The 288,358-nt window shown below is 45.2% G+C and overlaps 1 protein-coding gene across 2 annotated transcripts; it reads right to left on the bottom strand.

The window, feature by feature from the left end:
• Positions 1–59,335: 59,335 nt before the first annotated feature.
• Positions 59,336–273,294, bottom strand: epas1b (endothelial PAS domain protein 1b). 2 transcript variants are annotated; one of them, XM_085980527.1, is made up of 15 exons: positions 272,794–273,294; positions 187,098–187,288; positions 143,607–143,752; positions 142,072–142,156; positions 136,301–136,419; positions 127,651–127,853; positions 117,232–117,338; positions 110,759–110,906; positions 103,063–103,286; positions 101,785–101,993; positions 90,151–90,261; positions 82,511–82,992; positions 69,969–70,086; positions 67,047–67,179; positions 59,336–61,189 (listed from the first exon to the last, which is right to left on the bottom strand). In XM_085980527.1, exons 1-15 carry the CDS (start codon positions 272,817–272,819, stop codon positions 61,038–61,040), a joined length of 2,454 nt encoding a protein of 817 aa, XP_085836653.1. In that variant the 5' UTR covers positions 272,820–273,294; the 3' UTR covers positions 59,336–61,037. The 2 variants fall into 2 exon arrangements, with proteins under 2 accessions (XP_085836653.1, XP_085836652.1); XM_085980526.1 differs by lacking the exon at positions 272,794–273,294 and adding an exon at positions 233,350–233,405.
• Between the last annotated feature and the right edge of the window lie 15,064 nt (positions 273,295–288,358).

Genomic DNA, 288,358 nt, shown 5'->3' with positions numbered 1-288,358 from the left:
CGAGCCCCGCCCCCCGACTGAGCCGGCTTCAAGAGCAGAGAGAGAGACCCCGCCCAAGCCGGCTTCAAGAGCAGAGAGCGAGACGCCGCCGCGCAACCTACCGCGTGAGGCCCGGCTGGACTCAAGTCGTGCGCGCTGACTCCTGCCCCACCCACCTTTACTAAGATGGCGGCGGTAGCGACGCTCGGCTGAGGCCCGCCCCTCCAGCCTTCACAAAGATGGCGGCGATCGGGGGCCGCTTGTTGACTGGGGCTGGGAGGGGCCCGATGTCCCGAGCCCCGATTGGTCGACCGTCAGGTCACCGAAGCGTAAGATTGGTCAATCGTCCCGTCACTCGACTGTAGGCGGGCCCGCCTGCACGCGCCAGGAACCCGGCGTACGATTGGTCGACCTCGAGGTCACTCTATCGCTCATGAGCGGATAATGAGATGCTAATGAGCGGAATGTTGAAAGTTTTTTGGATACCGCGGGCGCAATTTTTGTCCAGCCGAAACGTAAATACGCCTATGACCGGTCCGTAATCGTAAGCTTTCTTTTGGTGTGACGCGCGTGTAGGTACGCTCTATAACTTTCGAACATATAGAGAACAGACAGACAGACAGAAGAGGTCTTATATAGATATAGATAGATATATATAAAAGTTATTTCTACTTTTTTCATGACAACATGCCCTCAAAAAACCCTCGGCACTGCCGGGCACTCCAGCTAGTGACAAATAAAATTGAATTGAATTGAATTGAGAAGATGACCAGCTTATGTAGTAAAGATAATGGGGTGGATTTTCCGGGGGTCAAAGGGCGCGATCGGAGGCGGGTCGGGTGGGAAAGTGTTTTTATTCCCCAGAGGGTCGGGACCCTGTTGTCAACCTACCGCCACGCACCTTTACCAAACGTCGGGTCTGCCAGCGCTGAGCAGACCTGACACGCAGAGGCGGGGGAGGCAATTCAGGTCATTATGACCTTGTTAACAGAGGATTAACAACAATGAAACCATGAAACTATCGGATTGTCATAAAAACCCATCTGGTTCACTAATGTCCTTTACAGAAGGAAATCTGCCGTCCATACCTGGTTTGGCCTATATGGGACTCCAGACCCACAGCAATGTGGTTGACTCTTAGCTGCCCTCTGAAATGGCCCAGCAAGTCACTCAGTTGTAACTAACTGCTACGAAACATAATAAGAATGAAACCGGATGGACCACCTGGCATCGACCTCGGCACTGGCTACGGACACAGCAACGGCACATCCAGCCCAGTCAACCCTGCAAAGTCCTCCTCACCAACATCTGGGGACTTGTGCCAAAATTGGGAAAGCTGTCCCACAGACTAGTCAAGCAACAGCCTGACATAGTCATACTCACAGAATCATACCTTTCAGCCAATGTCCCAAACTCCTCCATCACCATCCCTGGGTATGTCCTGTCCCACCGGCAGGACAGACCCACCAGGAGTGGCGGCACAGTGGTATACAGTCAGGAAGGAGTGGCCCTGGGAGTCCTCAACATTAACTCCAGATCCCATGAAGACTCATGGCTTCAAATCAAGCATTGGGCAAGGAAACCTCCTGTTGATTACCACCTACCGCCCTCCCTCAGCTGATGAATCAGTACTCCTCCATGTTGAACACCAATTGGAAGAAGCACCGAGAGTAGCAAGGGCACAGAATGTACTCTGGGTGGGGGACTTAAATGACAATCACCAAGAGTGGCTCAGTAGCACCACTACTGACCGAGCTGGCCCAGTCCTGAAGGACATAGCTGCCAGTCTGGGTCTGCGACAGGTGGTGAGAGAACCAATACAAGGGTAAAACCTATTTGTCCTCGTCCTCACCAATCTACCCATCACAGATGCATCTGTCCATGACAGTATTGGTAGCAGTGACCACTGCACAGTCATTGTGGAGACAAAGACCCGTCTTCACACTGAGGACACTCTCCATCGTGTTGTGTGGCATGACCACTGTGCTAAATGGGATAGATTCAGAACAGATCTAGCAGCTCAAAACTGGGCATCCATGAGGCACTGTGGGCCTTCAGCAGCAGAATTGTATTCCACCACAATCTGTAACCTCATGGCCCAGCATATCCCTCACTTTACCATTACCATCAAGCCACGGGACCAACTTTGGTTCAATAAGGAGTGTAGAAGAGCATGCCAGGAGCAGCACCAGGCATACCTAAAAATGAGGTGCCAACCTGGGGAAACTGCAACACAGGACTACATGCATGCTAAAAAGCGGAATCAGCATGCTATAGACAGAGCTAAGCGATCCCACAGTCAACGGATCAGATCAAAGCTCTGCAGTCCAGCCACATCCAGTCGTGAATGGTGGTGGACCATTAAACAACTAACGGGAGGAGGAGGCTCCATGAATATCCCCATCCTCAATGATGGTGGAGCCCAGCACGTGAGTGCAAAAGACAAGGCTGAAGCGTTTGCAGCCAGAAGTGCCGAGTGGATGATCCACATTGTCCACCTCCTGAGGTCCCCACCATCACAGAAGCCAGTCTTCTGCCAATTTAATTCACTCCACGTGATATCAAGAAACGGCTGAGCGAACTGGATACAGCAAAGGCTATGGGCCCCGACAAATTACCCGCTATCGTGCTGAAGACTTGTGCTCCAGAACTAGCCACACCTCTAGCCAAGCTGTTCCAGTACAGCTACAACACTGGGATCTATCCGACAATGTGGAAAACTGCCCAGGTATTCCTATCCACAAAATGCAGGACAAATCCAATCCAGCCAATTATCGCCCATCAGTCTACTCTCAATCATCAGCAGAGTGATCGAAGGTGTCATCGACAGTGCTATCAAGCGGCACTTACTCAGCAAGAACCTGCTCACTGATGCCCAGTTTGGGTTCTGCCAAGACCACTCGGCTCCTGACCTCATTACAGCCTTGGTCCAAACGTGAACAAAGGAGCTGAATACCAGAGGTGAGGTGAGAGTGACTGCCCTTGACATCAAGGCAGCATTTGACCAAGTGTGGCATCAAGGAGAAGTCAATGGGAATCACGGGAAAAACTCTCCACTGGCTGGAGTCATGCCTCGCACAAAGGAAGCTAGTTGTGGTGGTTGAAGGTCAATTATCACAGCCCCAGGACATCGCTGCAGGAGTTCCTCAGGGCAGTGTGTTAGGCCCAACCATCTTCAACTGCTTCATCAATGACCTTCCCTCCAACATAAGGTCAGAAATGGGGATGTTCGCTTTTGACTGCACAGTGTTCAGTGCCATTCACAACTCCTCAGATAATGAAGCAGTCCATGCCCGCAAGACCTGGACAACATTCAGGCTTGGGCTGATAAGTGGCAGGTGACATTCATAAGAACATAAGAAATAAGAGCAGGAGTAGGCCACTCAGCCCTTCGAGCCTGCTCCGCCATTCAGTGAGATCATGGCTGATCTTCTGCCTCAACTCTATTCATCGGCCCTATCGCCATATCCCTTGATGCCCTTACTAGTCAGAAATCTATCGACTTCTGTTTTGAATATACCCAATGACTGAGCCTCCACAGCCCTCTGGGGTAGAGAATCCCAAAGATTCACCACCCTCTTTGAAGAAATTTCTTCTCATCTCAGTCCTGAATGGCCTACCCTTTATCTTGAGGCTGTGGCCCCTGGTTCTAGACTCCCCAGCCAAGGGAAACATTCTCCCAGCATCCATCCTATCAAGCCCTATAATAATTTTGTATGCTTCAATGAGATCCCTTCTCATTCTTCTGAATTCCAGAGAATACAGCCTAGTTTACTCAATCTCTTCTCATACAACAGTCCCGCCATCCCAGGAATCAATCTCGTGAACCTTCGTTGCACTCCTTCGATGGCAACTATATCCTTCCTTAGGTAAGGAGACCAAAATTGTACACAGTACTCCAGGTGTGGTCTCACCAAGGCCCTATATAATTGGAGTAAAACTTCTTTACTCCTGTACTCAAATCCTCTTGTAATGAAGGCCAGCATACCATTTGCCTTCCTAATGGCTTGCTGCACCTGCACATTCACTTTCAGTGACTCAGGTACAAGGGCACCCAGGTCCCTTTGAGCATCTGCATTCCCCAATCTTTCACCATTTAGGAAATACTCTGCCTTTCTGTTTTTTCTACCAAAGTGGATAACTTCACATTTATCCACATTATATTCCATCTGCCGTGTTCCTATCCACAATATGCAGGACAAATCCAATCCGGCCACCATCTTCCAAAATACAGGAAGGAGAAAAACAAAAGTGGCAGTCAGAGAAATCAAGGCTTTAAATCAAACATGGCCACCGTAAATAATAATTCTAAAAGGTCTAAGAGCGTCAAAAAAACAAACCTGAAGGCTTTGTATCTTAATGCGAGGAGCATTCGTAATAAGGTGGATGAATTAGCTGCGCAAATAGAGGTAAACGAATATCATATGATTGGGATTACGGAAACATGGCTCCAGGGTGGCCAAGGCTGGGAACTCAGGGATATTAAATATTCAGGAAAGTTAGGCAAAAAGGAAAAGGAGGTGGGGTAGCATTGCTGGTTAAAGAGGGGATTAACACAATTGTAAGGAAGGATATTAGCTCTGATGATGTGGAATCTGTATGGGTAGAACTGAGAAATACTAAGGGGCAGAAAACGTTAGTGCGAGTGGTATATAGACCTCCAAACAGTAATGCGGAGGTTGGGGATGGCATTAAAAGGGAAATTAGAGAAGTGTGCAATAAGGGCACAGCAGTTATCATGGGTGGCTTTAATCTACATATAGATTGGGCTAACCAAATTAGTAACAATACTGTGGAGGAGGAATTCCTGGACTGTATATGGAATGGTTTCCTGGACCAATATGTCGAGGAACCAACTAGAGATCAGGCCATCTTAGACTGGGTATTATGTAATGAGAAAGGATTAATTAGCAGTCTTGCTGTACGAGGCCCCTTGGGTCGGAGCGATCATAATATGATAGAGTTCTTCACTCAGAGACTAGGGCCCTGAATTTAAATAAAGGAAACTACGATGGTATGAGGCGTGAGTTGGGTAGGATTGATTGGGGAATGTCACTCAAAGGGTTGACAGTGGATCGGCAATGGCAAACATTCAAAGATCGCATGGATGAACTACAGAATTTGTTCATCCCAGTTTGGCATAAAAATAAAACAAAAAAGGTGACTCAACCGTGGCTAACAAGGGAAATTAGGGATAGCATAAGATCCAAGGAGAGGACATATAAATTGGCCAGAAAAAGCATTAAACCTGAGGATTGGGAGCAGTTTAGGATTCAGCAAAGGAGGACAAAAGGATTAATTAAGAGGGGGAAAATAGAGTATGAGAGTAAGCTCGCAAGGAACATAAAAACTGACTGTAAAAGCTTTCATAGATATGTGAAGAGAAAAAGATTGGTGAAGTCAAATGTAGGTCCCTTGCAGTCAGAATCAGGGGAATTTATAATGGGGAACAAAGAAATGGCAGACCAATTAAATACATACTTTGGTTCTGTCTTCACAAAGGAGGACACAAATAAACTCCCAGAGATGTCAGGGAACATAGGGTCTAATGAAAGGGAGGAAATTAAAGGAATCAGTATTTGTAGGGAAATGGTGTTAGGGAAATTGACGGGATTGAAGGCCGATAAATCCTCACGGCCTGATAATCTACATCCCAGGGTACTTAAGGAAGTTGCCCTAGAAATAGTAAATGCATTGCTGGTCATCTTCCAAAATTCGATAGACTCTGGAACAGTACCCATGGATTGGAGGGTAGCTAATGTTACCCCACTATTCAAAAAAGGTGGTAGAGGGAAAACGGGGAATTACAGACCGGTAAGCCTGACATCGGTGGTGGGGAAAATGCAAGAGTCCATTATAAAAGATGTAATAGCAGAGCACTTGGAAAACAGTGACCGGATCGGACAAAGTCAGCATGGATTTACAAAGGGTAAATCGTGCTTGACTAATCTACTGGAATTTTTTGAGGATGTAACTGGTAAAATAGATAAGGGAGAACCAGTGGATGTGGTGTATTTGGACTTTCAAAAGGCGTTCGATAAGGTCCCGCATAAGAGATTAGTGTGTAAAGTTAAGGCACATGGGCTTGGGGGCAAGGTATTGACTTGGATAGAGAACTGGTTGGCAGACAGAAAGCAAAGAGTTGGAATAAACGGGTCTTTTTCCGAGTGGCAGGCAGTGACTAGTGGGGTACCGTAGGGATCGGTCCATGGACCCCAGCTATTCACAATATATATTAATGATCTAGACGAGGGAACTAGATGTAATATCTCCAAGTTTTCAGGTGACACAAAGCTGGGTGGGCGTGTGTGCTGTGAGGAGGATGCCGAGAAACTCCAGTATGATTTGGACAGGTTGGGTGATTGGGCAGAAGCATGTCAGATGCAATATAATGTGGATAAATGCGGGTTATCCACTTTGGTGTCAAAAACAAGAAGGCAGATTATTATCTGAATGGCAATAGATTGGAAGAAAGGGAAGTGCAACGAGACCTGGGTGTCCTTGTGCACCAGTCGCTGAAGGTAAGCATGCAGGTGCAGCAGGCGGTTAAGAAGGCAAATGGTATGTTGGCCTTCGTAGCGAGAGGGTTTGAGTACAGGAACAAGGATGTCTTGCTGCAGTTGTACAGGGCCTTGGTGAGACCACACCTTGAGTATTGTGTGCAGTTTTGGTTGCTTTATCTGAGGAAGGATGTTCTTGCCATGGAGGGAGTGCAGCGAAGATTCATCAGGCTGATACCTGGGATGGCAGGAATGACGTATGAGGAGAGATTGGGTCGATTGGGCTTATACTCGCTGGAGTTTAGAAGAATGAGAGGGGATCTCATTGAAACTTATAAAATTCTGACAGGACTAGACAGACTAGATGCAGGAAGAATGTTCCCGATGGCCGGGGAGTCCAGAACCAGGGGTCACAGTCTAAGGATAAGGGGTAAGCCATTTAGGACAGAGATGAGGAGGAATTTCTTCACCCAGAGAGTGGTGAACCTGTGGAATTCTCTACCACAGAAGGCAGTTGAGGCCAATTCATTAAATATATTCAAGAAGGAGTGAGATATATTTCTTAAGGCTAAAGGGATCAAGGGATATGGAGAGAAAGCAGGAACAGGGTACTGAATTTGGATGATCAGCCATGATCTCATTGAATGGCAGAGCAGGCTCGAGGGGCCGAATGGCCTGCTCCTGCTCCTATCTTCTATGTGTTCTCGCCCACTCACTGAGCCTGTCGAGATCCCCTTCAAGCCTCTTCACATCCTCTTTGCAACTGCCACTACCAGCTAGCTTTGTATCATCAGCAAATTTGGAAATGTTACATTTAGTCCCCTCATCCAAATCATTGATATAGATTGTGAATAGCTGGGGACCAAGGACCGATCCTTGCGGTACCCCACTAGTCGCAGCCTGCCATCCTGAAAAGGACCCATTTATCCCTACTCTTTGTTTTCTGTCTGTTAACCAATTCTCAATCCATGCTAGCATATTACCCCCAATTGCATGTGCCCTAATTTTGTACACCAACCTCTTTTGTGGGACCTTATTGAAGGCCTTCTAAAAATCCAGATACACCATATCTACCAGTTCCCCTTTGTCTACTCCACTAGTTACATCCTCAAAGAACTCCAATAGGTTTATCAAACAGGATTTCCCTTTCATAAATCCATGTTGACTCTGTCCATTCTTACTATTAGTTTCTAAGTGCCCAGTTATTGCATCCTTTATAATAGATTCCAGCATTTTCCCAACTACTGATGTGAGGCTAACAGGTCTGTAGTTCCCCGTTTTCTCTCTCCCTCCTTTCTTAAATAGTGGGGTTACATTTGCTACCCTCCAATCTGCAGGAACCGTTCCAGAATCTACAGAATTTTGGAAGATGACAACCAATGTGTCCACTATCCCAATGGCCACCTCTTTCAAAACCCTAGGATGTAGGTCATCCGGTCCTTGGGCTTCGCGCCACACAAGAGCCAGGCAATGACTATTTCCAACAATCGAGAGCCTAACCACCGCCCCTTGACATTCAATGGCATTACCATCACCGAATCCTCCACCATCAACATCCTGGGGGTCACCATTGACCAGAAACTTAACTGTATCAACCACATTGACCTGCTCTTGCTGCCACAGTATTTGAGGCTAGGTATTCTACGGCAAGTGTCTCACCTCTTGACTCCCCAAAGCCTTTCCACCATCTACAAGGCACAAGTCAGGAGTGTGATGGAATACTCTCCACTTGCCTGGATGAGTGCAGCTCCAACAACACTCAAGAAGCTCCACACCATCCAGGACAAAGCAGCCTGCTTGATCGACACCCCATCCACCACCTTAAACATTCACACCCTCTACCACCAGCATACCGTGACTGCAGTGTGTACCATCTACAAGATGCATTGCAGCAACTCGCCAAGGCTTCTTCGGCAGCACCTCCCAAACCCGTGACCTCTTCCACCTAGAAGGACAAGGGCAGCAGGCGCATGGGAACACCACCACCTCCAAGTTCCCCTCCAAGTCACACACCACCCTGACTTAGAAGTATATCACCGATCCTTCATCGTCGCTGAGACAAAGTCCTGGAGCTCCCTCCCTAAAAGCACTGTGGGAGTACCTTCACCACATGGACTGCAGTGGTTCAAGAAAGCGGCTTACCACCACCTCATCAAGGGCAATTAGGGATGGGCAATAACTGCCGGCCTTGTCACTGACGCCCACATCCCATAAAAACTCACCTTTAGAATTTACCAGCTCGCCCACGGGGTCCACGCTGCTCAGGGATCACATCTGTTAAGCTGGGCGGGAGTTGAATGGCCATGGAATCATCTCATTATGTGGCAGCTTGAAATGTGCTAGAAAAGCTCCCATCTCACAGCTGTTCACTTTCCAAGCTCAGAAGCTGTTGCTTACTCCATTTGGAACACAGATTGAGCTTTATGCAGTTTTCAAATGTTTGGAGCAAATTCTCCATCCCGTGTCACCTCATTGGAACAACCTCTCACCATTGACGGATCGATTCTGTCATCTCAACTTCACCTGCCATCTATTCCATCAGTATGGGTATGGTTTATATTCTCTCACCTTGGTCCTCAGAATCTGACCACGATCAGTCACAACACCAGGGACACCAGCAACACCAACAACCGCACCAACCTTCTCCGCAATCACCTGATGCTGCACAGGTCAGAGGGTATCAGCACTCAACCATATTGTAGCCAGGGATCGCCTCACCGTGGCCAGATTTACTTCACTTGATGCTGCCACATGATGCGCCAGCCCCACACCAACAACATAAAGCATCCCTACAATGCCCAAGACATTCCTTTCACACTCATCCACTCATCAGCATTGCGGGGTGGGGGCGGCAGGGGCGGGCTACCGTTATGTCTCACCAGTCACTGGAACTCACTAAGCCACTTCCAAAGGTGCACACGACTCCGTCCAAGAACGCAAAGTGCTGAACATAAAGATTTCAATGTTTGACAGCACATTAACAGAAACTTCACATGAACATTGGCTAAAACGCACAAGTGTCTACCCTGTGAGGGTGGCTAGTGAGATGGGGAAGTGATAATGTAGATAGAGAGGGATGGGTGGAGGTGCAAGGTAAGTTGGTGTGAGTAACGATGTGCAGGAGTAGGGTAGGGAAGGCAGAGTGATGGGGATGTGATGAGTGGCACAGCAGGATGAGGTTGAGTGTGGCTTTACAGTAACATTTTGTGATCTACTGAGATCATTGAAAGGTTTGCGCCACTGCAGCCTGGTCCTCCTGAAGACATCCCTGCTTGTGACCGCCTGTGCAATTTGCAACCAGGCTGCATTGGTTCCCTGGGGAGAACCTCCCTGTGTGCTGTGACTCCCTCCATAAGCATATGGAGTGAGTCACGGGAGAGCCTGGGTGTAGCCGTGCACCTCTGTGCAGTGCCAGTCAGTGTTTGCAGCACCTCAATGCTGTAGAACACTGACGGCACAATTGTCAAAGTAAATTTGCGCATGGTCCCTTTAAGGAAACCTGCTGATGACGCGTCATCAAATTATGTCATCAGACCCGCTTCCTTCAATTGGCCGGGAAACTCGTTGGGTGGGCTTAACAAGCCCAATCGGGGGAAAATCATGTCGGAGGCCGGATTGGAGCCAACAGCGAGGTTTTGATCTGCTATCGCGTCGCCCGCCACGGACCTGCCGAGGTAGGGAAAATCGCAGCCTATGAATTTCTAGAATGTATTCGTGACAGTTTTCTGGAACAATGGGAAGAATTTTAACCCCAAAAAACGGGTAGGTTGGGATCAGGTAGGATGCTAAAGTGCTAAAAATCGGAATCCTGACCCCAACCCGGCCACTCCAGTATTAATGGAGGCGGGACGGGGTGATTGGGGTGAGCAGCCAACCCGCTCCAAGGAGGCGGGTCGGCACTTAAAATATGATAAAGAGGCTGGAAGCCTTGGATTTAACTTTGGATTTAAGCAAGAGTGCATCCTCCCGGCCCCTCAAGCTCCCCCACCATCTGCCCCCCGCCATACAAACCCCTCCCCCCCCCACCACCACCGGGGAGGGGGTGTAAGGGATAAGAACACCCCCCCAGGGTTGGGGCTTACACCTACCTGGGGTTGCGGCCTCTTGTCCAGCGTTCCCCACCTGACTGGAAGGCAGCCTGTCAATCAGGCTTACACCCGGGCGGGTTACCTGTCCATGATGTCACACACACACTATGGAGTTAATACTCCACAGCATGCAGGGGAACCTGAACTTCCTGGTTTCCCATGCTCTACCACTCCCGCGGCCCCACCCCCCCCCCCCCCCCCCCCCACTTCTGGCGGGTCTCCAGGTAAAAATTCCAGCCAATATGTTTTAGAAACAACAAGGGAACAGGCCATAATAGATTTAGTGATGAGTAACAATCCAGAATTGGATAACAATCTGATGGTAAGGGAACATTTTAGGAATAGTGACCATAATATGCTAGAATTTGATATTAGGTTTGAGTGGGAGAAGGAAGAGTCACAAACCAAGGTTATTATCAGGGCTCCTCCTTTCCACTTTGCCTATCTTTTCTAAAAGTAAAGTATCTTGGAATATTTAGTTCCCAACCTTGGCCACCTGGCAACCATTTCTCAGTAATGGCTACTAGATCAAACCCAATTATCTCTATTTGTGCCATTAATTCACCTATCCTGTTATGAATGCTTTGTGCATTCAGATATAGCGCCTTTAAATTGAACGTTTTTTTACTATTTTTCCCGTATGTGCCCTGGATCGCTATGCTCTATTACCGTTATTGAACTCTTTGTCCCTTCTTGACACAATCTGCTTGATTTTACCCAAATTGCTACTCTGCTCTACAGCCTTGACTTTTCTCTTCAGACTTCTAAATTAACCCTTATCTGAACCCTCCCTCCCCCTTATATCCAGAAAGCACAGTAAGTTTTGTAGATGAGAATAGGACGTTACAGAAAGACATAGACAGAGTAAGTGAGTGGGTAAATTGTGGCAGATGGAGTTCAATGTGTAGAAGTGTGAGGTCTTCCACTTTGGATCTGAGAGAGAAAACTCAGAATATTTTCTTAATGGTGAGAGACGAGGAGCTGTGGAGGAGCAATGGGATTTAGGTCTCCACATACACAAATCACTCAAAGCCAGTGCACAGGTACAAAAAGTGATCAAACAAGCCTAATGGAATGTTGGGCTTTATCTCAAGGGAGTTGAAATTCAAAAGGGAGGAAGTGATGCTTCAGTTATACAGAGCCTTGGTCAGACCATATCTGGAGTACTGCGTTCAGTTTTGGTCAGCACACCCTCAGGAAGGATATAAAGGCCTTGGAAGGGATGCAGTGCAGATTCACCAGATTGTTAACAGGGCTCATAGGGCTAAATTTTGAGGACAGCTTGCATAAACTTTATTTGTATTCCTTAATTTTAGACAGTTGAGGAGCAATGTCACTGAGTTGTTTAAAATGATAAGGGGATTCGATAGGGTAGATACAGACAAACGATTTCCTCTGGTGGGGGAATCCAGAAGAAGAGGGCATAATCTTAAAATTAGAGCTAGGATATTCAGGAGTGAAATAAGGAAGCACTTTTTCTACACAAAGTGTAAGGGGTTTTCTCCGATACCGGACCCCCGTTACACACAGTTCTTGGATGTCAGGATTTATAAGAACAAAATACACACGGCACAGGGTTTTAGCTCAACCTTTGATTCGTTCGTTTATTGAACACACACACAATTACCTCCCCAGTATAAATCCCTACGATTTATATTAGACTAACAACCCCAAAATACAAACCCCTACGCAAGGGTCATTTGCATCGACACAATATGACACAGTTAAACCCATCCGCGATTTGACTGTTACATATAAAGTTACCCAGACTTAATCACAAAACCCTTATTGTGATCTGATGGAAACTTACAAACTTACTCAGACTCGATCACAAAAGCCCCCTCTATGATTTGACTGTAACATACAATCACCACTCCCGATCGGCTGTCTCCTGGAGTTGATTGTAGGCCTGAATCTTTCTGCTCGCTGTTCTTGCGTTAGCTTCCAACGCCAACTTTCTTCGAAGTGCCTTACTTTAAACTAAAAACCAAACCAACTACAGGAAACTTTTTTTATCCGGCACCGACGGGACCGGCGTGGTGCCGGTTGATCAAAAAGTCCAGATTACAGAGAGGTATACTTACCAAGGTAAGAGAGCCCCGTACACGGCTACAGGTGCAGGAGCCCCGGTTACACGGCACTTGTGCAGGAGTCCCAGTTACTTGGCCACAGATCCAGGAGTCCCTGTTGCATGGCCACAGGTGCAGGAACCCCGGTTACACGGCCACTAATATACAGTAAAACTTACCTGAACCTACTCCTGAATTTTGCCGGTTGAGAGAGATTTCTGGAAATTTAGGTGCCGGTTAAAAGAGAGTTTCCTGTAGCAGTATCTTGAAACACATATCCTGGCCCCTCTTGTGCACACGATGGCCGTATCAAAATGTGCGAATGTCTCTAGCAGAGAACTCTTTGATGGCTAATTGTCCCTCGTATTGTCCATTGATTACTTGAGCACCGACTGTCTGTATTGAGGTCCTTTCTGACAATGCACCCTTCCCAAGGTGACTGCATATGCTAATTGTTGGTTTCTGTTAGCATTCGTATTCAAATGGTTCAGGGCCCAGCCCATTGTCTAGGCCTGCACTGATACCCCTTAAGGTAAATTAATGTGTAAATGTTCCTTTTCAGAAGCATTCATATTTTAGATTGCCTGTGAAAATTGATATCCAGTCTCTTGATGGTTTGTAGCTTCGGCTACAATGTTTGAATTAACCCTATATCGCCGAGCTCTTTTTGCGGGCTGTGCAGTTCGGGGTTTTTATATTTCATAGTCCAATTTTTACCATTGTGGGGGAGGAACGGATCCTACAAAATGTTAATGGAAATCTGGAACTCTATCCCCAAAAGGCTCTGGATGCTGGGTCAATTGAAATTTTCAAGACTGAGATTGATAGACTTTTGTTAGATAAGGGAATCAAGCGATATGTAGAAAAGCGGGTAAATGGAGTTGAGGTACAGTTCAGCCATTATCTAATAGAATGGTAGAACAGGCTCGACAGGCTGAATGGCCTACTCCTCTTCCTTTGTTCCTGTGCCATTGTTCTGCCTACTTACCTATTTTGTCAAGCTCATTTTGTAATTTACCAGGATGATTCCTCAGATTCAACTGCCTTTTCTATTTGGTATCTGTGAATTTGACCAGTTTGCATTGCGTTCTGAATCCAAGTCATTAATTTAATGCCCGCCATCAGCATTAATAATTCTCATGGATGTTTTGTCTGCACATGGACTCAATTGTTTGCCGAAATATTTTATTTCACACATTGGACATGGGACCTACTCGGGTTAAAAGGTAATATTCAAAGTAATTACCACAATCTCAATATCTTTTTGCCTTTTGTTACAGGGGGGAAATCATATATATATGATATATAACACTAAATGAGAAAGTCGTTAATTAGAATTTACGACTTGTTTTTGCATTATATGGGGGAAATGCAGACTTCCTATCTATTCCTTATGAATTTCACTTGTAAATCCTAAAATACTCATACTTGGCTCTTGGTGGATTTCTGAATCAGAGATAAAAGTGCTGTATCGTGAAGGAAAATCATTTAGCTGATAATGTTACATTGGGGATTTTCCCTCATCCCCAATATGTTTTTGGCCACTGTCCAGAGAAAAATCATTTCAGATAAGAAGCATGTACAGTTGGTTCAAGACGGATTGAGCTGTAACAAATATAGTCATAATGTATTTTTTATAGCTGTTCAAAATCTATGGTACATTTGGAGCACTGCAATTGGGCATGCTTACATAACTAGCACAGCAGACATTTTTATAATCTTTCACAAACATCAGTAAAATAATGATAATTGGAACAGACAAAGCAAGCATTTATAAATGTGCTTGCCTTCTGGTAAGCAATGTCAGGCCACAATCACAAGTTCTTGGAAGAGGAGGTCAAAAGGTAAAACTGCAAGAGAAACTTGGCATTAACCTGTATTCAAATAAAAATATGCTCCCTGCAGTGTCTGCACTTTTTAAAGGCCTACCTTCTGTATATTAGGGGCCATCTCGATATTTTTTTCCTTTTAATTTTTTTCCCCCATTTATCTTTCTTTCCTAAGATAGTGACTAGTGGGCTCTGCAACGCTCTGGCACCTCTCCCAAGCGCATATTTTCATGTGTGAGTGTCAGTTGGCAATTTTACCATGTGACCAAAACACCTGCCTGATCCTGGCCTAACTTGATGATGATGTAGATGTAGCTGTAGTAATAATAACAACAACATCAAAAAGCTTGGTCAAAGATGGGAGATTTTTAAAAAGAGAGAGAGGTGGTGAGGCAGAGAAGTCTACACAGAGAATTACAAAGGGTAGGACTCGGGCAGCTGGTGAGGTGGAGGAAGGAGCGATGCACAAGAGGTCGGAGTCACAAGAATGGTGTGTTTTTCTTTTGGGGATGGGGTGGGGAGGTGGGGGGAGATATGGAGCTGAAGGACTGTGTGGAGATAAGGTGAGACAAGGTCTTAGAGTGTAAGAAATTATGAAAGTTATTTTGGAATATTAATATACCTGGAACCATGACTCTTTCAGAGTATATTTTATTCCATGTATAAAGTTTATTTCATAAACTAAACTACCATTATATATCAATAGCAGTTTAGCCCTTTGTAGTCTTATGAAAGTGATAAATTATGGGTGGCTCCTTAAATCAAATAGAAAATATTAATGCAATACAGTTCTAGCCTTCCGAATGCTTTCTTTATTCATTTGTTAATTGCACATTTCAGTTTCATCAATAAAAATTTTACATACACATGCTTACAATTCCCATAATTAATTAAAATTCATGGGTTTTGATTGGAAGTTCACCTTCGCTCACAATACTCTACTTGTAGAATGATTTTTTAAAATTCATTTATGGGATGTGGGCGCCGCTGGCAAGGCCAGTATTTATTGCCCATCCCTAATTGCCCTTGAGAAGATGGTGGTGAGCCGTCTTTTTGAACCGCTGTAGTCCGTGTGGTGAAGGTACTCCCACAGTGCTGTTAGGTAAGGAGTTCCAGAATTTTGACCCAGCGATGATGAAGGATCGGCGATATACTTCCAAGTCAGGATGGTGCGTGACTTGGAGGGGAACTTGGAGGTGGTGGTATTCCCATGCGCCTGCTGCCCTTGTCCTTCTAGGTGGAAGAGGTCGCGGGTTTGGGAGGTGCTGCTGAAGAAACCTTGGCGAGTTGCTGCAGTGCATCTTGTAGATGGTACACACTGCAGCCACGATACGCCGGTGGTGGAGGGAGTGAATGTTTAAGGTGGTAGATGGGGTGCCAATCAAGTGGGTTGCTTTGTCCTGGATGGTGTCGAGCTTCTTGAGTGTTGTTGGAGCTGCACTCATCCAGGCAAGTGGAGAGTATTCTATCACACTCCTTACTTGTGCCTTGTAGATGGTGGAAAGACTTTGTGGAGTCAGGAGGTGAAACACTCACTGCAGAATACCTAGCCTCTGACCTGCTCTTGTTGCCACAGTATTTATGTGGCAGGTCCAGTTAAATTTCTGGTCAATGGTGACCCCCAGGATGTTGATGGTGGGGGATTCGGCAATGGTAATGCCGTTGAATGTCAAGGGGCGGTGGTTAGACTCTCGCTTGTTGGAGATAGTCATTGCCTGGCACTTCTGTGGCGCAAATGTTACCTGCCACTTATCCATCCAAGCCTGAACGTCATCCAGGTCTTGTTGCATGCGGGCATGGACTGCATGTACAGGTAGATATAAAGAGTTGCTATGTGCATTCATAGACTGGTGTGGAGAGTTGGCAGCTGCAGCACTGGGACACATTAAAATCAGTTGACTCAAACTCCCTGCAGTTACTCCCCTGAAACTAGTGCCTATGCTGCCAGAAGTGGTAGTTTTTCCTTAAAAGCTAACTGATGTAACCAGCCTGCTGTGTCACTCATTTATTTACATGCTTCTCTTTGCTTTTGATATTTGAAAAGAAATCCTAGGATTTACAGGTAGAGAGCGAGCTTAGGTCCCACAGGGTGTTAATGTACAAAGTACTAGGTCCATCACTACTTGGAGTATTGTGTACTGTTCTATCTGGTTATCATGCTATGGTTTGGTCATTTTGAAATTGCTACAGCGAAAGGGAGTTAAATTGCTTTGGATTAGTAGGCTAATCCTAAACTGGATAGGTTTACACTGGAGAAAATAAGGCTCAGGACAGATTTTATTGACGTATTCAATACACCATGGATTGTAGATAAGTTTGATCTCAATAATTGGCCAAATCTTGACAGAACGGGGCATCTCACAGCGTGCACCGTTAAGTTAGACTTTTCCCTGCACCTTTCAGCTTGAATATAATTAGCGCCGTAACTTGCTGGAAGTGGGAGCTAATAACGGCAAGGGCAACGGGGCATCTGGGACTTACCGAATGATAGGGCAACAGTGTATCTGCTTAAACAATCAGATTTAAGAATTGAAAAAGAAACAGGAATGACAGAGAAGGAGGATGAATTAGTCAAAGCAGATACATAAAGAAAAATAGAGAGGAAAAGAAAGATTGGATTGAGAGAGAGAGGGAAAGGAGACAGAAATAAAAGTTTAAAAAAATTTAAATTAATTTTTAATTTTTTTAATCTCTAAGAAGAATTTACTACATGCAGAAATGAGACTCAACAGTTTCCCTCTGGGTCGGAGAGATTGATTGGCATTGCATTAACAATTATCACATTGTTAAAGGGGTACTTACCCTGTTAATTATGAGCCCTAAATTTCTGCAGCGAGTTTAATGCAAATCCAGCAAGTTCTTAAAAGTAAAGGGGAAGCTAATAGAGAGATACTGTTAGTGCAAGGCAAACAGCGGAGTGGCGTAAATCGACCAGCAAGTTCTGGAAATTCACAATTCACGGCGTATCCCTTCTTCCCCTGAACTTGCTGGCCGATTTGCCCATTAATAACGCCGTACATCGTGAACTCGCCGTTATTTTGCCAGGAAGATTTGGCCCATAACGATATAATTGTAAACTCTACAACAGGGCACAGATTTGCGTACAAAAGAGGAAAGATCAACAGACATTTGTACAGAGGGTGGTCAATATATGGATCAGTCGGAGGCAGTGAAGGTGGATATGTTGGCAAATTTAAGAGGGAACTGGATGGATATTTGGCAGAGAGAGCGGGTATGAGAGAGTAGTGTCTGGTCCTTTTCAACTACTGGAACTACCTATTCCAGTCCTATACATTTCTATGTTCCAATGTAAGATAGACTTGTAATTCAGAGAGAGTGAAATGCCTGAATATTTTTCAAATCCTCAACACCTGTGTTTTGTCTAAATGAATTACATAAAATTACAAAAGGAAATAGGCTGTTCAGCCCAACCAGTCCATGTTGGTGTTTATCCTCCACGTGAGCAGTAGTCCTAAATCCATGTGCTTATTCAGTTCCCATATCCCGTTATTCCCTTTTCCTTCAACCACCTATTACACCTTTTCTTAAATGTTGACATGATCTCTGCTTCAGTCACTAATTATGGTAATGCTTTCCACAGCCTCGGAACCCTCTCCTGCTCCCTGTCCTAAACACCTTACAATTACATTTATATCTATATCCCTTTGTTCTGAACCCCTTAATCACTGGAAACACTCTGTTTGCATCTTCTACTCTGTCCCATCCCTTCATAATCCAACAAATCAGACTTTAATCTCCTCTGTTCTAAAGAAGGCAGTCCCAATTTTTCATGTCTTCTTCGTATCTATATTTCCTCATACCAGGCAGCATCCTAGTGAATCTGCACTGTACCTTCTCTGTTGCCTCAATATCTTTCCAATAGCGTGGAGCCCAAAACTGCCCACAGTACTCCAACTGTGGTATTACTAAGGTTTATATAGATTCACCGTTACATCTTGACTTTTCTATTCTATACCTCTTGCCATAAAATCCAGAAATACATTAGTTTTTTAATAGCTTCTAATAACTAAATTCTCTTCTATTGCTTTTATCACTTGAATCATACCCATAGACCCCATATGACCCTCCTTCTTCAATATTAGTTTGTTTCTAACCTATTTATTTATCCGCAGCATTCTGAAACTTGAAGTAGTCTCCCTTTTTAATGGTTAATTTGTATTCTAAAGCTTTGCAATCTCCTTTTTAAAAAAACATCCCATTGTTGATCTAAAGTCCTGTGTGCCAATTTTTCTTTCCAGCTCACATTAGCTCCTCATCTTTCTAAGATATGCTCTATTCCAATCTGATGCCCTTATTTTTATGCACTAACTTTTCCCCTTTCTATTGAACCTTAACCCGTATCATATGTTCACTACTCCCAAGGTGCTCGTCTACCTGATCTAATTATTACACATAACTCGATATAGCAGCACCTCGTACGTATACAACCAACTGCTAACAAATTTGTGAGAACGCATGTTTCCCAAGAATGTGATTGTGTTAGCCTGTTATGGCAATCACAATGCACTTGCAATAAAGATCCTTTAGCGATTTGCAAGCTATGAGCCATTTCTATAAATGCCAAAGTTCAATAACTCAACAGTAGAATGTGCAATTATTGTAGAAAATAGCTAAACACCAGCAAAATTTTTTTAAATTTGCTTACAAGGCACTCCAGTGTGGCAACAAGAGCAGGTCGGAGGCTGGGTATCTGTGGTGATTGACTCACCTCCTGACTCCCCAGAGCCTTTCCACCACCTACAAGGCACAAGTAACGAGTGTGATGGAATACTCTCTACTTGCCTGGATGAGTGCAGCTCCAACAACACTCAAGAAACTCAACACCATCCAGGACAAAGCAGCTTGCTTGATTGGCACCCCATCCCCCACCTTAAACATTCAATCCCTCCACCACCAGTGCAACGTGGCTGCAGTGTGTACCATCTACAAGATGCACTGCAACAACTCGTCAATGCTTCTTCGGCAGCACCTCCCAAACCCGCGACCTCTTCCACCTAGAAGGAAAAGGGTAGCAGGTGCACGGGATCACCACCAGTCACACACCATTCTTACTTCGAAATATATTGCCGATCCTTCATCGTTGCTGGGTCAAAATCCTGAAACTCCCTACCTAACAGCACTGTGGGATTACCTTCACCACACGGATTGCAGTGGTTCAAGAAGGCAGCTCACCATCACCTCCTGAAGGGCAATTAGTGATGGGCAATAAATGCTGGCCTTGTCAGCGATGACCACATCCGTAAATGAATAATTTTTTTTTAAATGCTCTCAGACCCATGGTGACAGTCCTGACTTTCCTGCTCAATTCAGCACATGTAAAGATGTTTTTTTGACATTCATTGCAGTTTCTACATCACAGCCTGATAAACTATTTCAATACACTATTATTTTGTGAAATTTTATTAAGTTGCATAATTTTATTTTCCAGCAAAATTGAATTGCAATATAAAACCTGAATGCAAGTTGTTTTTATTTATAATCAATGATGGTAACTTTAGGATACACAGTTACAAATTGGGAAAACATTTGCAAAACTCCTAAAGCTTGATAGTATATCTTTAGAAAATGTCTCATTTGGTCTTATCCTACTTGTTATCCAACTCCATATGCTGCAAGTCTGAAGGCAGCTCGTGTGTGTGGACATGAGTGGCAGAGAGCTCCACACAGCGGTTATTTGCCTAGAATAACAACAGAAAATGCTGGAAACACTCAGTAGGCCAGGCAGCATCCGTGGAGAGAGAAACACAGTTAACGTTTCAGGTCTGTGACCCTTCTGTTTCTCTCTCCACGGATGCTGCCTGGCCTGCTGAGTGTTTCCAGCATTTTCTGTTGTTATTTCAGATTTCCAGCATCCGCAGTATTTTGCTATTGTATTAGGTTATTTGCCTAGTGCTGGCGTGGTAAAAACAGGAGCCAGTCTTGCTGTGCTGGATTGAAACGAAAGCAGTCCTGGAAAGGCAGCAGCACATGAGGAGAATGCCAAGTTCTCTTCACATAAGGGAAATAATGGGGGCAAAATTCGGTTGCTTTGCGCCTCCCATTGGGGGCGCTAACGGGGCGCAAAGCAACTAGCACCCGGGCGTGGCACTGCTAACGCCTCCCGCGAAATTCAGTAATTTGCGGTAGCCAGTAGCGCCCCATGGTGCTGCGCCTCCAGCAATGATGTCATCGCCGTGCTCAGCGCCCCGCTCACACCCCGGCTGCAAACTTGAGTCACGCCCCCTGACTTACCGCCAGACGCTATGTCCAACCTGGTCAGGTGGGCGTTCTTGCGGCCGGGGTGCAATAATTAAAGGGCAGGCACCGGGCGGCCATTTTATTTGTGGGCCGCCTGCCAGCATCTGCCCCCTCTGCCCTCCTGCTGCGGAGTGCTGGCCGTGATCCGTCAGCCCGGCACTCCTCTTGTGTGCCGGGCTCTTATGCTGGCAGCCCAATCCCTGGTGGCCCAGCAGGGCCCCGGTGCACGCTGCGCAAGGCCCCTCCCCTTTAATAAGGGGAGGGAGGCCTGCAGTACCGCGACGCTACGTGCTGGCACGCGTGGTGCTGCTGCACGTAGGGCCGAGATAGTGAACTGGAGCGCCCCAAGAGGGAGTCAGACCGCTTCCAGTAGTGCCCTGCCTCCTGCTTCAGGCGCTACCATTCAATTTCGGGCGCAGGGGCGATAACCTTTTCTTTTAGCGCCCCGGCGAAGTTATCGCCCCAAAGGGGGCGCGAGCCAATTTTTGCCCCATTGTCCTTCTATGCTGAGGGCACTGCCAATGGCTTGATCAGGATTTTGGGGTGTGTATAGTTCTTTACATTTTTTTTTGTCAGAGCTGCTTTAAAAACATTTTTAAACAACGTGGTAATAGTTGAATTTACCTAACTTGTCGGCAGCTTCCATGGCTATAATTAGCATTTCCTCTTGCGGAAATGTTTTTGAGTTGTATTGCAATGTGGGCCGCTGCGGATTATGAAATTGGGTGCACAATAGCCAAAACATTACGGCTGCTGGACATACTGACATTCCTAGAAATGTTCCCATATCCAGAATCACATCCGCTGTACACTTTGTACGCTTGTGGTACCAGTTCAGGCATGGTTGTTAAATAAACTGACTCTGTGGCAACTTAGGTCCCAATTTTAATTACCGAGGCAACTTGGAGTCGGGTTGCGTGGTTGACGGGTTCCGGAGCCGGTTCCGGCGGGATCACCTGTGGATTTCCGATTTTAATTAAATCACCTTGTTGACTTCATTGGGGCGCGCTGGCCAGTCCAATGAATGCGATCGGGTCGGCGAGCCGCCTCTGATGATGTCATCATAGCAGCTGCTTTTAAAGGTCCCATTCAGCCTCAGCCGTTGTCTTCTGGATTCTGATGGTCTGTGAATTTGTGACAACTACAATGAGCTCTCCCAGAGGCAAGGCAGCGCCACGCTTTAATGATGAGTCCCTCCATGCTCTTGTTGATGCTGTAAGAGGGCGCAGGGAGATTTTCTTCCCTCCGGATGGCCGGAGGAAGCCTCCTCAGCAGACCAAGGCAGCCTGGCTGCGCCTTGCTGAGGAGATCAGCGCAAGGTCCATTTGTCCATGCACATGGAACCAGTGCAGGAAACGGTTTAATGATCTTGTGCAATCATCAAAAGTGAGTATCCCATCACACTTACTTTCAATCTGCTTCCCTTCTCTTCTCATCACCAGCACTCGGTGTTCTAAGCCTGCTCCTTCACATTCCACCTTACCCTTACTTCCCTTGCACCTTACCTATCCATCTCTGTCTCTGCACTGAATCACTTCAGCATCCTGCCTATGCACCCCTTAGACTCACTCTCACTGTCATGCAGTGACAACAACTAACAACGCACAGGGAGCTAGCTTCCTCTTAGCACCTCACTCTATCTTCGTCTCCTTCAAAGCTTCTATGGTAGGGAATCTTTACCCTCACACCATCACTGTGGTTGAAACTCCGCTTGTGTCCCTCTTTGCAGGAAAAGATAGCCCGCAATAAGGAGAGAGCACAGACAGGAGGAGGTACACCAGCCCTAGCAACGTTGACAAGTGCTGAGGAGGCTGCACACGAAATTGTCGGAGGTGGCAAGGATCTGGAAGTGGGCGATGGAGAGATGGGCACACTAGAGGAAGCTGGTGACATAGTAGAGTTTCATCCCTCTCATTGACATTTAGTGATTGACAGCAATGGCATATGATGTGCATACAGAATCGCTTTGTATCATCTGCACAAAAGGATGAGTCTGCTACATCAATATCAGGGCCTAGAAATTCAGTTGGTTGCGCCAGCAGTTAGCGCCTTAAGAGAAGTGAATTTCGGGCGCTATGCGTGTAGCGCCCGGGCGCAGCGCAGTTTGCGCCTCGCCCCAAATTAAGTTGACCCTTAGCGCCGGCGCAAAGTTTAGCGCCCGCCCGGCTGCGCGTGCAGAAAATGACGTCACATCCTCGTGCAACGCCCTTTGCACGCCCCGATTCCAAACTTCAGTCGGACCGCCCCATTGTGCGGCTGGCGGCCAGAGCATTTGTAAAATGGAACCCAACACAGCCGACGCGGGCCCCGGGGAGCGCAAATTAAAGGGCACGTACCCTGCAGTATAAAGGGCAGCCATTTTGCAGCAAACACTCTTGTGCAACGGATTTCTGGACACACAACAAGGAGGAGAGCTAACTGGTTTCGCGCAGCAATAGCTCAGGTATTTTTGGACTCAGGCCAAAGCGCTGCAAGTGCCCTGTTGGAAATTTGACTGTTTGCCAGCATTTGATGGGGGTTGCATGGGGTGCCAACGCGGAGTTTCAGCGCCATGTGCGTAGGGCTCACAGACGCGGGGTCAGAGGGGCAGCCCTGGCTAGAGGCAGAGGGGGCAACAGGCGTCGGCAACATAGGTCTTACCCAGTCAGGGTATACCGCCAGCAGCGCTCCTACCTCACCATGAGTGGTGCGCGATGTGTAAGAAGGCTGAGATTCCGAAAGGAGGTGGTTGCAGAGATCTGCCACCTGCTTCGCAGAGATCTGCGTCCAAAGCTCAGGTGCAGGACGTCTCTGTCGGTGGAAGTGAAGGTGACGGTGGCATTGAACTTCTATGCCACCGGCTCATTCCAATCCGCTGCTGGGGACATAGCTAACATATCCCAGTTCGGCGTGCATCACTGCATCCGCCAGGTGACCGATGCCCTTTTCAGAAGGAGACGCCAATTCATCTCCTTCCCCATGGCCCTGGAGAGCCAGCATCAGCGTGCAGTGGGATTTGCAAGACTCGCGGCCTTCCCCTTGGTGCAGGGCGCCATTGACTGTACGCATGTGGCTTTGCGGGCACCTCTGGAGCATGGCGAGCAGTATCGCAACCGGAAGGGCTACCATTCTCTCAATGTGCAGCTGGTGTGTGACCACAAGCAGCGCATCCTGGCTGTCAATGCCCGCTTTCCAGGCAGCTGCCACGATGCCTTTATCCTGCGGCAGAGTACTGTGCATGACATGTTCGAGGCACAGCCTCCCCCAAGAGGATGGCTACTCGGGGACAAAGGCTATCCTTTGTGTACCTGGCTCATGACCCCGCTCCGCGCGCCCAGGACCGCTGCTGAAGAGGCATACAACGAGAGCCATCAAACGAGCAGAAACATCATCGAGCAAACTATTGGGGTCCTCAAGCAGCGGTTCCGCTGCCTTGATCGTTCCGGCGGATCTCTGCAGTATTCGCCGCACCGGGTCTCCCAATTTGTCGTAGTTTGCTGCATGCTACACAACCTGGCTCTCCGCAGGATTCAGGCACTGCCACCTGACGTTGGACCACCACCTCAGCAGGAGGAGGAGGAGGAGGATGAGTACGTTCCCAGGAGGGAGCGACAAGGTCCAAGGGCCGTCCGTCGCCAGCTTATTGAACGTAACTTCTAAGCCCCCTGTCAGGGAATGCCTTGTGGCCATGAAGGAAGATGAATGCAGCCGCTCCGCAAGCCCTCAGCCGGCGAAGGCAACAAAGACTAACAAGAACAACCATGGACACTGTCTGAATAAAGATAAAAAAAATTTTGACAAAAATGAAACCCCTTCCCACATGAATCCCAAAAACAATCAACGGCCCCCACAAAAAGTGCAACAAACGATTCACTCCCACAACCTGGGGAGGAGTAACTCCACATTTGAACAAACCAGGCCTCAACCTCGGCCTTAGCGCAAAAAACATACCCATAAACAAAACAACCATGGCCAAAATAAAGATGTCCACCGCCATATAAAATGAAAGCTGGCCACACCCTCTACTTAGTGGCCCGCGAGGGCGAGACCTTGTCCAGCCTTTTGGCGCCCCTGCCCGGCCTGCTGCTCCTCCGCAAGCTCTGCCCAGTGGCTGCTGCGAGGCTGGGGGAAGGCGCCTGAGGGTCAGATGTCCTTCCGCCAGATGGCCTTGGGGGGCGGCCTACACGGGCTTTGGGCCTCGAGGGGCCGGCTGTTGATTGACGCACATGTGCCTGCCCACCATCAGCCCCAGCCGCTTGCCGTTGACGCTCCACTGGGGGAGTGGCGGCGACGGATGGCGCAATGTGGGCAAGCTGGCGTATTGGAGGCGCTGGCTGGTGATGTCGCACGCTGGCACTCGCCCGGGCCCGCACTGCAGGATCCGCACCAATCAGCCGAAGGGCGGATCGCTGTGCTGCTGCAGCGCGGCGGGTGTCCTGGCGATGCCTGGCTGAGGCAGCGCGTGTGGCAGCAGTGAGTGCCCCTGTTGCCCTGGTCTGCGCCCGCATCACATCCGCCACTGACTTGACGGCATCAGCCAGTGACTCCATCGCCGGAGGCATCCGTTCCACTACCTCCATCATCATCCGGCCACTCTCGGCATTTGATGCCCCAAACTCCCGCACACTGGTCGCCAGCGACTCGATGGCCTCAGGCATCCGTCCCACCACCTGCATGAGCTCTGTGTGGCGGCGGTCCGAATCCTCGGCCATTTTGTCCAGCTGGCGCGCCTCCTCCGAGGTGAAGGTGGCCGGACTGGAGGCGGGACTCTCCCGCTGGGGAGCAGGGGTCCGAGCTAGGCGACCCTTGCCACGTTGCTGGCGCCAAATGTCCGCAGCAACTGCACTCCCCTCCGATCCTTCCCCCCTCTGGGGGGAAGGCCGCGGCCCACCCGCAGCCCTCCTGGGTGGCTGGACGCCACTGGTCCCAGCAGCTGCACTCCCCTCCGAAAGTTGCTCCAGGCTCTCGTCCAGGGAAGACGTGTCCAACACTTCGCCCTCTGCTGCAGGACCTGAGTCCTCCCCTGATGGTCCGGGTTGCTCTTCCTCCTCCTCCTCCTCCTCCTGTTCGGAGGGGCTGTCACTGGCAGCTTCAGGGAGCTCTTCGTCACCAGCTGAAAGCAGGAAGGCACAAGAGTAGCTTCAGAGTGAGGAGAGGGCGTCAGCGAGGGAGTCATGACTGGTGGCATTCAGCGCATTGGTGGCACAGTGGCAAAGGAGGTAGCTCGGATGCGCAAGTGCGACGAGAGAGGGCCAAAAGGCGAGGTCCTTACCGTTGCCGGGCAGCGGAGGGTCGGCTTCTCCGCACGCTCTGGGCACAATCACCCGGCCTCCCATGAGGCCACTCACGCACTCCTCCAGGGGAGTGAGCTTCTGGAACTTGGGGCGGCCTCCCCCGGTGATGTCGCGGCGCTTGCGATTATTCGCAACTTTAGCCTGCAAGAGAAAGGACGGGCTCTAAGTACGGTGTGTAGCCGTGACGTAGTGTGCACTGCCTCCCATGGTGGAATAGCTTGGCCAGAGTGTAGCCCTGATCTAGTGTGCACTGCCTCCCATGGTGGAATAGCTTGGCCAGTGTGTAAAGTGCAGAATGTGCAATTGATGCTCATGACTGTCCCAAAGCTGCTGGCTGAGGGCTGCCCATTAGGCCTTTCAGGTCCCTTTGCCCATCATGTCAGGTGTACATGCAAGAATGAGGAGGAGAGTGGAAAGGGTACTCACCCTGACAATCCTGGTCAGGTCATTGTATTTCTTCCGACATTGCACCTTGTCCCTGGGGGCATCGCCGTAGGACGACACCCTGGTGGCGATCTCCCTCCAGGCTTTGGTGTAGACACGGTGGGTGGGATTCCTGCCAGTGTCTGGGAACAAGATCCTGCGCCTCTTCTCCAATGCTGCCAGCATGATATCCAGATCACGCTCTGAGAAGCGCAGGGCACGCTCACGGGCCTTCTCATGCGTTGCCATGGCTCCTTGGGCTCAGCAGCAGTGTTGAGGCCTAGTTTGAAAGCTGCAGTGTGCAGGGCGTGGCAGCAGACCAAATCGTCCCTTCCCCCTTTAAGAGCTGGCCGGCGCCACGGGGTCTGCTGTCAATCAAAAAATGACCGCACCCGCGCTGCGCCCCGCCTCGGCGCTATCCCTCTGCACCGCCGGCTTAGCGCCTAAAGATAGTCGTGTAACGCCTCTTTTAGCGCTCCAGCAACCTCTTAGGGCGAAGCGACTGAATTTCGGCGAAGGGGGCGCAACTTTGGGGCGGGCGCTAAAGTCGGGCGGGCGCTAACGTTAGCGCCCCAAAACTGGCAAAACTGAATTTCTAGGCCCAGATGTCTAAATCATGTCTTTACTCTCCCACAAGACCATCGAGCGCCCCCCTCCCAACGATCTAGGACGAAGACCCGGACAACTCCTCAGAGGAACCTGAAGCCTCTGAGGGACCAGTGTCACCATGACTCAGCGCACCCAGCACCAGCGCAGCAACGCACACCTCGGTGGGGCCTTCGCAAGTTAGAGTAGTGTTGTCACCTGGTCTATCACAACTCACAAGTGAGCATCAGCAGATGGTGGAGACAGCGACAGCAGTGGAGAGTCCTCGGCGGAGGTCGCAGCAATCTCCTAGCTCTGCTGAGCTGCACGCAGACACTGTGCCTCTGGGGCCATCCAGAAAAAGAGCGTCTCGGGAAATACAGGAACAAGTGCAGGAGTCTCTGGAAGGGTTTGCCTCCCGTGTTAGTGTGAGTGTGGATAGAATGGAGGAGTCCTCCTGTAACATCAGCACTGCCATGGTGGAGGCAGTGGCTCATGAACGCACCACCATGGATAGGATGGCTACCGCCATGGAGGAAATAAGTCACCAGAGTCAGGAAAACATGGTGAGTGTTCAAAATAGTTTGTCATCTCTGGAGGAGAGATGGGCAGCTATTGCGCAGAGAACAGAGTTTCATGGACCTCCTTGTGATGAGGACTGCCAGTGCAGATATGGGCCCTCATGGCCCACCTGATGTGCAGCAAGGTGCTCTCCAGCCACTTGCTAGCACTGAGGTGCAGCTGACCCAGGAGAGGGATGTTGTTGGCAGGCCACAAGGATGTGTGGGCTCCTCTCCAAACACTCACACGACCATGCCACTGCGGAGCCCTCGGTCAGAGACCCGCTTTGCAGAGCCAACTAAGATGGCCGTTTCAGCCCCTGCACAGCTGCTGGAAGAGCAGACTGTTGAAGAGCCCTCCCAGGCTCCCAAACCCAGAGGACGCCCGCCAAAGGCGTTTAAGCAGGCACAGCATCCTAGTCAGCAAGGTGCCGCTACATCTTTTATTATTCGTTTATGGGATGTGGGCGTCGCTGGCAAGGCCAGCATTTATGGCCCATCCCTAATTGCCCTTGAAAAGGTGGTGGTGAGCCGCCTTCTTGAACCGCTGCAGTCCGTGTGGTGAAGGTACTCCCACAGTGCTGTTAGGTAGGGAGTTCCAGGATTTTGACCCAGCGACGATGAAGGATCGGCGATATACTTCTACGTCAGTATGGTATGTGACCTGCAGGGGAGCTTGGAGGTGGTAGTGCCATTGTCCTTCTAGGCGGAAGAGGTCGCGGGTTTGGGAGGTGCTGCCGAAGAAGCCTTGGTGAGTTGCTGCAGTGCATCTTGTAGATGGTACACATTGCAGCCACGGTGCGCCGGTGGTGGAGGGAGTGAATGTTTAAGCTGGTGGAAGGGGTGCCAATCAAGCAGGCTGCTTTGTCCTGGATGGTGGCGAGCTTCTTGAGTGTTGCTGGAGCTGCACTCATCCAGGCAAGTGGAGAGTATTCCATCACACTCCTTACTTGTGCCTTGTAGATGGTGGAAAGGCTTTGGGGAGTCAGGAGGTGAGACACTCGCCACAGAATACCTAGCCTCTGACCTGCTCTTGTTGCCACAGTATTTATGTGGCTGGTCCAGTTAAGTTTCTGGTCAATGGTGACCCCCAGGATGTTGATGGTGGGGGATTCGGTGATGGTAATGCCGTTGAATGTCAAGGGGAGGTGGTTAGACTCTCGCTTGTTGGAGATGGTCATTACCTGGCACTTGTGTGGCGCAAATGTTACCTGCCACTTGTAAACCCAAGCCTGAATGTCGTCCAGGTCTTGTTGCATGCGGGCATGAATTGCTTCATTATCTGAGGAGTTGTGTCAGTTTGGGAGCGACTGACCTGACACTCGCGGAAATTGCGTGGGGGCAGGATGGAGGCGGGTTGGCAGTCCGAAGCCATTTTTTCCGATTTTCGCTGCCGACCTGCCTCCAATCCCGCCTCCTCAGGGCTATTAAAATCGAGCCCTATGTGTTTCATAGAAAGCATTTTCAAAACTTTGGATTTGATGCGAGTCTGCAGGAGATGACAAGTTTCTGATGTGTACTTGCAGTGGGTGAGAACTGAGAGGCCATGATCTCAAGACAGGCACTAGGTATATAAAGAGGCAAATTAGAAGAAACTTTTTGATGCAGCGTTACTAGAATGTGTGAATGCTTTGTCCCAAGTGATGTTTGATATTAACTTGATTACAGTATTCAAAAAGGTACTGGATAATTACTTAAAGACGAATGTAAATCAGTCTAGTTTTGGGAGAAATCAGAAACATCGGACTGTGTGAAATGCCTAAATCTGGCGTAAGCAAGAAAGGTTGAATGTCCTCCACCTGTGCTAAAAATTTCTGTTTCTGTTCACTCCAGATAAAGATGTAATTCCAAACTCCTTCAAACTTTCTGGTTGAATACGCCTTTAAGACCTGATGCACAATGCTCAGTATCTATTCTAAGAGAAGCTCTCTTTGTGCATAGTAACAATAGAAATAATGAAAAGTGAACATCATTAGGGATGGCATACTTAGCATCTATTTTGCTTGGATCAAGCTAGTGCTATACATTCTGACTCTATATGGCGGTCTGCCATAATTGTGATTACAGGAGTAGAAAAGTAGTAATTTATGCAGACACAGTGGCCTCGATATTAATCGCTCCCCCCACCACCGCAGGCAGGAGGAGGCTGGGGGGGAGGGTTAAACCCTAAATAATGGCAAAATGCAACCCCAACCCGCCACGCACGCACCTGCCACCATTTTTACGCCAGCATGTAGCGAGGCTTGCGGGTGTCCTCTCTTCAAGCCCCGATCTGCAGCTTGTTCCTCTCCCAATTTCCAGGGACGGTCCCCAAGGGTCCCTGCCACTGGTCTTCCTGCATGACAGCCGGCACTATATTATATTCTTCCCACAAATCGAAATGTTGTCTGAAAGTTTTTCATTTGAAAATTTTTGATCCACCATATTTTCTCAGCTGAAATTTCTAGTAACCAAAAGAAGAGTTTAAACAGTTTTTTTTAAATCCCCAAATTACTTATTACTGTACACAGTAACCTGATCACATGTCTCCATTGTCTACACTTTACTAAATTCAAGCCATATGAGGTTGCACATTATGTGTAAAGTTCATTCTACGTTCAACCACAAGGCAGCTTGAAAGGAAACTCCATTTTGTTTTCCTGGTATCCTGAATTGGGCAAACCCAGAACTAATGGCTTCGAATGAGCAGAATAGGAGTGCCAAAAAGTTCAAACCTCTCACTGCTGCAGGGAAAATGTTGCACAGAATCATAATGCTGCAATAATGGTAAAATTAGAATGGGGATCAAATCAGCGGTTGGGGAATTTTACGATCTGTGGCCCTGAGGTGATGATTACTGTATTTTTTACATCACATAAGACTGTAATGAGCACCTCTGAGCTACCATTGACAATTATGTCTGCCAAAATTGTTCTTTATTGCTCTATATACATTTTTGTTTCCAAACATGTGCTTAGCTAAAGGAATAAAGATGGATATGATCTGAAGATTTAAAGGCAGACTAAATGGAGTGGGGTCAGAGGGACGGTTTAGCAGTAAACATATGTACACTATTTGTTTACAAATGCACAACAGAATGATAAATGTTACATGAAAAAGCATTTTCATGTCACATTGAAAATGCAGTAAACACTTCTCCATCCCTAAACAAAACAAACAATAAGTCACATTTCCATGACTGTGTCTCTCCAGCCGAAAGCAAAACTCTATCCCTAGCTTAAACAAAAATGGAACATCAAACCTTGATTAGTTGATCAAAAATGATCTCATATCATCTGAAATTATGAATAGCTTTATTTTAGTAATTTGTTATCTCCTGCACAAACATACAATGTATTATTGACTTTTCTCCACGTTGGTGCTTGAGAGGAATTGTATGTTATTTTCAAGTCTGTGTGACGTAGTATTTCCAGGCTTGTGTATCTGAACCGCAGCGGCTGCGTTTCCAGTCAGTTAGCTGGATATTGATAACCTTCACAGGACAGATCAGTTCCTCCATCTATTTTATCTTGCATTTTCAGTGATCTAGAAAAAGGAGCATCTAAATTTTTTTTTGAAATACTCTTGTTTGTTATGATAACAATGCTGTTAGGTTAATTTTTCATGGTTTAGTACAAGTACTTGCTTGCTTGATTGTTGTAAGCACAGTATTTACTACTGCTTTACAATCCAGGGGTGCTGCGGAGCATACATCTGACTCATGGAGGATTTGGCTTAAAATACATTTTTTTTTCTTGGTTTTAATAGATGTGTGTACTGAACACGACAAGGAAAATAGTGCTGGGGAATGGAATACTTCACATTCAAATTAGTTCAACTCCTTTTATCCACCCCTGCTGCCTGTAAAAAGATAAAGGCCATTTCCACCACAGTAGTAGTTTATCTGTGTGACCAGCAATCCCCATAGCAAGTACACAGCTAGCTTGGACCTAACAGATAATCAAAGACGTAGGCTTGGGGACCGGATGTTTCTATAGTGTTTAGTAAAGTCATTTTAGATGTTGTTTAAAATGCAATAGTATTTTTCTGATGTAAATTCCTTCTCTTTCCCTGCAAAAATGTACCTGGTTGTTTTACAAATATATATATACATAAATAAATGACTTCTGGAAATGGCCTAGAATTAAATCTGTAGTGAACTTTATTAATTTCAGCATTTGTTGACTTTGCTTGAGAGTAATCAACATGAATTATGGCAGCTCTGTGCTTGTGGTCAGTAACAAAAACCACAACAACTGGAGCCCTAAGTACTTCACATTTGTCTGGTTCCACTTCCTATCTGCTGGTTAATATGGCATATCTGCAATATCTTTTGTACTGTGAAAGATCTGAGAAAATAGTAAACCTATGTGTTGAATCAAATTTTCTATCATAATCGCTGAAAGCTTTTTATTAAAAAAAAATTAAGAAGCCTAGGTGAAGGACCGAGCCCCATATTGTACGATACCAACAAAAACTAAAATGAGTAGGAAAGGTGAATAAAGACATGGTAAGGAGACATCAGGGTTGGGTTTTAAAAGCCTATAGATTGTAGGAAGAAAGTAAGATGGAGGTTTGACAAAAAATGTAAGTGTTATTGAATAGCGTTTAGTTCAAGTTTCCTTTCAATTTCCCACTTTAGTACATAAACTTGGAAATTCAGGTTTTCACCCCTTCCCTGTAGAATGGAATCTTACTTTGATGCATTTGTCTACTTTTAGGCCATGCAGAGTTCATATAAAGAGTCACTGAAGTACTTGCCTCTTGCTCAGAAGAATGTGCATTTGAGACCTCAGGTTGTTTCAGTCAGATCTGCCTGTCACACATAGAAATACACAGAAGTTTCAACACAAACACAATTATGCCCAACCAGACCATATTGGCATTTACATGACATGCAAGCAAATTTTCCTAATCACTTTACCTACTTTGTTCCCATATCTCTTCATCCACTCCTATAAATATTCCTATAAATACAAGTATCATTTAATTTTTATTGGATAACACTTTATCATATCAAAAGTCTCAAAGTGCTTTGCACATTTTGAAATGCACAAACACTTTCCCAGTGGGAAAGGATCCAAAAGACTAAGGGGCTGAAATTTCACTAGGGTAAGTGCTGGGATGCACCCCCCAGATCCAATCAAGTTTGTCGGGTCAGGGGAGGTTCCTTCATTACCATGGGCTGGCAAGCTGTTGCACTTGCAATGGTCGAGAGGCCAGAAAACCAGTGCAAATTGCCAGAACCAGGGGTCATAGTCTAAGGATAAGGGGTAAGCCATTTAGGACTGAAATGAGGAGGAATTTCTTCACCCAGAGAGTGGTGAACCTATGGAATTCTCTGCCACAGAGGGCGGTGGAGGCTAGTTCATTAAATATATTCAAAAAAGAGTTGGATATATTTCTTGAGGCTAAAGGGATCAAGGGATATGGGGAGAAGGCAGGGACAGGGTACTGAATTTGGATGATCAGCCATGATCACTTTGAATGGCGGAGCAGGCTCGAAGGGCCGAATGGCCTACTCCTGCTCCTATCTTCTATGTTTCTATGCTCTCATTTCTGGCTGCAGCTCCTGCCCAGGCTTCTATGCTGCAATGGATAAGGCTGGAAAGAATTTAAATGGCCCAGATGGAACCTTTACAGGTGCTATTTGCTGAGGGACTGCCATTCTTCCTTCACCCCTTCCCCATATCAGACTGGACACAATGGGCCGTACTTTGCGACCCCTACGGGAAAAGGGCCTCTGCAGGTGGAGAGTTGCGCTAGTTGCTCAACTTTTGCCCGCTGAAAGGCCATGGAATTTTTACACCTGGTAAAAGCGGGCGTAAAGCTTACTTTTACCAGCATAAGAGTTTTAATAAATAGAAAATTAAATTTTATTGCTCACTTATACATTAAAAACCCTGTCCAATAAGGTAAGTTTATTTTTAGCCTTGTTAAAGCATCTACATTTTTTTCAAACAATTTAATCTTTTTTTTAAATATTTAATTAAATGTTATTTTAATTAATTTTATATATGTAATGTTTATTTTTAAATTTATTTCTTGAGTTCGTGTACTTTTTAAGTCATCTCCATTCATGCATTTGACAGTTCCGTACGTACAGAACTGTCAAAGTATGAATGGAGATTCCCTTCTTTCATTGGTTGGGCTGGCCCACGTGATCCTAGGGGCTCTTGCAAACCGCATGTGCCCCTGAGATACGTGAGCCTCTACACATTTCTACCAAAAGAGGCCCAGGTTTGCAAGGCTCCATATTTCCCGGACCACCAGGTAAATGCGTAGAAAATTTGATGATCGGAGGCATCCGCCCGCGGGAAGCTTCAGATTGCGAATTCAAGCCCATAGTGTTTTTTCCAATGGGAATTCTCCCTTGTATTTGCTTCTTGTGGAAAAGAGGAGTAGGAACAACAGAAAAATGCCATGGCTGCAAAGCCATCCAATATGAGACTGCACTTATGGGAGTGGACTCCTCCACTGATCCATCACCTGCAGCACACTGTCTGACATGGCTCTTCAGCCAAGGGACGACACATCATGACCCTCCATTCAACAATATCTGCTGTTTTCACCACCAGCTGCTCCTGCTCACTCATACTCTCCCCTCTGACTTACTCTTTAATTCTCCCCCCCCCCCCACCCCCACCCCTGGGTAGATGTCTTTGGGCTTTTCCTAGCGAGGGAGTGAGTGACAGCACATACTCTGAAGTGCAGAAAGGGTTGAATGGACTGATGCCTGGTTCTGCTTACTCTACCACACCTAGAACAGGGAGAGAGTTTAGAATGGGCTACTGAGAAGCAACGTTTACAGATAAATTTCAGAAGGAGTGACATGTGAGTTTCATTATATAGTTTGCCGACTGGTAACATGAGGCAAAGTAGCATGAGAAGGAAGAGAAACTGAATGTAGCTCTAAACCTTTAGCTGGCACCTGCCCTTCTACTTTCCCATCTCTCATGCTCTCTATTGCTTCCCTCCCCAGAATTCAGAGAGCTAACACCTCATGGGGGAAAGGGGGGCAGTTTGAAGGCCCACCATCTGTTGCAGTTCTTTCTCTTCTGTTAAAGGCTGTGTTGCTCCTGAAAAGGTTTACAAAAAGTGAGAATTATCTTTGGTTACCACAGCATGCAGTAAAATTCCTGGGACATTGGAACCGGTTCTGGGGGAGGTAGGACCAGTACAAACTGGACGGTTTGCACCTAGGCAGGACCGGGACTGATGTCCCAGGGTGAGTGTTTGCTAGTGCTGTTGGGGAGGGTTTAAACTAAAATGGCAGGGGGTTGGGAACCTGTGCAGGGAGACAGCGGAAAGGGAAGCAAGGATAGAAGCAAAAGACAGGAAGGAGAAAAGCAAAAGTGGAAGGCAGAGAAATCAACTGTGTAAATCAAACAGGGCCACAGTAAATAATAATTCTAAAAGGACTAAGAGTGTTAACAAAAACAAGCCTGAAGGCTTTGTGTCTTAATGCGAGGAACATTCGTAATAAGGTGGATGAATTAGCTGCGCAAATAGATGTAAACGAATATGATATTATTGGGATTACGGAGACATAGCTCCAGGTGACCAAGGCTGGGAATTCAACATCCAGGGGTATTCAATATTCAGGAAGGACAGGCAACAAAAAAAAGGCGGTGGGGTAGCATTGCTGGTTAAAGAGGAGATTAACACAATAGTAAGAAAGGATATTAGCTCTGATGATGTGGAATCTGTATCGGTAGAGTTGAGAAATACCAAGGGGCAGAAAATGTTAGTGGGAGTTGTATACAGACCCCCAAACAGTAATGCTGAGGTTGGGGATGGCATTAAATAGGAAATTAGAGATGCGTGCAATAAGGGCACAGCAGTTACCATGGGTGCCTAATCTACATATAGATTGGGCTAACCAAATTAGTAACAATACCGTGGAGGAGGAATTCCTAGAGTGTATACGGGATGGTTTCCTGGACCAATATGTCAAGGAACCAACTAGAGATCAGGCCATCTTAGACGGGATATTATGAAATGAGAAAGGATTAATTAGCAATCTTGTTGTGCGAGGCCCCTTGGGGAGGAGCGATCATAATATGATGGAATTCTTCATTAAGATGGAGAGTGAAGTAGTTGACTCAGAGACTAGAGTCCTGAATTTAAATAAAGGAAACTATGATGGGATGAGGCGCGAGTTGGCTAGGATAGATTGGGGAAAGTTACTTAAAGGGTTGATGGTGGATAGGCAATGGCAAACATTTAAAGATCGCATGGATGAACTACAGAATTTGTTCATCCCTGGCTGGCATAAAAATAAAACAAAAAAGGTGGCGCAACCGTGGCTAACAAGGGAAATTAGGGATAGCATAAGATCCAAGGAGAGGACATATAAATTGGCCAGAAAAAGCAGCAAACCTGAGGATTGGGAGCAGTTTAGGATTCAGCAAAGGAGGACAAAAGGATTAATTAAGAGGGGGAAAATAGAATATGAGAGTAAGTTTGCAGGGAACATAAAAACTGACTGTAAAAGCTTCTATAGATATGTGAAGAGAAAAAGATTGGTGAAGTCAAGCGTAGGTCCCTTGCAGTCAGAATCGGGAGAATTTATAATGGGGAACAAAGAAATGGCAGACCAATTAAATACATACTTTGGTTCTGTCTTCACAAAGGAGGACACAAATAACCTCCCAGAGATGTCAGGGAACATAGGGTCTAATGAGAGGGAGGAACTGAATGAAATCAGTATTTGTAGGGAAATGGTGTTAGGGAAATTGACAGGATTGAAGGCCGATAAATCCCCAGGGCCTGATAATCTACATCCTAGGGTACTTAAGGAAGTGGCCCTAGAAATAATAGATGCATTGCTGGTCATCTTCCAAAATTCTATAGACTCTGGCACAGTTCGCATGGATTGGAGGGTAGCTAATGTAACCCCACTGTGTAAAAAAGGTGGTAGAGAGAAAACGGGGAATTATAGACCGGTAAGCCTGACATCGGTAGTGGGGAAAATGCTAGCGTCCATTATAAAAGATGTAATAGCAGAGCACTTGGAAAACAGTGACCAGATCGGACAAAGTCAACATGGATTTACAAAAGGTAAATCGTGCTTGACTAATCTACTGGAATTTTTTGAGGATGTAACTGGTAAAATAGATAAGGGAGAACCAGTGGATGTGGTGTATTTGGACTTTCAGAAGGCTTTCGATAAGGTCCCGCATAAGAGATTAGTGTGTAAAGTTAAAGCACATGGGATTAGGGGTAAGGTACTGACTTGGATAGAGAACTAGTTTGCAGACAGGAAGCAAAGAGTTGGAATAAACGGGTCTTTTTCTGAGTGGTAGGCAGTGACTAGTGGGGTACCGCAGGGATCGGTGCTAGGACCCCAGCTATTCACAATATATATTAATGATCTAGACGAGGGAACTAGATGTAAAATCTCCAAGCTTGCAGACGACACAAAGCTGGGTGGGCGTGTGTGCTGTGAGGAGGATGCCGAGAAACTCCAGTATGATTTGGACAGGTTGGGTGATTGGGCAGATGCATGGCAGATGCAGTATAATGTGGATAAATGCGAGGTTATCCACTTTGATGGTAAAAACAGGAAGGCAGATTATTATCTGAACGGCAATAGATTGGGAGAAGGGGAAGTGCAACGAGGCCTGGGTGTCCTTGTGCACCAGTCGCTGAAGGTAAGCATGCAGGTGCAGCAGACGGTTAAGAAGGCAAATGGTATGTTGGCCTTCATAGCAAGAGGATTTGAGTACAGGAGCAGGGATGTCTTGCTGCAGTTGTACAGGGCCTTGGTGAGACCACACCTTGAGTATTGTGTGCAGTTTTGATCGCCTTATCTGAGGAAGGATGTTCTTGCCATGGAGGGAGTGCAGCGAAGATTCACCAGGCTGATACCTGGGATGGCAGGAATGACGTATGAGGAGAGATTGGGTCGATTCGCTGGAGTTTAGAAGAATGAGAGGGGATCTCATCGAAACTTATAAAATTCTAACAGGACTAGACAGACTAGATGCAGGAAGGATGTTCCCAATGGTGGGGGAGTCCAGAACCAGGGGTCACAGTCTAAGGATAAGGGGTAAGCCTTTTAGGACAGAGATGAGGAGGAATTTCTTCACCCAGAGAGTGGTGAACCTGTGGAATTCTCTACCACAAAAGGCAGTTGACGCCAATACATTAAATATATTCAAGAAGGAGTTACATATATTTCTTAAGGCTAATGGGATCAAGGGATATGGGGAGAAAGCAGGGACAGGGTACTGAATTTGGATGATCAGCCATGATCTCATTGAATGGCGGAGCAGGCTCGAGGGGCCGAATGGCCTACTCCTGCTCATATCTTCTATGTTTCTATGTTTCTAAATCCAGGCACCAACATGCAGTCTATATTGAGTTTAATGGTGGTTTATATGCACCAAACAATTACCTTTCGTGTGAGGCTTTTAGTATAATGATTGCATGAAGGTTGCAAATGAAGGAGCACTTCCAAGTGAACACTGGGGGTTTAAAGGACAGCATACAGCCTCTTGGTCATTGAAGCAATTCAAGCACTTCAACACGATGTGAGGAAAGGTAACTGGCAGACATATTTCGTTCAGTGAATTCTCGGAATGTGTCGCTGGCTCCTCTTACCTTGCCTGACCTGGTATGGGTAGTAAACCTATTCTACACTGGAACAAAAGCAAAATATTGCAGATGCTGCAAATCTGAACTAAAAATGGAAAATGCTGGAAATACTGAGCAGATCAGGCAGCCTCTATGGAGAGAGAAACAGAGTTAACGTTTCAGGTCGTTGACCTGATGAAAGGTCCAAATCGGACCTCTCCGATCTGATCTGCCTGACTTTTTTTTAAATTATTCGTTCATGGGATGTGGGCGTCGCTGGCAAGGCCAGCATTTATTGCCCATCCCTAATTGCCCTTGAGAGAGAAGTTGGTGGTGAGCCGCCTACTTGAACCGCTGCAGTCCATGTGGTGAAGGTACTCCTACAGTTCTGTTAGGGAGGGAGTTCTAGGATTTTGACTCGGCGACGATGAAGGATCGGCGATATATTTCCAAGTCGGGTTGGTGTGTGACTTGGAGGGGAACTTGGAAGTGATGTGTTCCCATGCGCCTGCTGCCCCTGTCATTCTAGGCGGTAAAGGTCACGGGTTTGGGAGGTGCTGCTGAAGAAGCCTTGGCTAGTTGCTGCAGTGTCTCTTGTAGATGGTACACACTGCAGCCACATTGCGCTGGTGGTGGAGGGAGCGAATGTTTAAGGTGGTGGATGAGGTGTCAATCAAGCAGGCTGCTTTGTCCAGGATGTTGTTGAGCATCTTGAGTGTTGTTGGAGCTGCACTTATCCAGACAAGTGGGGAGTATTCCATCACACTCCTTCCTTGTGCCTTGTAGATGGTGAAAAGGCTTTGGGAAGTCCGGAGGTGAGTCACTCGCCACAGAATACCCAGCCTCTAACCTGCTCTTGTAGCCACAGTATTTATATGATGTATTATATTGAGTGCAGACCACAGTGCCTGGTCTGCACTCAAGGCCTCCGTAATCAACACCTGTGAAGAGACGCTCGGACACTCGACCAGGAAACACCAAGACTGGTTCGACGAGAATGACCAGGAGATCCAGGAGCTAATAAGCCGCAAGCGCAAGGCATTCCTGATCTGGAAACAGCAACACAACTCGAGAGCAAGAAAGCAGCTCTCCAGACGCCTGAAGGCCAAGGTCCAACAAAAAATGCGCGACTTAAAGAACAGATGGTTGTTGGAGAAAGCGCACGAGATCCAGCAGCTAGCCGGCAACCACGATGTGCATAGATTATTTAGCGCTGTCAAGACCACCTGCGGCCCAAGCACCCAAGGTCCTACCCTACTGTGGGCCAAGAACGGAGAGGTACTCATCAAGGACAGGGAGGCAGTCAGTGCCCGTTAGAAGGAGCACTTCGAAGATCTCCAGAACCGAGACTCTCTTCGACGCGAGGGTCCTCAACTCCATCCCGCAGCATGCTGCCCACCGCCACCTCAGCACAACCCCAGCCCGGCATGAGGTTGAAAAGGCCATCCGACAACTGAAGAACAACAAAGCCTCAGGAGCAGATGGAATCCCTGCCGAGGCACTAAAACATGGCGGAGAAGCACTATTGGTGCAAATTCATGAACTCATTTCTCTTATTTGGCAGGAGAAGAGCATGCCAGGGGATCTCAGAGACGCCGTAATTGTGACCATCTTCAAGAAAGGTGACAAGTCCGATTGCGGTAATTACAGAGGAGTCTCCCTGCTGCCTGCCACAGGGAAAGTCATGGCAAGAATCCTCCTCAATTGCCTTCTCCCAGTGGCTGAAGAGCTCCTCCCAGAGTCGCAATGCGGATTCCGCCCACTAAGGGGTACAATGGACATGATCTTCACCGTGCGTCAATTACAAGAGAAATGCAGGGAACAGCACCAACCGCAGTACATGGCCACCTTTGACTTCACAAAACCCTTCAGTAACTAGTGGTGTTCCGCAGGGGTCAGTGCTGGGTCCCCAACTCTTTACAATCTATATTAACGATTTGGAGGAGGGGACCGAGTGTAACATATCAAAGTTTTCAGATGATACTAAGATGGGAGGGAAAGTAGTGAGTGAGGAGGACATAAAAAACCTGCAAGGGGACATCGACAGGCTAAGTAAGTGGGCAGAGATTTGGCAGATGGAATACAATACTGGAAAGTGTGAGGTTATGCACTTTGGCAGGAAAAGTCGTAGAGCAAGTTATTATCTTAGTGGCAAGAAACTGGAAAGTACTGAAGTACAAAGGGATCTGGGGGTCCTGGTGCACGAAACTCAAAAGGTTAGTATGCAGGTGCAGCAAGTGATTAAGAAGGCCAATGGAATGTTGGCTTTCATTGCGATGGGGATAGAATATAAAAATAGGGAGGCATTGCTTCAGTTGTACAAGGTATTGGTGAGACCGCACCTGGAATACTGCGTACAGTTTTGGTGTCCATACTTAAGAAAGGACATACTTGCTCTCGAGTCAGTACAAAGAAGGTTCACTCAGTTAATCCCGGGGATGAGTGGATGGACATATGAGGAGAGGTTGAGTAGATTGGGATTCTACTCATTGGAGTTCAGAAGAATGAGAGGCGATCTTATTGAAACATATAAGATTGTGAAGGGGTTGGATCGGGTGGATGCGGGGAGGATGTTCCCGATGATGGGTGAAACTAGAACTAGGGGGCATAGTCTTAGAATAAGGGGCTGCTCTTTCAAAACTGAGATGAGGAGGAACTACTTCACTCAGAGGGTGGTAGGTCCATGGAATATGCTGCCCCAAAAAGCTGTAGAAGCTACATCATTACATAAATTTAAAACAGAAATAGACAGTTTCCTAGAAGTAAAGGGAATTAAGGGTTACGGGGAGCGGGCAGGAATTTGGACATGAGTCTAGGTTCGGATCGGACATGGCCCTGTGGGTAGCGGAGCGGGCCCAGGGGCCGTGTAGCCTGATCCTGCTCCTATTTCGTGTGTCTAATTCTGTTAGATTCAGGAGATGGTTCTGTGATAGTAGATTGGCGGTTAAGATCAGATCAGCCATGATCTTATTGAATGGCGGAGCAGGCTCGAGGGGCCAATTGGCCTACTCCTCCTATTTCTTATGTTCTTATGACACTGTCAACCATGAGGGATTATGGAGTGTCCTCCTCAAATTCGGTTGCCCTCAAAAGTTTGTCATCATCCTCCGCCTGCTTCACGACAATATGCAAGCCATGATCCTGACCAACGGTTCCACCACAGACCAGATTCACGTACGGACCGGAGTCAAGCAATCCTGTGTATCACACCAACGCTCTTCACGATGTTCCTTGCTGCAATGCTCCCTCTCACCCTCAGTAAGCTCCCCGCTGGAGTGGAGCTAATTTACAGAACAAACGGGAAACTGTTCAACCTCCGTCGCCTCCAGTCCAGATCCAACGTCATCCCATCCTCTGCCATCGAATTACAGTATGCAGATGACGCTTGCGTCTGTGCAAACTCGGAGGTTGAATTCCAAACCATCGTTAACACATTCACTGAAGCGGACGAGAGCATGGGCCTTACACTAAACATCCGTAAGACAAAGGTCCTCTACCAACCTGCCCCTGCCACACAGTACTGCCCCCCGATTATCAAAATCCACGACGAGGCCTTGGACAACGTGGACCACTTTCCATACCTTGGGAGCATACTGTCAACAAGGGCAGACATCAATGATGAAGTCCAACACCACCTTCAGTGTGCCAGTGCAGCCTTCGGTCGCCTGAGGAAGAGAGTGTTTGAAGACCAGGACCTCAAACCCGGCACCAAGCTCATGGTCTACAGAGCAGTAGTGATACCTGCCCTCCTGTATGCCTCAGAGACATGGACCATGTACAGCAGGTACCTCAAAGCACTGGAGAGGTACCACCAACGCTGCCTCCACAAGACCCTGCAAATCCATTGGCAGGATAGGTGCACCAACATCAGTGTTCTCGCTCAGGCCAACATCCCCAGCATCGAAGCTTTGACCACGCTCGATAAGCTCCGATGGACAGGTCACATCGTCCGCATGCCTGATACGAGACTCCCAAAACAAACGTTCTACTTGGAGCTCTGACAGCAAGAGAGCCCCAGGTGGGCAGAGGAAATACTTCAAGGACACCCTCAAAGCTTCCTTGAAAAAGTGTAACATCCCCACCGACACCTGGAAATCCCTGCTCCAAGACCGCACAAAGTGGAGGGGAAGCATCTGGGAAGACGCCGAACACTTCAAGTCTCTTCGCTGGGAGCAAGCGGAAGCCAAGTGCAAGGAGCGCACGTCAACCCAAGCACCCCACCCACCCACCCCTTCGACCACCTTCTGCCCCACCTGTGACAGAGACTGTAGGTCCCGCATTGGACTCATCAGTCACCTGAGAACCTGAGGGACTGCCTAAGAGAGAGAGTTATATGGCTGGCCCAGTTAAGTTTCTGGTCAGTGGTGACCTCCCCAGAATGTTGATGTTGGGGGATTCGGCGATGGTAATGCCGTTGAACATCAGAGGGCAGTGGTTAGACTCTCTTGCAGGAGATCGTCATTGCCTGGCACTTGTGTTGCACAAATGTTACTTGCCACTTTTCAGCCCAAGCCTCAATGTCGTCCAGGTCTTGCTGCATGCAGGCACGGACTGCTTCATTATCTGAGGAGTTACAAATGGAACTGAACACTATGCAATCATCAGCGAACATCCCTACTTCTGACCTTATGATGAAGGGAAGGTCATTGATGAAGCAGTTGAAGATGGTTGGGCCTAGGACACCGCCCTGAGGAACACCTGCAGCGATGTCCTGGGGCTGACATGATTGGCCTCCAACAACCACAGCCATCTTCCTTTGTGCTAGGGATGACTCCAGCCAGTGGAGAGTTTTTCCCTTGATTTTCATTGATTTCAATTTTACTGGGGCTGTTTGATGCCACACTCAGTCAAATGCTGTCTTTATGTTAAGGGCAGTCACTCTCACCTCAACTCTGGAGTTCTGCCCTTTTGTCCATGTTTGGACCAAGGCTGTAATTAGGTCTTGAGCCGAGTGGTCCTGGCAGAACCCAAACTGGGCATCAGTGAGCTGAACAGGTTATTGGTGAGTAAGTGCTGCTTAATAGCATTGTCGACAACACCTTCCATCACTCTGCCGATGATTGAGAGTAGACTGATGAGGCAGTAATTGGCTGGATTGTATTTGTCCTGCTCTTCATCCAAGAGTTCTTCCTCAGCTGCACTGGTGAACATGGGTGAATTCTGTCCTCCTTCAGACCTTGCAGACATTATTGTTTACAAACCATTTTTCATTTCTCCGTTTCTCTGTTTCTTAATGATGCTGCCTGAACTACTAAGTGTTTCCAGCATTTTCTGTTATTTCATTTCTCCTGGCTGGTTTTGCTATGCTGCTGCAGGCCTTTAAATCTTGCAGCAGCATGTGAGTTCCTTTCCCCTAGCAGGTGCGCTCCCGCACAGTGGTCTTCCTAATGTCTGAATCTCACCTAAATATTTAAGTTAAGCTGACCCCAGAAGTTAAACCAGGGTTAGATGTTGTGTGATATAAATTGCACTCCGCCCTACTCTGGATGATTATAGTTTTCTCTCTTGCATAACCTTTGCATTTGAAAGTTATCCTATTAGATTTATGGGTGTCCAGTCAAAGGGCTGGACAAGCACCTGTTCCTCGGCTTCTCTTAATGCTAGATAATGCACAAGAGAGTCAGGAACTGGCATGATGGTCTCCAGATCTAAAATTAAATTCCATCCAAAGGTGCTTTGCGGATAAATGCTCATCTGTTGTACAGATTAAAGGTAATCTGAAACCTAATGTCAGAGGAAGTAGCCTTAAACAGCTAAATATCTGCACAGGAACATTGATTCAGATGAGGAGCTACCAGAGGAAATACATGCAGAGTTGAATGCACGAAGTGGTTACTACAATTTTAAGAGTTTATAAGTGTCACTCACATTACCATTTAAAAAAAATCAGAAGTTCCGTTTGAAAGAATCATCTCCGTACTGTTGCTCTCAGTAAGTCACAGGGTAAGGTGGGGAAGAGTTGAAGATGGGTTGGTAAGGGAGGATTGGAAGTTTTGGCAGGAAGAACAGGATTTGAAGTGGGGGAGAATTATTTAGCCTATTAAGAGATTAATATAATAGATTTATTTTAAAGTAGATCTGCTGTTGGTCTTACCTGTCTAGATTGTCATCATTGTGGTTTTCTCTCTCTCTCACTCCCTTCCTCTCTTGGTTCTCCTTGCCCCTATCACTGTTATTTCCTGTTTGCTTCTGTATCCTCTTTTATTTCTCTTTCTTTTGTCTTTTAGTCTGATTCTTTCCCTTCTGTTTTATTTCTCTGTTCTTCGCCTCCTCTGTTTCTCCTTTTGTCAGTGGGAAGCACATGCGTTGATTAGGGGAGAGATCTGGCCAAGACTGTAGACAGGTTTTGGCCTGAGTGAGGAAGTGATCCAACCAGGAGAACAGACAAGATTTGGGGTAGTGGGTTACAGTGAAAAGCAACGTGAAGGGACTGGCACCCCACACCCTGGATCCTCCCCTACAATTTCCCCTTCCATAAATCTACCCCTCCCTTCCGCTCCCCATCCCTTTCACCCCTTGTTTCTATATAAGTTTGCATCTTGCAATAAATTTGACTAGTAGTTTTATCTTAAACTATTTGACCTGTCAGCATAGTGCTCGAGCAGGGTACTTGTCTGGCTATCAGATAGTTCAAGAGTGTATAGCGGACAATTGTAATATTTCCATTGTATAACCCAGCAGTACAAGGATATATTGCTAATGCATGCTGTTGCTGTTCACTTTACACATAAGCTCCCATTCTTAGGAGGCTAAGATCTGCCTATTAAAGATGCCTTTTGTAGTGAGCACGAGTAAAGAGTATTGGGGGAGGAGAAGTTGGGGTAATTTGTAGCAGTCTGTTAACAGATTGCAAAGTTTTAACTTAAGATACTTAGGTGTAAACACAAAAATACCTTGGACAATTGCACACTAGTGAATTCTCCACATGTGCACGATAAGTTTAATGTTAATCACATCAATAACTATACTGTACAATTAGTGTATATATATCAAATTCACCTGGTCAGTATTTTCTAACTGTGAATCTTGCCAGGTTTGCTGTTTACTCTTGAGAGCTGCTGACTGTATTCTTTCCTTTAAATTGAATTTTTTTTCATGTAAAGGTGACTGAACTGAAATTATAATTTCACCACAAAATTAACTCCTAGACATAAATCACAGATCAGCCTTTTCTTCATAAGTGTTGCCAAAAAAAATTAATTTCATCAATTCTCCTACCCAAGTCATGTTTGGTCCTACTGTCTGGAAGAAACTGGTTGGGTGATATGTGTGGCCATCAGTCTTCGGCTGGCTCTCATTATGTAGAACGGAAATCATTGGCACTCATTTTGAGTCTGGATTAGGGTAGCCCTTCTGTTTTTGACTGGGTGGTCTGTTTTTGAATGGGCTCCCTGGAAAAGTCTCTTTTTTTTAAAAAGAATGTCAATTTTTGTCCACTGATTTCTGTGTCTCATTATGAAGTGGCATTGGTGAAGGGTTATTTTTTTTAATCATCAACAAAGCCATGATCCTGCCCCATCTGCCCCCTCTCCAGTCTTGGACTCTGTTAAAAGTGCTATCTATCCTTAACCAGCAACTTTGTTTCCTGAATGTTTGTGTTAGCTGCATCACAGTAAGCATAATCACCGAGATCTATGAGAAAGCGATCAAGGACTCAACAATTTATCGGCTGCACTTGATTAACTGAGCATATTTTGTTGCATTCTTCTACATTATTTCTAGAAACCCAACATTCATGTATTAATTATTTGTAATGATGGGAAATTTAAAAAAAGTTACAAAACATGCTTAAAATAAATCTGTATGAAGACCATTTGGCAGAGTGTATACATGTAGGCTAGGAAGAGCACAAATCTGACAGCTTCACATTTATATTAAGGGATGAGTTGTAGACCAGAAAGTCAGTATGGTTTTGTGAAAGGTAGGTGTAGTGTATGTACCCGTCTACCTTTAAGAGAACTATTGTATGTAACCGTTCACCTTTAAGAGAACTATTTTAGGTGTGGCACTACTTTGTTTGGCTTCTGTATATGGTAATACCGACGGTGACCACACCAGTATATAAGTGTTGTGCCAGGAGTTATTGGGCAGATTCGCCCTGACCTTCGAATAGTAAAGTCCTGTTTTAAGTTACTCTTGGAGTCTGTGTATTAATTAACTAAACAACCCACAGACTTTACAGTGGCGACGAGTCCGATCGTACCCTGCGGCAACAATAATTCCGAAGCAGTTAACGAGCGTCGAGAAAAGGCAACCGCCCTCGTCATTCTGCTGGGAGAAAACTCGAGTCTGCAGAGCTGGAAAGGAGGAAGAATTCAGAGACAAAGGCTTCCATCAGCAACAGGCACTGACTGTCCCTTCTGCCACGGTGAGGAGTGAGCCGATCAGCACGAGAAGCAAGGCGGCCACGGTGACTGTGAGTAAGGGAAAAGTAAAAAGAATAACCGGGGGATAAGGGCGGTGCACTCGACCACGGTCAAGGGGGAAAGGAGCCGGACAGAAGTCGGGCCCAGAGGCGCTGAGACTGGGGCAGTGTGGAGCAAGGAAGCCGCGGTACAGACAGGCTGGGGACGCAACGGCGTCGTGAGACAGCTAGACCGCGACCGGCGAAAAAGGCCGGGCAGCGACCGAAGCCACGAAGCGCTGCGACCGGAAGCGTAGGCGCGGGAAGATATAAAAACTCAGCCGCAGCCGGGGAGGGAAGCACCGGACTGCGAGATGGCTGGGAGAGGCGTTTGGGAGCCGAGCGAGCGGGAGAGGCAGAGCCGACCAAGGGAGACTGCGCGAGAGCCAGTCCAGCGGCTGAAACTGTTCTCCGTCAACGGGGTGTACCCAGCGCCGGTACAGCCGAGCGAGCGGGAGAGGCAGAGCCGACCAAGGGAGACTGCGCGAGAGCCAGTCCAGCGGCTGAAACTGTTCTCCGTCAACGGGGTGTACCCAGCGCCGGTTGCCCTGCCGAGAAAAGGGGAAGCCCTGAAGCCGACGCGCAGGCTGTGAACCTGAAAGCCAGCGGCCGTCGCCTGTGGGGGAAAGTGTACCCCTCCCGCTAGGGAAGAAACGCGGGAAGCCGCCATTAGGCGGGGAAGAAGACAGAAGCGGGAAACCGCCATTGAAGTGGGCGGGGAGAGAAGATAAGCGCGGGAAACCGCCATTTTCGCGGGAAAACCGCCATCTTAGGAAAAAAAAAAATAAGTTAAAGAAATAATTCGGGGTGTTATCAGAAAGAGAGGAAGATGCCTAAGCGTGGTAACATCAACGATTTTAATGCCGAGGTAGAAGACTGGGCCACGTACGTGGAACGCATCGAGATCTATTGTGAGGCCAATAAAATAGAAGAAGATGACAAAGCTATAACCTTGCTAAACTCGATGGGCGCGAAGACATACGGGCTCTTGAAGCATCTACTATCACCAGCTAAACCGGCGGATCAGACTTTCGATGATATTGTGGCTGTTCTGAAGGATCACTTGAACCCCACACCGTTGATGTTGGCGGAACGATTCAAATTCTATGCGAGAACGCAACGGAAAGACGAAAGCAACGCAGAATACTTGGTCGAACTGAGTAGACTAGCGAAATACTGCCAGTTTGGAGGGAATCTGACAGAGGCATTGCGAGACAAGTTCGTGTGCGGGTTGGCAAAGGAAGGAACGCAAAAGCGACTACTCGAAGAGAATGACCTTACACTTGACAGGGCTGTCCTTATTGCAGCATCGCACGAAGCCGCAGCGAAGGGAACTGCGGAAATGCAGCTAAAGACAGCAGCACTAAGTGTGGATCAAATTACCTCGACAACAACAAAATGCTATCGTTGTGGGAAGACAACACACGACCAGAACCAATGCTGGTTTAAGAACCAGGAATGTAGGAAATGTGGCAAACTGGGTCACATAGCTAAGGTATGCCGGTCAGGGAAGAAGACCAACAACCAAAGGACCAACAACCAAAGGAAGCCATCACAGGAAAAGTACAACAAGGTACACAAGGTGGCTGAGAAGAGTTCAGACGAACAGAATTCAGACTCAGACCCAAACGGCCAGGAGCTGGGTAGTCTGAGAATTCACAATGTGAGTAAGGAAGCTGACCTACAAACTATCTGGGTCATGCTAAAAATAGCTGGAATCCAAGTGAAAATGGAGTTGGACACTGGATCAGCTCTATCAGTCATAAATCGAAGGGATTACCACCGGCTATTCTCACATATACCCTTAAGAGATACCAAGTTCGTATTGCAGACATACACGGGGCATAAAGTATACCCCATGGGAAAGATAAGAGTCAAAGTGAGAGATAGGGGTAAAGAACACCCAAGAATGAACTTATACGTACTACATGAGGGAGGACCACCACTTCTAGGACGGGAGTGGATCAAGAAAATAGACATGGAATGGCACTATCTAAAAGCCATAACGAGTGAGAACTCGGTGCAGACAATCAGCTCAGATTCTGAAACGGATGACGATAAGGCCAACCTAAATATGAAAGACAAGGCTGAAATGGACTTGTCGACGAAGGTTGGAAAAACGAAGGCATGCATAAAGGCTTATGCTCCAGAGAAGAACAAAGTTTCAGAGCAGAACTCCACCGAACAACGACAACCTAGTTTGACAGAAAATTCTGAGCCTGTTCAAGTTACGGACATATCCATGACGGAAGAACACCGAGCTCGGACTCAAACTTATTTCAAATTACGACAACAATTAGAACAATTGAGTTACCGTCTCGTACAAGAGATGAAAACAATGAAAAAGTTCTATGACACCGAATGGGAGAATCTGGAAAGACAACAGAAGCAGCTAGCTCAAGCAGAGAGCAACCATAGAGCCATCATGACCAATTACCGATCACATCTCCCTTATGCTGTTCAGGAGTTAGAATATTTGCAGGAAGAAGCAAATGAAGAGGAATCTTCAGGAAGCCAGGATTTTATTCCAGTTCTTCTCTATGACTCCTTACAAGCAGAGTGTGAGAAGTTGAAAGAACAGTATGAACAGGCCCAGGCTACAATTCTGGAAGGGGTTAACTCGGCAACCTCCGAAAAGCTAGTTTCAGTGGAAGCATATGAGCAACTGAAGGTTGAACATGAGCAAGAAGTCCAAAGGCTGCAGGAAATTCTTGATGAGCTCAAGGCCAAGACAGACTCATCGGTAGAAGTTCCATCCATAGATGAGAAATTAGAGGTGAAAGACATGGCAGAACATGAAAGACAAGATGTACAAGAACTCATAAAAATATTAAAGGAAACCCAAGACAAATATGGGGCGGCAATGACCGAGATTCAACAACTTGAAGAACAGATTCAACTGGGAATCCGTTCAGTGGAAGAAAAGGGAACTGTAAGAAACACAGAGACTGTAAGAATGGCCTCTGAACATGAGCTAGAGAGCATCAAGGCGCAACTTCTCCGAGCGCTGGAAGCCAAAGTACAAGAGGAAAAGAAGGTGAAAGCATTGGAGGAAAAGGTGGATGAAATGGAGAAGACTCTGACCCACAGTGTTCCCGTGGAAGAGTTAACGGTCAGCCAACTCCTTCATATGCTGAAGGACAAGACTCTACAATGGGAACAATCTGAACACGAGCTTCAATCTTCAAAGGGAAGGAGTTCGGAGCTCTCAAAAGTTATGGAAATAGCTGAGGTTGCAACACAGATTTTACAGGGATGCCAAAAGTACACTGAATCACGTCAATGTGAACAGCAGAATGTTGAAACAGCTGCTCCAGTAGAAGGATTGAATAGCCTGATCAATCAATCCCCGAGGGAAGGGGAAGTATTGAAATCACAAACGAGGTCATTAGTGAAGGATTTGCAGGAAACCCAGGAAGAGCGGGATGAATATGAACGCATGAAGAAGTCTCTTCAGGAAAGATGTCTAGGGAGGGAACAACAGTCGGCTAACGTCCAGTTGGGTACGGAAGAAGTAGCAGGCCCTCTCGCTAGACTAGCTCAGGACGACACCAAATATTACCATGACCTGTTGAGTGACACGGAATATTACGATGACTTGGTCTGCCCAGCTTGTGATTAAAACTCCCAAAGTGCAGAAATCAGGATGAAGCACTTAAAGTCTAAGGAACATAGGGAGATGGTGGCGCTACAGCTGGCAGCGGAAAAGGGAGCCCCGAGAGTCTCCAAGAAGCAGAAAAGAAAAAGACGAAGCAGAAGACGATAACAATCTAAATCATTATCACTTCTATCAGATCATGCACGTGGGCCCTCCAAAGGGGGCCAAATCAGTTGGAAAGTAGGAAAAATTACCAAGGCAGTCCAGCTGTTTGTAAAAGTCAGCACTGCTGGTTCAGCAGGACGGAAGTTCAAGCTGTTAAGCCAAGGGAAAGACTATTGGATGAGTCACGCTAGAAATGTGAACCGGCTACACCACAGAGATGTTGTTCGGACCGAGTCAAGACCAGAGACTGAATCTGTGAACTGTTCCCGCAGAGACTGAATCTGTGAACTGTTTCCCCGCAGAGACTATATCTGTGAATTGTTTTACATGAAGTTGATTATATGTTATGTTTAATGGGGAATAAGTATGTTGTAAGCTAAAAAGGGAGGATTGTAGTGTATGTACCCATCTACCTTTAAGAGAACTATTGTATGTAACCGTTCACCTTTAAGAGAACTATTTTAGGTGTGGCACTACTTTGTTTGGCTTCTGTATATGGTAATACCGACGGTGACCACACCAGTATATAAGTGTTGTGCCAGGAGTTATTGGGCAGATTCGCCCTGACCTTCGAATAGTAAAGTCCTGTTTTAAGTTACTCTTGGAGTCTGTGTATTAATTAACTAAACAACCCACAGACTTTACAGTAGGTCACATCAAAATAAACTAATAGACTTCTTTGACATAGTCATTGAGGTGGTAGATAAGGGAGGATCAATACATATATTTTCATAAGGCATTTGATAAGATAATGCAAAGAGATTGCTAGCTATTAGTGAGGTACATGGAAATGATGGCAACCTCATAGCATGGATAGGAAATTGTTGAGAGATAGGAGGCAGACCAGTAGAATACAAGGGACATTCTTTGATTGGCAGGCAGTGATAAATGACGCCCCTGGGATTGGTGCCAGGACCTCAGCATTATTTGCAGACCCAAACCTAGTCCGTCACAAAGTCGAATCTCTAATCTCACTTTTTATGAAGTTTGAAAAATGTAACATTCAAGTGCACTGCTATAATAACAAGACGGCTGTGTCTTTGCACACAGGCAATTAAGGATTTAAAAGCAAATAGAACCAGGCACACACACTACCCAACTGGCCTTTTGTATTATTTTTCACCATTTAATATCTTGACCTCTTCTATGTGCAACTCATTCATTTGAAAATTAGGTTGTATGTTCCAATGCTCCTTTCCATAATACGAATCAAACAAAACAGAAAATTGAGTGCTCGGACAAAATTACTGTGAAAGCATCACTGGGCTCTTGTGTTAACAGTGGTTGCTGTAAGAGAACCAAGTGCATAGCACGTGTACATATGAAATCTAGCTCAAGGACCCACAGTGCAGGATACCACCAAGGTTGTAAAGATTAGGGCAAAAGATTAGATCAATTAAGAAGTGGTTAGATGATACTAAGCTAGGGTTCTGAAAACCTGTAGGAGGACTGAGGGACGTAAAAGTTCCGTAGTTTTGAGGTCCTTGGAAAGAATGAGTTAAAGACCGTCTCAATTTTACCATTGTAAGAATGGAGGACGACAGCAGATTTCAACTTTCCTAAGCTCCGGTAGAGCAGTGAACCATAGCGGTATTGAAAAAATAGAAAAGACACGTGCATGTGTGCGTGTAGTCATGTACCTAGGACAAGGCTACACATATTCATCTTGCAGTTGTATATACTGTAAAATGCTCAGTTACACTTGGAATGTTTATTGCTTTAATGTTTTGACAAATTAAGGTAATTTCTCACAGCATCCATTCTTTAACTGAGGGCTACTTGGAACTGCTGCAGGAAATACAAAAATATTGCAGTCTCGCAGTGATTTCCCAAGAGTTGCCTTGTTAGATTTTTTACTTCCGCCCTCAAAAATAGATAAACCAACAACAAAGAAAACTCTACCAAGTGATTTTGGCAAACAAAGTAATTTTGCATGTACATGATTACATTCCTAATTTTGCCAATTCTTTCCTTTTAATTTCTTTTTTAACATGTTCTTTTCCCCAACTGACTTAAATATTTATATTTCTTCTTTTGAATGTCTTTTCTTCCTTCCGCTCCTAACACTTAATGGAATGTTTTTTTTAAGAGCAGAAACTCCAGATTTCTCCACCCCCTCCCACCACACATCCAGGAATCAGGCAGGTAATCAATCCCAGCCCCACTGTTCATCCTGGCACCTAGAGAGGAGTGACTCTGCCTCAGATTCATAACCCCATTTCCCCGACACACAATTAGTTATAATTCATCAGAAGTGGGAACTGCAGTAGCAGTCACATTCAGAGGGACCTTAGAATAGTGGATTGGAGAATGTCATAGTGGTGCAGCAGGGAGTGCACTTGTGTTGTTAATTTGAATGCTGAATACGTAATAAGCTTCGTTCAGTATCTTGCAGCAGGTTTAATGGCCTATAATGCAAGTTTTAAAATCATATGGTGTGTATGTGTGTGTATAGTAGTTGTATTTTTTCTGTTTTGTAGATTTTATCCTTTTTGTAGCACCCTACACATTGCTGAGGGTACTGGCAGACATCCGCATGGGTTTCATCAGTACCTCTATCTCCAGCTGGTGAGATGTGCTGGGCAGCCCAAAATTAAAGTTTTACGTTCCCTGTGCCGTGTTGCCCACTCCCAAATAATTGCAGCACCTCAACACAGATCATTGTTGAGATCAGCTGTACCAGGCCGCCAAATGGTTGGGATCATGGACTCATGAAGATTTAAGCCTGGAATTTTATTTAAATTTTTCAAGCAGTCCCCTTACAAAGGCGGCTCTTTCCATTTTTTTTGGAGGGAGAGGTGTGGGGGTTAAGACCTGCCTTCCTCCAGCCCCCCAGGCCAGCAACCTCCACTGCAATTCCCGGCCTATTTAGTATCGCGGGCACCCACTGTCTGCATTAAAAGTAGGTGACCTCTCTCTGACCCCGCATTTTCCAGTGGGTACAGTGCCAAAGGTCACTAACAGGCACATTCAGGCACTTGAGCTGCTGTGGGTTTCTTTTGGTGCCCAGTTCTTTCCAGTTTCCATTTACTAATTGCAAGCAGCAGGTGCAGACTGATGATTAATTGGGCTTTTTGGGCCCCGTCTGATTGTAGCTTGGACCATTCTAAATCGGCAAGAACAGTTGAGATCAGCAGTCAGCGCTCGGCAGTCCGTGTCATTGCAACTTAAATTTTAAAAAAACTCTCTGACTGTTAGCATGCCAATGGATGTAAGTATACAGGGTGTGTTGATGAACCTGGATAAGCCAGGCGGGCTGAATTGGCTGGTGGAGCTGCTATGCAGCATTTGACAGCAACGTATAACAAGCTAACAATTCAAGATTCTCAATGGAGACGTATAGCACTCCATGAAATGTATATTTGGCCTTTAGACAACTGACACTTCCTACTCTACATAATAAAAGTATGCTATGCTGAAAGCTGTAGGGCAAACATAATGCTTGAAGTGACGGTTGTCTAAAGGCCAAATATGTTTATGTTTGTGCATGTGCATGTCTTTTCTGCCATGTACTGTGAGCGTTCTGATTGTGCGCTCCCTTGCTTGAAGTAACACCACTGTTGGGTAGGTGCATAGTCAACTAGAGAGTTACATGGGGTACAGATACCCGTATCTATGACTGATCCTGATGACCTGCATCAGTGCCAAAAGGCATTCACAGAACGTTACAGCACAGAAATAGACCATTCAGTCCAAGTCTGTGTCAGTATTTTTCTCCATATGAGCCACCGAGTCGAATCCTGCTCTCCTGTTCACTCCCGATACCCATTAATAGTACTTTTTTTTATCAAGCAACTATCTAATTCCCTTTTAAGCCAGTGCATTCAATTCGTAGAGTATTACACTTTACATCGGAAAAAATTTCAGAATTTTTGGAGGTCGTGCTGGTGATCAGTGCAAACCTTGTTAAACCTACCAAAATGATTTAAATAATCGCCATACCAGAGGAGTAGCTTTGGCACCAACTCGTTCACACAGCTCAAATCATTCATGCCTGTAAGAATTGGCTTCTTAAAAGTAGGATAGCATTCTTCAATTTTGGTTGGAATATTATATACGGCTGGATTTTAACTCCGGTGCGGGCTGTTGTCGTGTTATCCGAATTTCGTGTTTCCCACATGAATCTAAATGGATGTGGGTGATTGATGCAATTTTAACTTAAGTGGCCAATTGATTTCCAGCGTGTGGGAAGCCTTTGCAAAGGGGTTTTTCATGACTGAAAGTCCCCTCCGATGACGTCATCATTGCTGCTGCATTTAAGGTCCACAGCAAGCCTTGCTTCTTCTGCAGGCTTCCAAGCTTTCTCCATTTGGTGTCAGAGGGACATGCAGGAAAGATGACAAGTGGGAGGGCAAGATCAGCTCCTCATTTTGACGAGGCGGCACTGCCGGCATTAGTGGATGAGGCTAGGGCCAGCAGGGAGGTGCTGTTCCCTACATCAGGGAGGAAGAGGCCTCCCACTCAGACCAAGGCAGTGTGGATGCAGGTGGCTAAGGAGGTCAACTCCTTGGGAGTCACCCGCAGAACCTGGATACAGTGCAGGAAAAGATTTCATGACCTTCAGTGCACTGGGAAAATGAGTGTGAATTTCCCATCACCCTCAATTGCCTTTCCTCACCAGCACTCAGCTTCAGCTGAAGCCACAGGGGAAGCACTATGTAGGAGCACGCGTAAGAGGAAGATAAAGCACAAGTAGTCACAAGGGTAGTGGAATTTTGTGTTTAGTGTAAAAATGCCATCACGTCGTAATTGTACATAAAAATTCTGATGGCAAATGTTGCAGTTGTAGCGTCTGTCATTTCACTATTGGGACTTCCACATTGAGGCCTTAGGAATACTTTCAACTGTCAGTACGGTGGTCGGAGTGCTAGGAATCCTCTAGTTCTTGGCCATTGTCAATGTTCTGGTAAGAAGCTGCGAGGCAAAAGTGTTTGATTGACTAGGCTAAGCAAATCTGGCCATGATGAGTGCGTTCCTTGCACCCCGGGCAGCAATGTTCTCGCGTAATGCTGCCGCTGGTTGATGGGCCTCTGCAGGATGTTCATTTTCGCCCTCCTCCTCCTCCTCATCTGAGGAGGATATGTGAGGAGCCACTTGGTCCTCAGGAATCTGCAAGCCACAACGCTGTGCCATGTTGTGAAGTGCACAGGAAACCACGACGATTCTGGAGACCCTGGCTGCTGAGTACTGCAGGGCTCCACCTGATCTATCCAGGCATCTGAAGCGCATCTTCAGCAAACCGATGGTTTGCTCGATTATGGCTCTGGTGGACATGTGGTTGGAGTTGTAGCTCTCCTCAGCTTCGTTGGATGGGATCCTCAACGGCGTCATCAGCCACGTCCTCAGGGGATAGTCCTTGTCTCCAAGTAACCATCCGTTAAGTTGGTCTGGTGGACTGAATAGCGGAGGCACACTAGACTGGCGCAGGATGAAGGAGTCATGGTAACTGCCAGGGTACATGGCACAAACATGCAAAATTTCCTTCTTGTGGTCACACACCAGCTGAACGTTAAGGGAGTGGAAGCCCTTGCGGTTGACAAAAATACCTGGATTGCGATGGGGTGCCGTAAAGGCCACGTGTGCAGTCAACGACGCCCTGCATCCTTGGAAAGCCTGCTAGATGTGACACTTGCTTGATCCTTGGTGAAATGGATGTGATTGTGCGTGAGGGCGAAGAGGGCATCGGTTACCTGCGTGATGCAAGTGTGTGCGGCCGCCTGGGAGATGCCGCTGATGTCTGCTGCTGATCCCTGGAATGAGCCTGAGGCAAAAAAGTTGAGTGCGGTGGTGACTTTGACGGCCACTGGTAATGCTTGTCCACCGGGTCCTCTGGGCAGCAGGTCTTGCTGTAGCATTGCGCAGATGTCAGTCAGTACCTCTCGTGAAAGTCGGAGCCGCCTTTGGCACTGCTGCTCAGACATGTTGAGATAGGTGACCCTGCGTCTGTAGACCCTGTTTGGGGGGTATCTTCTGTGCTGACGGGCTTCCATGCGCTGGCCCCTTCTGGCCTGTGCAGCCTCAGCTGGGTGAGCAGCAGCCTGGCGCTCATGCTGCTGCTGCTGTTGCTGGTGCTGCTGTTGTTCCTGATTCTGCTGGTGCCGTGGCTGGTGCTCGAGCTCCTCTAATGCCCTGATGGAAAGGAAATAAATGGCTCCCATGCTTCTGGTATATGCCTCCGTTGAGGAAGTGCTGAGTAAAGGTGGCGAGGGGGTTTCCCAGGAGGCCACACTAGAGATGGGTGTGAGGCTCCAACCTTCCACAGGTGTGGTTAAGCCTTCTAAAGTTGCCCCAGACCTGAGACAACAAAGTCCTGCCACCTGCAAATGATGGCTGATCAAATCTCCTCTTTAATGTTTGACCTGCAGCTGATAGTCAGCAATCCAATAGTGCTCCCGCCAGGTTTCACATTCGTGTTTCCCACCAGGCATGTTTTGCGTGGGAAAACGGTTAAATTTGCAAGGGCCTGGAGTCGGGACCATCAGACATGCCTGAGTTAAAATTGCTCGGAGTCGGGAACCAGGTGGGGGGGGTCCCGCCCGCCAGTTTTTGCGATTTTTAACCCCCCGCACGCCTCCAAGCCCAACTCCACGGCTCAATGAAAATCGAGCCCTATAATTTTCATGACTCATACTAATTTAACTGTATTTTCATTAGTGCATTCATTTTTGTTGCCGCTTAGGCCTAGTTTTTTTGCATTGCAAGACTTTATTTACAATTCTTTTTTTTTGCAATGGTATTCCACCTGCTTCTCCTCCTTTTAAGACCCATCTCCTGGAACAAGCTTTTGGTCACTTCTCCTAATATCTCCTACTCTAGCACAGTAACAGGGCTGATTTTAACTTGGGGCGGAAATCTGGTGCAGAGGCTGAAGAAGCGCAGTGAACTATCCAGCTCCCCGGAGTGTGAGACCCAGGAGATTTTAAACTCGCAGGCCTCATTTGCATGCACTGACTCTGACTCTCACCCGAAGCCAGCTGGATTGATGTCACCTCCGGCACCGGGAGTCACCGGGGGGGGGAGTCAACAAGCCTAGGGCAAGGGAGACCCAAATGGATAGCAGGAGGAGCACTCCAGATAGAACCTTTCAGGGGGAATTTTAACATGGGTGAAAATGGGTGCGGGTGGGGGGTTAAATGGGCAAAAATTCTGAGCACGCAAGGAAGCTGGCTCCAACCCACTGACTTCTGGGTTTTACTGATGCGGGACAAGGGGTGGGCATCCAAACCCGCGCCCAGGAGGTGGGTTGGCATTTTAAATACGTTAATGAGGCTGGAAGCCTCAAATTTAACTTGCTTTGCAGGTTTTACTGTGGGCAGCCGGGTTTTCTGGGGTTCGGGGAAACCCGGCAACTGCAACGAGGTGAGGACAGCCTTGGGGAGAAGGTAAGTGGGCCAGGAGGAGCAGGAGTGGTTCTGCTTGGCCCCCCAAGCTCCCTGACCATCAGACAACCACCGCCCCCCCCCCGCCCTCCAATGTGCTCCCTGCTTGACTGGAAGCGAAGCCTGTCAATCAGGCTGACTTCTGGGCGGGGAAACTTTTAGGGCCAAAAGTCGCACACTGTGGAGTTTGATGTGCCTCAATAATTCCGAGACTCGAAGTTAGCAGAACAAAAACAAGGCTTTTATTAACTTAGAAAGTAACACGTAAGAGAGAGAGATGTCTTCCTTCTGGAGACTGAGGCCAGACTGAAGCTAGCTTACAAACGGGGCCAGGTATGGGCGGAGCCCTACACACAGCACATTCCAGTATACAATACAGCACATTCCAGTACACAATACAATGAGGTCTGGGGGAAGGGAAATGACACTGAAACCGATCTCAGTCACAGGCAGTGGTGAATGGAATATTTCATCACAGAGTTAAAATTCCAGTTTCAGTTTCCCATCCTTATCTCCACCTTCCTGCCTATGCAGCCTGCCCAGTAAATATCCAGCCCTTTAAATCACTTACCTACGTCTAGATCCTTTTTGTTGTCAGCTGACAGGCCATAGTCATGACTGTGCAACCCGATGACGTTATCGGGGATGACATAATCGGGGCACGACATTGCCATTTAAATTAGGCCGCTGCTCCTCTGGCCTGGGTAGCCTTCCCGTGCCTGAATTCAGGCAAGTAAAAATTGCGTGAGGCAGGAATGCGACATAAATGTTCACCCCTCCCCCGCACCACCCCGCCTGCACCATTCCCAACCGGGCGGGGGACGTTAAAACTGGCCCTTTTTATCTTTGATCATGCCTCTGTGAATTGCCGTGGGAAGTTTTCATATGTTAAAAGGTGCAATATAGATGCAAGTTGTTGTTACTATGTAACTTACAGCAAGCGAAGTGAACAGAAAGGCAATTCCTTTGGGAATTTCAATGGCGCTCCTAAATTTAAAAGAGGAAGAACAGTTCTTGAGCTATTTTTTTTTTAAAAAGCAGGTGTAACTATACTTCAAACATTTATCTACACACGCATCCTTACCCCAGGCCTGCATTTACTGGCCCACACACTCCTTCCCGGGTGTGTCAGAGGAAACTTGTCTTCAGCAGCTCTGCTTTGCAAAGGAGGTCGGATGCTGTGCTGCTCCTTACTTGCCCACAGATTCCAATTCATGCCTCCACATTGGATTTCTTTTCACTTGATTTTTTTTTCCTGGCACTATCTCTTTTCCCTCACCCACCTTCACAAAGGCTAACCATTATTGAGAATCCAGCTTGAGCATTTGTTAAAAACTGAAACACACTTGCAGCCACTTACCTTAAAGCGGGTACATCCTTTTAGATTTGAGCTGCTCATCATATTTTACACTTTTTTCGGTTAAGCTAACTGCTGGTAGAAGGAAAAAGCTGTGCTGGGAACTGATGCTAATTTTTCAAGTCAGCCGACATCAAATGTTACAGTAGTCCAGCTGTGTGCTTTGAGCTCACTCTACCAGGATTGCAAAACAGGTCCTTATACACCATCCCCTTTCATTTCCTATCAATCCCATCATGCATTCTATAGCAGCTTTGCCTTTATAGTCACAAAATGAATGACAAAAGACATAGTAAAGGCACAAGTAGTTTTGTGACATGAAAGTTTTTATGCTTTAATAAGGTACTGGTGTCAAAAATACATTACCTCATTAGATTAAAATCTCCCATACAGAATAAGGTATTAAGAGGCAAGCCATACAGATATTAAATACTTGTAATAAAAGCTATGGCTGTTAATATTAGAACTGAAACACTGGCATAATATTTTTAGCAAGATGCTTACATTGTCTGTTTTAATGTTGAGACTGCACCAATCCAATAAAACCCCAACATTTTGCTTGCAACCCTAACCCTTCAAATGTTTTGAAATTTTTGAGCCAAAATATCAGATAGTTCCTTTACTTCAAATTCATTGTACCATGACCCTTTCTTTGATTTTTAAGAAACGAAGTCCTGGTACTTCCTTTTTTAAATGTTTTTTTTTAAATCAACGTTTATAACTTGTGGCACTTGAAGGGTTCCCAGCAATATAAAAGCAGCTTTATAACTGAAGCATGTCTGTATTGAGGCCAAACCTTCACAGCCTGTTGTAAGTGTGGCCCTGTTGAATGTACAGTGAGGATGAAGTACCAGGATAAAATGTTACTCATCTGTAGAATGCCCTTATAAAGGGAAACTTGAGCTTCAGGAATAAATCAGAAAAATTGAAGTTTGGGGGGCTCCATTATTTCTCAATGACGGTGAGAATTTACCTTTTTTAACCCTCAATTTGGAATCTTTTGTACGTTTTTTTTAGTACAGCTAAGAATAAAATGCTTTGTTTCTTGCAGCAGCCTCATTTATCATACATAGAGCATAAAGGTTTGACCTTAATTTAGCAGGGTCCCACAAAGATCCATGACAATTCACCAGAATAAAAGAACTGTGTTATACCTGACCAAAGAAAAATACAACTAAATATACTTTTAAATCTTTTTTTGTGTTTTGATGTATTCTCTTCCTGTGCATTACATATGTAAAATATTCCAGCTTTTTAATAAAACATTAATACTAACTTGTTGGCAGCTTGCCGTTTTCAGGTTATCACTGACCTGAATACCAATCGAATGTAAAACCAGCACTAAATAATAAAATGACTCTTTTTAACTTGATTATGTGAATACAAATAGAAATCCATTCTGTTTCTGCTACTCGAAGTACCAGTACAAGATTAACATCAAAAAATCTATAAATCTTTAACAGCTTAATATTTAGTAAATGAGCCACCAAAAAGACAACGCTTATTTGAAGCTACAGTGTGCAACTGAACAAAATGTCCACATACAATAAATCTGCTTTCTAAAATAACTTTTTAGCAGTTAGTATTTTAATTCACTGATCATCAGTAGGAAAAATAGTGGAACATTTCAATTGACTCTTGAAAAAAAAATTAAGTGCATTTTTTTCAACACAAGAATATAGCTGCTTTTTAATTCAAAGAAGAGTAAGTTGAGAATTAGGAAAGAACATCATAATGCTACCAAAAAGAAGTTGAGAACTTTTTCCTCAAAATACATTTTTATTGAAAATAGAGAAAGATTAGATTGAACAGACGTGACGTTATGATGGCAAGAATAATAGTACACGCAGGTTAATCTGAGAAAAGTCATTATGTAAAGATGTGGACAAGTTGAACAAGTAAGTGAATCTTTAAACTATATGTCAATAATCGTCTACTTGCAAAAAAATATCTTTAGAAAACTGAAGCAGTTATCACAATTCAGGCTATAGTGGTTTATTGCAGAGCCATTCAGGTTGCTTGGTCGAGTGCTCTCAGCAGTTCACGTCCGTGCAGAAGTGTTGAGCTCCCCAGTACAGGTGCATTTACTTCACAGTCATACCTTGTCAGCTCTGGCAAGGAGTAAGCCAGAAATGATGAACCCAAAAGGCGGCTTGCCATTCCTGCAGACAGTTATAAAAATGGACAAAGAAATGCTTGTATTATTATTAAAATGACTTTTAAATATTTATCAACCAAACATTATGGTAGGAAGTGTGAACTTTACTATTCAGAATACCATGCCTATTGTTGTATGTATACTACATAAAAATGTAAATTACAGGGTGACATACTTAAAACCAATTATTTTACAGGTGAAGACAAAATAAACCTAATGGAGTAGAAATTGGGGTGCGCCAGGACACGATCCCTGCACCTGAATGGTGAGGCCCGAGAGGCTTCCGATATTGGGCCTCGGGCCTCATTTCAATGGATCCACCGAGCTGCCAGAAAATCATCAATGAAGATCAAGCCTCTGCTGGCGGAGTAACTACCCTCAGATAAGTGAGGAAGGGTGAGCAATCTGGCTGGGGGGAAGGGGGCATTGGTGGCTGGATCAGGGATTGGTGGCCAGGTCATGGGGGGATTGGCTGGTTGGGGGGAGGGGAGAGTGGCTGGTGTTCTTTTAATGTGGGATCAGGAGGAGCCCTCCTGTTCCTCCCGGCTCCACATTCAGGAAAGTATGGGGGCCTTCCTGCCGGTTAGAATTATAGAATCATAGAAAATTACGCCACAAAAGGAGGCCATTTGGCCCATTGTGTCTGTGACGGTGGAAAAAGAGCTATCCAGCCAAATCCCACTTTCCAGCTCTTGGTCCGTAGCCTTGTAGGTTACAGCACTTCAAGTGCATACCCAAGTACTTTTTAAGTGCATACCCAAGTACTTTTTAAGTGCAATGAGAGTTTCTGCCTCTACCACCCTTTCAGGCAGTGAGTTCCAGACCCCCACCACCCTCTGGGTGAAAAAACTTCTCCTCAGCTCCCCTCTCATAATTTTATACACCTCAATCAAGTCTCTCCTCAGCCTCCTCTGTTCCAAAGAAAACAACCACAGCCTATCCAGTCTTTCCTCATAGTTAAAATTCTCCAGTCCTGGCAACATCCCCGTAAATCTCCTCTGTACCCTCTCTAGTGCAATCACATCTTTCCTGTAATGTGGTGACCAGAACTGCACACAATATTCTAGCTGTGGCCTAACTAGCATTTTATACAGTTCAAGGATAACCTCCCTGATCTTATATTCTATGCCTCGACTAATAAAGAAGAGTATCCCGTATGCCTTCTTAACTACCATATCTACCTGCCCTGCTACCTTCTGTGGATCTGTGGACATGCACTCCAAGGTCCCTCTGTTCCTCTACGCTTCTCGGTATCCTACCAATTATTGTGTATTCCCTTGCCTTGTTGGCCTTCCCCAAACTCATTACCTCACACTTCTCTGGATTGAATTCCATTTGTCACTTTGGTTAGCACCATGTTGAGTTCAGCACGTGGTGAACGCAATCTGCAACAGGTCCTTCAAGAAGCGCAGGACCTTAATTTACAGAAATTATTCTTCACTTTTATTGTTGCTGGTGTGCACTCCTGCTGCCAGCACAACTTTCTTTCCCAATATGGCGGGCAACGCACTTCTGGCTGGAAATGTGTGCGTGTTCCTGCCCATCATTTTGGGGGCTTAGTAGGCCGGTTACCGCCCAAAAACCGCCGCAGCGCAACCAAATTTATAGGCCAATATGTTCACAGATTCTACAACAACAGAGCATATCCTTAAACTTAGATGAGGGAGGTGGAAACACTGTTCATTTGAATTAATTTGTGCAAGATGAATTAATTTGTGCAAGATGGTGAGTGGATTGCCAAGGGTGATAGATCACATTTGCAAATTTCAACAAAGAGCTGATTAAGTACCTGGTGAAATGTTTTAATAGAGGGGTAGGAGAGGTTTTGTGAGATATATATTCCTGATCACTGGGACTACCAGGTGGAGAAACAATGGTCTTTTCCATTCCTGTACATTTATGTTCCTTGTAATTACTCTTTTTAACATTAAATACTGTTCAAAAGAGTATAAATAGTGATCCCCACATTGATACCATTGGCAACAACATCAGTCACAATGGTACATTTAGAGCAAAGAGGTCATTTTGCTATTTGCTTTGCCTTGGTTAGTTTGAAAGTTCACCAACTATTTCAAAAACCCTAACTTTTCACTTTTGAACTTTTCACTTTTGATCTTTTCTGGGTGTTGCCAAGATTTGCAATTAGGAACATAGGAACAGGAGTAGGCCATTTAGCCCCTCGAGCCGGTTCTGCCATTCAATGATATCATGGCTGATTTGCGACCTAACTCCATATACCTGCCTGTGGCCCATATCCCTTTGGTTAACAAAAATCTATCAATCTCAGATTTAAAATTAACAACTGATCTAGCATCAATTGCCGTTCGCAGAAGAGAGTTCCAAACTTCTACCACCCTTTGTGTGTAGAAGTGTTTCCGAATTTCATTCCTGAAAGTTCTGGCTCTAATTTTTAGACTATGCCTCCTAGACCTAGACTCCCCAACCAGCGGAAATAGTTTCTCTCTATCTATTCTACCTGTTCCCTTTAATAAGAACATAAGAACATAAGAAATAGGAGCAGGAATAGGCCACTTGGCCCCTCGAGCCTGCTCCGCCATTCAATAAGATCATGGCTGATCTTGGGCTCAAAGCCACTTCCCCGCCCGCTCCCCATAACCCTTCACTCCTTTATCTTGCAAAAATTTGTCTATCTCCACCTTAAATGTATTTAATGACCCACTCTCCACAGCTCTCTGGGGCAGAGAATTCCACAGATTTACGACCCTCTGCAAGAAGAAATTCCTCCTTGTCTCAGTTCTAAAAGGGCGACCCTTTATTCTAAAACTGTGCCTCCGCATTCTAGATTCCCCCACGAGGGGAAACATCCTCCCTGCATCTCCCTTGTCGTGCCCCCTCAGTATATTATATGTTTCAATAAGATCACCTCTCATTCTTCTAAATTCCAATGAGTATAGACCCAGCCTGCTCAACCTTTCCTCTTAAGTCAACCCCCTCATCTCTGGAATTAAACTAGTGAATCGTCTCTGAACTGCCTCCAATGCAAGTATATCCTTCCTTAAATAAGGAGACCAAAACTGTATGTAGTACTCAAGGTGTGGTCTCAGCAATACCCTGTACAGTTGTAGCAGGACTTCCTTGCTTTTATACTCCAACCCCCTTGAAATAAAGGCCAACATTCCATTTGCCTTTTTGATTACTTGCTGTACCTGCATGCTAACTTTTTGTGTTTTATGCACAAGGACCCCCAGGTCCCTCTGAACTGTGGCATTTTGTAATCTCTCTCCATTTCAATAATAATTCGCTTTTTTATTTTTCCTACCAAAGTGGTTAACCTCGCACTTTCCCACATTATACTCCATCTGCCAAATGTTTGCCCACTCACTTAGCCTGTCTATATCCCTTTGTAGGTTCTTTGAGTCCTCTGCACAACTTGTTTTCCCACCCATCTTTGTATCATCCGCAAACTTGGCTACATTACACTCGGTCCCTTCACCCAAGTCATTAATGTAGATTGTAAATAGTTGAGGCCCCAGCACCGATCCCTGTGGAACCCCACTAGTTTGCCAACCGGAAAATTACCCATTTATCCCGACTCTCTGCTTTCTGTTAGTTAGCCAATTCTCTATCCATGCTAATATATTACCCCCAATTCTGTGAGCTCTTATCTTATGCAGTAACCTTTTATGTGGCACCTTATCGAATGCCTTCTGGAGATCCAAATACACCACAACCACTGGTTCATCTTTGTCCACCCTGCTCGTTACATCCTCAAAGAACTCCAGCAAGTTTGTTAAACATGATTTCTCTTTCATAAAACCATGCTGACTCTGTTTGACTGCATTATGATTTTCCAAATGCCCTGCTACTGCTTCCTTAATGAAGAACTCCAGCATTTTCCCAACGACAGATGTTAGGCTAACTGGTCTATAGTTTCCTGCTTTCTGTCTCCCTCCTTTCTTAAATAGGGGTGTTACATTTGCGGTTTTCCAATCTGCGGGGACCTCTCCAGAGTCCAGGGAATTTTGGTATATTGCAACCAATGCATCCACTATCTCTGCAGCCACTTCTTTTAAGGCCCTGGGATGCAGGCCATCTGGTCCAGGGGACTTGTCGTCTTTTAGTTCCATTATTTTACCAAGTACTATTTCCTTAGTGATAGTGATTGTCTTTAGTTCCTTGAAAACTTCGATCAGATCACCCCTTAACCTTCTAAACTCTAGGGAATACAACCCTAATTTGTGTAATCTTGTAATTTAACCCTTGGAGTCCAGGTATCATTCTGGTAAACCTACACTGCACTCCCTCCAAGGCCAATACATCCTTCCTGTGGTGCCCAGAAATACTCTCAGTACTTCAGGTTTGGTCTAACCAGGGTTTTGTACAACTGCAGCGTAACTTCTACCCCCTTGTATTCTAGTCCTCTAGATATAAAGGCCAGCATTCCATTAGTCTTTTTGATTATTTTCTGCACTTGTTCATGACATTTTAATGATCTATGTAGCTGGACCCCCAAGTCTTTTTGGACCGCCAGTGTTTTTAGATTTTCACCATTTACAAAGTACCCTGTTCTATCCTTTTTAGGTCCAAAGTGGATGACCTCACATTTGCCTACATTGAAATCCATTTGCCACAGTTTTGTCCATTCACTTAATCTATCAATATCCCTTTATGCTTTAAATTGCCTGTGCTGAACTGGTTGTTGCAGCTGAGATGTGGTTTGATCCAGACCAGGTTGTCCAGTGCACAGAGATATGTCCACCGTCCAGCAGAAAAATTTGGTTTTTTAATGATCCCTTGATTTAACTATTACTTTTATTGATTCAGCAGCCAAATTACTTTGAAAATGTTTGCGGGGAACAAGTTGAGCCATTTCAAAGAATCACTAACATTTTGGTACAAAAGGAGGGCATTGTACCTACGCTGCTGGTAACTTCCCAGTATCAGCTGTGGCTCAGTTGGTAGCCACCTCATATCTGAGTCAAAAGGATTCAAGTCCCGCTCCAGAGACTTGAGCACAAAAATCTAGGCTGACACTCCAGTGCAGTACTGAGGGAATGCTGCACTGTCGGAGTTGCTGTCTTTCGGATGAGATATTAAACTGAGGCCCCTTTTGATGTCTCGGGTGGACGTAAAAGATCCCATAGCACTATTTTGAAGAAGAGCAGGGGAGTTATCCCCAGTGTCCTGGCCAATATTCATCCCTCAATCAACATTACTAAAACAGATTATCTGGTCATTATCACATTGCTGTTTGTGGGAGCTTGCTGTGCACAAATTGGCTGCTGCATTTCCTACATTACCACAGTGACTACACTTCAAAAAGTACTTCTATTGCTGTAAAGCACTTTGAGACATCTGGTGGTCGTGAAAGGCGCTATATAAATAATGCAGGTCTTTCTTTTTCTCAAAGCTGCCTATTCTAATCCCATTTACGTTCTCTTTTCGTACACGGGTAGATTATTGAGTGATAGTGAATCGGCAGCCCGTTTTACATCTCCCCCCCATTGTTATTTCCAATAGTTTCGCTATCACCTGTTTAACACTATTGCACAAAGTCAAAATCTACCCCAGCCTTTTAATATTTTTCTTCTTTATTTATTATTTTTATTATTTTCTTAAGTGTCATGATTGACTGGACCTCAATAACCAGTTCAATTATCTACTTCCATTACTTTCAGCGGGAGCAAGCTGCTGAGATGGGATTTGCAAAAAAACAAATAACGATCTAGAAATTTGTATTTTGTGGTTGAATTTCTGCTTAATAAATGCATAAATAAATAATGTAGTTGAATTATATTTTAATACTCCAAGACATTAAACAAAACATTCATGGGGGTACAAATGAAAAGGAATTGAGTACAGGAAAGGACAGTGGCAAGTACAGTATATTACATTCTTACCTGTAAGTGAACCTGAACTCAAGGATTTCTTCTGCATTAATGGAGAATAATTTTCAGATTTAATGCTTTTCATTCTCTTCCACAACATCTGTGAAGAAGTGTTACTCCTTGGTGGGTCTTCAAATAGAGAGTCCTTAAACAGAAATAGGATGTCAGTCCATATAAATCCATTTTGCCACGTAGTACAGATGAGACTATACAAGCTACAAGTGAAATGCCCAGATATTTTCAATGCTGTCTTCAATTTGACTGCACTTCACTATCTTTAGCTGAGGTTGAGTTCAATTAGAAATCCTGTAGTACCTTCTGTGTAATGGATTAAGCAGGGATCCTAACTAGCTGATGGCAAGTAATCCCGCTGGAATTACTCCCCTTCATTTAGCAACTGTAAAATGGAGAAATGGCCTTGGTCATCGCTGCCTAATAACCTCCATTATTTTGTGCTGATTTTATACGTCGTTTAGTTTCTATTTACTAATTACTAAGCAATCAGCTCCACCAAACACTTGTGTCTTTATTAGGACATAAAAGCCCCAAGTGTTCAACCTTAACACACCGCCATGATGGCATGGATTGCAACAATCGGCATGTATTTCACAATAACTTTTTATCCTGGCAGTCAATCTTCCTGGTCAAAAAGGCACATTTTTAAAAGTTTGACCATAAGTGTAACAGTTTGTTTTATTTTCAGAACCAGACAAGTGCATTCTGGGGATTATGGAACTCACACTGTGAAAAGCTGGCAGGAAAAAAACTCCATACAGCTCGATCTTTTGGAGATAATAGGATAGAGTTTGACTTATTGAGCAGCTGACCTGCGGAGCACGTTGGCCGGCCACCAGATATTGCTGACGGGAGGCCTAGTCCATTATGAGGACTGGGCCTCATTGCCAGACCCCCGGCAGGTTTCAGGTGGGTGAAAAACAGGTACCCTGGGGCAGTCCGGCGACTATGGGCCAGTGCAATAGTGGCGGCCCGCATCCTGACCTGGAAAAGGTTGGTCGGGGGTGTCCATATGCAGGGGGGTAACTCTGGGCAGCAGCGGCCCTGGTTATTTTTGCTCAGCACAGAGCATGCTCCCTCTAGTTCTGTCCTAAAAATGGCAATCGAGGTCCTATGGACATCATAGGACCCTGAATTGCACATTAAAAGGACATACTGCCTGAAGCAAGACGGGTGCTTTGGCTGCCCAGTGGTAGGCCCCTTTGAAGATGGCGGCGGGCAGAGGGCTGGTGTATACAGTGCAGTATGCCATTTTGGGCCACTATCATCCTGTTTACGCTAGGCCACTCAAGTTAAAATGCAAATTAATATCCCAATTTCAAGCTTTCCAGTGCTTTAGTCTTTACTGCATATTAGAAACAATTTAAAACAAAGACAAAAGCATAAAGGTTAATATAACAGGGTTAAAATTTCTCCACTAGTACTTCCAAGCTTAAACTGTCCAAGAGCCAGTGGGAAATCTATAGTTGTATACTGTTACTGTCAATTGGGTAGTGGCTACATGATGTACTGATGTGATGCAGCCATGATTTTGGCACTGACTACCACTTCCTGTTTGGTTAAAAGTTTTAATCTGCCTGCAAAGTTAAGTGTAGTCATGTGAGATAGTATCTGTTTTAATACTGCATTTATACTGGGCTTTAGATGACATGGCTTTAGTTTGGCACTACTAACTTTTTGAAGTGATCAGTCCATATAGGATGGGTTCACGTGGTATACAATTTTCAGACCTCCTTCATCTCACGATGGTAACCTAAGGGAGGAAATGTCATCCACAAGGATTTTGTGCTTAACTAGTGCATTTAGGTAACATGAGCTGCAGGAGGTGGTTGACATAACAAAAATAACAACTTGCCTTTACATAGCGCCTTTGATGCAGTAAAATGTCCCAAGGCGCTTCACAGGAGCGTTATCAAACAAAATTTGACACCGAGCCACATAAAGAGATATTATGACACAAGAAGATCTTCCTTCCACTAATTGATGAGCTCCCAGTCAGAGGCATTTCCAGTGCTGGAAACTCCCCATAGTGTGTTAATTAGGCTGGTTCAAGAAATTCAGGCGGGCTCAGTGAAAGTCAGGCAGGGCTCTTTACGTACCGTCGAACTTCAGTCACGCATATGCCCAACTCGAAGGTCTATACAGCCTTGTCCACCAAAAGTAATGGTAATCATATCTGTATGTTTAGTTTCTACAGATAAGATTGGTGGTTTGTCCGGGCACACATCATATGCAACAACAGCTGTTGTGACTTTATTAATTAAAGGTATATTAATGGGTAGTATGGCTTTGAAACTCTTATAATCTTTCAGAGAGATCACTGAGTCAGAATGGCTGTTGAGATTGCAGCTAAAGCAAAAGACAGAATAGCTTTAAATGTTTCTGGTCTTTTCCTATTTAAGATAAATTACACCAGACTGCAAATTTGTCTGATTACAATGGAGATTCGATAAAATAGACAAATTGGGTCCACATGAATCTTCTACCTTTAGACATTGCACTGTATTCCATTTTTGAAACTTCCGTACAAATCAGGTTGAACGATTTCAAATGAGCTAACTCAAATCTGATTCAAGAACACATTCTTAAACTGTGTGTGAATAAGTTAATTTTAGTTTTCTTCTTTGGATGAAAGGGCTGTACATGTTCAATAAGCTTGTTCTTGCTTTTGTGTAAAATGAATGGAGCTGGTAATGCGACCGTTGAAAATATTTGAGAACTCTTTAGTGTTTACAAATTTAGTTTGTTCTTTGAGCTACTTCTATCATACCATGGCCTCTTATCAAAGGATAGTGCCAGTAAGTATCACATTTGGTCATTAAACCATCATTTTCAACCAATTTAAACATGGGAATATTTGTTGTATAAATGTAAGTGCCTAGAAAAGTGTCATAACTGATTATTGGAAAAGTGACTTACTGCTGAGAGTTGGAATATCTGCTCTCCAAAATCCAGCTGCAGTTTGCGTTTTAAGTTGTTTCTGAAAGTAATTTCGGTGCTGATGTCTTTCCCATGTTGTCCAAAGTTGTCCAGAGACCTAATATAAAGCAGTGATATGGTGTGAAACCTTTTTTTCTGCTCTCCCCCCTCCTCTCTTCTGAAGATATTGGGGCTGAAATTGGACTTCACCAGTAGCGCGAAATGGGCTCATTTGGGCTGCCCATTTTACACTGCGCTCGATTTTCCTTTGAAGTCTGGAGAAGACCAATTTCACCCCCATTGATTCCTCAGTAGGGTATGGTTCCACGGGTGCTGATCACCATGTGGTACGTTGCCAAAGCGGCCATTCTTCATAGGAAACCCGAGATAGTGAGCACTAGCAGAATATTTGACCATAGGAGGTGTTCCATCCAACCCTGATCCTCTCTTTACCTGAATTCCCTCTGTGCACTTCCAGCAGGAAGCACTGGTTAGCAATCAAGAGAGGGAATCTTGGCCAATTTCCCTCCATGGCCTGGATGCGAAGGCTAATTGTAGCACCTCTACCACTAGCTCAGCTGAGACCAGTAAGTCAGCACAAACTGGAGGCCTAGCCTGGGACTTTGACAGTCTGTACGGTACAGCTAGTCACTGGCTTAACCAGCTGAGGCTTCTGTATTGTCTGTGATCCATTTGTTTACGCCTGCCTCTTCTAAAGCTTTCTCTACCTTGCTGGCCAAACAGGCAACCCACTTTGAGGCCTCCCCCCCAATACTGCTATATTGATCACAAGGAGGTGTATGAAGTAGAACTAACTGATAAGTTCTCTCTTCCTGTCCTTCCTCCAATTGCTATAAGGAAGTGCTTGACCTCATCACAAGAGAGAAGCTGACAATGGGCACTCAGCCAAACCCCACTTGTATAGGCTGTATCACTGTGTGTAATGTTTATTTCTTCATACTTTTTAGTCTTGTACATCTCTTGTTTCACGGCTATCATGCAATGGCAGAATATAGAACGATATAAATTAGACTGAAGTTTAAATAACTTCAATTTCTTTCTGTATTAATTTTAAATACTTTTATAATTATGTATCCTAATTGTTTTACAAATATTTACTATTAATTCATTCACTACTTTGTGGTAAGAGGAATTCCGATGGTTGAGGTATTATTTTAGCAATGCTGCTCGTTTATGATACTGAGTCTTGTATTAAATTTACACAATCTCTCAATGTTTGCTTCAGGAGTTCAGTTGAAAATAAAGAACTGGGAGGGGGCAGAAAAAAAGACATTTGCTTCATTTGGAATATAAGATTTCCGGATAAAGGTTCATATTTTAATTCAGAATTCAAACAAGAAAATCCAACTTTAAGATTAGAGCTTGTGGATCATAGAGTGATACAGCACAGAAAGTGACCCTTCAGCCCATCGTGTCCGCGCCGGCCATCAAGCCCTATCTATTCTAATCCAATTTTCCAGTACTTGGTCCGTAACCTTGTATGCTATGGCGTTTCAAGTGCTCATCTAAATGCTTCTTGAATGTTGTGAGGGTTCCTGCCTCTACCACCCTTTCAGGCAGTGAGTTCCAGATTCCAACCACCCTCTGGGTGAAAAAGTTTTTCCTCAAATCCCCTCTAAACCTCCTGCCCCTTACCTTGAAACTATGCCCCCTGGTTATTGATCCCTCTACTAAGGGGAAAAGTTCCTTTCTATCTACCCTATCTATGCCCCTCATAATTTTGTACACCTCAATCATATCCCCCCTCAGCCTTCTCTGCTCTGAGGAAAACAACCCCAGCCTGTCCAGTCTCTTTTCATAGCTGAAGCGCTCCAGCCCAGGTAACATCCTGATGAATCTCCTCTGCACCCTCTCCAATGCAATCACATCCTTCCTATAGTGTGACGACCAGAACTGCACACAGTATTTCAGCTGTGGCCTAACTAGCGTTTTGTACAGTTCCATCATAACCTCCCTGCTCTTATATTCTATGCCTCGGCTAATGAAGGCAAGTATCCCATATGCCTTTTTAACCACCTTATCTACCTGTCCTGCTGCCTTCAGGGGTCTATGTACATGCACACCAAGGTCCCTCTGATCCTCTGTCCTTCCTAGTGTCCTACCATTCATTGTGTATTCCCTTGCCTTGTTAGTCCTCCCAAAATGCATCACCTCACACTTTTCAGGGTTAAATTCCATTTGCCACCATTCTGCCCATCTAACCAACCCATCTATATCGTCCTGTAGCCTGAGGCTTCCCTCCTCGCTATTTACCACTCCACCAATTTTCGTGTCATCTGCGAACTTACTGATCATACCTCCTACATTCATATCTAAATCATTAATGTACACTACAAACAGCAAAGGACCCAGCACCGATCCCTGTGGTACACCACTGGACACGGGCTTCCAGTCACAAAAACAACCTTCGACCATCACCCTCTGCCTCCTGCCACTTAGCCAATTTTGGATCCAATGTGCCAAATTGCCCGGGATCCCATGGGCTCTTACCTACTTGACCAGTCTCCCATGTGGGACTTTGTCAAAAGCCTTACTGAAGTCCATGTAGACTACATCAAAATCACTAAGGAAGCGGTACTCGGTAAAATAATGGGACTCAAGGCGGATAAATCACCTGGACCTGATGGCTTACATCCTAGGGTCTTGAGGGAAGTGGCGGTAGGGATTGTGGATGCATTGGTAATAATTTTCCAAAACTCCCTGGACTCGGCAATGGTCCCGGCAGACTGGAAAACTGCTAATGTAACACCCTTATTTAAAAAGGGCAGTAGACAGAAGGCTGGAAACGATAGACCGGTTAGCCTAACATCTGTGGTAGGTAAAATTTTGGAGTCCATTATTAAGGAGACAGTAACAGGACATTTGTATAATCATAATTTAATAGGACAAACTCAGCATGGTTTTATGAAGGGGAAGTCATGTTTGACAAATTTGCTGGAGTTCTTTGAGGAAGTAACATATAGGGTGGATAAAGGGGAACCAGTGGACGTAGTGTAGTGTATTTAGACTTCCAAAAGGCATTTGACAAGGTGCCACACAAAAGATTATTGCTTAAGATAAAAAATCACGGGATTGGGGGTAATATTCTGGCATGGATAGAGGATTGGCTATCTAACAGAAGGCAGAGAGTTGGGATAAATGGTTCATTCTCAGACTGGCAATCAGTAACTAGTGGTGTTCCGCAGGGGTCAGTGCTGGGTCCCCAACTCTTTACAATCTATATTAACGATTTGGAGGAGGGGACCGAGTGTAACATATCAAAGTTTGCAGATGATACTAAGATGGGGGGGAAAGTAGTGAGTGAGGAGGACATAAAAAACCTTCAAGGAGACATAGACAGGCTAAGTAAGTGGGCAGAGATTTGGCAGATGGAATACAATACTGGAAAGTGTGAGGTTATGCACTTTGGCAGGAAAAATCGTAGAGCAAGTTATTATCTTAATGGCAAGAAACTGCAAAGTACTGAAGTACAAAGGGATCTGGGGGTCCTGGTGCACGAAACTCAAAAGGTTAGTATGCAGGTGCAGCAAGTGATTAAGAAGGCCAATGGAATGTTGGCTTTCATTGCTAGGGGGATAGAATATAAAAATAGGGAGGTATTGCTTCAGTTGTACAAGGTATTGGTGAGACCGCACCTGGAATACTGCGTACAGTTTTGGTGTCCATACTTAAGAAAGGACATACTTGCTCTCGAGTCAGTACAAAGAAGGTTCACTCGGTTAATCCCGGGGATGAGGGGATGGACATATGAGGAGAGGTTGAGTAGATTGGGACTCTACTCATTGGAGTTCAGAAGAATAAGAGGCGATCTTATTGAAACATATAAGATTGTGAAGGGGTTGGATCGGGTGGATGCGGGGAGGATGTTCCCAATGATGGGTGAAACTAGAACTAGGGGGCATAGTCATAGAGTCATAGAGTAATACAGCACGGATAGAGGCCCTTCGGCCCATCGTGTCCGCGCCGGCCATCAAGCCCTGTCCAATCTAATCCCATATTCCAGCATTTGGCCCGTAGCCTTGTATGCTATGGCATTTCAAGTGCACATCCAAATGCTTCTTAAATGTTGTGAGGGTTTCTGCCTCCACAACCCTTTCAGGCAGTGAGTTCCAGACTCCAACCACCCTCTGAGTGAAAAAGTTCTTTCTCAAATCCCCTCTAAACCTCCCGCCCTTTACCTTGAATCTGTGCCCCCTAGTTATTGACCCCTCTACTAAGGGAAAAAGCTCCTCAGCATCCATCCTATCTATGCCCCTCATAATTTTGTACACCTCAATCATGTCCCCCCTCAGCCTCCTCTGCTCCAAGGAAAACAAACCCAATCTGCCCAGTCTCTCTTCATAGCTGAAGCGCTCCAGCCCTGGTAACATCCTGGTGAACCTCCTCTGCACCCTCTCCAACGCGATCACATCCTTCCTGTAGTGTGGCGACCAGAACTGCACACAGTATTCCAGCTGTGGCCTAACCAGTGTTTTATACAGCTCCATCATAACCTCCTTGCTCTTATATTCAATGCCTCGGCTAATGAAGGCAAGTATCCCATATGCCCTTTTTACCACCTTATCCACCTGTTCCGCCGCCTTCAGGGATCTGTGTACTTGCACACCCAGATCCCTCTGACCCTCCGTCTTGCCTAGGGTCTTTCCATTCATTGTGTATTCCTTTGCCTTGTTAGTCCCCCCAAAGTGCATCACCTCGCACTTTTCCGGGTTAAATTCCATTTGCCACTGTTCCGCCCATCTGACCAACCCATCTATATCGTCCTGCAGACTGAGGCTACCCTCCTCGCTATTTACCACCCTACCAATTTTTGTATCATCCGCGAACTTACTGATCATACTTTTTACATTCATATCCAAGTCATTAATGTAGACCACAAACAGCAAGGGACCCAGCACCGATCCCTGTGGTACCCCACTGGCCACAGGCTTCCAGTCACAAAAACAACCTTCGACCATCACCCTCTGCCTTCTGCCACTAAGCCAGTTTTGTATCCAATGTGCCAAGGCACCCTGGATTCCATGGGCTCTTACCTTCTTGACCAGTCTCCTGTGCGGGACTTTATCGAAGGCCTTACTGAAATCCATGTATACCACATCCACTGCGTTACCCTCATCCACACACCTAGTCACCCCCTCAAAAAATTCAATCAAATTAGTCAGACATGATCTTCCCTTGACAAAGCCATGTTGACTATTCCTGATTAATCCTTGCCTCTCCAAGTGGAGACTAATTTTGTCCCTCAGGATTTTTTCCAATAATTTTCCTACCACTGATGTTAGGCTCACTGGCCTGTAGTTTCCCGGTTTTTCCCTACTACCCTTCGGGTCTTAGAATAAGGGGCTGCTCCTTCAAAACTGAGATGAGGAGGAACTACTTCACTCAGAGGGTGGTAGGTCCATGGAATATGCTGCCCCAAAAAACTGTAGAAGCTACATCATTACATAAATTTAAAACAGAAATAGACAGTTTCCTAGAAGTAAAGGGAATTAAGGGTTACGGGGAGCGGGCAGGAATTTGGACATGAGTCTAGGTTCGGATCGGTCATGGCCCTGTGGGTAGCGGAGCGGGCCCAGGGGCTGTGTAGCCTGATCCTGCTCCTATTTCGTGTGTCTAATTCTGTTAGATGCAGGAGATGGTTCTGTGATAGTGGATTGGCAGTTAGGATCAGATCAGCCATGATCTTATTGAATGGCGGAGCAGGCTCGAGGGGCCGATTGGCCTACTCCTGCTCCTATTTCTTATGTTCTTTTGTTAACTGCACTACCCTCACCCACACACCTAGTCACCCTCTCGAAAAATTCAATCAAATTGTTTGAACATGATCTCCCCTGACAAAGCCATGCTGACTATCCTTGATTAAATCCTTGCCTCTCCAAGTGGAGACTAATTCTGTCCCTCAGAATTTTTTCCAATAATTTCCCTACCACTGATGTTAGGCTCACTGGCCTGTAATTCCCTGGTTTATCCCTACTACCCTTCTTGAATAATGGTACTACGTTAGCTGTTCTCCAGTCCTCTGGAACCTCCCCTGTGGCCAGAGAGGTTCTGAAAATTTGTGTCAGAGCCCCTGCAATCTCCTCCCTTGCCTCACACAGCAGCCTGGGATACATCTCATCTGGGCCTGGGGATTTATCCACTTTTAAGCCCGCTAAAACCGCTAGTACCTCCTCCCTCTCAATACTAATTTGTTCAAGTATATCACAATCCCCCTGCCTGATTTCTATGCCTACATTGTCCTTCTCCATAGTGAACACAGATGCAAAATATTCATTTAAAACTTGACCTACATCTTCTGGCTCTACACACAGATTGCCACTTTAGTCCCTAATGGGCCCTACTCTTTCCCTGGTTATCCTCTTACCCTTAATATACTTATTAAACACCTTGGGATTTTCCTTTATTTTGCCTGCCAGTGTTTTTTCATGCCCCCTCTTCACTCTCCTAATTTCTTTTTTAAGTACCCCCCTGCACTTTCTATACTCCTCTAGGGCTTCCACTGTTTTTAGTCCTTTGTATCTGCCAAAAGCCTCCCATTTTTTCCTAATCCATTCTTGTATATCTCTTGACATCCAGGGTTCCCTGGGCTTGTTGGTCCCACCCTTGACCTTTACGGGAACATGTTGGCGTTGTACTCGCTCTATTTCCTTTCTGAAAGACTCCCATTGCTCTGATGTGGATTTTCCTACAAGTATCTGATCCCAGTCCACTTTGGCCAGATCCTGCCTTCTCATATTAAAATCGGCCTTCCCCCAATTTAGAACCTTTATTTCCGGTCCATCTTTGTCCTTTTCCATGACTACCTTAAATCTCACTGAATTATGGTCACTGTCACCAAAATGCTCCCCTACTGACACTTCTATCACTTGCCCGACTACATTCCCTAGAATTAGGTCCAGTACCGCCCCCTCTCTTGTAGGACTTTCTACATGCTGGCTCAAAAAGCTCTCCTGGATGCACTTTAAGAATCCTGCACCCTCTAAGCCTTTCACACTCTGACTATCCCAGTTAATATTGGGAAAGTTGAAATCCCCTACTATTATTACCCTATTATTTCTACACTTCTCTGAGATTTGCCTACATATCTGTTCCTCTATCTCATCCTGACTGTTTGGAGCCTATAGTACACTCCCAGCAAAGTTCTTGCCCCCTTTTTGTTTTTAAGTCCTACCCATATGGCCTCATTAGAGGAACCTGCTAAGATATCATCCCTCCTTACTGCAGTAATTGACTCCTTGATTAATATTGCGACAGCCCCATCTCTTTTACACCCCCCTCTGTCTCGCTTGAAGATTCTATACCCCGGAATATTGAGCTGCCAGTCCTGCCCCTCCCTCAACCGTGTCTCTGTGATAGCAACAATATCATACTCCCATGTGTTCATCAACACCTTCAATTCATCTGCCTTACTCGCAAGACTCCTTGCATTAAAATAAATGCCATCCAGCCTTGCCATACTCCCTTGTGCCGTTACATATTTGCTCTGCCTTCCAGGCTGACTTGTTTTTTCCTCTATATTTGGCTGTGCATCACCCCCTACTGTAGCCCCACTCCGTATCCCATCCCCCTGCCAAATTAGTTTAAACCCCCCCCAACAGTACTAGCAAACCTCCCCACAACGATGTTGGTCCTGTTCCAGTTCAGGTGCAACCCATCCGACTTGTACAGGTCCCACCTTCCCCAGAAGCAGACCCAGTTATCCAGGAAACTAAAGCCCTCCCTCCTGCACCAACTCTTTAGCCATGCATTCATCTGCTCTATCCTCCTATTCCTATACTCACTAGCATGTGGCACTGGGAGTAATCCAGAGATTACAACCTTTGAGGTCCTGCTTTTTAATCTGCTACCTAGCTCCCTAAATTCTAGTTGCAGGACCTCCTCCCTCTTTCTACTCATGTCATTGGTACCAATGTGAACCACGACCTCTGACTGTTTGCCCTCCCCCTTCAGTATGCACTGCAGCCGTTCAGTGACATCCTTGACCCTGGCACCATCCTGGAGTCACGTCTGCGGCCACAGAAACGTCTATCTGTTCCCCTTACGATAGAATCCCCTATCACTGTTGCTCTCCCACTCTTTTTCCTCCCCTCCTGTGCAGCTGAGCCACTCGTAGTGCCACGGACTTGGCTCTTGCTGCATTCCCCTGAGAAACCATCTCCCCCAGCAGTATTAGGCAGAGTAGTAGGCGCAGGCAGGTAGTGCAGGGGTTCCCTGTGGCCATCTCCCTCTCAAACAGATATACCGCTTTGGATATTGTTGGGGAGGATGGCTTATCGGGGGAAGGCAGCAGCAACAACCTTCCTGGCACCATGGGTGGTTCTGTTGCACGGGACGGGAGGAAAAAGAGCAGGAGAGCTATAGTGATAGGGGATTCTATTGTAAGGGGAATAGATAGGCATTTCTGCGGCCGTAAGCGAGACTCCAGGATGGTATGTTGCCTCCCTGGTGCAAGGGTCAAGGATGTCTTGGAGCGGCTGCAGGGCATTCTGGAGGGGGAGGGTGAACAGCCAGTTGTCGTGGTGCATATAGGTACCAACGATATAGGTAAACAACAGGATGAGGTCCTAAAAGCTGAATATAGGGAGTTAGGAGGTAAATTAAAAAATAGGACCTCAAAGGTAGTAATCTCAGGATTGCTACCAGTGCCACATGCTAGTCAGAATAGAAATAGAAGGATATTTCAGATGAATACGTGGCTAGAGGAATGGTGCAAGGGGGAGGGATTCAATTTCCTGGGACATTGGAACCGGTTCTGGGGAATGTGGGACCAGTACAAACTGGACGGTTTGCACCTAGGCAGGACCAGGAACGATGTCCTAGGGGGAGTGTTTGCTAGTGCTGTTGGGGAGGGTTTAAACTAAAATGGCAGTGGGTTGGGAACATGTGCAGGGAGACAGAGGAAAGGGAAGCAAGGATAGAAGCAAAAGACAGGAAGGAGAAAAGCAAAAGTGGAAGTCGGAGAAATCAAGGGTGTAAATCAAACATGGCCGCAGTAAACAATAATTCTAAAAGGTCTAAGAGTGTAAAAAAAAACAAGCCTGAAGGCTTTGTGTCTTAATGCAAGGAGCATTCGTAATAAGGTGGATGAATTAGCTGCGCAAATAGATGTAAATGGATATGATGTAATTGGGATTACGGAGACATGGCTCCAGGGTGACAAAGGCTGGGAATTCATCATCCACGGGTATTCAATATTCAGGAAGGACAGGCAAAAAGGAACAGGCGGTGGGGTAGCATTGCTGGTTACAGAGGAGATTAACACAATAGTAAAGAAGGATATTAGCTCTGATGATGTGGAATCTGTTTGGGTAGAGCTGAGAAATACCAAGGGGCAGAAAACGTTAGTGGGAGTTGTATACAGACCCCCAAACAGTAATGCTGAGGTTGGGGATGGCATTAAATGGGAAATTAGAGATGCGTGCAATAAGGGCACAGCAGTTGTCATGGGTGACTTTAACCTACATATAGATTGGTCCAACCAAATTAGTAACAATACTGTGGAAGAGGAATTCCTAGAGTGTATACGGGATGGTTTCCTGGACCAATATGTCGAGGAGCCAACTAGAGATCAGGCCATCTTAGACTGGGTATTATGTAATGAGAAAGGATTAATTAGCAATCTTGTATGAGGCCCCTTGGGGAGGAGCGATCATAATATGACAGATATCTTTATTAAGATGGAGATTGAAGTAGTTGATTCAGCGACTTGGGTACTGAATTTAAATAAAGGAAACTACGATGGTATGAGGCGCGAGTTGGCTAGGATTGATTGGGGAATGTTACTTAAAGGGTTGACGGTGAATAGGCAATGGCAAACATTTAAAGATCGCATGGATGAACTACAGAATTTGTTCATTCCTGTTGGCATAAAAATAAAACAAAAAATGTGACTCAACATTGGCTAACAAGGGAAATTAGGGATAGCATAAGATCCAAGGAGAGGACATATAAATTGGTCAGAAAAAATCAGCAAACCTGAGGATTGGGAGCAGTTTAGGATTCAGCAAAGGAGGACAAAGGGATTAATTAAGAGGGGGAAAATAGAGTATGAGAGTAAGCTTGCAGGGAACATAAAAACTGACTGTAAAAGCTTCTATGGATATGTGAAGAGAAAAAGATTGGCAAAGTCAAGCGTAGGTCCCTTGCAGTCAGAATCAGGGGAATTTATAATGGGAAACAAAGACATGGCAGACCAATTAAATACATACTTTGGTTCTGTCTTCACAAAGGAGGACACAAATAAACTCCCAGAGATGTCGGGGAACATAGGGTCTAATGAGAGGGAGGAACTGAATGAAATCAATATTTAGGGAAATGGTGTTAGGGAAATTGACGGGATTGAAGGCCGATAAATCCCCAGGGCCTGATAATCTACATCCTAGGGAACTTAAGGAAGTGGCCCTAGAAATAGTAGATGCATTGCTGATCATCTTCCAAAATTCTATAGACTCTGGAACAGTTCCCATGGATTGGAGGGTAGCTAATGTAACCCCACTATGTAAAAAAGGTAGTGGAGAAAAAACAGGGAATTATAGACCAGTAAGTCTGACATCAGTAGTGGGGGAAAATGCTAGAGTTCATTATAAAAGATGTAATAGCAGAGTACTTGGAAAACAGTGACAGGATCGGACAAAGTCAACATGGATTTACAAAAGGTAAATCGTGCTTGACTAATCTACTGGAATTTTTTGAGGATGTAACTGATAGAATAGATAAGGAAGAACCAGTGGATGTGGTGTATTTGGACTTTCAGAAGGCTTTCGATAAGGTCCCGCATAAGAGACTAGCGTGCAATGTTAAAGCACATGGGATTGGGGGTAAGGTACTGACTTGGATAGCAAACTGGTTGGCAGACAGGAAGCAAAGAGTTGGAATAGACAGGTCTTTTTCCGAGTGGAAAGCAGTGACTAGTGGGGTACCGCAGGGATCGGTGCTAGGACCCCAGTTACTCACAACATCTAGACGAGGGAACTAGATGTAATATCTCCAAGTTTGCAGACGACACAAAGCTGGGTGGGCGTGTGTGCTGTGAGGAGGATGCAGAGAAACTCCAGTACGATTTGGATAGGTTGGGCGATTGGGCAGATGCATGGCAGATGCAGTATAATGTGGATAAATGCGAAGTTATCCACTTTGGTGCCAAAAACAGGAAGGCAGATTATTATCTGAACGGCAATAGATTGGGAAAAGGGGAAGTGCAACGAGACCTGGGTGTCCTTGTGCACCAGTCGCTGAAGGTAAGCATGCAGGTGCAGCAGGCGGTTAAGAAGGGAAATGGTATGCTGGCCTTCACAGTGAGAGGATTCGAGTACAAGAGCAAGGATGTCTTGCTGCAGTTGTACAGGGCCTTGGTGAGACCACACCTTGAATATTGTGCCGTTTTGGTCATCTTATCTGAGGAAAGATGTTCTTGCCATGGAGGGAGTACAGCGAAGATTCACCAGACTGATACCTGGGATGGCAGGAATGATGTATGAAGAGAGATTGGGTCGATTAGGCTTATATTCGCTAGAGTTTAGAAGAATGAGAGGGGACCTCATTGTAACTTATAAAATTCTAACAGGACTAGACAGACTAGATGCAGGAAGGCTGTTCCCGATGGCGGAGGAGTCCAGAACCAGGGGTCACAGTCTAAGGATAAAGGGGTAAGCCATTTAGGACTGAGATGAGGAGGAATTTCTTCACCCAGAGAGTGGCAAACCTGTGGAATTCGCTACCACAGAAGACAGTTGAGGCCAATTCATTAAATATATTCAAGAAGGAGTTAGATGTATTTCTTAAAGCTAAAGGGATCAAGGGATATGGAGAGAAAGCAGAGACAGGGTACTGAATTTGGATGATCAGCCATGATCGCGTTGAATGGTGGAGCAGGCTTGAGGGACCGAATGGCCTACTCCTGCTCCTATCTTCTATGTTTCTATATATCCAAAATGGAAAATCTGTTGGAGAGGGAGATGGACCCAGGGGACTCCTGCACTACCTTCCTAGTTCTTTTACTCTGTCTGCCTCGTTAAATGTGCTATCCACGAAGATCTCAGCTTCGCGGATGCTCCACAGTGCCTCCAGCCGCAGCTCCAGCTCCGAAACGCGGATTTCGAGTAGCTGCAGCTGGAGACACTTCCTGCACATGTGTTCGCCCTGGACATCGAAAGTGTCCCTGATTTCCCACACAGCACAGGAGGAGCACTCCATGCTGCCGAGCTGCCCTGCCATGTCCTACCCTTAATTTACTCCCTTTACTTCTTTTAAATTAAAGGAGCAACCAGGGAATGCTAAATAGTCACGAATAAATCAGCAGATTGGCCTTGAAATTACACTGCGAATATCAGTGTACAACCGTTAGAGGTTAGCACTTCAATTAGTATCATTTTGAGGGGGGAAAAGAAGCAAGTTTTTTTTTATTTTTATAAACTATTATTTCAGAACCACTCCCTAAAACAAGGAGGAATGTCTTCAAATTTTAAACTACTGTCAGGTAATACATAAAATGCAGTGATAGCTATTCCTATTTTTCCCTTTACCTTTGTTTATATAGTGACATATGCACCGGTTGGCCAGGCGGGATACCAGGCAACAATCCTGTCCTCTGATCCATCAATTTCCATTTTCTGGGTGTACAGTTAAAAGGCGGATCTGGTGGCCATTGAATATTTGGTCTGCCACCCATCGAAGACACTGGAGTACTTACAGGTGCATGGTAAGGTGGCAGAGAAACACCATTTCCAGTGTTGTACGGCAATGGAGGAATATGGGTAGGGTTGTTCTTCTTTACTGATGCCATCTGGGGACCATACTTGTCGAGCATCATCTGTCTATGTGAGGTCACAAAATTTGGAGCAAATGACTGGAACAGGCTGTTCATGTTGGTGGAATAATCTTGAGTTCTTGATAGGTTCTCAGAAGTGGGTTGCTCGTCACAGCAGATTGGGCTCAGCTGGAAGTCCTCCCCATCCATAGGAATGTAGGGAGCCAGAGTTTCAAGGTCCAGATCACTGAATTCTGCCTAGAACAACAAATTAATGATAATGATGAATAGAGTACAGTGTGGCGGAGCCACTAAAGGACTCAGAGCGGTTGTACATAATTCCTTTAACAGCAATGTAGTTACTGTCTGTGCCTGTACCTTTAATTACACTGTTTGACTGTACAATGCCTAGTTACCTTTACAGCACGGTTTCAACATAATGACGTCATGCCGTTAGTCACGTGATGCCCCAATGGCGGGAAGAACGTGATGACGTCATGACGTCAGTCTCCTAATCAGAGGATCAGTCCTCGTGGAGCCCTCAAGAAGAGTAGACCTGTTATTGATGTGTTCTAGCAGTTTCCAGTTTAAACTCGTTTGATTTCATTAAAGTTCATTAATTTAATTACCTGAGTCGAACTCAGTCTTTTTGATAGGAACCTCCATTCCTACATTGGTGACCCCGACTTCTACGAACGATTTTCGTGGAAGATTCGACATGGACACGAACGCCGTCACGCTGAAACTGCCACAGTTCTGGGAGCAACAACCAGATGCCTGGTTCATCCAGGCTGAAGCCCAGTTCGCCATTCGGAACATCATCACGGATCAGACCCATTATTATTACGTGGTCTCCGCCCTCGACAGCGCAACTGCATCACGGATCATCAGCCTCATCGGTAGTCCTCCTATGATGCAATTAAGGCGCAGTTGCTTCAGGTTTTCGGGCTATCAAAGTCGGAACGTGCTCGCTGGCCCATCATGCTGCCGGGCCTCGGGGACTCCAAACCGTCCGAGCTCATGAGCCAAATGCTCACGCTCTTGGGTGCTGAACCGGAATGTTTCATCTTCCGGGAGCTTTTCCTCTATCAACTACCTGAACAGGTTCAGGCTGCCCTGGCCAGCTCCGACATTACTGACTGCGCCAAGCTTGCGGCCAAAGCCGATAAGATTTTCACGGTTACCCAGCAGTGCTGCGCGGCCACGATGCGCCCACCCCCCACAGATGCGGTCCCGGCTTCTCCTACAGCGGGCTGGTGCTCCTACCACACCCGTTTTGGCGCGAAAGCACGATGCTGCCGTTCCCCCTGCAGTTTTTCACCAAAAAAGAAAACAAGAAGGCGCAGGCGGCGTCCCTGGCGACGGATGACCAAGACTAACGGGCGTTCCGCGGTGGCGATGGCCGTCGGTTCTACGGGGAAACTCCTCTATATCACCGATTCCCTCTCAGGCCACCATTTCCTTTGTGACACCGGGGCGCAGTGTAGCATTCTACCTGCGTCAATGCTCAACACGCAGACAAGGAACCTAGGTTTTTCCCTCGTAGCGGCTAATGGCGCAGCTATTCGAACATTCCGAAAGCGGCGGGTCGAAGTCTGTTTCGGCAGTTAGCGCTTCTTTTGGGATTTCGTCACTGCTACAGTCTCACAGCCTATCCTAGGGGCAGATTTTCTGTGCGCCAACAGCCTGCTAGTCGATGTCCGACACCGCCGGCTGATCAACGCAGCCACCTTCCACTTGATTCCGTGCTTCCACGGTACCTCCGTGGTGCGCTCCATTGCCTGTGCTTTCCCTCCTCCGATGACTTCACGCGGCTCCTCGGGGAGTTTCCGGAGCTGACAAGGCCCACCTTCTCCTCTTCGGCGACGAAGCATGGTGTTGAACATCACATCACCACTACTGGCTCCCCGGTTTATGCACGGGCTAGAAGGCTCGAACCCGGCAAGCTTGCAGCTGCGAAGGTGGAGTTCGCCACAATGGAGCGGCTCGGGATCATTAGGCGATCGAAGAGTCCCTGGTCTTCGCCTCTCCACATCGTGCTGAAACCAGGCGGCAGCTGGCGGCCATGCGGTGACTACCGACGCCTCAACGACGCCACCATGCCAGATCAGTACCCGATCCAGCATATCCAGGACTTCTCGGCCCACTTGGCGGGAAATTCTATATTCTCTAAAGTCGACCTCGTCCATGGATATCACCAGGTTCCAGTGCACCCACAAGACGTTCCGAAAACCGCAGTCATCACCCCTTTTGGCCTCTTTGAGTTCCTGCGGATGCCATTTGCTTAAAGAACGCAGCACAGGCGTTCCAGCGTTTAATGGACTCCGTTCTTCGAGACCTGCGTTTCCTTTTCGTCTACCTTGACGACATACTCATCGCCAGTGCCAGCAAGGAGGAGCACATCTCCCATTTGCGTTCCCTCTTTACGCGCCTCAGCCAACACGGTTTAATCATCAACCCGGCCAAGTGCCAGTTCGGCCTGCAACAAATCGACTTCCTGGGACATCGCATAACATTGGACGGCGCTGTCCCTTTGGCGACGAAGGTTGAGGCGGTTACTTCTTTCCTGCAGCCGTCGACAGTCAAGGCCTTGCAGGAGTTCCTGGGGATGGTCAACTTCTACCACCGTTTCGTCCCCAAGACGGCTCAGCTCATGCCCTTGAGGGCCCCGAACAAGGGTTGCAAGTCCGGTAAAGACCCAATCAGCTGGACAGCTGAAATGAACCAGGCATTCGACGACAGCAAGAACGCTTTGGCCAACGCAACCATGCTGGCGCACCCACTTCCAGGTGCTACTATCGCCCTTAACACCGACGCATCAGACTACGCCATCGGTGCGGTGCAAGAACAGTGGGTCAACGGCACGTGGCAACCGCTGGCGTTTTTCAGCCGTCAATTGCGAACAAATGAAAAAAAGTACAGCACCTTCGATAGGGAACTACTGGCCCTTTTCCTCGCCATTCGCCATTTCCAGTTTTTATTGGAGGGACGCCCCTTCACGGCTTTTGTCGACCACAAACCCCTTACGTTCGCCATGGCCAAGACCACCGAACTGTGGTCCGCTCGTCAACAACGTCACTTGACGTTCATTTCCGAATTTACCACGGACATTCAACATGTGTCTGGTAAGGACAACCTGGTGGCAGATTGCCTCTCCCGTGCGACGGTCCACGCGGTGCACCTGGGAATCGACTACGCCCTCATGGCGGCAGATCAGGTTTCGGATTCGGAGGTCCAATCATATCGAACCGTTCCCTCTACCTTCCAAGCGACCGACGTCGTCTTCCAGGCCGCAGGTGCCACGCTCTTTTGCGACGTTTCCATGGGAGTTCCTCATCCCATAGTGCCAGTCGCATGGCGCCGGAGGGTTTTTGATGCCATACACGGGTTGTTGCACCCAGGGATGAAGGCTTCACAACCTGCGTCGTATGCCAGAAGGCCAAAGTCCAGCGTCATGTCAAGGCTCCAGTGGCTGCGTTCACTGTTCTGGAGCGTCGTTTCGACCACGTGCATGTGGACCTCGTGGGGCCGCTTCCGCCTTCTCAGGGTTATACTCATCTCCTCACCATAGTGGACCGCACCACTAGGTGGCCAGAGGCAATTCCTTTGGTTTCCACCACGTCGGCAGACGTCGCTAGAGCTTTCATCTCCTGTTGGGTCACCCGTTTCGGGGTACCGGCGGACATCTCCTCTGACCGCGGGCCACAGTTTTACTCGGATCTTTGGAACGCTGTGGCTCAGGGGCTCGGTACCAAACTTCATCGCACCACTGCCTATCATCCGCAGGCAAACGGCCTTTGCAAGCAATTCCACAGGTCACTTAAAGCCTCTCTTCGGGCCAGTCTTCAAGGCGCAGGATGGGTGGACAGACTCCCATGGGTCCTGTTGGGTCTCCGTACGGTGCCCAAAGACGATCTACAATCGTCTTCGGCTGAACTCGTCTATGGCCAGCTGCTCCGTGTACCAGGAGATTTCCTCCCTTCTCCCACAGAGCCATGGTCCGCCTCCCGGCAACTCGTTCGCCATCAAGAAGCGGCCAGATGCTTTGCTCCGATACCTACGTCCAGTCACGGTTTGCGGACCTCCTACGTGCCACCGGGACTGAAGAATGCAGAGTATGTCTTCATCCGACACGACGCTCACCGGGATCCGCTCAAGCCCCGTTACATTGGTCCTTTCCGCGTCATCGAACCGGGAGACAAATCCTTTTTGGTCGACGTCGGAGGGAAACCGGATCACATCTCGGTGGACCGCTTGAAGCCGGCTCACCTGGACCTGGACCACCCTGTCGTGGTCACTCAACCACCCAAACGTGGCCGACCGCCCGTTGCCGCCGCACCTGATCAACCAAAGCCGCCTGACAACTCGACTGTGCTCGCCACGCCTGCTCAGCCGCCACCGACTGCCAACTCGTCCACCGGTCGTCAACTTCCTCTACCAGGATATCGAAGTCGATCAGACAGGCTGATTAGGCCTCCTCCTCGCCTCACCTTTTCTGTTAAAGACAATTCTGGGGGGGTGCATGTGGCGGAGCCACCAAAGGACTCAGAGCGGTTGTACATAATTCCTTTAACAGCAATGTAGTTACTGTCTGTGCCTGTACCTTTTAATTACACTGTTTGACTGTACAATGCCTAGTTACCTTTACAGCACGGTTTCAACGTGATGACGTCATGCCGTTAGTCACGTGATGCGCCAATGGCGGGAAGAACGTGATGACGTCATGATGTCAGTCTCCTGATCAGAGGATCAGTCCTCGTGGAGCCCTCAAGGAGAGCAGACCTGTTATTGATGTGTTCTAGCAGTTTCCAGTTTAAACTCGTTTGATTTCATTAAAGTTCATTAATTTAATTACCTGAGTCGAACTCAGTCTTTTTGATAGGAACCTCCGTTCCTACAACAGGATATAATGTATGGACTATTTGGAACATATATGTCAGCTTAGCTTTACATATTTTACAGTAGACATGGCTATTCCACCTAACAGTAAATCAAATGAAAATAAATTGGGTTAAAGTACACTTTTCCTGGAAGCAGCACAGAGCTAGTTAGGACTGCCACAGGTTGAGATTATGCTGGCCTCATCAATCTTGTAAAATAAAAAAAAACTTTTGTTCTTAAATGCTTTCAAGAACAATGCCCTGAGGAGTGGTAATGGTAAGCTGGATTTTATTTTCAATGTTTTCCCTCAGATAGCATACTGCTCCTTTTAACAAGAAGTTGGCTACAAAAAGTTATTTCCCATATCACTTCCTGATGAGAGAAAGCTGTTCTTCTTATTAAAAGTAGCTGCATTGCATTCCCAGTAAATTAAAGACCTCAGATTTATTTTTCCTGTAATTTGCCCTATTACTATTTCATATTGACCCTGGAGTTGCTAGTGGAAAACCCATGAATCGATAAATTGTCTGTTTATAAAAGATAAAGATTAAGGTGATGTGCTGTCTGAGCTCAAAAAAAATAACAAATCTCAATGTAGGGTTTTCCTGTTGTTCTGTTCATTACTATCTATTGAAATCTGTCTAGTTTTAATACTGGTACCGTTTTACGGAATACTATTTTAACTCGCATAACTTAAAATAAATCTACCACTACAGAAACATAGAACAGATAGATGAATTCATGATGAGAGTAGGTTTGATTAACAGCATTTTTTAAATAGCTATGTCACTTTGCTTTTCTGAAGATTTAAACTGTGTAAATATTTACTTCAAAAGGTTTCTGGTAAAATTTACAGGAATAAACTATGGAACCAGTCATATTGCATTTCTAAAAATCCATACAAAGTCTGACTACACGTTTGTAACAAGTTATTTTTACATTGAAGGGAAATGCTTAACTTCAAATAATGTTCTGCTCAGACAGAAATATTTAAATGTATAAATCCCCATGATCCAGTGCAATAGTTAACTTCTATATTCTCAACCTAAAAATGTATATTGCACAACTAACCCTCTTGCATTTATGTTATGATAAGTAAATTCTGGAACTTGTTTCCATGATGCTGTAAAAGTGATATTGCTTTTAATTTAAATGAATAATTTGGGAGCTATTGTTATACCAGCACTGTATGCTTGAATGAACTCAATATTCTAGATATTCATTATTTTTACAAACTACAACAAACCAATGATATTGCCATACTGTTCCTGCAAACATTCAATATTCTCAATCTGTTGTTACAGATTCATTAGGTTGGCGATCCAATGAAGCATCCCACAATTAAAAATACTGTAAGGTGTATTTTGCCTAGAAATAATTTGTTCTTCAGGTTTACAAATTTTCTTTTATTGCATTATAAATGTGTGTGGTGTGCCACTCTTTCACATCACAAGAGGATCTGGATAGATAGATTGTTTACCTAGTAGGCTTTTTCAAATCCTTTGAATACTACTTTTATAAACCTGAGTCACAATGGGGAGAATCGTGGACGGTATACTGCACTTTATGACATTTTGGTTGGAATATTCACATGAAAAAACTGGTGGATTGGAGAGGTGGGGGGTGGGGTGGGGGGGAAGTTAGAGTTTTAAAAAACTAAATCCCGACCCCAACCCGCCTCTACTCGCCCAAATTCAGCTTTTACTCAAGCGGGACGGGAGGCGGGCACCCAACCCGCTAACAGGAGATGGGTTGGCATTTTAAATATTACAATGAGGCCCGAAGCCTCTGCTATAACTTGCTGTGCAGGTGTTCTTGCAGCTGGCTGGGAATCCCGGGCCTTGGGATTCCTGGTAGCTGCAGCGAGGCGAGCACAGCTTCGGGGAGCAATCCTTGTGGGCCGGGAGGAGCAGGGGTGCTCCCACCCGCGCCCCCCCCCCCCACCCGCCCATGACGTCACACGTACGCTGTGGAGCTAGTGCAGGCAAACCCGGACTTCCGGGTTTCCCGCGGTCTACCCCCCCCACCCCCCACCCCTGGGGACAGGTCGGAAACTGGAAAATCCAGCTCTGAGAGTCAGTGGCATTGTGTTGTTGAGGGGAGATCAGTTCTATGATGCCCCCTCCTCTCCACAATGACCGTTCTTTTCCCAGAAGAAGCAAAGCAACACAAACTGCAGTGCCACAATCAATACGGTAAAATAATTTTGAACAATATTAACATTTTAACATACACATAAAAGACTACTGAAACAAGATGAGATGCCAGTCTGCCTGTTTATTTTCACGTATATTGCAGTATACTTATGCTGTTCTCAGAATATATATATTTTTTATTTTTGTAAGAAGTTCATGTATTAGTTAGAAATTAAGTAATCACCATGCTCAAGGAATTCTGAGATCACTTCACTATATCTAATCAAATAGATTAAATAGATGCTATTGTCTTTATATCTGTTTCCAAAGGACCTTTCTGACTGACTGACTGAATACAGCTTATTTTAAGGGTTATTTTGTGTTATTTTGATGAACTGACCTGAGTGCTGCATTGTTTTTTTGCTTCAGTGTCCATAGCAAAAAGCTTTTCAATCAGTTCAATCTTGAGTTCATTGTCCAAGGAACTGTTGTAGTCTCCAGGGCTACTTGGCTATAATTGCAACGTAAAGAAACATTTTAAAACGTATTATCCTGATGAATAATCTGCTTCATCCCTTTACTATAGTGCTTCACTAAATGATATCAAGCATTGCTTACATCTGTCTCACAGGTCTGACTCTAAGCCTTTGTTCTGGGCAATGAATGAAGGTACTGTTGTATTTTAGAACTCAGTTTCAAAAACAATGATACAGAGATAATAGTTGGATAGTGCAATTCTAACTAACTTAGAGACTACTGTAGAAATGGATACAAAACGTGAGATAGATTTAATCCCATCAACATTAAAGGAAGTTTGTGATGGTAGACTAGAAAATAATTTACGGTATAAAATCCTCTTAATTTCACAGGATTTTAATCTGTGTGGCTACGGATACTAAAGAAAACTGACTCTGCAAATGTACTGCATAATATAGATTCAACTATCCTGTAAACTAGACTTAACTTTATTTATTTTATTAGATATATAAGGTAATTCACAGGAAAGTTACCAAAAAAAATGTGACACCAAGCCACATAAAGAGATATTGGGACAGGTGACCAAAAGCTTAATCAAAGAAGTAGGGGGAGAAATTCGGTATCGCCCCCTTTGGGGCACTATTATTGGCCGGGCGCAAAGTTTAGCGCCCGGCACTAATTATCGCCTCCGACTGCAAAATTGGCCGCTATCGCCCCTGGAGGTGATTTGAACGCTAATTCAGGTGCTACACACCTCTCTTAAGGCACTAACGTTGAGGAGCGAGGCGCTACCTCAGAGCACTACCGAAGCTCAGGTGATGGTGGTTAGCAATGGAGCACAGACAGACTGGCGCCGGCCAGTTATTTAAGGGGAGGGTCCATCTTGATGGCCAGCCACACCCTGTTCATTGCAGCCTTGAATCTCGGCCTGGAGAGACCTCTAAAGCAATTGAGCGAGTGGATAGGCCCAGGGAAAGAGCTCAGCGCTTCAGCGACCGGGCCTTGGTGGCTCTGGTTGGCGCTGTGGAGCGGCGACAGGCACTGCTCTACCCGCAGAGTGGCAGGAGGCCATTGCCCCGTGAATACAGAAGAGTCTGGAGCGTGGTGGCTCAGCACTTCTCCTCGAGGAGCCTGGTGCCCAGGACCCACACACAATGTCGTAACAAGTTCAACGACCTCACTCGGGTGGTCAGGGTGAGTGGCTGCTTTTCAATACCTCTACATCCCTCCATCTCAACTTCACTCTGTGCCCAGAGGGTTTAAAAACCTCAAATTCCCAACAGTCATCCAAGACCTATGGCCAACTCATAAAACACACACGCTCATTCCACACCTTGCATACATTAAGGGCTATTCAACTATGGGAGACACATCAGGCAAGCACATGGCTGCATACAGTAAGGGCTATTCAGCTATGGGAGGCACATCAGGCAAGCACATGGCTGCATACATTAAGGGCTATTCAACTATGAGAGGCACATCAGGCAAGCACATGGCTGCATACAGTAAGGGCTATTTAACTATGAGAGGCACATCAGGCAAGCACATGGCTGCATATTCACTCAGACGCCATCCTTTTTCTTGCAGGCCAAGCTCTCATAACAGGCGGGAGCAGCAACGCACGGGAGGAGGACCGGCTGACCTACACACCCTCACCGATTTGGAGGCGCGCATGCACAGGATCGTTGCCAGCTAGGTCATAGGTGCCGTGCCCGCTGGAGAGGTCGACCCCCTTGGGGACAGCAATGGTATGTTCATCAGCTTTCTCTCCTCTTTCACTCCACTTGCCCCTCACTACAGCAGTCTTTTACACTTTCAGTCCAACTTACTAACTGTCTCCAGTCCTTGCTCTCTTCCTGCCCCCCGTCCTCATGCTAAAGCAACTCTTGTACCTCCCTGCTTTCAGATAATGAACCCCAGCTGACCAGCCGGTCCCTCAACCAGCCAGTGGCAGCGACGCACCAGACAAGGAGGAAGAGGAAGCCGGAGCCTCACCACCTGCGTCTCCCGAGGGAGCCCATTCCGACACTGGGACCACGCCTTCCCTGGAGGGGAGCAGTGGGGGGTAGGGTCTGATAAGGGCGAAGCTCCTGGACCCAGCAGGCTGCAGCAACACCACGGGGGTAGGGAAGCTCGGGGGCCAGCTCCCTGGAGGGTGAGTAGGCCAGCGAGTCCTGCTGCACAGGACTCAGATGATCGCGGCCATGAATAGCCAGGCCTTGAGCATGCACACTGAGCTCATGGGTGCAATGGCAAAGGTGCCCAAAAGCATGGATGGACTGGCTAGGAGTGTGGAGCAGTCCGCTGCAGCACAGGCCGACGCAATGCAATGGCTTAGTGCTGCAATTCAGTCATTGGCTGGTGCCATCCAGTCTCAGACTGCTCTCATGCAGTCTCAGATTGATGTCACGTAAGCACTGACTGCTGCCATCCTCGCTGGGTCGGCCACATTGCCCCGGGGCTCTCACGGTGCTGCAGCAGGCCAGCAATCTGTGCTCGAGCAGATTGCTCCGGATGCTGAGGTGCTGCCCCGTGGGAGTGCCAGTGTGTCAGTTGAGCAGGAAGGTGCTGTCCTCTCTCAGGATGTCAGCATTCCTGTTCCCACCACTGTCACTTCCCCATTGCTCTTGCCATGGTCTGCAACACAGCCAGCCCAGACTGCTGCCGCCCATGCAGAGTTGGTGCAGTCTGCAGCTGGGCCCTCCAGGCCCAGAGCTGGTCGAGGCCGTCCTTCAAGGGCATCTGCAGTCTCTGGATCTGACATTCAGCAGCCTTCCACCAGCCTTGCTGCAGCCACTGGGGCCCCATTACGGAGGAGCAGTAGAGTGGGAAGGGGGGAAGTGCGCAGGGGATGGAGATCACCCTCGAAGGGCAAACAGTAGGAGGCCTAAATAAATGGTGGGAATGTTTCTGGTAAAGGTCGAGGTTTGTGTGATTACATTTGTTTACTGTTTTGTCGTTTTTCTCCATCTTGTGAGAACGCGTTCTGTTAGTTCATGATTTGTTGTGTTGATTTCTAATTGTTTGTCCTGAATAAATGACACACACACAGTTTGTTAAATACAGTAAAAAAGTTTTTGTATTCAAAATTTACATTTTTGGTGTTTGGAATCATTCCAGCTTTGGCTGGCAATCGGGGGGTGCGGGTTGCTTTCCATGATGTTGTTCTCCATGCCAGAAGCCATCTTCTGAGTAGGGGCCTAGAAGTGGCTTCTTATCAGCCGTTCATGGACGGCCCCTGCACTGGCAACATTGCGCGCCTCCCTCCCACGTTGGTGCTGCTGCTGATCCTCCTCCTCATCCTCCTCCTCATCCTCCTCCTCCTCCTCAGGTGGTGCACCAATCCCTGGTGGCATTGGCTGGGTCCTCAGGATTGCCAGGTTGTGAAGCATGCAGCACACAACTATGAACAGGGAGACTCGCTCAGGAGAGTACTGCCGGGCTCCTCCTGAGTGGTCCAGACAGTGGAACCGTTGCTTCAGCACGCCAATCATCTGCTCATTTAAGTTCCTGGTGGTGCTATGGCTCTCATTATACCGCAGCTCGGCAGGGGTGTTGGGGTTACGGAGTGGTGTCATCAACCAGGTGCAGAGTGGATAAACCTTGTCCCCGAGGAGTCATCCACTTGGGTGATGCAGTGCCTGGAAAAGGTCTGGCACACCAGTCTGGCGCAGGATGAAAACATCATGGCTGCTGCCAGGATAGCGGGCATTGACGGTGAGTATGAGCTGTGTGTGGTCACAGACCAACTGCACATTGAAGGAGTGGTAGCCCTTGCGGTTTTGAAATACCTCTGCATTTTCATGCAGTGCCCGCAATGCCACATGCGTGCAATCAATGGCACCCTGCACCATGGGGAAGCCCGCTATCCTAACAAAGCCACATGCGCGTTCATGCTGTTTGGCCCGGGTCATGGGGAAAGAGATGTATTGGCGTCTCCTTTTATACAGGGCATTTGTCACCTCCCCGATACAACAATGGACAGCGAACTGGGAGATATTGGCGATGTCCCCAGTAGAAGCTTGAAAGGAGTCGCTGGCATAAAAATTCAGAGCCACTGTCACCTTCACTGCCACTGACAGAGATATCCTGGTCCTCAGTAGAGGCTGCAGATCTGGCTGCAGCAGGTGGCAGAGCTCAGTGACCACCTCCTTGCTGAAGCGCAGCCTGCGCAAACACTGTTCCTCAGACAAATGAAGGTATGAGAACTGCTCCCTGAATACCCTCGGAGGGTAAGGTCTCCTGTGCAGAGGCCTGTTGGCCCTCCTCCCTCTGGCCATGTTTGCCACTTTCTCTGCGCCTCTGCTGCCTCCGATTCTGCAGGTGCAGGACAACGCCCCAATTCAGTGCAGCCCCCAGTCTCTTCTAAATCACTGCAATGAAGGTCAAATCAAAATGAACCTGCAAAGTGCTGCTCAGGACCCAAAACTCCTTCACACAGCGTTGAATTTCTCCAGGCGTTTCTCCCTCTCAGAATGCATGGTGCAAAAATTTCACCGACAAGAAAAGGCAGGAAGCGGCCACCTTTAAATAGCGCTCCCCAGCCCCTTCCCGACTGCAAAATGTTCCCCTCTACCTGTCGTTGCTAGCGGCAGGCGGAAAGGCAGGGGACGCGACTCAATATCCGGTCCGGGGTGTTGCATACTCGACTGACGTCATGATCTGCGGGCGCAGGAGATCATGGCAGTAGTGTTTAGCACCGCCACAAAATGTCTGGTCAATTTTGCAAGCGGCGCTAACATTGCCATGCTTGGGCGCTAACTTCCTAGTGCCCCGTTAGTGCCCCCCGGAGGCGCTAACAGGAGGCGCTAAGCAACCAAATTTTTCCCCTGTAGGTTTTAATGAGCATCTGTCTTGAAGGAATAGAGAGGCGGAGAGGTTTAAAGAGGGAATTCCAGAACTTATGGCCTAGGCGGCTGAAGGCACAGCCACCAGGTGGAGTGATGGAAATCAGGGATGCACAATGATGTGCCTCAACAATTCCGAGACTCGATGTTAGCGAAACAAAACAAGGCTTTTATTAATTAGAAAGTAACACGTAAGAGAGAGAGGTATCTTCCTTCTGGAGACTGAGGCCAGACTGAGCTAGCTTACAAAAGGCGCCAGGTATGGGCGGAGCCCTACACACACAGCACATTCCAGCACATTCCAATAAACAATACAATGAGGACTGGGGGAAGGGAAATGACACTGAAACCGACCACAGTCACAGGCAGTGATGAATGGAATATTTCATCACATTCACCGCTTCTATAGATTCAGTCTGTTCGGGGGTTTGATAGTCCTCTGCGACCGACGTGGCTGTTGTGGTGCCGCGGGTGTCGGCTGGGTGTCCCCGGTAGTCTCCTGGGTCTCTGCCGGGGGTGCCGCCAGGGTTGTTGAAGGGGTAGTTGGTGGGGGTGCCATTGGTCGATGTTCTTCCGGGGGTGATGAAAGAGTAGTGGGTGGGTAAGAGTTGCTGTGATCGTTGTTGCTGCTATTGCCGTGGTTGTTGTCGATGCCGGCTGGGGCGACGTCTTTTATGGACACGGTGTCCTCCCTTCCGTCGGCGTGCCGGACATATGCGTATTGGGGGTTGGTGTGGAGTAGGTGTACTGGCTCCACGAGAGGGTCCGTCTTGTGGCCCCTCACATGCCTTCGCATGAGTACCGGACCTGGGGTGGAGAGCCATGACGGCATGGATACGCCTGAGGTGGATTTCCGGGGAAAGACAAACATTCGTTCATGAGGCGTGGCATTAGTGGCCGTACACAATAGCGACCGTATCGAATGGAGCACATCCGAGAGGACTTCCTGCCAGCGGGAGATAGGGAGGCCCTTGGTCCTTAGAGCTAGAGTGACTGCTTTCCATACTGTCCCGTTCTCTTGCTCCACTTGGCCGTTACCCCGGGGGTTGTAGCTGGTGGTACGGCTCATGGCGATCCCCTTGGACAGCATGTACTGGCGTAGCTCTTCACTCATGAAGGACGCCCCCCTATCCGTATGGATGTAGCTCGGCATACCGAACAGGCAGAACAGGCTGTTGAGGCATTTAATGACCGTGGCGCTGGTCATGTCTGGGCAGGGGAAGGCGAATGGGAACCGGGAGTATTCGTCCACAATGTTCAGGAAGTAAACATTGCGGTCGACGGACGGGAGGGGGCCCTTGAAATCTAAGCTGAGCCGCTCAAAGGGCCGTGTAGCTTTGATTAAGTGGGCTCTATCTGGGCGGTAGAACCGAGGCTTGCACTCAGCGCAAGTGCGGCAGTTCCTGGTCAGAGACCGAACTTCCTCAATCGAGTAGGGTAAGTTATGGGACTTTATGAAGTGGAACAGCCGCGTGACCCCTGGGTGGCAGAGGTCGTTGTGGAGGGTCTGTAGCCGATCCCCGGTGGCGCTGGCACACATCCCTCGTGAGAGGGCGTCAGGGGATTCGTTAAGGGCCCCTGGCCGGTAAATGATGTCGTACTCGAAGGTGGAGAGCTCGATCCACCACCTAAGAATCTTATCATTTTTAATCTTCCCCCTCTGTTTATTATTGAACATAAACGCTACCGACCGCTGGTCGGTAAGTAGGCTGAAGCGTTTGCCGGCTAGGTAGTGGCGCCAGTGGCGCACTGCCTCCACGATGGCTTGGGCCTCCTTTTCCACGGAGGAGTGTCTGATCTCGGGCCCTTGGAGGGTCCTCGAGAAGAAAGCTACGGGCCGCCCCGCCTGGTTGAGGGTGGCCGCCAAGGCGAAGTCAGACGCATCACTTTCCACTTGAAATGGAGTGTTCTCGTCCACTGCCTGTAGCGTGGCCCGCTCAATATCCTGCTTAATGCTTTTGAAGGCGGCGTGGGCCTCAGCAGAGAGCGGAAAAGAGGATGCTTGCAAGAGGGGGCGGGCTTTGTCGGAGTAGTTGGGGACCCATTGGGAATAATAAGAAAATAACCCCAGGCACCTTTTCAGGGCTTTGGGAGTGTTGGGCAGGGGCAGCTCCCGTAGGGGGCGCAATCGGTCGGGGTCTGGTCCGATTTCCCCATTCTCCACCACGCTGCCTAGTATGCAGAGGCGCGTGGTGTTGAAAACGCACTTGTCCTCGTTGTAGGTGAGGTTGAGTTTTTGTGCGGTTTCCAGGAACCTCTCGAGGTTCGAGTCGTGATCCTGCTGATTGTGGCCGCAGATGGTGACGTTGTCGAGGTAGGGGAAGGTTGCCTGCAAGTGGTGGTCATCGACCATGCGGTCCATCTCCCTCTGAAAAACCGAGACCCCATTCGTCACCCCAAAGGGGACTCTGAGGAATTGGTAGAGGCGTCCGTTCGCCTCGAAGGCGGTGTACGGGCGGTCCTCTGGTCTGATAGGGAGCTGGTGGTACGCTGACTTGAGGTCGATGGTGGAGAACACCCGGTATTGGGCGATTTGGTTCACCATTTCTGATATGCGGGGTAGCGGGTAGGCGTCTAGTTGGGTGTACCTGTTGATCGTTTGACTATAGTCGATCACCATCCGTTTCTTCTCGCTACCCCTTACCACTACCACTTGGGCGCGCCACGGGCTGTTGCTGCGTTCAATAATGCGCTCTTTCAGGAGCCTGTCTACCTCGGTCGCGATAAACCACCTGTCCTCCCAGCTGTACCTCCTGCTTTTGGTCACTATTGGCCGGCAGTTAGGGGTAAGGTTCGCGAATAGCGAAGGCGGCTTTACCTTCAGGGTAGCCAGACCGCACACTGTGAGGGGCGGCTGGGACCCACCGTACTTGAGCGTGATGCTTTGGTGGTTGCACTGGAAATCCAGGCCCAAGATCACGCTCGCACATAGGTTCTTCATGATTAATACTTTAAAATTATCGTATACAGTTCCGTTAAGGCCCAATTGTACCGTGCAGTAACCCAGAATGGTCGATGTCTGGGTTTTATCAGCCATAGAGATGGTACCCTGAGCAGGGACCACCTTTAGGGAGAGTTGCTGTGCCAGTTCAGGGTGGATAAAACTCTCCGTGCTTCCACTGTCAATTAAACATTTAACCCGGCACCCGTTTACCTCGATGTCCACCATTGATTTGGATAGCGGGTGCGGTCTGGTCTGGTCCACTGTGACCGATGCCACTGTAGGGCCCTGATCGATACAAGATGGCGTCCACGCTGTCTGCTCATAAGATGGCGGACCCCACGAGGTCGGGCAAGATGGCGTCCAAGATGGCCGCTCCCACGGCGCACACGCGGCGGTGGCAGGTTTTCCGGCGGTTGGTTTTCCGGCGGGGTTCCCTCTGCACATCTTCCCGAAGTGCCCCTTCTTACTGCACTTAAAGCAGGTGGTGCCTTTCGCCGGGCACAGGTTTCTGGTGTGTTTTGGCTGCCCGCAGAAGTAGCAGTTGGGTCCCTGACGCGTCGCGGCTGTCGTAGGGCTTCTGGGGGGAGAGCAGGGCCCCGCCGGTGTCGGGCTGCCGGGCGGGGAAGATGCCTTCCAAGATGGCGGCGCCCTCGGTGCACACGTGGCGGCGTGGACGGCGCGGGCTGAAGAGTAGGCGTCCGAGTTTCTCTGGGCCACATCCAGGGATCGCGCGGTGTCCGCAGCCTGTTTCAGGTCCAACCCCGTTTTTTCCAGCAGTCTTTGCCGGATGTAAGTGGAGCTGAGGCCTGTGATAAAGGCATCGCGAACAAGCTCGTCAGTGTACACTGCGGCTTTTACATCTCGGCACTTGCAGTCTTTGCCAAGCATTTTCAGGGTGCTTAGGAACTCCTCCACCGATTCCCCAGGTCGCTGTGCGCGAGTAGCGAGCAGATGCCTAGCATACACCTCATTCGTAGGCTGCTGGTAATGCGCCTTTAAGATGTCGCAGGCGGCCAGGTACGTATCGGCGTCTTGGATGAGGGGGTAAACCCGGTGGCTTACCCAATTCCGCAGAATTCCGAGTCTCATCCTCGCAGCGTCCGTAGCGTCTTTGACGGCTGCGGAATTGTCCAGGAAGAATTCCATACACTCAAACCAGTGTCCGAAGCGTGCTGATGCGTCCGGAGCATGTTGATCCAAATCCAAACGTTCGGGTTTCAGGAGTTGATCCATAGTGTTGAAAAATAAGTTAATAAAATTGATGTGCCTCAATAATTCCGAGACTCGATGTTAGCGAAACAAAACAAGGCTTTTATTAACTTAGAAAGTAACACGTAAGAGAGAGAGGTATCTTCCTTCTGGAGACTGAGGCCAGACTGAGCTAGCTTACAAAAGGGGCCAGGTATGGGCGGAGCCCTACACACACAGCACATTCCAGCACATTCCAATAAACAATACAATGAGGACTGGGGGAAGGGAAATGACACTGAAACCGACCACAGTCACAGGCAGTGATGAATGGAATATTTCATCACACACAAGAGGCAAGAATTGGTGGAGTGCAGAGATCGTGGAGGGTTGTAGAGCTGGAGGAAGTTACAAAGATAGAGAGTGGCGAGGCCATGGAGGGATTTGAACACACTGATGAGAATTTTAAATTTGAGGCATTGCCAGACTGAGAGCCATCTGTAGGTCAGCGAGCCCAGGGGTGATGGATGAGCAGGACTTTGGTACGAGTTAGGATACGGGCAGCAGAGTTTTGGATGAGCTGAAGTTTACAGAGGTGGGTGGTCGGCCAAGAGAGCATTGGAATAGTCAAATTTGGAGGTAATCAAGACATGGTTGAGGGCTTCAGCAGCCAACTGGTGAGAATAGGGCTGGAGACTGGCGATATTAGAGGTAGAAGTAGGCGGTCTTGGTGATGGAGAGGATATGGGCCTGCTAACCTTTGTTTTCATTCCGAGTACGTAACTTACTCAATCTCGTTACCATTCCCCTATCTTTTGAGGGCAAAATTTAGCAGTTCTGCAAATTTGGATTATCTTCAATTTATATTTTAAACTAAGCAATGGGTGATGCCGTGAAGGAAATATCTGTTAAAGTTAAGCTACGTTTATTCAGTTGATGTAATCTTTTGGGGTACTGACAGCCGCTTATTTTAAAAGTTGCATTTTTTTCTTTTATATAACATCTACAAAAGTTACTTTTTGAAAAATTGCTCATGACTATTACAAGGTAGAAATGAGAATTGGAGAGCACTTTCTTTCTTTGTACTCTTAGAATTTACTAATTTTTTTTAGCAACAGCTTACATTTATATTGTACTTTTAATTTAGAGAAGCAGGGCACTTCAAAGAGAAGAATGAAGGATACTGAGCGTATTTAGGACAGTTAGGAGAGCTAGCCAAAAGCTTGGTTGAAGAGATGTGTTTTGAGATGTCTTTATAAAGATGGTAACGGGAGAGGGAGTCGGTTTAAAGAGTGAGGCAAGGGAGGGTGGGTGGGTGGGTGGGGGGTGTACAGAAGACCAGAGTTAGAGGGCGGGTAGAATGTGGGAGGGGATTCAGAGCCAGCGAGTGGGGCAAGAAAATGGAGGGATCTGTAGATGAAGGCAAGGACTTTAAGTTCAATCCTTTGGGGGTAGGAACCAGTGCAGGTCAGTGAGGATAGGGTTGATGGGCAAGCTGGACTTAGCACAAGACAGGATGCAAGGAGAGTTTTGGATGACTTGAAGTTTGTCGAAGGTGGAGGTCGGGAGGGCTTTGGACAAATCGCCTGTAGAGCCGATGATGCTGTGGATGTGACTTTTAGGGGAAGTGGGGGTAAAGTAGAGGCGGAAGAGGGCATTGTTTCAACCAATCTTTTGTTACCTCTCTTAACTCTATTACTACGGCGTGGTGTCCATTCCTTCAATTTATTTATTTTCTCTTCCTCTTCCCACTTCCCCTTGTGGCATGTTCTATACTAAAGATTTTATGTCAATGTAAGTTACTGCTGCTGCTCTAAAATTCAGAGACAGTGGAGGGGAATTTTAACTCCAAAAAAAGGGAGGGTTGGGGTCGGGCAGGAGGCTAAAGAGTTAAAAATCTGAATCCTGAGCCCAACCTACCCACTGCCAGTTTTAATGGAGGCGGGATGGCGGGGAGCAACCAACCCGCTCCCAGGAGGCGGGTTGGCAGTTTAAATATTATAATGAGACTCCGTGCCTCATGGTGATCCACCATTTTAAATTTAACTGTGGGCGGGTGAGTTTCCTAGGCCTTACGGGACACGCCAGCTAAAGGAAGATGAGGACTGCTGGATCCAGGAAGTAAGTGCCTTTCCACTTACCTGCTGGATCCAGTGTTCCTGCCTTGCCAACCCCCTGCGATCGGACAACCCTCCCCCGGCCCTTCCGATCGCCCCTTGACCTCCCCCCCCCCATAATGAGGCATCCGATCCCACCCCTCTGGCCTTCGATCCTCGGCTTCTGGCCCCCTCCCCCCCAGCCTTCCGATCTCTCCTCCGGCCTCTGATTCCCCCCTCTAGCCTTCTGACCTCCCCCTCTGGCCCCCGATCCCCCTACCTGATCCCTCCTCTCTGTGGCTTGGTGCTAAACAGCGATTCTAAATGCTAATTTAAATTCTAAATTTGGCAGGGCCTGCGGGATACCCGTTCTCCCGGCTTTCCCGACCGTTTTCCAGCACCCCCCCCCCCCACACCCCAACCCCGGCTCCTACCCACCTCCAAATTAAAATTCCAGGCAGTAATTTGGTCTGGTCACTTACTGAAGAGCAAGAGGTGCTGCTGCATGTGCGCGGAGTGGAATTGCCAGATGGGACCTGCGGAACGGTAAATGGGTGCAGATCCAGTGATGATTGTTTCCTGATCTTGGCGGGAGCTTTCACGTTTGGTTTTGCAACTTCCATCGGCCACAGCTTGCTTGATGGCATAATAGCCTTATTGTAAGGAGGGGCTTCCTCAAACTGCTGGTTTCCTAGTAAAGATGACAAAGAACAGTACATTTGTTGAAATTGTTGGTCTGCTATATCCTCACATTTTGATCCAGTTATGCACTACTAAGCATAAAATGAAACTAATTTGCCAGCTTGACAGGATATGGGCAAATTGGCACCCAAATATGGTTTTATGATGAGTCATTTCTATTGCACCCAAGAAAATGCTTACTGTTCTGGAATATAGGCTCAACTACACCTTCTGCTCAATTTGCATTATCTACCAGTGCCCAATCCAGTGTATTTTTTTCTTTATATTTCCTTTTTAAGTTTCCCCCTCACAATGCCCGATTCCCAAACTGTACCCAGGTATCTGCCAATGATACTCAAAAAAGCATGAGAGTGGCCTGAGTTATTTTCCCTCACTTTTTTCTATCCCTGCATGGAAGCACCTCTTCTCTACTTGGTTGCCTCACTCAGAGAGCACAACAGAGATTGGGAGCTACCTGTAGTACGTACTCCAATGTACAGGAAACTCTTGTTTAAACGGCACCTAAGAATTCTCTAATAACCGGCAAAATTCATACTGCGAAAACAACACCTCAATAACCAGAAATGTTGCAGAGTCCGAGTCTCCCGCGGTGGCCGAGTTAGTCAGTGGGGGTAGTTCTCCAAACTGCCACTACTCGGCTTCTTGGTGCTGTCGGAAGTCTCTTCCGATCCTAACACCTCAATAACCGGAAATGTTGCCGAGTCCAAGTCCGAGTCCATTTAACACAACATTCTGTAGGTGAGTACCCAATTATACTGCAGATTTCTTGATTTTTTTTATTTTTGTTTGTTAAAAATAGTCTCGGTAGATATACCTCTCCGTTATCCGGAATTTTTAATCAACCGGCACCATCCCGGTCCCGTCGGTTCTGGATACGAAAGAGTTTCCTGTACAATACTTCACTGAGCACATATATCTTTTTTTAAATTGGGGGGGGGGGAGTAAAAGTCAAATATTTATTTAATAAAATATGGCTTAGATACCATTAACATTTAAATAAATCACAATGTTATATAGTTTTAAATTCTAACAGTTTACAACAGTTAGTAACTGCATACCATTGATACCAAAGTCAAGTAAAATGATGGAATCTCCAGGTGTAGGAGCAAGTTGTGCTAATTCTTCAGGTTCTTCTTTCAGTTTACTGAACAGCAGATTATCATCATCTGGCATTGGAGCTCCATTGATGTGTCTCCCATTCATATTTCTCACAGCCTGGCAAGGCTTGAACAGAGATTCTGTCTGGTCCATGGAGAACACAATATTGTTCTCCTCAATCTCACTGAAAATGCAAAACAAATCGATTTCAGATAGGTTTTTAACTGTACTGTAGAATGAAAGAGAAGAAAGAATTTGCATTTATTTAACATCTCATCACATCCTCAGGACATCCCAAAGCACTTTATCATCAATAGATTACTTTTGAAGTGTAGTCACTGTTGTGTTGACAATCACTGTAGCCAGTTTGGCACACAGCAAATTAATGAATGACAAAATAATCTGTTTTTGGTTGGTCGCGGGATGAATGTTGGCCTGGATACCGGGAGATCTCCTTGCGCATGTTTAAATTGTGCCATGGGATTTTTATGTCCTCCTGAGCAAGCAGACAGCTGCAGTTTCATGTCTCATCCAAAAGACAACACTTATCAGTATTGCACTGAGTTGTCATCCAGCATTATATGCTCAGGTCAGAAGACCCACGCCTTCTGAGAGTGTTACCAACTGAGCCAAGCTAACAGTCATTGCAATAGCCCAATTCTACATAAATATTAATCATTTACAACAATGCACGTTGAATTTGCTCTGGTCATCAATGGTAAGCATGATATTTGCTGGTGATCATATTCTGAAGCTATTTCTGAATGTAGTGTTTTATGAATTACTGGTCTTGTAATTTTAATATTTTTCAGAGATCCTTATTGCATTTATTTCATTCACAGTTATGACTTTTTTGGTGAAAAAATGAAGATAATAATTGCAAACCTTAGACAGCCTGAATTTAGTTTATCCAAACCTAATTATAGCTTTATTGCTATTGGTATTGGAGTGAAAGAATACATGGTAAACATGCAATTGAAATATAGTCTGATAATCTCTACAATAGAATTGAATGTTCATTGAGCACCTTGGTTGCATTTACCTGACTTCCTCTCCTGCTCTGTATATTAATTACAGGTGAGTAATAACTGTTTTAAATTTATGTGAAGAATTTTGTTCTGTTTTTAATCAGCTTTGGTGTTGGCAACGTCTGTCAGTGTGCTTCTTTTCCTTGATGCAGAATGATCACACAAGAAGACAATGACTGACGTCCCACTGCTGCTCTGAGAGCAGCTGACTTCCCACGAGAGTTGTCGTGGTCCATGTTGGTACCAACGACATAGATAGGACAAGGAAGGAAGTTCTGCTGAGGGAGTTTGAGCAGCTAGGGGCCAAATTAAAAAGCAGAACCACAAGGGTAATAATCTCTGGATTATTACCTGAGCCACGAGCGAATTTGGCTAGGACAAATAAAATTAGAGAGCTAAATGCGTGGCTCAAAGACTGGTGTGGGAGAAATGGGTTTTGCTTCATGGGACACTGGCACCAGTACTGGGGCAGGAGGGAGCTGTTCCGTTGGGACGGGCTTCACTTGGCCAGTGCTGGGACTAGAGTCCTGGTGGATCATATAACTAGGGCTGTAGAGAGGGCTTTAAACTAACTAGTGGGGGGGAGGTTCCTAGAGAGCAAATAATAAAAATGACAACAGAGAAGGTCATAGACTTAGGTAGCAGTGGGGAAATTAAAAACCAGAGCGTGTCAGGAAGGGGCAGAAGGTATGGAGTAAAAGGTAAAGTAATAAAAAGGGCAAAAGCAGGAACTAAGTGTCACAAAACATCTTTGAAAGTTCTCTATCTGAATGCACGTAGCATTCGTAACAAAATAGACGAGTTAATGGCACAAATAACTACATATGGGTATGATCTTGTGGCCATTACAGAAACATGGCTGCAGGGTGACAATGCCTGGGAATTAAACATACCAGGTTATTTAACGATCAGGAAGGACAGGCAGGAAGGAAGGGGAGGTGGGGTGGCTATGTTAATAAAGGAAGGAATCACTAATACAGAGAAATTATATTGGGTCAAAAGATCAGGATAATGAAACAGTTTGGGTGGAGGTAAGGAATAATAAGGGGAAAAAAACACTAGTGGGCGTAGTCTATAGGCCTCCGAACAGTGGCAACTCTGTTGGACGGAGTATCAATCAGGAAATAGTTGAGGCTTGTAATAAGGGAACATCTATAATTATGGGGGATTTTAACTATCATATTAATTGGACAAATCAAATTGGACAGGGCTGCCTTGAGGATGAGTTCATTGAGTGTATTAGGGATGGGTTTCTTGAGCAGTATGTAACTGAACTGACCAGGGGGCAAGCAACCTTAGATCTGGTCCTGTGTAACGAGACAGGATTAATTTAAAATGTCCTAGTAAAGGATCCCCTTGGAATGAGTGACCATAACATGGTTGAATTCCATATTCAATTAGAGGGTGAGCAGGTTGGATCTCAAACAAGCGTGCTAAGCTTGAATAAAGGAGACTATGAAGGTATGAGAGCGGAATTGAGTAGAGTGGATTGGGAAAATAGATTAAAGGGTAAGACGATACATGATCAGTGGTGTAAATTTAAGGAGTTATTTTACAACTTCCAAAAAATATATATTCCACTGAGAAGAAAAGGGTGTAAAAGAAAAGACAGCCATCCGTGGCTAAGTAAAGAAATTAAGGATAGTATTCGACTAAAAACAAGGGCATATAAGGTAGCCAAATCTAGTGGGAGGATAGAGGATTGGGAAAACTTTAAAAGACAGCAAAAAATAACAAAAAGATTGATTAAGGGAAGATAGATTATGAAAGTAAATTAGCAAAAAATATAAAAACAGATAGTAAGAGTTTTTATAGTTATCTAAAAAGAAAAAGGGTGGCTAAAGTAAATGTTGGTCCCTTAGAGGATGAGACCGGGAAATTAATGGTGGGAAATATGGAGATGGCAAAAACACTGAATGAATATTTTATATCAGTCTTTACAATAGAAGACACTAAGAATATCCCAACACTGGACAAACAGGGGGCTAAAGGGGGGGAGGAGCTAAACACGATCAAAATCACTAAGGAAGTGGTACTCGGTAAAATAATGGGACTCAAGGCGAATAAATCACCTGGACCTGATGGCTTACATCCTAGGGTCTTGAGGGAAGTGGCGGTAGGGATTGTGGATGCATTGGTAATAATTTTCCAAAACTCCCTGGACTCGGCAAAGGTCCCGGCAGACTGGAAAACTGCTAATGTAACACCCTTATTTAAAAAGGTCAGTAGACAGAAGGCTGGAAACTATAGACCGGTTAGCCTAACATCTGTGGTAGGTAAAATTTTGGAGTCCATTATTAAGGAGACAGTAACAGGACATTTGGATAATCATAATTTAATAGGACAAAGTCAGCATGGTTTTATGAAGGGGAAGTCATGTTTGACAAATTTGCGGGAGTTCTTTGAGGAAGTAACATATAGGGTGGATAAAGGGGAACCACTGGACGTAGTGTATTTAGACTTCCAAAAGGCATTTGACAAGGTGCCACACAGAAGATTATTGCTTAAGATAAAAAATCACGGGATTGGGGGTAATATTCTGGCATGGATAGAGGATTGGCTATCTAACAGAAGGCAGAGAGTTGGGATAAATGGTTCATTCTCAGACTGGCAATCAGTAACTAGTGGTGTTCCGCAGGGGTCAGTGCTGGGTCCCCAACTCTTTACAATCTATATTAACGATTTGGAGGAGGGGACCGAGTGTAACATATTAAAGTTTGCAGATGATACTAAGATGGGAGGGAAAGTAGTGAGTGAGGAGGACATAAAAAACCTGCAAGGGGACATAGACAGGCTAAGTAAGTGGGCAGAGATTTGGCAGATGGAATACAATACTGGAAAGTGTGAGGTTATGCACTTTGGCAGGAAAAATCGTAGAGCAAGTTATTATCTTAATGGCAAGAAACTGGAAAGTACTGAAGTACAAAGGGATCTGGGGGTCCTGGTGCACGAAACTCAAAAGGTTAGTATGCAGGTGCAGCAAGTGATTAAGAAGGCCAATGGAATGTTGGCTTTCATTGCTAGGGGGATAGAATATAAAAATAGGGAGGTATTGCTTCAGTTGTACAAGGTATTGGTGAGACCGCACCTGGAATACTGCGTACAGTTTTGGTGTCCATACTTAAGAAAGGACATCCTTGCTCTCGAGTCAGTACAAAGAAGGTTCACTCGGTTAATCCCGGGGATGAGGGGATGGACATATGAGGAGAGGTTGAGTAGATTGGGACTCTACTCATTGGAGTTCAGAAGAATGAGAGGCGATCTTATTGAAACATATAAGATTGTGAAGGGGTTGGATCGGGTGGATGCAGGGAAGATGTTCCCGATGATGGGTGAAACTAGAACTAGGGGGCATAGTCTTAGAATAAGGGGCTGCTCTTTCAAAACTGAGATGAGGAGGAACTACTTCACTCAGAGGGTGGTAGGTCCATGGAATATGCTGCCCCAAAAAGCTGTAGAAGCTACATCATTACATAAATTTAAAACAGAAATAGACAGTTTCCTAGAAGTAAAGGGAATAAAGGGTTACGGGGAGCGGGCAGGAATTTGGACATGAGTCTAGGTTCGGATCGGTCATGGCCCAGGGGCTGTGTAGCCTGATCCTGCTCCTATTTCGTGTGTCTAATTCTGTTAGATGCAGGAGATGGTTCTGTGATAGTGGATTGGCAGTTAGGATCAGATCAGCCATGATCTTATTGAATGGCGGAGCAGGCTCGAGGGGCCGATTGGCCTACTCCTGCTCCTATTTCTTATGTTCTTATGTTCTTAATATCCAATCTCTATTGTAAACTATTTATCTTCTGCTTTAGAAATAATTGGTCATTCCATTTACAATAGATTGTGTAATAGCATTTTTAATAAAGGTAGGTGCGGGCTTAAGGCTAAAAGCTCCTGCTTATTAGTTGGGATTGGCAAAATGATTTATAGCAAGAGACTTGCTCATCCCCTCAAAATGCTTTTCTTCCTGGCCTCAACAGATTCACTGAATAGTTGATTTAGCAGGGATGTGTATAAATAAAATAGTCTCAATGGGCCAGTAATTCCGGTCCCAACGCGTGAGTACGGACAGGGTACTCACGCGTGGGCCCATTGGAAGTGCCGGATTTCAGCATGCGCGGGAAACCGGCATTTCCTCCAAGGGGTTCAGAGGTCCAACGCGTGCGCGCAGGACTCTACGCGCACGCGTTGAACTTCCTTCTTTTTGACAGGTTTGCCCGTGTGTAAGGGCCTCAACTTTTTAGAAGTGTAAAAAGGAGATGTAAGGACTTGATTCTTTAAGGTAAGTGGTCTATTATTTAAAATTATAAAAAAATTTCCACAGCTGTATTGTTTTTAAGGACTTTACAGTAAGGTAAGTTTATTTTTAGACCCGATTTCTTAAAAAATTATTTTTTCAAAAATTTGATTAATTGTTTAAAATAGTTTTTTTAAGTCATTTTTAGTTCATTTAATTAGTGGGATGTTTTAAAAAAATGTATTTAAAGTTTAAGTAGTGTTTTGGGCGCCCGTAGTTTTCATGAGTTTGACAGTTCTTACTATCAAACTCATGAATGAAGTTTTCCCTCCCCTGATTGGCTGCCCAGTGCTCACCTGATCCCAGCCGGCACATCGCACTAACTACGCCGCTGGATCAGGCAAGCACAGCGCGCTGACAGCTGAACCGGGCCAGTGACAGGAATTCCAAGCAGGCCAAGGCTTCAGCTGTCGGCGCGCCGGGTAAGTGCACATCGGGGGCTTGCACGCGCCCGAACCTAATTTCTGGGCCATTACCATTTCTACTAAAACCTTCACTTGAGTGCATCTGAAGACCTTAGTTTTCTTTTTGTCTCTACATACATCGAAATCCAAATTCACACAGCAAAATTATTTTCATTGTTTCTTCTAATGTATAGTTATAGCCCCTTCCATTGTACTGGAACACAGTCACTTTTAAATATTAGCACCACATCTGTGTTCAATAGCTGTTAAATATACATACTGGCTTTCAGCACTCTGAGAGATTCAAACTGTAGTCAGTGAATATGCAGGTGCAACAAGGAGTCATTCTGTATTTTTTATTTTTAAATATTTTGATTGATTTTAATGCAAAAACGGCTGGGGTAAGTTCCTGTTATATCCTGTCATTTTTGTTTCAATTGCTTGTTGTCTTTCCTTCAAGAATCTTTTTGTAAATTCCTTCTACAAAAATATACTTTACCACCAGGCCTGCAGAAGGCCCATTACCACCTTCTCAGGAAACTTGGGCTGGGCAATAGATGCGTTTTCACTTGATTGAATTTTTTGAGGAGGTAACAAGGAGGGTAGAGCGTTTGATGTAGTGTATATGGACTTTAGCAAGGCTTTTGATAAGGTTCCACATGGCAGACTGGTCACGAAGTTAAAAGCCCATGGGATCCAGGGTAAAGTGTCAAGTTGGATTCAAAACTGGCTCAAAGACAGGAAGCAGAGGGTAATGGTTGATGGGTGTTTTTGTGACTGGAAGGCTGCTTCCAGTGGGGTTCCGCGGGGCTCAGTACTAGGTCCCTTGCTTTTTGTGGTATATATCAACGATCTTGACTTGAATATAGGGGGTATGATTAAGAAGTTTGCAGATGATACTAAAATCAGCTGTGTGGTTGATACTGAAGAAGGAAGCTGTAGACTGCAGGAAGATATCAATAAATTGGTCAGGTGGGCAGAACAGTGGCAAATGGAATTCAATCCGGAGAAGTGTGAGGTAATGCATTTGGGGAAGGCTAACAAGGAAAGGGAATACACATTAAATGGTAGGACACTGAGTAGTGTAGAGGAACAAAGGGACCTTGGAGTGCATGTGCACAGATCCCTGAAGGTAGCAGGCCAAGTGGATAAGGTGGTTAAGAAGGCATATGGAATGCTTGCCTTTATTAGCCGTGGCATAGAATACAAGAGCAGGGGGGTTATGCTTCAACTGTATAAAACACTAGTTAGGCCTCAGCTAGAGTACTGCGTGCAGTTCTGGTCACCACATTACAGGAAATATGTGATTGCACTAGAGAGGGTACAGAGGAGATTTACAATGATGTTGCTGGGAGTAGAAAATCTTAGCTATGAGGAAAGACTGGATAGGCTGGATCTGTTTTCCTTGGAACAGAGGAGGCTGAGGGGAGACCTTATTGAGGCATATAAAATTATGAGGGACATAGATAAAGTAGATAGAAAGGACCTATTTCCCTTAGCAGGGGGGTCAAAAACCAGGGGGCACAGATTTAAAGTAATTGGGGGAAGGTTTAGAGGGGATTTGAGAGGAAAGTTCTTCACCCAGAGGGTTGTGGGGGCTTGGAACTCATTGCCTGAAAGGGTGGTAGAGGCAGGAACCCTAACCACACTTAAAAAGTACTTGGATGTGCACTTGGGATGCTCTAACTTGCAGGGCTACGGACCAAGAGCTGGGAAGTGGGATTAGGCTGGATAGCTCTTTGTTGGCCAGTGCGGACACGATGGGCCGAAATGGCCTCCTTCCGTGCTGTGACTTTCTATGATTCACCAATGTCACCAACATCCCGAGAACAATAGAAAACTCAGATATCAAAATAGGATCATTTTTGGACAGAAATCCTGTGCTTAGTTTCCTGGCTCTGAAATCAATTGTGTAATACTGCAGACATACCTCAGTACATAGTTGACACAGACAATGCACTGTGGCTGAGAGTTACGGCTGTTGTAGATGACTGTCCCTTGGGTTTCAACCCACACATATCCACCACGTTTTGCAAGCATCCGGTACTGGCCAGTAACTGCTTGACCTTTTGTGCACACTTTTAAAACAAAAATACAAAAAAAGAAAAGACCTCGCTCCAGTTAATAACAATTTGTTTTAGTGTCTATCAGACAGTACTGATTATATTGCTATAAACAAACCATGTGTTGCATTTCATCTTCTATGCTGCTTATTATATATGATCCTTTGGTTATGTACCATTGACAATAGCAATACTATACACTGTACCCAAGAAATTTTGTATTCGATTTTTTGTTTGTGCTCTGAATAGAAATGTATACACTTCACTGTGTTGTTAGATTTATACATGTTCTTGTTAAAACATATATTCCAGCTTCTTACAGAAATTAAAAACACTTAAAAGATTAAAAAAGCTAGAAAAATTATACTCAGCATTTATGAATGATATGTTTTCTCTTATTTTCCCTGTACTTAAGTCAGATCACAAAAGTACTGCTGTATTTCTGAACCTGTTACTTTGTAGTCTAAACTGTACTTTGATCCAATATAAGTTTTGGTAGCCTGCTTTAATCTGGTAGTTATCATTGTGTTTTGAAAGGATAATTGCATTGGTCACAATCAATAAAATCTCAATGTGTGCCATGCTCCAGTTACTTGTTTTCCAGAAGGCCTTGTTATTGCCGTAATCTTGTTTTAAACAGCACACAATGTCACCAGAAGAATACCTGCCAATCTGATAGGCCAGTGATTACGCAAGTACTGCCATGTGGAAGCTAAACTACACTGCTGATCACTCTGTTCGCCCTCTACTGACCTACAAAACAGCTGCTTATGGGGATCTTACATTAGACACAAAGGATGCAGAACGAACAGAATTTGTCAACTTCAGAGAATAGAATGTCTTTCTTTTGTCATCACTGAAACTTCAAAGATTTGCCACTATTATGATTGAAGATACAGTAAAAGCTTTGTATGACAGAAAATGAAATTAGGTATCAAAGGGGGAAGTGTATAGTTAAAAGAAACAGAGGGTTTGAGATTACAGTCATTGGGTGTTAGTTGAAGAATTTGGATCCTGAATGGTGACAACCAATGTTCCCTTTAATTTTTTTGAGTGCGCAGCTCCTGCGCGGCCCATTCAAAATACCACACATATGCGTTTTTTTCTCATTTAAAAGCTGATGAGCTGGCTGCGCAGCTGCTTCAGAGTGCTGCACAGCCGTGCAGCTTAAAGGGAACATTGGTGACGACTGAATGAATTAAAGCTTTAAAAATGAATTATATCCATCATATAAGGTTTAAAATTCATTCCATACTAATTTATATAATTTATAGTGCTGTTTTCCCATTTTTCACTCTCTTCACTTGTACATTAATGTTCTACAACCCCCTCCCTCAATCATTATTATTCATCCAAGAAGACAGGAAAGTTAGATACATGAATCTCTCTATCCTTTGTCAATAACATTGACTGGGAAACAGGAGGTGTGTTCCTGTGAGTAGGTTTGGCCATGTCATTTCTTCCTCCTTCCTCTAGTGAGCCATCTTATGAACCTGCCGGAAACTCTCAAAACCAATTAGGATAGCTAAAATTAGGATTCAAATGCCTGAACCTCTGGGAGATAAACAGCAACACTTCTGAATCTACAAGGCTGTTCCTACAATTATTTTTACTTAAGCTCATAATAGCCTTTATATTACCAGGTGATAGCAAATGGAAGGGATTGTTGGGGGGCATATAATATAAGAGGCTGTATATATTCATTGCTTCAACTGTACTTTTGTGCATTTCCCAATGACCAACTCAAAATTACTATCAGTAGAGCCCTAGGAGTAGGTTTCACGGCCCACCCCTATGGAAGCTAGAGGGTACTATAGCTTGAGATCTATACTAAATTTGCCCTTCACAACACTGAACTTATACCCTCTTATCCCACTGCCTTAACATATCTGAAACATTGGGCTGGATTTTACCAGCCCTGAGGAGGCGGGACTACTGGCAAAATGGGAAAAATTGGGAGCGGGTCCCAACCTGCCTCCGAACCATCTTTCCGGGAGGCGGGTCCCCAACTCGCGCAGGGACCCATCTCCTCGAGGCGGGAAGAGGATTAGAGCCAATTAACTGCCTGTTAACAGGTAGTTAACAAGCAGTTTTAAGGCTTTTCCCTATTTTACCCCTGCAAATGCAGGCTTCCCAACGGTTGCGAACCTCACCAGGGTCAGCGAGGCGAGCAGTGGGTCTGCGGGGGTGAGAGGGGTCTAAATGTCCACCGTAGAGGTGAGTGATGAGTGCAAGTGTGGACAGGTAAATATGAGAGGTGAGTGTAAAGTGTTGGAAAAAGTTTCCTTACCTTTCTTTCTTTCTGCAGGCTTCAACCCTTGGGAGGTGCCTCATCTCAACGGCAGAGATGACAGAATGGTTGCTGCATTCTCAGATGCAGCAGCCATCTGCTTTCTGCTGAGGAGAGAGATCTTGGTGAGCCTTCTGTGCAAGGGTTCACATTAGAACAGAGATTGTCAGTGCTTGACAGCTTCTCAAAGCTGTCAAACGCTGACAATTAATCTGTCAAAACATTTTTGACAGATGAAATGTCATACGCTGATGTCCTCTGTCACCGGCTTTCCCTTAATTGGCCGGTAAGCCCGCAGGGCGGGCTTAACAAGGTCAATCAAGGGAAAATAGCATGGGTTGGTCAGACGTCATTGAGGGCAGGACTGAAACCCAAAAACCAGTAGTCGCGCCTCCAACGCGCCTCATTGACAAAATCCAGCCCTACTTTTCCTAGCATTTTTTACTTTGTAAAGTCCCCTGTAAGATGTCCCTTGGAGGCTGATGGGGCCCCAGGTTATCAAGTTGTTCCTTAAAGCTCTTCGCTCTGACCTTGCAGCTCAGACTCGCTGCTGTCTTCTGCATTGCCTCTAGGACCTGGATGGCCCCTAATGTCACAGTCATCAGAATTATGCAAAGTATTACAAGTAAAGCCTGAACAGGGCAATATACAGCTTCCGCATGATTGCTGGAGATTTGGCAATATAACCCAGCATCCAATTTATTATAGTTATATAAGTTACAACATGGAAGCATTCAGCCCAACCAATCCACATCGGTGTTTATCCTCCACATGAGCAAATAGTTCGAATCACATTTACCCACCCTGTTCCCATATTCCTTCAAACCCTTTTCCTTCATCCTTCATCTCAATTTTCTTTGTTTATTACCACCTCACACTGTTTAGACATAGTCAAACTTCTTTTGCCATTGAGCAACCCAGCTACAAACCTCATTGCGCTTTCTTCATAACATCTTGGCTGCCTCCTTTGAATCCATAGTCCACTCAACTTGATGCCCCTGCACATTTAACTAGTATGATGCTGTGATTCTTATTTATTTACATACACCAGAAACATGGGGCGGGTTACAACACAAATTGCAGAGTCTCCCCCCAGCCCACACCGCTTCCCAATTCAATACTTTGCATTATCGTGACCCCCCTCCCCTTATTGCTACCTTTAGCATTCTTTCCATTCACCAGTTGTTAATTTGTGCCTCGGTCTTATCCTTGGTAATCAATGACCTTGATTAGTAAAGGAGTATCTCATGAGATATTTTATGAAAAATCTATTGGAATTTTAGATGCAATACTTCATATTGCCTCTCTCTTCAAACCCCCCCCTCCCCCATCCCACCCCCCTCAATCAATTTGGCACAATATCTCCTAAAAAAAAAACAACATCTGCTCTTTCTAAATCCATGTTGGCTGTCATTTATTTAGTTATTAACAATACATTAGTCTTCTGTTTTGTTTCTGATTATTTGATTCCATTAATTTTCCAATTACTGAGGTCAGGTTCTTGAGTCTGTAGCTGCCAGCTGTGGCTCTTTCACCATTCTTGAATAAAGTCACTACATGTGCCTATTCATAGTCTCTCGGAACCTCCCCAATGTTCATTGACCCCCTCAAAATGATTGTCGGTGCTACACAAATCCTCCTTATTTCTTGAAATGCCCTGCAGTATAGTTTTCAGACCCTTCAGCCTATCTAGAACTAATTCACTAATGTTGAAGTACCTGCACACACGTGTGTTTGATTTTATATTGCTAGTGTCCTCTCTGATAAATGCTTTTAACAAGTTGCTGGCTACTAGAAGTTGTATGAAAGCTGCCTGGTGATAGGTCTTCTTCGATCTTCCCTTTTGCTGTGGGCTTTACTACATACCTCCCCATAGTTGCACCAGAAAAATACTCCTGAAATTCTAGAAAATTCATCTGACTCCATGGTTTGGCAACTTGGTTTTTGAATTATCAGGAATGTATATGCAGTTTAATTGCATTAGTAGTGGTAAATAATATTGGAGGCCTAGGTGTCCTTTGAGGGAGCTGTATATACTTTTGCTTCTACCTTTCCTTCATTTTTGTTATAAAAATACTATTTAATGGTCAAAGGTTCAACTGCACTTTTAATAAATGTAACAATTTCATTATTTATGGAGGGTGTGCTTTTTCTAAATGTACAGTATTGCAACAGAAAATTTTATAAACTGAACCTATGGGGTCAATTTGAACTGTTCCTGTCAGGCAGGAAACAGACGGCAGTGGGTCGGTTGGCCACCCATTTTTACAACCTGCCCGATGTTCCTTCCCATAGATAACAGCTCCTGATGGGTATTCACAGTGTGTCTTTCCATAGGGTGTTAAGTTTTGACCATTTCAATCAGGTTGTTTTGGAGAGGCAGAGAGTGAAGAGGAGGCAAAAAGGTCAACTGTCCACGAGCAAACCTTTCTTGCTTCATCCAAGAGTCCTCCTTGTGGGTTAACAACAGAGATGTGTGTGTGTGTCTGTGTATGTGAAGAGGTCTATAGCTGCAGTGAATTCAACTCACAACCAAGGGTAACTCCAGAAAAGAGGAGAGGCATAAGCCCATAATGACTGTTCTACTGTAAACGGTGCTTTGGACAGATTACTGCTGTAAGCAGGTTTTCTTTTGATACACTCACACTATGTTCTTAGTGGGACATGTGGTTAAGTTATTGTATTGTATTTTTGTTTTAAGTAAGAAAAATCAAGTTTACTATACAGAAATGTTGTATGTCAATCAATCCGATTGTTCTGAAATATTTGTTTTTGTCATTGTCTGAGCGTGTTTAATTTTTTTCCTTCCTCCCCAGTAATCTTTTTATTCTCTAATTCAAATTCTTGCCATCTTTACCTTTTAATGTGATTTCTTCCTGATTTACACACCTGACGACTACTAATCCTGCAGGGGGGGACCTTTACTCCTTCACTATGCTCTATAATAAAATGGTTCCAGGTGTGGGTTATCAGACCAAAAACATGAGTAATTGCAACCTTCAGTTCCATTATATGATTAGTTGGTTGGGATTTGGTATCTAAGTACTGCAGCTTTTAACTCCCACTTTTTAAAAAAAAATCTACTATATATATTGATTTCCTTGCAGCATTATCCTTTAGAAGGTAAGCTAATCAGAAAAGTACAAAAAATGCAACAAAGTGCTGAAAGAGTAGGCCTTAGCCAAAGAGAGAGTATTTAGAGTGTGCCTTTAGTAAAATGTTACATAAGTTTATTTTTAGAAAACTATGCAACTGTAATTTTTGTGTTTTGTAAATGGTGTTGGGTAGTTCTGACTATTTAAACATCTGAGAGCAGCACGGTGGCAGAGTGCATCAGAGGGGGAAGCTACATCACCACAGACTGGAGGGATGCAGCTTCTATTTTCCCTGCTACACCAGTGAGATCCTGATCTTAGCCATGTCACGGGTTGGAGACTTGGCCCTCTGCTTGGCTCCTCCCCAGGGAGCGAGGGAAAATATGAGGGACAGTTGCTGACTGGCTGCTGCCACATGCATTCTCCTAGCTGGTGGAAAAGTAGCATCAGCGGAGGACTGGAGTCACCCTCTTGGCCACATGGCCCACCAAGAACCACGTAGGGAGAAAAATAAAGATGGTTCATCCCCTCTCCCACCACCAAAAGAAAACTTTAAAAGAATCTCATCAGTTTTTTGCACTGATCCACCTTTCATATTTATTATTAATTATTTTGTAAATTATTTTGTCTTGGTGGTCTTGGGAATTCCATTGGGTTCTTTACAAACATTTTATATCTTACGTGGAGAAATGAAAGTTGCTGCACTCATGGAATCTATTTCATTAAGTAATTAGAACATACTAATGTACTAATACTAATGTGCCACTAGAATATTTTGTAAACTTCCGACTGGGGGCAAAAAAAAATCACAGATTGACTTGAACCAAGCTTTGAAGACCTGACAACCAATAACACGGCCTTTTAACGTTGCGTTTTTAAAACAGCCTTGTAATTAACTAACTTTCTACATGGTGCTACCCCATTAAGTTACAAGTCCTTTGGCTGCACCACTTACGGTTTTGGTGACTTTTAATCATGTGATCCGAATCCAGTGCATGGTAAAACTCATAAACTGAACGTCCGATCAGTTCTTCTGGACAGTATCCCATCAGTGCTGCAATTCTGATAAAACAAATGTTAAATTATCACAGTTCGTACACAAAGATTTCATCTAGCCCCAAAAAAATGCTATATATTTTGTTTGTAAAACACAGTAAAACATAATTAAATATTTGAAAGAAAACGTAAAGGGAATATGAAGGAGAAAGCGGAGAAGGAGATTTTAAAAGTACTGTTCAGACAAACCATTTTAATGGGGAAGGAATATTTTAAATGAACAAAAGCAAATGTACATCAACTTTAGGAGAAAACGCAGCTTTTAACTTAGTTGTGTTTTATAATTGTATACATAGAAATGTTAGCCTTGTAATTAGCTAACTTTCTACTGTATATGGTGCTACCACATTAAGTGACAAATCCTGTGGATGCACCACTTATGGTTTTGGTGTCTTTTAATCATGTGATCTGTATCCAGTGCATGGTAAAACTCATAAACTCAACGTCCGATCAGCAGGGAGGAATAAACAGGATTGAGGTGCTGAAGAATTAACTATTAGTGTGCAGTACTCTGGAAGGGCTGGAAACCAATTTTTAACATGTGATTTTACGCTAGGCAGCTGGACAGAAAAAGGTCAGTACCACAAGGCACGAATCATATCCTGCACGTTTCCAAGTCATAAGATCTACCCGATATTTATTAATCGTAAACCTGGTTTAAAACTTCCCCTTGTGATTGGCTGAAACCTGGTATCAGCCTCTATAATGGAAACTACAGCCTGCCAGTATCTGGGAGCAAAGGTCAGCACAGAACTGGGTAAAAAAGGTTTTTGGAGACACTTGGCGAGCTCCACTACCACATACATGAGGTGTCATTCTCTGAAAAATTACCAATTTTCATTTTGCAATGCAATCCCAATGGTAATTGTTGCTGAGGAGCTGGTGATATATAGGGGTCGATTTTCCTGGAGCCGTCAGGTGGGGTTTCAAGCATGTGGGGGGGGAAAATCCCGAATTCGGGGGTCCCGACACTATCCCGCCCAAAACCCCGCCCCACGTAAATTTCAGGGGCGGCGGGTACCCGCCCCGCACTGAGACGTGCCGAAACCAGGCGGGAAGGGATTAGTGCCAATTAACTACCTGGCAGTTTTTAGCCTAATCCCTATTTTGAGGGGTTTCATGTGGGATTCCCGACGGCTCCAAACCATGCCAGGTTAGAGCAGGCGGGCCGTCGGGTTGAAGGACTTGGAGGGGTCGCGATGTCGGTGCTCAGGTGAGTGATGGGTGCATGAGTGCAAAGGTAAGTGTGTTTGGTGTGTCTAAAGTGCGTAAAGAACTTTTACTTACCTTAACAGCCTTTCTTCCTGTAGCCGTCGGGAGCGCATCACTCAGCCGGCAGTTAAAGCTGAACGGCTGCGATCTGTGAAAAGTGACAGCCTTCAGCTTTGAGTGTCGGTGAGAGTTCTAATTGAGTCTGTGCAGAAGGACTCAGCTTAGAACTCAGACTGTCAGTGTTTCACAGCTTCAAACAGCTGTGAAACACTAATATTTAATCTGTCAAGAACTCTTGACAGATGAAATTGCAGTCTGTGACGTCACCTGTTGCTGGGTAGCCCTTAATTGGCCTGCTGAGCCCGCTGGGCGGGCTCAACAAGGCCAATCAAGGGAAAATCACGCAGATTGGCCGGACGTCGAAGTAAGCGGGTCTAAAACCTGAAAGTAGTAGTCCCGCCTTCTTCCCGACAGCTTCGGGAAAATCGACCCCATAGAATCTGTTCTTATGGTCCCCAGTTGCTTTCTGTGATTTTTAAAAAAACTAAATCAGTCCAAAAGTATAACACAAATGCTGGTCGCTGTTTGGTCACTGTCAAGGCACTTTTATATTTGGCCTGGGTTTTGGGCGAAAAATTACCTCTATGAATTATTCTCCTAAGCTTATACTAGCCCCTGCCTCTGCTTTCCAATTTGGCCTATAAAACAGAGGAGCAGTAAAGTAGTATAGATTCGTCTTCAATTTAAACAAAATCAAAAGTGCGGTATAGGAATAGATTCGGAGCCCCCTGAGCTGCATCATACATGTTTGTGGAGTTATGCAATTTCTTACATCATGACACAAGCACCAGTTGAGAAGGCCAATTGTGGGAAGTAGAAGTGGGAAAAAATATCTGTAGAGCCAGGAAAAATTTGGGCTTCGTTGCTGTCAGTTGAACAAAGGTCAGTAAGTTTACTTTTGATAGTGCCATTGACTGTGCGGAATGCAAGTATTGGGAGTCAGTTGAACTACATTAATGTACGATAGCAAAATACTGCAGATGCTGGAAATCCGAAATAACAACAGAAAACGCTGGAAAAACTCAGCAGGCCAGGCAGCATCCGTGGAGAGAGAAACAGAGTTAACGTTTCAGGTCGAAGAAGCCCATCGGCGCAGGAGATGCCCCCCAAACAGGGTCTACAGACACAGGGTCAGCTACCTCAACATGTCTGAGCAGCAGTGCCAAAGGCGGCTCCAACTTTCGCGAGAGGTAGTGAGTGACATCTGCGCAATGCTGCAACAAAGTGAGAATGAAGGAGTGAGTGTAGAGATTCCATAGCATCGATACTTAGAAGGAGACAAAGATGGAGTGAGGTGGCAAGACCAAAGGCCCTCCCTGTGTGTTGTCAGTTGTTTGCAAAGCATCAGAATGATAGGGAGTGTGAGGGCTGCATAGTCCAATAGTTATGTGAATGTGACCATAGAGAGAAAGGGAATGGGTAAGGGTGCATGAATGTCAGTATCAAGTGGAATGTAGAGGAAGAGATTGCTGAAGCTGAGTGCTGGTGAGGAAAGGCAATGGGGATCAGATTGAGGGTGATGGGAAAATCATACTCACTTTTCCAGTGCAGAGAAGGTCATGAAATCTCTTGCGGCACTGAATCCAAGTTCTGCGGGTGACTCCCAAGGAGTTGACCTCCTCAGCCACCTGCATCCACACTGCCTTGGTCTGCTTGGGAGGCCTCTTCCTCCTTGTAGAAGGGAAGAGCACCTCCCTATTGGCTGCAGCCCCATCTACCAAAGCCTGCAAGGCCACCTTGTCAAAACAAGGAGCTGATCTGGGTCTCCTGCTGCTCATGGTGCCTCCAGATCCCTCTCACTCCACAGTCAAAAAGCTTGGCAGTCTGCAGAAGAAGCATAGCTTGCTGTAGACCTTAAATGCAGCAGCAATGATGATGTTATCGGAGGCAACTTTCAGTCAGGAGGAACTCATTTGCCAAGGGTTCCCGCACGTTGGAAATCAATTGGACAATTAAGTTAAAATTGCATCAATCTCCCACATCCAGTTAGATTCGTGTGGATAACACGAAATGCGGATTACACGACACCAACCCGCATCCAAATGAAAATCCAGCCCATTGCCTCTATTTATGAAGCCCAGTATCCAGTGGCTTTTTTAACCACTTTCTCAACCTGCCCTGCCACCTTCAACAATTTGTGCACATATACCTCCAGGTCTCTCTGTTCATGCATCCCCTTTAGGATTGTACCCTTTAGTTTATATTGCCTCTCCTTGTTCTTCCTACCAAAATGTAACAGGAACAGGAAGGCAGATTATTATCTGAATGGCAATAGATTGGGAGAAGGGGAAGTGCAACAAGACCTGGGTGTCCTTGTGCACCAGTCGCTAAAGGTAAGCATGCAGGTGCAGCAGGCGGTTAAGAAGGCAAATGGTATGTTGGCCTTCGTAGCAAGAGGGTTCGAGTACAGGAACAAGGATGTCTTGCTGCAGTTGTACAGGGCCTTGGTGAGACCACACCTTGAGTATTGTGTGCAGTTTTGGTCGCCTTATCTGAGGAAGGACGTTCTTGCCATGGAGGGAGTGCAGCGAAGATTCACCAGGCTGATACCTGGGATGGCAGGAATGACGTATGAGGAGAGATTGTGTCGATTGGGCTTGTACTCGCTGAAGTATAAAAGATCTCATTGAAACTTATAAAATTCTAACAGGACTAGACAGACTAGATGCAGGAAGGATGTTCCTGATGGTTGGGGAGTCCAGAACCAGGGGTCACAGTCTAAGGATAAGGGGTAAGCCATTTAGGACAGAGATGAGGAGGAATTTCTTCACCCAGAGAGTGGTAAACCTGTGGAATTCTCTACCACAGAAGGCAGTGGAGGCCAATTCATTAAATATATTCAAGAAGGAGTTGGATATATTTCTTAAGGCTAAAGGGATCAAGGGATATGGGGAGAAGACAGGGACAGGGTACTGAATTTGGATGATCAGCCATGATCTCGTTGAATGGTGGAGCAGGCTCGAGGGCCCGAATGGCCTAATCCTGCTCCTATCTTCTATGTATCTATGTAATACTTTGCACTCTTCCTAAAGTGCCCAAAACAGACCAAGGTGTTTCTCTACAGATGCTGCCTGGCCTGCTGAGTATTTCCAGCATTTTCTGTTTTTATTTCAGATTTACAGTGTCTGCAGTATTTTGCTTATGTAACCTGTATCCTTTACTAAAACCTAATTTTACACTCAGTTGGGCTCACAGCATCTGTTTGTGAATCAGTGTCTATTGATGCTCTATCGATGGTCACTGCCATCCAATCTTATCTGATGCTAAAATGTGTTCTCGAAGATGAAGTTTCCAATAACCTAGTCAGGTCAAAATATACCGATGTTTAGACACTCTTGAACTGTAGAGTGCAAGTAGCTAGGTTCTATCGGAATGATTTTTTTGAAAACAAAATTAGTGCTTTAACTGTCAACTTATGTGCTGTTCACGTTAGTCAGATACTGGTTTACATATATTTTGCTATTTAAAATTAAATGTAAATGTTGAAGTTAATAAAATTATCAAGTATTTGCTTTTCGAGAACTGTTACATTTCAATTTTAAAAATCCCCCTCGCTTTTTAGGTTCTTAGTTTCAATTTCCAGACATGATGCCAGTCTTCTGTCAATGCAGTTGTGTATTGACCTGCTAATAGATGCCCAAAACAGACCTAGGTTGATCTGCTCTAATTTTATTTCAGGCCAGCATTGATGTGTGTCTCTCATGGCACACATATGGCTGAGAACTCACCAATGTGAGCAGCCCCATTCAGAAACCTGCCATAATACAGCTGCACAAGGCAACGGAGTAAAACAGTGCACTGATGTTCAAGGTGCTTTCCTTAGATAGGATATGAGTTTGTATCCACTGTGCTCATTCTGAGATTTCCTCCTCTTCATCAGGGCATCAAGTTGAAAGGCCCCAAATGGAAATCGGGTGCCTTGAACATAGGCAAAACGCAACCTTAAACCATGGTACTACTGTGTATCTCTGGCCTGGCATTCCAGAAACCCTGGGAGATGGCAGCTTGGTCAGGCATGATGCTTGGGATAAGGAAGAGGGGAAAGAGGCCTAAACAGGAGTGGGAAATAGTCAAAATGGTAAAAAGCACTTTTTTAAGAAAAACACTCCTAAAACTAGAGTGAAATGAAAAGTGTCAAAGTTCAATGAAGAAAGAAAAAATATATTGATATATAAACAAGAAACACTGAAGCTTTATTTCGAGTCTTACAACTTAAATGTTACCAGCACAAATCTCTGACTGGATTAAATTGTTATGTTATGCTGCTTTCATACTGACAGTGAAACAGTGTGATCTGAAATCATAAGATGCCTTGATCCAGGTCACAAGCCTCTTACTTAAACACCGATGTTTAATATCAGGCTGAATAGTTCCTCTGACATTGTAAAAGTGTGCTGTTTACTGGGAATAGTCTGGCTCTAAGCTGGTGTATTAAATGTGATTTGGGTCATTGACATGAATCAAGACCTTGGCTGATTAGGTTTAGCTTTCTTTAAGGGAACATTGGGCCATAATTTGCTGTAGCAGGGCATCTAATGGTGTCTGCCATTAGTTAAACTTGCATGTATAGGTTTTAAATTGCCTGGCAAGTTGCTAAAAGTGCGAGCTGATAATGGGACAGTGAGGGAAACAGGGCATCTGGGACCACAGTGGACATGGTAAGCAATTGTGTATCTCCTTAACCAATCTGATTGAAGGATTGTGAAATTAACCCAGATTGAGGAGGAAGTGTAAATTAGAGAGGGTGAATTCAATGTCAAATCAGGTACAGAAACAGAAATAATGGCCAGAATTTTCCGGGATGTCAGTGGGCGAGAAAGGGTTTTTTTTGACAACGGGTCGGGAACCTGCTGCAACGCACCTTTCCCAATGTCGGGTCTGTCAGTGCTGAGCAGACCTGACAGGCAGTGGTGGGTGACCGAATTAAACTAATTATAATGTATTTACCAGACCCTTAACAGGCTTTTTTACCTTACTTTTTAACTTTAACTTCATGGCCACGGGAACTACGCTGTTCGGTGACCACATCTGTCAACCTGAGGCGGAAGTTCAGTGGCCATTGCTCCAGCTGATTACTTGACAACTTCAAGTGTACAGTAAAAGCTCCCACCTGACAGAGATTACTTTCCTCAGCCACAAGCTGTTCCTCACTGCATTTCCACAACAGATTCAGCATGCTGCAAGTCTTTCCACAAGTCTCCATCTAGTCTCACCTCATTACCTCGCTCACCATTGACAGATTGCTTCTGTCATCTGTACTTGACCTGCCATCTATTCCATCAGCATGAGTACCATTTATACTGTCTCACTTTGGCTGTCAGAATCGGACCACAATGAGCTGCAGTACCAGGCACACCAACATCACCAACAACAGCACCAACCTTCTTCGCAATCACCTGATGCTGCACAGGACAGAGGGCATCAGCACCTGAGCACATTGCTGCCCGGGATGGCCTCATCATGGCCAGATTTACTTAACTTTATGCTGTACACCCTGGTTGCCGCATGATGCACCAGGTTGGCACCACCCCACACCAACACCATAAAGCATCCCTACAATGACCAAGCCATTCCTTTCACACTCATCAGCATTGCAGGGGGTACCGTTATGTCTCACCATTCACTGCAACTCACTAAGCCACTTCCAAAGGTGCACATAAATCTGTCCAAAAACGCAAAGTGTTGATAATAAAGATTTCAATGATTGACAGCACATTAATAGAAACTTTACATAAACATTGGATAAAACACCCAAGTGGCTACCTTTGTGTGTTAGTTGGTATGATTGCACTAGGACGAGGGTGAGTATGAGGGGTGGCGAGTGAAATGGGAATGTGGTAATGTAGATAGAGATGGATGGGTGGAGGTGCAAGGTAATTTGGTGTGAGTAAGGATGTGCAGGAGTAGGGTAGGGAAGGCAGAGTGATGGGGATGTGATGAGAGGCACAGCAGGATGAGGTTGAGTATGGCTTTGTACTAACATTTTATGATCTAATGAGATCATTGAAACATTTGTGCCACTGCACCCAGGTCCTCCTGACCACATCCCTGCTTTGTGCCCTCCTGTGCAACTAGGCTATTTTCATCTCCTGGAGAGGTGTGTTCCGCCCATCGGAAGGGAAGAGGACTACCCTGTGTGCTCTGACTCCCTCCATAAGCATATTGTATTAAGAGAGAGAAAAATGAGACAGAAAGGAAAAATAAATGTTTTAATTTATTTACATTTTTAATATCTCCAACAATTGTAACCTGAAGGAATGAGACACCACACTTACAATAGTTAATATGTCAGTGTCAGAGAGGTTGATTGGCAGTAACACTTATCACATTGTTAAAAGGTCACTCAGAGTGAAATGAACAAGACTTAACTTTCTGTGGCCAGTTCAGTTCGTATCTACCGCGCAAGTTTTTTAAAATTCGCTATTGGGATGTGGGCGTTGCTGGCAAGGCCAGCATTTATTGCCCATCCCTAGTTGCCCTTGAGAAGGTGATGGTGAGCCGCCGCCTTGAACCGCTGCAGTCCGTATGGTGAAGGTACTGTTAGGGAGGGAGTGCCAGGATTTTGCCCCAGCGACGATGAAGGATCGGCAATAGTACAGGAACTTCACAACGTTCAATACATTTCAATGGTGAGGAAGACAGCGAGATGCTATTTTCGCGAAACTAAGCGCACCTCTGCCCTCACCTGAAGTTGCTGTAGCATTTGCGCATAAATAACACAAGCTCAATTAGGCTCACTGTTTTTGACAGCAAAATCTGGGCCATTGACCTATGTCAGTTATTACAATGCTGTTTTATACAGATTGTTTCTGAAGTTGATATTTTATATTCTTTGTATAGTGCATTTAGCCAGCATCTTCAAATGCCATATCCTACCAACTGCACCACTGGCCTCCGCCACTGCTCAATTCACCACATCCCTATCACTCACCTACCAACAATATCCATCAATCAGGACTTATACCTAACATTCATAGCTTCACCTCACCCTCACACACACAGTACTGCTGCAAGCCTCACGTCCACATCTCACAACTTGCACACACTGTCAGCTATTCAACCATGATAGTCACATCACCCAAACAGATTACATGACACTCACTGACACACTTCCCTCTCTTGCAGGACGAGGTGACACACAACTGGAGGCAGCAGGAGCTAACCTTTGGGGGACAGTCGTGCCTGCATGTCCTAACCCCCATGGATGAGACGATGTTGGCCATTATTGGAACGGCCATTGCGGAGGCCGTGGCCAGCGACGGGGCTGAAACCATCGAAGTTGACGGTATCCTCATACCTAATCCCACTTCCTCCTCATCCCATAATCTCTCTCATTTGCTGGCGGCAGAGGGTGTAAGCATGCACCTTCTACTTTCCCCCGTCCCCTCACTACAACCTTACCCATGTGCCTTTCTCCTTTCAGATACCCAAGAACTGCAACCTGCCCGCGCAGTGGTGGAAGAGCAAGAAGACAGTGATGATGAAGACACACTACTCTATATCACACTTGCAGCCACCAGCTTAGATACTGACACTGCGTGTAATTTAGAAGACAGCATAGAGATGGGATCTGCACGTGGTGAGACACTGGGCATGAGTGGCTTGCAGCCAGAGCAGAAGGCAAGGATAGCACAGGCGCCAGCTCGCTGGAGGGCGAGGTCGCACATGAGTTCTACTGCAGAGGACTCAGATGAGGACTTCAATGAGGCAGGCTGCAGAAGAAGGCTGATGGGTTTGCACAATGAAATGCTTGGTGTATTGGGAAGCCTGCCAGAAAGCTTGCATGCAATGTCAAGGAGCATGGAGGAGTCTGGCGCCAACTTGACACAGGGCTTTGCGAAGAGCTTGGAGCCCATCCTTTCCAGTGTGGAAGTGGTGGCCAACTCCATTAGCACATTTGTGGACCCATCCATGATGTAGCGTCTGATGGCCAATGTCTCACCTTCCATTGCAACACAAGCAGCAGCCACCCAACGGCTGAGTGTTGCAGTGGAAGCTCAGACTGCTGTCATGCAAGGTCAGCTTGCTGCCATCATGGCTGTGCATTACAGTGTTCGGGGCTTGCAGGGCGTCACAGCAGTCCAGCAATCTGTCCTCCAATAGGTTACTAGGATTGCTGAAGCGCCACCCTGGGGAGTGGCAATGGCTCCATGGAGCACGAACCTGCTGTCCTCTCTAAGGATGACAGCATTCATCCTCCCACCCCTCCACTCTGCCAGTGCCTTTGCTGTTGCCTGTCAGCCAGCCAGCCAGGCCTCCTGCCACCCATGTCGAGATGGTGCAGTCCACAGCCGGGCCTTCTAGGCCCAAAGTTGATCGAGGTCATCATCCAAGGCCATCTGCAGTCTCTTCCAATGTAAGTCAGCAGCCTTCCACCAGAATGTTTATTTTGTCAGTGACGGAAGGTAAGGTGTGGGACTGTTGGTGAATGGGGAATTGAGGTTTACTGGTATCACACTGGTATCTGATGAGTTCTTCACAGACAGCCTGGGCAGAAATGGGTTGCCTAGGTTGCCTCCTCCCTTCCTCCTCTTCCTCAGCTGCTTGCCATATAGCTGGTGGCAAGGGCTGTGCCCTCATGATGGCAAGATTGTGCAGCATGCAGCAGACCACCACGAATCTTGACACCCGCTCTGCCGACTACTGCAGGGCTCCTCCAGAGCATTCCAGGCAGCGGAAGCTCATCCTAGGCCATCATTTAACTCACTTTGCTACTTTTCGGATGAAAAATGGGCACTGCAGAGCCCAACATGGCGTGTGCGCGCTCAGTCCACAGCAGAAGTGCGTGGCACGCCATATTGGTTAGGAAGCCTGCCTGAAACTGGCATTAGACCCATTGCTGATGTTAAATGCTGCTATGGAAGAAATTTCCCATATCACATTCATCCACTGCTGCAGTTTTTATGTGGCAAATTAATTTACCAGTTATCTGTTTAGATCAGAGTATAGCTTTATGAGCTTCTTAATAAAAAAAAACATTCTAAGTGAAATGAAGAACTCAAGGACATTTACTGATTTGACTTTATCATTTAAAATATTACTGTACCTCTCGTCACAGTAGGTAAATTTCATATCCATGCTGTGACGGCTCAGGAATGTCTTGCCGTCCAGTGGAACGTCAATGTTAGATGGATGTTGAATCGGCTCACACATCATGATCAAGCAAGTCAGAGGTGGCTCCTTGTACCCACAAAGTGTGTGAGCCTGGCAAGCATTGTATATTTTGATGTGACCCGTGCAGTGTAACACCTTAAAAAAAAATAGAAATTTTAGAACTGATTTGGATTTTTTTTTACCATAGTGTGTATTTTTGGCAGTATTTTGTCCCCTCTTCTGAAGTTATTAACTCCTTGTTAGAGAAACCATGGCCTAGAAATTTGGTAGTGTGGCGGTACCACCGGTTGTCCCTTACTAACTATGTACATAATTCACTTTAACCTAACTAGTTTGTATGTAACTTACCTGTTTGGGCCGTTGCCCCTTTAACTTACCTGTTGGGCCGTTGCCCCTTTAAGAGGCGACCTAACGCGCTGACGTCACGCATCACGTGAGGCACGGGCCCGGCTCGGCCTTCCATGGCGGCCGCCGGCACAGCCCGGCCTACCGCGACTTCGGCCGCATCGGCCAGCCGACATGAGCAACGCGATCTCCTGCAGCAAGCGCCGGCCCAGCTCGGCCTCCAGCTGCCGCTCCCACGCTCGCGACTTCGGCCTCAACGGCCAGCCTCAGTGCCGGGTAAACGTGCCGACATATCGGCGCGGGTCACGTGACCGCCCCAAGCACGGGCGAACGCGCTAATGTCACGACGCGGTCACGTGACACCCGAAGCACGGGAAAACACAGCCGAGTGTGATGACGTCATCACGCTCTCCACAGGACTGCGGACTCAGTCCTCGTGGCGTCCCCGCTGGGGAAAGACCTACTTCACGGTGCTCCTGCATCCAGCCGCCTTACCTGCGGTATTTCGTCTGTTCTTGTAAATAAACAACTTCTAGATTGTTCTCCTGAAGTCGAACTCGATTATTTAGTAGGCATTCGTCCAATACCTGCTGAGGTCAACCCAAATTCCTACAGTAGCATCCATTTTTGGGCATCTTACCCGCAGCGTGCTAACAACCCACGCTCAAATGTGGAGGTCAGAAGAGCATCGGATTTTGGTCCTCGGACCTCATTATCATTATCATTACCATTACCATTACCATGATCATGGTGCTGCGGTCGGAGCCTGCGCAGGTTGAAGCTCCAATTTCCAGGTAAGTGATTGGTTTGCATAGCTTGAGTCTGGAAAGCGGTCGAGAGTAAAGACAATCGGTGGGGGGGGGGGGGGGTGGTATGCATAGCTTGAGTCTGGAGAGCAGTCGAGAGTAAAGACAATCGGGTGGGGGTGTGGTTTGCATAGCTTGAGTCTGGAGAGCAGTCGAGGGCCAGGAAAGAAGATCGTGGGGTGGGGGGGGGCCTGCAGTATTGTAGGGTTGGCATTGCTGTCGCAGGGTGGGGGGGTGTTGTGGGAGTGAGGCTAGGAGGTATGGGGAGATCGGAGGAAGATCGGGGGGGCCTGTAGTATTGGGGGTTCGGCAGTGATGTCGGGGGGGGGGGGAGTGGGCTGGAAGATCGGGGGTCCTGCAATATTGTTAGGGGGGTCGGCGGTGATGTTGGGGAAGGCTAGGAGGTCAGGGCCAGGGTTGGAGGAAGATCGGGGTGGCTGCAGTATTGTTGGGGGGGGGGGTGGGTTGGCATTGCAGGAGGGGGAGGGGGCCTACTAGGTGGTCGGGGCGGGGCGGGGCGGAGGAACATCGGGTGGGGGGGGGTGCTGCAGTATTGTTGGGGGGTCGGCATTACTCTCGGTGGGGTCAAGGAGGTCGGGGCCAGGGTCGGGGGGGGGGGAGTTCTGGAGGTCGGAGTCATTTAATTCCGTGCTGTTTAGTGTTGGTTTTCCCAGAGGTAATCAGCGCTGGTGCTGGCTGCCTCATGCAAACCAAATTTGCAAGCGGGAGCAGAAGCAGGCGTTCGGCCCCTCATTTGAATATGTTAATGACCTAACGCCTGCTTCAGACATGGGTAAACGACACCTCTTGTTTGGCCCTTATCAAAATGGTGTCCACCGCGGCCCACACCAGAGTTGTGCGCGTGCAGCCCGGACGCCATTTTGGACTCAAAACTGCACCTGTAACACTGAAAAATCAGGCGCTATGGAGCCACATTTCTAGGCCAAGAGGTTTCTATGGAAGGATGCGCTAGATTGGTGGAATGACCATCCATTGGTGATTGTTTCCCTTGGTATCTTATCCTTTGGGCCGGATTTGCCGACCCCCACGGGTGTGTACCCATCGTAGGGGCCTCGCAAATGCCGGGTTTAGGCATGCGAAGCGCATGTGCTAAAACCCGGCACTTCCGATCTGTCAAGAATTCACTTAATAGATCATCCGCCTGCCCGGGCGAAGGGCCTCCCTGGGCACAGAGTTCTGCTTTCTGCACAACTTACGCCCACTGAAAACCTTTAAAAATCTTACGCCTGGTAAAAGCGGGCATAATGCTTGCATTTACCAGCATAAGAGTTTAAAAAAATAAAAAAAAATTCATTCATTTATAATTTAAAAATACGTTTAGAAAAGGTAAGTTCATTTATAGCCCTGTAAAAAACTTTCTTTTTTTCAAAAAATTTAATTTTTGTTTAAAATATTTAATTTAATATAATTAACTAATTTTAAATACGTGATTTAAAAAAAATGTATTTAATGTTTAACTTTTTTAAGTGATCCCCATTCATACTTTTGACAGATCCATGCATAGAGACCTGTCAAAGGTGTGAAGGGGGATTCCCTTCTTTGATTGGTTCCCCATGGCCCACGTGATCCCAGGGGCGCTTGCGAACCGCATGCGCCCCTGGGATTCCTGGGCCTCTGAGCATTTCGGAGAGCAGAGGCCCAGGATCGGAAGTCTCGGGACCGACGGAACCAGCAGGTAAGTTCGTAGATTTCTTCCGATCGGGGGCATCCGCCCGCACGAAGCCTCCGATCGGAAAATCCGGCCGAAATTATTTATGTATGAGCATTGACAGTGAGTGTCAGCAGCCTATTAGACGACAGTGGGCATCACAGCCAAGCCAATCCTATCCTTGCCCACTTTGACAGTAAGGCCACTTTCACCCAGATGTGATCAGCTGCCTCAGTGCACAGCTGGCATCCCTGGGTGAAGTTGCTGAATCATGAAGGAGTTTTTTTTGTTACAAATTTAAATAAAAATTAACTGATGGTGATAATTCTGAATTTTTAGGCATTGTCTTTATTATTTAGATACTAGAGTTGCATTAGAACCTAGAATTTCAACAATTCTTATTCATGTAACTTAATAGAGTAGTTCATTAACTGAATGCATTGGAAGGCATCAAAGCCAATAAATTAGTAAACATTTAGCAATTTGAACAATTCCTTTTCAGAAGATATTTCTCTATATAGTGCATGCATTTCTGAGGCTATTCTCATCTGTGAGCAAACACCCTCTGCACCCTGATGCGCTATCAATTACTCATAAAAGACGGAGAGTTAGGAGAGTAACTAAAGACTTTTATTAGCAAAGAACAGAGCATGCCTCTCGTGGTTGACTGGGTTCCAAGAAGGCAGGGGGCTGCAGAGCAATCACCTTTATACTTGGGCCTGTGGGTGGAGCCAGGGGCGGAGCCAGCAGAGACATGCTGAGGCATGCATAGGAACAACAACAACAACGGTGAACAACAATAACAGTGGTTTACCACATTCACCCCTTGTTTAAAATTGAGTCCGGCGGGGTGAAGTGTACTAAAGGTTCATGTAAGTAAGTCTATCAGGTGGCCTTGTATGCCGTCCTGATCGTCGTGGTGGCGGCGGTGATGGTGCAGCATCCAACGTTGAATCTGGCGTCTCATTGAGTGGTTGGGTGGTCAATGACGGGTCCTGGGGCTGCGGCATGCCGCCTAGTGGGGTTGGGTTGTGGGTAGTGGTGGGTGGCGAGGCAGGTGTTTCGGGAGCACCCGAAGGTGCGAGATCTCGTGTGGGGGCTGTGTCCTCCCGCCCGTCCGGGTACGCTACGTAAGCGTACTGGGGGTAGGCGTGGGTAGTGGTGGGTGGCGAGGGAGGTGTTTCGGGAGCACCCGAAGGTGCGAGGTCTCGTATGGAGACTGTGTCCTCCCGCCCGTCCGGGTACACCACGTAAGCATACTGAGGGTTGGCATGGAGGAGGCTCACCCTCTCGACCAGGGGGTCCGTCTTATGGGACCTCACGTGCTTCCGCAGTAGGACGGGTCCTGGAGAAGTCAGCCATGTCGGTAACGAGATCCCCGATGTGGACTTCCTAGGGAAGGAGAACATTCTCTCGTGAGGGGTAGCATTGGTGGCTGTACAGAGCAGTGACCGAATGGAATGGAGCGCCGCAGGGAGGACTTCCTGCCAGCGAGAGGTCGGAAGGCCCTTAGATTTCAAGTTTAAAAGGACTGCCTTCCAGACCGTCGCATTCTCCCTTTCCACCTGGCCATTACCCCGGGGGTTGTAGCTGGTGGTCCTGCTTGTAGCAATACCTCTCGAGAGCAGGTACTGCCGAAGTTCGTCGCTCATAAAGGATGAGCCCCTGTCGCTATGGATATAGCTAGGGAAACCGAACAAGGCGAAGAGGTCATTCAGACATTTAATGACCGTGGTACTGGGCATGTCTGAGCAAGGGATGGCAAATGGGAAACGGGAGTACTCGTCAATTATGTTGAGGAAGTACACATTGCGGTCGGAGGAGGGGAGGGGCCCTTTAAAATCGACGCTCAGCCGTTCAAAGGGGCGCGTGGCTTTGATCAGGCTTGCTCTGTCTGGCCTATAAAAATGCGGTTTGCACTCGGCACAGATTTGGCAGTTCCTGGTCATGGTCCTGACCTCCTCGATGGAGTAGGGCAGGTTACGGGATTTGATGAAGTGAAAAAACCTGGTGACCCCCGGGTGGCAGAGGTCATTGTGGAGGGTCTTCAGTCTATCGACCTGCGCGTTGGTACATGTACCACGTGATAGGGCATCTGGGGGCTCATTGAGTTTCCCGGGCCGGTACAAGATATCGTAATTGTAGGTGGAGAGTTCAATTCTCCACCTCAAGATCTTGTCATTCTTGATTTTGCCCCTCTGCTTATTATTAAACATAAAAGCTACTGAACGCTGGTCAGTGAGCAGGGTAAATCGTTTTCCGGCCAGGTAATGCCTCCAATGTCGCACAGCTTCCACAATGGCCTGGGCTTCCTTTTCGACAGAGGAGTGTCGAATCTCGGGGCCCTGGAGGGTCCTTGAGAAAAAGGCCACGGGTCTCCCCGCCTGGTTAAGGGTTGCAGCTAGGGCAAAGTCGGATGCGTCGCTCTCCACTTGGAAAGGGATGGACTCATCCACTGCGTGCATCGTGGCCCTCGCAATATCTCCTTTTATGAGAGTGAAGGCTGCACAGGCCTCTGCTGCCAGGGGGAAGGAGGTGGACTTGATGAGGGGTCTGGCTTTGTCTGCATAGTTGGACACCCACTGAGCATAGTACGAGAAAAACCCTAGGCATCTCTTCAGTGCCTTTTGGCAGTGGGGGAGGGAGAGCTCCATAAGGGGGCGCATCCTGTCGGGGCCGATGACTCCGTTCTCCACTACACAGCCAAGAATGGCAAGGCGCTTGGTACGAAACATACATTTGTCCTTGTTGTATGTTAGGTTCAGCCGCTGGGCCGTACGGAGGAATTTCTCTAGGTTAACATCATGGTCCTGCTGGTCGTGGCCGCAGATGGTGACGTTGTCTAGATAGGGGAAAGTGGCCTGGAGCGCGTTCTGGTCAACCATCCGGTCCATCTCCCATTGGAAGACTGAAACCCCGTTGGTGACGCCGAAGGGAACTCTGAGGAAGTGGTAGAGACGACCGTCAGCTTCAAAAGCTGTGTACTGGCGGTCCTCAGCCCTGATGGGGAGCTGGTGGTATGCCGACTTTAGGTCAATCGTCGAGAACACCCGGTATTGTGCTATCTGATTGACCATGTCAGATATGCGGGGGAGTGGGTATGCATTTAGCTGGGTGTAGCGATTGATCGTCTGGCTGTAGTCAATAACTAGGCGCTGTTTTTCGCCAGTCTTCACTACCACCAGTTGTGCTCGCCATGGGCCGGTGCTACTTTCAATAATCCCTTCCTTCAGGAGTCTCGCTACCTCGGATTTAATGAAGCTCCTATCCCCGGCACTGTAACGCCTGCTTTTGGTAGTGATGGGCTTACAGTCGCGGGTGAGGTTAGCGAACAAGGAGGGGGGGGGACTTTAAGGGTGGAGAGGCTGCAAATGGTGCGCGGCGGGCGATTTAAAAGCTGCTGGCTGCAGACTGTGAGTGGGGGGAGGGGTCCGTCGTACGCTAATGTGACACTCTTGAGGTGGCACTGAAAATCCAACCCCAGTAGAACGGCAGCGCAGAGATGTGGCAGGACCAGGAGTTTAACATTTTTGTATTCTGTGCCCCTTACTGAAAGGGTCACTACACAGTAGCCACCGACGTCCGCTGACTGGGCTTTGGAAGCCAAAGAGATCCGATGGCGTGTCGGCAGGACCGGGAGAGAGTAACTGCGCACCGTGTCGGGGTGGATAAAGCTCTCCGTGCTCCCGCTGTCAAAAAGGCAGGTAGTGGCGCGGCCGTTTACCGTAATGTCCATCATGGACCTGGACAGTTGATGAGGGAGAGATTGGTCCAGCGTCACGGAGGCCAGCGTATGGTCGAGCGAGTCGATGTGGTCGTCAGATGAGGCGGTGGTTGAGTCCGGGTCCCCCGTGGTTGAAGTTGGAGACGTCCAAGATGGCGGACAAAATGGCGGCGCCCATGATCCCGATCCCCACGCGGCTGGGGGAGCCCAAGATGGCGGACAAGATGGCTGCCCCCACGGTTCACACGCGGCGCTGCTGGCGTTAGCGGTTTTACCTTTGAAGGCGCTGACATAGTGTCCTTTCTTCCATGCCTCAGCATGTCTCTGCTGGCTCCGCCCCTGGCTCCACCCACAGGCCCAAGTATAAAGGTGATTGCTCTGCAGCCCCCTGCCTTCTTGGAACCCAGTCAACCACGAGAGGCATGCTCTGTTCTTTGCTAATAAAAGCCTTTAGTTACTCTCCTAACTCTCCGTCTTTTATGAGTAATTGATAGCGCATCAATTTTATTAGCAAAAACAAAATGTCGACAACAAACGCTGAGCAGCAGGCTGCTGCACCAAACGCTGAGCAGCAGGAGCTGCTGCGAGCCCTCAGACCAACATGCCTGGACCTAGACCCCCAAGAAGCGGGTTCGGCTACCAAATTCGCGCATTGGCTGCGTTGCTTCGAGGCCTACCTGCAAGCCTCAACTGTGATCCTGGACGAAAACAAGTTGGAAATCCTGGCCTCAAAGGTGAGCCACCAAGTTTATACAATAATCCAGGACGCGACGACCTACACAGCGGCTATCGATTTGCTAATAAAATTGATGCGCTATCAATTACTCATAAAAGACGGAGAGTTAGGAGAGTAACTAAAGGCTTTTATTAGCAAAGAACAGAGCATGCCTCTCGTGGTTGACTGGGTTCCAAGAAGGCAGGGGGCTGCAGAGCAATCACCTTTATACTTGGGCCTGTGGGTGGAGCCAGGGGCGGAGCCAGCAGAGACATGCTGAGGCATGCATAGGTACAACAGTGTGCAACAACAACAACAACAGTGAACAACAATAACAGTGGTTTACCACCCCCCCCCCGGGCTAGATAAATACCTCCTGTACCTAAACAGTCAGTTTGAAGCAAGGCTACCACAAATCCCACGCTTGGATGATAGGTCTAGAAATCCGATGGCTCCACGCTCATTTTTCGGGCGCTAAACAAGTGCCTAGGCCTCCAATATGGTGGACAGGAAGTGTGCGCTCGTTGAACCGGAAGTGCGCCACCCGCCATATTAGTGTGGCCAAAAAAACATGAGTCCAAGGCCCACACCTGAAACAGGTATAAATAAGGAGCCTAACGCCTGTTTGAGGCCCCCTGTGCAAAATTGGAATGCTCTGAATGCAGCCGGTATCAGGCCTAACCAGGGGTCCTTAAAGTGACCCATGCAGGCCACAACCAACATGGTAAGTTTGTAAAATATACTTACCCGAATGTGGAGCTAGGAGGTGCAGGAGTGCACCTCCTGGCACCACCTTAAAGCCATGGGTCACTGCTGGCCACCTCCCAATCCCGACGTCCCAATCGCTCCCCATCCCGATCGCCCTCCCTTTCCTGGCCGCTCCCCCGCCCTCCACAATCAATTGCCCTTTAATGACCAACTTGAGGGCCACTGGTATTGACACTGGCCCGAAATTAAAAGACTCTTCGCAAGCAAGCTGCCTGGAGACACCCAGCAGGTGTCTGCAGCTTACCCGTCTCATTTAACTGAGGACCTGGGCCCAATATCGGGTGCACCTCAGGCCTACCCATTCAGGCACAGGGTTCAAACCATTCTGCCCAGTTCGTGGTCATAGGATTCTTTTCTACTCAATCTGATAATGATCTTTTCATTTGACATCGGTCCCACTCAAATATTACTTTCGCTTTGACGAATGTTAAAATGTTACTTTAGAAAAATTGACGAGCAAAATTCTCTTGCACAAGAAATGAACTTTTGACCCCAAAGGTTTATTGAGAAAACCACCAAATGTAGCTTACTGAATTTCCACTTCTGGTTTCTCACCTTCCAGGTGGCAGACTTGAGGTTGACAGTTCTTCCGCGGTTTGTCACAGTACATTTCATTCTCATGAAGAAGTCACGCTCTGTGTTCATATCTCTGTGTTTCTTACCAAAGCCTGGGGCTGTAAGCAAATGAGAACAATTAGCCATCACTGTATTTACTTTCAACATCGTTTACAAGCTTCCCTTCATCTCTTTTCTCATTACGTCTCCCCCCCGCCCCCCCCCCCCAACACCCTCACCCCCCCAAAAAAAGCTCAAAAGTTGGAAATAAATAATTGAGGTTTTAAATTGAGGTTAAGAAAATAGGCCAGTTAGACTGTACAGGTTGTGGCTTTTTTAATTATAAACTTTGTCTGTGATTTAAGCTATTGAGCAGTTTCCTGACAGATGGCCTTCTCTCTAGCTGCAATTCTGAGACTCTCTGGAGCAGACAATGCAAACAGGGCTCAGCTGCACCAGGTCCACTGCCCTTTGGGTGATCATTGTACCTGCACTCAACTGAACTGATTTCACACTTTAACATGAGGTTAGCCATTTTAAAAAAATGTCAGTGTTCCACTGCTTAGAAGATGATGCTCAGGGAGCACCAGAGGTCAAGGGACAGGTTATCTAGCACCAGCAGATTTTAAAGGGTGGAGTTAAAGGAGAAGAGGCTGGAACTTCAAAAAACATTGGAGGCTACTCACAGAAGCCAAGCAGTACCATTTTACAAGGATGTTGCCAGGACTGGAGAATTTTAGCTATGAGGAAAGATTGGATAGGCCGGGGTTGTTTTCTTTAGAACAGAGGGGAACATAAGAACTAGGAGCAGGAGTAGGCCATTTGGCCCTTCGAGTCTGCTCCACCATTCAATAAGATCATGGCTGATCATCTACCGCATCTCCACTTTCCTGCACTATCCCCATATCCCTTGATTCCCTTAATATTCAAAAATCTATCGATCTCTGTCTTGAATAAACTCAATAACTGAGCCTCCACAGCCCTCTGGGGTAGAGAATTCCAAAGATTCACCACCCTCTGAGTGAAGAAATTTCTCCTCGTCTCAGTCCTAAATGGCTGACCCCTTATTCTGAGACTGACCCCTGGTTCTAGACTCCCCAGTCAGGGGGAATATCCTCCCTGCATCTACCCGGTCAAGCCCTGTAAGAATTTTGTATGTTTCAACGAGATCACCTCTCATTCTTCTAAACTCTAGAGAATATAGGCCTAGTTTACTCAATCTCTCCTCACTGGACAATCCCCCCATCCCAGGAATCAGTCTGGTGAGTTCGGTGCACTTCCTCTATGGCAAGTATAGCCTTCCTTAGGTAAGGAGACCAAAACTGTACACAATACTCCAGGTGTGGTCTCACCAGGGCCCTATATAATTGCAGTAAGACGTCTTTACTCTTATACTCAAATCTGCATGTAATAAAAGCCAACATACCAATTGCTTTCCTAATTGCTTGCTGTACCTGCCTGTTAACTTTCAGTGATTCGTGTACAAGGACACCCAGCTCCCTCTGAACACCAACATTTCCCAATCCCTCACCATTTAAAAAATACTCTGCTTTTCTACTTTTCCTACCAAAGTGGATATCATTTTTCCACATGTTCTTGCCCACTCACTTAGCCTGTCTATATCCCCTTGAAGCCTCCTTGCATCCTCCTCACAACTTACATTCCCACCCAGCTTTGTATCATCAGCAAACTTGGATATATTACATTTGGTCCCCTCATCCAAATCATTGATATAGATTGTGAATAGCTGAGGCCCAAGCACTGATCCTTGTGGTACCGCACTGGTTACAGCCTGCCAACCCAAAATAGACCCGTTTATTCCTACTCTGTTTTCTGTCCATTAACCAATCCTCAATCCATGCTAGTATATTACCTCCAATCCCATGAGCCGTAAATTTTGTTTAATAACCTCTTGTGTGGCACCTTATCGAATGCCTTCTGAAAATCCATATACACCATATCCACTGGTTCCTCCTTATCTATTCTGCTAGTTACAACCTCAAAAAATGTTAGCAGATTTGTCAAACACGATTTCCCTTTCATAAATTCGTGTTGACTCTGCCCAATCCTATTATTATTTTCGAAGTGCCCTGTTATCACATCCTTAATAATAGAGTCTAGCATTTCCCCTATTACTGATGTCAGGCTAACTGGTCTGTAGTTCCCCGTTTTCTCGCTCTCTCCTTTCTTAAATAGTGGAGTTACATTTGCTACCTTCCAATCCGCGAGAACCGTTCTAGAATCTATGGAATTTTGACCATGACAACCAATGCGTCCACTATTTCTGTAGCCACCTCTTTCAATACCCTAGGATGTAGGCCATCAGGTCCAGGGGATTTATTGGCTTTCAGTCCCATTAATTACTCCGGTACTATTTTTTTTACTAATACTGAGGGGAGACTTAATTGAGGTGTATAAAATTATGAGGGGCCTAGATAGAGGCGATAGGAAGAATCTATTTCCCCTAGCAGAGAGGTCAATAACCAAGGGGCATAGATTTAATGTCATTGGTAGAAGGATCAGAGGGGAGTTCAGGAGAACTTTTTTTCACCCAGAGGGTGGTGGGGTCTGGAACACACTGCCTGAAAGGGTGGTAGAGGCAGAAACCCTCATCACATTTAAAAAGTACTTGGATATGCACTTGAAGTGCCGTAACCTACAAGGCTGCGGACCAAAAGCTGGAAAGTGGGATTAGGCTGGATAGCTCTTTTGGCCAGCACAGACACAGTGGGCCGAATGGCCTCCTTCTGTGCTGTAAATTTCTATGATTCAAGATGCAGTTTGTTGGTGATTCTTAAAGAGGTGCTGCACAGAAGGATTGATATTTCTGGAGGTCAAGGCCTCTCTCCTGTCAAAAAGTACTGCCAGAGCACCATAGAATGGAACCACAGAGAAAGTTAATACTATCTCACCTGTAGCCTGAACCTGGCGACCGATGAGAAAGAATTTGCTGGACCAGGCAAGGTTACCGAAGTAAATCTGCATAATGCAACAGTTATCTCAAATGCACTGCAATAGCACTTCAAGTAAGCATGATGTGGTATCAAAGGGGGACAATGCCAAACCTTCCTGTAACTGTTCATCTACTTTCCAAATGCACAGACATGCCATGTTTCGCCAGAGCACTGTTTACACTCTGTGTACATCATGGGGTTCAGTTAAGGAGTTGCAGCAGGGTGAAGTACAGAGCACGAGTGAGTAGAAGAAAGTGTAGGTGGAGTTGAGGAGATGTACTCTGTTGCCCACAAGCCCAGGACAAGAGCACTGCATTTTAGACCACCTTCCTGTATAGATTTGTGGCATTTATAGTCCATTCACGGAGTGATGGCCTTTTCTGTTCAATGGAGTACCACTCGGGGTTAGAGACATGTATAGCAGCATGGGTGCAATCAATGTCCTGTGGCCTAGGGAATCCTGGGGGGCTCTTTCATTTGTCAGTTGCTTTCCAAAGCAATACTGATTGTGGCAATTGATGCATCAATGATATGTGTGATACAGGTCTGCACTGAAGATTGGGAGGTATGGCAGAGATCACTTGCGATAGCTTGGAATGTTCCTTCTGCATAGAAATTCGATGCAGCTGTTACATTTGCAGCTACTCTAGAGTTCCCTGTACTAGGAATGGTTTCCACATCTCACTGTAAGGGTGTGCAAAGTTTTGTGATGGCCTCCTTCAGGAATTGTAGTCTCTGCATACAGGTGTCTTCAATGAAATCCTGGTGCAATAGCCTGGCTCTGTACACACAGGTGGCTGCACAAGGACAAATTGTAATTTGAGCATCTAAGGTACAAATACTCGTTTTGTCTCCTGTGATGCTCCTCCATCAAAGCCTACAAATAGATAGGTATGCCCATGGGGGTGCCCATAACAGCTCAATAAACAGCACACATAGACCATTTCCTGGAAAATGGGCACAGATGATTGATATAGCACGGCTTAAAGAACCTGTCCGTTTGAATTGAGGTATTTTTTTTCTACTAGCAACACATTTAAAGTGCCATATGCTAAAACAAGACTTCTGATATATAGCTACTATCACTTAAATACTTGTGTTTGTAATCTGCTTTCACCTCGGGATGGGCAATAAATGCTGGCCTTGCCAACGATGCCCACACCTCGAGAATGAATAATGAAAAGAAACTAGGAATTATCAAGCCAGCTATCTGCTAATTTCAAAATAATCTTGACATTGAGTGAAGGTAACTCTTTGTTATTTTCATGGCTGACAGTTAAAGCTTGCCAAGCAACTCGATGCATTTACTGTTTTGTCCCCCTGCTGATAAAATAGTCCCATTTCTACAATGAGGTCGTTTCAGCAAAAAGGTGACAGAGGATAGTTGTGGCAACCAAAAAGCATGTCTGTTGTCAGGCTGTACTGCAAATGAAGCAGTTTCTAGGTAACATGCCAGCACTGTGGCTCCTCTACCTTGTTCACGTTCATTTTCTTTCTGTGTACTAATCCACGTGCAACTTTTAAAACCTCTACCCATTTATACAATAATAGAGAAGAGCTCTTGCTTTAATTGAAGTATGAGCATGAACAAGTGGGCAAGTAGTTTTGGCAATCTTGTTTTTGTGGCAGGAAAGCAAAGACAAAGTTGCTTCTTTGGCCACTGACCTTTGAAAATTCGCCAAAAAAAGATGCCTCTGCACCTGTTACATCTCCAACTTTTACCAGTTCTGACGAAGGGTCACAGACCTGAAACATTAACTGTGTTTCTCTCTCCACGGATGCTGCCTGGCCTGCCTTTTCTGTTGTTATTTTTGACTCTTGTTTGAGTTGGGTTTCTGGAGTTGCATTATCCACAGTGATTAACAGGAGCCAAAATCGTACACTGCTTCAACTCTCACCTGCTACTATAAACTAGGTATGTGCAGCATAGAATAAAACTTGAAAGTGAAATGAGTTTACAACTCCGCTCACCCATGTACATCACTGACTACTCCACAATAGTCTCAAAGTTTCAAACTAAGGTCTCTGAATCTTAAGGAGTTCCCAAGGTTATCCGAATTTTGTCCTTCCATTATCAGATTTCTATATTTTTCTGTATTTATTAACTTACTAGCACATTATTTCTGTTGAGATATACTATTAAAAATATTTTCTGCAGTGATAGCATTGATTTTGTTCTGGAATTAAGTCAGGGGTCCCTCAGAGTGTGTCAATATTTGCAAGAGGTCCACAGGAGTCAGTTGATATTTGCAGGGTGTTCTCCCATATAGAAAAGTTTGAAAACCACTGAGACAAACAAATCTGATCTTCTACTGCTTGATGGAGCAAAGCAATCTTCTTGTGTCACAATAGATACTTTACCACATTTTGAATGGCACAGATAATGCTTTGTCCTAGACAGAGTGGTTGTCTGTAACACTTCAACTTTATTAAACAAGACAAAATAACTGAAAGAAGCATAGCACTTACAAATACCAGGCGGAAAGTACCACCTGCGTTCACTCTGTGGAGTGGTAGGACGCATAGTCTCAGCATAAATCCCCACATGTTAACAGCCTGGTCTCCGTTAGTCTGTATGCCAGAGGCCCATAAAGAAGTCTGGTGCTTTCCCCAAAGGGGAGGGAAAACATAAGGGCTGGTCTTAACATGTTTCTCTCAGAGACCAACAGGGGCCTATACAAGAGTGGCAAAGGCATGGGATGTGACTGCTTGCTCACCCATGTGGTTCATAGTATATTGGGCCAGGGGAGTATGTATAAATAGGGTTAGGGTAGGAAGAGGAAATTTTAATTATTCAAAAATGAACAACATTTTTACCATTTTTTACACTCAAATTTTCTCTGATCTCCTCATGGTCACATGGATGGGTGAAATCAAAGATGCTGTGTCCGGTCAACTCCACCTATTGTAAACAAATCCTGAGATTAGTTGTGCATAACAAACTTTAATTTAAATGTCATCAATAAACTGGTAAATTATACTGAATCTAACTTTGTAGAACAAATCTTGTGCTCAAAGTGAGGAATGGTCATACTAAGGAATTAATTATTTTCCCTTTTAGTGTGTAGTAGCAAGCTGTTGCAGTACAGCTTTAATGCTGCTTAGAATGCTCCTTATATTCACTCACCTCACAGAGTACCTTCCACTATACCAGTATAGAATTTACTTTACTATTTGTCTTTCTGAGCTTTGAGAGAAATTGCTGCCTGAGTGTTCAATTATACTGTGTGCAGATTTCTACTGGGAACTGAAACTGGTACACTCATTTCCCTGAGGACATTTGTATCCTTGCAAAAGTACAGTTCCGATGCTGACCTCATTCCTGTCCTGACATAGGCCAGAATTTCCTCAGGGCTACTTCTGCTCCACTGCCATAAGATCGGCGTGGAAACAGGGCTCCTGCTGCACTTCTGACGAAGCTACGGCGCCGAAGCGAGAGAAGCTCCGAGGAAGTTCTCGGTCATAATTGCAACAAGAAAAGCCACTGAATCTCAGTCTGATGTACCTGCGCTGCCTCTAACGAGACCAATCCAAGATAGTGGTCTTGTGGTGAACTTGCATTAACTCAACATTTCAGCTTGACAGAATCCAATGTGTGTCATGCCATAATGTCACAACATCATGACATGCATTGGAGACACCTACCAATGTGAGTCTGATCCTCTTGGCCTGGTAGACAGATAAAATGCATGTTTTACTGGCTGCTCACATTGGAGATTCTGTCTTCTTCCAAGAGTTGCTACAAATGTAGAAGCGCAATAGTGCTTTGCATTTGAAAGGAACTGTAACCTGGAGGAAGTATAACCTGGTCAGTGCACGGATACCAATATTATTTACATTCTCTTACTCGCTATTAAAATACCCAAAGGATCAGGAATAACAGCTAAGCATGGTGGATGAAATCTTGGAGGGGGGGTAGGGGTGAATTTCCACAGGGGTGGGGGGGCGGGGTCTCCCACTTATCCCCCGTAACTTCAGTGGAAGAGCTGTAGAAATCCTGGAAAAATGGCATAAACCACCATAAAAATAAACCCCCTTGATGTCTATTATTGTAGCATTAGTCAGTCTTACTCTGCTGCACTTTCATCACAGACTGACTAACATTTTCCTCTTGTTGATCGTTTGTGTTTATTCCATCAACAAGACACTTATAAATGCAACAGCACAGAAATATATACTCCGATGTATAGTATGCAGATTGTAGACATGCTAACTGTAAGACTAAATATATCCATCTCCAATGAAAAGTACATAAAACATTCACAACAAATGTATAAGACTTAAGCCCTGATTTTTATACTGTATTATAAATGCACTATTAGACTGACACAGTTTTCTAGCTGTGAACTCACCTGTGTAAGACCCATGTACTTGTTCATATTTTCTGAAAGGAAAATTATGTCTCCATCCTGTGTGACCATCATGATAAATCCTTCCAGGGCTTTAAGGTACAAAGTGTCCATCTGCTTTTCAGTTTCAGTTTCATTCGCGGGCCCTCCTGTAATAAATAACAACACCCTATGTATGTAAAACTATTGGAGGAAGGTTTTTCATGCTCTTCAAGGCACGGAATTGCATTTTTCCACAATTTGTATTTGCCCTCAAAGACAAGAGAAATAACAACAATCTACCAATTACAAAAGCATAAATCAATCATTCAAATTGCTCAATTTTTTTTAACATTTTCACCCGTCATCTGAGTCAAAGGAAACCTGTGCCTGCCACCAAATTGGAGACCACTCATGTGGTCTTAAGAGTGAGGGGTCAGACCAGTGCTTTGTAGGCTGGATTGCTGGTCTAGTACCATGACGTGGGCTTGGTCCTTGGTGCATGCATAGTGCAGACATTCATTTCCTTTCAGTGGGTGTCCTTATTCAAGCCTACTTTGGCACTCTTCCTATGGACACTGAAGACTGCAATCACTGTTCACCACGTCCTCCTGCCACCCAATGTGCTATTAGCAGAGTTCTCCTCAAATCAAAAAATGACCACTTTCATCAGCACCACTTCCTCCAATAGGACCTCTAGACTCCCTTCATTGAAGAGAGCTGTTCCTGGTGTTCTTCCAGACATCTTGCTTGGCAGCAGTCAGCCTTCACCCAACAAAAAGGGTTGTGTCTTGCTTTATGTGCACCAGTCCTTTTTTACAGCTGCTGCACCTCAAATTTGCTAACCCAATCCCAGGTTAACCAGCACTTATTGACCCAACCCTGCCAGATGCAGTGGCTACAGAAACAGCAGAGGGTCGGATCAGGGAACGCTGGCACACCAAAGGTGGTTCAACAGCACAAAGAGCGCTACTCAATTTTCCTTCCTGATTGGGGAATTGACCCTGTGTCTTGCATGCATCCATCACGCTACAGATTTCACACTTCAAACTGAACAGTAAAACAATCTTAAGGGAAAAAGAAAGAACATAAGAAATAGGAGTAGAAAAGTACTCATTTCATGCAGGGTTCTCCTGACAAGGAAACCAGAAATTTACAAGCAAATCAAATTGCCTTCAGGATTTCACAAGCAGCTACAATTACCCGATTTGCCTATTTCAGCCACTTCCCCACAAAAGCAAACTATATATTGATCTAAATTAAATGTCTTTGGAAGTAAATAGCTTATATCCATTTTGAATCCTTGTGTCAAAATTGTAGTCTTTGTTGATATTCACAGCAATATAATTGTGACATTATAAAAAATTCAGCTGTAATTTCTCAACCAATTTCATCTATTTTAATAGAAATGAAACATAGAAGATAGGAGCAGGAGTAGGCCATTCGGCCCTTCGAGCCTGCTCCGCCATTCAATGAGATCATGGCTGATCATCCAAATTCAGTACCCTGTCCCTGCCTTCTCCCCATATCCCTAAGGTTTGCTGTAATGGTATGTAAAATCAAAGGCAAAAAGCAGACAGTGCCCAACACTGATGTATTGGCCTAGTAATTCCGGGCACAACGCGTGAGTACGGACGGGGTACTCACGCGTGTGCCCGGAGGAATTGCCGGTTTTCAGCATGCACAGCGCATGTGCTGAAAACCGGCATTTCCTGTCCTCTGACCCAAGGGGTTAAGAGGCAGAACGCGCGCGACTGCAAAGGCAGCGCGTGCGCAGTGAAATTCCTTTTTTTTTTCCAGAGTTGCGCGTGTGTAAAGGCCTCCAGTCTTTACGCATTGAAAAACCACACGTAAGTACTTAGTTTTTCAGGTAAGTGGGCTTTTAGTGCAATTGAGAAATTTTTTCCACAGGTTTGTTATTTTTAAAGAATTTACAGTAAGGTAAGTTTAGTTTTAGCCCCGATTTTTTATATAATTTTTTTTTTCAAATTTTAAAATTATTGTTTAAAATAGTTTTTCAGAGTTCTTTATTGTTCATTTAAGTAGTGCAATGTTTTTTTTAAATTTTCTTTCAGGTTTAAGTAGTGTTTTGGGGCCAGGAGTTTTCATGAGTTTGACAGCTCTTTCTGTCAAACTCATGAATGAGTTTCCCCTCCCCTGATTGGCTGCACAGTGCTCACCTGATCCCAGCCGGCACATCGCACTAACTCCGCCGCTGGATCAGGTAAGCACATCGCGCTGACATCAGAACCGGGCCAGTGACAGGAAATGCAAGCAGGCCCGGGCTTCAGATGTCGGCGCGCAGGGTGAGTGCACATCGGGGGCTTGTACGCGCGGCAAGCTCCCGTTCCTAATTTCAGGGCCAATGCAAAGCAGTAGCCTGTGTGCAGTAGCAGTGCATGTTTCAGCAAGAAGATTGCAATGACACAGCATCTGAGATGATTGCCTTTAAGTCCCTCATGGAAGGCTCACTACTTGAACTTGGCAGCCCAATTGTCTACAATTGTAATTAAATCAGTAGGTTCAGATTTCCTGTGCTTCAAGGAGCAGCTACAATAGTCACCATTGACTCCTTAGAACATGGAAAATTTGAATCTGCTAAAACTCGCACACTACATATGCACATAGTGTATACATGCAGTGTGCCTCATCTCTACTCGTTCAATGTTTCACATAAAGCAGAACCTATGATTGAAGATCTTTATCTTCTAAAGATGATGAATTGGGTTCCGGCTGAGAAATAACCAAGTAGAAGTGGGGCTGCGGACAAGAAGAGCTGAATGGAAGAATCACAACAGCTAAACAGTTCCATGACCCATCAGAGGAGAAAATGCAACACTGAACATGGCCAGCCTGTTTAGGATGAAGTGATTGACCAATTGCTTTTGATCCCATTTCACAAGTTCACATAGCATTAGGCCTTGAGAGCCATGGTAGGGGATGCGATTCACTACATTACATTATTCCTACATTACAACAGTGACTACACTTCAAAAGTACTTGAATGGCTGTAAAGCGCTTTGGCACGTCCTGAGGTCATGAAAGGCGCTATACAAATGCAAGTCCTTCTTCTTCACTCTTAGATTCTCACTTCCTTGTTGTGGGAATTGCCCAGCTAGCACTTTCTGCAACTTACCCCTAGCCAAGATCGGGAATTTCTAGTATGGGGAATCTACTCTGACGCTAAAGAGTGGCACCACACAGATTAAAATGACTTCAATTTGGAAGTGACTTGTCATAAAACTGCAGGTACTTCACTTGCTGTAGGTATGAGCAATGACAAAATGGTCAGAGGTTAATATTCCAATTTTTAGCAACAATCTTTTCAACTCTTCCTAGAATCAGGTATTTTTAGGAAGTCATATTAGGATTTTTCTTCAGATACCCTTTTAAAAATAAATAGGTACATTTCTAATAACTCATGTATTCTGGTGCTAAATCAAAACAATTACAAAACCATTGAACTTTCACACAAGTATATTGGTTGTTAGTTTAATCCAAAGTCTTTCAAATGCTACTGATGGAAGATAATCAGTTGGTGTACACAACTGGGACTCTGGCTGATGCCCAAGACAAACAGAAGGTATCCTGCTTCTCAGCAGTCTAAATCTCCCTGACCTTTTGACTGTGCAGAAGTTGTACTTGTTTTGAATTCCAAAAGTGAGATGTGAGATGTGAAGATTCAGCACAATGCATTTAAGAGAATGCCTTTGAAGTTTGGAATGAATTATCATGAGAATGAAAAATTACAAATATGCATTGTTTTTAAAAAGAATATCCTTTCCCACCCACTGTTACTTTTTCACAGGAATATTGAAAATAGCAAACAATAATAATACAAATATATTGATGCAGCAGAAATATGGAAAATGGGGATCATGGTACAAATGTTCTGTTATAAATTATTCAATAGTTTGGCACAGATCATTCCCAGTTCAAAAGTTTGCTGAAGTCCACTATAAGAACATCTATTATAAAACTATTCCACAAAACATTGGGCTGGAAACTGCGGTCAGAGGCTTCCCAAGGGCGAATGACTCCGAACCGCAAGTAAACTCTGCACCTACCTGGTGCCTCCGTACCTTCGAAGACTCGCGCTCCTGGGCCTGCAGGCATATGCCCACATATCCCAGGAGCGCAGGCGGTTCACAAGCGTTCCTGGAATCACGTGGGCCAGCTCAACCAATCACAAAGGGGGTCCCATTATGTGTATGGGGATTCCATTTACGTAGGGAATCCCCATAAGCATAATAGGAATCCTATAAAAAACACACTATCACAGCACTTAAATAAAAATAAATCATCACATGGTCAAAAATAATTAAAATACAATTTAATTAAACATTTAAAACAATTAAATTTTTTGAAAATTAAATGTAAAAATTTTTCAAGGGGCCAATATTAGCCTAAACTAATTTTAAAGGTTTTTGTATGGTTAAATCATTTTTTAAAAATTATTTTATGGCCCGGATTTTATGGGGCCAATGACTGCTGTAAGTGCCCTGCAAGTTCTGGGTTTCTGCATGCGCTGCACCTGCGCAAAGACCCGGAACTTGCGATCTGTCAAGTTTCAGTTTGACAGATCATCCGCATCCCCTGGAAATGGACATTCACTGGCGGAGAGTTGTGCTATTTGCCCAACTGGTGCCTAGCGAATGCCCACAAAACTCTTATACCTGGTAAAAGCAGGTGTAGGGCCTTCTTTTACTAGTGTAAGGGTTTAAATATTAAAATAAAATGTTTTGAATCACTTAAACATTCAAAAACCTTTAAAATAAGTTTAGGTTATTTGTGGCATCTTTAAAAATGTTGAAATTTATTTTTCAAGAAATGTAATTTTTGATTCAAATGTTTAAATTGTATTTTAATTAATTTTAAACATGTGATGATTTATTTTTATTTCGGTTGTGTGAAAACGTATTGCTTATGGGGATTCCGTACGTAAATGGAATCCCAATAAGCAGAATGGGAATCCCCCTTTTTGATTGGTTGGGCCGGCCCACATGATCCCAGGGACACTTGTGAATCACATGTGCCCCCTGGGATACGTGGGCCTTTATGCAAGCATACGCCTGCAGGCCCAGGACCGCAAGAGTCCGAAGATATGGAAGCACCAGGTAGGTGAGTACTTGTCTTGCGGATTGGAGGCATTCGCTCCCGTAAGCCTCAGACCGCAATTTCAGGTCCAATATTTATTTAAACCCTTACGCTGGTAAAAGAAGGCCTTACGCCTGCTTTTACCAGGCGTAAATGTTTCATGGGCTTTCGCTGGGCAGTATTTGGGCAAATAGCCCAACTCTGCACCAGCAAATGTCCATTTCCTGCAGATTCTTACGATCTGTCCAGCTGAAATTGGACAGATCGCAAGTTCCGGGTTTTCGCACATGCACATTGCATGCGGAAACCTGGAAATTGTGGGGCACTTACGACCGCAAGACCCCAGAAAATCCGGGCTGTTATTTCCTTAATGTCTCAGATTTCACCCCTTAATCTTCAGGCTAATGCTAACTTGTCATTAAAATTGATTATGCAACTTTATGCACCTTATTCCTCTTTCCTACTTTTATATGCTGGTGACAATTTAGTTTAAACCCTCCCCAACCACACTAGTGAACCTCCCCGCGAGGACAGTTAAAGGAAAGCCGGTGACAGAGAACGTCAGCGTATGACGTTTCACCTGTCAAAAATTTTTGACAGATGAATTGTCATCGTTTGGCAGCTTTGAGAAGCTGTCAAACACTGACAATCTCTGTTCTTTGGTGAGTCCCTGTACTCAAGACTCACCAAACCTCTTCCCTGAGCAGAAATCAGACGTCTGTTGCATCGGAGAATGCAGCAGCCATTCTGTCATCTCTGCCGTGGAGATGAGGCATCTCTGCAGCCTAAAGGGATGAAGCCTGGAGGAAGAAGCAAAGGTAAGTAATCTTATTTAAACACTTTACACTCACCTCACACACTTCCCTCCCCACACTTGCACTCATCACTCACCTGCACACCGGACATTTCGGCCCCTCCAACCCCCACAGACCCTTGGCTCGCCTTGCTGACCCTGGCGAGGTTCGGAGCCGTCAGGTAGCCCACACTTTAGGGCTCAAGATAGGGACTAGCCAAAAAACTGCCTGTCAACTACCTGTTAACAGGCAGTTAATTGGCGTTAATCCCCTTCCTGCCTCGAGGAGACAGGACCCGGTGCGGGTTGGGTACCCACCTCCTGGGAAGATGGCATGGAGGTGGGTTGGGTGCGGGATGGGTACCCGCTCCCAGATTCTGCCATTTTCCCAGCAGTCCCACCTCCATACTCGCCTCGCCAGGGCTGGAAAAATTGCCCCCATGGTATTCAGAAAAGATAGGGAAGGAAAAAAGGGAGGTGGGATAGCAGTACTGATTAGGGAAGATATTGTAGTGTTGGAAAGAGAGGATGTCCTTGAGGGGGCAAGGACAGAATCCATTTGGTTAGAGTTGAGAAGCAAAAAGGGTATAATCACGCTATTGGGGGTATTCTATAGGCCTCCAAATAGTGAGAGAGAGATAGAGGAGCAAATCTGCAGGGAAATCACAGAGATGTGCAAGAACTATAGAGTGGTGATATTGGGGGACTTTAATTACCCAAATATCGATTGGGATAATGTTAGAGTAAAGGGAAAGGAGGGGGAGTCATTTCTGAAATGTGTTCAGGAGAACTTCCTTGACCAGTATGTTTTCAGCTCAACTAGGAAGGAGGCATTGCTGGATCTGGTGCTGGTGAATGAGTGGACCAAGTGTCTGTAGGAGAACACTTGGGTAAGAGTGATCATCGTATCATAAGGTTTAGATTAGTAATGGAGAAGAGCAAGGAACAATCTAAAGTGGAACTTCGAAATTGGAAGAGAACTAACTTCAATGGGATGAGACGGGATCTAGCCAGGGTAAAATGGAACCAAAGATTGACAGGAAAAACTGTAACAAAACAATGGGTGATCGTTAAGGAGGAAATGTTTCAGGTACAGGCTAGATACATTCCAACAAGAGGGAATGGTAGGGGAACCAAAGCCAGAGCTCCTTGGATGATGAAGGAGATAGAGAATATGATGAAACAAAAAAAGAGGGTGTATGATGCATGTCAGGTGAATTCTTCAAGTGAGAACCAGGCCAAATACAATAAGTTGAGAGGGGAAGTGAAGAGGAAAGTAAGACTGGCAAAGAGAGAATATGAGAATAGAATAGCAGTTAGCATAAAAGGGCGCACAAAAATCTTCTACCGGCATGTAAATAGTAAACAGGTAGTAAGAGGCGGGGTGGAGCCTATTAGGGTCAAAGAATGTGATATATGCTTAGAGACACAGGGCAAGGCTAGAATAATAAATTAGTACTTTGTATCGGTGTTTACTAAGGAAGAGGATGCGGACAAAATATTGGTAGAAGCGGAGATGGTAGAGGTAATGGATGGGTGAAATTTGATAGGCAGGATGTACTGGAAAGGCTGGGTATGCTTAGAGTGGATAAGTCACCTGGTCTGGATGGCTTGCATCCCAGGTTGCTAAGGGAAGTGGGGGTGGAGATAACGGAAGGGCTTGCCATAATCTTCCAATCTTCCCTAGATACGGGGGAGGTGCCAGAGGATTGGAAAGTGGCAAATGTGACACCATTGTTCAAGAAAGGGTGTAAGGACAATCCTAGTAACTACAGGCCGGTCAGTTTAACATCAGTGGTGGGTAAGGTTTTAGAAACGATAATCATGAAAAACTTAACAGGCACTTGGAGAGGTTTAAGTTAATTAAGGAGAGCCCGCTCGGATTTGTAAAAGGCAGATCATGTTTGACTAATCTAATTTAATTTTTTGATTAAATAACAGAGAAGGTTGATGAAGGGAATGCAGTGGATGTTGTCTATATGGATTTTAAGAAAGTATTTGTCTACCACATAGAAGGCTGGTTAACAAAATAAAGGCTCATGGAATAGGAGAGTCAGTGTCAGCTTGGATAAGGAATTAGCTTAAGGACAGAAAACAGCGAGTTGTGGTCAATGGCTGTTTTCAGACTGGAGGATGGTAGACAGTAGTGTTCCCCAAGGGTCAGTGCTAGGACCACTGCTTTTTTTGATATATATAAATGACTTGGATATTGGAATACAGAGTAAAATTTCAAAATTTGCCGATGATACCAAACTTAGAGATGTGGCAAACAGTGAGGATACCAGTGAAGGGTCATGTGAGGAAGAACTATTTTACTCAGAGAGTGGTAATTTAAAAAAAAAATCATTTATGGGATGTGGGCATCGCTGGCAAGGCCAGCATTTATTGCCCACCCCTAATTGCTCTTGAGAAGGTGGTGGTGAGCCGCCTTCTTGAACCGCTGCAGTCCATGTGGTGAAGGTACTCCCACAGTGCTGTTCAGTAGGGAGTTCCAGGATTTTGACCCAACGACGATGAAGGATCGGCGATATACTTCTACGTCAGGATGGTGTGTGACTTGGAGGGGAACTTGGAGGTGGTGGTGTTCCCATGCGCCTGCTGCCCTTGTCCTAATAACTTGGAACTCGCTGCCAATGAGGGTGGTGGAAGCGGAGACGATCAGTGATTTCAAAAGGAAACTGGATAGGCACTTGAGGGAAATAAACTTGCAGGGCTACAGGGATAGAGAGGGGGAATGGGACTGACTAGATTGCTCTACAGAGAGCCAGCATGGTCGCGATAGGCCGAATGGCTTCCTTCTGTGCCGTAATGACTCTATGGGGATGATTTTCATTCAGAAGTTGGGAAGGAGGCGGGACTACAACTTTCGGGGTTGTAGTCCCGCCTCCATCGAGATGCGGCCAATCCACGCGATTTTAACTTGATTGACCTTGTTGAGCCCGCCCAGCGGACTCAGCAGACCAATTAAGGGCCACCTGGCAACAGGTGACGTCACAGACTGAAATTTCATCTGTCAAGACGTGTTGACAGATGAAATATCAGTGTTTCACAGCTGTTTGAAGCTGTCAAACACTGACAGTCTTACTTCTAACCTGAGTCCTTCTACGCAGACTCAGTTAGAAATCTCGCCGGCACTGAAAGCTGCAGGCTGTCACTTTTGACAGATCGCAGCCATTCTGCTTTCTGTGCCAGCTGAATGATGGACTCCCGAAACCTAGAGGAAGGAAGGCTGTAAAGGTAAGTACAGGTAATTTAAACATCTTTACACACTTTAGACACACCAAACACACTTACCTTTGCACTCATGCACCCATCACTCACCTGAACACCGACATCTCGACCCCTCCAAGTGCTTCAACCCGACAGCCCGCCTGCACTAACCTGGCATGGTTAGGAGCCGTCGGGAATTCCACACGACACCCTTCAAAATAGGGATTAGATTAAAAACTGGCTGTTAACTACCTGTTAACAGGCAGTTAATTGTCACTAATCCCTTCCCGTCTCGGGTCGGCAGGTCTCGGTGCGGGGCGGGTACCTGCCTCTTTTGAAACTTACATGGAGGCGGGTTTTGGGTGGGATGGTGTCGGGACCCCCAAATTTGGGAATTTAACCCCCCGCACACCTCCAATCCCGACTCCACGGCACACTGAAAATCGACCCCGATGACTCTGTGGATGTGAAATTTGGTTACGCCCCGTTTGGGGGCGGTAATCGAGTTAAGGCTGGACATTTAGCGCCCGGCGCAGAAGTACTGCCCCGGCCGCTAAATTCGGCTTAACGCCCCGCACAGGAAGTAGAGCGCAATCTTGGTGGTAACCAAGGCGATGTCGGAGCGTGATCGGCAGCGCTCCGCGGAGGCTCCGTGGATCACTACCACATTTCAACGCCCCCTCCCCTTCAGTTAAAGGGGAGGTCTGCTGCACACTCTGCAGAGCCACCGATTGCCCACACTAGGCCACCAGGGTGGTGTGGTGCCACGGCTGCAGCCCGGCACCGAGACGCAGTGCTGGGCTGTGCGATGGCAGCCAGGACCACACCATGGTCCACCATGGAAGGCCAACCTGCAGGTCGGCCAAAAAAAGAAACTGGTGGCATGGGTCGCGGCCGCCACTCCCCTTTAAATACCATCCTGCAAGCAGAGGTCGGCCCGGCTTGCAACCTACGAGGCTGGCGCTGACATTGCCCGCAGCAGCCTTGAGGGATGCAGCTGAATTTCTGCCGTGGGGTGCTAAGGGTTCGCAGCGCATGGCGATGACGTCATTGCTGGCATCACAGCGGCCTGGGGCGCTATCGAGTAGTGTCTCAGCAATGCCCCGCCTAATTTCTCGGAAGGCGCTTTTTTCACACTCCCCCACCGCCCCCCCCCCCCCCCGCCGAGCAATAAGCCCTTTGCGCCCTGTTAGGGCTGCAAAGGAGCCGAATTTCTAGCCCTATGATTCTAAGAAAATCCCTTTTCTAGTATAACAACAGAAAATGCTGGAAACACTCTGCAGGTCAGGTAGTATCATGGAGAGAAAAACAGAGTTAACGTTTCGGGTCGATGACCCTTCGTCAGAACTGGAAAAAGTTGAAGAAGTAACAGATTTTTAAGCAAGTGTGGGGCAGGGACAGGGATGTGGGGAGGAAAAAACAAAAGGGAAGGTCTGTGATAGGATGGAAGGCAGGAGAGATTAAGAGACAAAAGGGATGATGGTGCAAGGCAAAAGGAAATGGTAACAGGGCAAGTTAAGGAACAAAAGATGAGTCTAGATGAGGTGTAAATGGCGATGGCAGAATCATCAACAGCTGCCATGTGAGAAAAAAAGGGAAAACAAAATATAGGGGCCGAGGTTATAATCTGAAATTGTTGAACTCGATGTTGAGTCCAGAAGGCTGTAAAGTGCCTAATCGAAAGATGAGGTGCTGTTCCTCGAGCTTACATTGAGCTTCGTTGGAACAATGTAACAGGCCGAGGACGGAGCGGTCAGAGTGGGAGTGGAGCGGAGAATTAAAGTGAAAGGTGACCGGAAGCTCGGGGTCATGCTTACAAACTGAACGGAGGTGTTCCGCAAAGCGGTCACCCAATCTGCGTTTGGTCTCCCCAATGTAGAGGAGACCGCATCGTGAGCAGCGAATACAGTATACTAGATTGTGAGAAGAACAAGTAAATTGCTGTTTCACCTGGAAGGAATGTTTGGGGCCCTGGACAGTGGGAAGGGAGGAGGTAAAAGGGCAGGTGTTGCATCTACTGCGCTTGCACAGGAAGGTGCTGTGGGATGGTGAAGGGGTGATAGAGGAATGGACCAGGGTGTCGCAGAGGGAGCTGTCCTTTCGGAATGCTGAAGGTGGGGGGAGGGGAAGATGTGTTTGGTGGTGGGATCACTTTGGAGGTGGTGGAAATGGCAGAGAATGATCTGTTGAATGTGGAGGCTGGTGGGGTGAAAGGTGAAAACAAGGGGAACCCTATCGTGGTTCTGGGAGGGAGGGGATAGGGTGAGAGCAGAAATGCGGGAAATGGAACAGACATGGTCGAGGGCCATGATAAAGGGGAATCCTCAGTTGAGGAAAAAGGAAGACATATTGGTACGAGTATGGAAGGTGGCATCATCAGAACAGATGCGGCGGAGACAGAGAAACTGGGATAATGGAATAGAGTCCTTACAGGAAGCGGGGTGGGAGGAAGTGTAGTCCAGGTAGCTGTGGGAGTCAGTGGGCTTATAGTGGATGTTGGTCGATAGCCTATCCCCAGAAATGGAGACAGAGAAGTCGAGGAAGGGAAGGGAAGAGTTGGAGATAGACCATGTGAAGGTGAGGGAAGGGTGGAAATTGGAAGCAAAGTGAATGAAATTTTCTAAATCAGGGTGAGAGCAGGAAACGGCACCAATACAGTCATCAATGTACTGGAAAAAGAGGTGAGGGAGGGGACCCTTTTCTAATGGATTGGTTCAGCCACCTGAAGCCAAAGACCCAACAGTTCCTCCTTACTATAAGTGCAATTGTTACTCATGACACTGGACGTCACCACTTTCATCACCCCAGCATAATATTTAAGCTTTATTTTTTCCATCGATGTTCTCTCCTCCCCTCCTGAATGACGTGACTTCTTGTGCCTGCCCGTACCTCAACCAAAGGGCAATACTTCACATGAGCATGGACACACTATAGACTTATATAACACAACTGTTAACTGTTCTCACATATCCATGCCTTTATTTAGCATCTACTCCACCCTCTTTTAAATATTTCTTTCCATTTAAAAGGTTTGGTGAGTCAAGATTAATTACCTTATCATAGTGCTTCATACAGCAAGAATAGTGCTATAACCTCTTCAAATGCTATTAATGTAGCATAATTTTGAAATAAAATATAATTAGTGATTATATAAATTTTGATTAGTTACTCAGCCTCATGTGTGAAAATGAGAAAAATACTTACACTGAAGAGAAGGACTCACTCACACAGACTTTCATCTTTATTCCCCACCTGTTTTAGGGCAAGGGAATTGTGGCGGGCTGCTATTCGAAATACATCTTCCCGTCATTAATGCCTTACCAATGCAAGAGTGTCAAGAATATCACTATATTCCTGGCATCTAGTGTCGCTTAGGAAATGGGGATGGGAGGGGTGCAACATGCAAGGGTTATCTTACCTGGTGCAATTGATCACAAAGAGATCAACTGCCTTAGGCAATACAGGAGCGTTAAAATCATTTTTTTTTTCAGTTTATGTTTTCTTCGGCTGGCACTGCTGGACTTGGTGCATTGTGGTAAGAGCTGCAGATAATTTTTGTTCACGCCCCACCTGAGACAGATGGTCTCACAGCCCCAGAAGTACTGCTGGCAGCCCACCACCTACATTTAAATTACTGTAGCATCATCCCAGACGATCTGCCAGTGTCAGAGTGAGGGCAAAGCAGCAAGCAGACACTCCATCCAACTCACTTCTAGTGAGAACTCTACCAGAGTGAAACATTTAGGTCTCTGACTCTCTTTTGTGTTGGGGGACAGTTTAAAAATTAAATTGGTATAACTTTTTGTGATGAAATTAGGAATTTTTGTCTAGTTTTAACTTTAAGCGCCTTGGAATGTTTAACTACGTTAAAGGCAGTATATAAATGCAAGATGTTTAAAACTTTTAAGTTTCATTTAGTGGCTGACTCTTTAAATCCAGTTACAGTACATAAGCAGTTTAAACACCAACTATAGTTCAAATACCTGTACAACAACAACTTGCATTTTTAAAACGCCTTTAAAGCAGTAAAACGTCCAAGGCACGTCACAGGAGTGATTTTCAACCAAAATTTGACACCAAGCTACGTAAGGAAATATTTGGACAGGTGACCAAAAGCTTGGTCAGAGGTAGGTTTGAAAGAGCGTCTTAAAGGAGGAGAGAGAGGCACAGAGATTTAGGGAGGGAATTCCAGAGCTTAGGGCCTAGGCAGCTGAAGGCACGGCCACCAATGGTGGAGCGAAGAAAATCGAGGCTGCGCAAGTGGCCGGAATTGGAGGAGCGCAGAGATCGTGGAGGGTTGTAGGGCTGTAGGAGGTTACAGAGATAGGGAGGGGCAAGACCATGGAGGGATTTGCAAACAAGGGTGAAAATTTTAAAATTGAGGTGTTGCCGGACCGGGAGCCAATGCAGGTCAGTGAGCACAAGGGTGATGGATGAACAGGATTTAGTGCGAGTTAGAATATGGTCAGCAGAGTTTTGGATGAGCTTAAGTTTACAGGGGGTGCAAGGTGGGAGGCCAGCCAGGGGGAGCACTGGAATAGTCGAGTCCAGCAAACACATGCTGCAAGTTTTATCGGTTATAATCTAGACAGAAAAGTAATTCCAACTTAAGCAATGTTGTGCAATTGATTCAGTTTGTACAGGACCAATAGCAGTTGTTTCCTTTTTAAATTTGATTGGTCAGGTATTTAAAATCCAGCTAGTCTCAGTAACTCTTTTCTAGGACATGAAAAGTTGTTCTATTCAAATCAAAGAAGAGTTAGTTTGAAAGGTATCAGTTTGAAACTCCTGAAAGAAAGAAAAAAATGAAGTTCCAAGAAACAGCGCAGATTAATTAGGTTCCTAAAGTGGAAAGAAACTAAAGCAAAAGAAGCACTATAATTTGAAAGTTATTTACAAAGTTAGGAGTTAGTTTATTTCTTAAGAGTTCAGTCTAATTTTGGGTGGAAGGCTATCTAATGTGATTATATAACTATATATATTATATATATATGATGACTTATTTAATGTGCTTACTTATATTTTGCAAAAGAAATTTGCTTGATATTTTAGACATTAAAAAAAGAGGGATGTGATGCTCTACTACTTTTGAAGATCAGAATGAGATCTTAGAGGGAGTTGGCACTTACCTGTGAGTGGAACTAAGTTACGAGAAGCAAACTAATGTAGGATAAGCTGGTTAAAAAGATCCAAAAATGTAACAGTTGATTTTCAAAAGTTTGTCTCACTCAGAAAGTGGCAAAAATGTGTACATAGTACTGTACTCCCCTATTTTATACAGAAGTTGTTTTTGTCAAGTCTCCCGTCCTGCTAGACAAACTCTCCTCTAACCTCACCAACGGGGAGTTTCCTTGTGCGTCCTGGAGCGACTTCATGGCAAGTAGCCCAAGGTCCGTGACTCAGACCCTGTCTGGAGTTGATGGACCTATGGGAACTGTTAATGGCTGGAAATACAGAGCATATGATAATATAAACTGGATTTCAAGAAGTGTGTTAGAAAAAATATTATTTATTGGAATAATAATCCTCTGAATTAACTGAAAAATTGCAAACAAAATTTGCCTTTTATTTAAAATTGCTTCATAATCCTGCTGGGTTATTTTCCCAAATTTACCTAATCTTTTGGTACACTTAGAGAATTCTACTAATATTTTAATATATATTTGACTTTGTATAATACTAATTTTAGAAAGTCACTTTAAGCAGCTGAATACCTTATTTTATGAAGTAAAGGAAATCGAGTTCAATAGAGAGCATTCTTGGTAGTCTGCTAGGGGAAACAAATGTATTTGGGTCTTCAAGGTGCATTGAAACTTTCAGTTATGTATAATAACCTTCCTTTAAAAATAGCAGCTATAAACAAACTGATTAATTGTCTGCACAGGATGTACATGGTACTGAGGTTTTAGAGCACTTTTCCATGGATGTTCCCCTCCTCCCCCACCAGTTTCCTTTTGAGGACGAGCTCTGAGACACAATCTATTGTATAACAATTATTTATTGTTAATACATCCTTTTATGGGATCTCTGATAATCTAAACATAGTAAAATTTTAAGTTGAACTGTTTTCAATGCACATTTTACATAGTCAAAGTAGTCTTTTATTAAAAATTCATTCTCGGGATGTGGGCATCACTGACATTGCTGGTATTTATTGCCCATCTAGATGCCCCAGGAAACTTAAGAACATAAGAAATAGGAGCAGGAATAGGCCACTTGGCCCCTCGAGCCTGCTCCGCCATTCAATAAGATCATGGCTGATCTTGGGCTCAAAGCCACTTCCCCGCCTGCTCCCCATAACCCTTCACTCCCTTATCTTGCAAAAATTTGTCTATCTCCACTTTAAATGTATTTAATGACCCAGCCTCCACAGCTCTCTGGGGCAGAGAATTCCACAGATTTACGACCCTCTGAAAGAAGAAATTCCTCCTCATCTCAGTTCTAAAAGGACGACCCTTTATTCTGAGACTATGCCCCTGAGTTCTAGATTTCCCATGAGGGGAAACATCCTCTCTGCATCTACCCTGTCGAGCCTCCTCAGTATCTTATATATTTCAATAAGATCACCTCTCATTCTTCTAAATTCCAATGAGTATAGGCCCAGCTTGCTCAACCTTTCCTCATAAGTCAAACCCCACAGGCTGGATTTTCATTCAGAAGTCAGGAAGGAGGCGGGACTACAACTTTCGGGTTGTAGTCCTGCCTCCATCGAGATGCGGCCAATCCACGTGATTTTCACTTGATTGACCTTATTGAGCCCGCCCAGCGGGCTCAGCAGGCCAATTAAGGGCCACCCTGCAACAGGTGACGTTACAGACTGAAATTTCATCTGTCAAGATGTGTTGACAGATGAAATATCAGTGTTTCACAGCTGTTTGAAGCTGTCAAACACTGACAGTCTTACTTCTAACCTGAGTCCTTCTACGCAGACTCAGTTAGAAATCTCGCCAGCACTGAAAGCTGTAGGCTGTCACTTTTGACAGATCGCAGCCATTCTGCTTTCTGTGCCGGCTGAATGATGGACTCCCGAAGCCTAGAGGAAGGAAGGCTGTTAAGGTAAGTACAGGTAATTTAAACTTCTTTACACACTTTAGACACACCAAACACACTTACCTTTGCACTCATGCACCTATCACTCACCTGAACACCGACATCTCGGCCCCTCCAAGTACTTCAACCCGACGGCCCGACTCCTCTAACCTGGCGTGGTTTGGAGCCGTCGGGAATCCCACATGACACCCTTCAAAATAGGGATTAGGCTAAAAACTGCCTGTTAACTACCTGTTAACATGTAGTTAATTGGCACTAATCCCTTCCCGCCTCAGATCAGCGGGTCCCAGTGCGGGGCGGGTACCCGCCTCCTTTGAAACTTACATGGAGGCGGGTTTTGGGTGGGATGCTGTCGGGACCCCCGAATTCGGGATTTTAGCCCCCGCACGCCTAAAAGCCCGCCTCACAGCACACTGAAAATCGACCCCCTCATCTCTGGAATTAACTTAGTGAATCGTCTCTGAACTGCCTCCAATGCAAGTATATCCTTCCCTAAATAAGGAGACCAAAACTGTACGCAGTGCTCAAGGTGTGGTCTCACCAATACCTTGTACAGTTGTAGCAGGACTTCCCTGCTTTTATACTCCAACCCCCTTGAAATAAAGGACAACATTCCATTTGTCTTTTTGATTACTTGCTGTACCTGCATGCTAACTTTTTGTGTTTCATGCACAAGGACCCCCAGGTCCCTCTGAACTGTGGCATTTTGTAATCTCTCTCCATTTAAATAATAGTTTGCTTTTTTATTTTTCCTGCCAAAGTGGATAACCTCGCACTTTCCCACATTATACTCCATCTGCCAAATGTTTGCTCACTCACCTAGCCTGTCTATATCCCTTTGCAGATTCTTTGAGTCCTCTGCACAACTTGCTTTCCCACCCATCTTTATATCATCTGCAAACTTGGCTACATTATACTCAATCCCTTCATCCAAGTCATTAATGTAGATTGTAACTAGTTGGGGCCCCAGCACCAATCCTTGTGGCACCCCACTAGTTACCGTTTGCCAACCAGAAAATGACCCAATGATCCTGACTCGCTGCTTTCTGTTTGTTAGCCATTTCTCTATCCATGCTAATATATTACCCCTAACTCCGTAAGCTCTTATCTTATGCAGTAACCTTTTATGTGGCACCTTATTGAATGCCTTCTGGAAATACAAATACACCACATCCTCTGGTTCACCCTTATCCACCCTACTTGTTACATCCTCAAAGAATTCCAGCAAATTTGTTAAACATGATTTCCCTTTCCTAAAACCATGCTGACTCTGTTTGACTGCAGTATGTTTTTCTAAATGCCCTGCTATTGCTTCCTTAATGAAGGACTCCAGCATTTTCCCAATGACAGATGTTAGGCTAACTGGTCTATAGTTTCCTGCTTTCTGTCTCCCTCCTTTCTTAAATAGGGGTGTTACATTAGCGGTTTTCCAATCCACTGGGACCTCTCCAGAGTCCAGGGAATTTTGGTATATTGCAACCAATGCATCGACTATCTCTGCAGCCACTTCTTTTAAGACTCTGGGATGCAGGCCATCTGTGTGAGGGTGCCGGTTAGTTCCCTCAGTAACCCCTAGATGGCACCTTCACTTGTTTGTTTCCTTTTGCTAAATTGTTACTAGTTTACTTAACTGCCTTTTATCAGGTTTATTGGTTTCACCTGTTTTTGCTTATATTTAAGTTCTGTGGTTTCTTCCCTCTGTGCTCAGTCTTGACAAGCTGTTTGCCTAGTGGTAGCTTGTCTTGAGCTCCTATGTTTGTAACTGTTTACCTGTGTTATTCTAGTAAAGTACTTTTATTTAAGACTGCATACCTGCTTCTCGCCTCGTCTGTCTGCACTTGGGTCCAGAACCAGCCTCGCCCTGACAATCTGGTCCAGGGGACTTGTCATCTTTTAGTCCCATTATTTTACCGAGTACTATTTCCTTAGTGATAGTGATTGGCTTTAGTTCCCCACTTCCTGTGGCCCCTTGATTTTCCATTATTGGGATGTTGTTAGTGTCTTCTACCGTGAAGATAGATGCAAAATATTTGTTCAAATTCTCTGCCATTTCCCCGTTCCCCATTATTAATTCCCCAGTCTCATCCTCTAAGGGACCAATGTTTACTTTAGCTACCCTCTTCCTTTTTATATACCTGTAGAAGCTCTTACTATCTGTTTTACTGTTTCTTGCCTGCTTACTCTCATAATTCATCTTTTCTCTCTTTTTTTAGTCATCCTTTGCTGGGTTTGAAAAATTTCCCAATCCTCTGGTCTCCCACCAATCTTGGCAACATTGTATGCCTTCGTTTTCAATTTGATACCATTCTTTACTTCCTTAGTTAGCCACGGATGGTGCTCCCTTCTCTTAAAATCTTTCTTTCTCACTGGAATATATTTTTGTTGAGAGTTATGAAATATCTCCTTAAATGTCCACCACTGCATTTCAACTTTCTTACCCTTTAATTTGTTTTTCCAGTCCACTTTAGCCAGTTCTGCCCTCATGCCATTATAATTGCCTTTGTTTAAGATCAGGACACTGGTTTGGGATACAACTTTCTCACCCTCCAACTGAATTTGAAATTCCACCATGCTATGATTACTCTTTCCTAGAGGATCCTTTACTATGAGATCCTTTATTAATTCTGTCTCATTACATAGTACCAGATCCAAGATAGCCTGCTCCATGGTTGGTTCCATTACATACTGTTCTAGGAAAACATCCCGGATGCACTCTATGAACTCCTCCCCCAGGCTACCACGGCTAATTTGATTTGTCCAATGAAAGTGGTAGTGGGCCTTCTTCTTGAACGCTGCAGTCTGTGAGGTGAAGGTGACCCCACAATGCTGTTTCAGGATTTTGACCCAGCGACAATGAAGGAATGGTGATATGAGTCCTAGTCAAGATGGTATGCGTCTTGGAAAAGAAAGAAAGACTTGCATTTCACAATCTCAAGATGTCCCAAAGTGCTTTTAAAGTGTACTCACTGTTGGTGTGTAGGAAACGCGGCAGCCAATTTGCGCACAGCAATGTCCCACAAACAGCAATGTGATAATGACCAGATAATCTGTTTTAGTAATATTGATTGAAGGATAAATATTGGCCAGGAGACCGGAGCGAACTCACTGCTCTTCTTAGAAATAGTGCTATTGGATCTTTTACCTCCTACTGAGAGGGCTGATGGGGCCTCGGTTTAACGTCTCATCCAAAAGATGCACTAGAATGCCAGCCTAGATTTTGTGCTCAAGTTCCTGGAGTGGGACTTGAACCCACAACCTTGTAATTCAGAAGCGAGAAAGCTACCAACTGAGCCACAGCTTGGAGGTGATGGTGCTCCTATGCACCTGCTCCCTTGTTCTTCTAGGTCATGGAGATCATGGGATTTGGGAGGTGTTGTCAAAGAAGCCTTGGTGAGTTGCTGAAGTGCATCCTGTAGATAGTACACACTGCAGCCACATTATGCCGTGATGGAGGTGGTGGTGCTAGTGTATAAGGTGCCGATAAAGCAGACTGCTTTGTCATTGGTGGTTTCAAGCTACTTGAGTGTTGTTGCAGCTGCACCTATCCAGGCAAGTGGAGAGTATTCCATCACACTCCTGATGTGCCTTGCAGGTGGTGGAGTCAGTAGCCATTCACCGCAGAATAACCAGGCTCTGACCTGCTCCAGCAGCCACGGGATTTATGTGGCTGCTCCAGTTGAGTTTCTGGTCAATGGTAACTCTCAGGATGTTGATTGTGGGGACTCCGTGATGGCAAAAAGGTAGGGGAGGTGGGGTAGCATTGCTGGTAAAGGAGGGGATTAATGCAATGGAAAGGAAGGATATTAACTCGGATGAAACGGAATCTGTATGGGTAGAAATGAGAAATAGCAAGGGGAGGAAAACGTTAGTGGGTGTGATATATAGGCCTCCAAATAGTAATATGGAGGTGAGGGAAGGCATAAAAAGGGAAATTAGAGAAGCGTGCGATAAGAGCACAGCTGTCATCATGGGTGACTTTAATTTACATATTGATTGGACTACCCAAATTAGTAAAAATTCTGAGGAGGAGGAATTCCTGGAATGTTTTCGGGACGGTTATCTGGACCAATATGTCGAGGAGCCGACTCGAGATCAGGCCATTTTAGACTGGGTATTGTGCAATGAGAAGGGACTTATCAGCAATCTTCTTGTACGAGGCCCCTTGGGTCAGAGCGATCATAATATGATCGAGCTCTCAGTCGAGATGGAGAGTGAGGAAATTGAATCAGAGACTAAGGTCCAGAACTTAAATAAAGGGAATTACGAGGGTATGAGACGGGAATTGGGTAAGATTGATTGGGTGGTGTTTCTGGGGGGATTGACAGTGGATAGACAATGGCAAGCATTCAAAGATAGAATGGAAGAATTCCAGAACATGTTTATACCGGTTTGGCATAAAAATAAACCTAAAAAGGTGACTCAACCGTGGATAACGAGGGAAATTAGGGACAGCATAAAATCAAAAAAAAGGGCATATCAACTGGCAAAAAAAAGCACCAGACCGGAAGATTGGGGGCAGTACAGGATACAGCAAAAGAGGACAAAGGGATTAATCAGGAAGGGGAAAATAGAATACGAAAGTAAACTTGCAGCAAACATAAAGACAGACTGCAAAAGCTTTTATCGGTATATCAGGAGGAAAAGACTGGTAAAATCCCAAGTCGGTCCCTTGCAGTCCGATTCGGGAGAATATATAATGGAGAATAAGGAAATGGCAGACCAATTAAACTCATACTTTGGTTCTGTATTCACAAAGGAGGACACAAATAACCTCCCAGGAATATCGGCAAACATAGGGACTAATGAGAGGGAGGAGCTGACAGAAATTAGTATCTCTAGGGATATGGTGTTGGGTAAGTTGAGGGGACTGAAGGCCGACAAATCCCCGGGGCCTGATAAACTACATCCTAGGGTACTTAAGGAGGTGGCCCTGGAGATAGCAGATGCTCTAGGGATCATCTTCCGGAACTCCATTGACTCGGGAACAGTACCCGTGGATTGGAGGGTAGCTAATGTTACCCCAATATTTAAAAAGGGGGGTAGAGAGAAAGCAGGGAATTATAGACCAGTAAGCCTTACATCGGTTGTGGGCAAAATGCTAGAGTCCATTATTAAGGATAAAATAGCGGAGCACTTGACAAATGGGGAAAGGATCGGACAGAGTCAACATGGATTTACAAAGGGTAAATCGTGTTTGACTAACCTGCTGGAATCTTTTGAGGAAGTAACTGGTAAAATAGATGGGGGAGAGCCAGTGGATGTGGTGTACCTTGACTTCCAGAAAGCCTTCGATAAGGTTCCACACAAAAGATTATCATGCAAAATTAAGGCTCATGGGATTGGGGGCAAAGTATTAACATGGATAGAGAACTGGCTGGCGGATAGAAAACAGAGAGTTGGAATAAACGGCTCGTTTTCGGAGTGGCAGGCAGTGACCAGCGGGGTGCCGCAAGGATCTGTCCTGGGACCCCAGCTGTTCACAATATATATAAATGATCTGGATCAGGGAATTGGATGCAATATTTCCAAATTCGCTGACGACACTAAACTAGGAGGAGGGGTGGGCTCTGATGAGGATGTCAGGAGGCTACAGTGCGATTTGGACAGGTTGGGGGAATGGGCGGATACGTGGCAGATGCACTATAATGTGGATAAATGCGAGGTTATCCACTTTGGGGGTAAAAACAGGAGGGTAGATTATTATCTAAATGGCAATAGATTGGGAGATGGGGAAGTGCAGAGGGACCTGGGTGTTCTTGTGCACCAGTCACTGAAGGAGAGCATGCAGGTGCAACAGGCGATTAAGAAGGCAAATGGTATGTTGGCCTTCATATCAAGGGGGTTCGAGTATAGGAATAGGGATACCTTACTACAGCTGTACAAGGTGCTGGTGAGACCGCATCTGGAGTATTGTGTACAGTTTTGGTCGCCCCATCTGCGGAAGGATGTTCTTGCCATGGAAAGAGTGCAACGGCGATTCACCAGGCTGATACCTGGAATGGCGGGAATGACCTACGAAGAGAGATTAAATAGTTTGGGCTTGTACTCACTGGAGTTTAGAAGATTGAGAGGGGATCTCATCGAAACATATAAAATTATGGCAGGCCTGGACAGGCTGAATTCAGAGAGAATGTTTCCAATGGCCGGGGAGCACAGAACCAGGGGCCACAGTCTAAAAATAGCGGGCAAATCATTTAAAACAGAGATGAGGAAGAATTTCTTCACTCAAAGAGTGGTGAGCCTGTGGAATTCCCTGCCACAGAGGGCTGTGAAGGCTAATTCAATAAATATTTTCAAGAGAGAATTGGATATATTTCTGAAGGCTAAGGGGATTAAGGGTTACGGAGAAAAGGCGGGGACGGGGTACTGAACTGGTAAGATCAGCTATGATCTCAGACGAAGATCAGCCATGATCTCATTGAATGGCGGAGCAGGCTCGAAGGGCCGAATGGCCTACTCCTGTTCCTATCTCTATGTTTCTATGTTTCTATGTTAATGTCACTGAACGCCAAGGGGAAGTGGTTAGGTTCTCTCTGTTTGGAGATGGTCATTGCCTAGCACTTGTGTGGCATGAATGTTACTTATAGTCACTTATCAGGCTAAGCCCAAATGATGTCCAGGTCTTTCAGCATACGGTCATGGACTGCTTCATAATCTGATGAATTGCGAATAGAGCTGAAACACTGTGCAATCATCAGCGAACAGCTCCACTTCTGATCTATTAATGGAGGGCAGGTCATTGATGAAGCAGCTGAAGGCTGTTATTTAGTCAAAGAGCAAACATAAGAACATAAGAAATAGGAGCAGGAATAGGCCATTCGAATGCCTTCTGAAAATCCAAATACACCACATCCACTGGTCCCCCCTTATCTATTCTGCTAGTTACAACTTCAAAAAATGTTAACAGATTTGTCAAACATGATTTCCCTTTCATAAATCCGTGTTGACTCTGCCCAATCCTATTATTATTTTCTAAGTGCCCTGTTACCACATCCTTAATAATGGCCCAGTAATTCGGGTCCCAACGCGTGAGTATGCACGGGGTACTCACGCGTGGACCCGATGGAAGTGCTGGTTTCTTGCATGCACAGCGCATGCGCGGGAAAACGGCACTTCCGGTCCCCTGAAAGCAGGGGTTAAGAGGTGAAACGCGTGCGACGTATGAGGCAGCGTGTGCGCGTTGAACTTCCTTTTTTTTTACAGGTTTGCCCATGCGTGAAGGCCTCCGCTTTTTACACATTAAAAAAGCAGACGTAAGGACTTCATTTTAACAGGTAAGTGGTCAATTAATTAAAATTAGAACATTTTTTCCACAGGTTTATTATTTTTAAATACTTTACAGTAAGGTAAGTGTATTTTTAGCTCCGATTTTTTATAAAATTTTTTTCAAAAATTTAAATTATTTTTTAAAATGGTTATTTAATGTTATTTATAGTTGATTTAAATAGTGTGATGTTTTTTTAAAATTTATTTTAAGGTTATGTACTGTTTTGGGCGCCCGGAGTTTTCATGAGTTTGACAGTTCTTTCTGTCAAACTCATGAATGGACTTTTGCCTCCTCCGATTGGTTGCCCAGTGCTCACGTCATCCCAGCCGATGCATCGCACTAAGTACGCCGCTGGGCCACGCAAGCACAGCGCGCCGGGAGCTGGAACGGGCCACAGACAGGAAATCCACACAGGCCCAGGCCTCAACTGTCGGCACGCTATGTAAGTGTAGGTCGGGGGCTTGCACCCGCAGGATGCCCCCGACACGAATTTCTGGGCCACTAGATTCTAGCATTTTCCCTACTACTGATGTCAGGCTAACTGGTCTGTAGTTCCCCGTTTTCTTTCTCCCTCCTTTCTTAAATAGTGGGGTTACATTTGCTATCTTCCAATCCTCGGGAACCGTTCTAGAATCTATGGAATTTTGGAAAATGACAACCAATGCATCCACGATCTCTATAGCCACCTCTTCCAAAAACCTAGGATGAAGGCCATTAGGTCCAGGAGATTTACTGGCTTTCAGTCCCATTAATTTCTCCAGTACTTTTTTTTTTACTAATACTGATTTCTTTCAGTTCCTCATTCTTGCTAGACCCTTGGTTCTCCACTATTTCCGGGAAGTTTTTTGCGTCTTCTTCTGTGAAGACAGACACAAAGGGCAGGATTTTCATTGGACCGTGGAGTCGGGATTGGAGGCGTGTGGGGGGTTAAAATCCCGAAATCAGGGGTCCCGACCCCATCCCGCACCCAACCCGCTTCCATGCCAGTTTCAAAGGAGGCGGGTACTCGCCCCGCACTGGGACCCGCCTACCTGAGACGGGAAGAGATTAGTGCCAATTAAATGCCTGTTAACAGATAGTTAACAGGCAGTTTTTAGCCTAATCCCTATTTTTAATGCTGAAGTGTGGGATTCCCGACGGCTCCAAACCACGCCAAGTTTGTGAGGCGGGCCGTCGGGTTGAAGGACTTGGAGGGGTCGAGATGTCGGTGTTCAGGTGAGTGATGTGTGCATAAGTGCAAAGGTAAGTGTGTTTGGTGTGTCTAAAGTGTTTAAAGAAGTTTAAATTACCTTTTCTTACCTTTTCAGCCTTCTTTCCTTTAGGTCTCGGGAGTCCCTCATCTCACCGGCACAGAAAGCAGAATGGCTGCGAACTGTCAAAAGTGACAGCCTTTAGCTTTCTGTGCAGGAGAGATTTCTAACTGAGTCTGTGGAGAGGACTCAGGTTAGAAGTAAGACTGTCAGTGTTTGACAGCTTCAAATAGCTGTGAAACGCTGATATTTCATCTGTCAAAACCTCTTGACAGATGAAATTTCAGTCTGTGATGTCACCTGTTGCCGGGTGGCCCTTAATTGGCCTGCTGAGCCCGCTGGGCGGGCTCAACAAGGTCAATCAAGTTAAAATCGCGTGGATTGGCCACATCTCAATGGAGGCAGGACTACAACCCTGAAAGTCGTAGTCCCGCCTCCAACCCGACTCCTGAATGAAAATCCAGCCCAAAGTATTTGTTTAATTTCTCTGCCATTTTTTCATTCCCCATTATAATTTCTCCTGTCTCAGCCTGTGCGGGACCCACATTTACTTTCACTAATCTTTTCCTTTTTACATACCTATAGAAGCTTTTACAGTCTGTTTTTATGTCTCTCACTAGTTTACTCTCATATTCTATTTTCCCTTTCTTTATCAATTTCTTGGGCCTCCTTTGCTGAATTCTAAAATCCTCCCAATCCTCTGGCTTACTACTCTTTTTAGCAACATGATAAGCCTCTTCCTTTGATCTAATACTATCTTTAGCTTCTCTTGTTAGCCACGGTTGGAGCACATTTCCTGTGGGGATTTTGTGCCTTAAAGGAATGTATATTTGTTGTAAATTATGTATTAATTCTTTAAATGCTAGCCATTGCTTCTCTACCATCATACCTTTTAATGTAGTTTCCCAATCTACCTTAGCCAATTTGCCCCTCATACCTACATTGTTTGCTTTATTTAGATTTAAGAGCTTAGTTTCGGATTTTACGAAATCACTTTCAAACTCAATATAAAATTATATCATATTATGGTCACTCTTCCCTAAAGGCCCCTTTACTACAAGCTTATTAATTAACCCTTTCTCGTTGCACAATACTAGATCTAAAGTAGTCTGTTTCCTAGTTGGTTCCTCAACATACTGATCTAGAAAACTATCTTGCACCCATGTGAAGTGTGCAGATCAGGATAAAAATGAAGAAATGGATATCCAATTTAAAGTTTAGAAATAAATGCTTTTTGTGTTTTTCCAGCGCTTAATTTGCTCTCACCATGTACCATTCCCTGTTAAGATCCAACCATATCCTCGGTTTCTGACTGTGCTGATTTGAATTTGCCTCCAGGAAACGTGCGATACCTGAATGGGTTGACCTTGCTCTTCAGCTGTGTTTATGCTGTGCTACTGGTCTGAGACAGATAGTTGCAATTAGTGCTTCACACCCAGCAACCCCGCTTTTATACTGAGGGCTGATGATCACTACAAATCTGCACGCATGCTACTATGGGAGAGCTCTGCGCATATGTGCTTAGATACATGCACAGACCTCTGTTCCTAGAAGTTAAATTTTAAATGTTTTGAGAGTGAGAGCAGTTGTGTCCACTTTAAAAAAAAAAATTTTACTTCCGTTTATAAAGCGCTCAGAAGGATTGAGTTAAACTATTACATTCCATCTCTTTGGGAGTAACCCAGATATGATAATGGTACCCATAGATTTTCTTCCGTCTCTCCGATTAAACTGTTGCAGTGGAGTTGGAAAAGAACTTGGATAAATAGGGAAAGAGAAAGAACTAAGGGAAAATGTCAATAAAGGAAAAGTACACAAATTAAAAACATTTTATATATTTCAAACTTGATTTAGAGTATTTTAACAAAATCACTGATGTTAGAGCTGTTGCATTCTCATTACTGTGTTTATATTGGGAAATATACAGGAAAGGAAAATCAAGGAAATGCAGATAAAATATGTTGTATACAGGAAAGATCTAACCATGATACAGGAACAATGGATGTTAATAGTGCCTCACTCCCTATTACCATGTTAATTATGTCATTATGATCCCTTATATTCCTAAATTGCTACACTGCTGATCTCATAATACTTTCACAGTGTATGTTCAAAATATGTAACATATTTAGTCTGGTTCTGTCGCAGTACACCGAGTTCCCAAGATAGTATCTGCTGTGAGCTATGAGCCTCTTATGCCCATTGTGCTCCTGCGCCACCGTCACCCGCTCCTGCTCCTCTCTGATCCACAATAATCCTGCACTTATACTTTCAGGCAAAATTTCCTCTGTACTTTTAATTTCTTTTGCAGCACAAAACACAAATGAACAATACGGCCAACTAACGTCTTTGATAAAGTTAGCAAAGAAAGGAAAATATGATACCAGTGGAGAGACCTGGTGGGGCACCAAACTTGCAGAGAGTATGGGGAGGGGATGCAGCTATAACACTATAGCCCCGAATCTTCAACCTTTGAGCATGGCTTCCAGGTGGGAGCACAGCATTGCAGAATTATTTCATAAGAATAACACCCTAAAAGAGTAAAGGTGACTGTGGGTCTGAATGCTTCCAGTATGCAATGTTTATTCTTCCCTGTGCTCTACATTATGCCACTTAAAGCACCTTCATGAAACCTTGAGGACCAAAGTGTCAAAAGAGGTCCATTTAAATAAAAAGGACATTCTCCGTGACATCAGCCACGGATGATTTTGCATAGTGTATCTGCTACTTGGCACTGATTACCGCATAGCTGTTCCGCTTCCAGACCAAATCAGTAGGGTTTTATTTTTAACACTGTTTACACCAAGTTAGCGATAAAAATAGACAGCTGCCGTTCAGTTTGGAAACAGACCAGTAAGGTTCAAATGAAAGCAAGGTACTGAAGGTTTAATGGGTTCTGTGGTTGCCATCACTAAAATCCATCCTCTTCATTTAAATGGTCTTCCAGGCTCAACGGAAGAGTCATTTCAAAAGTGAGTTTCTTTTAAAATAAAAGGTAATTTTAAAAAAGAACACCTAGCGGGTTTTAATCCAGTGCCCCACACTGTGGAATCTTGGGAACAGGGCTTACCCCTGCAAATTCCCATGTGATAATGTCCCAATCATGGCAGAGAAGAACAGTTGCAAAGTGGAAGCCAGAGGGTTTCTACGTAGAGAGGGAGAGAAAAATTGGAGGTGCAGTCATCCCAAGCTGTTCCTACACACCTCATAGCAGCTATTTCCAAAGGCCTGGTAGCAGATTGTCTGCCCGGGAAATAATTTGTGGCATGTGGAGACCTAAAAGGGCAGTGGAATAAATACAAACAAAAATTCAATATTTTTGCACTTACTTCATTTTGTTGTGATTCCAGCCTCATGTTACAATCTTAATGCTTGGTGTTACCATTAGTACAAATCTCATTGTTACTTATCGTTCTGTTGTTTTGGAAGGAAAAGCAAAAATCGCAAAGGTTGTTCCAAGGGGGTTGTGCTGGTTAGTCAAATGCATTTAATTACATTTACAAAATTATTTTTTTTTAATTGCACCAGTGTGTTCAAACATTAGAAACATAGAAACATAGAAGATAGGAGCAGGAGTAGGCCATTCGGCCCTTCGAGCCTGCTCCGCAATTCAATGAGATCATGGCGGATCATCCAAATTCAGTACCCTGTCCCTGCCTTCTCCCCATATCCCTTGATCCCTTTAGCCTCAAGAAATATATCCAACTCTTTCTTGAATATATTTAATGAACTGGCCTCCGCCGCCCTCTGTGGCAGAGAATTCCACAGGTTCACCACTCTCTGGGTGAAGAAATTCCTCGTCATTTCAGTCCTAAATGGCTTACCCCTTATCCTTAGACAATGACCCCTGGTTCTGGACTCCCCGGCCATCAGAAACATCCTTTCTGCATCTAGTCTGTCCAGACCTGACAGAATTTTATAGGTTTCGATGAGATCCCCTCTCAATCTTCTAAACTCCAGTGAGTATAAGCCCAATTGACACAATCTCTCCTCGTACGTCATTCCTGCCATCCCAGGTATCAGCCTGGTGAATCTTCGCTGCACTCCCTCCATGGCAAGAACGTCCTTCCTCAGGTATGGTGACCAAAACTGCACACAGTACTCAAGGTGCGGTCTCACCAAGGCCCTGTACAACTGCAGCAAGACATCCTTGTTCCTGTACTCGAACCCTCTTGCTACGAAGGCCAACATACCATTTGCCTTCTTAACCGTCTGCTGCACCTGCATGCTTACCTTCAGCGACTGGTGCACAAGAACACCCAGGTCTCTTTGTACTTCCCCTTCTCCCAATCTATTGCCATTCAAATAATAATCTGCCTTCCTGTTTTTGCCACCAAAGTGGATAACCTCACATTTATCCACATTATAGTGCATTTGCCATGTTTCTGCCCAATCACCCAACCTGTCCAAATCGTACTGGAGTTTCACGACATCCTCCTCACAGCATACCCTCCCACCCAGCTTTGTGTCGTCTGCAAATTTGGAGATATTACATCCAATTCCCTTGTCCAGATCATTAATATATATATTGTGAACAGCTGGGGTCCTAGGACCGATCCTTGCGGTACCCCACGAGTCACTGCCTGCCACTCGGAAAACAACCCGTTTATTCCAACTCTTTGCTTTCTGTCCGCCAACCAGTTCTCTATCCAAGTCAATACCTTGCCACCAATCTCATGTGCCTTCATTTTGCACGCTAACCTCTTATGCGGGACCTTACCGAAAGCCTTCTGAAAGTCCAAATACACCACATCCACTGGTTCTCCCTTATCTATTTTACCAGTTACATCCTCAAAAAATTCCAGTAGATTAGTCAAGCACGATTTACCTTTTGTAAATCCATGTTGACTTTGTCCGATCCTGTCACTGCTTTCCAAGTGCTCTGCTATTACATCTTTTATAATGGACTCTAGCATTTTCCCCACTACCGATGTGAGGCTTACCGGTCTATAATTCCCTGCTTTTTCTCTGCCACCTTTTTTGAATAGTGGGGTAACATTAGCTACCCTCCAATCCATGGGTACTGTTCCAGAGTCTATCGAGTTCTGGAAGATGACCAGCAATGCATCTACTATTTCTAGGGCCACTTCCTTAAGTACCCTGGGATGTAGATTATCAGGCCCTGGGGATTTATCGGCCTTCAGTCCCATCAATTTTCCTAACACCGTTTCCCTACAAATACTGATTTCTTTCAGTTCCACCCTTTCATCAGACCCTATGTTCCGCGGTATTTCTGGGAGGTTATTTCTGTCCTCCTTTGTGAAGACAGAACCGAAATATGTATTTAGTTGGTCTGCCATTTCTTTGCTCCCCATTATAAGTTCCCCCGATTCTGACTGCAAGGGACCTACGCTTGACTTCACCAATCTTTTTCTCTTTACATATCTATAAAAGCTTTTACAGTCAGTTTTTATGTTCCCTGCAAGCTTACTCTCATATTCTATTTTCCCTTTCTTAATTAATCCCTTTGTCCTCCTTTGTTGAATCCTAAACTGCTCCCAATCCTCAGGATTATTGCTTTTTCTGGCCAATTTGTATGTCCTCTCCTTGGATCTTATGCTATCCCTAATTTCCCTTGTTAGCCACGGTTGAGTCCCTTTTTTGTTTTATTTTTATGCCAAACTGGGATGAACAACTTCTGTAGTTCATCCATTCGGTCTTTGAATGTTTGCCATTGCCTATCCACCGTCAACCCTTTGAGTGCCATTCCCCAATCAATCCTACCCAACTCGCTCCTCAGACCATCGTAGTTTCCTTTATTTAAATTGAGGACCCTAGTTTCTGAGTCAACTACTTCATTCTCCATCTTAATGAAGAATTCGATCATATTATGATCGCTCCGACCCAAGGGGCCTCGTACAACAAGATTGCTAATTAATCCTTTCTCGTTACATAATACCCAGTCTAAGATGGCCTGATCTCTGGTTGGTTCCTCGACATATTGGTCCAGGAAACCATCCTGTAAACACTCCAGGAATTCCTCCTCCACAGCATTGTTACTAATTTGGTTAGCCCAATCTATATGTAGATTAAAGTCACCCATGATGACTTCTGTGCCCTTATTGCACGCTTCTTTAATTTCCCTTTTAATGCCATCCCCAACCTCCGCCTTACTGTTTGGAGGTCTATATACCACTCCCACTAATGTTTTTTTCCCCTTAGTATTTCTCAATTCTACCCATACAGATTCCACCTCATCAGAGCTAATATCCTTCATTACAATTGTGTTAATCCCTTCTTTAACCAGTAATGCTACCCCTCCTCCCTTTCCTTTTTGCCTATCTTTCCTGAATATCGAATACCCCTGGATGTTGAGTTCCCAGTCTTGGCCGTCCTTGAGCCACGTTTCCATAATCCCAACCAAATCATATTCGTTTACCTCTATCAAGCATCATCCTGCTGTACACACATTTGATTATGGCAGTGACATCCTGCTCTACCAATAACTGATGACATTGCTGTGATAACAAAACAAATGTTGACAAAAATAGAGTGTACAAACTTGCAAACACAAATAGTCCTTTCTCTTTGTTTTAGTCGGATTTTAAGTTCGACTTGTGACGTCAGTGTAATTGGCCAGGAATAAAATTTGAACAAGTTACAATGTTACTGCATATGGCGATGAAAAAGCATATAATCAGAAAGATGTACTGCCCTTTTTATAATGAGTCAATATATCTAAATATTTGATTAACGCATTCAGTGATTTGATACTGTTTCCGTGGTATTCAAAGCTTTAGAAAATGGTTTAAAATGAACATGTCGACAACTCTAGAAAACATTTCAATCTTTATTAATTTAATAGCATTTGAACTATAATTGTTTTCCCTTTACCTTCACTTATCAATGCTGAAAGAGAGCTAATTTGGATGAAAAGGAAATTGTATTTTTAGTCCAGATAGGATAGGGATAAACTTTGAGAGAAGGGAAATCAAAACAAAACAAAAAATCTTTAAAAGAATTCTATAGTGTAAGCATGTTAAATCAATTCTTCGTTTTCCAGTTACACTATTTACCTCCTGTGTAGAACATGGAAGTATATTATTATAAAACCATTGTTCCAGCTGATTTCCTGCAATACTAATCTCAATCTAGTCCCTAATTCAGGAGCCACAGTTCCTTCCATTGAATTCCTTCCCTCCGCTCATTCTCATATCCTACTACATAGGATTAACCAATCAGCATGGATTTGTTATTAAACAAAGAGAACATCTTTTGTTTCCTGAAAGATTTAGTGGTTAAAGGCACTGCTCAGTGTGGAATCAAGCCCTAAAGAGCATAGGGGCCAGGTTCAATCCACAAATCTGTGCTGATCACATCCAGGACAGTAGCATGGCCCCAGTTTCTCTAGACTGCAGATTGAAGAAGAAAATAGTCAGCCAGGTTTTGCACACCAAATTACAGTCCAAAAATTTGTAGTATAAAGTGCATATGTTCATGTGCCCGGTGAAGACAGAATCAGGCTTGGCAGTGATATCCTCCGTGAAATAATAGCCTGCCGACACTCAGTGTGCATGCATGCATATAAAGAATTGCCACTTGGTCAAGGCTTGTAGAACTGTACTTCAGCACTCTCAGAAAAGAACAGGAAAAAATAGCGGGGAAGAACATGGGCAGGATTTTCATTGGGCCGTGGAGGCGGGATTGGAGGCGTGTGGAGGGTTAAAATCCCGAAATTGGGGAGCACGAACCCATCCCGCCCCCAACCCGCCTCCATGCCAGTTTCAAAGGAGGCGGGTACCCGACCCGCACTGGGACCCGCCTCCCCGAGGCGGGAAGGGGATTAGTGCCAATTAACTGCCTGTTAACAGGTAGTTAACAGGCAGTTTTTAGCCTAATCCCTATTTTCATTCTTGAAGTGTGGGATTCCCGACGGCTCCAAACCACGCCAAGTTAGCAAGCTGGGCCGTCGGGCTGAAGGGCTTGGAGGGGTCGAGATGTCCGGTGTTCAGGTGAGTGATGGGTGCATGAGTGCAGAGGTAAGTGTGTTTGGTGTGTGTAAAGTGTTTAAAGAAGTTTTACTTACCTTTACAGCCTTCCTTCCTTCAGGTCTCGGGAGTCACTCATCTCACCGGCACAGAAAGCAGAATGGCCGCGATCTGTCAAAAATTGCAGCATTCGGTTGTCTGTTCCGGAGAGATCTCTAAATCATCCTGAGAGGAAGGAATTAACTTGGAGTACAGATTGTCAGTGTTTGACAGCTTCAAACAGCTGTCGAACGCTGATATTTCATCTGTCAAAAAGTCTTGACAGATGAAATATCAATCTGTGGCGTCACCTGTTGCCGGGTGGCCCTTAATTGGCCTGCTGAGCCCACTGGGCAGGCTCAACAAGGTCAATCAAGTCAAAATCACGTGGGTTGGCTACAACTTGATGGAGGCGGGACTACAACCCCAAAAGTTGTAGTCCCGCCTCCTCAATGAAAATCCAGCCCCATATCTTTCAATGTACTTGGAAGCATTATCCTCCTGTTGCAGATCTGCTCTCAAGTTCAGTATCCAAAATAAACTTTCATAATGTTGAAGACTAGCATTCTCAGTCTTCTGTCTGAAGGAGACACCTTTAGGCTTTGAGTAATAATGCATTGGCATTGGCAAAGTTTACCTAGTTAATTGGTAAAGTTCACCTGGTTAATTGGTTCACCTAGTTATGATGGAGTTTGCCCATAATTGATTTAACTTTGTTAGGTTGTGTCCATAACCTAAGGTTACTGCAAACCTTTAAGCAGTGAGACAACTCCACCAGTGGAGAGCGTTGCTGACAGGAGTGTAGATTCGATTCTCCAATTTACACGCTTGTTGGGCAGGACTTAAAGCTGTCAGTGGAACCTTGTGATCTCTGAGCTTTAGTGCAGGTACTAGAAATGGCAAGCATTTGCCTCTACATAAATCGCAGGTACATTGACTATATTGGCCCAGAAATTCGGGTCCCAACGGGTGAGTATGCACGGGGTACTCACGCGTAGGCCCAACGAAAGTGCCGGTTTTGTGCATACACTGCGCATGCGCGGGAAACCGGCACTTACGTTCCCCTGAAAGAAGAGGTTCAGAAGTCAAACGCGTGCGCCGGAGAGGCAGCGCGTGCGCATTGAACTTACGTTTTTTTTACAGGTTTCTCCGGGAGGGTAAGTCTCCAGCAGTTACACTTTTAAAAAGCAGGTGTAAGGCCTGCTTTTAACAAGGTAAGTGGTGAATTCATTAAAATTAAAACATTTATTCCACAGGTTTATTATTTCTAAATACTTTAAAGAAAGATAAGTTTATTTTTAGCCCCGTTAGAAAATTTAATTAATTTTTTCAAAAATTTAAATTATTGTTTAAAATAGTTATTTCATGTAATTTATAGTTTATTTTTAAAATGTGATTTAAAAAAAAAATTTATTTCAAGATTGAGTGATGTTTTGGGGCTTATAGTATTTATAGGTTTGACAGCTCTTCCTGTCAAACTTATGAATGAAGCATTCCCTGCTACCATTGGCTCTCCATGGCCCACGTGATCCCAGGGGACGCATCGAACTAACTGCGCCCCTGGGATACGCAAGCACTGCGCGCCGGCAGTTGGAGCAGGCCCAGGATCGCAATCCCACGCGGGCCCACAGCTCAACGGCCGGCGCGCTAGGTAAGTGCAGGTCGGGGGCTTGCACCCGCGGGAAGCCCCCGACCCGAATTTCTGGGCCATTATTTTTCAAATGCATTCAAATTTCAAATTATCTGCTGAATTAAAATAGATTAATGCATTGGAGACATGTAACTGGAATTTCTACTTTCTTTTAAACAAAATTGTTTTAATGAATTAAATCTAATTAGCTGAAATTTTTATGGGGTAAATAATTATGACCTTCAGTACTTGCCCCTACAATAAAATTTTCTTATAAGTGGACACAACTGTCACTGATTCACGGAAACTCTAATAATAGAATTTTTCAAAGGACCAATCTCATTAAGATCAACCTTTACTCTTCAGCCAAATGGAGTCTATTCAAAACTCCACTCTATTAACCTGTTAGGTCCTCTGAAAAATTCTATTATTAGAGTTTACGTGAATCAGTGACAGTTGTGTCCACTTATAAGAAAACTTTTATTGTAGGGGCAAGTACTGAAGGTCGTAATTATTTATCCCATAAAAATTTCAGCTAATTAGATTTAATTCATTAAAACAATTTTGTTTAAAAGAAAGTAGAAATTCCAGTTACATGTCTCCAATGCATTAATCCATTGAGGGGCTGAATGGCCTACTCCTGCTCCTATCTTCTATGTTTCTATTTGTAACTAATTTGCTGTCATAAAAACTGCTATTTTTAGTCCAAATTAGGTGTTATTCAACATCTAGATGCTTAGGTGAAGCAAAGCACTGCACTGAGATTCACCGCATAGAGCTGCTTGTCTCAGCTGGGATGTTTTGAAGAAGCGTCTCTCCAAAGATAGAGAAAATTAGACAGTGAGTCAGCTTGTGGCACTGTCGCACGTCTGCCTTCCAAGAGTCTCCTGCTCGGCACCTTTCACAGTTGAGATCGGAAGGTCATCTTATGTTCAGCTAGCCTTGAACCCATATCCTGCCACTCCATGGTGTAGCACTTTGGAGCTACAGCAAACCACCTGTGATTATAATTCCCCTTTAAATAGTAAAGTAAATGCAGCACCTGAAAATGACTTAGGTCAGTAAAACACATTGGGCTGGATTTTACCAACCTCAGCGAGTCCATGGCGGGCGACGTCGGTGGCAGGGCCCAGCCCCACTGCCAGCTCCAACCCGCTGTGCAGAATGAATTTACCGTGATTGGGTTTGCTAAGCCTGCCCAGCGAGTTTCCCGGCCAATTGAAGGAAGCGGGTCTGATGATGTCATTTAATGACGCATCATCAGCCGGTTTCCTTACAGGGACCATGGCTAACTCTAGTGCTGTCAGTATTCTACAGCATTGAGGTGCTGCAAACACTGACAAGCAATGAACAGAGGTGCAGGACTGCACCCAGGCTCTCCAATGACTCCCTCCATATGCACATTGCAGAGGAGGGCACAAGCAGGGATGTGGTCAGGAGAACCTGGGTGCAGTGCCACAAACGTTTCAATTATCTCAATAGATCACGAAACGTTAGTACAAAGCCACACTCAGCCTCATCCTGCTGTGCCACTCATCACATCCCCATCACTCTGCCTTCCCTACCCTACTCCTGCACATCCTTACACCAACTTACCTTGCACTCGACCTGCTGTCAAAAAAATACATTTTCCCACCAGACCTGCCCCTGATCACGCCTGCTGACCCCCTGCAAAATTCCCCCCTCTGGTACAGTACAGCTGGACAAGTTCATGGATATTATAGATTAATTTCCATGCTATTAAGCTATTTAACTAGCTACATGTCAACTTGTGCATAATTGGATAGCAAAATACACCATTAATGCATTTACTTCAGTCAAAAGTGGAAACTAATACATTATCACTTTGGTAATAATTTTTGGATTTCATTGAAGAACAACTGCTAGAAGTCCTCTACCACATTTTAATAGGTTACCTCATTTAAAAGTCTGAATCAAGAGCTTTGCAGCATGAATGAATACATGTTTTGAACAGTGACTGAATTAGGTTTCCTGAGACTACCCAACGCGGTTTCCTTTTGTTCCTGAACTGATTATACAACTTATCATTTACAGTGTATAATAAATTAGGCATAAACAAACATTTCTTAGACATTTTGTAAGCAAGTTTTCCTGGTGCCAGCTGCACTCACTCATAGATCACATGAAATGGGCAGAATGGTTTTGTGAATCAGTTCACCATGCTTCCCTTTTATTTTGAATTCTCTTTTGTTTTGTCTTCACTCGCCAATTTTTGAGAACATAACATTTTCTTTTGTTTTACAAAATGTTAATGTGAAAATCTTCATCCATTTTGCTATTGATTTGAATTACAGTGAGACATTATAAGAAACATCCTTATCAGTTGTAGTTAGAGGACATAAAAAATGAAAATACAGGAAATGAACAGCAAGTTTGTCAGAATCCAAAAAAAGTAGGTTATAAACAGTGACATCTGAACCATTAAACTATCATCACCCTTCAGGTGCTTTTGATCTGCTGTGTACCTTCACCATTTTATGTTTTATTTACAGCATTTGCAGTTTTTCTTTTTATCCTTATTATAGGATGTCACTTTTAATTTTGAGTTAAATTAGTGATTACACTGACTCTAACTATTTGAAGTTTTAAAACTCAGTGTTAGAATTCTTTATTAAATTATATTTTGCTGACATTTCAGTGCGATACTGAGGGAGAGCTACACTGTTGGAGGTGCCATCTTTTGTATGAGATGTTAAACTGAGGCACCATTAGCCCTCTCGGGTGGATGTATAAGGTCGCATGGCACTATTTTGAAGAAGAGCAGGGGTGTTCTTCCTGGTATCCTGGCCAATATTTATCCCTCAACCTACATCACTAAAGCAGATTAGCTGGTCATTATCTCATTGCTGTTTGTGGGATCTTGCTGAGCTCAAATTGGCTGCACGTTTCCTACATTGCAACAGTGACTACACTTGGAAAGGTACCTAACTGGTTGTAAAGCGCTTTGGGACAACGCTATATAAATGTAAGTTCTTTCTTTTTTCTTTTTTTTCTTTGCATTTGTTAGTTACTGTTTTCCCTCTTTTAAGAGTGGCATAGTGGTTAGCACTGTTGCCTCACAGCGCCAGAGACCCGGGTTCGAATCCGGCCTCGGGCGACTGTCTGTGTGGAGTTTGCACATTCTCCCCGTGTTTGCGTGGGTTTTCTCCGGGTGCTCCGGTTTCCTCCCACAGTCCAAAGATGTGCGGGTTAGGTTGATTGGCTATGATAAATTGACCCTTAGTGTTAGAGGGATTAAATACGTGGGGTTACAGGGATAGGGTGGGATATGTGTTGGTGTAGGGGTTACGGGGATCGGGTGGGATATGTGTCGGTGCAGGCTCGATGGGCCGAAATGGCCTCTATCTGCACTGTGGGGTTTCTGTGATTCTGTGATTTCTGTGAAGAAGCCCCATATAGGGCTGGATTTTACCAACCCCAGCGAGTCCAGGGCCGGCGACGTCCTTGGCGAGTCCTGACCCCACAGCTGTGTCAATCCGGGCCTCCGACATGATTTTACGATGATGGTGCTTGTTAAGCCCACCCTACGAGGTACCCAGCCAATTAAAAGGAAGCAGATCTGATGACGTCATCTGATGACACATCATCAGCTGATATCCTTAAAGGGGCCATGTCCACATTCATTTTGACAGTTGTTCTGTCAGTGTTCTACAGCATTGAGGTGCTGCAAACACTGACAAGCACTGCATAAAGGTGCACGGCTGCACCCAGGCTCTCCAATGACTCCCTCCATATGCACAGCACGCAGGGAGGTTCTCTTCCCTTCCAATGGGCGGAAGAGACCTCCCCTGGAATTAACGCAGCCTGGTTGCACATTGCACAGGAGGGCACAAGCAGGGATGTCGTCAGGAGGACCAGGCTGCAATGGTGCAAACTTTTCAATGATCCCAGTAGATCACAAAACGTTACTGCAAAGCCACACTCAGCTTCATCCTGCTGTGCCACTCATCACATCCCTATCACTCTACCTTCCCTACCCTACTCCTGCACATCCTTACTCACACCAACTTACCTTGCACCTCCACCCATCCCTCTCTATCTACATTATCACTTCCCCATCTCACTAGCCACCCCTCACACTCACCCTCATCATTGTCCAATCATACCAACTAACAACACACAAGGGTAGGCAGTTGGGTGTTATCGCCAATGTTCATGTAAAGTTTCTGTTAATGTGTTGTCAAACATTGAAATCTTTATTTTCAACACTTTGCGTTCTTGGACAGATCTGTGTGCACCTTTGGAAGTGGCTTAGTGAGTTGCAGTGAATGGTGAGACAGAACAGTAACCCCCAATAGTGATGATTTTGAAAGGAATGGCTTGGGCATTGTAGGGATGCTTTATGGTGCTGGTGGGGTGGTGCCAACCTGGCGCATCATGTGTCAGCCAGAGTGTACAGCATCAAGTGAAGTAAATCTGGCCATGGTGAGGCCATCCCTGTCCTCCCGGGCAGCAATGTGCTCGAGTGCTGATGCCCTGTGTCCTGTGCAGCATCAGGTGATTGCGGAGAAGATTGGTGTTGTTGTTGGTGCTGCTGGTGTGCCTGGTGATGCTGATGTTGGGGCTGATCGTGGTGGGATTCTGAGGACCAAGGTGAGATTTTTTCAAGGGCACCGATGCTGATGGAATAGATGGCAGCTGAAGTTGAGATGACATAAGTGATCTGTCAATGGTGAGAGAGGTTGCTCCAAGGAGGTGACACTGGATAGAGAGTTTGCTCCAAACACTTCAAACCTCCATAAAGCTGAAAAGTGCATTTGAAATCCTGAAGGTTCCAGCTTCTAAGATTGGAAATTGAATAGCTGTGAAATGGTAGCTTTTATACCACTTTTGTAGCTGTCAACTATTCACAGCAATGGAGAGTCATTGAGAACCCGACACACTTACCTGACGTGATCCCCGAGCGCCAGGAACCTCGTAAAAAACATGGGAAAATCGTTAGGACCTGGTAAAATGTTGCTTAAAAAGCAGAGTTGGCATTTGAGAAATTAACAAGGAGGCGGGTTCAGAGTGGACTTCCGCCCCGCTGTCAATCACTGCCATTTTGACAGCAGACCCAAACTCGCACTCGCAGCGCTGGTAAGATTCCGGCCATAGTGTCTAAACTGAGAGGGCAAGCAAGCAATCTAACCCCAGGTTTCTGTATATACTGGATTCAGTCAGAGACTAAGGAACGGCAAAGAAGCAATGTAATTTGAGTATTTCTTTGATATTTCCCTCTTTCCTACTGATTGATATGTCACCACCCCAAAACACCCCAACTAAAATTAGGAACCCACTATGTGAGATATACCTAGCCTAAACTTGTACCTTACTGATTCTTAATGCAAAACATTATCAGACCACCTCAGTGCCCTATCGGGCTGCCACAAAAAATACATTTTAAAAGCATAGGCCCTGATTTCACAGCATGGGATATCTCAATATAACAGGTTCATCTGAAAATACTCTCTGCTCAATGGTGGTCAGGAAGGACAAAGATGATGGGCAAGCGGGACAGTGCAGGACGGGATGTGGGTAGTGGAGCTTTGGACCAGTTGGAGTTTGTGGAGGCTGGCGAGGGGGGCATTGGAGATTTTCAGTCTATTGGTAAAGAAAAAGCTGTTAAGGGTTTCGGCAGCAGTCGGAGTAAGATGGGGTGGGGGCAGGTAATGAGGTGGAAGTAAGTAGTTTTGGCAATAGATAGGAGATGAGGTTTGAAGCTAAATCCTGAGGACACCAAGATTATGTACCCACTGCATCAAGCAGAGAGGGGGGTAGGAGTTTGGAGTTTTTGATGGGAACCAAAAAAAATGTTCGGTTGGAGGAAATTCTGCCTCCTACATGACTTAATGTTAGGCAAGCAATCTGACAACACAAAAGTCATTGTGGGGCCAAGAGAGGTGATGGTGTAGTAGAGCTAAGTGTCGTCAGCATACATATAGAAACTTACAGCAACCCTACAGATAACTTCACTGAAGGGCACTGTGTAATGGGGAGGAATTGAGGAAGCAGGAGTCTCATGGAGTTGAGCCTGGAGAGGACAGGAGGATGCAGATTTACCCATGGAGAGGGAGACATGGTTTTGTTTGAGATGGTCATGCAAGATCTGTCAGTGAATGACCAGGCTAGTGAAAGGTCAGGTGCACTTGAAACTTCACCCCTGATACTTGAGTGCAAAGGTGGGAACTGTACCAGTATAGATGGTGGGTGTTGGAGACCATTTATGACTTGGTAGAAATGAGGGCATCAAAGTTCGAACCAAGGGTACTGTTGAATGGACCAACAGCAGCATGAATGTCGTGACAGGTTTAGGTTCAATTGAGAGAGAGTTGGCGAGTGTGTTGATGAGAGGGCTAAGGGGAAGTTTTTTCCAGGGGTAGCGAGCGAAGGTATTGGGTTTGGAAAAACATGCAGATAGTAATGAAGACAAGGAAGTGATCTCAGAGATGGTAAGGGTATTAGTGAATAGATGCCCTGGAGGGGGGTTACTGAGCCATGTATACCCAGAGGTTGCCAGATTTGATTCCCAGTCTGTGCTGGATTGGCTGAGCAACAGTTGGAGCATTGCAATTCTCCCCAGAAGCCCTGAACTAGGGAGGAGAAAAATGGGCAGGGTTCCCACTCCTGATTGCTGGAAAATGCAGATCTATAGATGTTAGCTAAGGATTTGATCAAGTCTGGCTGTAATGTCCTCCATGGGTAAATAGCTTTCTGAACAGTATCTAGGCTCATAGATGAGGAACTCGCCCTGAGGCAAGGTACTACAGGGCAGCCTGTGCTCAAGGAATCATGCCCAAGAAATACGACCTTCGAGATTGGAGAGAAAATTGGGGGGTGGGGAATAAAATGTTACAACATTTTCAACTACATTACTAACAAAAAAAAAACGTGAGACAGAAATGTGATGGATTGATTCTAAATATACACATGGGATTGCAAGCAAAATTTTGGCAACGGATGTGTGTTACTGATATTACCATACAGACTTTTTCATTCAAGATATTTAATTTTCAGAAGGATATAAATAATATACAGTGACTGGCCACAGAAAAAAATATTTTGCTATCTACTAATTTGGTGTCATAAAGGAATTCAATACCCACGGAGATACGTCTATTGTGAGCTGTTTAAAATCAAAGCTACAAGCTGGAACAAGTACTGGGGTTAAACCTTTTTTCATTATCTTTATTAGATTTCTAGGCTCTGGAGGGAAATATAATGTGGCATTTGTACTGGTATGAAAACTGAACCAACAGGGGAATTGCTGATACTTTTTAATTACAGTTCTGGCAGTATTAGTTAAGTTACAACTCTCTGATTTACCTATAAGCATAGGTCATAAAACATTTAAATATTTTTCTTTAAAAAGTTCAAATTGACTGTTAGGTTGCAGTAGGTTGGAGCACTGAAATGCTGCACGACAGTGCTGGGACTTGGGTTTGCAACCCTAATCCTCCTGCACACTTACTTATTCACCATAGCCACACCCCAGTGTGAAGGTGCTAAGCAGAGGCCTGCGGGGAGGGAGGAGGAATTAGAGGGCGAATCACCTGCATGCCATCATTACATTACTTAGTGCCCCATTTAGAATGACAGAGACCAAGGCTGGAATTTTCCTTACATTGGCAGGTCCAGTGCAGCCGGTGTCCATGGCAGGTCCCGACCCCGCTGCTGGCACCATCAAGCTGTACAGAATGAACTTACCTTAATGGGGCCTATTAAGCCCACCTAGCACATTACCCGGCCCAATTAGATGGAGCGGGTCTGGTGACGTCACTCGTGATGCGTTTTAAGCCGGGATCCTTAAAGGGACCCTGGCCACATTAAATTTTAAGTTCAATCTAACATAGTGGGTGTTGAATCTTTACTGTACAATCATATAATAAAAGTTATATATGAGTGACAAAGAAATATTTAAATAAAATTATTAAGTAATATGACTCCATCTACAAATACAATCAAGAACATAATTTAAAAAGTACATTAATTGGGAAGTTATTGGTGCTTTAGTCACAAATTTATAGACTTTTGTATCAATAACTGGTACAAATAAAATATGTGTGTGTATAGGTAATACATAAAAATAAGCATAGTTTTAAATGTAATTGTAAAGGGGTGGATTTACAATCTTATGCAAGTTCAGCGGAACAGCTGTGGAATCTCTGACAAACAGTGTAAGTGGTGCTTACAATGTGTTTCTGGGATTTCTGCAGCTCTTCCGTTGAAGTTAACAATGGACAAGTGCGAGAACCTCTTGCACTAATAGATATAGAAAGGAGTTGTGATGAAAGGTCATCGACCTGAAAACTCTGTGGCCTAGAAATTCGGTTGTGGGTTCGCCAGGGCTTTAGCGCCGGAAATTTAGCGCCGGCGCTAAGTCCCCCTGCGCGCGCCAAAAATTCAGTAGCGCCGCGCCCAAACGGCTGCCGGCGCTACTAGAGGGTGTCAGCGCCTCGAAATGGGCGCTGAGTGCCGCATTGCGGCGCAATTCCGGCGCTGCGGCACCCGATGCGGTGCGGCAGGCTGGGGAAGTGCAGGCCTCCTCCTTCAGTTAAGGAGGAGCTGCCTGCACCCGCCCGCTGGCCGTTCAAATGTTCAGAAAAATGAGCCCGGCACCTCGGACAAGTGCCGGGCTTGCAGGCCAGACGCATCTGTTCCGCGGGGGGGGGTGGAGGAGTCCGGGGAGGGAGGTACGGGCAGGCGGCCGGCGGGAAAGCGGCCGGCCACCACGCGACCTTAATGCGCCGGCGCTAACTCCTGCAAGACTCGGTTGCCAAAGTCTTAGTTGCGGCTGCCACGGGCGAGGCGGCCGCAACTCAATTTCGGCGCTGGGGCCCGTCACCACGGCAACTGGGACGCTGCGCACACCGATGACGTCATCGGTGCCGGCGCAGCGCAACCGGTGTAACGCCGACGGAAGGGCCCCACTGAATTTGCCAACTGGCCATAACTCCGGCGCTAGGCCCTCCAGCGCCCCAAATGGGGCGCTAAGCCTACTGAATTTCTAGGCCTGTTTCTCTCTCCACAGGTACGGCCTGACCGGCTGTGCATTTCCAGTATTTTCTGTTTTTATTTCAGATTTCCAGCGTCCGCAGTATTTTGGTTTTGATATAGAGAAAGGAGTTTACTTTTAACCTGAATTTCTGTTATAGTGACCTATGTGACCATTATAAGTGTACATATTTACTTTCTATTACCTTAATTGTACCTTGTGTTAATTCAAGACTTTTTTTTCTCATCAATCTTACCTGAAGTCAAAAGCTTGCGGGTACGTAAGAAACTAATTGTCAGGCGCATGATAGATGCTTTGTCTAGGTGTGTACTGACATTATGTGGCAGTGGCAGCTGGTGAGCCAGCTCATAAAACACCTCCGTCTCTTTGCTCCTTCTGCATCTTGCTGCATCCCTCGATTTCTCCTTCCTCCTCTCCGAGTTACTTCTGAAAGCAAACATTGCAAGTTTAATTCAGGGTTCTCAAACAAGCAATTCCACACAACATCATAGTAGTACAAATCAATTCCTCCAGGCATATTTAGTTATGTAGAGAGAAGCTCCTGTTAGTTCATCCCGAAATCCCCACCCCACAACTTACCTGCGGGTATCTCCAGGCCGCCCAATCTTCGCCTGCCAGCAGCCGGCCAGCTGCCTGCCCGAAGAGGGAGTATAATGTAAAAGATCTGGCCTGGGACTTAAGCTAGCCCAGGCTTCAAATTGATGTCATGGGGGAGTGGGATTGATGTCATCACGCCCCTGCCCACAACCCACACTAGTTAAAATTTCCCCCTCTATGTTGCAGAATTTGGTACGATTTATACTTGATAACCATGTAACTTGAAAGAAAAGTTGGAAGTGGATTATGCTGGTCTGCTTTAATAATCAGATCCAAAATGTTTTTGTGACATTTTCTCTGTGTGCTAAATCTAACAAAATTGTAAAAATGTTTCTAAAGAACACATTTACGATTTTGCTATGGGCTAGATTTTCATCTTCACAACCTGGGCAGTAATCTGGCAGGGCAGGTCACACATCCTTTATAGAACCTGCCTGGTGTTCATTAGAAAATCAGGTGGGTTCTATAAAATCCAAGCGATCTGCCCAGTCAAACTACCTCATAGGATGTGAAGACAACAATCTACACCCACATCTCACGCACAGAGGAAACCTTCACACAGTATGTGATACTGGGTTTACATTAATAATGTATTCTATTTTTCTAGTTCCATCCTGTGTTATAAATGTGGGGAAAGGGCAATTGGTATGTACTGACAATAGGTAAGGTCAAGTCAAGTGGCAAACTAACATTTATCGCAAGATAAGGAAAGTTATGCTAGGAAATGGAATATATCTACCGTTTTGGATAGCTTCAAGTACTCCCAAGAGTCAGATGTAGAGGAAACATCCCTTTCCACGGTCCCAACAACATGCTTTAATTCCAACCTCAAAAGCACCTCCCACTACACCTGGTTGAATGTAAGCATTTTCCACATCTGCTATCCTTATAGCACTCTAAGCAAGTTTGCTAATTTAGTGCTAATTACTACTGCTGGATTATGGACAGTTTAATTATGTGGGTCCTCGCCCACCAGGAGACTAAGACTAATTAAGAATTATGTATAGAATCCCCAGAGAAAGGGAACTTCTTTTGCATCATTCTAAGTTGGATTTAAACCCAGGTCAAGAACTAAAAGTGACAATGTCACAAACTCCCTGTACAGTCAAATCCTTGGCATTAAATCAAGGGAATTGTTAATACCAGTTTAGCAGGATTATCATGGGATGAAATTATCCAACAAATTTACCAAATTAGCAAGTTCTATTTTAGCTCAATTAGTTTCTCAGTACATAAAGTCTAGTTCAGAAAATGTATCTCAGAAATTATCACTTAAAATAACTGGGTTAACACTTCAATCAAATGCATTAAATATTAATATCCCGTGGTGATGCTTAGATTTTGGCTCCATTAAATCACATTACTTTTTCTTGACTCTTCAAACTAGCTGTACTGTGCCTGACCTGCGAATGCTTGCTAGTGACGCTGGATGCCTGAAACTGGAAATTCTTCCCTTCCTTCCCCAGTGCCTCGATGAGCAAGAACAACAACGACTCGTATTTATATAGCATCTTTAACGTAGTAAAATGGCCCAAGGCACTTCACAGGAGTGGTAGCAAGCAAAATTTGACACCGTGCTACATAAGGAGATATTAGGGCAGATGAGGTAGGTTTTAACGAGCGTCTTAAAGGAGAAAAGAGAGGTAGAGAGGCGGCGAAGTTTAGGCAGAGCATTTCTGAGCTTAGGGCCTTGGCAGCTGAAAGCATGGCCGGCAATGGTTGAGTGATTATAATCAGGGATGCTCAACAGACCAGAATTGAAGGAGTGCACGTATCTCAGAGGGTTGTAGGGCTGGAGGAGATTACAGAGAGAGGGAGGGGCGAAGCCATGGAGGCATTTGAAAACAAGAATGAGAACTTTAAAATCGAGGCATTGCCTAACCAGGAGCCAATGCAGGTCAGTGAGCACAGGGGTGATGGGTGAACAGGACTTGGTGCGAATTAGGACATGTGCAGCAGAGTTATGGATGACCTCAAGTTTACGGAGGGTAGAACATGGGAGGCTGGCTAGAAGTGCATTGGAATAGTCAAGTCTAGAGGTAACAAAGGCATGGGTGAGCACAAATCGTCACCCCAAAAATAGTTACATTCTCTCAATTTTAAAAGTAATCACACAAAAGTTGTGATGTGCCTCAAAAATTCCAAGACTCGAAGGTAGCAGAACAAAACAAGGCTTTTATTAACTTAGAACGAAACACGTAAGCGAGAGAGATGTCGTCCTTCTGGAGACTGGGGCTAGACTGAAGCTAGCTTACAAACGGGGCCAGGTATGGGCGGAGCCCTACACACAGCACATTCCAGCACATTCCAGTATACAATACAGCACATTCCAGTACACAATACAATGAGGTCTGGGGGAAGGGAAATGACACTGAAACCGATCTCAGTCACAGGCAGTGATGAATGGAAATATTTCATCACATTCACCCCTTCTATAGATTTAGTCTGTTCGGGGGTTTGATAGTCCTCTGCGACCGACGTGGCTGTTGCGGTGCCGCGGGTGTCGGCTGGGTGTCCCCGGTAGCCTCCTGGGTCTCTGCCGGGGGTGCCGCCAGGGTTGTTGAAGGGGTAGTTGGTGGGGGTGCCGTTGGTCGGTGTTCTTCCGGGGGTGATGAAAGAGTAGTGGGTGGGTAAGAGTTGCTGTGATCGTCGTTGCCGCTATTGCCGTGGTTGTTGTCGATGCCGGCTGGGGCGACGTCTTTTATGGACACGGTGTCCTCCCTTCCGTCGGCGTGCCGGACATATGCGTATTGGGGGTTGGCGTGGAGTAGGTGTACTGGCTCCACGAGAGGGTCCGTCTTGTGGCCCCTCACATGCCTTCGCACGAGTACCGGACCTGGGGTGGAGAGCCATGACGGCATGGATACGCCTGAGGTGGATTTCCGGGGAAAGACAAACATTCGTTCATGAGGCGTGGTATTAGTGGCCGTACACAATAGCGACCGTATCGAATGGAGCACATCCGAGAGGACTTCCTGCCAGCGGGAGATAGGGAGGCCCTTGGTCCTTAGAGCTAGAGTGACTGCTTTCCATACTGTCCCGTTCTCTCGCTCCACTTGGCCGTTACCCCGGGGGTTGTAGCTGGTGGTACGGCTCGTGGCGATCCCCCTGGACAGCATGTACTGGCGTAGCTCTTCACTCATGAAGGACGCCCCCCTATCCGTATGGATGTAGCTCGGCATACCGAACAGGCAGAACAGGCTGTTGAGGCATTTAATGACCGTGGCGCTGGTCATGTCTGGGCAGGGGAAGGCGAATGGGAACCGGGAGTATTCGTCCACAATGTTCAGGAAGTAAACATTGCGGTCGACGGACGGGAGGGGGCCCTTGAAATCTAAGCTGAGCCGCTCAAAGGGCCGTGTAGCTTTGATTAAGTGGGCTCTATCTGGGCGGTAGAACCGAGGCTTGCACTCAGCGCAAGTGCGGCAGTTCCTGGTCAGGGACCGAACTTCCTCAATCGAGCAGGGTAAGTTACGGGACTTTATGAAGTGGAACAGCCGTGTGACGCCTGGGTGGCAGAGGTCGTTGTGGAGGGTCTGTAGCTGATCCCCGGTGGCGCTGGCACACATCCCTCGTGAGAGGGCGTCAGGGGATTCGTTAAGGGCCCCTGGCCGGTAAATGATGTCGTACACGAAGGTGGAGAGCTCGATCCGCCACCTAAGAATCTTATCATTTTTAATCTTCCCCCTCTGTTTATTATTGAACATAAACGCTACCGACCGCTGGTCGGTAAGTAGGGTGAAGCGTTTGCCGGCTAGGTAGTGGCGCCAGTGGCGCACTGCCTCCACGATGGCTTGGGCCTCCTTTTCCACGGAGGAGTGTCTGATCTCGGGCCCTTGGAGGGTCCTCGAGAAGAAAGCTACGGGCCGCCCCGCCTGGTTGAGGGTGGCCGCCAAGGCGAAGTCAGACGCATCACTTTCCACTTGAAATGGAGTGTTCTCGTCCACTGCCTGTAGCGTGGCCCGCTCAATATCCTGCTTAATGCTTTTGAAGGCGGCGTGGGCCTCAGCAGAGAGCGGGAAAGAGGATGCTTTCAAGAGGGGGCGGGCTTTGTCGGAGTAGTTGGGGACCCATTGGGAATAATAAGAAAATAACCCCAGGCACCTTTTCAGGGCTTTGGGAGTGTTGGGCAGGGGCAGCTCCCGTAGGGGGCGCAATCGGTCGGGGTCTGGTCCGATTTCCCCATTCTCCACCACGCTGCCGAGTATGCAGAGGCGCGTGGTGTTGTAAACGCACTTGTCCTCGTTGTAGGTGAGGTTGAGTTTTTGTGCGGTTTTCAGGAACCTCTCGAGGTTCGAGTCGTGATCCTGCTGGTTGTGACCGCAGATGGTGACGTTGTCGAGGTAGGGGAAGGTTGCCTGCAAGTGGTGGTCATCGACCATGCGGTCCATCTCCCTCTGGAAGACCGAGACCCCATTCGTCACCCCAAAGGGGACTCTGAGGAATTGGTAGAGGCGTCCGTTCGCCTCGAAGGCGGTGTACGGGCGGTCCTCTGGTCTGATAGGGAGCTGGTGGTACGCTGACTTGAGGTCGATGGTGGAGAACACCCGGTATTGGGCGATTTGGTTCACCATTTCTGATATGCGGGGTAGCGGGTAGGCGTCTAGTAGGGTGTACCTGTTGATCGTTTGACTATAGTCGATCACCATCCGTTTCTTCTCGCTACCCCTTACCACCACCACTTGGGCGCGCCACGGGCTATTGCTGCGTTCAATAATGCGCTCTTTCAGGAGCCTGTCTACCTCGGTCGCGATAAACCGCCTGTCCTCCCAGCTGTACCTCCTGCTTTTGGTTGCTATTGGCCGGCAGTTAGGGGTAAGGTTCGCGAATAGCGAAGGCGGCTTTACCTTCAGGGTAGCCAGACCGCACACTGTGAGGGGCGGCTGGGACCCACCGTACTTGAGCGTGATGCTTTGGTGGTTGCACTGGAAATCCAGGCCCAAGATCACGCTCGCACATAGGTTCTTCATGATTAATACTTTAAAATTATCATATACAGTTCCGTTAACGCACAATTGTACCGTGCAGTAACCCAGAATGGTCGATGTCTGGGTTTTGTCAGCCATAGAGATGGTACCCTGAGTAGGGACCACCTTTAGGGAGAGTTGTTGTGCCAGTTCTGGGTGGATAAAGCTCTCCGTGCTTCCACTGTCAATTAAGCATTTAACCCGGCACCCGTTTACCTCGATGTCCACCATTGATCTGGATAGCGGGTGCGGCCTGGTCTGGTCCACTGTGACCGATGCCACTGTAGGGCCCTGATCGATACAAGATGGCGTCCACGCTGTCTGCTCACAAGATGGCGGACCCCACGAGGTCGGGCAAGATGGCGTCCAAGATGGCCACTCCCACGGCGCACACGCGGCGGTGGCGGGTTTTCCGGTGGTTGGTTTTCCGGCGGGGTTCCCTCTGCACACCTTCCCGAAGTGCCCCTTCTTACCGCACTTAAAGCAGGTGGTGCCTTTCGCCGGGCACAGGTTTCTGGTGTGCTTTGGCTGCCCGCAGAAGTAGCAGTTGGGTCCCTGACGCGTCGCGGCTGTCGTAGGGCTTCTGGGGGGAGAGCGGGGCCCAGCCGGTGTCGGGCGGGGAAGATGCCTTCCAAGATGGCGGCGCCCTCGGTGCACACGTGGCGGCGTGGACGGCGCGGGCTGAAGAGTAGGCGTCCAAGTTTCTCTGGGCCACATCCAGGGATCACGCGGTGTCCGCAGCCTGTTTCAGGTCCAACCCCGTTTTTTCCAGCAGTCTTTGCTGGATGTAAGTGGAGCTGAGGCCTGTGATGAAGGCATCGCGAACAAGCTCGTCAGTGTACACTGCGGCTTTTACATCTCGGCACTTGCAGTCTTTGCCAAGCATTTTCAGGGTGCTTAGGAACTCCTCCACCGATTCCCCAGGTCGCTGTGCGCGGGTGGCGAGCAGGTGCCTAGCATACACCTCATTCGTAGGCTGCTGGTAATGCGCCTTTAAGATGTCGCAGGCGGCCAGGTACGTCTCGGCGTCTTGGATGAGGGGGTAAACCCGGTGGCTTACCCAATTCCGCAGAATTCCGAGTCTCATCCTTGCAGCGTCCGTAGCGTCTTTGACAGCTGCGGAATTGTCCAGGAAGAATTCCATACACTCAAACCAGTGTCCGAAGCGTGCTGATGCGTCCGGAGCATGTTGATCCAAATCCAAACGTTCGGGTTTCAGGAGTTGATCCATAGTGTTGAAAATAAGTTAATAAAATTGATGTGCCTCAATAATTCCGAGACTCGAAGGTAGCAGAACAAAACAAGGCTTTTATTAACTTAGAACGAAACACGTAAGCGAGAGAGATGTCGTCCTTCTGGAGACTGGGGCTAGACTGAAGCTAGCTTACAAACGGGGCCAGGTATGGGCGGAGCCCTACACACAGCACATTCCAGCACATTCCAGTATACAATACAGCACATTCCAGTACACAATACAATGAGGTCTGGGGGAAGGGAAATGACACTGAAACCGATCTCAGTCACAGGCAGTGATGAATGGAAATATTTCATCACAAGTTGGCACTGTTGACTAATTTTGTTCAACTATGTTGTTGAACAGGAAACAGAAAGTACTGGTGAACGGTTGTTTTTCAGACTGGAGGAAGGTATACAGTGATGTTCCCCAGGGGGTCGGTACTAGGACCACTGCTTTTCTTGATATATATTAATGATTTTGACTTGGGTGTAAAGGGCACTATTTCAAAATTTGCAGCTGACAAGAAACTTGGAAGTATAGTGAACAGTGAGGAGGATAGGAATAGACTTCAAGAGGACATAGACAGGCTGGTGGAATGGGCAGACACGTGGCAGATGCAGTTTAACACACAATGATGCAAAATGGTACATTTTGATAGGAAGAACGAGAAGAGGCAATATAAACTAAAGGGTACAATTCTAAAGGGGGTGCAGGAACAGAGAGACCGAGGGATATATGTGCACAAATTGTTGAAGGTGGCAGGACAGTTGAGAAAGTGGTTAAAAAAGCATACAGGATCCTGGGCTTTATAAATAAAGGTATAGAGTACAAAAGCAAGGAAGTTATGATGAACATGTATTAAACACTGGTTCAGCCACAACTGGAGTATTGTATCCAATTCTGGGCAGCGCATTTTAGGAAGAATGTGAAGGCCTTAGAGAGGGTGCAGAAAAGATTTACAAGAATGGTTCCAGGGATGAGGGACTTCAGTTACATGGATAGACTGGAGAGGCTGGGGCTGTTCTCCTTAGAGCAGAGAAGATTGAGAGGAGATTTGATAGAGGTGTTCAAAATCATGAGGGATCTAGATAGAGAGAAACTGTTCCCATTGGTGGAAGGGTCGAGAACCAGAGGACACAGATTCAAGTTGATTGGCAGAAGATCCAAAGGCGACATGAGGAAAAACTTTTTTATACAGCGAGTGGTTAGGATCTGGAATGCACAGCCTGAAAGGGTGGTGGAAGCACCTTCTCAAGGGCAATTAGGGATGCGCAATAAATGTTGGCCTTGCCAGCAACAGCCACATCCCATGAACAAATAAAAAAAAATTCAATTGTGGCTTTCAAAAGGGAGTTGGATAAGTACCTGAAGGGAAAAAATTTGCAAAGCTACGGAGAAAGGGCAGGGGAGTGGGACTAGCTGAAGTGCTCTTGCAGAGAGCTGGCACAGGCTCAACGGGCCGAATGGCCGCCTACTGTGCTGTAACGATTCTATGATTCTATTACAAGAACACGAAAGGAAACCGAGGGACTGCCAGCATAACAAATTTACAATTACAGAAGACTTTGACTTAGGATATGTCAATGAACCAGGTAAACACAATTCTTATTTAATTAGTAGGATAAGGATTAGTATTGTTGTCTGGGGTTTTTTAACACAACAAAATGATCCCTTTTTCCCTAAAGTATAAATTATTGGATAATTAACTCCTTCAGGGTTTATTTAATAAATAACCGTGCAAGTAGAGAAAAATACTACTTAAACCCCTTCTATCATTAACATGATGGTGTACTCAACTCACTAAGGGTTTTAATATCCTTTTGTGAGCCCATCACCGACACTCAGAACACTTGCTTTCAGTTTGCAATAACTCATTTCTGTTTATTTGTACTCATCAAAAACAGCAAACAACAAAACAGAACAAATTGAGTGAGTTAAAAGAGGTAACTAAACTTGGCAGTTTAAATTGCATCAGCTGGAGCCTTATTTTAAGATCCATGACTACTGTTCACTCCTAACTACCTACTGTTCTATATAGGTATTGTACACTATGGATAGAAATCATATTTATTGTATATAAAAACATTATCAGCACAGTATTAAAAGAGCCAAAGGTTACTCATTGGAATGGTTTTCTGTTGCTACCATGAATTTTGATCTTGTGGGTGATGCAACCCCATGGAAGCACAGATATAATAATCTTATTTAGTTACATGACTGCTAATCGGTGCACTACAGTAACCCATTCCCTGGTAATCTGTGAACCACATTCAGACACACCCAACCATGATGCAGAAAAGTTTTAAAATGAGCTGCAAAACGCACTTAAACAAGAATTCAAACATTGAAAAACAGAACTGTGTGATGCAGAGGGTTAGCACCACTGAACTTTCATCTCTTTAATTTGGATTCCAGTGTAAATCCTAAACGGAGTTTAAAATCTCATTTATGGCCTGCATGTCGGGGGGGGGGGAGAGGTTGGGGGTTCGCCTATGCGAGATGAATCTGGGGCATTCCAGCCCAGTTGCTTGTAAGTTCATATATTTTAATCTGTGAGTGTAAACAACATAAAACGTCATTCAGAGACCATAAGGGTGGTTGGTGAACATGTTTGTGGTTGGGCTGAAGGTATATTATTGGGCAGAGCAGAGGCAGCCTTAACCTGCTGCTAGTCATGTTATTTCTAGTATGGAGCACTTGGTTCTGACACTGGGGGCAGGATTTTCATTGGGCTGTGGAGGCGGGATTGGGGGCGTGTGGGGGGTTAAAATCCTGAAATCGGGGGGGCACGAACCCATCCCACCCCCAACCCGCCTCCATGCCAGTTTCAAAGGAGGCGGGTACCCGCCTTGCACTGGCACCCGCCTCCCTGAGGCGGGAAGGGGATTAGTGCCAATTAACTGCCTGTTAACAGGTAGTTAACAGGCAGTTTTGAGCCCAATCCCTATTTTTAATGTTGAAGTGTGGGATTCCCGACGGCTCCAAACTACGCCAAGTTAGAGGAAGCGGACCGTCGGGATGAAGGGCTTGGAGGGGTCGAGAGGTCTGGTGTTCAGGTGAGTGATGGGTGCATGAGTGCAAAGGTAAGTGTGTTTGGTGTGTGTAAAGTGTTTAAAGAAGTTTTACTTACCTTTACAGCCTTCCTTCCTTCAGGTCTTGGGAGTCCCTCATCTCACCGGCACAGAAAGCAGAATGGCTGCGAGCTGTCAAAATCTGCAGCATTCAGCTTTCTGTTCCGGGGAGATCTCTAAATCATCCTGAGAGGAAGGAATTAACTTAGAATACAGATTGTCAGTGTTTGACAGCTTCAAACAGCTGTCAAATGCTGATATTTCACCTGTCAAAAGGTCTTGACAGATGAAATGTCAATCTGTGACATCACCTGGTCACCGGGTGGCCTTTAATTGGCCTGCTGAGACCGCTGGGTTGGCTAGAACTCAATGAAAGTTGTAGTCCCGCCTCCTACCCGACTCCTCAATGAAAATCCAGCCCATGGTATCCAAATGGAAAGGCATTTTATTGCTAACGGTGACAACCTTCATCTTGATAAATCAAAATTCATCAGAAACATTAAAAAATTTAAACTGAAAAATTAAAATATTAATAATGCAGAAGAAAATTCTTATATAAACAACAGATCTTCCATTATATTCCTCATGTTTAGTTGAATGATGTACTATTTTATGATGACATGACCATTATACCATGTAATGTATGGGATATTCTGCTGCAAAGATGGCAGTTTTAGTCTGGCTTGTCCCTTTAAGGCCGTAGAGTCAAATTAATCAATTAGAGGTTAATTGCCGGTGATGAAGGAAGCTTAGAGATTGGCAGGTGCTTACAGCTTCAGCACCAAAACCCAGCAAGAAATGACCACCTATCTTTATACTTTTGACATGCTTCAGTGTGACATATGAAGTGTAACACACTTTCACTATAATGGGGAACAGGGAAATGGCAGAGCAATTAAACAAATACTTTGGTTCTATCTTCATGGAAGAGGACACAAATAACTTCCCAGAAATGCTAGGGAACCAAGAGTCTAGTGAGAAGGATAAATTAAAGGAAATTAGTATTTGTAAAAAAATAGTGCTGGAGAAATTAATGGGACTGAAAGCTGATAAATCCCCAGGGCCTGATAATCTGCATCCTAGAGTACTAAAAGGGGTAGCCATGGAAATAGTGGATGCATTGGTTGCCATCTTCCAAAATTCTATAGATTATGGAACAATTCCTGCAGATTGGATGGTGGCAAATGTAACCCCACTATTTAAAAAAGGAGGGAGAGAAAACAGGGAACTATAGACCGGTTAGCCTAACATCAGTAACATCAGCAGTCCCCTGAAGGGATTGGGGTAATCTACTGGCATGGATTGAAAATTGGTTAACAGACAGGAAACAGAGAGTAGGAATAAATGGGTCTTTTTCGGGGTGGCAGGCAGTGACTAGTGGGGTACCGCAGGGATCAGTGCTTGGGCCCCAGCTATTCACACTGAGGCAGAAATTCCAATCCCTACGGGTGTGTACTCACCCGTAGGGCCAACGGAAATGCCAGTTTTAGGCATGCACTGCGCGTGTGCTGGAAACCGGCATTTCTGATCTGTCAAGAAAGCTCTTGACAGATCCTCCGGCTGCCCTGGAGCAGAGCCTCTGCAGGTGGAGAGTTCCGTTTTTTGGAGACCCTCCACCCGCAGAAAACACTTACAATTCTTGCGTCTGGTAAAAGCAGACGGCCTGCTTTTACCAGGATAAGAGTTGAAAAAAGTAAAAATTCCACTGATTTATCATTTTAAAATACTTTAAAGAAAGGTAAGTTTATTTTTAGCCCCATTAAAAACTTTAATTTTTCTTTAAAAAAAATAAAATTTGTTTAAAATACTTAATTTATGTAATTTAAAGTCATTTTAAAAATGTGATTTAAAAAAAAAATTATTTAAAGTTTTACTCTGTTTTGGGGGTGATCTCTATTCATATATTTGACAGGTCTTCCTGTCAAATGTATGAATGGAGATTCCCTTCTCTGATTGGCTCCCCGTGGTCCACGTGATCTCAGGGACGCTGCGAACCGCCTGCGCCTCTGGGATACATGGGCCCTGCACACCGGCAGTTTGGAGAGGCCCAGCAGCGGAACTCTGCGCTTCCCGGGAGCCCTCCGGTCTTGGCGCAGATTTTTCCAGATCGCAGCCCTCCGCCCGCGGGAGGCCTGCGAACGGAATTTCTGACTATATATCAATATATCAATGATTTGGATGAGGGAACCAAATGTAATATTTCCAAGTTTGCTGATGACACAAAACTAGGTGGGATTGTGAGTTGTGAGGAGGATGCAAAGAGGCTTCAAGGCGATTTAGACAAGTTGAGTGAGTGGGCAAATACATGGCAGATGCAGTATAAAGTGGATAAATGTAAAGTTATCCACTTCGGTAGGAAAAACAGAAAGGTAGAGTATTATTTAAATGGTGATAGATTGGGAAATGCTGACGTACAAAAGGACCTGGGTGTCCTTGTGCACCAGTCACTGAAACAAACATGCAGGTGCAGCAAGCAGTTAGGAAGGCAAATGGTATTTTGGCCTTCATTGCAAGTGGATTTGAATACAGGAGCAAGGATGTCTTACTACAGTTATACAGGGCCTTGGTGAGACCACACCTGGAGTACTGTGTGCAGTTTTGGTCTCCTTACCTAAGAAAGGATATACTTGCCATAGAGGGAGTGCAGCGAAGGTTCACCAGACTGATTCCTGGGATGGCAGGACTGTCGTATGAGGAGAGATTGGGTCGACTAAGCCTGTATTCACTAGAGTTTAGAAGAATGAGAGGGGATCTCATTGAAACATATAAAATTCTGACAGGGCTAGACAGGCTGGATGCAGGGAGGATGTTTCCCCTGGCTGGGGGGTCTAGAACGAGGGGTCACAGTCTCAGGATACGGGGAAGGACATTTAGGACTGAGATGAGGAGAAATTTCTTCACTCAGAGGGTGGTGAACCTGTGGAATTCTCTACCACAGAAGGCTGTGGAGGCCAAGTCACTGAATATATTTAAGAAGAAGATAGATAGATTTCTTGACACAAAAGGCATCAAGGGGTATGGGGAGAGAGCAAGAATATGGTATTGAGATAGAGGATCAGCCATGATCATATTGAATGGCGGAGCAGGCTCGAAGGGCCGAATGGCCTACCCCTGCTCCTATTTTTCTATGTTTTCTATGTTTCTAAATGGCACCAACCATTTACCAATACTATAGAAGTCAATTACAAAGGTGCCACTTATAACGTATTAAACATGCCGGCTATTTAGGGCAGTTCAATAAGTACTTACCCTGTATTTAGCAATTTAAAAGGCTCTGTAGATTTCAGCCAAAGTCGGGGCTTCAAGCAGTTTCAGTCAGCTGTTCACACCTCGTTAAAGTGTGATTACCTCAGTGGTGAGATTCTGGATGCAACTGCTAACAATTAGTTGCCAAATGAGAGTTCAAGTTTTTTAAAAATATGTGGGTTACTTATCTTTTTGGTTTTATCATCCACCGTGTACAGCGGGTAAATCATGTTAACACCAGCTGTTAGTGGCGGGGACTGTTCCTTTAATATAGCACCTTTATTCACAGTGGAGAAAGATTTCCTCTATTCATTATTTGTAGCAAAATCATAAACACAGGGGGCTAAATTTGATAGCCCCGAAAATGGCCGCAGGGATCACGATGCATAATTAACTTCGTGCTGCCTGCTCATGATCATGATTTCTGCGTGCAACCAGTCCTAACTGCGTTGTTCATTGGCTAGATGCATCAGCAGGGGGCCCAAAATCTTAACGTCCTAGCACGACTTAAAGCTAGCCTGCACCTCTTAAATGGGAGGTGCATTGTGGCTGGAGCAGGTGCTGGGAGTCGTGCAGCAAGTGAATCTGTCCCAGGAAAGAGTGAGGAATGGCACAACATGGGACAGAGCGCCTCCAAGTTTTCCAGACGCTGCACTGGAGGTCTTGGTGGAGGAGGCGGAAAATGGAGAGATGTCCTGCATCTGCAGCGGGGCAGAAGGCCCTCCAGACACGCAGTCAAAGGCAGTGGGAGCAGATAGACGTGGAGGTCAATGCCAGGAGTCAATCCCCAAGGACCTGGATGCAGTGCCGCAAGAAGTTCAATGACCTCACACGAGTGGTCAAGGTGAGTGAATGCATCTTCAAATGTCATATCCCACCAACTACATCACTAGCCTCAGCCACTGCTCAATTCACCATACCCCCATCACTCACCTACCAACAATCTCTATTAATCAGGACTCATATGTTTCACCTCACTCTCACACACATAGCACTGCTGCAAGCCTCACACCCACATCTCACAGCTTGCACACACTGCCAACTATTCAACCATGATAGCCACATCACCCAAACACTGACACACTTCCCTCTCTTATGCAGGACAAGGTGGTGCACAACCGGAGGCAGCAGGAGCTAATCATTGGGGTACAGGCATGCTTACATGTCCTAACCCCCATGGAGGAGACACTACTGGCCATTATTGGGACAGCCATTGCTGAGGCCGTGGGTAGCAGCAGGGCTGAAACCACTGAAGATGATGGTATCCTCATACCTAATCCTCCTTCTCACATCCCACTTCTCCCCTCATCTCACATTCTCTTCTGATTTACAAGCTGCAAATGGTGTAAGCATGCGTCTCTTACTTTCCCCCCGTCCTCCCCTCACCACAACCTTACCCTTGTGCCTTTCTCCTTTCGGATACCAAAGAGGTGCAACCTGGCCAGACAGTGGAGGAACACCAAGAATAGAGTGATGATGAAGACACAGCACTGTCGCTTGATTTCACACTCGCAGCCACCAGCTCAGATACTGACACAGCGCATATCGTAGAGGATAGATTAGAGGCGGGATTGACATGGGGTTGCGGTAACTGGTATTGCACTCAAATTAGTTTTTCCATAGACAGCCCAGGCAGAAAAGGGCTTTGTAGGTTGCTTCCTTCCTCTTCCGCTTCATGCTCCTGCTCCTCAGCAGCTCCCCATATAGCTGGTGGCAAGAGCTATGCCATCATAATGGCGAGGTTGTGCAGCATGCAGCAGACCACCATGAATCTTGACACACGCTCTGCCGACTTCTGCAGGGCTCCTCCAGACCAGTCCAGGCAGCGGAAGCGTTGTTTCAGCACGCCAATGGTCTGCTCTGTCACATTACATGTGGCAGCATGGCTCTCATTGTATGCATGCTGCACACGTGTGCGTGGGTTGCGCACAGGAGTCATCAGCCATGTCGTCAGCGGATAGCCCTTGTCGCCCAGTATCCACCCGTTGGTTTGCCCTGATGGCTAAAATGTGGCTGGCACAGTGGTCTGCCGCAGAATGAAAGCATAATGACTGCTGCCAGGATACCGGGTAGTGACCTGCATGATTCGCTGAGTATGGTCGCACAACAGCTGGACGCTGATAGAGTGGAATCCCTTTCGGTTCTGGTATATGGCAGACCTGACATGCGGCGCCTACAAAGCGATGTGCGAGCAGTCAATGGCATCCTGTACCAAGGCAAAGCCTGCAATCCTAGCAAAGCTGCGTGCTCGCTCTGCCTGCTGGTCTCTGGCAAGAGAGAATGAAATGTAGTCAGCTCTCTTTGACTAGAGAGCCTCAGTGACCTCCCTTACGCAACAGTGGACGGCAAACTGCGAGATGTTGAAAATATCTCCAGCTCCAGCCTGGAAGGAGCCAGATGCATAAAAGTTGATCGCCACGGTCACCTTCACAGCCAATGGCAATGCGGTCCTTGCCCTGCTCTGAGGTTGCAGTTGTGGCTGCAGCAGGTGGCAGATTTCAGTGAGGATGTCCTTAGTGAAGCACAGATGTCTCATATATTGTTCCTTGCTGAGGTTCAGGTAGGAGAATTGCTCCCTAAGCACCCTGGGCGGATAGGGTCTCTTGCTGAGAGCCCTTCTTCCCGCCCCCCCCCGCCCCCACTCTTCTAGCAGCTTGTCCTGCTCTGCGTGGCCTCTGCTCATTCTCCGAGTCGTGCTCTATTCCAAGAGGAAGGCCTACTAGTGCACCCATGTCTGGGAGCAACTGGTTTGTGCATAAGCCATGAAGTCAGCAAAAAGTCCTTCAGCACCTGCCACACCACACCCTGTAGACTTTTGAAACTTGAAACAACTATAGAAAGCACTAAACACTTGTAGAATCATAGCAGCGGCCAGAAGAAATCAACCAGCAACTAACATGTAAGTAGTTGATGGTCCCTTTAAATAGAAACATAGAAACATAGAAGATAGGAGCAGGAGTAGGCCATTCGGCCCCTCGAGCCTGCTCCGCCATTCAATGAGATCATGGCTGATCATCCAAATTCAGTACCCTGTCCCTGCCTTCTCCCCATATCCCTTGATCCCTTTAGCCTTAAGAAATATATCTAACTCCTTCTTGAATATATTTAATGTATTGGCCTCTACTGCCTTTTGAGGTAGAGAATTCCACAGGTTCACCACTCTCTGGGTAAAGAAATTCCTCCTCATCTCTGTCCTAAATGGCTTACCCCTTTCCTTAGAAACTAGTGCTGGTGTAGAGCCCTTCCTGCTGCTTAACGCAGGTTCAGCTGTGGCAGTGAAGAGAGGGCGTCGGCTGGAACATTGAGCTACAAAATGGCACCGCTGGCATCAAATCAGCATTGCATGCTGATTGACGTCATGATCTGCCAGCTCTACATAGAGCCAGCTGACGCTAGCTGGGTGCTGCTAACGACCTCACCAAGATGGCATCCAGCATGATTCACGGCATATGTGTGTGCGCACATCGGACGCCATTTTGGTCCCCGAATGGCACCCATAGCACCCAAACAACGAGCCCAATTTCACGCCCAAAGTCTTTATACTCACATTTATGATCTATTATAAATAGTAACAGAAGAAATATTTCATCTGTGTTAGCATACCTGTGCCTTAAATGTTCATTTCGAAACACGTATTGTTATATGTCAATAGAAATTAGGAGTTCTGTCACAGTTCAGATCATAAAGTACTTTATTATCTATTTAGGAGATGTTGTCCAGTCATTTTAAATTTGTTTACTGCTAATTTACACATGGAGTTGCTGTCTAGTATGCAAAATATCACTTCAAAGATTTATTCCTCTGCAAATATATTTTGATTGCAAAGTAAATAGAAACTGTGTGACAAAGACTGTTTGCTTTGTCCTGAAGTCAATCAAATTTAAAGTGAAATGTCGGTGATGAGCATATGAGCAGGGGTCCTGCATTGTGGGAAAATGTGGAATTCAGCATGTTATTTTGATAAACTTGGTTCAACTATAGTAGAAACTTTTTGTTTTCCTGCCTTCCACTTTTCACCTTCAAAGGGTACAAGAGGCATTTCCCAGGCAACAGGCTCCCATCTTATCAGTTGCTCTCGTATGACTAACACAGCTCATATTGCGGTGGTCTCGTGGAGCTCTGTAGGTCATTACAAATCCCTGCATATAAGAATTACAGTGTAATTATATGTAGAGTTAGCAAAATGCTTCATATGTTATTTTTATATTAGAGTAAGGCGTGTGAGTTAAAAAGATCTGTGAAAACTGTACAAGCAGCTATGTTTGCTCTGTTGCTACTTACTTAAATCTGTTTCATTGTTTGGAGCCTGAAACATGGTCTGACAGAGGGATTATTTTCTTGCCATCTGAAGTCCAAGAGATCATGAGAGGACTAATGCCAATTCCAGTTAGTAACAGTAACGAGGCTTCTGTTTAGTCCAGTGAGCAGTGTGCAAGATCCCTTGATACTGACCACCAGAGAAAGCCTAAAAATATAACCGTGACCATGTGCGAATCATCATTTGGCTTATTAGAAAATAATTTGCAAAACCTTACTGGAAGATTGAGGTAAAAGTCACATGCAATTATTTGGCAAACTTAAAAATAGAGAGATGAAAATGTATTAAATTTTACAAACCAAAACTTTCCTCAGAATAATTCATTTCTGATCAACAGCAATCTCCAACACCAGTCAGTTACAGTCTTGAAAGCAATGGTTTTACTCTTTGTGGAGATTATTAAGGACAGCACCATGAAAGCTTTGCTACTGAACAGGTTCAATTTGGCAGCAAAAACAAATAATTACTAAGCCAAGCAGCACAGAAAAACAGTAGCCCTGAGACCTCTGCAGCCCTGTAATCAAATGTAGGACTTAAAAGAATGTTTTAATCTAGTCAGTCATAACCAGGACGCCAACATTCCTGTCTTTGCTAATCTTAGTGATAAACGAGAGGCGAGTTAAACATGCCATGGTCTGTAGAAAGTCCAAATAGAAGATTTGATGTTCTATACTTTAACCAGGCTGTAAGCTGAATTAGTTAGTATATATTTATAGAGAATTATATATTGATTATGTATATATGTATATATATGGATGTTTTAAACATATATAGGCACATACATATATCATCACTTAGAGCTCAATTTACTGACGTAGGTTCTCCCAAGACAGCCTGCCTTACCCTACCCTACCCCCACCCAGTGCCTCAGCTATTCACACATTTTCGGTGTCTCAAAAATGTCATTTATTTATTTTTATTTCTCTCATTATGCCTCAATTTTCTCATGTAAATCTCATTTCACTATAGAACCATCTTCCGTTTCCCACTTAAGTACTTTATGGGTCATTCTTTTTCTTCCCTCGTGTGTGTGTGTGTGTGTGTGTGTGTGTGTGTTTCCCTTTCCTTCCCTTTGCTCTGTTTCTTTTTAAATTCTGTGCATCTGTCATTTCTTCCAGTTCTGAAAAGAGTCTTCACTCACCTGTTTTCTGAGTGACCTACTAAGCGTTTCCAACATTTTCTGTTTTTGTTACAGATTTCCAGCATCTGCAGATTTTTGCATTATGTTTACAAGTCAAGGTTACATGCTTACATTACAAGACTAAAGTTCAAGTGTTTAGATATGCTTTAAATCATTGAAAGAAGTCCAGAATAATACTTAACACTGAATAGAACAGCGCTGACTGACGACTGCTTGTAAACTGAACCTTTAACCACAAGTGATTCAACTCAGTGGAGGAAATACCAACTTATGCTGTGGATTATGTGGTAAGAGCAGTGGCACTCCACTGTGCCCAAAACACCAGCCCACATCACCCAATCTCTATCCAAACTGGGCAGTTCTCTTGCTGCGCTACTTTCATGTGGCTGATTCAGCTAACCACCGTATGAAAAGACCTGCAATGATAATTGTTAACATTGTATTACAACAGCATTCAGAGAGATTAAGGGAACCAATTAAGCCTAATTGATGCCTGAAGTCACAGCAGGGTATAATCAGTTGGTCAATCCAGTCTTGTAGCTTTACCTGCTGGGCTTCTTTGGACTTAAAGAACGACATCTACATTTAATATCCCTTTCCAAGAAAATAAACAGACACGAATAGTTATTTATAATTCCAACATTATTTTATTTTACTCAGCCTTTTTTTAAAAATTCTCTCTCATTTTCTTTCCTCCTGTCCTTTCAACCCCACATACACACACATTTCCAGAAGGAATCACTCAATCATGATAAGTAAGTTGGAACAGGAGCCTTGGCTGATTTTATTTGCCTCCATTGCCCATGGATATTCGCCAGTATTTTGTTTGACAGCGAGTGCTGATGGTATCATGGGGAAGGGGGTGGTGTTACTGGTTTGGCGGAATCACTGAGTGGAAGATGAATTAGTATCAACAGGCATGCGGGCATTAATTCAGCTCTACTTCAACTGTGTACATGTTAAATCAGCTCCTTCACACTCTTGTGCTCATTGTTTCAAGTACACCAATGAAGCACTTGCACCGGGAACTTCCTCAAGGGCTGTCCCCCGATTGACCGCCTCTGTTGGTTGGTGAGAGTTGGCATCTGTTTCAAGAACAGATTATGCCAAAAGCAGGTTTTCTCTGCGGCAGTAACACCTGCAGAAGCTTCTGGGCCATGATTGGAATTTCAAGATAATAAGTAGAGCCACAGTGAAAACCATATCTTTCTCTGAGCATGAAGGTTCACCTGGTTGGTCAGATGACTTACGAGACTGCTGTTTTTTACTTTCAAAAGTCCAAAGATGTGCGGGTTAGGTTGATTGGCTATGAGAAATTGACCCTTAGTGTTCGGGGGATTAAGTACGTGGGGTTACGGGGATAGGGTGGGATATGTGTTGGTGTAGGGGTTACGGGGATCGGGTGGGATATGTGTCGGTGCAGGCTCGATGGGCCGAAATGGCCTCTATCTGCACTGTGGGGTTTCTGTGATTCTGTGATTCTGTGAAAATAGGATTTCTGCATGATACAGCTTCTCACGCTCTGGTTAGTTCCCTCATTAGGAATGCTTCTATTTCCTCAAACAGGTTCTTACTCAAAATTTGCCTTGATATTATGAAAATGATGCATGTAATGCATCTAAAATATTATGCTTGTGAAAGGGTTATACACGAGGAGTTTTGCAAATGCTAGTGGTTTTCATTTTTTTTGCAGTTACGTATTGGATGGCTGTGACTGTATAAAAAATGGTGTTGTACAGGTGAGAGTTTGAGATGGAGTGCTCTGTATACGTGCGCAGAATTCTGCTCATCCGAATGCTGATTAAATTTTAATGTTCACTGCTATTCTGTTGCCTCTCTGCAGAGATCAAAAAGAATTAAAATGAAACTTAAGATCGCACGATGTCCAGTTGGACCTGGGTAACTACAAAATCAGCAGGCAGCACATGACCATGGTGTTATTAGGATAAGTGACACTGAGCAAAAGGTTATCTGAATGTGAATTATACTCGATTTTGTTTTGTTTAACCCAGAAAACAAAAAAGGACAGGGAATACTGTCATTTTCCGTATATTCGTACATTCTTTGTATCAGCAAGTACTGCTGGCACAACACAGCACAGAAATTTGCTAAGCAAAGTCAACAATGGGTTAGTTGTCATTTTTAATGATATTTCCTCCAGTAACTTTAGTGTCTTTTCTGTTTAAATCTCATGCGACCTTTCTCTCTGTGTAGCATATAGTTTTTCATTGAGAACTTCACACAATCGAACAGTGACTTTCAGAAGTCCTTCGCTGGTCTTTTCAAGTGAGTTTTTATTTTCTTGTTAATTTTATCTTCCTCCCTCTCCTAAAGATAATCCTACTCCAGTAAGTCATCAGAGCAGCCAATAGTCCTGCAGGAACCCAGTGAATGTCAGCAGTTTGTTTGACTGTTGGGGGTATCGTAGCTAAGCCAACATTCACACACATGCAATTCCAGCGAGGGTTGCTGGATAGCTATCAGGGGCAGGAGCCCTGGCCTATTCCCCCTTCCTAACCCAGCAACGGTGAAGCCAACTGTAGCCTCCCTATCACCTCCTTAGCTGAGATCAACCAATTCAGCACAGACTGACGTTTTTGACGAACGGTCATCGACCTGAAATGCTAACCCTACCTTCTTCTCTCCACAGATACTGCCTGGCCTACTGAATATTTCCAGCACTTTCTGTATTTATTTCAGATTTCAGCAGCTGCAGTATTTTACTTTTTGTTTTACATGTAAATGTGAACTTGACAGGGTTTACTCATGTGGCGTATTTTCTAATTTGTCTGTATTGGTACCAAACAGCTTTGACTGATTGATTGATGGGAAATTGTTAATAATGAAAATGAATCACTTAGAAAAATGTAGTCATTTTGAACTCGCAATCAAAAGCTACCATCTAAAGAACTTTCAATCGAAAATGACACAAGCAAATCTTCACCTTTGTGACAATGATACATACTAACTTCACCAGCACAGAAAACAAACCCGAGCATAATTAAAGAGGAGAAAGTAACTGTGCTGTGCCAATAGTAATCAGTGCGTCATGCGAAAATCAGCATGGGGATATGTGAGGGGCCCGTGATGGGTTAGTCAGCAAGACTCGATCCTTGCAGATACTCTTTCATTCATAATCAAGTGGGGAACTTTACAGAAAACATCTAGAAAAATATGCATACTTACACTATATGAATGCTGTAATAAATGACAGTAACTTTAAAGAAACCTTTAACTAAATTTAGTAAATGGAATGGGAACTAAAGAGCTCTGTGCAGTCTATTTCATGAAATTTTTGCACTGAGTAAAAGAATTTACCACATCCTGAGGAAAGACTGATCCTTTTTCTTTCCTTGAAGCAAAAAGTTTTGCTTCATTCACCTATTAAGCCAGACATCTAATCAGCATTTGGAACAAAATTAAGAAAAATACATGCAGTGCAAATACTGTACATTTCACAAATACCACAGCAAATAGTGTCTTCACCTCTTTGGAGATCAGATTTCAAGACAAAATAAAATGTGCCCTTCAACGATACTGTACAACTCTTACCATCATTCTGTTACACTGATTACATGGCAAACATGGACTGAATTCACATCCAGCTAATGCAAATGGTATTTCTACACTTTAAATTATCCTGAGTTTATGTATTGCAAGCCAGTAACTGTAACTCATACCAGAAAATGCTGTCTGTAAAGTGAGCACATGAATGCTCACTTTACACATTAACTTTGAAAACAAAAAATAATATATTGCTGTTGTTATTGGCAACTGCAGAATTATATTGTAAAACAAGATTTCTTTGTAAGATAAGCCTCTCCCTCACCATCATAGATAGAGTCTCTTAACAAGAGCAGCCTCTTGGCTGCTTGTTTGACTTAGCAGTACAACATAATTTATATGATCAAACTTCGAAGAACTTTGCTGGTGAGCAAAATAAAAACTGCACACAGGAGAGGCAGGAAGTCCGATCACAAAAAAATCTACACAAGGCAACTGTGCATCGTTAACATGACGGCAGCTAATACCACAAACTCCTGTATACATGTGCACCTTTGTGTGTAGTTTTAATGTCTTCCAATTGCAGGTTTGCTTTATAATCCGGACATTACGGTAAATTGAAACGAAATCAATTCGTTTTTGCTATGTAAACTGGGTATCTGAAGTACAAATTCCATTTTTGCCCTTTAATTTTATAACGATTCTCTCTCTTCTTTACAAATCCCTCCAATGCCCCGCCCCCAGCTACACACACAATGTACAGCAGTCCCCAGCGACAGTCTCTGCTAATGCCTTCCGTAATAGGCCACCGAGGAGCGAGAGAATGTTCCAGTTGACTTGCCCTCTGAATTTGTCTCCCCTGCAGAGACGCGCCATGCTTCCACTCAACACAGGGACAGGTTTCCTCTGGTGACTACGTGTTAGCAACATTGTAAACAGAACGAGAAGATTTCCTCTTATTGCTATTTCTAGTAGAATCGTAATCTCTCAGGACACATATATAATTTTAGTAGAAAAAGTAAACATAGGAAATCATCCCACTGTGCTTTCAACAGCACAGAAAACCTTACCCCCAACAGAAGCAAACCTATGTCCCTCACAGGAGATTTGTCTCCAATCATGCTACACCAGTGGATCTTTGTGTATATTTTCCAGGTGCTAAGGCAGGTGACACAGTGGTAAAGACAGACGCTGACTGACCTAACATTTGGCATCGATTTTCCAGCGGTCCTGTTAGAGTAGCCGAAAGTGATCTTGTCAAAAAGTATCTTCATTTAAATATTACAATGCACTTTCCATTCAGAATGGGTTCGTGCTAATATTTACCTTTGCCCACTTGGAGTAGGCCTCAGGGAAGCTGTATGCAGCTCTTGAGGATTTTAAGGCTTTTTTGGTTGACCTAGATTGTTAGCACACTCTCAAACTGTTTGTCTGATATCAAGGCCTTGATGAATCAAAAATTCCTGCAGTTGAATGTCGACAAAAGTAAGGCTATCAGCTTTAGCTCCTAGCACGAACCCATTCTGAATGGAAAGTGCATTGTAATAATATTTAAATGAAGATACTTTTTGACAAGATCACTTTCGGCTACTCTAACAGGACCGCTGGAAAATCTATGCCAAATTTTAGGTCAGTCAGCGTCTGTCTTTACCACTGTGTCACCTGCCTTAGCACCTGGAAAATATACACAACGATCCACTGGTGTAGTATGATTGGAGACAAATCTCCTGTGAGGGACATGAGTGCTTTGACCTCCTCTGCTGTCATCTCAAGCTAAGTCTGGAAGTGTGGGCCCTTGCCATTCTGCTCAACAACCCCTGCCCCACCCCACACCCAGCTTCCTCCTCCACATCTGCTCTATACCAAAACTACTTTCTTCTACTTGCGTAATGTTGTTTGCCTCCACCCCATCTCTCCCAGGTCCATGCCTTCATAACCTCAAGGCTTGACTGCAGCCATACGCCTCTGACTAGCCTCCCTGTATCAACCCTCCACAAGCTTTAACTCATGCGAAATGATACATCCCACATCCTCACTGGCACTAATTATCACATACACCCCATCCTCTCCAAGCTCCACTGGCTCCCTCTGCCACAAAATACTCATCCTGGTTTTTAACTCTTTCCAAGGCCTCGCCCCACCCTAGCTTAGCAATATCCTTCTGTCTTATGCTTTTGCACTGATCCATTACTGCCGGATTCTCCTTGTCCTTCTCTCCCATCCTGTCCTCTGGGAAATCCTCCTTGCATTTACCCTTGGAATCATCCAGTGAATCTACACTGGATGCTCTCTATGTCTTTAATGTCCTTTCTGTAATGAAGTGCCAAAAACTGTACACAGTACTCTAATTGTGGCCTAACCATTGCCTTGTACAAATGTATCATTACTTCTTTAGTCATGTATTCTATGCCTCAATTTATAAAACCCAAAATGGTACTGACCTATTTTATGGCTTTATCTAATATATTTTCACCCTCCACGCCCCTCAGTAGCTTTAAACCAAGTGAAAAATCCTAAAATGCATTTCCTCACACTTCACATTAAATTGCACCTGCCGCCTGTCTGCCCATTTTGCTAATTGTTCATGTCCTCCTTTAAAAAAATCAAGAATATACGTTAATCCAATCCAAACAATACCCTTTAACCCTAACCTTCTGTTTCCTGCCCATCAACCAGCTTTCCATCCATGCTGCTCTATTTCCTCTTATACCATACATCTTATTTTGTCCAAGCCTCTTAAGAAACCTTATGAAATGCCTTCAGAAAGTCCATATAAACCACTTCTATTGCATTCCCTTTATCTACACCATAACTTTTTCAAGAAATCTTGGCCGCGATTTTACAAATGGATGCAGCTTGGGAGCGGGTCAGCTGGTTTCCGGCTTCCAGTCCCGCCCCCAACTGCATCTGGCCCACGGGCAGGATTTTACGTCGATTGGCCTTGTTAAGCCCTCCCTGCGGGCTTGCCGGCCAATTAAAAGGAAGCCGGTCAGATGACGTCATTTGATGATGTGTCATCTGCCGGTTTTCTTAAAGGGCCCACGCACAATTTTTCTTTGACAGCTCATTTCTCAGTGTTTGACAGCATCGAGGTGCTGCAAACACTGACAGTCACTGTACAAAGGTGAGCTCTTGCACCAAGGCTCTTCAATGACTCCCTCCATAGGCTAGAACAGATGGCAGTTGCAGGTGAGGTGACAGGAGTGATCTGTCACTGGTGAGAGAGGTTCTCCCAATAAGGTGAGACTAGACAGCCAATTCAAAACTTGTTACCTACAGAAAAGTGTAAATGCATTAAAAATGATTTCCCCCCACATTTTCTTACCTCTGAAACTCACCAGTGCACCATTGGATCCTTCACACCACTTCTGCAGCTGTCATCAATGCAGAAACATTACAGCAGACTCACACTTACCTGGCGTGGTGTCCGGGCATTGGGGAACCCGAGGCAGAAGCGGCAAAATTGAAAACGAGCCTGTTAACAAGTATCAAGTACCTGTTAACAGCCAGGTAAGTGTCTATAATCCTCTTCCCGCCACTAGGTGTCGGGTCCATGCGCAAATCGGGCCCCAACACTTGGGAAGATTAAGCGGAGGCGGGTTGACAGAGGTTTCCTACCCGCTGTCAATCTTTGCGATTTTGACAGTGGTCCTGCCTCCAATTCTGCACTCTGAGGCAAAATTCCGGCCCTTGTCGTTAACAAATTCCTGTTGGCTGTCCTTGATTATCCCATACATCTTCAAATGCTCACTAATTTGATCTTGAATTATGGATTCTAGCCGGACATTATGCAAATGGTTATGACAAATTTACCATTAGATTGACCATATTGTAGAGTATATTAGAAGTCTGATACAAATAAACAAGATGGATTTTGGAAGAATTCTTATTGTAACTCAGGAATTTACAGGACTAGAAAAGTCCATTGCTGTCCATCTGGCCGGTCTCAGCAATATCTATACGGTGAGCACAAGTGACATTTAGGATTTAAGTAAACTAATGCTCTCATGTAGTTATGAATACCACTAATATGTTTTAAATGACAACCCTGATTTTCAAATACTACTTAACCTGAACCATATGATTATAGCTGTGTGCATGAGAAACCATTACCTGGCTTAGGCGGATAGCTACTAGCTCTATTCTACCTCCAGATGGCAACTAACACATGTTTTGTTCAGTTAGAATAAGTAACTTCACTAAATTATTTACAAAATCATCCAACTCCATTAATTTGACTAGTGTGGTATATCCAAACCCAGCTGCTTCAAGGATCTGTCTTGAACTTTGAGCTGAGGCCTTTGGCGTTTGTGCACAGCTTCATGCTTTATAAGAGAAGATAGAATAAGCCAACACCTTTTGTCTATCTATTTGCACAGTTAACATGCGCTAGTCTAAAGTCAACTATTAAACAGATCTCTCAATATGTTACTGGTAGTTTATTGGCTTTAGTTTCACTATCAAATTATAAACATTGGTGGTTGCAAAGTCCAGTCTATAAGTTGCACCTTGCTATAAATCATATTTACAAGTTTCATCAATTCACTCCAAGGATATAAAATATGCATGAAACTATGACTTGTATATCAAATTTTATATTAAGTGCACAAACAGCATTTCTAATAGTGCGACAGCTCCAAAGGCAACGTACTTCATAAGAACTTGAACAACATTGTTAATCAATTATTAAAGGTAACAATGCTGATGGAATTGCCATTATTATTGCACCTATTATAGTTGCCACATGTCCTGCTTTTGCCTGTACAGTCCGTTTTTTGAGCACACTATCTTAAGGGTGCCAGAAATACATCCGACCCCAATTTGGTTCGGAGGATTTTTCAGGCGCCCCTGCCGGCCACCGAAAACAGATATTAGCCCTTACATATGTAAATAAGGGGCTTAATGCCTGTTTTAGGACCCCTCTCCTAAATGAGATGGTGTTGAACAGAGCATGCATCAGAGGTCTTTGGGGTGCAGGACACTGGTCCCCAAAATTGGGCCTGGTTACACTTGTTTTTTGCCTGTAAGGAGGCAACGAGGCCCATTTTTGCCCCATTCTAAAAAAAAAACTATTTTTGCCCAACTCTAAAAAATCTTCTAGTGTCGACCAAAAGTTTTTGCCTGCCCTTAATGGAACTGCCCCACAACACAAAGGTAGTCACTCAGATTGGCAAAATGTGAGAAGTGGTGTTCCACAAGGATCGGTGCTGGGACCACTGTTGTTCGTCATTTACATAAACAAATGGAAATTGGGAATCGGAAGTACAATTTCAAAATTTGCGGATGACACCAAATTGGGGTGTGTAGTTAATACAGAGGAGGAATGTGACAAGATACAGGAAGACATGAATAAACTTACAGAATGGGTGTGCAATTGGCAAATTAACTTCAATATAGATAAGTGTGAGGTGGTACTTTTTGGTAGGAAGTATAATGAGGCCATATACTCCTTGGAAAATAAGTATCTAAATGGGGTAGAGGAGCAGATGGATTTGGGGGTACAGACACACAACTAAGACGATGTGTTCAGCGAGTCGGGCGGAGGCAGTGCAGCGCAACGAGCAGCAGCAGCAGCCACGACGACCCGCTGCAGCACGTCGGCCGGCAGCTCCATGGCGGGAAGCTCACAGTCCGATTGGGAGGAGGGGAGCCGGGCATGGCGGCCAGAGGTCGGATCGTGAGCGGGAGAAGCAGGCCACCACACGTGGGAGGAGGAGGCCGCAGTGACGAGGAGGACGGAGCGGCTGAGGGACATCGTGCTCCCACTGCCACTGGAAGCCATTGAACTGACTTTCTGAACACGGCGCTGTAAGAATAGCTGACGTGTCCCTGTGGGGAGTAAGCATTCCATTGTACTTGTACTTGTACTGGTTACATATGGCAAATAAAATTGAACCGAATTGAATTGAAAAGTAGCGATGCAGGTTAATAAGGCTTTTAAAGAAAGCCAACAAAGCACTGGGGTTCATTTCTAGAGGGACAGAACTGAAAAACAGAGAAGTTATGTTAAACTTGTATAGAACTTTGGTTCGACCACACTTGGAGTGCTGTGAACAGCTCTGGTCTCCATATTATAAAAAGGATATAGAGGCACTGAACAAGGTACAAAAAGATTTACTAGAATTATACCAGAACTGAGAGGTTATACCTATCAGGAAAGCTTGAACTGGCTGGGGCTCTTTTCTCTAAAAAAAGGGAAGACTGAGGGAGGTTTTTAAGATTATGAAAGGGTTTGATAGGGTAGACAGAGAAGACTTTTCCACTTGCGGGCAAGACCAGAACTAGGGGTCATAAATATAAGATAGTTACTAAGAAATCCAATAGTGAATTCAGGAGAAACTCAGAGAGTGGTTAGAATGTGGAACTCACTACCACAAGGAGTAGTTGAGGCAAATAGCATAGATGCATTTAAGGGAAATCTAGATAAACACAAGAGAGAGAAAGGAATAGAAGGACATGTTGATGGCGTTAGATGAAGAAGGGTGGGAGGCGGCCGGTGTGAAGCATAAATACCAGCATGGTCCTGTTGGGCCGAATGGCCTGTTTCTGTTTATGTAATTCTATGTAACATAAATGGACACTTTTACTAACTGGAATGATTGCACCTGCTTTACAATGCAGCATATAAAAAGTTACAATGGTCCAGTTGCACTGCCTCCTCAGGGCCAGCAGTTAACATTGAGATCTACTGGCTCTGCATTTCTTCAAGCAATGTGGTCCTGTATAAGAAGGAACTTGCACTTATATAGTGCCTTTCATGACCTCAGGACATCCCAAAGCACTTTACTGCCAATGAAGTACTTTTGAAGTGTAGTCACTGTTGTTTTCAAATCCCTCCATGGCCTTGCCCCTCCCTATCTCTGTAACCTCCTCCAGCCTTACAAGCCTCTGCGATATCTGTTCTCCTCCAATTGTGCCCTCTTGAGCATCCCCGATTTTAATCGCTCCACCATTGGCAGCTGTGCCTTCACCTGCCGAGGCCCTAAGTTCTGGAATTCCCTCCCTAAACCTCTCCACCTCTCTACCTCTCTTTCCTCCATTAAGACGCTCCTTAAAACCTACCTCTGACCAAACTTTTGGTCATCTGCCCTAATTTCTCCTTATGTGGCTCGGTGTCAAATTTTGTTTGATAACGCTCCTGTAAAGTGCCGTGGGACATTTTACTATGTTAAAGGTGCTATATACATGCAAGTTGTTGTTGTTGTACTAAGGTAGGAAATGCAGCAGCCAATTTGCACACAGCAAGCTCCCACAAACAGCAATGAGATACGTGAGCAGATTTTTTTGTGGTGTTGGTTGAGGGGTAAGTGTTGGCCATCACACTGGGGAGAACTCCCCTGCATATAACAGTGCTGATGGTGTTCGGGTAACACTTAATAGGTTGTACTTCTTTACAGATTATCACTGCAATTCCATAATTTATAGACTTGTGATGCACAAAAAAAGAAAATAATCAGTGGCTTATAGGACAAAAGTGGAAAATTGGAGCACATAAGAAAAGCCAGAGCACTGTCTTACTAATGTGGCTTTGCAGCAATAGACTATATTATTTACAAATACAGTAGGAGGAGCTTTTCTGTGCCTAGTACTGGGCTTTGCAGATTTCACTTACAAAGGATAAGACATGTTTCTGCAGTAATAGTAAAATAATCCACTAAATAAGGTAATGGTTTGCCTTGAAGTTATACTGTTTTTTCTCCCAGGGATTTAAAACAAAAGCATTTTTTTGTTTTTCATTGAAAACAGTATCTGGACTGACGTAATTGTTGTCTGCTGCAGACAGGCAGGAAGGAGATATTTGTTTTGCAAAAGTTGCACCACTGATTTAGTCCTTTACCAAGCGACTGATGAAGGATAATTGTCCTTCAAAGAAAAGGTGCTTGTTTGCATTAAGCTCTGCACAGGCTTTTTACGAGGTCACTGCTAAAAGGTACATTATATTAAATAATGTTTTTTTGTCTGTAATTGGCAGGCCAGTAGTGCAATGTGAAGTAATCAAATTAAGTCATGACAGAAAGCAACCTCAGCTACAACATTATCAACTAAGCTTTTCTAATTACATTTTCTGTGAGTTTTAAACCTACAGTGCACGTTGCATAAATAGCCAATATGAAAACACTGAATCCAATTACACAATCTATTTGTACTTTTTCCAAAGAAATGACAGAGTGCATTAGAAAACAACTGCAAATTAAAGTACTTATTATTACAAGCCCACATTACCAGAAGAATAGTACTGTAATTAACACATGATTGTCACACCCAATAAACAGTATGTGCTACCAAAATCAATCAAAGCTATGGTTTTCTTGCAAATTCTTTGAAATGTACAAGAAAGCCATGACCACAAGTACTGTTTTATTATTGCAATTATTGTGGCATATTTCCTATTATATTTTCAATATTGGCAATGTAAGAGGACAGACACTGCATTCTTACGGTGTTCCGCTGTCCACTATTGTAAGGCATTACATGGGGGAAAGCCTCCCCTAAAGTACCAGACAGAGGCCCGCTGTAGAAACACGTTAAGCATTCATCCGCTAATATCGCAAGAACCATTCCTAGTCTTATAAGCCTTTCCTAGTCACTGGAGTATGAGTTGAGCTAAAACAAAACCATTTTCAGTTTGTTGCAGGTGTTAGTTTTTGCTCGGCTGTCGCCCTCAAAAATGAATGGGGATTCGCAAGTAAGGTATACCATTCCTACTATCCTCCTTCTTATTTGTCAGACCTTATTGTGTGCTTTATACATTTTGACCTAGAAATTCAGTATCGCCACGTTTGGGGCGTTATAGTCGAGCGGACGTTAAATTTAGCGCCCGGCACAAATGATCGCCATCTTCAGCGAAATTGACCTGCTTCGCCCCAAGAGGTGCTTGGAGCGCTAAAGCAGGCGCTGCACGACTGTCCTAAGGCGCTAAGCCGGAGAAGCGAGGCGCTACCACCGAGGGCGGGCACAGCGCAGGTGCGGCCAGTTAGTGATTGCAAGCAGACACGTTGGCGCCGGTCAGCTCTTAAAGGGGGAGGGTCGATTTGGATTGCAGCCACGCCCTGCACATTGGAGCCCTGATTCTCGGCCTGGACAGACCTGCTGCCACATTCTAACGCCTAGGACCATGGAGAGGGCCAGGGAGCAAGCGCAGCGGTTCAGTGAGGGGGCCCTGCAGGTTCTGGTTGGCGCAGTGGAGCGCAGGCGATCTATCCTGTTTCCGGACAGTGGCAGGAGGCCGCTGCCCACCGACTACCGCAAAGCTTGGAGGGAGGTGGCTCACAGAGTGACCTCCAGCAACATGGTACCTAGGACCCCTGTGCAATGCAAGAAGAAGTTCAACGACCTCACTCGGGTTGTCAGGGTGAGTACCCTTTTCAGTATCCTCTTCATCCCTGCACGTGGACCTCACTTTATGGGCAAAGGGTCCTGAAAGCCCCAATGGCCAGCCCTCATCCAACACCTATGGGCCTTTCATGAAACTCACATGCACATTCACCACTTTACACACTGTAAGGGCTATTTGACCATGGGAGGCAGTGCAGCCAAGATCAGGGCTTCACACTGTTAGGGCTATTTGACCATGGGTGGCGGTGCAGCCAAGATCAGGGCTTCACACTGTAAGGGCTATTCGACCATGGGAGGCAGTGCAGCCAAGATCAGGGCGTCACACTGTACTCAGAGCCCGTCCTTTCTCTTGCAGGGCAAGCTGGCACACAATAGGAGGCAGCAGCAATGGACCGGGGGAGGCCGGCCTCACCTTAAAGACCTCAGCGATCTGGAGCAGTGAGTCCAGCGCATTATGGCAGACCGGCTGATTGGCCCCGTCGCCACTGGAGATGCCGACCCCGTTCTGGACAGCAATGGTAAGGTCATCACCTTTTTGACCTCTCTCCTTCCACTTGTGCCTCACACCAGCATCGTTTGCCACTATCGAACCAATACAGTGCATTGCAGCACTCATGCCTCCCTCGCTGCCGCCCTGTCCTTGCGCTAAAGCAACTCTTGTACCTCCCTGCTTTCAGATGGTGAATCGCCAGGTGAAGAGGCGGGCCCTCAAGCTGCCACTGTGAGTGATTCTGAAGGCGAGGAGGAGGAAGAGGAAGCCGGACCATCAGTGCCACCCTCAGCCGAGGCAGCCCATGGCCATAATAGGGACACGTCTTCCCTGGAGGGGAGCAGGGGGCAAGGGTTTGAGGAGGGTGAAGCTCCGGGGTGGGCTGCAGCAACGCAGGGGGGTTAGGGAAGCTCGGCGGCCTTCTCCCCGGAGGGAGAGTCTGACCTCCAGTCCTGCTACAGTGAGCGCAGAAGAAGTGCGGCTCCTCGCTGAAATGGGTGCCCAGGCGGAGCAGAGGCACATTGAGCTCATGGCTGCAGTGGCAAGGATGCCCGAATCCATTGAGTCACTGGCAAGGAGTGTCCAGGACTTCGGGGCAGCACAGGCAAGGAGTCTGCAGGACTTCGGTGCAGCACAGGCGGCTTCCACGCAAGTGCTTAGTGGTGCCATACAGTCAGTGACTAGTCTGATGCAGACACAGATTGAGGCCACACGAGCACTCACTGCTGCCACCCTTGCTGGATCGGGCACGAATTGCCGGGGCCCTCGCCGCGCTGCAGAAGGCCAGCAGTCTGTGTTTCAGCAGATTGCTCCGCATGCTGCAGTGCTGCCCCGTGTGAGTGCCAGTGTGTCGTCCGACCAGGGAGTGCCTGTGCTCTGTCAGGATGGCAGCATTCCTGCTGCCAACACTGTCACTCCTCCACTGCAGCTGCCACCACCCATAGGACAGACTGCTGCCGCCCATGCAGAGTTGGAGCAGTCAGCAGCCGGGCCCTCCAGGCCCAGAGTTGGTCCAGGCTGTCCCTCAAGGGCACCTGCCGACTCAGTTTCTGACACTCAGCAGCCTACCCCCAGCCTTGCTGCAGCCACTGGGGTCCCATTGCGGAGGAGCTGAAGGATGGGAAGGGGCCAATCTCGCAAGCGAAGCAGATCACCCTCGAAGGGCAAAAAGTAGGAGGTCTGGCAAAATGCTGTTAATCTTTTTAGTGAAGGCCGAGGATCATGGTCATTTTTGGTTAACTCTTTTGTTCATTGTCTCCAGGTTGTGAGAGCCAGTTATGTGTCTGACTGTTCTTTTGGGGGTTTCTCTGTATTTCTTTGTCATGCGGGAAGGGCACACAGTTTGTTAAATAAATAATTGTCTTTATTCAGATTGTGCATGTTTGCTCTTTGAACTATTTGTTGCCTTGACCGGCTCAGGGTTTGCGGAACCGTTCCATTCATGTTCTTTCAATGGCACAAGCCATTCCCTCAGAGGGGGCCTAGGACCGACTTGCAATAAGCCATTGACGGACGGCCCTTGCACTTTGTGCCTCCCTCCCGTCTTGGTGGTGCTCCTCCTCCTCCTCCTCCTCCTCCTGCTGGTGCTCCAATGTCTGTTGGCAGTGGCTGAGTCCTGAGGATAGCCAGGTTATGCAGCATGCAGCACACTACAACGAAATGGGAGACTCGCTCAGGCGAGTACTGAAGGGCTCCCCCGGAATGGTCCAGACAGCGGAACCGTTGCTTTAGCACGCCGATTGTGTGCTCAATGATGTTCCTGGTCGCTTGATGGCTGTCATTGTATCATTCTTCAGCAGGGGTGCTGGGCGCACGGAGCGGGGTCATCAGCCAGGTGCACAAAGGATAGCCCTTGTCCCCGAGAAGCCAGCCTCCTGGGTGAACCGGGGCTTCGAAAAGGTCTGCCACAGAAGTCTGGCGCAGGATGAAGGCGTCGTGGCTGCTGCCTGGAAAGCGGGCATTGACAGCTAGTATCAGCTGTCTGTGGTCACACACCAACTGCACGTTCAACTAATGGAACCCCTTCCGGTTGCGGTAATCCTTGGCATTCTCTTGAGGTGCCCGCAAAGCCACATGTGTGCAGTCAATGGCGCCCTGGACCATGGGGAAGGCCGCTATTCTTGCAAATCCCATTGTGCGCTCTTGCTGCTTGTCCAGGGTCATGGGGAAGGAAATGTACTGACGTCTCCTTTTGAAGAGGGCATTCGTGACTTGGCGGATGCAGCAATGCACCGCAAACTGGGAGACATTGGCAATGTCCCCAGTAGCGGATTGGAAGGAGCCAGTGGCATAGAAGTTGAGAGCCACTGTCACCTTCACTGCCACCGACAGAGACGTCCTGCTCCTCAGCTGAGGCTGCAGATCTGTCTGAAGCAGGTGGCACAGCTCAGTGACCACCTCCCTGCTGAATCAAAGCCTCCGAATATACTGCTCCTCAGACATGTTGAGGTAGGAGAACTGCTGGTGGTATACACTGGGAGGGTAAGGTCTCCTGTGCCGACGCCTGTTGGCCCTCCTCCATCTGGCCATGATTGGCACTCTCTCTCGGCGTCTCTGAGCCCTCTCAATGCAATGGAGAAACCCAACCTTTCCACCCATTGCAGCCCCCATAATATGTGGCCACTCAAGGCTATGGCACTGAAAAATCAATCCAACTGCAAAGTTCTGGGCTGAAGCCGGAAGTACCTGTGCGAGCGCTGACTCAATGCAGAAAGCTCTCTCCCTTTGTCTCTCTCTCACACAGGAGTGGTCCAAAATGGCTACCACTAAGAAACCAGGAAGAGCCCCCTTTAAATAGCGCCTCCCCCCAACCCCACAGCGACTGGGAACCGTTCCAGTCAACCAGTCGCTGGGAGCGCCAGGTGGAAAGGGGGGGCGCCACTGAAGTTCCGGTTCAGGGCGCACCAAGGGCGTTGCACCATGAAATGACGTAAGGATCTGCACGCGCAGCTGAGCGGGCGTTGCGGTTTTGCGCCGCCGCTAAATGTCTGATCAATTTCGCGAGAGGCGCAGGTCTCGCCGCGCCCAGGCGCTAGCCGCTTCGCACCCCACTTATCGGCGATAACGGCTGGCGCTAACAACTGAATTTCTCCCCCTTTATCTGTAAAATATCACTCATAACATATGAATAAGACCAACAAGGTGCAATTTTCCCTTCTCTTATAATTTGCCTGATATTAAAAAATGATCTACTTTAACCCATCATTTACAAAAATACAGGCAGGTTCAAATTTAATTCTCTGTTATATTTTACTGCATAAAATACGGTTTGCAATGTGAGAGGCCCAGACTCTCACCGATTTTCTTTCTCCTTTGTTATGGCTACTGCTACTTGAAGAATCCGCAAGTGATGTGGCTAATAATATTTTCTTTTACAACTCTTATCATTCGCTGACAGGAACATCTTTTCTACTGTAACATCATCACGTATTAAAAGAGGAAGCTTTTAACAAGATGGCTAGTGTGAGAAGTGGAAAATGTCACATTGGTGCAACAGACTGAGGCTGGGGCAGAGGCACGGTGTTCGGGTGAAGCAAAGGCAACGTTACTCTGCATCTACATGTTGCTACACTTGCCCTGGGAGTGCTTGATGCTGACCATGAGTGCTTGAAAGTGTTCCATTCTCCAGCACTAAGGTCCTTCTCTTTGACTCACAAAATTAACAAGTAGCATTAAAAGAGAAAGCTTTTAGTGTATCTTCACTTAAGTATTAGGAATTATGCTATCAGGACATCATTCGCTTTGCAGGTGGAAGTCGGAACTTGCTGGCCTCACATTTAACCAGTCTGCTTCTTATTAAAACCGGATTCACTCCATTTCGAATCATGTTAATCCCTTTTCAAATTAGTCTTGTAAAAGCTTTCCTTTAAAGCAATCTATTTGAAATAGTTTTAAAGTTGTTTAAAGAAGTAGCTTGCATTGAATTCTATATTTGGACCACATGATAGAAATACCATTGGAGTTTTGACTGGCTCAAACGATATTAACAAACAAGCTTTGCAACTAATAAGCAAATAAACCAACCACAAAGAAAATTTATGTTAGAAAAATAACCAATATCAATAAAAAAAAGGAAAACACCAGGGCCAAAATTTCTCAGCCATTCCAGTGGGACCTTGCCAAATCACAAACCACTGTCATCACTGAGGTTTCAGTAAAGCTCACTGTTGTGGGTACAATATTTGGTCCTGTTGTCATAGTTAACTTGAAGTAGTGTTCCACAATTACCTTTTCAGTATATATTTTTTAACTATCATATACACCCCTAGCAGTCTTCTCTTAGTCACCTCCTTTCAAGGCTGCAAAGCCCAAGGTTCTATTTGGCGAGAGCATTTTCAGCTGTAAACACTGTAAGTACTGGTGCTTACAGGTCTGTCACTGGTGGCGAACTAAGAATCAATCAAGCACTGAATTGTACAACTTTAAAGCATATTGATTTAAGTACTAATCTGACCTTTCCTACAGCATATTGGTAGATATATGATAAAATAAGCTTATTTTGAGGTTGCTTTGACCAAGAACTGGCACACGCTGAGCATCCTTTTAATTGTAGTGCTAAACCTGTAGAAGAATGTATCAGATCAAGAATTGCAGGAAGGAAGCTCTCAGTAATCCACAGCTTGAAACAGTTTGTTCCAACTATTACTTTAATTAGCCAATATTTCCATGACCCCCGTCATAAATTTACAGTGAGTTTTTATGTACATTGGAAAACATTGTTTATAAATAAATATGAAAACTTGGCGGGGGGACAGATCCTTTGGGAATCAATTGCTGGGCTCTTTGAGACTGACCTTTGCTGGATCGAGTTTGCTAGCAGTTTTCTCAGGGACAATTTGCCACAGGGTAACTGGTCAGCTCAACAAGCTAAACAGATGGTTAAGTCTCGGATGCTGTCATTCCCCCGAGTCCTCACTGAGAATTCCTGCTAGGCAGAATAGCAAAATCATATTCCCTTAAAAAGACATTTCACGGTGATGTCCAATTTACCCTATTTTTATTAAAAATGCTTCTCTCAAATACTTTCAAAGAACTATAATGGCTGCTTAATGAAACCCAGATTATACACTGAAAAGTAGATGCACATGGTCGTGTCGGCGTATCCCGATGTCCTGCTGCCTCTGTTTCCAAAGGTTTACTGTAAATCACAAGGATGTATACATTGTGGAACCTACCATATAATGTGTGGTGTTCCATTCTGGCTACATTTCTCTGTAGGTAATTAATCTTCCTGTTAGTATAGTGGTTTAGTGCCCATACAGGTAAATATCTTTTTTATTGAATTTACCACAGTCTTTACAACTACACCACCATCTTGAACAATAAATAATTCCAATACTCCTCCATGAACCTCTACATAAACTCCAAATCTTATCAGAATAATATATGGGATAAAAAGAAAGTCTGAATTACAAACAGAAAATGCTGCAAGTGTACAGCAAGCCAATCAGCATCTGAAAAAGAAAGGTCTTGTTTTGGGTGTGACTCTTCAATGCAACTGATAAAGAATCTCACCTTAACTGCTAACGTGGCTTTCTGTCAGACACTGACTGGCCTGCTGTGCATTTCCAGCATTTACCATTTTTATTCCGTAATGGTGATTTATGTGTGCCTAAGGGCTGAACAATCAAGTGTGCAGTTTATAATTCTACAATGATACAGTACATATTGTTATGCTGTTACTAAAAAACATGCACCAAGGGAAAAACTGTCCACTGTCACAAAACCCATCACTCTCTAAGGTCCTTGTCTGTGTCGTCGTTTCCCAACACCACGTCCACCTCTTCCCCAAAGTTTCCTGTCTAAATCCCTCTAGTCTGGCTTCCAATCTTCTCACAGCACCAAAGTAGCCCTAGCCGAAGTCACGAATGACATCCTGTGTGACTGTGACCATGGTGCTTTATCCTTCCTTGTCCTCTCCACAGTGTTCAATGCACACAATCTCCTACATCACCCAGGCTCTATGGGACTGTGCTTGCTTGTTCCCATTCCTATTTATCTGAATATAACCAGTCCATCTCCAACAAAGGCTTTGCTTCTCTCCCCCACACCATCACCTCTGGGGTACCCTTAAGGGTCTATCAATGGCCCTTCTTCTCAGGATGTCCTGCGTGACATCAACCACAGGCATGGAGTAAGCTTTCACATGTATGCTAACAATACCCAGTGCTAGCTCTCCACCATCTCGCTTGACCCCTCGACTGAAGGTGAATCTTTGAAGGTGACAGGACAAGTTGATAAACCTGTTAAAAAAGCATATGGAATCTTTGGCTTTATAGAGAGACATGGGGGAATTTTAACCCTACTCGCTCAGCAGAGACCTGGCGGGTGGGCAGTTAAAATCGCCCTGGCTCTTAACCAATCTGAAAGCCGCCATGATCGCAACAACTATTGCAATTTTAACCTGCTCTCCTGAGCAGACAGCAAGGAGCCAACAGGGTCCTTCTTTACCTTTGCATGTTGCGGCACAATGACATCATTGAGACCTGACTGCAATTTTAACTCAGGCCTGGGTGGAGAATCTAATCTGGAGTTAAAATTGGGGCCTATTATAGAGTACAAAAGCAAGGAAATTATGCTAAACCTTTATAAATCACTAGTTAGGCCTCAGCTGGACACCGCACTTTAGGAAGGATGTCAAGGCCTTGGAGACAGTGCAGAGAAGATTTACCAGAATGATACCCGGGATGAGAGACTTCAGTTCTGTGGAGAGACTAGAGAAACTGGGATTATTCTCCTTAGAGCAAAGAAGGTTAAGGGAAGATTTAATAGTGGTATTCAAAATTATGAAGGGTTTTGTTAAGAGTAAAAAAGGAGCAGCTGTCTCCACTGGCAGGTAGGTCAGTAACCAGAGGTCACTGATTTAAGATAATTGCCAAACGAACCACAGGGGAAATGAGGAGACATTTTTTCCCACAGCAAATTGTTATGATCTGGAATGCACTGTCTGAAAGGGTAATGGAAGCGGATTCAATAATAACTTTCAAAACGGGATTGGATATATAGAATCATAGAATGGTTCCAGCACAGAAAGAGGCCATTCGGCCCGTGGAGCCCTCCGCAAGAGCACTTCAGCTAGTCCCACTCCCCCGCCCTTTCCTCGTAGCCCTGCAATTTTTTTTCCTTCAGGTACTTATCCAATTCCCTTTTAAAAGCCATGATTGAATCTGCCTCCACCACGCTTTCAGGCAGTGCATTCCAGATCATAACCACTCGCTGCGTGAAAAAGTTTTTGCTCATGTCACCTTTGGTTCTTTTGCCAATCACCTTAAACCTGTGTCCTCTGGTTCTCGACCCATCCGCCAATGGGAACAGTTTCTCTCTATCTACTCTGTCTAGACCCCTCATGATTTTGAACACCTCCATCAAATCTCCTCTCAATCTTCTCTGCTCTAAGGGGAACAACCCCAGCTTCTCCAGTCTATCCATGTAACTGAAGTCCCTCATCCCTGGAACCATTCGCGTCAATCTTTTCTGCAGCCTCTCTAAGGCCTTCACATCCTTCCTAAAGTGCGGTGCCCAGAATTGGACACAATACTCCAGTTGAGGCCGAACCAGTGTTTTATAAAGGTTTATGATAACTTCTTTGCTTTTGTACTCTATGGGCTTGAATTTCCCTGGGCCATGGAGGCGTGTGGGGTGTTAAAATTGCAGAATCGGGGGGCACGAACCCTTCCCGCCTCCATGCCCGTTTCCCAGGAGGTGGGTGCCCGACCTGTACTGGGAGCCGCCTCCCCGAGGCGGGAAGGGGATTAGTGTCAATTAACTGCCTGTTAACAGGTAGTTAACAGGAAGTTTTTGGCCTAATCCCTATTTTTATCCCTGAGGTGTGGGCTTCCCGACGGCTCCAAACCACGCCAAGTTAGCGAGGCGGACCGTCGGGCTGAAGGGCTTGGAGGGGTCAAAATGTCCAGTGTTCAGGTGAGTGATAAGTGCATGAGTGCAGAGTGTGTTTGGTGTGTGTAAAGTGTTTAAATAAGTTTTACTTACCTTTACTTACTAATGCAGGCTTCCTTCCTTCAGGTCTCGGGAGTCCCTCATCGCACGGGCACAGAAAGCAGAATGGCCGCGAGCTGTCAATAGTTGCAGCCTCTGCTTTCTGTTCTGGAGAGATTTCTAACTGAGTCTGTGGAGAAGGACTCAAGTTAGAAGTCAGATTGTCAGTGTTTGACAGCCTCACAGAGCTGTCAAACGCTGATATTTCATCTGTCGAAAGCTCTTGACATGAAATGTCAATCCCTGACGTCACCTATAACCGGGTGGCCCTTAATTGGCCTGCTGAGCCCGCTGGGCGAGCTCAACAACATCAATCAAGGGAAAATCACGTGGGTTGGCCACAAATCGATGGAGGCGGGACTACAACCCAAAAAGTGTGAGTCCCACCTCCATCATGTCCCCATTGACAAAATCCAGCCCATTGTCTCTATTTACGATGCCCAGGATCCCGTATACTTTTTAACTGCTGTCTCAACCTGCCCTGCCACCTTCAACGACTTGTGCACATATACCCCCAGGGGTCTCTGTTTATGCACCCCCTTTAGAATTGTACACTTAATTTATATTGTCTCTCCTCGTTCTTCCTACCAAAATGTATCACTTTGCACTTTTCTGCGTTAAATTTCATCTGCCACGCGTCTGCCCATTCCACCAGCGTGTTTATGTTCTCTTGAAGTCTATCACTATCCTCCTCACTGTTCACTATACTTCCAAGTTTTGTGTCATCTGCAAATTTTGAAATTGTGCCCTGTACACCCACATCCAAGTCCTTAATATATATCAAGAAAAGCAGTGGTCCTAGTACCGACCCCTAGGGAACACCACTGTATACTTTCCTCCAGTCCGAAAAACAACCATTCACCACTACTCTCCATTTCCTGTCACTTAGCCAATTTTTTATCCATGCTGTCACTGTCCCTTTTATTACATGGGCTTCAACTTTGCTGGCAAGCCTATTACGTGGCACTTTATCAAATGCCTTTTGGAAGTCCATGTACACCACATCAACCATATTGCCCTTCTCGACCCTCTCTGTTACCTCATCAAAAAACTCAATCAAGTTAGTTAAACACGATTTGCCTTTAACAAATCCGTGTTGACTTTCCTTAATTAATCCACACTTATCCAAGTGACTGTTAATTTGGTCCCCGATTATCGTTTCTAAAAGCTTCCCCACTACAGAGGTTAAACTGACTGGCCTGTAGTTGCTGGGTTTATCCTTGCACCCTTTTTTGCAATTCTCCAGTCCTCTGGCACCGCCCCTGTATCTAAGGAGGATTGGAAGATTATGGCCAGTACCTCTGCGATTTTGACGTTATCTTCCATCAGCATCCTAGAATGCATCCCATCCGGTCCTGGTGACTTATCTACTTTAAGAACAGCCAGCTTTTCTAGTACCTCCTCTTTATCAATTTTTATCCCACCCAGTATCTCAACTACCTCCTCTTTCACTATGACTTTGGCAGCATCTTCTTCCTTGGTGAAGACAGATGCAAAGTACTCATTTAGTACCTCAGCCATGCCCTCTGCCTCCATGTGTAGATCTCCATTTTGGTCTCTAATCAGCCCCGCACCGCCTCTTGCTTCCCATTTACTATTTATATGCCTATAGAAGACGTTTGAATTCCCTTTTATGTTAGCTGCCAATTTATTCTCATACTCTCCCTTTGCCGCTCTTATTTTTTTTTTCACTTCTCCTCTGAACTTTCTATATTCAGCCTGATTCTCACTTGTATTCTCAACCTGACATCTGTCATACGCGCTCTTTTTCTGCTTCATCTTACTCTCTATCTCTTTCATCATCCAGGGAGCTCTGACTTTGGTTGCTCTACCTTTCCCCCTCATGGGAATGTACCTCAACTGTACCCGTACCATCTCCTCTTTAAAGGCAGCCCATTGTTTGATCACAGTTTTGCCTGCCAATCTTTGATTCCAGTTTACCTGGGCCAGATCCATTCTCAACCCACTGAAATTGGCCTTCCTCCAATTAAGTATTTTTACCCTAGATTGCTTCCTGTCCTTTTCCATAGTTAATCTAAACCTTATGATACTATGATCACTGTTCCCTAAATGTTCCCCTACTGACACTTGCTTCACTTGACCCACTTCATTCCCCAGAACCAGATCCAGCAATGCCTCCTTCCTCGTTGGTCCAAAATCATACTGATGAAGAAAGTTCTTCTGAACACACTTCAGAAATTCTTCCCCTCTCTGCCCTTTACACTATTAATAGCTCAATCTATATTAGGATAGTTGAAGTCCCCCATTATCATTACTCTATAGTTTTTGCACCTCTCTGTAATTTCCCTGCAAATTTCCTCCTCTTTATCCTTCCCACTAGTTGGTGGCTTATAGAATACACCTAGTGTATTGAAAGGAAAAATTTGCAGGCACAGGCACAATGACGTGAATGGCCTCCTTCTGTGCTGTAAAATTCTATGATCTGAATCCCACTATTATAGTAAACAAAGACATAAAATGCTGGAAATACTCAGCAGGTCAGGCAGCATCTGTGGAGAGAGAAACAGAGTTAACGTTTCAGGTCGATGACCCTTCATCAGTTCTGACAGCTGTTATCACTACTGCTAGTTTGCCACATAGAAACATAGAAGATAGGAGCAGGAGTAGGCCATTCGGCCCCTCGAGCCTGCTCCGCCATTCAATGAGATCATGGCTGATCATCCGAATTCAGTACCCTGTCCCTGCCTTCTCCCCATATCCCTTGATCCCTTTAGCCTTAAGAAATATATCCAACTCCTTCTTGAATATATTTAATGAATTGGCCTCTAACTGCCTTCTGTGGTAGAGAATTCCACAGGTTCACCACTCTGTGGGTGAAGAAATTCCTCCTCATCTCTGTCTTAAATGGCTTACCCCTTATCCTTAGACTGTGACCCCTGGTTCTGGACTCCCCTGCCATCGGGAACACCCTTCCTGCATCTAGTCTATCTAGTCCTGTTAGAATTGTATAAGTTTCAATGAGATCCCCTCTCATTCTTCTAAACTCCAGCGAGTATAAGCCCAATCGATCCAATCTCTCCTCATACATCATTCCTGCCATCCCAGGTATCAGCCTGGTGAATCTTCGCTGCACTCCCTCCATGGCAAGAACATCCTTCCTCAGATAAGGCGAATAAAACTGCACACAATACTCAAGGTGTGGTCTCACCAAGGCCCTGTACAACTGCAGCAAGACATCCTTGTTCCTGTACTCAAATCCTCTCGCTATGAAAGCCAACATGCCATTTGCCTTCTTAACCACCTGCTGCACCTGCATGCTTACCTTCAGCGACTGGTGCACAAGGACACCCAGGTCTCGTTGCACTTCCCCTTTTCCCAATCTATTGCCGTTCAGATAATAATCTGCCTTCCTGTTTTTGCCACCAAAGTGGATAACCTTGCCTTTATCCACATTATACTGCATCTGCCATGCATCTGCCCAATCACCCAACCTGTCCAAATCATACTGGAGTTTCTCTGCATCCTCCTCACAGCACACATGCCCACCCAGCTTTGTGTCATCTGCAAACTTGGAGATATTACATCTAGTTCCCTCGTCTAGATCATTAATATATATTGTGAATAGCTGGGGTCCTAGCACCAATCCCTGCGGTACCCAACTAGTCACTGCCTGCCACTCGGAAAAAGACCCATTTATTCTAACTCTTTGCTTCCTGTCTGCCAACCAGTTCTCTATCCAAGTCAGTACTTTACCCCCAATCCCATGTGCTTTAACTTTGCACACTAATCTCTTATGCGGGACCTTATCGAAAGCCTTCTGAAAGTCCAAATACACCACATCCACTGGTTCTCCCTTATCTTCTGAAAGTCCAAATACACCACATCCACTGGTTCTCCCTTATCTATTCTACCAGTTACATCCTCAAAAAATTCCAGTAGATTAGTCAAGCATGATTTACCTTTTGTAAATCCATGTTGACTTTGTCCAATCCTGTCACTGTTTTCCAAGTGCTCTGCTATTACATCTTTTATATAATGGACTCTAGCATTTTCCCCACTACCGATGTCAGGCTTCCCGGTCTGTAATTCCCCGTTTTCTCTCTACCACCTTTTTTAAATAGTGGGGTTACATTAGCTACCCTCCAATCCATGGGAACTGTGCCAGAGGAAGTCAATTGCTAGCGCCAGTTTTATGCCCCCGCTGCAGTTGAATATTTCTCCAAAGTCTCATTTGGGTATACAGTGCAGTGTATATAATATAGGGATGCAAAGATTGAAGTAAATTGTTAAAATGAAAATATTTTACACAGTGTAGAATCCAGCAAAAGTACTCTGACAACAAACATTAACTTGCATCTGCTACAGTTCCGGCAGAACGGAGCATCACTCCAGGTTTTAGTTTTACAGGGCAGTGCATCCTAGGGAGGCGTCTAACTCAGATGTTCTACAGTGATTCCAATCAACGTCAGATAAGAGAGGACTAATTGTCCCATCAGTTTGTAAACAAGTGCACTAGAAAGAACTTATCAGATTTTGAAAGGGGGCCTGCTTGTAGTTGTCTGGGGTTGACATGCATGATTCCACGTAAAGATTACAGCACTGACTGATGTAAACAAGAAGCATTTAGGCTCTCAGAGACACCACTGTCTCTGATGTATGTTTATGGCTCACCCGTTTACAAAAATATCTCCTTTGTAACACGACCCACACCTATAACCCTTTTTTATAATGGCTGAAAAAGACTATAGCCCTGATTTTAACTGGGGTGAGAGGCGACCGTGGGGCCAACGGAGTGAGTACCAGGTTCGTCAGCGTGAGCAATTTAACTCCCGGGCCTCATTTAAATAAGTTCTGCCCAAACCTGGAGTCAACGATGTGGCGACGGTGGGTGAGCACGGCATGAAGCCTTCACCGTGGACCAGCTGGAATGGTGTCCCCACTTGCAAAGGTAAGTCTAGAGGGAAAGAGGTTCCACAGGCGACTGCAACAGTGGGAGGGAGGTCTGAGGCAGGGGAAGCTGGGGGACCCAGAGGAGCTCTTTTTATAGGTACCTGCAGCAGCATTCTCCACATATCATCCTGCTGCTCCACACTCAAGAGTGAAAGTGGAAGGACAGAAATGACAATTTTCTTTCTGAAACAATCGTACTGGAGGGGCTGGTAATGAAACCAATGCTTGTTGACTAACGGATTTCGAATGAAAATGTTACACGTACTTTCTTTTTCTTGCGTGCAGTTTCTACCCAGAACGGATTTAAATCCTGGGCTACATTTCTACGTAAGCAAAGAGGAGTCAAAGACTTCTCCGACGCAATCTAAGCGATGTGTGATGGCTATCTCCATTCTTCTTGAGATATGATAAAGTATGGAATGAGGAAATATAATTTGACCCGTTGAGCCCAATCCATTCCAAAACTCCACCCGCAACTCGTAGTGCCATACGCTATTTCATGACCTATGTCATCACTGTCTATATAGTTGACAAATTTAGAAAATAAATTTCTGTGAAATTACTGATGAATGATAAACCAACCCTAATCTTATCCTCAATTGACAAATGTTGCTTGCTAAGTGATGAAATTACTGTTTATATGGTTCAGCAGTGATTTAAGCCATGACTCTTTTCATTTGTACAAAATTGCAACAAAAACTTGCATATGCAAATACATAAAAATTAAACTCAAGTGTCAACTTCTGAATCAGAAGATTGTGGATTCACGCCTCACTCCTGGACTTCAGTAAGTAATGTAGGCTGACACTTCAATGCAGTATTGAGAGAGTGCTACATTGTCGATGGTGCCAGCTTTCAGATGCTTGATGGTGTAATACTAACATTCTCAGTGATCCGAAAATAGGTGCGAATGTGAGGATACTGAGGGATCAACTGTAAAAACAACTCTTAAAATTGCTAACATTTTACAGCTGGAGTCACAGCAGGGGACTTGGCTCTACCTCTGTAGCTTGCTTGTTTATATATTATAATAATTGTAAACAGTTTGGTGCTTGTAATCCAGATGTCTCATAGACTCACCAAGGCTACACACCGCTTAAAAGAAAAAAATGTCATTATAATTTCTGCTGACGACTTATCATAAGCAGCACAAATGTACTTTGATTTCATTATGTTGCAGAATTAAGTCAAAACGTAAATATTCTTTTCATATTCTGCATTTCAAAAGTAATTTATCACATTTTCTAAATTAATATATTTCAATAATGGCAACATACTTTGGTAAGTAAATGTGCATTATTTTAAAGAATTGCAGCTTCTTCTGCATAAGAATGGTAGATCGTGTATTCATCTAATGTACAATGGGCTGAAATTCCATGGGAATAACTCCCAATGGTGGGAGACCAGGAGAACCTCCGCAGAATTTCAGGGATATATTGATTTTCCTGCAGTGTTCTGATGGATACAACAGCAATTTGCATTTCGATTGCGTTCCTCACGTGCAGGAAAATGCATCAAAGAGCTTTATATTATGGAGGAAAAACAGTGATGAAGTATGAAGGAAAAGAGAAAATGGTGAGGGTTAGAAAAGGAAGCATCCCATTCTCTGGAATTTTCCCTCCCTCATCCCCTCTGCCTCCCTCTTCCTCCTGTAAGGCCCTCCTTAAAACCCACCTGTTTGACCAGGTTTTGGTCTCCACTCCTAATATTTCCATTTTTGTCTGATTTTGCCTCTGTGAAGTGCCTTTGGCATGCTTCTCTATATCATTGTTGGTGGTGGTGTTGTTGTTTGGAGGAGCTTCCTGAAAGGAGAGAGGAAGGAAGGTGGTAAGGTAGAGGGAACTAGGCAGGAAATTCCAGGGTTAGAAGCTTAGTGATGGAATGAGCAGTCACCAATGGTGGACTGGAAGAATCAGCCAATAGGACTGTTGGAAGAAAGGGAGGACTGGAAGAAACCACTAAGGTACGGGCAAGGCCATAGAAGGATTTAAAAGGTGAGGACAAAAATTTTGAAGTCAACTCAATTAATTTCAGAATTCATGGTGACCAACCATTCTTTAAAGCATATGGAATAGATGTTGATAGCATAGATAAATGGAGGAACTTTACAACAGAAAATTGTATGATCAATATTTTAGGAATTGTATTTATAATGATGAAAATTTACCAAAACATAATTATTCAAGAATAATAGCACTTTTGGAGGAAATCAGTAGAATATTTTTTAAATGTCCACTACATGGAATGTAACCATAAATCTTGTGGAGTGAAAGTGCCTTTTTCAGACTAAACAATAAACATTAGCTCATAAGAACATAAGCAATAGGAGCAGGAGTAGGCCATTTGGCCCCTCGAGCCTGCTCCACCATTCAATGAGATCATGGCTGATCTTTTACCTCATCTCCACTGAACTATTCCCATATCCCTTGATTCTCTTAATATTCAAAAATCTATCGATCTCTGTCTTGAACATACTCAATGACTGAGCCTCCACAACCCTCTAAGGTAGAGAATTTCAAAGATTCACCATACTCTGAGTGAAGAAATTTCTCCTCATCTCAGTCCTAAATGGCCGACCCCTTATTCTGAGACTGTGATCCCTGGTTCTAGACTCCCCAGCCAGGGGAAACATCCTCCCTGCATCTACCCTGTCAAGCCCTGTAAGAATTTTGTATGTTACAATGAGATCTCCTTCTTCCCAACTCTAGAGAATATAGGCCTAGCCTAATCAATCTCTCCTCATAGGACAATCCCCCCATCCCAGGAACCAGTCTGCTGAACCTTCGTTGCACTCCCTCAAGGGCAAGTATATCCTTCCTTAGGTAAGGAGACCAAAACTGTACACAATACTCCAGGTGTGGTCTCACCAGGGCCCTATATAATTGCAGTAAGACGTCTTTACTCTTATACTCAAATCCTTTTGTAATAAAGGCCAACACACCAATTGCTTTCCTAATTGCTTGCTGTACCTGCATGTTAACTTTCAGTGATTCGTGTACAAGGACACCCAGGTCCCTCTGAACACCAACATCTCCCAATCTCTCACCATTTAAAAAATACTCTGCTTTTCTATTTTTCCTACCAAAGTGGATAACTTCACATTTCTCCACATTATATTCCAATTGCCATATTCTTGCCCATTCACTTAGCCTGTCTATATCCCCTTGAAGCTTCTTTGCATCCTCCTCACAACTTACATTCCCACCCAGCTTTGTATTATCAGCAAACTTGGATATATTACATTTGGTCCCCTCATCCAAATCATTGATGTAGATTGTGAATAGTTGAGGCCCAAGCTCTAATCCTTGTGGTACCGCACTACTTACAGCCTGCCAACCCGAAAATGACCCATTTATTCCTACTCTCTGAACTCTGTCCGTTAATCAATCCTCAATCCATGCTAGTATATTACCCCCAATCCCATGAGCCCTAATTTTGTTTAATAACCTCTTGTGTGGCACCTTATCGAATGCCTTCGGAAAATCCAAATACACCACATCCACTGGTTCCCCCTTATCTATTCTGCTAGTTATAACCTCAAAAAACTCTAACAGATTTGTCAAACACGGTTTCCCTTTCATAAATCCGTGTTGACTTTCTGCCCAATCCTATTATTATTTTCTAAGTGCCCTGTTACCATGTCCTTAATAATAGATTCTAGCATTTTCCCTACTACTGATATCAGGCTAACTGATCTGTAGTTCCGTTTTCTCTCTCCCTCCTTTCATAAATAGTGGGGTCACATTCACAATATCTGATATATTGCAACCTTTATATGTAGTAATTATTAGAAACTAAACAGATAAAATGAATACAAATGCTGAATAAACAGGGCTATTTAATGCAACACACTACAAGCTTTGCTACAATACTTACAAAATATCCTTACTTATAACTAAACAAGATTTGACATTGTTGTAACCTACCTGTAGTCATAGTCTCTGTGATCAAACAACTATAGATAAAAAGTGAAAATGCAATAGTATGAAGTTTGAGTCTGCTTTTGTATGCACTATTGTAGTACTTTGAATGTAATTATTTGCATAGTCAAAGCTCTCATTGTCAGTCCAGGCACATTACCTCCAAACTACTGATAATTCAACAAACTGTTACTTTTCATTCTGCCTACTAGCAGTTATATTTTCATATTTTCCTCTTCCTTAGGCTATCATGAGCTCCTTCACCTGGAAGGACATGTGTGACAAGTCAACTTCGCAGAATGGCTGCACCAGCACAAGATGGAGGATGCTCGTTTTTCCATCCCCACCACCAAGATGAAATGTCTTACTGTCACAAACCACAGCACCGTGTAGTGGGCCAGGAACTTAATAAATTCAGTTCAACTGACCACCAGCTTTGATGACCTGCACCATGGGACTGTTTTATTGGGACGTTGATGCTGTGATTCACTGCTCCAATTTTATTTCCCTTTAATCATGTAAAAAGAATAACTCGCATAATTACCTTTTAACAATTCAGAAAACCAAAATTTGAAAAGTGTATTGATATGAATTTAATACAAGCTCCATGTTTATATGCAGCAAAGCTTATTTTGAGTAATAGATAAAAGTAACACAACAAACTGCTGGTACTCTACTTTCTAGCTTTGAAACATTGTTTCAGTAATGAACAACACGGTACGTGTCAAATTTAACATTCCATTCGGATAACATCAAACTTCGGTCTTTGTTCAAAAGACTCCATTGAGAATGACCAGAATTTTCTTTTTAATGTTAATATAATCTGATGCCTTATAATAGCCGTGTGATATGTTTTATTGTTTACTGGTGCCTACACTTTCACAACAGCTTTTGTAATTCACAAACATGACTTGGGCAGTGACCCAGCCAAATATCATGGTTATGCAAGAAAAAAGGAAATATTATGCAAGTCCACAGGAAGTTAGAGGAGACAGTTTTCTGGGCAGGACTGGTGAAAAGTCTGTGTGAACTTCAACTGACAAGCAAGAGTTCAACCACAGGGGCCAAATCAGTGGCAGTCATTCCCACTGCGGGAAAGGGATTGACTATACATACTGCGTGTGGGCTATAATCCAGAACTTTATGTACTTGATCAACGGGAGCACAGCCTCTCTACTCTTACATTCTAATGTGTTCATTACTACAACGCAGACTAACTACTTAAGTGACCGTGGGTACATTGTCGCATAGAAGAGCATCTGGTCAGTTATGTTTATCAACTGAACTTCTAACCTCATCCCAGATTACACTGCAAGAATATGCACATTATGTTCTCTGTTGCTTTATATATTTCTTAACTTTGATGTGATAGAGGCTGCATTCTGAAGGAATCCACTTCTGTTTTAAATGAAAATTTTATTTATTCTTTGCCTGTTTTCAATCATAAAATAAAATATATTTGCAAATACTTGAGTTTTATTTTTGCACAAGGAATTTTTTTTTTCAAGTGCTTTGTTGCTTTTTCAGAGACAATCTTCCAAATGATACACTCCACTTGGAATGAATGTTTTGGCAATCGATGAGCCACATGCAAAGGTCTGACTTATATTAAATTGTGAGCGTATAAGGTTTTACAGAATTTTCATCTTTAGCAAAACTTTGAAATGTGTTTGTTGATGGTTAGAAATCCCAGTCATTTGTTGAAAAGCATTTCCAGGCAACCTGGACAACATTTCATAACTGTAAGCAGAGTGTGAAACTAAGTCCGATATATTAATTGGAATTCAAAAAAGGATTCAAATTATTTCAATTTTTTTTAACGTTGGCATATTAGATTTTGGGGATGTCATTTATAGAACAAAAGAACGCAAAGAGAGAAAAATAAAAAGAGGAGAAAGAAAACTAATGTCATTCCTAAAACAAATTTGTGAAATACTGGGGGGAATTTTTACCTGCTGACGCGCTGGGCGCAGGAGGTTCAGGTAGCATGTGGGAAACCCGGATATAAGTGCAGCACATATGTCAGTGGCTTTTTAACACAGCCACTGCATTGCACCTGACTTCTAGGTTTCCCAATTAGGTTGAACAGGCGTGATGACAATCCGCATGAGTTGATTTCAACTCCAGTATTTAAAAGGACACTGCAAACGTGACATTTGATGGATTCTGGAGATGGGAGAACAAAAGAAGGAGCTGTCACAATGGAGTCCCAATATTGCAAGTCTGCGCCTTGCTTTCGTGACGCCTCCCTGGATGTGCTGCTGGGGGCTGTAAGGGCCCACATGGAGACACTCTTCCCTACTTACGGGAGAAAGAAGCCTGCCAGTGAAACCAAGAAGGTGTGGCTGGAGGTTGCTCATGAGGTAAGCAGCAAGAGTGTGATGCCACGCTTCTGGATTCAGTGCCGAAAGCGGCTGAATGATCTAAGCAGGGCAGGAAAGGTGAGTAGAGTGTCAACTACATCCTGATGTGTGTATCTCAACAATCCCTACACCCTGCCTTCTCAAGCCGACTCCAGCACATCACTCCTAACACCAACTTACATTGCAGGTGCACCCATCCCTCTCTGTCTATGCACTTCCTCACATCTCTATCTATCTATCCACCACTGACACTCCCCTTTATGCAATGTCACACCTCTCCCACATAGTGACCCTCAACAAATGCTATAAATCCATCTGGTCAACATATACCATTAATCTCACTAATAGGTCTCTTCTTTGACTCCTTGCAGAAGAGACCACAGAACACCAGAGAGAGGCAGAGAACAAGAGGTGGTCCTCCATCAATGCCGCAACATACAGCTGCAGAGGAGGAGGCACTAGACATACGCCTGCTGCTTGTGTCCTTCGAGGTGATAGAGGTCGCAGGTTTGGGAAGTGCTGCCGAAAAAGCCTTGGCAAGTTGTTGCAGTGCATCTTGTAGATGGTACACAGAATCATAGAATCATAGAATGGTTACAGCACAGAAGGAGGTCATTTGGTCTGTCGAGCCCGTGCCGGCTCTCTGCAAGAGCACTTCAGCAAGTCCCACTCCCTTGTCCTTTCCCCATAGCCCTGCAAATTTTTTTCCTTCAGGTTCTTATTCAATTCCCTTTTGAAAGCCACAATTGAATCGGCCTCCGCCACCCTTTCAGGCAGTGCATTCCAGATCCTAACCACTTGCTGCGTGAAAAAGCTTTTCCTCATGTTGCCTTTGGTTCTTTTGCCAATCACCTTAAATCTGTGTCCTCTGGTTCTCAACCCTTCTGCCAATGGGAACAGTTTCTCTCTATCTACTCTGTCTAGACCCCTCATGATTTTGAACACTTCTATCAAATCTCCTCTCAACCTTCTCTGCTCTAGGGAGAACAACTCCAGCTTCTCCAGTCTATCCACGTAACTCAAGTCCCTCATCCCTGGAACCATTCTTGTAAATCTTTTCTGCACCCTCTCTAAGGCCTTCACACCCTTCCTAAAGTGCGGTGCCCAGAATTTAACACAATTCTCCTGTTTCGAATCAGTGTTTTATAAAGGTTCATCATAACTTCCTTGCTTTTGTACTCTATGCCTCTAGTTATGAAGCCCAGGATCCCGTATGCTTTCATAATGGCTTTCTCAACCTGCCCTGCCACTTTCAACGATTGGTGCACACACGCCCCCAGGTCTCTCTGTTCATGCAACATCTTTAGAATTGTACCCTTTAGTTTATATTGCCTCTCCTCATTCTTCCTACCAAAATCTATCACTTTGCATTTTTCAGCGTTAAATTTCAACTGCCACGTGTCCGCCCATTTCACCAGCCTATCTATGTCCTCTTGAAGTCTATCACTATCCTCCTCACTGTTCACTATATTTCCAAGTTTTGTGTCAAGTGCAAATTTTGAAATTGTGCCCTGTACACCCAAGTCAAAATCATTAATATATATCAAGAAAAGTAGTGGTCCTAGTATCAGCCCCTGGGGAACACCACTGTGTACCTGGCTCCAGTCCAATAAACAACCGTTCACCACTACTCTCTATTTCCTGTCACTTAGCCAATTTTGTATCCATGCTGCCACTGTCCCTTTTATTCCATGGGCTTCAACTTTGCTGGTAAGCCTATTAAGTGGCACCTTATCAAACACCTTTTGGAAGTCCATGTACACCACATCAACCGCATTGACCTCATCAACCTTCTCTGTTACCACATCAAAAAACTCAATCAAGTTAGTTAAACACGATTTGCCTTTAACAAATCCGTGCTGACTTTCCTTAATTAATCCACACTTGTCCAAGTGACTGTTAATTTTGTCCTGGATTATCGTTTCTAAAAGCTTCCCCACTACCGAGGTTAAACTGACTGGCCTGTAGTTGCTGGGTTTATCCTTACACACTTTTTTGAACAAGGGTGTAACATTTGCAATTTTCCAGTCCTCTGGAGGATTGGAAGATTATGGGTCAGTACCTCTGCAATTTCTACCTTTACTTCCATCAGCATCCTCGGATGCATCCCATCTGGTCCTGGTGACTTATCTACTTTAAGAATAGCCAGCCTTTCTAGCACCTCCTCTTTATCCATTTTTATCCCATCCAGTATCTCAACTACCTCCTCTTTCACTATGACTTTGGCAGCATCTTCTTCCTTGGTGAAGACAGATGCAAAGTACTCATTTAGTATCTCAGCCATGCCCTCTGCTTCCATGCATATGTCTCCATTTTGGTCCCTAATCAACCTCATCCCTTCTCTTACTACCCGTTTTCTATTTATATGCCAATAGAAGACTTTTGAATTCCCTTTTATGTTAGCTGCCAATCTATTCTCACACTCTGTCTTTGCCCCTCTTATTTCCTTATTCACTTCCCCTCTGAACTTTCTATATTCAGCCTAATTCTCACTTGTAATCTCAACCTGACATCTGTCATACCCGCTCGTTTTCTGCTTCATCTTACTCTCTATCTCTTTCGTCATCCAGGGAGCTCTGACTTTGGTTGCCCTACTTTTCCCCTCATGGGAATGTACCTCAACTGTACCCGAACCATCTCCCCTTTAAAGGCAGTCCATTGTTTGATTACAGTTTTGCCCGCCAATCTTTTATTCCAATTTACCCAGGCCAGATCTATTCTCAACCCACTGAAATTGGCCTTCCTCCAATTAAGTTTTCCATAGCTAATCTAAACCTTATGATGCTAAGATCACTGTTCCCTAAATGTTCCCCTACTGACACTTGCTCCACTTGCCCCACCTCATTCCCCAAAAATAGATCCAGCAAATGCCTCTTTCCTCATTGGGCCGGAAACTTACTGATGAAGAAAGTTCTCCTGAACACACTTCAGAAATATTTCCCCCTTCTCTGCCTTTTACACTATTACTATCCCAGTCTATATTAGGATAGTTGAAGGCCCCCATTATCACTACTCGATAGTTCTTGCGCCTCTCTGTAAGCTCCCTGCAAATTTGCTCCTCTGTACCCTTGCCACTAGTTGGCGGCCTATAGAATACACCTTGTAGTATAATGGCACCTCTATTGTTTCTTAACTCTAACCAAATAGATTCTGTCCTTGACCCCTCCAGGACATCCTCTCCCTCCAGCACTGTAATATTCTCCTTAATCAATACACCCAGCTCCTTTCTTTCCTTCCCTATCTTTCCTGAACACCTTATATCCAGGAATATGCAGGAATATTTAATACCCAAACACCTTATATCCAGGAATATTTAGTACCCATACTGCAGCCACGGTGCGCCGGTGGTGGAGGGAATGAACGTTTAAGGTGGTGGATGGGGTGCCAATCAAGCGGGCTGCTTTGTCCTGGATGGTGTCGAGCTTCTTGAGTGTTGTTGGAGCTGCACTCAACCAGGCAGTGGAGAGTATTCCATCACACTCCTGACTTGTGCCTTGTAGATGGTGGAAAGGCTTTGGGGAGTCAGGAGGTGAGACACTCACTGCAGAATAACCAGCCTCTGACCTGCTCTTGTAGCCACAGTGGGGGGGATTTTTATTAGCAGCTCAGTTAGTCGGCAGGATGGAGTCAGCTCCTGGAACTCACCAATCAAAGCAAGGCAAGAACTCAGCGGCAATTGAGTGGGCTGAAGAAATAACAGGCAAAAATTTCCATAAGTACTGAAACCTCACAGCTGCTTTCTTGCTTGATTGTGTGAAAGGCTTTTGCTCACAGTACTTGTTCTGAGAGGTTACTTTCACGGCTTTACAGGTTACTTTCACTACTTTGGAGGGTTGTATGTCTGATCTCCACTCCGCATCTGTGATCTATCAGATCAGCATGGGTGTCGCTTACGCTGTTTTAGCTTGGACCTCAGATGAAGACCAAGATGACCATCAGCATTGGCAGCAGCAGGAGGAGCACCAGCAGCAGGATGACGGGCAGCAGGACCACCAGCAGCACCACCAGCAGCACCACCAGCAGCAGCAGCAGCAGGAGCAGCAGCAGCCTGCTCCTACGACCATAAGATTAGGAGCAGGAGTAGGCCATACGGCCCCTCAAGCCTGCTCTGCCATTCAATAAGATCATGGCTGATCTTCGACCTCAACTCCCGATCCCCATATCCCTTGAGTCTCCTAGAGTACCAACCTTGGCGGGTCCGTGGCGGGTGACGTTCGTGGCGGGTCCAGGCCCCACTGCCACCTCCAGCCCGCTGTGTAGAATGAATTTACTGTGATTGGGCTTGTTTAAGCCCGCCCAGTGAGTTTCCCGGCCAATTGAAGGAAGCGGGTCTGATGACGTCATTTGAAGGGACCATGGCCAACTTTAATTTGACAGTTGTGCCATCAGTGTTCTACAGCATTGAGGTGCTGCAAACACTGACAAGCAATGAACAGAGGTGCACAAGCAGGGATGTGGTCAGGAGGACCTGGGTGCAGTGCCGCAAAAGATTCAATGATCTCAGTAGATCAGGAAACGTTAGTACAAAGTCACACTCACCTTCATCCTGCTGTGCCTCTCATCACATCCCCATTACTCTGCCTTCCCTACCCTACTCCTGCACATCCTTACTCACACCAACTTAGCTTGCACCTCCACCCATCCCTCTCTATCTACATTATCACATCCCCATCACTCTGCCTTCCCAACCCTACTCCTGCACATCCTTACTCACACCAACTTACCTTGCACCTCCACCCATCCCTCTCTATCTATATTATCACATCCCCATCACTCTGCCTTCCCAACCCTACTCCTGCACATCCTTACTCACACCAACTTACCTTGCACCTCCACCCATCCCTCTCTATCTACATTATCACATCCCCATCACTCTGCCTTCCCAACCCTACTCCTGCACATCCTTACTCACACCAACTTACCTTGCACCTCCACCCATCCCTCTCTATCTACGTTATCACATCCCCATCACTCTGCCTTCCCAACCCTACTCCTGCACATCCTTACTCACACCAACTTACCTTGCACCTCCACCCATCCCTCTCTATCTATATTATCACATCCCCATCACTCTGCCTTCCCAACCCTACTCCTGCACATCCTTACTCACACCAACTTACCTTGCACCTCCACCCATCCCTCTCTATCTACGTTATCACATCCCCATCACTCTGCCTTCCCAACCCTACTCCTGCACATCCTTACTCACACCAACTTACCTTGCACCTCCACCCATCCCTCTCTATCTACATTATCACATCCCCATCACTCTGCCTTCCCAACCCTACTCCTGCACATCCTTACTCACACCAACTTACCTTGCACCTCCACCCATCCCTCTCTATCTATATTATCACATCCCCATCACTCTGCCTTCCCAACCCTACTCCTGCACATCCTTACTCACACCAACTTACCTTGCACCTCCACCCATCCCTCTCTATCTATATTATCACATCCCCATCACTCTGCCTTCCCAACCCTACTCCTGCACATCCTTACTCACACCAACTTACCTTGCACCTCCACCCATCCCTCTCTATCTACGTTATCACATCCCCATCACTCTGCCTTCCCAACCCTACTCCTGCACATCCTTACTCACACCAACTTACCTTGCACCTCCACCCATCCCTCTCTATCTACGTTATCACATCCCCATCACTCTGCCTTCCCTACCCTACTCCTGCACATCCTTACTCACACCAACTTACCTTGCACCTCCACCCATCCCTCTCTATCTACATTATCACATTCCCATTTCACTCGCCACCCCTCACACTCACCCTCATCCTAGTGCAATCATACCAACTAACAACATACAAGGGTACGCACTTGGGTGTTTTACCCAATGTTCATGTAAAGTTTCTGTTAATGTGCTGTGAAACATTGAAACCGTTGTTTTGAACAATTTACGTTCTTGGACAGATCTGTGTGTACCTTTGGAAGTGTCTTAGTGAGTTGCAGTGAATGGTGAGACATAACGGTACCCCCCGCGATGGTGAGGAGTGTGAAAGGAATGGCTTGGGCATTGTAGGGATGCTTTATGGTGTTGGTGTGGGGTGGTGCCAACTTGGCGCATCATGTGGCAGCCAGGGTGTGCAGTGTCAAGTGAAGTAAATCTGGCTATGGTGAGGTCAGCCGTGGCCTCCCAGGCAGCAATGTGGTCGGGTGCCGATGCCCTGTGTCCTGTGCAGCCTCTTTGACCAAGCTTTTGGTCTGCTGCCCCAATATCTCCTTATGTGGCTCGGTGTCAAATTTTGTTTGGTAACATTCCTGTGTAGCCCTTTGGGATGTTTTACTACATTAAAGGCACTATATAAATACAAGTTGTTGTTGTAAGTGGACCTCCGGCATGTTAATGAGGTCTGGTTTGTTAAAAATCGACATGGCCTCTTACTGCCATGGCCAGGTGGTAAACTAACTTTAACCAACCGTTTTCCACTGGAGTTGAAGTGGTCAATGCTGAATAGTTATAAATCACTCAGGTTATTTAGCCAATGCTGCATTTTCTCTAACTGCATGTCATTTTAAAGACCAGTTAGCATTAACAACCAAACCCACACCTGTATATTGTATTAGCTTCTAGTTACTGGTGCTTTAGGAGGTACAACAAGATACACCAAAGAATGGTATACCACACTCTAGGAACACACTAACTTCTAACAGCCACTGCACTTCTTAGTAAACACATTCTGTAAACAAAGACTGACTGGATTCGTGAGCCTCGGGGTTGTATTTATACTGCAACTGACTGTATCGTTCCAGCTAGGACAGTTCTTTGTATATCCTGCCTGGTTCCAAGTGGAATTTTCCCACCCTAAATGAGAGATCTCTGCTGATAGGCATGAATGTTCAAATCAACTGTGGTATGTATTGGATGTGCTCCAGAGGTCCAAGTGACCGTTCCGACTGAGGTTATGCTCCGTACAATGTCGAGCTCAGGAGGTATGAGACTGCCTCCTCCAGGGAGCATTTCTGTGGAGTCAGGTGGGGAGCCAGTTCATGGATTATATTGCAACTTCAGCATCAGTTTGAAATCGAAACCTCTCTGCAGTGATACTGAAGTTACAGTCTAAATTGCACAGTAGAATTGTTTGTCTTGGATCAGAGCTGGAGGATATCTCCAGACAGCCCTCTATGCCTTGGAGTACTGTACTAAATTGCTTCTGCTTAATGGTTTCTATAACTTTCCACACTCCCCCTGATCAGTTCTCCCAGCAAACAGAAGCTCATGACTTCTCCAGAGAGCTTGCTGCGCTCCATCTTACTTAGGAGACAATAATATATCAAAATTGCAATGTCATATCGTGCAATAGGGTGACTAACTTATTGTTTCTCAAATATAACTTTCCCCCTCCCCTGGAGGTCCAGTCCTGTAGTTCTATATCATCATCATCAATGATACCACGATTAGCTAACGGCAGGTGCAGTTCTGGACCTTTTCTCCCCTCTCTGCCCCCCACTCCATCAATTATGGAATGGTCCATTAACTATAGACCTAGGCAAGAGCTCAAGGAAATTCAGCCTTGAAGAATTAACTTCAAAGAAGAATCAAAAGTGAGGATGAAAAACTTATAATATCAGTCCATTGTTCTACTGCTAGGGCTACTGGGATGCCAATCCAGTAGCCTTTGCAGTAGGAAAGTAATTATGACGGGGTGTATTCATTGTAGTACTTTAACATTAAAACATCCTCAGGTTATACTCTGATTTTCCTAGCATCAACAGTGTCATTTTTAATTTGAATCTCTCTGCAAATAATGATGGTGCAGGAATTTTAAATATGTCATCACTGCCACAGAGCATATGGCGTAGGACAACACAGTAAAAAATACCACAGGCAATACGAAAGGGGAAAATCTGTACACAAGCTACATTAAAACCTAAATATAGAAGAACATCATATCTAGAATTACTACGGTGTGTTTGATTCAAATAATTTATACAAAGATACTGTTAAATGCCACTTGTGTATTGGTACGAGGCATTGTAAAGTTGCTAGTTTAACTTAAGTCGAGCGTCAGCTTGACTCATGGTTGAAGCCAATCTCGAACCACTTTGGTGTGACACCATATGGAGAATACTTCCAGTATGGTATCAAACCAGTTTGACAAGCGGTCAGAGGGAGTCTACTGAACCTCTTGAACACTTTATAAACTGAAACAAAGCTTATTTAAATATTTAGAAAAATGGCCACACTCGCTGCACTCTCGAAACATTTAGAATATACCTGCTAGGAGTGCAGCTCTGCATTCTCTCCCGGATCTAAGGGTCCAGATTGCAGCCAGACAGTACAAACAAGATACCTCCAGCTGTGGATTGATCCAAAAATCAGTAACTACACTATAATTGCACCCTAAATTGGTAGGCGGTTACTCGCAGGTTGTTGCTTTTGACCAGGTTTCTGCCTGCAGTGCTCAAAGTGAACATTTATGTTGCGGCAATTTAAAAATCACATTTCTGCCCTCTCCCCAGAATTAAAAAATCGGAGAAAACTGCCGGACACCAAACACAGTTGCTGGAAGGGTCCTAAGATCAACATCTATAGCTGCTTCTTCATCATCAAGTTCTTCAACTCAACTCCTGAGAAAGTCAAAAAGTCAGCTTTAAATGTAGAAATTACACTGGCTTTGTTCAGCTTGTTATCTGGACAATTATCAGTCATTACAACTGGATAATTGTGTAATCTTGTAAACTTGCACTTGTTGTTTTGTATGGCTGATGTAGATGTAGAGCAACAACTATAATTTTATATTTAGGTGGTTAAGACATTAATTGCATCGGGGTAGTGGAGTGTATCGCTGTGGTGCTTCCTGCGTATTTGTGAATCGAGCATTGAGTCGGTATATATTCCATGGTCTGTTCTGGGCGACCACAGTTGCACATTGGAGTGTTTTTAATTCTCCATTTGTACGTCAAGTATCCGCATCAGCCACGGTTTGTGTGGAAGCGCTTTGAAGTTGCCCATAAACTTCGTGGACGATCGAAGCCAGGGATCTTCCACATCGGGTCTTTCACGAGGTGTTTGCTTGTGACTTCTTGTGAACTCCATTTGGCTTTCCAAGCATCATCAGGATTGAAGTCGGATTGTCGAAGGTTAAGCGCGTGGATCCAAAAGGGCTTGAGCGTATCTGGTCCATACCGGTGCACAGTACTCGGCTACGGAGTACACAAGGACCGTCACTGATGTCCGTAGTACTGATGCTCGTGCTCCCCAGCTTGTATTTGCCAGTTTCTGGACCAGGTTAACCCTTGCCTTCATCTTGGCGGCTACATTCTTTGGGTGCTCATGGAAGGTTAGCATGCGGTCCAGCTTCACCCCGAGATAGGTCGGAGTGGGGTCATGTCGCACAGTGTTGCCGCAGAAGGTCGTCTTCAGGGTGCGCTTAGCATTCCTGTTATCAGGATGGAATGCAGTGACTGCTGTTTTGTGGGGGTTTGGCTTGAGCCTCCATTTCTGGAAATATACCTCCGTGGTGATCAGGTCCCCGTTCACGGTGGACTCGATGTTGTTGAAGGTGGCTGCTTGCGTTGCCAGGGCATGGTCATCCGCATATGCGCGACTTCATCAGCAGCATCTCACTCGTATAGACATTGAACAGCGTCGGTGTGAGTACTGAGCCTTGTGGCAGTCTGTTGTTGAGGAACCATGCCAAGCTGACTTCGTCACCCAAATGGACACGTAGCAGCCTATTGCTCAGCATCGTCCATAGCAGGCATCGTGTTTTGTGGCAGGGGATAATCCCTGCCCGCTTCAGCATCAGCCCTTTAATCCAGCCCTGCCGTAAGCCGATGACAGGTCTACAAAGGCTGCATCAACCTTGGATTTCTCCTGGAATCCGGCCTCGATGTGTGTTGCAAGGTCCAAAACTTGGTCGCAGCAACTGTGTTTAGGACGGAATCCCACTTGTTCTTCAGGATCATTGACTTGGTAAGAAGGCTGATTCTCCGGAGAATGATACGTTCCAGAAGTTTGTAGGTCATGCACAGGAGTGATATCGGCTTATAGCTTCCTGGGTCGCTGGTCAGTTTTCCCAGTTTGAGTACGGCAATGACTATCACCTCCCGCCATGCTTTTGGGATGCATCCAGATTTCATGGTTTTGGTGTACAGTTTCGCTAGCCATTGAATTCCCCCAGGGCCTAGTTGATGAAGAAATTCCAGGGGGATACTATCTCCGCTGGCCGCCTTCCCTTTCTTCATTGCGGCTAAACCCTCCTTCACTTCATCTGTGCGGTGGTGTCTTGTGGAGGGATTGAGATCATTATCAGGTATAATTGATGATGGATCTCTTGCTTGGTGTTTTTGTCGAACGGTCCTTTTGTGCTCTCCACCAGTTTGGAAGCTATGGAGTTGGGCCAAACTTTGGAGGTCCGATATTCCTTCGGATTAGTGGCTCCAAGACATCAAAGTAGGGCCCAGGCATGGCGGCTAAAGTGTGTGAAGTGGGATCGCAGATCTTCCATGGACATCCAGTTTGTGAGGTCTTCGCCATCGGCTTCATTTGCTTCATAGGCCCACATAGTGTGGTGGTTCTTAAAGTCACCAATGTATAGAGTTGGGATTGGTGTACCCGACAGTGCTGGCTTCAGCCATTTTGAATTAGGGGCTTTCTACATGTTGGTAATGTACAGCTCCTCTATCTTGATGGCAGTGGTGTAAGTGCCTTCTTCTCCAGTTGGGAGGAAGACGTCAAAATCCGTGATGGTGTTCTTCACTTATTTGGCCAGGCCATATTTCAGGTGGTAGTGGCTAGACATGAGGTTGTATCCATGGATACGGTAGTGGCTGACCTTTTGGTCATTGGAGACATGGGTTTCCTGGAGCATGAGGACGTCGATGTTATGTGTCTTCAAAATGTTTGCGAGAAACTCGCACTTCGCCCGGGAAAGTCCCTCAATGTTGAGTTGGAGGATCCTTGTTCCAGGACCTACCTGGCGTGTTGCTTGCACTGTGCACTTTGAACCTGGCTTTTTAAAACTAATTCAGATGGATCTGGGTTGATCGTTTCTACTTGATAGTAAAACTGGAAACGTTGATGCATTTTATATCTATTATCAAGGTTATTTGATTCTATAAATGCGCATGTGCACAAATAGTTTTTTAGATTATTAATGGTCATACATTAACAAAATTGTCTGCTAAACCTGGTCAGATCTACAATTATTTCTTCATCAATTTGTGAATGGCTGGAAAAAGAATATGCACTCTGTCGCTTGTTCATATTAGCAGTGTTTCATCTTCAGGCAAGTTGATTCTATGTGGGAGCATTCTACTTTATCTGCTAGTAAGTGGACCTCGGGAGCCTACTGTCAACAAGGGCAGACATCGACGACGAAGTCCAACACCGCCTTCAGTGTGCCAGTGCAGCCTTCGGTCGCCTGAGGAAGAGAGTGTTTGAAGATCAGGACCTCAAACCCGGCAGTAAGCTCATGGTCTACAGAGCAGCAGTGATACCGGCCCTCCTGTATGCCTCAGAGACATGGACCATGTACAGCAGGCACTTCAAAGCACTGGAGAGGTACCACCAATGCTGCCTCCGCAAGATCCTGCAAATCCACTGGCAGGATAGGCACACCAACGTCGGTGTTCTTGCTCAGGCCAACATCCCCAGCATCGAAGCTTTGACCACGCTCGATCAGCTCCGATGGACGGGTCACATCGTCCGCATGCCCGATACGAGACTCCCAATACAAGCGCTCTACTCGGAGCTCCGGCACGGCAAGAGAGCCCCAGGTGGGCAGAGGAAACGCTCCAAGGACACCCTCAAAGCCTCCTTGAAAAAGTGCAACATCTCCACTGACACCTGGGAATCCCTGGCCCAAGACCGCACAAAGTGGAGGAGAAGCATCCGAGAAGGCGCCGAACACCTCGAGTCTCTTCGCCGGGAGCAAGCGGAAGCCAAGCGCAAGCAGCGCACATCAACACAAGCACCCCACCAACCCGCCCGTTCAACCACCGTCTGCCCCACCTGTGACAGAGACTGTAGGTCCCGCATTGGACTCATCAGTCACCTGAGAACTCATTTTTAATGTGGAAGCAAGTCATCCTCAGTTCCGAGGGACTGCCTAAGAAGAGAAGAGTAAATGACAGAGAATCATTCTAGTACTTACAAGGTCTATATAAATCTCCCAAGACCAAGGCCTAGAAATTCAGTTGGTTGCGCCAGCAGTTAGCGCCTTAAGAGAAGTGAATTTCGGGCGCTATGCGTGTAGCGCCCGGGCGCAGCGCAGTTTGCGCCTCGCCCCAAATTAAGTTGACCCTTAGCGCCAGCGCAAAGTTTAGCGCCCGCCCGGCTGCGCGCGCAGAAAATGACGTCACATCCTCGTGCAACGCCCTTTGCGCGCCCCGATTCCAAACTTCAGTCGGACCGCCCCATTGTGCGGCTGGCGTCCGGAGCGTTTGAAAAAAGGAACGCAACACAGCCAGCGCGGGCCCCGGGGGGGCGCAAATTAAAGGGGACGTACCCTCCAGTATAAAGGCCAGCCATTTTGCAGCAAACACTCTTGTGCAACGCATTTCTGGACACACAACAAGGAGGATAGCTAACTGGTTTCAAGCAGCAACAGCTCAGGTATTTTTGGACTCAGGCCAGAGCGCTGCAAGTGGCCTTTTGGAAATTTGACTGTTTGCCAGGATTTGATGGGGGTTGCATGGGGTGCAACGCGGAGCTGCAGCGCCATGTCCGTAGGGCTCGCAGACGCATTGTGAGAGGGGCAGCCCTGGCTAGAGGCAGAGGGGGCTACAGGCGTCGGCCACGTAGGCCTTACCCAGTCAGGCTATACCGCCAGCAGCGCTCCTACCTCAACACGACTGACGCGCGATGTGTTAGAAGGCTCCGATTCCGAAAGGAGGTGGTTGCACAGATCTGCCACCTGCTTCGCAGAGATCTGCGTCCAAAGCTCAGGTGCAGGACGTCTCTGTCGGTGGAAGTGAAGGTGACGGTGGCATTGAACTTCTATGCCACCGGCTCCTTCCAATCCGCTGCTGGGGACATAGCTAGCATCTCCCAGTACGGCACGCATCGCTGCATCCGCCAGGTGACCGAAGCACTGTTCAGAAGGAGAAGCCAATTCATCTCCTTCCCCATGGCCCTGGAGAGCCAGCATCAGCGCGCATTGGGATTTGCAAGATTCGGGGACTTCCCCTTGGTGCAGGGCGCCATTGACTGTACGCATGTGGCTTTGCGGGCCCCTCTGGAGCATGGCGAGCAGTTTCGCAACAGGAAGGGCTACCATTCTCTGAATGTGCAGCTGGTGTGTGACCACAAGCAGTGCATCATGGCTGTCAATGCCAGCTTTCCAGGCAGCAGCCACGATGCGTTTATCCTGCGGCAGAGTACTGTGCATGACATGTTCGAGGCACAGCCTCCCCCAAGAGGATGGCTACTCGGGGACAAAGGCTATCCTTTGTGTACCTGGCTCATGACCCCGCTCCGCGCGCCCAGGACCGCTGCTGAAGAGGCATACAACGAGAGCCATCAAACGACCCGCAACATCATCGAGCAAACTATTGGGGTCTTCAAGCAGCGGTTCCGCTGCCTTGATCGCTCCGGAGGAGCTCTGCAGTATTCGCCGGACCGGGTCTCCCAATTTGTGGTAGTTTGCTGCATGCTACATAACCTGGCTATCCGCAGGACTCAGGCACTGCCACCTGACGTTGGAGCAGCACCTCAGGAGGAGGAGCAGGAGGAGGAGGAGGAGCAGGAGTACGTTCCCAGGAGGGAGCGACCAGGGCCAAGGGCCGCACAACGCCACCTTATTACACGGTACTTCTAAGCCCCCTGTCAGGGAATGCCTTGTGGCCATGAGGGAAGATGAATGCAGCCGCTCCACATGCCCTCAGCCGGCGAAACCAACAAACACTAACAAGAACAACCATGGAGACTCTATGAATAAAGATAATTATTTATTACACAAAAATGAAAACCCCTTCCCACATGAATCCCCAAAAACAATCAACGGGCCCCACAAAAAGCCCAACAAACGACTCACTCCCACAAACTGGGCAGGAGTAACTCCACATTTGTACAAACCTGGCCTCAACCTCGGCCTTAACGCAAAAAATAAGCCCACGAACCAAACAACCATGGGCAAAAGAAAGATGGCCACCGCCATATAAAACGAAAGCTGGCCACACCCTCTACTGAGTGGCCCGCGAGGGCGAGACCTTGTCCAGCCTTTTGCCTCCCCTGCCCGGCCTGCTGCTCCTTCGCAAGCTCTGCCCAGTGGCTGCTGCGAGGCTGGGGGAAGGCGCCTGAGGCTCAGATGTCCTTCCGCCAGACGCCCTTGGGGGGCGGCCTACACGGCCTTTGGGCCTCGAGGGGCCGGCTGCTGAGTGGCGCACCTGAGCCTGGCCAACATCAGCTCCAGCCGCTTGCCCTTGACGCCCCAGTGGGGGAGTGGCGGCGACGGATGGCGCAATGTGGGCAAGCTGGCGTCTGGGATGCGCTGGCTGGTGCTGTGGCGCGCTGGCACTCGGCCGGGCCCGCACTGCAGGATCCGCAACAATCAGCCGAGGGGCGGCTCGCTGGGATGCTGCAGCGCGGCGGGTGCCCTGGCGATGCCTGCCTGAGACAGCGCGTGTGGCAGCAGTGAGTGCCCCTGTTGTCCTGGTGTGCGCCCGCATCACACCCGCCAGGGACTTGACGGCATCAGTGAGCATGCGGCCACTCGCGGCAGTTGATGCCCCGAACTCGCGCACACTGGTCGCCAGCGACTCGATGGCCTCAGGCATGCGCCCCACCACGCGCATGAGCTCCGTGTGGCGCCGGTCCGAATCCTCAGCCATCTTGTCCAGCTTCCGTGCCTCCTCCGAGGTAAAGGTGTCCGGACTGGAGTCGGGACTCTCCCGCTGGGGAGCAGGGGACCGAACTAGGGGAACCTTGCCACGTTGGTGGCGGCGAGTGTCCCGATCAACTGCACTCCCCTCTGATCCTTCCCCCCTTTGGGGGGAAGGCCGCGGCCCATACGCAGGGCTCCTGGGTGGCTGGACGCCACTGGTCCCAGGAGCTGCAATCCCCTGCGACAGTTGGTCCAGGCACTCGTCCAGTGAGGACGTGTCAATCATTTCGTCCTCTCCTGCGGGACCTGAGTGTTCCCCTGATGGTCCGGCTTGCTCTTGCTCCTCCTCCTCCTCCTCCTGCTCGGAGGGGCTGTCACTGGCAGCTTCACGGACCTGGTCGTCAGCAGCTGAAAGCAGGAATGCACAAGAGTAGCTTCAGAGTGAGGAGATGGCGTCAGCGAGGGAGTCAGGACTGGTGGCATTCAGCGCATTGGTGGGACAGTGGCAAAGGAGGTAGCTCGGATGCGCAAGTGCGACGCGAGAGGGCCAAAAGGCGAGGTCCTTACCATTGCCGGGCAGTGGAGGGTCGGCTACTCCGCACGCTGTGGGCACGATCAGCCGGGCTCCCATGAGCCCACTCACGCGCTCATCCAGGCGAGTGAGCTTCTGCAGCTTGGCGCGGCCTCCCCTGGTCCTGGCACGGGCCTGGCGATTATAGGCAACTTTAGCCTGCAAGAGAAAGGACGGGCTGTAAGTACGGAGTGTAGCCCTGATGTAGTGTGCACTGCCTCCCATGGTGGAATAGCTTGCCAAGAGTGTAGCCCTGATATACTGTGCACTGCCTCCCATGGTGGAATAGCTTGGCCAGAGTGTAGCCCTGATGTACTGTGCACTGCCTCCCATGGTGGAATAGCTTGGCCAGAGTGTAGCCCTGATGTACTGTGCACTGCCTCCCATGGTGGAATAGCTTGGCCAGAGTGTAGCCCTGATGTACTGTGCACTGCCTCCCATGGTGGAATAGCTTGGCCAGAGTGTAGCCCTGATGTACTGTGCACTGCCTCCCATGGTGGAATAGCTTGGCCAGAGTGTAGCCCTGATGTACTGTGCACTGCCTCCCATGGTGGAATAGCTTGGCCAGAGTGTAGAGTGCAGAATGGGCAATTGATGCTCATGACTGTCCCAAAGCTGCTGGCTGAGGGCTGGCCATTAGGACTTTCAGCTCCCTTTGCCCATCATGTCAGGTGTACATGCAAGAATGAGGAGGAGACTGGAAAGGGTACTCACCCTGACAATCCTGGTCAGGTCGTTGTATTTTTTCCGACATTGTTTGTGGGTCCTGGGGGCATCGCCGGTGAACGTCACCCTGTTGGCGATCTGCTTCCAGACTCTGGTGTATTCTTGGTGGTTCGGATTCCTCCCAGTCTCTGGGAACAAGATCCTGCGCCTCTTCTCCAGAGCTGTCACCATTATTCCCAGATCACGCTCTGAGAAGCGCAGGGCACGCTCACGGGCCTTCTCTGGCGTTGCCATGACTCCCTGGGGCTGAGCAGCAGTGTTGAGGCCTATTTGCAAAGCTGCAGTGTGCAGGGCGTGGCAGCAGACCAAATCGTCCCTTCCCCCTTTAAGAGCTGGTCGGCGCCACGGGGTCTGCTGTCAATCAAAAAATGACCGCACCCGCGCTGCGCCCCGCCTCAGCGCTATCCCTCTGCACCGCCGGCTTAGCGCCTAAAGATAGTAGTGCAACGCCTCTTTTAGCGCTCCAGCAACCTCTTAGGGCGAAGCCACTGAATTTCCGGCAAGGGGGCGCAACTTTGGGGCGGGCGCTAACTTCGGGCGGGCGCTAACGTTAGCGCCCCAAAACTGGCTATACTGAAATTCTAGGCCCAAATGTTTTACAAAAATTCAGCAAACTTTTCTTATTCCTCCTATAGATTATCAATCTTTTTGAGACTCTTTTTCCTTCCTCCATAAAAGATGATGTGGTCCCTAAGGATTGTCTTTTCAGCTCCTCGTAAGATATATCGGGCAATGCACTGTTAAAGTATTCCTTGGATCCAGCATTTAGAAATGCTTTTAAGTTGCCACCTTGTGCCAGAGATGTGTTAAACTTTAACGTTCAACAATCGGAGCCAGTATAACTCAAGTCAAGTGCCAGCTTTTCTCCACTGGGACCAGCCTGATAGACAATAGTGGATGGCCTGAATTGATAATGTGCCCTATCCTAACATTTAAAAATTCTTATACAAGGGAGGACAGAACAAGTAAGTAAACTATGTGAGAATATATGTCATAAGAGCATGATTTTTGGTATTTCATTTATCATTACCAATAGGAAGACTGTCGAGTGATTTTGTGGTTTAAAAAAAATCTACTGGCATTTTCCACTGGAATTAACTGTCCAGAAAAAGGAAAAAAATCTTTCTCTTTAACAATCACAACTAGAATAGGCCTCTAAACTACTAAATATGGTAGTCTGAGTTGAGGCATTACCATTATTACCACATGCCAAATAATATGATCTGCAGCCATAAACAAGGAACTACCTGTACTGACTTGTGATGGAAAATGTTTTGTAAATTCTTATTTACATCCTTCACATGACCATCCTAAGCTACCTCCAATTCAAAAGCATGGCTGGAAAAATCTAGTAGTTCTTCCTCCCTTTCTGCCCTTGCACTTTTCAGTCAACAGCAAAATCCAGATAGTCAGGAAATACTTGAATTCACTTGAATACCCAGTCACTCTCATGCCAACCAGCGGGGCTGCGAGTGGCTGATCCACCAAAGGAGTAAATCAGGTACAAATAAATGATCTGAAAGCACTCGTGATGCAGCAGAATGTGCGCCGACCCAAACACGGATGAATAATGGGGAAAAATAATTCCAGTATTTAAAAAAAAGAGCACGAATGCTCGTAATCCGAAATAAAAAGCACCTGTTTTCCATCAGGAGTGAAAGGGTAGTGATTAGCCGCAGGAACGTGGCTGATCTGTTTCCTCCCTACCCAGGGGCACTGGGACTGACTGTAACACCCTAACTGAGACCAGCTAATTCAGCACATGGGATCTTCTGTCTATATAGGTTAATGTCACAAAGAAACGGTGCATTTACTCGTCAAACCACAGAGGGAGTCTGTAACAAGTTTAAAACAGGAAACAAGCTATATTACAAAATACTTTATCATCACTCATTATGATCTGATATTATCATCACTCATTATGATCTGACTGCGTAAGTATATTTTTAAAACACAATACAATAAAACATTTTATATCGACGTGTCACTTCCTGGACAGGAAACACTGCATTATCTGTGTAGTCATATACTTTTTCTCCTGCACTAGAAATGGTCGTAGAAACTGTCTTTACTGTCACATTGGCCAAACAAAACAGGACACGGAAAATGCATAATAGTATCATTTCTACTGTCTTTTTCACATCTCGCTTTCCTCTTCACAGTTGCTTAGCATTACACCATCCTCCCTAAACACGAGAATGGACATGGGAGCTGTAGAATTGAATTAAACAATTAAACTTGGCTAACACGGCATCGGTGATAGTGTATGGGAGTCTACAGTTACTCTACACTACAACAGCATTGCACCGTCATCTATCAACAAAAGTCTTAAGTGCTACACAGGAGGTGATTCGGAACAATTCATGCTATTTAGGGTTGCTTAATTCTGTGCAAAGTACATAGAATACACCAGTAACTGGAAAAAGTGAAATTAAGCTATTGAAAAAGTTTGTACATGTCAAGACAATTCAGGTTTTTCTGCAAGCTGTGGAAGTTTGTGAAAAGAAATCAAAAATTGCAGCTATCAGGATTTAGGCCCTGGTCCATTTTGCGCACCCTCCTCTCCAGGTAAATTCACAGTTCCTGCAGCATGTACTGTTCCATGCAACAGCTGCCAGGAGGCACGCTTCAACTCGATTGAGAGTGACCGAATGAGCAGTAATGGGAAAGGGCATATTGTTAACTGGATCAGAATGATAGACTTGATCAGGAGTTGAGCTCAGGGCTGTAGTAATGTGGGGGCATCAACAAACGTAAACACTTTTGCTACTAGGAGCAATTCCACCAATGGTTTATGACCAAATGTTTTATAATTATCATAAGTCACTGCCAGAACTGATACTGAATAATTGAGCATAGGCCAAAGAAAAGGAAAATAAGGTTTTCCATTAACTAACCAACATGATTCTTTCAAAGGAGTCACCACCATTCATTAGCCCTGCCTCAGACTTCATAATACATTGAACTAAAAGGGGCAAGGATCAAGCAGTTCAATACCAAACATCATCATTATTATAATGTAGAAAAGATGCACAGCACTTTTTTTTCTGTAGCCACTCACATTTGCAGCCTAGTGTTTCAAAATGCACAGCATCATGGTCCTGGGATCAATAGTTAGTCACGAGGATGCCACTTGCTTCCTAGTCATGAATTCTCAACTCGTTATCTCCCCCTAATCTCGATAAATAAATGAGCTAGGTTTAGGAAATGCAACTTCCAATATGCGGAAAAATGCCAAACAGCAAATTATGAGGGAAGGTGAAAAGGAAGGGTGGGATTATTTTAGCAAATTTCACACACAGGTTCTTCATGCAACGCAATTACTTCAACCGTATATATCAGGCTTACAGTGTGCAACTTTTCCTTGGCTGAGAATTGATATCGTTACTGAGTAATTAACTTGTTTCAACTGCTACCCATATTTAAAAGTCAATCTGAGCTCATGCACCAATAAACTGCACAGGTCCTCACTTGTACAGCTGTCCAACTATCCTCAGAAATATAGTGGTTAAAATTAGAGTCATGTTTTTCTTAGACCTTAGATCCCGAAAACCACAAACATCTTGCCTGGCCAGAATAACCCACTGAACAGCAATGCAGACCTCAAATTTTTAGGTGGAAGTTATGCTTGATTATCAGGATTCCTTTGCTAGGAGCAGTGGCTCAGATTAAATTTTAAAAATAGTATTTCCACAATGAATCTTTAGGAAACTGTAGAGACTGACACCTTGAGATGACTACAATAATCTTTCTCCTTTGTATTTCACTGTCTCAAACTCACATTGTCATTGCCGTACGTCATGGTGCTGGAAGCAGGGGTGCTACCCTTAGTTTATATATAGGGAATAAATATTTAATGCAGCATTTTCATGCCCAAATAGGATATGCGCTTTTATTGCTTTTTTCCTACCATTTTTCCCCCACACCATCACCTCTGGGGTCCCCTTAAGGGTCTATCAATGGCCCCCCTCCTCTTCGGATGTCCTTAATGACATTAACTACAGGCATGGAGTAAGCTTTCACATGTATGCTAATAATACCCAGTGCTAGCTCTCCACCATCTCTCTTGACCCTCGACTGAAGATGAGTCTTTGAAGGTGACAGGACAACTTGATAAAGCTGTTAAAAAGCATAAGGGATCTTTGGCTTTATAGATAGAGGAATAGAATACAAAAGCAATGAATTTATGCTCAACCTTTATAAAACACTGATTAGGTCCCAGCTGGAGTACTGTGTTCAATTCTGGGTACCACACTTTAGGAAGGATGTCAAGGCCTTGGAGAGGGTGCAGAGGAGAATTACTGGAATGATACCAGAGATGAGGGACTTCAGTTATGTGGAGAGACTAGAGAGGCTGGGATTGTTAGAACAGAGAAGGTTAAGGGGAGATTAAATTGAGGTGTTTAAAATTATGAGGGGTTTTGATAGAGTGGATAGGGAGAAACTGCTTCCACTGGCAGGAGGGTCGGTAATCAGTGGACACAAATTTAGATAATTGGCAAAAGAACCGAGGGCAGATAAGGGGACATTTTTTTATGCGGTGAGTTGTTATGATATGGAATGTACTGCCTGAAAGAATGGAGGAGGCAAATTCAGTAATAACTTTCAAAAGGTAATTGGATATATACTTGAAAAATAAACATTTTCAGGGCTATGGGGAAAGAGCAAGGGAGTAGGACTAATTGGATAGCTCTTACAAAGAGCCGGCACATGCACAATGGCCCGAATGGCCTCCTTCTGTATTGTATGATTCTGTGAAAGTAGGAAAACTATTTAGTTGATAAACCCAATGTTTAATTGCAAATTTACAATAATATGTAAACTTGTTTCTGGCTCAACAACGTGTATTTAACATTAAAAAAAGTCAAAAGGTGTTTCACAGAGGTGTGAAGAAAAAGGAAAATGGAGGAGATACTAGGAGGGGTGACGAGAAGCTTGGTTGAAGAGGTGGGTTTTAAGGAATCTTAAAAGGAGAAGGAGGCAGAGAGGTTTAGGAAGGGAATCCCAGAATGTTGGACTAGGCAGTCAAAGGTACAGACGAAAAGAGGGAAGGGTGCACAAGAGGCCAGGGTCAGAGATACAGAGAGTTCGAGGTGGGGTTAAGGATGGAGAAGGTGATGGAGTTGGGGTGAAGGGCAAGGCCATGGAGAGATTTAAAAACAGACAAAAGTTTTAAATTTGAGATGTTGGGGATTCATGATCCAGTGTAGGAGGTGATGGGTGAGCAGGACTCGTTACAAGACAGGATGCAAGCAGTGGGTTTGTGAATGTGTTAGAGTTTCTGGATGGTAGAGGATGGGGCTCTGCCAGGAGAACTTTGAAATAATCAATTCTGGAGGTGACAAAGACATGTATGAGGGTTTGGCCAGCAGATGGGCTGAGGGAGGGGTGGAGGTGACCAATGTTACAGAGATGAAATTAGGTGGTCTTTGTGATCAAAGGATATGGAATCAGAAACTCAGCTCAGGGTCGACCAGGATGCTGAAATTGCAGACAGTCTGGTTCAGCCTCAGATATTGGCTGGGAAAGGTGATGGAATCAGAGGCAAAAGAGCAGAGCTTGTGCTGAGAGCCAAAGATGAAGGCTTTGGTCTTCCCAATGCTTAGCGGGAGGAAGTGAAAACTCATCCAAGACTGAATGTCTGTGATGCAGTCTGACAGCACAGAGGTAGCGGAAGGGTCAGGCTGATGTTATTGACATACATGTGGAACCTAACTCCATGTGTGCAAATGATGGCATAAAGTGGCAGCATACAGATGCGGAAGAAGGGCCAAGGATGAATCCATGGGAGATGACTGTGCAGGGGTGGGAAGAGAAGCCACTGCTAAAGATGCTGCAGCTACTTTTGGATCGGTAAAAGTGGAACGCAGTGAGGGCAGTTCCATAGAGCTGGACAATGGAGGAGAGATGAAGGGGGATGGTGTAGTCGACTGTGTCCAAGTTTGCAGAGATATCAAGGAGGTGGCATTACAAAGAACGTAGTTCATGACTTTGCTTCTAGCCATCGTGGTACTATGTGAGAAGTGGAAGCAGAATTGGAGAGATAGACCACTCAGGGCTAAGATATACCTCTACCCAAATAGGTTTGGCAGTATTAGTCACTTTTTGTATTGATGCAGTAGCAGATTATATGTTGGTAACACAAACTAGTAAACATGTTATCTATTTCTGCAGCAAGTTATTATTTGTCATGTAATTAATGCAAAATAATTAAATTTGAATTTCTGTTTTAGTACAGTAATCTAGGAGAGTGATATTTCTTTGAATAAGTGACAAAAGCCAGAGTCAGGTCAGGTCCTGTAATACTTATTTATTTATTTTTATCAGTTTACCTAACATTTGGTTTGGATCAAAGCCAAGATACAAAAAAATGTGATTGATGTGCCCAATGACATTTACTTCAACAAAGATGTTAACCAAGTTGAAAAGTATATTGGTTCTGAAACTGTAAAATGGTTCTTTTACAAATGGAAAAAATATCTCCAGTCAGTCAATGGTTAAAATGCTCTTTTTCTTTTGAAAAACATACCAAATCTAATGTTTATAACACACCAAGGCTCAAAATGACACCAATCAACAGGGGAAAAAATAATGACGTTTGGGGAAATTGAGTAAGACCTGCCCAATTCTTTGCTTCTATCTTACTACACACAATGAAATCCAATGCAAAAAGCTGCAGGAATCAGATACCAATCTTTTCTACCCAGAGGCTTGAATAATTAAACAGTGGTAGGCTCCCAAATATTGTTGTCTAGACCCTTTGAGGGGAACACCCTAAACATTCTGCAAATCAAAGAAAAATGCTGACTTCATATATTTAATCACCCCAGGGAAGGTCACAATCAGGGCACATCTTTTATTAAAGTTCTGACATAAAAATTCAACTAAACCAAATTTGCTTCTTGTCTAACAAAACATCTGATTCGTTTTTACAGTAGTGAATATGCAGCTTTTGCTGTGTCATACACCAGCTACTGTCGTAGTGTAATTAGGCTTCAATTCACAGATCATTTTCTATGTTTCTTTTATTTAAACTAAATGATGGGCCATAATTTGCTGTCAAAATAATGGCGAGGCTAATGGCACTCACCGTTATTTATGCGCAAATGCAACAGCAACTTCAGGCGAGGGCAGATGCGAGATTAAACACAAAAATCCCAAAGTTGCTGTCTGAGTTGTGCCATTCTACCGTTAGCTTTGCGAAAACGGCATCTCACAATCTGCCTCACCATTGAAACGCATTGAACGGCACGAAGTTCCTGTACTTGTGCGGTATATACGAACTAAACTTGCCAAAGAAAGTTAAATCTTGTGCATTTCAGTCTAAGTACCCATTTAACGACATGTTTAAGTATTAATTACTGCCAGTCAACCTCTCTGGCACTGAAAATGAACGAGTGTATTGCAAGCGTGGAGTCTCATTCCTTCAGGTTTTAATTGTTGGAGATTTTAAAGATGTCTAATTTAAACTGTAATTTTTTTTTTACTTTTCCTTTCTGTCTCTTTTCTCTCACCCTCTCTTAGTCCAATCCTTCTTTCCCTCTCTTTATTTCTCTTTCTGTACCTGATTTGGCATCAAATTCACCCACTTTAATGTATACTTCCTTCTCAGTCCTGGCGCTGTTAATTTCACAATCCTTCAACCTAATTGGTTCACTCAGGTCCCAGATGCCCTCTTTCCCTCACTGCGACGCTATCAGCTCACACTTTCAGCAACTTACCACACAAAAAGTTTAAAAACCTGATCGGGCAAGGGCAAGTCTAACTAACAGCAATAAAAACAGAAAATGCTGGAGATACTCAGCAGGCCGGGCAGCATCTGTGGAGAGAGAAACAGAGTTCACGTTTCAGGTCGAAGACCCTTCGTCTGACAAAGGATCATCGACCTGAAATGTTAACTCTTGTTTCTCTCTCCACAGATGCTGCCTGGCCTGCTGAGTATATCCAGCATTTTCTGTTTTTATTTCAGATTTCCAGCATCCGCAGTATTTTGCTTTTGTCTAACAGCATATGCCCTTAGATTCACCCCTACAGCAAATTGTGGCCCATTATATCTTTGCAAAGGTATACAGAGAAATGTAAATTGAAATTTTTGACCATTGTGTGAACCATGATACTGTTATAAGTAAATCTATCCTTTGCATGGTGGCTATCCTGCTTTCAGTTCCCTAATTTAATTTTGTCTTCTTACTCTGAAGTTAGTTAACAAACAGAATCCTACTGAAACCACATTTACTCACCTCCAGTCTCCAACCTCTGTCCCTCTCCGCCAAGACCTTTTATGACCCTCCATTTTATCCTCTCTCATTCCTCCTATGCCATCCCATACATTCATCTTCCTCCGAGTCCTTGCTGTGTTGAAAGTAAGATTCATTGTTCTGTCAGCTACTCTAACTTATTATTTCCAGGATTTCACAACTGAGGAACCCTCCTAAATAACAACAGAAAATGCTGGAAAAACTCAGCAGGTCAGGTAACATCCGTGGAGAGAAACCCTCCTTACCTCCCTCGGTCATCCCCCTTTTCCCTACTATCTACATGCTTTTAAAACCCAATTTTTTGTCACCTAACCATAACTTCTTAACTCACCTTATTTCCTCGCTCAGTCTTTCAAAAAATCCATTTGAATTAACGATAGCTGCTTTTTAGTTCAGTTACTAGCCATTAGTCACTAGTTTGATTTTTTTTTAAACTGTTCAGACTAATACTTACTTCACTAACACCAGGGCCTAAATGAAGCTTACATTTTCCAGCTGATTTCTTAATCTTTACTGTTAATGTTAGCTTCAACCTGTGTATTCCACTAGTGGAAGTATGGCAAGAGTTTAGTGGTAAAATCTGCCACAGAAATGTAACCACTCGGATCCATAATCACATGAACTGAGAAGTCAACTTCAATTTGGCAATGCTGAATCTGCTAATATTGACTGATTGCCAAATATTTGCAAGGCGGAAGTCCAAATGGCAGTGGTTATTACCCATGTGCTGCAATGCAGGAAAAACCACTCTATAAACATTCTAGCCTTGCACGCAATACTTTTTGTTCTTAAAATATATTCTTTCCTGATTCCTGCTGGGGTATCACTTCATGGGCACCTGGAGACTTAGGTGCCTAATGCAGGTGGTCATCCTTCATGTATGAACCTAAAAAGCGAGTACCATTGAGCTATTTCATGATTAAGACATCCCAGCAAAGAAGAGTTTAAACAGTGCTCTCCACAGAGATGAGAGATATGCAGAACACAAGGGGCTCACAGCTGCCAACACTCCCATTATCATATAATTTGTCCCACGTTCATGGGTTTAAAGCACCAAAAAAATTGCATTTCCAGCTGCCTTATAATAACATAAACAGAAGTCCAACATAGCATGCTCCCAGATCTCTTCCTTTTCTTCCCCCTCCCCAAACAAGAAATGTCCTGGGAACACATTTGTTACTCTTGGCAATGACAGATACTTGATAACTGAACCACATTTTAGACAACTTCTTCTGAATGAGTCAGGCAGCTGAGTATACTGCATAAGATCAAATTTACTGCAAAATAAAGCTATGGAAATTAAGTTTGCTTTTATATTTTATTAACTCAATAGACTTAATAAATATGAGATAAAATAGCAGATCCCTATTGCTTAAGGATTGCTCTGGTCACTTTATAGCCACATCGCAATGTGTTCAGGGAGATTCCTCCCATCAGTACTACAGCTATTAAATCCCCGTCCCTCAGCTCAGCAGCGATAATGAGGCCAGATGACTCCATTGTTGCTGCTTCTGATCTAGCCTGGCTGCTTCAGTCACCTGTATTTTTTTTTTTATTCATTGATGGGATGTGGGCGTCGCTGGCTAGGCCTGCATTTAGTGCCCATCCCTAATTGCCCTTGAGAAGATGGTGGTGAGCCGCCTTCTTGAACCGCTGCAGTCCATATGGTGTAGGTACACCCACAATGCTGTTAGGAAGGGAGTTCCAGGATTTTGGCCCAGCGACAGTGAAGGAACGGCGATACAGGTCCAAGTCAGGATGGTGTGTGGCTTGGAGGGGAACTTGTAGGTGGTGATGTTCCCATGCGTCTGCTGCCCTTGTCCTTCTAAGTGGTAGAGGTCGCGGGTTTGGAAGCTGATGTTGGAGGAGCTTTGGCAAGTTGCTGCAGTGCATCTTGTAGATGGTACACACTGCAGCCACAGTGCGCCGGTGGTGGAGGGAGTGAATGTTGAAGGTGGTGGATGGAGTGCCAATCAAGCGGGCTGCTTTATCCTGAATGGTGTCGAGCTTCTTGAGTGTTGTTGGAGCTGCACTCATCCAGGCAAGTGGAGAGTATTCCATCACACTCCTGACTTGTGCTTTGTAGATGGTGGAAAGGCTTTGGGGTGTCAGGAGGTGAGACACTTGCCGCAGGATTCCCAGCCTCTGGCCTGCTCTTGTAGCCACAGTATTTATATGGCTGGTCCAGTTCAGTTTCTGATCAATGGTAACCCCCAGGATGTTGATAGTGGGGGATTCAGCGATGGTAATGCCATTGAATGTCAAGGGGAGATGGTTAGAGTCTCGCTTGTTGGAGATGGTCATTGCCTGGCACTTGTGTGGTGCGAATGTTACTTGCCACTTGTCAGCCCAAGTCTGAATGTTGTCCAGGTCTTGCTGCATATGGACACGGACTGCGTCAGTATCTGATGAGTCTCGAATGGTGCTGAACAGTGTGCAATCATCAGCGAACATCCCCACTTCTGACCTTATGATGGAGGGAAGGTCATTGATGAAACAGCTGAAGATGGTTGGGCCTAGGACACTGCCCTGAGGAACTCCTGCAGTGATGTCATGTGATTGAGATGAATGACCTCCAACAACCACAGCCAACTTCCTTTGTGCTAGGTATGATTACAACCAATGGAGAGTTTTCCCCTTGATTCCCATTGACTTCAGTTTTGCTAGGGCTCCTTGATGCCACACTCGATCAAATGCTGCCTTGATGTCAAGGGCAGTCACTCTCACCTCACCTCTTGAGTTCAGCTCTTTTGTCCATGTTTGGACCAAGGCTGTAATGAGGTCAGGAGCTGAGTGGCTCTGGCGGAACCCAAACTGGGCGTCAGTTAGTAGGTTATTGCTGAGTAAGTGCCGCTTGATAGCACTGTCGACGACACCTTCCATCACTTTGCTGATGATTGAGACATGTCCTCCTATCAGTATTTCTAGTAAAGTTGTAAAATAATTTGTTTTATGATTTCACTAAAAATACCAACCAAATGAAACCACACTCTACATAAGTTTTACATAAAACTCCACCCTACAAACACTTAAACTTGTTCAAAACTCTGCCAACTATAACCTGCCCCACGCCCGTATTACTTCTGTTCTTTCTAATATCCACAGGCCTCCAACTTCACCCTGGTATTCAAATCCCTCCATGGTCATGCCCCTCCCTACCTCTATGACCTCCTCCAGCCCTATAAGATAGAGAAACTGTTCCCATTGGCGGAAGGGTCGAGAACCAAAGGACACAGATTCAAGGTGATTGGCAGAAGAACCAAAGGCGACATAAGGAAAAACTTTTTTACGCAGCGAGTGGTTAGGATCTGGAATTCACTGCCTGAAAGGATGGTGGAGGCAGATTCAATCATGGCTTTCAAAAGGGAATTGGATAAGTACCTGAGGGGAAAAAACTTGCAGGGCTCCGGGGAAAGGGCGGGGGAGTGGGACTAGCTGAAGTGCTCTTGCAGAGAGCCGGCACGGGTTTGACAGGCCGAATAGCCTCCTTCTGTGCTGTAACCATTCTATGATAAGCCCTCCGCTCTTCGGATATAGGCTAGTGGACGCAGTGTATTTAGACTTCCAAAAGGCATTTGACAAGGTGCCACACAAAAGATTATTGCTTAAGATAAAAAATCACGGGATTGGGGGTAATATTCTGGCATGAATAGAGGATTGGCTATCTAACAGAAGGCAGAGAGTTGGGATAAATGGTTCATTCTCGGACTGGCAATCAGTAACTAGTGGTGTTCCGCAGGGGTCAGTGCTGGGTCCCCAACTCTTTACAATCTATATTAACGATTTGGAGGAGGGGACCGAGTGTAACATATCAAAGTTTGCAGATGATACTAAGATGGGAGGGAAAGTAGTGAGTGAGGGGGACATAAAAAACCTGCAAGGGGACATAGACAGGCTAAGTAAGTGGGCAGAGATTTGGCAGATGGAATACAATACTGGAAAGTGTGAGGTTATGCACTTTGGCAGGAAAAATCGTAGAGCAAGTTATTATCTTAATGGCAAGAAACTGGAAAGTACTGAAGTACAAAGGGATCTGGGGGTCCTGGTGCACGAAACTCAAAAGGTTAGTATGCAGGTGCAGCAAGTGATTAAGAAGGCCAATGGAATGTTGGCTTTCATTGCTAGGGGGATAGAATATAAAAATAGGGAGGTATTGCTTCAGTTGTACAAGGTATTGGTGAGACCGCACCTGGAATACTGCGTACAGTTTTGGTGTCCATACTTAAGAAAGGACATACTTGCTCTCGAGTCAGTACAAAGAAGGTTCACTCAGTTAATCCCGGGGATGAGGGGATGGACATATGAGGAGTGGTTGAGTGGATTGGGACTCTACTCATTGGAGTTCAGAAGTATGAGAGGCGATCTTATTGAAACATATAAGATTGTGAAGGGGTTGGATCGGGTGGATGCGGGGAGGATGTTCCCGATGATGGGTGAAACTAGAACTAGGGGGCATAGTCTTAGAATAAGGGGCTGCTCTTTCAAAACTGAGATGAGGAGGAACCACTTCACTCAGAGGGTGGTAGGTCCATGGAATAGGCTGCCCCAAAAAGCTGTAGAAGCTACATCATTACATAAATTTAAAACAGAAATAGACAGTTTCCTAGAAGTAAAGGGAATAAAGGGTTACGGGGAGCGGGCAGGAATTTGGACATGAGTCTAGGTTCGGATCGGTCATGGCCCTGTGGGTAGCGGAGCGGGCCCAGGGGCCGTGTAGCCTGATCCTGCTCCTATTTCGTGTGTCTAATTCTGTTAGATTCAGGAGATGGTTCTGTGATAGTAGATTGGCGGTTAGGATCAGATCAACCATGATCTTATTGAATGGTGGAGCAGGCTTGAAGGGCCGATTGGCCTACTCCTGCTCCTATTTCTTATGTTCTTATGACATTGGCTTCCTTTACATCTCCTCTCCCTCTCTCCGTTCTTCTGTCAGGGTCATGACATTCAGCCACCTTGACCCCACACTCCCGAGTTATCTCCCTAAACCAAGTTACTTGTCTCTGCTTTTTCAAGAGCCTCTACAAAATCTCTCTCTTGAACGTTGGCTTTGGTCACCTTCCCTAATTTTTCTCTGGCCTCTGCTCAGTGCCTTTTTTTTGCTACCTCAAAGCACCTTGGATCATTTTACTAAATTAAAGGTGCTATAATGAATCAAGTTATTGTTTAATTTATCAACATAATAAACAGCAAGCAACCTTTTCTTCTTTTTAAATGAGAGAAAACGTTTCAATTGAGTGTTGAAATGTCAAGTTGCTCCTGAATACTAAAATGTCTCTATTTGATTCATGAGGACAGTTGTCCGTGCAGAACCCCATACCATCAAAAACATAATTCGATGTTAGTGTTTGAAAGCAGTCATCTGAATTGGTGAAATAGAATCACACTCTTATTCCAAACAATATGCAATTTGCCCTGCATTTCCAATGATTGTTTCTCAATCCTTTTCCATGTATACCCATAAGGATGAAAACAATGGAAACAATTATGATATTTTGTTAAATATAGTAAAGAAATATTGTTGAGGCTATTAACCCAAAGGTGCCACTTTGCTATGGGATCAACACATTGAAAGTTGTTAATACAGTGTTGGTCACATCTCCGTGAAAGATATGCCCGTTTGATGTATGTCCATGTTTTAAAATAACTACAGCATCTTGGTGAGCTAATAATGGGATCCCAGTACATACCTTATGGAACCACAACAAGTGTTTTTATATAACACTTTGTCATGTGGGAGTACCTTCACCACACGGGCTGCAGCAGTTCAAGAAGGCGGCTCACCACCACCTTCTCAAGGGCAATTAGGGATGGGCAATAAATGCTGGCCTTGCCAGCAACGCCCACATCCCATGAAGGAATTTAAAAAAATCTGCTCAGGATTTCTGAAAGTGCTTCACAACCAATGAGTTCATTCTGCAGTCTCTGCTAGCTTCCGTTTTCTGTCTCTCTCTCACACACACCTGCAGATGATCAGGCTCCTTACTTTCTCTTCTGTTTATGTATACAGATCAATTTCTCTATAAAATACTGGAAGTTCTGCAAATATGGGAAGATGAAATCTGAATATTGCAGGGTAGATTCACTGGTCCCACGGTCCCAACAGGGAATCATGCTCAAAGTGAGCATAGATTAGAGCTAGAGCGACACCACCATAGTGTGCATTCTTTGACCTGTCTTCCTCTGAATGCAGTTCCCTGCTCGGAGTGCAGGTTCAGTGAATTTACACTTAATTCACGAAAAAACACGCAGTAGCGTGTTACTAAAACATGTTTCTTATGAGACTGATACAACTGCCCAGCATTTATGTAGCCTTTACAGGTGTTAATCATTTATGAGTTTCAGATTTTAAATGAGGTAATGTCCCAAAATATTTGCTTAAGTTAAATCCCCTGATATGACATGACCTCTACTAAGGATCTCTCAGTAAAAGAGAAATAATGTATAAAATCATGTTTGCTATAATGACCCCTCTCCCCCAACACACACTGTCCTTGTCCTTCAGGGAAAGACCTTCAATGAAGGAGACTTGCCACACAACCCTGTCTGACACCAGCCTACGCTGCATGGCTGACTCTTGATGCCCTCTGGAGTGGCCTAGGAAGCCACTCAGTTGTATCGGGCAACTGGGATGTGCAATAAATGCAGCCTTGACAGTGCCACCATATCCCAAGAACCCATTTTTTAAAAACTGCAATATGCTTTTTATTATGCGCCCCAAATACAGCTTTATTAAGGTGAACCTTTGGTCAGTTTGAACACAACGATGTATTCTTGGACAGAAAATGGAAACATAGATCTATACTATAATTTTTGTACATTATACACATTGGCCTATGCAATCTGTGTTATGATAAAAATGTCATGTCTCCACAGCAGCACGTGTAAAAGGAATGACAAAATCGAAATAATAAGACTACATTTTACCCTCTTTTTGTATGGGTATGCCGCTATGCATTTCTAATATCTTGTTTTTATTTTAGATTTCCAGCATTCTGATTCATTTCTAAACACACATTTACGCATCACACGAAGTCGTTTTTGTGTCAATTATGTAAGTCACGCATCTTTTCTGACGCTGTAAGTGACGGTGCGTTTTCCGTCACATATTTACTGCACTATAAAGTTGTGAAGTTGCTTGAAATCTCTTCCACTAGTATACATGTTATCCTATTTAAAAAATACAATCTAATGAGTCTGTTTAGGAATTTTAGGTACCTTTATTTTAAACTGTAGGCTGAACTATCTACCGTTTTGGGCCATTATTTGAACAAGGATATTCAGAACGAATCGATGGAGCTGACTGGAAATCGCGTCCTTCAAACTGCAATCAAACGAGTCCGTAGTGCAAAATATGTTGGGTGATTATGGACCGCACTCGAGAGGTTATTCACACTGGACAGCTATCTCTGACTTTGTGTGTGCTTTTTTTTCACAATCGTACGTGTGCATATTTGATACCAGATTAAGTAGGTGGTATATAGTGTCATTGTATGGTAACATGTAGGTCCCCCAACCCGAACCTTTGCATGGGTACCCCGCAAAGTAAACAACACCCCTGTGTATTCCCTCCCCTCCTTAAACACCACTACAACCATCGAACAGTTGATTACACAGAAGACTGGGGGAGAGTTGTAAGGTTTGTTATTTCTTCAAGTGTAAAATGCAACTGGATTTAAAACCCATTTTGGGTATTGCAAAATATGCATTTTTAAATAATATCTATTTTAATACCAAAGAGCCACATTATGAAGTAATATTAACAAAATGAACAAATTAGCTACTGAATCCACTCATACCAGGACAGATTTGTCATGTAAATTAAGCTATTCCCCTTGACTGCATTGATTTTTAAAATGGAGATTAGTTACTTGAGTTTCACGCCAATTGTAAAAAAAAGTCCCAAAGTGTTAAATAAGTTTCTTACATTTCACTTGCTGCAGGCTGATTTTGCACATCATTCTTAAATACAAAACCTCGTTTATTTCTACAGTGCTGTGAAGTTTAGGGACGGTCTAAAGAGGAAGTAAAAGTAAATTGGGTTTAAATTCCTCAACGAATAGCGTCACTGTATCTCAATTTAAGGCTAGCATAGTGGCCCTTTTATTGTTAACCTCTGAAACAAGGTTATGGTGCAGTCCTCCAGTGTTATAACTACAATTGTCCTCTCACTCATGTCGCCATGCGTGTTGTAACGTGTTGTAACTTGCGCTGAACAAGCAGCCTTCAGAAGCAACTGCTGAGTTTGGTCCATTTGGCATAAAACAGAATACTACATTAACCACCTGCTGTCGGAGCGATTGAAAGCGTTAGGGCTGCCATATATGAAAGGATAACGTGCTAAAAAGTCAAAGCCCCTTCTTAGTGTGAGAACATTTCTAAATGAGCTCAATCCGCGATTTTCTCTGTTTAAGCCAACGGGTTTCTTTTAAACCAGTCGTTCGGAATAAAACCCTCCACAACGACTCGAACGCACTTTTTCCCCCACCTCAAGCATCTGAAATAGATTTTAAAATGAGACTGTTCCCGCTGCGAATACTGGAACGTAAACCGAATTTCGAGAGGGATGGGGCGATGAGACAGCCAGCCTGCCTGTGGAAATCTTTTAGCTCACACGCAAAATGTAACAGTTACTGTAAAATAAATAAGAACTCGTTGCTAAACAAAAGTTTCCTTATAAATCTGGGTACAACCAAGTAAACATCAGCATGACTCCAGCTGTAACAGAAATACATGGTCAGGATCGCGCGACTTTTGGTCAATATATATTTGGCATATATTGGCACGACTCAGACTTTGAATGACACTACTGCCCAATATCACAGTCCTCCTGAGTACTAAGCGTGTTTGGTGGCGATACCCATTTAAAGTCACGAATTTGCCAGATAACTTTACATTTTGAATTTCTGCTTTACACTGAATCTATAAACTGCTGTGAATAACCGTTTCGTATGGTATGGTCAATTGTATTCCGGGACAAGGTTTCTGTTCATCTTAAAGCAAAACTTTCCCTAAACGGCGATTCTCATTCCTGACCCCAGCTCAAACCCAAGACTGTAATTCTGGGGGGGGGGGGGGGGGACTCCGAAAACAGGACCATCATATCTGACAAGTCACCTAAAAACAGAAGGGCCGTTCTGTTTACCTTAAATCTAAAACTGGTTAGTCATTTCTGAGATAGGGCAGTCTGTGCTGTTCACCCAAACCCCAATGGCAACATTGCTGTTGAAATCGCAGTGGTTTACCAGGAGCAGTTTGCCACTTTCTGACAATGTTAGCCCTTTTCTATCTCCTGGACGCCACATCATTTAGCAAAACGATCCCAACACACAATTCCCAACACTATCTCTCAATGTAATTCCTTACATACAACCAACATCTTCTAATGTACAAGGCCAAGCTTATGTCGTTAGTTAGTTAAATATTTCGCTTTTGGATGTCTTTATTTCTGTTATGTAATATCCAACTTCCACCAAACGTGGGCTCCACAAAATGCAGAGCTGTCTGATGGTCGTGTCCTTCAGGTCGCGTGTCAAATTCAATCCCAGCTGACCTCCAGCCACTTGCAGCCGTAGGCAACGGCCAAGTCATTCACAGTCCGACTAGTTTCCAAAGAGAATATTGTTTCTTCTCGCAAATAATAACAAACCGTTAAATTATAGTAGCCCTGCTTTATAAACCCCGCAAAATATCTGCAAATACAAAAAAGGAAGGAGGGGAAAGAGAAAAGGAGGGCGACATTTATTAGAGAGAGTCGCAGATGTTGGATAGCTCTGGTGTTATAAACGCGCATCAAATGCTTAAAAGTTCAAACACTCTTTCAATCGCTGCTTAGTGAGAAAGTTCTCCCCATCAGAGAGAGAGAGAGAGGGGGCATGCCCGGCACCACACTGCCCGCCCCATCCCGCCGCTCAGGCCTCGCCAACCTGTTGATACCGTGTGGAAAGACAGCGAGCAAGAGTTCCTCTAAATAGCCCATGCAAAACAAACAGGTGAAGGAGGGAAATAAATAATGTTGTCCTTTCGCTTGTGGTGGGTCGGTTGGGAGCGGATTTTTTTTTGTGTGTGTTGTTTTTTTGCCCTTGGCGACAGTTTGAGGGACAGGCTGACAAGACTGGGCCGGAGACCCAATCACAGGCAGGTAGCAGCTGACAGCCAGCTGCTGACCTCGGCCCACCGACTAAATACAAAACAATCACAAAACAGTCAGTTAAATGTCACCACTCGGAATGGAATGACATTATCGTGGTCCCGTCCCTCCTCCCCGGCAAAAAAGCTTAGAGCGTCAGTTAGTTAAATCTTTCGCTTTGGAGTGTCTTTATTTCTGTTCATATCTAATATCCAGCTTCCAACAATCAGACATCGAGTTAAGCACAAAAAAAGCTTCTTTTTCTAATGTTAAAAAAACCAACATCGCCAGCAAGCCGGCGCTATGCACCTTATAAGAGGTGAATTATTACTAATTATTGTCAGAAGAAGTGTAATCTCATTTCTTACCTTTTCTTTTCCTTCTCTGCTGTCATGGTTTGGACGATTGGCGTGGATAGAAAAAACAGCGAGAACTGCTACTGATACTCGAAGTTCAACCTTGCAATGCAATATTGATGGCGAAATTCATATTTTTTTCCCCTCCTTGACTTTCGTTCACTTTCTCTCCCCTTTCTCACACACGCAGAGCCGCACTTTTGTTGTTGTTGGAGTTTAAAAAAAAATCTCTTTCCTTATCAGCCTCTCGTATTCATGTGTGTTAAAAAAGAGAATGTCTAGTTGAGTCAAGTGGTTGAGATCGTGAAGAAACCCGGAAACGAGAGGCAACCATACAGTCTCAGAACACTGCTGAGGATTGTACAGCCGCTCCGAGGCGAAGACAATTATAGAGAGGTCGGGCTGAGGAAAAAAGTTTCGCTTATAACTTCCACTCGGGCGGGAGGTTCAAGCTTCGGCTGCGGCGAGGATTTTTTTCCCCTCGCCCTCTTGTCCTCGTTGGGCCAGATGACAGGTCGTGAATCGATCTTCGACATGCGATAGGTTGAGGACAGCGCCGCCCCGCCTCCCCCAAGTGGGTCAATTCGGCTTTTTTTTCTCTCTCTCAACCTTTAGTCGCTGCCAATGGGAGGACCAGCCAGAACCACCAGTCCTGGTTACATAACAAACTTTTTTTTCTCTCCAAGCTCTTGTCTGATAAGACCCTCTGCTCCTTGCTAGTTAAGACGATCGTTACTGAAGAAATACTGGTGACGAAAATGCCCGGCTATACAAAAACGAGATAAGGAAGAGAGAGAAAAAAAACCCTTCAAAACAACATGATCTTACACATTGCTGCTCGCAAAGGGAGGATTCAACTGGTGGAAATCTTACTCAATTTAATAACGCGTTTAAAGACACTAATAAACAGAACTGTCAAGGTTTTTGTCAGTAGGGAATGCTTAAAATTGTCAATAGTACAAAACAAGCGCTGAAAATGTAACAGCGTTGATGATATTGTTTAAAAAAAAGTTCAGCCGCTTTGAAAACAAGCTTTAAGAGAAATAGCCCGACTTGTGAGACTTCAGGACACTTTAGCATGCGTTTCTATACTATAGTATTATTAGTTTCAGCAAGGCACTACCTCGTTTATTCTATCTGTTTCTGCTTGGTATTTCCCGCCCTTATGGTTAAAGGTATGAACAGAGCTTTGCTCCGCGTTACTACATTTGAAATATTTTGAGAATGCAGGCCAGGCTGGAGTTATTCGCTACATGGTATCAAACCCAAGCAATCTGAGGACCTGACTCCAGTGCGTCAGAAAATGCAGGGGATTAAAGATTAAATGTATATAGGCGGATCCTGAAAGTGTAAATATTTGAAAGGTGTTCAGTATTGTGTCAGGTGAGTGACCTGACATAATATTGAAGTTGCTGTATAAATGTACTGTTAAACAGTTATGAGCTGGGAAATGCCTTCAAATACAGGTTGGAATATTGTAAATCCCGATATAGAGCATCTTAACTACTACCAGTGTAAAGTTAAGGCTGCAGTTATACTCCCACTTTTGGATCACTGAGAACTGTTTTCCACTTTGTAGCAATATGAAGGTGGCAACCCTGGAGTCAGTTCAATTCTAGAGCACACTATAGTAGGAGGAACAAAAGTGCCAGAAATGAGGAGATTCCCAGGCAGCAATAAAAAATGTTTTCCACAGTTCGGGTGTATAGTAGGACATTGGATGAATGAACTGTGCCTCATGGACAGAATACTGCTCTGCCTCATGGTCCTGCAGCCGCCACACAAAGATTATGGATGTGCAACTAAACACCACCGTGAGAACGGTGTCAGGGACGCTGAAGTCCACTCCCGGTGGCTCCCGGTGCTGTCCTAGATTGCCCCTCCTGCCATTAACCACAACGCCATCATGTTCCGTGAGATGGAGCAACATCGACCTTCCCATTCACGAAGACTTGAAAAACCTACCATGAAAGTGCTTAAAATCGCACCGACCATTCTGGGAAATAGTAGCCAATAATCATGCAGCTAGTATCAACCCACGATCCAGATGGGCGGAATCGTGGGACATAAAGAACCAACACCTCATCACTGACCCAACAGCAGAGGTCCCTGCCTTCGACCTCCCTCGAAGACATTGGACAGCGCTCAATCGAATCCGCACAGGGCACGGACAATGTGGTCACCTGCTCCACAAGTGGAAGATGAGCTACGACCCAAAGTGCGACTGTGGCAATGAGTCCCAGACCATAGAACACATCACATCAACCTTCCCAACTAAGATCTGTTGCGGGAGGCACCTCATTTCTCTACTCGGCATCTCTGGAGGCCATCGAATGGATAGCCAAACTAGACATCCCATTATAAGCTGAAAGAAGGAGACTGTAACACAAGAATGTTAGGCCTGAAAAAAGCACCACCCTGTAAGTTAAAGTTACTTCTTGTATGTTGAACAGACATTTTTTACTTAATTTTAAAAACATGCATTGGTCTAATGTGAACAGCATCCTGATATTAAAGCATGCATACATCCAGGGACTGGGAAACAACTTTTTAATCCCTTAAGTCTTCAGATCTATGTGTACCATATAACTCAGTGTAACAAGTTGAGGCAGGCCCAAAACACAGTGGTCCATTAGACATGCAGACCAGAGCTTAATGGTTAAAACAAGTCAGGTTTATTCACCACAGCAGTTGTGTCTTTAAGAGCAGCGATGAACAAAATAGTAACAGCGACTACTTTCCAGCACATACCTTTTCCCTCTCAGTTCCTTCCTCTCTAAACTCTGTAACTGAACTATTTCCCTGCTTTTTATCCTTCCAGGCTGGGAGTTGTTCCTGATTAAAGGTAATTAGGGTCAACGATTTTTTAAAGCTTTGGTCATTTTGACAATTTATATAACATCTTAAAGTTGTACCCCTATCATGGATACAGAGCTCTCAAAAGCCAAAGCTCACATATTGTCCAAAATTTGAATTTCAAAGCACTGTTCATATTTACCCGGAGTACCTCCTTCAGTTTGGTAGTACATTTGTAAAGTCACCAATTCCCATGAATAAAGTCCTGTCCTGTGTGCATTTTCCGCACATGTATTCAAATTACATATGTTATTCTTACCTGAGTGTTTGTAACAATTCTTTTCTATTTTCAGACTTCTGTCGTCCAAAGTATTAAACGCAACAATATCCTTCAGGTTTCCACAGATAAGTTGTGTTATCCAACTCTGATGAGTCACTCACAAGGCTTTAGAAAACTTGGAAGAAGGCAGTGACCATTGTCCAGGAACAGAAAGACAATGAATTCTTGGTTGAGGGAGAACCAACATCACAAACAAAATTAAAGAAAGAAGGACTTGCCTTTACATAGCGCCTTTCACAACCTCAGGACATCATAAAGCACTTTACAGCCAATTAAGTACTTTTGAAGTGTAGTCACTATTGTAATATAGGAAACACAGCAGCCAATTTGCACACAGCAAAATCCCACAAGCAGCAATGCGATAATGATCAGATAATCTTTTTAGTGATGTTGATTGAGGGATAAATATTGGCCCAGACACCAGGAATAACTCCCTTGCTCTTCTTTGAAATAGTGCCATTGGATCTTTTACGTCCACCTGAGAGGTTTAATATCTCATCTGAAAGAGGGGGAGGGGGAGGGTGAACCACCAGTTGTCGTGGTGCATGCAGGTACCAACGATATAGGTAAAAAACAGGATGAGGTCCTAAAAGCTGAATATAGGGAGTTAGGAGGTAAATTAAAAAATAGGTCCTCAAAGGTAGCAATCTCAGGATTGCTACCAGTGTCACATGCTAGTCAGAGTAGAAATAGAAGGATATTTCAGATGAATACGTGGCTAGAGGAATGGTGCAAGGGGGAGGGATTCAAATTCCTGGGACATTGGAACCAGTTCTGGGGGAGGTGGGACCAGTACAAACTGGACGTTTTGCACTTGGGCGGGACCGGGACTGATGTCCTAGGGGGAGTGTTTGCTAGTGCTGTTGGGGAGGGTTTAAACTAAAATGGCAGGTGGTTGGGAACCTGTGCGGGGAGGCAGAGGAAAGGGAAGCAAGGATAGAAACAAAAGACAGGAAGGAGAAAAGCAAAAGTGGAATGCAGAGAAATCAAGGGTGTAAATCAAACAGGGCTACAGTAAATAATAATTCTAAAAGGACTAAGAGTGTTAAAAAAACAAGCCTGAAGGCTTTGTGTATTAATGCGAGGAGCATTCGTAATAAGGTGGATGAATTAGCTGCGCAAATAGATGTAAACGGATATGATGTAATTGGAATTATGGAGACATGGCTCCAGGGTGGCCAAGGCTGGGAACTCAATCTCCAGGGCTATTCAATATTCAGGAAAGATAGGCAAAAAGGAAAAGGAGGTGGGGTAGCATTGCTGGTTAAAGAGGAGATTAACACAATAGTAAGGAAGGATATTAGCTCTGATGATGTGGAATCTGTATGGGTAGAGCTGAGAAATACCAAGGGGCAGAAAACGTTAGTGGGAGTTGTATACAGACACTCAAACAATAATGCTGAGGTTGGGGGTGGCATTAAATGGGAAATTAGAGATGCGTGCAATGAGGGCACAGCAGTTATCATGGGTGACTTTAATCTACATATAGATTGGGCTAACCAAATTAGTAACAATACTGTGGAGGAGGAATTCCTGGAGTGTATACGGGATGGTTTCCTGGACCAATATGTCGAGGAACCAGCTAGAGATCAGGCCATCTTAGACTGGGTATTATGTAATGAGAAAAGATTAATTAGCAATGTTGTTGTGTGAGGCCCCTTGGGGAGGAGCGATCATAATATGATAGAATTCTTCATTAAGATGGAGAGTGAAGTATTTGACTCAGAGACTAGGGTCCTGAATTTAAATAAAGGAAACAATGATGGTATGAGGCGCGAGTTGGCTAGGATGGATTGGGGAATGTTATTTAAAGGGTTGACGGTGGATAGGCAATGGCAAACATTTAAAGATCACATGGATGAACTACAGAATTTGTTCATCCCTGTTTGGCATAAAAATAAAACAAAAAAGGTGACTCAGCCATGGCTAACAAGGGAAATTAGGGATAGCATAAGATTGAAGGAGAGGACATATAAATTGGCCAGCAAAAGCATCAAACCTGAGGATTGGGAGCAGTTTAGGATTCAGCAAAGGAGGACAAAGGGATTAGTTAAGAGGGGGAAAATAGAATATGAGAGTAAGCTTTCAGGGAACATAAAAACTGACTGTAAAAGCTTCTATAGACTGACTCTCCAGTAAATCTGCTGGCCACACTGGTGGAAGACCAGAACTGTTCTCAATGTTGCTCCAAGCTGATGCCATTAAGAGCTATTCTGAATCCTCTAATTGCCTCTACTTCCTAAACCTATCCACCTTGTTGCATCTCTCTCCATTTTTAGAAGCCTCCTAAAGATTTAGCCCTTGACCACACCATTGGTCACTTCCCATAATTCCTGCTTGATGTATACTTCCCCCTCTCCTCCCTTTGTGAAATACCTTGGTACAATTTGCTATGTTAAAGGTGTTATATATGCACACAGGAATTCAGAACTGTGCGATCAGGTTCCCGCAGTGGCCCCTGATCCAGAACACTGCCCTGTAGAGGATACTACCAGTGTGAGATCCAAACAAGATCAAACCTCCCAAACTCAACAGCCAATACTTTGCAAATCTATCATTAGAAGCACACATTGCATAAACATATTTGTAATATTTAAAGTATCATTATTCATTTGTCTATATTTACTACCTTATGTTTTATTGAACATGACTACACTGATTTAAGTTGAGATTTTGTTTGCCTTTAATATTTTTCTAGTTTTTGAAATATCTTTTTTTTTTACTTTTGTTTCCATTATCTTCTTTTCCCTGTCCTTAGCAGTTTTTCATTCCTGTTTATACGTAAACTGGAGTCTTCAGCACATTGGCTGTTCACCCTTCCTGGTATTACTGTAACAGTTCTGGAATGTTCAGTCAGCTGTGGTGCTCTTTTATCATGTGTTTAAAATTTGTTTTGCCTCGCATCTCCAGTTTCATTTGCATCCATGTGTAACCCATATATTTTAAATAATGTATTTTTATGAAGCGATAAAAAAAAGGATTTTTGCAAAAATTTCAATGGACATCGATGTATGCAAAATTTATCCATGATGCTTCTTTTTGCAAATGTGTTGATTTATGTATGGCTGTTAAAATTTAAGTCTAGAAGGAGCCTATTAATCCTATGATAAGATTATGGTTTTAAATTGCTAATGGCTGAATTAATGTGTACATCATACATTTACTGTATTCTGTAAAGCTAGTGCTCTTTCCTGTTATAAAATTCTAAAAGTACTTCAGTTTGTCTGGAAATAGTCATTGTGGGTGACGGTCACAGAAAGATACATGTGCACCTGCTATTCGAATCAGAAGAAATCTGTTGAGGTAAAAGTTGCCTATGGATATATTCAAATTATCAAATGGATCCTTTTGTAGCTATGAACTTTAATCTTCTCAAGTTTGGCTAGAACCTGAATTCAAAAGAAATTAAATTGATAAGAACAGAAATTTGCTACAGTTCTTGCATTGGTTCTGAAATTTGAATATGTAATGAAAGATTTGCAATATGTATGTAACAATTCAAGTTCAGTTACATTGAGAGCACAAGGAGATGATAGGTAAAATATAGTGGATTTTGCCAAAGAATGTGTTAATTTCCAAGGACATTTTTAGAAAAGAGTAATTAGCTCATTTGTGACTTTGCTCCATTTTTCTATGTCTTATTAATTATACTGTTAGTTTTGCAAAATTCTGTTGTGCCTATATTTGTGTTTAATTGTAAATAATTATTTAGTTGCTTTAACCTGTACAATCTTTATTACAGAACAGAGTGATATTATAACACAAGACTGCAATTAATCCAATATGGAGAATATTGCAGATAGAGTAACTGTTACATTTTGGGGGCTTTATGCCTGTACAAACTCTATTCCACTATTTCCTAACAGAGTGGTATTATAATGCAAGATTACAGTCCAATATGGAAATTATTTCAGCTAAGAGTAATTGCTACATTTTAACAATTTTACTTCCTAAGGTTCAGCGTCACTGGCTACTCTAGTTACAGAATCTCACATTCACTATGAGTCAGAGTGTGCCTTTACTTACCCAATATCGCGATAACTGGAATGAGACCCAGGGTTACAGGTAGACTGCAAATAAGATATAGCTTCCGGATCATAGGGGACAAGTTCTGCTTACAGCAAGTGCTGCGAAACCATTGAAGGCCAGTTTCTATAAAATCCAAACTTGTAACACTTTCACATACATACGTAAATCAGAACAGCATGCACACTCATTTTATCCAGAACATTCTCAAAGATAAAGAAAAATGGCTTCAATTGTATTAACTTTAATCTGCAAACATTTATTTTCAAACTTGTTTCAATTATGACTTATAATTATGCCACATAATAATTCAAAACTTTGTATTCCCCAATATTTGGAAAATTGTTTCTAGTCTATGGGAATGAAATAATTATCACCATATTGAAAGCATGTTGTTGTGGCGGAGCCACCAAAGGACTCAGAGCGGTTGTACATAATTCCTTTAACAGCAATGTAGTTACTGTCTGTGCCTGTACCTTTAATTACACTGTTTGACTGTACAATGCCAGTTACCTTTACAGCATGTGATGACGTCATGCCATTAGTCACGTGATGCCCCAACGGCGGGAAGAACGTGATGACGTCATGACGTCACTCTCCTGATCAGGGGATCAGTCCTCGTGGAGTCCTCAGAGAGAATAGACCTGTTATTGATGTGTCCTAGCAGTTTCCAGTTTAAACTCGTTTGTTTTCATTAAAGTTCATTAATTTAATTATCTGAGTCGAACTCAATCTTTTGATAGGAACCTCCGTTCCTACATCGTAATCATTCTTAACTGCTATTAATATGATCAGACTGCATGGCAGTAAATTAGCATGAAAAATACTGACAGTTGGAAAACTCCCCCAGAATTGTTCTAACTTCTATTCACCAAATGACAGTACCTGATTAAGATTGAACTATTGATCTTGAGTTTTTCTCCATTCGTATGAGGAAGTGTCTCCACTTGACAATGCCCCATAATGCCCTGATTGAAATCAGGAGCTTATTATTTGGGAATATCAGTGACAGACTAGTGGCCAATGACTCCATGGTGCACCAAATTGCAGAATTCCACAGAGTAGCACTCAAGGGAGTGATTGGTTGTGGTTCTGGCACTCGACAAAAAGTTAATGAATGACATGGATCTAAATTGTGGTCATGCTACTTGTGAAGATCAGCTAACAGTGAACACTGTTTTTGTTTGTGGGCCATGTAGTTTTCAGTGAAGCACCATACATTGCCCAGTTACTTCCACTTCACCCAAAGTTCTTTTGATAATCCAATGGTTGAGAAGCAAGTCACAATTCATTCAGGGTTGAAAAAGTGTCTAAACAGAGCCCTCTTTCAAGTACTTGGTTTATTCTCCATTACGTCCCACTTAGATCATCATGTTGACCATGCCAGTATCTAATTTCTTACACCACAATACAGCAATTGTAAGTTGTCTATGATCAAATGTACAGTTCTCCATATCCCTGTTACATATAAAAATAACCACTAACCTTATGTATATTTTGACATCGCCAACATTAATCAGGCAAAGGCAAGTTTAATAGCGGGTGCCGTTTGTTGGCCTGCCACAGCAATGTTTGCGCATATATTCCAACTCACCCCAGCCATTTGTGCATTAGACTAGTCTTTTTTTAAGTTGAGTATGAAGGTATTCATTTTTTTTTCACTAGACGGAACAATCTTTGCTGCTCTTTGCATGGCTAAAAGACTGAACAAAATTATCCTGACTGGAAAACAGGCTAAGGTTACTTTGTTTTGAAACACAAAATCATAAGGTACACACATGTCTATCAGACATGATTCATTAAAGGTATATTCGTATCATAAATGGGAATGCAGGGCTGTGGACAACTCTTTACAATCATTCATGATGCCACTGTAATAGAAATTCTACAAAAGCTTAGTCAAAGAGGTAAGTTTTAAGGAGGGTATTTAAGGAGGAGAAAGAAGTAGAGAAGTGGAGAGGTTTATGGAGGGAATTCCAGAGCCTAGGGCCTAGACAGCTGAAGACACAGCCACCAATGGTGGGGCGAAGGGATTGGAGGTTGCGTAAGAGTTGAAGGAACACAGCTGCGATCTTACCTGAGGAGGCAAGTTGGGAGCAGGACTGCTGGTTTTCGGGTTCCAGTCCCGCCCCCAGCGACATCTGATGAGCTGACGCTATTTCCCCTTGATTGGCCTCGTTAAGCCCACCCGGCGGGCTTGCCAGCCAATTAATGGAAAGCCGGTGTCAGATGACATCAGTGCATGACGCTTCATCTGCCGGTTTTCTAAAAGGGACAGGCCCCATAATTTTTTGACAGATGAATTGTCAGTGTTTGACAGCATTGAGGTGCTGCCAAACACTGACAATCACTGTCCAAAGGTGAGCCCTTGCATCCAGACTCACCAATGACTCTCTCCTTAGGAGAAACCAGATGGTAGCTGCATGTGAGATTGCAGAAGCCACCTGTCAATTCTCCCAATCAGATGAGGCTTCACAGAAACATCAAATGTTGTCACCTGCAGTTACATATAAACAGGATAAATATATTTCTCATTACATTCTCTCACCTGTGCACCATTGCATCCATCACACTACCTCTGCAGCTGTCATTTGCACACGTACACTGCAGCAGATCCACAGCTCACCTCGCTGACGCTGGTGAGGTTTCCTGCCGTCGGGAAGGCCACATCAGCAGGCGGAAAATGGTGAAAAGCCTGTTAACTGCCTGTTAACTACCTGTTAACAGGCAGTTAATTGGCTCTAATCCCCTTCCCACCGCTAGGAGATGGGACCCTGCGCGAGTCGGGGACCCGCCTCCCGGGAAGATGGTTCGGGGTTGGGACCCATTCCCAATTTTTCCCAATTTCCCAGCAGTCCCACCTCCAAACCCGCCTCCTCAGAGCTGGGGAAATCCAGCCCAGAGTTTTCCGAAGGTTGTAGGGCTAGAGGAAGTTATAGAGATGAGATGGGAGGAGGACATGGAGGAATTTGAACAGAAGGATGAGAATTTTAAATGAGGTGTTGGTGAACTGGGAGCCAATGTCAGCCAGCAAGCAGGGGGTGATGGATGAGCAGGACTTGGTACAGGTTAGGATACGGGCAGCAGAGTTTTCGATGCGCTCAAGTAAACAGATAGGGGTAGATGGGAGACCTGCCAGGTGAGCATTGGAATAGTCGTGTCTGGAGGTAACAAATCAGATGGGCTGAGGCAGAAGCGGAGATGGGCAATATTACGGAGGTGAAAGTAGGAAGAATTTATTCAGGAGAGAATATAGGGTCAGAAGCTCAGCTCAGGGCTAAATTGAATGCTGAAGTTGCAAACAGTCTGCTTCAGCCTGAGACAATGGCCAGGGAGGGGATGGAATCGGAGGTCAGGGGATGGAGTTTGTGGGAGGGGTGGCACAGACAATGGCTAATGTTTAATTGGAGGAAATTATAGCTCATCCAGGAATGGATGTTGGACAAGCAGGCTGACAATGCCGAGGTAGTGCAGGGGTTGACAGAGATGGTGGTGAGTTAGAACTGGGTGTCATTAGCATACATGTAGAATGTTACATTGTGTTTTCGGATGATGTCACCGAGGGGCAGTATGTAGGTGAGAAATAGGAAGGGGCCAAGGATAGATCCTTTGGGGACTCCAGAGGCAACAATGTGAGGACAAGAAGAGAAGCCATTGCAACAGATTCTCTGGCTACAACTGGATAGGTAAGAGTGGATCCGGGCAAGAGCAGTCCCACTCAGCTGGAGAACAGAGGAGAGGCATTGGAGGAGGAAGCTGTGATCGACTGTGTCAAAGGCTGTAGAGAGATTGAGATACATGAGGACGGATAGTGCACCACGGTCACAGTCACGTAGGGTGCCATTTGTAACTTTGATTAGGACCATTTCAGTGCTGTGGCAGAGGCAGAAACCCGATTGGACGGGTTCAAACATGGATTTGTGGGAAAGATGGGCACAGATTAAGGAGGCGACAACACATTCAAGGATTTAAAGAGCAAAGGGAGGTTGGAGATGGGGTGGTAGTTTGCAAGGGCAGAGGTGGGTTTTTTGAGGAGGAAATGATGATGGCAGTTTTGAAAGGGAGGGGGACAGAATCTGAGGCAGAGGAACCGTTTACAAGCAGTCAAGAGCTTGATTTTCAGAGACATTCTGAAAGCAGGAGGAGGGACATTGAAGACAACTTCACCTCATTTTCAAAATTGTGAAAACCTATCAGAAACATCTTTTGAGTAGGTGATGATTTTTCACATTTCCTCTAAGTAAATTTTACCGTACAAAAAGTATGATGTTATAATAAATATTGCTAACATCTTCACTCTTGTGACAGACTAATCTGCACTTCAGGGAAATGGCATTAGAGTATGGAGCTACCACTGGTATACAAACAGGTGCAATGAGCTGCAATTTCTGTGTTTCTCTCAGTGAATCAGGAAGGGTGTGTATTTGTGTAAGTGAGAGAAAGACTGAGTAATGAGAGAAGGAACAGAGATGAGGAGAAAGATTCTGCAGTCTAGACTGACTTGCTTGCTTTTTCTAGTTTGCTTTATTCAAGTTCTTTCAGTTGCATAAGTTTGGAAGTGAAGATTTTCCATTTCTGATAGCAGCCATTAGGTACACTGCTAGGAACTTTTATGCAGTAACTTCAGCCACCCACAATAATTACTGGAATTACTATTATGCAAATTTGCTGTAGATGAGTCAGGGTCTCAAATTTATAAACAGAAAAACTGAAGCAATGATAAACTTCTGACATATATTACCTTGGTGCACGTGATTATGATGTTTAATTAGACACTAAATCTTAGGCATTCAACTAATATTTTATGATTGGGATTCTTATACAGAATTTTTTTGGACTGCTGGTGTGATGTTCAATTAAAATTGTAACTGAAAATTAAATACAATTTTGTTTTGAAATGCATTATGAAACAGTATAAAGCTTAACTAAATATGGCTTAATCAATGGTTATAGGATTTGGGTGATTCAAAAATACTTAAATACTGTAGGTATTCCCTAACTGCTCAGTGGGTAAATTCACTAACAAGTACGGCATTAAGTCATGCAGACCAGGTCAAATTCCTGAGATAATTGCAGCAGTGAGGTGCTACAATTGTCCTGAGAGCACGTGGGCTAGGGAGGTGCTAAATGCAGCCAGGGTTCTGATTCCTGGTGACTATCCGGCAAGCCCCACGGGAAGGTGCACACATGGACGAGGACAGGATCAGGCTCAATTGTGATGCCTTAATCATTTGGCCTGCCAGCAGTCACTGTTTAGGGTGAGGTTAACACGTAAAGAATGAACACTTGGGCGAGGTACCAGAGGGCTGCCTGTGCCCATGCAACTGTAGCCCAGCAAGAGCCAACATTTTGAGGAGATGGAAAAATATATTAAAGACTATGATTAATAACACAATTTCACTTTATTTATAAACTCAAAACCTTTTGTGTATGGTGCTACTTTATGTCACCCCAGGGATTTTATGGAGCTAGTAACAAGAGAAGGATATCTCCAAAATAGTTACAGCGTTACAGGTACATCACCTGATCTTTAAGATTAATATAAAAGCGAGCAATTAATTGGTGCATACTCCAGTGCCTGGTGACCTGGCACATTTATAATAACTTTAGTGTTGATTAAATTAATTTTCATAGTATTCTTTCCAGTGAACAACAAATATAATTTCTTTGGCTTTCCTTAACCAATGCAAAATGTTGCCATTACAATGAGAATAGAATGCCTTATTCCATAAATTTTTAAAAATTCATCTATGGGATGTGGGCATCGCTGGCAAGGCCAGCATTTATTGCCCATCCCTAATTGCCCTTGAGAAGGTGGTGGTGAGCCACCTTCTTGAACCGCTGCAGTCCGTGTGGTAAAGGTACTCCCACAGGGTTGTTAGGTAGGGAGTTCCAGGATTTTGACCCGGCGACGATGAAGGATCGTTGATATACTTCTAAGTCAGAATGGTGTGTAACTTGGAGGGGAATTTGGAGGTGATGGTGTTCCCATGCGTCTGCTGCCCTTGTCCTTCTAGGTGGAAGAGGTCGAGGGTTTCGGAGGTGCTTCCGAAGAAGCCTTGTCAAGTTGCTGCAGTGCATCTTGTAGATGGTACACACTGCAGCCACGGTGTGCCAGTGGTGGAGGGAGTGAATGTTTAAGGTGGTGGATGGGGTGCCGATCAAGTGGGCTGCTTTGTCCTGGATGGTGTCAAGCTTCTTGAGTGTTGTTGGAGCTGCACTCATCCAGGCAAGTGGAGAGTATTACATCACACTCCTTACTTGTGCCTTGTAGATGGTGGAAAGGCTTTGGGGAGTCAGGAGGTGAGACACTCGCCACAGAATACCTAGCCTCTGACCTGTTCTTCTTGCCACAGTATTTATGTGGCTGGTCCAGATAAGTTTCTGGTCAATGGTGACCCCTAGGATGTTGATGGTGGGGGATTCGGCGATGATAATACTGTTCAATGTCAAGGGGAGGTGGTTAGACTCTCGCTTGTTGGGGATAGTCATTGCCTGGCACTTCTGTGGCGCGAATGTTACCTGCCACTTATCAGCTCAAGCCTGAATGTCATCTAGGTCTTGTTGCATGCGGGCGTGGACTGCTTCATTATCTGAGGAGTTGTAAATGGCGCTGAACTCTGTGCAGTCATCAGCGAACATCCCATTTCTGACCTTATGTTGGAGGGAAAGTCATTGATGAAGCAGCTGAAAATAGTTGGGCCTAGGACACTGCCCTGACGAACTCCTGCTGCGATGTCCAGGGGCTGTGATGATTGACCTTCAACCACCACAATCATCTTCCTTTGTGCTAGGTATGACTCCAACCAGTGGAGCGTTTTCCCCCCGATTCCCACTAACTTCAGTTTTACTAGGGCTCCTTGATGCCACACTCGGTCAAATGCTGCCTTGATGTCAAGGGCAGTCACTCTCACCTCACCTCTGCAATTCAGCTCCTTTGTCAAGGATGTTCCCGATGGCGAGGGAGTCCAGAACCAGGGGTCACAGTCTAAGGATAAGAGGTAAGCTATTTAGGACTGAGATGAGGAGGAATTTCTTCACCCAGACAGTGGTGAACCTGTGGAATTCTCTGCCAAACAGGGCAGTTGAGGCCAATTCATTAAATATATTCAAGAAGGAGTTGGATATATTTCTTGAGGCTAAAGGGATCAAGGGATATGGGGAGAAAGTAGGGACAGGGTACTGAATTTGGATGATCAGCCATGATCTCATTAAATGGCGGAGTGGGCTCGAGGGGCCGAATGGCCTACTCCTGCTCCTATCTTCTATGTTTCTATATTTCTATGTTTCTATGTTTCCATGTTTGGACCAAGGCTGTAATGAGGTCGGGAGCTGAGTGGTCTTGGCGGAACCCAAACTGGGCATCAGTGAGCAGGTTTTTGGTAAGTGCCGCTTGATAGCTCTGTCAATGACACCTTCCATCAGTTTGCTGATGATTGAGAGTAGACTGATGGGGCGGTAATTGGTCGGGTTGGATTTGTCCTTCTTTTTGTGGACAGGACATACCTGGGCAGTTTTCCACATTGTCGGATAGATGCTAATGTTGTAACTGTACTGAAACAGCTTGGCTAGAGGTGCGGCTAGTTCTGGAGCACAAGTCTTCAGCACAATAGCCGGGATGTTGTCGGGGCCCATAGCCTTTGCTGTATCCAGTGCGCTCAGCCATTTCTTGATATCACGTGGAGTGAATTGAATTGGCTGAAGACTGGCTTCTATGATGGTGGGGACCTCAGGAGTAGACTGATATGAATCTTCCACTCGGCACTTCTGGCTGAAGATGGTTGCAAACTCTTTAGCCTTGTCTTTTGCACTCCCGTGCTGGGCTCCGCCATCATTGAGGATGGGGATATTCATGGAGTCTCCTCCTCCCGTTAGTTGTTTAATGGTCCACCACCATTCAAACTGGACGTGGCAGGACTGCAGAGCCTTGATCTGATCTGTTGATTGTGGGATCGCTTAGCCCTGTCTATAGCATGCTGCTTCCTCTTTTTAACATGCATGTAGTCCTGTGTTGCAGCTTCCCCAGGTTCGCACCTCATTTTTAGGTACGCCTGGTGCTGCTCTTGGCATGCTCTTCTACACTCCTTATTTAACCAGGGTTGGTCCCCTGGCTTGGTGGTAATGGTAGAGTGAGGGATATGCTGGGCCATGAGGTTACAGGTTGTGGTGGAATACAATTCTGCTGCTGATGGCCCACAGCACTCTATCCCATTTAGCACGGTGGTAGTGCCACACAACACGATGGAGGGTGTCCTCATTGTGAAGATGGGACTTCATCTCCACAATGACTGTGCGGTGGTCACTGCTACCAATACTGTCATGGACAGATGCATCTGCGACAGGCAGATTGGTGAGGACGAGATCAAGTAGGTTTTTCCCTCGTGTTGGTTCTCTCACCACCTGTCGCAGGCCCAG

Source organism: Somniosus microcephalus, chromosome 3 (genome assembly GCF_052327205.1).
Source record: "Somniosus microcephalus isolate GS21.2 chromosome 3, FLI_Smic_1.0, whole genome shotgun sequence".
Classification (NCBI taxonomy): domain Eukaryota; kingdom Metazoa; phylum Chordata; class Chondrichthyes; order Squaliformes; family Somniosidae; genus Somniosus; species Somniosus microcephalus.
The sequence above is the reverse complement of the archived record's forward strand: the minus strand, read 5'-3'. Positions and strand labels throughout refer to the sequence as shown.

Bases quoted from the DNA above. Each gene is read 5' to 3' on its own strand.
- epas1b (XM_085980526.1), bottom strand. From the start codon at position 233,390: ATGGAAATATTAGGAGTGGAGACCAAAACCTGGTCAAACAG. The intron at 110,907-117,231 runs GTAAGTGGTGCA...TTGTTTTAAAAG, and splicing joins GATTAAAAGTCACCAAAACC to TGTGCACAAAAGGTCAAGCA. The intron at 70,087-82,510 runs GTAAAGGGAAAA...GCTTTATATTAG, and splicing joins ATGTCACTATATAAACAAAG to GTCTCTGGACAACTTTGGAC.